Source organism: Oncorhynchus clarkii, chromosome 13, assembly GCF_045791955.1.
Source record: "Oncorhynchus clarkii lewisi isolate Uvic-CL-2024 chromosome 13, UVic_Ocla_1.0, whole genome shotgun sequence".
Classification (NCBI taxonomy): domain Eukaryota; kingdom Metazoa; phylum Chordata; class Actinopteri; order Salmoniformes; family Salmonidae; genus Oncorhynchus; species Oncorhynchus clarkii.
Window position 1 is genome coordinate 33,199,936 of NC_092159.1, and position 263,295 is coordinate 33,463,230.

Genomic DNA, 263,295 nt, shown 5'->3' on the forward strand with positions numbered 1-263,295 from the left:
CTGAAGATGTGATAGTGAGCGATTGAAAAAAAGGGGGGGGGGGTTATGACACACCAGGCATAATGTCAGGCCTTCGTTCTGCGCCAGTGACCCGGTGAAAAGAAAGGGATGGAGTCAAGATGAGGTGGGGGAGGGGCCTGCTCCCTGATGGACAGGAGAAGGGACAGAAGACTGCAGTGCTGGAGGAGAGAAAAGAGGACTGAATCTCTGGACAAAACAAAAGATTGAGAGATAAGAAAGGGTCAGGGAGTAAAGTATTATACAAGGGTGTGTTGAGAGAACTATCAAGTTGTGTGTACAGAGAATTCTTCCCCTTGTTACACACTGAAACCAAGAGATGTTTCAAAGGAGTTGGGATGGAATAATGGTTTCACATTTCCTTGTTTATGAAGGGTTAAAAACAAATACAGGATTGGACCTGGTCTTAAAACAACTGATTCAATGGTCAGAAAATGCAAGACAAATTCTGATAATTACTGTTTAATAATAAATACATTTTTTAGCATAAACAAGAATGTACAGGAAAATTAAGGAAAGCAGGTATCTTACAAAACAAACCCCCAAAATTCATCCACTGCAAGTTCATATTTTTCTCTACATCTTTTACTGTAGGTGAATATTCATTAGCTATTTAAATAAAGGATGAGATCGCCCTCTGGTGGCCAACAGCATACGTTTCGTAGGGAGACCGGTATCCGTCAGGACCCATAGCACTCTGGACAAAAGTAGGGCACTATATAAGGAATGGGGTGCCATTTGGGAGGACCCAAATAGTATAGTGGTGGAATAGAACAGATAGAAAGTTTGCTGAAATAATCCACATTCATCCCGTGAAGAAAGATACCAGAGACTTTTTACAAACAACCACAAGCCACCACAGAGAACAGCTAAATTAGGGAGCCATGGGTAGAGTTAAGACATTACATAAATACAGAAATAGCCAGACTGATCTTTCTCATAGCTCATTCATTGAGTGAACCTGGATGAAACCAAAGGTCACAATAGAGTCTGTGCTATTAAAGGTGTGCCTTGTCCTGCTTGTACAAAGCCAGAATTCAGTTTGCTTAGTTATCTTTTTTTGCCATGAAAAATCTAGTTTGGTTGTACCATGATACTGTATTGCGATAACCCTAAAACAGAGGTACTAGAATTATACGGTGGATGATGTGTTGGTTGATACGGGTCCTGCCAGTAGATCTCTGACTGGTTCAGAGGGGAGATACTGGAATCCCACATCAGCCGCTGACGGGAGCAGATGTACACACTTAATACATGATCACAAATACATTTAATAAACACAACAAAGAGAATAAACTCACTAGGCTGCAGGTAGCCTAGTGGTTAGAGTGTTGGACTAGTAACCAGAAGGTTGCTGGATCAAACCTCTAGACCATCCTATCAGGGATGTGTATGCAAATATCTTACATTTGCTTCATAACACCCACAAGATCAGACTGAACATTACAAAACAGCCAAACGAGGCTCAGGGAATAAAATGATCAAAATAGTTATTTTTCATTAAATAAAACAGTAATGATTTAAAGACCTTTAAGTCAAGAATCAAGAAGTGTTCAGCAGGGAGAAAACGTTTTGAAACAGAAGGGGAAGGTACTCCCTAAATTGAAACAGATTTTAATTCTGTTGCAAAGGTTCTGCCCTACTGAACACGACCCTGAGAACCACTACAGCCATCCATCCATACAGACATGCCCTTACCCAATCTGCTGCTTGTCTCATTCACCAGTAACTGAGCCTGTTCCTGTCTGGACTGCAGCTCCCTGACCATCTTACACTGGGTGTCCATCTATGGAGGTACATATGTTTTTTTTTTATTATGTGCAACTCACATTTTAAGAGGGTGATAAGCGTTTCACAACTTCAACAGTAATAAAAAAAACGGCCTTCGATATGCACTCATCTACAACAAAAGCCAGGGCAGCACCGTGGTTGAGGCAAATATGGCCAAAATGTCAATACTTTTTTGTATTAAAAAAAACAAAAACAATTTCTAGATGTGCATGACTAGCGTGGCAACATTAATTCTAAGTGTTTTAATGGGCCTTTCTCCATTCTGGTTGAACAATATAAAACAAATCAAAGTTCAACAAAAATATTGAATATAGTGACTGGGCACTTCGAAGTGTTTGACATGACAAGGAATCAAAAAGCAAGGTGTTATTGTGACAGGGTATGAACCAAATGTTGGTCAGTGTTTTCCAGTGGATCCTAATTAGAGGTTACGTTTCATGCACTCTTACTTGATGTAGCTAAAATATTAATGTGTTATACATTTGGAATTTTATTTAACTTGGCAAGTCAGTTAAGAACAAATTCTTATTTACAATGACGGCCTACACCAACCAAATCCGGACGACGCTGGAGCAATTGTGCGCCACCTTATGGGACTCCCAATCACGGCTAGTTGTGATACAGCCTGGAATTGAACCAGGGTGTCTGTAGTGACGCCTCAAGCACTGAGATACAGTGCCTTTGACAGCGGCGCCACTCGGGAGCCCAGGCGTTGCCTAATTCCTCTCAGATTTAGAAAATACCATTGTACAAACACACTGGTATCAGCACAGATAGATATTTCACCGGACATATAAATGTGAAGTATCCGCTTGGCGTTTCCACTCACTGGAAGCCCACTGGCCAGCAGGGGGAGAAGATGGATTTTGGCTGACATTCTACAATTTCTCATCAACTGAACATTTGATCTCAATACAGTTCTGTTCCCAAAACTATTAAATCGGTTATGAACAGAGCGGACTACCCTTTGCAAAAGTAAAAAATACATATATTTTTTTTAAAGAAGGAGTGCAAAGGGGAATTGAGTTATTGCACACGCACACTTGTGTAGGCGTTCCCTAACGGAAATATGCAAACGCATGTTAGAACACGCCAATAGGATCGCGCTAGGTCGTGCTTGGCTCTGCCCACTATGACTCAATTGTTCCCATTGGAAACAGGCTTTGGTCCATCTTGGTTTAGTTGTAAAAATCTTTGGTATCAGGCTAGCTTGCCAGCTAAGTAGCTATTTGCAGCTAACAATTTGAGGCACAAATCAAAACAAAAAAAGTCAAACCGTTTGCCGACACTAAGATACAAACTAAACGTGTAATTGTAGAATGTTTGTGGATTTACATAAAGCAAAGTGGAAAGCAGCATAGTTGTCAACATCTTGTTGCATCTGAAGCGTTGACCATGCAGACTGTCACTGCGAGTGAACGGCTAGTATTTTAACTTGACTCGTGGAAGAGCAAAAACAAATCTCCTTGAGTGACAATTGGCTGGCTGTGTGTGGAAGGAGACAAGACTCAAATATCAAACAGAGTAAACTATAAAAACTGACATTACACACAGAGGAGTGAAGTAACATTTAAACAAATCAAACATTAAAAATACTGGTATACAAAGGTAAACTAAAGACCCAAACTCGTCTGCATCAATACCAGTATTTAGTAAAATACAGTATAACGTCTAACCCCATCTCGGGCTATTAATGGACATTTTATGTTAGATTCATTAACACACAAGGGTGTGATAAAGATGGAAAAAAAATACATTGCTCTACCCTGAAGGCAAGTGTGGACACTTCACACAGTAGTCAAATGTTTTTATTGCATTGGAACTATAATGTGTGCACTGCAGCTACCATCTTACTTTGAGCATGGGACATAGAACACTGAGGGGTGAATTCTAACTTCCACTTCAGTCAAATGTGTAATTACTCGTAGTCGATCATTGTAGTCCTTCAACTTTAAGCATCAGCTGTCAGAGCAACTTACTGATCATTACACCTGTACACAGCGCATCTGTAAGTAGACCACCCAACTACCTCATCCCCCATATTACTTTTTGCACCCCAGTATCTCTACTTGCACATTCATCTTCTGCACATCTCACTCCAGTGTTTGATTGCTAAATTGTAATTATTTCACCACTATGGCATATTTATTGCCTTACCTCCCTAATCTTACTACACTTTTCTATTGTGTTATTGACTGTACGTTTGTTTATCCATGTGTAACTGTCGCACTGCTTTGCGTCATCTGGGCCAGGTCGCAGTTGTAAATGAGAACTTGTTCTCATCTGGTCTACCCGTTTAAATAAAGGTGAAATACATTTTAAAAAATGCCATCAATGCATGACTAAGTGGAAATCTGACTTAAATGCAAGTTAAGATTTGCCCAATAGAAATTAAATTTAAAAAACTCCCAAAGGCCTTTTTCCTGGACACAGAGCCAAATACTGGACAACAAAACTATTACGACAGAGATTCTCCATTGAGCTTGCTTTTAGTCTAGGACTAAACTGTGTTCAAGAAACCATCCCCAAGTGGAATAATACAAGTTTGTCCGTATTACCACCAGTTCCAAAGTGGACAGTACAGACCGCTGTCTGCGGAGCACGCTGTGGTAATCAGGTTTGTTCTGGATGAGCTGGCTCTGTGAGGACTGGGCCAGGCAGCTAGGGTCTAACATCACCCCATTCTCCAGGCACTGCTCAAATTGCCTGCAAAGGGAAAGATGAGATGTACCAACACATTTACACTAGGCAAAAACCACGGTCCTAAAATGGGCCGTAACCAACTCTAGTATCGTTATCATGCCATTCTGAACAATGAACAATCATTGGGGGGGGGGGGAAGATCAGCTTTAATATTACAGATAGATAGATGGTAGCTTCCATCAATGAAATTGTCTGCACAAATGCCAATCATCCATTCATATGGATATTCATATGTAGACATACATACAAAATAGAGGTCTACCGATTATGATTTCAGTGCCGATACCGATTATTGGAGGGAAAAAAAAGCAGATTTATAAAAAAAATACAAATCTGCCAATTTTTGTTTATTTGTAATAATGACAATTACAACAATACTGAATGAACTTATTTTAACTTAATATACATCGAATCAATTTAGCCTCAAATTAATAATGAAACAAGTTCAATTTGGTTTAAATAATGCAAAAACAAAGTGTTGGAGAAGAAAGTAAAAGTGCAATATGTGCCATGTAAGAAAGCTAACGTTTCAGTTCCTTGCTCAGAACATGAGAACATACGAAAGCTGGTGGTTCCTTTTAACATGAGCCTTCAATATTCCCGGGTAAGAAGTTTTAGGTTGTAGTTATTATAGGACTATTTCCCTCTATACCATTTGTATTTCATTAACCTTCGACTATTGAATGTTCTTATAGGCACTTTAGTATTGCCAGAGTAACAGTATAGCTTCTGTCCCTCTCCTCGCTCCTACCTGGGCTCGAACCAGCAACCCATCGACAACAGCCACCCTCGAAGCCGCGTTACCCCTGCAGAGCAAGGGAAACAACCACAGGCTCAGAGAAAGTGACATTTGAAACGCTATTAGCGCGCGCTAACTAGCTAGCCATTTCACTGGTTACACCAGCCACATCTCGGGAGTTGATAGGCTTGAAGTCATAAACAGCGCAATGCTTGACGCACAACGAAGAGCTGCTGGCAAAACACACAAAAGTCCTGTTTGAATGAATGTTTACGCGCCTGCTTCTGCCTACCACCGCTCAGTCAGATACTTGTATGCTCAGTCAGATTATATGCAACGCAGGACACGCTAGATAATATCTAGTAATATCAACCATGTGTAGTGAACTAGTGATGAGTGATTTGACAAAATAAGTTCAATGCTAGCTAGCAACTTACATTGGCTTACTGCATTCGCGTAACAGGCATTCTCCTTGTGGATTGCACAAGGACTAGTTAACTGTAAGGTTGCAAGATTGGATCCCCCGAGCAGACAAGGCGAAAATCTGTCGTTAACCCAAAGTTCCTAGGCAGTCATTGAAAATAAGAATGTGTGCTTAACTGACTTGCCTAGTTAAATGGAGTAGAAAAAAAAAATATATATATATATTTAGGCAAAAATCAGTGTCCAAAAATACCGATTGTTATGAAAACTTGAAATCGGCCATTCCGATTAATCGGTCGACCTCTAGTATATACACTTTTTACATTGTAGAATAACAGTGAAGACATCAAAACTATGAAATAACACATGAAATCAAAATATATTTACATTCTTCAAAGTAGGCGCCCTTTGCATTGACAGATTTGCACACTCTTGGCATCCTCTCATCCAGCTTCACCTGGAATGCTGGATCTTGAAGTCTTGAAGGACTTTGCACACATGCTGAGCACTTGCTAGGCTACTTATCCTCCCCTCTGTGGTTCAACTAATCCTAAACCATCTCAATTCTGTTAAGGTCAGGTGATTGTGGAGGCCAGGTCATCTGATGCAGCACTCCATCACTCTACTTCTTGGTCAAATAGCCCTTACACAGCCTGGAGGTGTGTTGGGTCATTGTCCTGTCGAAAAACAAATTATAGTCCCACTAAGCACAAACCAGATGGGATGGAGTACTGCTGCAGAATGCAGAGGTAGCCATGCTGGTTAAGCGTACCTTGAATTCTAAATAAATGTACAAAAAATATTTAAAAATATTTATAAAAAAATAAATAAAAAACTCTGACAGTGTCACCAACAAAGCACCCCTACGCCACCTCCATGCTTCATGGTGGGATCCACACATGCATAGATCATCCGTTCACCTACTCCGCGTCACAAAGACACGGCGGTTGGAACCAAAAATCTCAAATTTGGACTGATGTCCACCTGTCCAATGTTCATTGCGTGTGTTTCTTGGTCCAAGCAAGTTTCTTCTTATTGGTGTCTTTTAGTAGTGGTTTCTATGCAGCAATTCAACCATGAAGGCCTGATTCACGCAGTCTCCTCTGAAGTTAATTGATATGTGTCTGTTGCTTAATTCTGCAAAGCATTTATTTGGGCTGCAATTTCTGAGGCTGGTAACTAATGAACGTATACTCTGCAGCATAGGTAACACTGGGTCTTCCTTTCCTGCAGCAGTCCTCATGAGAGCCAGCTTCATCATAGCGCTTGATAGGGTTTGCGACTGTACTTGAAGAAACTTTCAAAGTTAAAATTTTTTCCGGATTGACTGACCATGTCTAAAACTGTCGTTTCTCTTTGCTTATTTGAGCTGTTCTTGCCATAATATGGACATTGTCTTGTACCAAATAGGGCTACCTTCTGTATACCACCCCTACCTTGTCAAAACTGATAATGTTCAAACGCATTAAGGAAAGAAATGACACATTAACATTTAACAAGGCACACCTGTTAATTGAAACGCATTCCAGGTTGAGAGAATGCAAAGCTGTCAAGGCAAAGGATGGTTATTTTGAAGACTCAAATTGATTTAACACTTTTGGTTACATGTGTTATATAGGGATGCACAATATACATTTTTTTTTAAATAAATAAATAAAAAAAAAATAAAAAAAAATCGGTGAACATAACGGAAATCGGCCGATATTAGCTAAAATGCCAACATCGGTATTGGCCAGATATGTAGTTTAATGCCGATGTGCAAAACCAATGTCAAAGCTGACGTGCATACCTATATAAACGTAGGGACAGTCGGTAATGACTGTACATAAAATGTAAAGGCTACACATCATTCCTAACCTAGCCCACAATGTCTGCTGTGTGGATCGAGCAGTCAACAAGTCGAGCAGTTATTTGAAAGAGTAAGAACATGTCAGCGAGACAACTCAAAGACAAAACTCATTAACACCAAGAAAATGAAATTCATGGCCCATTACAAGAAAACGTTCTGTCGTGGATGATGTTGGCTTTCGCGACTGGTCGAGCACAGGTACACACTAACGTTACCAAGTGTGCCATTTTTTTTTAGATGTCGCCCTACCGGAGTTACAGTAATAGTGTCATTGCTATTAGCTTCACAACATTACATGGAAAGCCGTTTGGGCGTACATTTTTTGAATGGAGCATGCTTATTTAAGATGGTGAGGAAGGCACTTTTAAAGAATAACCATGCATCCTCTGACGGGATGAGGTCAATGTCATTCCAGGATACCCCGGCCAGGTCGATTAGAAACGCCTGCTCGCTGAAGTGTTTTAGGGAGAGTGTGACAGTGATGAGGGGTGGTTGTTTGACCGCAGACCCATTAAGGATGAAGGCAATGAGGCAGTGATCTCTGAGATCCTGGTTGAAAACAGCAGAGGTGTATTTGGAGGGCGAGTTAGGATGATATCTATGAGGGTGCCCATGTTTACAGATTTGGGGTTGTACCTGGTAGGTTCATTGATCATTTGTGTGAGATTGAGGGCATCAAGCTTAGATTGTAGGATGGCATGTCCCAGTTTAGGTCACCTAGCAGCACGAGCTCAGAAGAGATGGGGGCAATCAATTCACATATGGTGTCCAGGGCACAGCTGGGGGCAGAGGGTGGTCTATAGCAAGCGGCAACGGTGAGACTTTTTTCTGAAAAGGTGAATTTTTAGAAGTAGAAGCTCAAATTGTTTTGGTACAGACCTGATAGTAAGACAGAACTCTGCAGGCTCTCGCTGCAGTAGATTGCAACACCGCCCCCATTGGCAGTTTGTCGGAAAATGTTAGTTAGGGATAGAAATTTCAGGGTTGTTGGTGGTTTTCCTTAGTCAGGATTCAGACATGGCTAAGATATCCGGGTTGGCAGAATGTGCTAAAGCAGTGAATAAAGCAAACTTAGGGATTAGGCTTCTAATGTTAACATGCATGAAACCAAGGCTTTTACGGTTACAGAAGTCAACAATTGAGAGCACCTGGGGAGTAGGAGTGGAGCTAGGCACTGCAGGTCCTGGATTAACCTCCACATCACCAGAGGAAGAGGAGAAGTAGGAGAAGGGTACGGCTAAAGGCTATAAGAACCGGCCGTCTAACACGTTCGGAACAGAGAGTAAAGGGAGCAGGTTTCTGGGCACGATAGCATAGATTCAAGGCATAATGTACAGACAAAGGTATCATAAGAAGAGTACATTGGAGGTAAACCTAGGCATTGAGTAACGATGAGAGTCTCCAGAGACGTTTAAACCAGGTGATGTCAACGCATATGTGGGAGGTGGAACAACATGGTTGGTTAAGGCATAGTGAGGCTCTACAGTGAAATAAGACAGTAATCACTAACCAGGACAGTAATGGACAAGGGATATTGATATTAGGGCGAGGCATGCGTACCTAAGTGATCGTATGGGTCCCAGTGAGTGGTTGGGCCGGCAGGGGACACGGCGATTCAGACAGCAGGCCGGGGCTAGCGAGCTATGGGGTGGGGTCTGTTTTTGCCTCCTCGAGCTGTGTCGTCGATAGACCAGTCTTGGAATTAGTAGGTTTCCAAGTACCAGAGGGGTTCAAGTCCAATTGGAGAAATGGGTATAGTGGTCCAAGAAACTGGCCGATGGATCAGCTAACAATCCAATATGCTCTAGATAGCTTGCAGGTCGCAGTTAGCAGAATGGGCCTTCAGGGGACGTCGCACCTGAGGGGCCTGTTGGGGTCCTGCCAGCCATGAAGGATCGGCAGGGTTCCGTGCCCCGAACCGGCAGTAGAAGGGGTCCAGTTATTGTAGCCGAGGAGTGGGCTTCAGGAGTAGCCCAGGAGATGGGTTAAGCATGGGTAGGCTCCAGGATAGTTGGTGCTTGCGCCGGGACGGAAAGGTTAGCCAGGAGTAGTCAACCCAGGTTGCGGTTAGCTAGCTGCGATGAATCGGTTCAGAGTTTGAGGTAGGAATCCGGGGATATGGAGAGAAAAATAGGTCCAGTATGCTCTGGTTTGAAACGCATTGTACGAACTGACGAGAGCTTTCCGAGCTAAAGGTTAGCTGATGACCGCTAGCAGTGGTTAGATGACTAATAGCTGGCTAGCTTCAGTTGAGTTATTCCAGTTCGGAGGTAAATAGAAATACTTTAACAAAAAAACAGATCCACACCACATCGGGTGAGGTGGGTTGCAGGAGAGTATTTAGAAGTTTAGGAAAAATACACACATACATACACACACACACGGGACGAGACAAGACAAAGACATCTGACTGCAACACCATCTTGGATTCCTGCATTGTGATTTCAAATTAACAATTAGTTTGTTGATTTTATATAAAACATTACAATCTCGTTTAGCATGATGCATTCAATTATGGCATAATTATACTGCTTGTATTAATTTGCATCACTGTCAATGACATACTTTTATTTTGAAGGCTAACAGCAAAGTCCACTATTGTGGCAAATCCTTACTGTGGCTAGGTGTTTCCGACCAACATTAGTCTTATAAATTAGGGTTATTTTAGATAGAGGATGTAGTTTTTTTTTTTTTTTTTAAGTATCTATGAGGCTGTGGAGGGATCCAAATTGTGGATTTAAAAGGAAACATGACCTTTGTTTTCAAGCCCTGGATTACTAACCCCTTAAGCTAAATTTTAACAATAATATTAACAGCTAACATTTCAACATAACTTTAAACCATTTTATAAAAAGAGATTCTCCAAAATTGAAATATTCCAGGCATTTATATATGAACTCCAGTTGTACTTTATCAACGCCTTTTCAAAGTCTCCTATGAATACCAGGTCTGGGTATTGATAGCTAACTTTGGCTAATGCCCAAATTGGACTGAAGCACCAGACACATAAGAAAAATCACTTTGACAACCTGAAACTTGGAGCATGGTGAGTGCAGAACGAGAGTGAACAAGTGCATGTAATTTGTGGGTGTGTGAGAATGTGCTCACCTGTCCAATTGTTCAGCTTTACTCCGGTGCTTGTCTAACAGGGCCTCTCAAGACGCACTCTCAGCCTGCAGCCTGAAATCACAGATGGAATATATATATTTTTTTAAAGACAATATTTATTAATTACAGGCACTCACACACAGTGATGAGGAAGTCAGTTACCTGTGTATAGCCTTCCTGGCCTGCTCCATGGTGTTCTGATTTCAGTGTCACCAGTGAGAAAGAGTCAAAAGGGAGCCATAACAGATGACTGAATGAATACAGAAAGGGCTGAACTAGAAATAAAAGGACAATACAGAAGAATGACAGCCCTTTTTCTCTTGGGCTGTGCCGATACTAGTATCGCAATATTTTTTCCAAGCCAAAAACAAGAAGCCTTCCTTTAAAAACCTGCTGTTTGTAAAATATTGCGTGCCATAGCTTGGGGGGGGGGGGACGGGACACGACTCTGGATGACATGACGCTGCTTGTTTTCAACAGAAGTTAAAAATCGGTTTTGTGTTGTTTCCTTGCCACAATACGGGCTAGTATCATGATACTCGGATCGTCCCGGACCCTTTTCTCATGTTAAAGGATCAGGGGAAAAAATAAAAATCAGTGCTGGAAATACATAATAGTAAAATAGACTGCTCAGGAAAAAGGTAAGTATGTTTAAGGACGTTAAGTCAAGGAACAAAATGACGAGTGTGACGAGACAGCATTACCTGGCTGTGCTAGTGGGAGGTTGCTGACACTGCGGCTCATTGCGTAGATCTTTGGCCAGGCAACACCACTCCTTCTGTACAGCCTCCACTGAAACAGGGAAGAAAATATTATTAGACAACACTTAAAGTGAATTCGGAAAGTATTCAGACCTTAACTTCTTCAGTTATAGCCTTTTAAAATTAGTTAAATTGTCCCCCCAAGCTATCTATTCACAGAGCAAAAACAAGTTTGTAGAATTGTTTGCAAAAAAAAAAAAAAAAAAACACATTTACAAAGTATTCAGACCCTTTACTCAGTACTTTGTTGAAGCACATTTGGCAGCGATTAGAGCCTTGTCTTCTTGGGTATGACGCTACAAGCTTGGCACACCTGTATTTGGAGAGTTTCTCCCATTCTTCTCTGCAGATCCTCTCAAGCTCTGGCAGGCTGGATGGTGAGTGTCGCTGCATAGCTATTTACATCTCCAGAGGTGCTATCATTGGGTTCAAGTCTGGGCCACTCAAGAACATTCCGAGACTTGCCCTGGCTGTGTGCTATGGGAAGGTGAACCTTCACTCCGTTCATTATTCCCCTCGATCCTGACTAGGCTCCCTGTCCTTGCGTCTGAAAAACATCACATCACGATGCTGCCATCACCACGCTTCATAGGGATGGTGCCAGGTGTAGTCTTGGTTTCATCGGACCAGAGAATCTGGTCTCATGCTCTGAGAGTCCTTAGGTGCCTTTTGGCAAAATCCAAGCGGGCTGTCATGTACCTTTTACTGATGAGTGGCTTCCATCTGGCCACTACCATAAAGGCCTGATTGGTGGAGTATTGCAGAGATGGTTGTCCTTCTGGAAGGTTCTCCCATCTCCACAGAGGAACTCTGGAGCTCTGTCAGAGTGACCATCGGGTTCTTGGTCACCTCCCTGACTAAGGCCCTTCTCCCACAATTGCGCAGTTTGGCCGGCCGGCCAGCCCTAGGAAGAGTCCTGGTGGTTCCAAACTTCTTCCATTTAAGAATGGAGGCTGTGTTATTGGGGACATTCAATGTTGCATACAATTTTTGGTACCCTTCCCCAGATCTGTGCCTCAACACAATCCTGTCTCAGAGCTCTACGGACAATTCCTTCAACCTCATGGCTTGGTTTTTGATCTGACAGGCACCGTCAACTGTGGGATCTTATATAAACAGGGGTGTGCCTTTCCAAATCATGTCCAATCAATTGAATTTACCACAGGTGGACTCCAATAAAGTTAAACATTTCAAGAATGATCTATGGAAACAGGATGCACCGGAGCTCAATTTTGAGTCTCACGGGAAAGGGTCTGAATACTTATGCAAATTTGCAGAAAAAAAATCTAGGCCTGGTTTCACTTTGTCATTATGGGGTATTGTGTGTAGATGTATTATTTAAACAAATATTTAATACATTTTAGAATAAGTTTGTAACGTAACAAAATGTCGAAAAATGGAAGGGTCTGAATTCGAGGTCGACCGATTAATCAGGGCCGATTTCAAGTTCTCATAAAAATCAGAAATCTGTATTTTTTTTTACACCTTTTTAAATATTTAATTAAACTAGGCAAGTCAGTTAACACATTCTTTTCAATGACGGCCTAGGAACGGTGGGTTAACTTTCACCGTGTCAGCTCGGGCAATGTCAGCTCGGGGGATCCATTCCTGCAACCTTACAGTTAACTAGTCCAACGCAATAGCCACCTGCCTTGTTGCACTCCACAAGGAGACTGCCTGTTACACAAAAGCAGTAAGCCAAGGTAGGTTGCTAGCTAACATTAAAGTTCTAATAAATAAACAAAATCAATAATCACTAGTTAACTACACATGGTTGATGATATTACTAGTTTATCTAGCGTGTCCTGCATTGCATATAATCTGACTGAGCATACAAGCATCTGACTGAGCAGTGTTAGGCAGCAGCAGGCTTGTAAGCATTCATTCAAACAGCACTTTAGTGCGTTTTGCCAGCAGCTTTTCGTTGTGCGTCAAGCATTGCGCTGTTTATGACTTCAAGCCTATCAACTCCCGAGAGTTTAGCCGTACCCTTATCCTACTCTGGTGATGTAGAGGTGAATCCAGGCCCTGCAGTGCCTAGTTCCACTCCTATTCCCCAGGCGCTCTCTTTTGATGACTTCTGTAACCATAATAGCCTTGGTTTCATGCATGTTAACATTAGCCTTCCTACCTAAATTTGTTTTATTTACTGCTTTAGCACACTCTGCCAACCCGGATGTTCTAGCCGTGTCTGAATCCTGGCTTAGGAAGACCACCAAAAATTCTGACATTCTCATCCCAAACTACAACATTTTCAGACAAGATAGAACAGCCAAAGGGGGTGGTGTTGCAATCTACTGCAAATATATCCTGCAGAGCTCTGTCCTGCTATCCAGGTCTGTACCCAAACAATTTGAACTTCTACTTTTAAATATCCAACTCTCTAAAAACAAGTCTCTCACCGTTACCGCCTGCTATAGACAACCCTCTGGCCCCAGCTGTGCTCTGGACACCATATGTGAACTGATTGGATATTGGATATTGATCTCATCCCGTCAGTAGAGGATGCTTGGTTATTATTTTTTTTAAATGCCTTCCTCACCATCTTAAATAAGCATGCCCCATTCAAGACATTTAGTACCAGGAACAGATATAGCCCTCGGTTCTCTCCAGACCTGACTGCCCTTAACCAACACAAACATCCTATGGCGTTCTGCATTAGCGCCGAACAGCCCCCGTGATATGCACATTTTCAGGGAAGCTAGAAACCAATATACACAGGCAGTTAGAAAAGCCAAGGCTAGCATTATCAAGCAGAAATTTGCTTCCTGCAACACCAACTCAAAAAAGTAATGGGACACTGAAGTCCATGGAGAATAAGAACACTTCCTCCCAGCTGCCCACTGCACTGAAGATAGGAAACACTGTCACCATACCACTATAATTGAGAATTTCAATAAGCATTTTTCTACAGCTGGCTATACTTTCCACCTGGCTACCCCTACCCCGATCAACAGCACTGTACCCCCCCACAGCAACTCGCCCAAACCTTACCCATTTCCCCTTCTCCCAAATCCAGTCAGCTGATGTTCAGAAAGAGCTGCAAAATCTGGACCCCTACAAATCAGCCGGCCTAGACAATCTCTTTCGTGTCGTCTGAGATTCCCAAAGATTGGAAAGCAGCTGCGGTCATCCCCCTCTTCAAAGAGGGGGGGGACACTCTTGACCCAAACTTCTACAGACCTATTATCTATCCCACCCTGCCTTTCTAAGGTCTTCGAAAGCCAAGTCAAACAGATTACCGACCATTTCGAATCCCACCATACCTTCTCCGCTACGCAATCTGGTTTCAGAGCTGGTCATGGGTGCACCTCAGCCACGCTCAAGGTCCTAAACGATATCTTAACCTCCATCGATAAGAAACAATACTGTGCCTCTGGCAGTCTATGGGGGTGCCACAGGGTTCAATTATTGGACCAACTCTTCTCTGTTTACAGCAATGATGTCGTTCTTGCTGCCGGTGAGTCTCTGATCCACCTATACGCAGACGACACCATTCTGTAAACTTCTGGCCCTTTGGACACTGTTAACAACCCTCCAGGGGAGCTTCAATGCCATACGACTCTACTTCCGTGGCCTCCAATTGCTCGTAAATACAAGTAAAACTAAATGCATGCTCTTCAACCGATCGCTGCCTGCACCTGCCCAACATCACTACTCTGGACGGCTCTGACTTAGAATATGTGGACAACTACAAATACCTAGGTATCTGGTTGGACTGTAAACTCTCCTTCCAGACTCACATCAAACATGGCCAATCCAAAGTTGCATCTAGAATTGGCTTCCTATTTTGCAACAAAAGCATCATTCACTCATGCTGCCAAACATACCCTTGTAAAACAGACCATCCTACCAATCCTCGACTTCGGCGATGTAATATACAAAATAGCCTCCAATACCCTACTCAATAAATTGGATGCAGTCTATCACAGTGCCATCAGTTTTGTCACCAAAGCCCCATATCCACTACCCACCACTGCGACCCGTACGCTCTCGTTGGCTGGCCCTCGCTTCATACTCGTCGCCAAACCCACTGGCTCCAGGTCATCTACAAGACCCTGCTAGGTAAAGTCCCCCCTTAGCTCGCTGGTCACCATAGCAACACCCACCTGTAGCACGCGCTCCAGCAGGTATATCTCTCTGGTCACCCCTAAAACCAATTCTTTCTTTGGCCGCCTCTCCTTCCAGTTCTCTGCTGCCAATGACTGGAACGAACTACAAAAATCTCTGAAACTGGAAACACTTATCTCCCTCACTAGCTTTAAGCACCAGCTGTCAGAGCAGCTTACAGATTACTGCACCTGTACATAGCCCATCTATAATTTAGCCCAAACAACTACCTCTTTCCCTACTGTATTTATTTAGCTCCTTTGCACCCCATTATTTCTCTACTTTGCAATCAACCATTCCAGTGTTTTACTTGCTATATTGTATTTACTTCGCCACCACGGCCTTTGCCTTTACCTCCCTTATCTCACCTCACATTGTACTCACCTGTTCTACTGTTTGATTTACTCCATGTGTAACTGTTGTTGGTTTCAAACTGCTTTGCTTTATCTTGGCCAGGTTGCAATTGGAAAAGAACTTGTTCTCAACTTGCCTACCTGGTTAAATAAAGGTGAAATAAATCAAATTTAAAAAAGATGAGGCTGGTGTAACCAATGTGAAATGGCTAGCTAGTTAGCGGGGACAAACGTCACTCGCTCTGAGACTTGGAGTGGTTGTTCCCCTTGCTCTGCATGGATAACGCTGCTTCGAAGGTGGCTGTTGTCGTTGTGTTCCTGGTTCGAGCGAGGAGACGGACGGAAGCTATACTGTTACCCTGGCAATACTAGTGCCTCTAAGAACATCCAATAGTCAGGTTAATGAAATACAAATGATAGAGGGAAATAGTCCCATAATAACTACAACCTAAAACTTCTTACCCGGGAATATTGAAGACTCATGTTAAAAGGAACTTTTTTTAAAAGGAGCTTTCATATGTTCTGAGCAAGGAACTGAAACGTTAGCTTTCTTACATGGCACATATTGCACTTTTACTTTCTTCTCCAACACTTTTCAATTTGGTTTAAAAAATGCAAAAACACTTGCTCCATTATTTGAGGCTAAATTTATTTTATTGATGTATTATATTAAGCTAAAATAAGTGTTCATTCAGTATTGTTGTAATTGTCATTATTACAACAAAAAAAAAATGAATTTTTTGGTCCTCCAATAATCGGTATCGGCTTTGAAAAATCATAATCCGTCGACCTCTAGTCTGAATATACTGTATACCTACTGCAAGGCACAACTAAAGCTCTATTCAAAACACAGCACCGAACCAGTAGGGGGCAGAAGTAAACATTGGATGTTTTCTTTGCTGGATGTTACAATCCAAAACCACTACTTATTTGATACTTACAAGGATCCTACCAACCTTGTGTCTGAAGTGACTCTAAACTGCCTTTGGGTGTCGTGCTCAGTGAGTCTTGTAACTTCTTGACTGCCAGCTGGAGACAAAGAGGAGAGAGCTAGGACACAAAGTCAGCTAAATTGTCAGCCAGGATCATTAGACATCATTAGATCAGCCTAGACATTGAAATAACCTCCAGGTTGAAGTTAGCCTGACTTTCAAAACACAGACACTAGCGAATTGCAATCACGTAAACATACCTCCATAGAAGCCTCTCAGTTTCTCTTGCCTCTCCTCCTCTGGTAGGGATTGGCTGATTGACCTGCATATAGCTGGATAGGAGGCATTTAGACAGAAGCTTAGCATTTACAGGTTACAAGAGAGCATTTTGTAAATCACTTAGCCCCAATTGTGCCTCCTTCCCATACTGTCATTCATTGTTTTTAAGGGTCAACCTGGGATAGGTGGCCATAGCTTGGAAAGAGTATGTTTTACAGCTCAAGAAGACATAAACAATACTCTAGTGTCACTCATCCCAGACACCACAACCAATGTTGTCGATATTGAAAAATACGGGTTTTGGGCCTCACTCTGGGAGGTGTTGGGAAGGGAGAGAACGTCGGTCCCTGGTCAACCTCCAGGAATGATTTCACGTGCTGCTGGGGCTCAACGACCGACCCTCTGTTAGAACATCCCCCTCAGGATCCCTTCCATGCCGTTCTTCTCCAGAACACTGCTCCATCTGTGCCTCTGTTGTTTCTGACACCTGTATGTTGGTGGTGGTGGAGGCAGGAGTGTGTCTGCAGGGAGATTTGGGGTGAAGAGCTGCTGGGCTTGGACTCCCAGGGCAAACTCTTTTGAGTCCCTGCTGAGGCTTTTCTTCCTCGTGGACCTTGATCAACTAAGTGGGCTTTTAGGTCATTTGTGTGTTATCGTCAGTGCTATGCTAACTTCATCAGCTAGCTACCATTTTAGTGAATTTATAGTATGTATATTGGCCCTTATGTGCAACCAAAACAGCCTACACCACAAACAATCAGCTGTTGATTGTCTTACCTTCTGGTGTTCAGCAGAGCTGTCGCAGCTGCTGATAACATCAATGAAAAAGAGAGAAAGATTAACATAACCACATGAGCATAGTTTATGTTGAAATGGCTAGTTTGCTGTCTATAGACGTGCCTACCACTAAGACTACTTTAAAATAGGGGGTGTTAGCTAGTAGCTAACGTTACCTGGGCAGTGAGGTCGGAAGTTAACGTTAGCAAGCTCCTACTTTGATGTAAAACACAATACGACCCTCTGAGATAGCGCGCTAATTCCACCCAATTCTTCACAGCAAAGCAGTGAACTTCGGGAAAACTTTCAGTAACGTTATGAACTTAAAATACATTTTAAAAAGATACAAACCTTTCCGACTGCATTCCAGAACGAATATCCGCCATATTTATTTTAAAAATCTACCCGCCACAAACAAAATCGTCCCCTCCCATTTACAGATATGCATTTCGGGAAATGTAGTGTTGAGCGACGTGGCCCACTAGGAGCATCTTTGCACTACTTAGGCTCCAGTTACCATTTCTCTGCATGAATCGTCCCTTAAGCAGAGTTTGGGGGGGTTGGGGACGAGTTGCGCTCTACTCCTCTCAAGATAACAACCAAAGTGTTACCATAATTCAGCTTTTGAAACAAGCCATAGTTTTTAGCACGGTTTGGCACCAAATGGAAACGGAGGTGGCACCGTTATAATACTGAACAAAAAATATAAACGCAACAAGATTTTAATAAGTTACAGTTCATATAAGTCAATTGAAATATATTCATTAGGCCCTAATTTATAGATTTCACATGACTGGGAACACAGATATGCATCTGTTGTTCACCCAAAAAAAATTTAAAGTAAGATGGCACTGACAGACATGGAAGCTCTGCTTCTAGCTCCTAAGCAACTTTGCAGACAAGCATTTCGCTACACCCACAATAACATCTGCTAAATATGTGTATGCGACCAATAAAATGTGATTTGATATCTTTAAAAAATAATGTTGCCTCAGAATGGGCTTCAGGATCTCGTCACGGTATCTCTGTACATTAAAATTGCCATAGATAAAATACAATTGTGTTCATTGACCATAGCATGCCTGTCCATACCATAACCCGACCGCCAACATGGGGCCCTCTGTTTACATCGGTGACATCAGCAATCCACTCGCCCACACGACGCCATACGTGGTCTGCGAGGCCAGTTGGACGTACTGCTAAATTCTATAAAACGACGGAGGCGGCTTATGGTAGAGAAATTAACATTAAATTATTTGGCAACAGTGGTGGATATTCCTGCAGTCACCATGCCAATTGCATACTCCCTCAAAACATGAGACATCTGTGGTGTTGTGTTGTGTGACAAAACTGCACTTTTTAAAGAGGCCTTTTATTGTTCCCAGCACAAGGTGCTGTGTAATGATCATACTGTTTAATGAGCTTCTGGCTATGCCACACCCGTCAGGTGGATGGATCATTTTGTGTGAAATGCTCACTAACAGGGATGATTATCAAATCAAATGTATTTATATAGCCCTTCGTACATCAGCTGATATCTCTGTTGTACAGAAACCCAGCCTAAAACTCCAAACAGCAAGCAATGCAGGTGTAGAAGCACGGTGGCTAGGAAAAACTCCCTAGAAAGGCCAAAACCTAGGAAGAAACCTAGGGAGGAACCAGGCTATGTGGGGTGGCCAGTCCTCTTCTGGCTGTGCCGGGTGGAGATTATAACAGAACATGGCCAAGATGTTCAAATGTTCATAAATGACCAGCATGGTCAAATAATAATAATCACAGGCAGAACAGTTGAAACTGGAGTAGCAGCACGGCCAGGTGGACTGGGGACAGCAAGGAGTCATCATGTCAGGTAGTCCTGAGGCATGGTCCTAGTGCTCAGGTCCTCCGAGAGAGAAAGAAAGAGAGAGAGAGAGAATTAGAGAGATAGAGAGAGCATACCTAAATTCACACAGGACACCGGATAGGACAGGAGAAGTACTCCAGATATAACAAACTGACCCTAACCCCCCGACACATAAACTACTGCAGCATAAATACTGGAGGCTGAGACAGGAGGGGTCAGGAGACACTGTGGCCCCATCCGATGACACCCACGGACAGGGCCAAACAGGAAGGATATAACCCCACCCACTTTGCCAAAGCACAGCCCCCACACCACTAGAGGGATATCTTCAACCACCAAATTACCATCCTGAGACAAGCCGAGTATAGACCACAAAGATCTCCGCCACGGCACAACCCAAGGGGGGGCACCAACCCAGACAGGAAGATCACATCAGTGACTCAACCCACTCAAGTGACGCACCCCTCCTAGGGACGGTATGAAAGAGCCCTAGTAAGCCAGTGACTCAGCCCAGCCCCTGTAATAGGGTTAGAGGCAGAGAATCCCAGTGGAAAAAGGGGAACCGGCCAGGCAGAGACAGCAAGGGCGGTTCGTTGCTCCAGAGCCTTTCCGTTCACCTTCACACTCCTGGGCCAGACTACACTCAATCATATGACCCACTGAAGAGATAAGTCTCCAGTAAAGACTTAAAGGTTGAGACCGAGTTTGCGTCTCTCACATGGGTAGGCAGACCATTCCATAAAAATGGAGCTCTATAGGAGAAAGCCCTGCCTCCAGCTGTTTGCTTAGAAATTCTAGGGACAATTAGGAGGCCTGCATCTTGTGACCGTAGCGTACGTGTAGGTATGTACGGCAGGACCAAATCAGAGAGATAGGTAGGAGCAAGCCCATGTAATGCTTTGTAGGTTAGCAGTAAAACCTTGAAATCAGCCCTTGCCTTGACAGGAAGCCAGTGTAGGGAGGCTAGCACTGGAGTAATATGATCACATTTTTTGGTTCTAGTCAGAATTCTAGCAGCCGTATTTAGCACTAACTGAAGTTTATTTAGTGCTTTATCCTGGTAGCCGGAAAGTAGAGCATTGCAGTAGTCTAACCTAGAAGTGACAAAAGCATGGATGAATTTTTCTGCATCATTTTTGGACAGAAAGTTTCTGATTTTTGCAATGTTACGTAGATGGAAAAAAGCTGTCCTCGAAACAGTCTTGATATGTTCTTCAAAAGAGAGATCAGGGTCCAGAGTAACGCCGAGGTCCTTCACAGTTTTATTTGAGACGACTGTACAACCATTAAGATTAATTGTCAGATTCAACAGAAGATCTCTTTGTTTCTTGGGACCTAGCACAAGCATCTCTGTTTTGTCCGAGTTTAAAAGTAGAAAGTTTGCAGCCATCCACTTCCTTATGTCTGAAACACATGCTTTTGGGGCTTCACCATGTTTCATTGAAATGTACAGCTATGAGTCATCATTATCACATTTTTGCACAACATTTTTGAGAAATAAGCTTTTTTGTGCAACATTTCAGGGATCTTTTATTTCAGCTCATGAAACCAACACTTTATGTTTATATTTTTGGTCTATGGGTGGCCTGTACCACAGTCATCATGACATCATCCCACCTCTGTTGTCAGTGTAGTAATCTCATCACTAAAATCAACTAGATTTTAATCTGTCCCAATAGAATGCCAGTGTAGCAAGCAAGAGTGCACCAGACATTTTTACATTTTAGTCATTTAGCAGACACTCTTATCCAGAGCGACTTACAGTAGTGAGTGCATATATTTTTCATACTTGTCCCCCATGGGAATAGAACCCACAACCCTGGCATTGCAAGTGCCATGCTCTACCAAGCGAGCCATACGGGACTTAAAGTCCTCTCAAACATAAATCAGGCTTTTCTTGTGGCCTCTCAACTTGACTTCCAGTTAAAATGCATGCAGCTCACTCATCAATTAAAAAAATATATGTTCAATCCCTATGTAGGTATAGTAGGCAGTGCACTGCATAGGTAAATGGAACATGACAAAGTAGCACTTGACACAAACAGCACCACTTGTATTTTTTGGTATTTTATATATTATCTTTTTACAAAATGAAGAAAAAACAAAATGTAAAAAAATCAAACACTTCGCAATTCTCTTGGAGAACGCCTTGTTGTGTGTGTGTGTGTGTGCATTTCACATGGGCCGGCACACAATCTCAAACGCCACACAATACTGCTGTCTTCTTGGCCTTCGGTGATAGAGGGAAGGATGGAGAGGGGGAACGGGAAGGCAAGAGGGGGAGTCTAACTAGACCTGGGAATCCAATAGTATTTATTTTCTTTCAAATACTTTAGCTGCACTTGTTTCAGCTTGCCTGGCGCAACGGAACAGTCCCAAAAGTAAAAACCCTGCTTATCTGGAGCTCCTGGCAGGATCAACCAGAATGCTCAAAGTATTTGAAAGAAAGCAAATAGCATTTGAGCCCAAGTTTGTCTCTAGCATAGAAGAAATATAATTTTAAATACATTAGTGAAGAGGGGGAACAGAGGGACAAAGCAGAGAGATGGGATAACATTTAGGGGTGTGGTAGGGGTACAGTACTGCGCGTCTGCCTGACATGCCTAGTCCATCTCCTCAGCTGTCTTGTGCATCACATCAGCCTTTAATCTTTTCCTCCCTCCACAAGTCTCCTCAATCCTTTCCCTTTACAGATTGGTTGCTGAGGGCAGAGGGTTGATCAAGGCAGCTGTTGGCATGGCGATTCTGGAAGGCAGCCTCGGGGTTCCTTTGCCCAGCAGGAACTGCAGAACGCGGTCGACCAGCAGGGCAGCGACAAAGTCAACCACCAGGACGCGGGCAATGACTAGCTTGAACTGCAGGGGAAAAAACACATAGATAATAATAATTTATACATCCTTTTGCGCCGGTTTCCGACACAGATTAAGTCTAGTCCTAGACTAAAAAGCAGTTAAATGGAGAACTTACATTAACTCAGTTACTTCATTATAAAAAGGTTCATACAAGCTTTTAACAAGTTATAAAGCAATCACACAAAATGTGTGTGAAAGTACAGATGTTGGATCCTAATTTGACCCGTTTCATTGCAGAAGGAAAATAATCAAGTGTTTGATTATGTTTGAAGAAATATTTAGAATCACCGCCAGGGGGCAGCTGGAAGCGGCGTTTATGTACAATGCAATAGAGTACCTACAATGTACCTTAGCCTGCAGGTCCACTGTGTGCCAGTTCAAGTAGCCTATGCAGGCTCTATGCAGGCTACAGCGCATCTCGTGTGAATTCTTATGTGGATTATAAAACATTTACATATTTGTAGGGGGTATATGTATTTTTCATTAGGGAAAATCATTTTTTTATCAATTGTTTTAATATATGTTCAAGGCAAGCAATAGGCAAAATCAATTATTGGTGGCCTCAGTGCCCGTGTGGTCCAGCGTCTACAGCCGCTGACCCCGGGACATATATGCCTGTGTCGGCATTGGTTCAAATCCATCCCACTGCCTCTTCAATAAAAGCAAAACAATTACGAAAGGAGTGGGATTGCCCCACTCTTTAAAAAATACCTTTAAGAAATAATAAATCGGACAAATAACAATTAGATTGTGAGCGCACATCCAACATAAAACATAATTATAAATAATACAAGGTATGCTAAATTGATTAATAGAAAATGCACAGACCTAGCAAGTAACAATAGACTGTGAAACAAACAGTAGCCTATTATCGGTTTTCACACCTTTCATTATGTGACAATAGATAGGCTAATGGTTAGCCTACAGAACATGAACAAATATAGCCCCACTGGTCTGAAAAACTCGACTGCTCCCGCAAGGAGAAAGAAAACTGCTGCTTTTCAGAAACATAACTACTATAAATCACGAAGCTCATTTGAATTTCCTAATGAGCAGGACATTTATGTGATCAAATTAAGATCCAATATCTGTATAATATATGCTGACCTCTGTTGGTATATCTACAAGAGCAAACTGCTCGTTGAATTCAGGCGAGGATCCTGAGAGAAGGCCCACGATTGCCAGACCTGAAAGGGCGATACTCCATAGCAGCGGTCTGTTCTCACTCAGAGACTCCATGAAAGGATGACCCTAGAAAAACACATAGTATTAGTGGAATACATGTGTTATTCAATGATGGCTAGGATAAGTACTGCATAAAATGGGGCACATTTTTTATTAGGTATCGCTTAATGAAGCTTTCATAAGCCCTACATAGAAGCCTCAAAAATATTTTATATGCAAAGAAAGGCCTTATAAGGGATCATGAAGGCTACATTAAACCTAAGACACGGAGGAGGAAGAGCAGTACCTTGTAGTTAATGGCAAAGGTAGCCATCTGCATGGCCATAGACATTATGTACACTGTGCTGTTGATGAGATTGGGCTCAAACTCTTTGTACAGGTCCGCAAACCGCTCCGCCCTAAAAGATAAAGGACAACAGACAGAGGATTATGAGAGGGGATACTTGGACAGGTTGGAAACAAGACAATGTCAATAACTGTAAGGTGAACATGTCCAGTTAGTACAGTGTGGGTGCAAATACAGTGTCAACAAGTCTGTAGGTATCTATAGTGTGTGTGTGATAGAGAATGTGTGTTTGCATGTGTGTATGCATGTATGTGTACCTTGGAGGACTTCTGCTCTGCGCTCCTTTGTACAGGTATACCAGACTACAGAAGTGAACAGCAAACTGCAGCAGTACTGTCAGAACAGTGTACAGGTTGAAGATGTTAGGTAAGGGCCGCTCTTTAGACAGAGTCTTCAGGGGCTGGACAGGACAAGAGAAAATAGGATGAAAACTTAAAAGGGCGCTTTCACATCTCCCCTGTATGATCCATTTCCTGGAGCGTTTGGTGCCCTGAGCCGCACTATAAAGCATGTGTGAAACACAAATTAATCCTGGCTAAAACAAATCCGGGACCTGCGTTTGTAGCGGGTCCAAGATGCAGGACCAGAGTATCAGGAGTCGCATGGAAATTTTTGCCCGTTGTAAACAAGCTAGCTCGCTAACGTCATGTAGAATGTGCGTCTTGCTAATCGCACCCTGAAATGGGTATTTTCAGATCTTGTGAAAGCAAAACTTATTTTGTAGAATTCTCACACTCTCCAGGAAAACGGACCAGGGCACCAAATTTAATGTGAAAACCCCCTAAGTTGAATTAAAGGCTTAACTTGAAACTACACCTGTTAGCACTATGGCTACATAATAATACAGTGGGGCAAAAAAGTATTTAGTCAGCCACCAATTGTGCAAGTTCTCCCACTTAAAAAGATGAGGCCTGTAATTTTCATTATAGGTACACTTCAACTATGACAGACAAAATTAGAAGAAAAAAAATCCAGAAAATCACATTGTAGGATTTTTTATGAATTTATTTAGAAATTATGGTGGAAAATAAGTATTTGGTCACCTACAAACAAGCAAGAGTTCTGGCTCTCACAGACCTGTAACTTCTTCTTTAAGAGGCTCCTCTGTCCTCCACTCGTATTAATGGCACCTGTTTGAACTTGTTATCAGTATAAAAGACACCTGTCCACAACCTCAAACAGTCACACTCCAAACCCCACTATGGCCAAGACCAAAGAGTTGTCAAAGGACACCAGAAACAAAATTGTAGACCTGCACCAGGCTGGGAAGACTGAATCTGCAATAGGTAAGCAGCTTGGTTTGAAGAAATCAACTGTGGGAGCAAATATTAGGAAATGGAAGACATACAAGACCACTGATAATCTCCCTCAATCTGGGGCTCCACGCAAGATCTCACCCCGTGGGGTCAAAATGATCACGAGAATGGTGAGCAAAAATCCCAGAACCACACAGGGGGACCTAGTGAATGACCTACAGAGAGCTTGGACCAAAGTAACAAAGCCTACCATCAGTAACACACTACGCCGCCAGGGACTCAAATCCTGCAGTGCCAGACGTGTCCCCCTGCTTAAAGCCAGTACATGTCCAGGCCCAGCTGAAGTTTGTTAGAGAGCATTTGGATGATCCAGAAGAAGATTGGGAGAATGTCATATGGTCAGATGAAACCAAAATATAACTTTTTGGTAAAAACTCAACTCGTCGTGTTTGGAGGACAAAGATTGCTGAGTTGCATCCAAAGAACCCCATACCTACTGTGAAGCATGGGGGTGGAAACATCATGCATTGGGGCTGTTTTTCTGCAAAGGGACCAGGACGACTGATCCGTGTAAAGGAAAGAATGAATGGGGCCATGTATCGTGAGATTTTGAGTGAAAACCTCCTTCCATCAGCAAGGGCATTGAAGATGAAACGTGGCTGGGTCTTTCAGCATGACAATGATCCCAAACACACCGCCCGGGCAACGAAGGAGTGGCTTCGTAAGAAGCATTTCAAGGTCCTGGAGTGGCCTAGCCAGTCTCCAGATCTCAACCCCATAGAAAATCTTTGGAGGGAGTTGAAAGTCCGTGTTGCCCAGCAACAGCCCCAAAACATCATTGCTCTAGAGGAGATCTGCATGGAGGAATGGGACAAAATACCAGCAACAGTGTGTGAAAACCTTGTGAAGACTTACAGAAAATGTTTGACCTCTGTCATTGCCAACAAAGGGTATATAACAAAGTATTGAGATAAACTTTTGTTATTGACCAAATACTTATTTTCCACCATAATTTGCAAATAAATCCATTAAAAATCCTACAATGTGATTTCCTGGATTTTTTTTCTCCTTTTGTCTGTCATAGTTGAAGTGTACCTATGATGAAAATGACAGGCCTCTCTCATCTTTAAGTGGGAGAACTTGCACTATTGGTGGCTGACTAAATACTTTTTTGCCCCACTGTATGGTTTCCTACCAATCACAACTTCAGTACATGCATTACATGGATGTCACAGGTTCTTTCGCAATACTATTTCCTCGATTCCTTATGTCCTTTCCTCCTAAAAAATGTCTGTCGGGAACTGATGAAAGGACTCAAGGAAAATAAACGCTTCCCTCTGACGTTTTGAAGAGGCAGGGAGGAGAGGACAAAAGGAACTGAAGGAGGAAAAACTATCAAGAGAAAGCACTACAGTGTTTTTCCCGCCATGTGACCTTTCACCTTTGACCTGGAGATGAAGAGAAAGCAGCCAGCCAATAGCAGGCCCTGTAAGGTGGCCTGGAAGTCACTGAACTTTACCCCCTCCAGGTAGAGGACAGACTGGCTGTAGGCCAGCACCAGGGCGTTCAGCGCCAGGATCTTAAACATCTGTAGTGTGGTCACCAGCGTACAGCGGCCCTGCTTTATCACGTGGCAGACTAGGCAGGAGGAGATGATAAAGAGGGAGACAGTGTGTGAGGGAGAGAGACAGTGAGTGAGTGAGTGAGTGAGTGAGTGAGTGAGTGAGTGAGTGAGTGAGTGAGTGAGTGAGTGTTAATTTGTGTTTGTATACAGTGTGGATGTAAACAAAAACACACATTTTATAAAAAAAAATAAAAACAAATGTGTATTGATTATGTGTATGTATGTTCCTCACTGCACTGTATGGAGGATAATTTGGAGGTGAAGGGGGCAGCAATGGAGGCATCTCCCAGTTTCACTACTTGTATCTGATCTTCTTCCAGCTCCCTTAAGACTTGGCTAATCCTCTCCTACAACAGAATTAACACCAAATGGTTAACAACACGCACAATCACCTCTCCCTCCCTCCCTACCCCAACACACACACACCACCTTCTGTGCGGCTAGCTGCTCCTCTCTCTGGGCCATGACCCTTTGCCTGGCTGCCCTGGAGGTCAGTTTGACCCCTGAGCTGGTGACCGGAGGTAGGGAGGGTCTGGAGTCGGCTGCTGGGGTCTCCTTCTCTCTGCCCCTCTTCCTCCTCTCAGGCATACGCTCTGGAGCATTGGTCAACAGAGCCACACCTGATGGGGGGAAAGGGTGAGGGAAGGAGAGAGGGTAGGGGGAGGGAGGGAGAGGGAGGGAGGGGAGAGAGAGAGAGAGAGAGAGAGAGAATGGTCACAAAATGACTCACATATAGCGACATTGTTTTTGATAAGAGGATGGTATACATTTTCCTACTGAGACAATAAATGTTGAATTGAAGATATCATGGTCTAAGACAGGTGTGTCCGTTAACGCTGTGCACAATATTCAGCAACTTTGACATATCGAGTGACCTCACCGATATGAGTGTTTGAGTGCTCCGACGTCATTGGTCCCGTCTCCGCACATTAATGTTGTATAGCCCAATCCTTTAAGACTAGTGATTACAAACTCCTGCAACACAATAAGAATACACACAGTTAGCACAAAACTAGCCTCAAAATGTACCGCCAGTTCTTGAGTGTGTTGGTTGTACACCAAGTGTACAAAACCCGAAAAACACTTTCCTAATATTGAGTTGCACCCCCCCATTCTTGATACACACAGGAAACTGCTGAGCATGAAAAACCACAAACCAGTGCGTCTGACTAACATACCCCGTTCAAAGGCACTTAAATATTGTGTCATGCCCGTTCACCCTCTGAATGGCACACATACACAATCCATGTCTCAATTGTCTCAAGGCTGAAAAATCCTTATTTAACCTGTCTCCTCCCCTTCATCTACACTCCCCAATAAGGGATCATAGCTTTCAGCTGGATTCACCTGGAAAAGAGCCTGTGTTCATAATGTTTTGTACACTCAAGAATATATGTAGTCTATCTTTTATAATCTAATAAATTCATTACATCAACAAAAATGGAGTAAAATAAGAACAATTGGAATTGAAGGGTAATCAAATCGAACAAAGCTTTATTGACACAAAAATAGAATTCAGTGGTAGTGTCCAAAATGTAAGCCTATTTAATCCCTATACTGTATAGTGCACTACTTTTGACTAGAGTCCTATGGGCCCTGGTCAAAAGTAGTGCACTAGAAAAATAGTAGGGTGCCATTTCTGACTTAGCTAACGTCTACATGGAGGCAAGAAGACTGACCTTCTGTTTAGGGCTGACCCGTGCGAACACCCGGACATGTGGCAGGAGGGCGTGGAGCACCCGGGGGTCACTGGTCAGTCTGGTTAGCCCCTCCCCCGTCACACACAGATCATACTGATGAACCAACGAGGGGACGGATGGCGGGGGAAGCGGAACACACACACTGCCGTCTATAGACTCCCACTGCCATTCACCTGGAAGGAACAACGGCACAAGTTACCATATTATAGTGCATTCTTAAAAAAGCGACACACTACACCTGGGTTAAAAACATACATATTATGTCAAATAGTCTCAAGTACTTAAGGTGCGCTTGATTTGGTTTGCATATTATTTCATTGCACTGGGGCGAAGTAGATCAAGTGCAGCTCAAGTATAATATATATGCATTTGACCCAGGTCTACAACACATGCACTGTCCACTATAGATCCCTTCATTACAACAATCACATGGTTATATCATCAGTGCAGTAGTCTGTAGATTAGTCTAGTACAGAGCCCTCCAACCATGTTCGGAGAGCTACCATCCTGTCTGTTTTCTGTGCTACCCCAGTTGTAACTAACCTGATTCAGCTTATCAACCAGCTATTAGAATCAGGTGCACTAGATTAGGGTTGGAGTGAAAACCGACAGGACAGTTTTCAGATCAAGCATAAATTGGCTCTTAGTGTGCCATACCCTGGTTGGGTCTGGCCTGCAGTACGAGTGTGTGTTCCTTCTGGATGAAGTGGAGCTCTCTGGCCACATGGCACGCTGTTAGAGGGTTGTCGCCTGTTATCATCACCACCTGAGGGAGAGACAGAGGAGAGGAGGGTTATGTGTATGTGTAGTTTGTGTGTGTGTGTGTGTGTGTGTGTGTGTGTGTGTGTGTGTGTGTGTGTGTGTGTGTGTGTGTGTGTGTGTGTGTGTGTGTGTGTGTGTGTGTGTGCGCGTGACTGAGTGACTGCGTGCATGGATGTGCCTGATATTATTGTAATAATTGTAATCTGTATCAATGTGTGTGAGCGTGCGTGTGTATTTTGAGACAGCCTGCTCACATGATGCGATGCCTCCTGGATCTCTTTAATGACAGTCTTGCTGTCGGTCTTCAGGGGACACGAGACGACTATGAAGCCGGCAAACTGCAGGTCACACTCCAGAGCATCACGAGTCACCTCCCGCACCTGTACAGACAGCCACAAAGCACCCAGTCACACAAACAACCAACCCCTTCTGTAAAAGAGAGACACCCTCAACTAACCGCTTGGCTGAGGTTCACGAAAGCCTTGTAGCTAACGTGGTACTTTATTTATCTCGAAGACCCAGAACTACCCCACCCCCTCTTTCGGCTGAGCAGCTGGGTTGTTGAGAGTATTGAAATAGCGTGCCATGTTAACTATGAGGCTTTCGGGAAACTCATCCCCTCACACAGAGCAGGGCAGGACCGATAGGTGAGTTAAACAGGACAAGTAGGTGAGTTAGACAGGACAAGTAGGTGAGATAGGTGAGTTAGAGGGGACAGGGCAAGACCGGTGAGTTAGACAGGACAGGGCAGTTAATTAGGTACACCCATCTAGTACCGAGTCAGACCCCCCCTTCGCCTCCAGATCAGCCCGAATTCTTCGGGGAATGGAAATGTTGATCAATTAGTATCAAGGGCCCTAACGTGTGCCAGGAAAAAATTCCGCACACCATTACACCATGCCACCAGCCTGTACCGTTGACACTAGGCAGAATGGGGCCATAGATTCATGCTGCTTACACCAAATCCTGACTCTGTCAAAAGAACGGCTGGAAGCCAGAGATTTCTTTGGAGAGACACTGAAAATATCTTATTTTGCAAGAAAACAGTGAAGGAGCTGAAGCAAGAAAGAACTTTGGCTAAGAGTGCTTTTACCAAGCAAGAAAACTTCCTTAGCAGAGGTGCAAAACACATGACTAAGAGCGAACTGCGAGAGGAGTTCAAAAAGCTCACGTCGGAGGCAAGGAAGGTCAGTGAGACAAATTATGAATACAGGGCTGGACTTCTGGCAGACACTGAAGCTGAAACCGATGAGGGTGAAGAAGCTGACCTGAGCAAGCAGCAGCAGACTGAACTTGAGAAGACATTCCAAGAATGCGAAGTACGATTGGATGAGGTCAGGGGGATGATCCAGTCCAACCTATGGCCTAGATACGGGGAGGATGAGGTGAAGTCTGCAATCAAAGAAGCTGAGACCGCCTGTGATGGAGTTGCTCGAATACCTGTTATTGCTGTAAATAGAGATGGCTTCGAGCTACGGTGGGATGGTGCGAAGGCACAAGTCAAAGATGCAATCACAAGCCTAGCAGAGTGGGAGATGTGGATTCCAGTAGCAGAAAAAGAATGGCTGGAAGCCAGAGTAAAGGATCTGAAAGCATTCAGAAACAACCCTGAAGCAAGGAGGGCAGGATTTCTCACAGCGCCAGCTCCACAGCCAACATTGAGAATAAAACCAACCTGTTTACCCAGGTTCAGTGGGTATAAAAAGAATTTCCATCGATGGAGGAGAGACTGGGAGAGTCTACAGAACCAGGGGGAACCAACAGGCTCAGTCGAAGTAAAGAAGATCCAACTCCTTGACAGTATAGATGAGAGAATGTGCAGAGACCTCCGTTTGTCTATTTACAATACTGCTGAGGACATGTTCAGGGTGCTTGAGAACAGGTATGGAAACAAGTCTACAATTGCCTTGGAGATAATTGAGGATCTGGAGAAAAATCCTGCTTTAAGAGTAAATCAGTCAAGGAAAGTTATCGACATGATCCAAACTATAGAGAAGGCACTGGATGATCTCACAGAGCTTGGAGGCACAGGAGCCATCAACAACCCTCTAGTGGTCAAATCCATAGAAAGCAAGTTACCTGACAACATCAAGCGAGATTGGCTTGTCTTCATGGTTAACCCGAGGAATAATGTCACGCCGGACAATCACTTTGAGAACCTTCTTAAATTCCTGAAAACACAGGAGGAAATTCTTGAAAAATTAGAGCAGCTGGGAGTGAGTGAAAAGCCAGAAAAGAAATATGCTTGTGTGGAGAGAAAATATGCGTCCACACGTTCCACAAGGAAAGGCGGCTGTGTTGTCTGTGGAGATGAAAAGCATAGAGAAAAGATCTTATTTTGCAAGCGTTTCAAAGAACTGAAGCCTGTGGAAAAGTTGGATGCTGTAGAAAAGATGGGGGCCTGCAAGAGGTGCTTGGTCTGTCATGGAGAAGATGATGAATGCAAGACACTTACCTGTGCAAGAAAAGAGACTGTAAGAAAGACCATCATTTCTTTCTTTGTCTGAAGGGAGATTTCAAGAGGAGTGACTCAGACAGAAGACAATCCAATGTGAGAAGGTATACACCTACAGAGGAGCAGGAGGAATTTGTATCTAAGCTCTCCCCAGAGATGGCAGAGAAATTCAAGAAAGCATTCACCAACATCACTGCGAAAACAAACTGTGTCGAAAAGAATCAGCTGGGAGTGACTGAGTCAAGTGCAGTAGAAGAATTGCCAGTTATTCTAATGCTGCTCAAGGTAACTAACAATGCAGGACAAAAAAAATTGGAACCCTGATCGACGTGGCATCGGACACAAACTACATCACTCACAGAGCTGCCAGAAGATTAAATCTTCGAAGTGAAAACATCACTTTAGTCGTTCATGGAGTCGGAGGAATGGCCATGAAGATTAGAACCAGAAGATATCTCCTCAGAGTGAGGGTCAAAACGCCCATAGACATGGAAAGAGCTCATGAGCTTATGTGCTATGGTTTGAATGAAATTGCCAACATCCACAGAGTCATCAAACCTGAGCAACTCAAGAAGTTCAAGAAACTCAAGAAAGGCCTCACCTACATCAAAGCAGATGCTCACAGCGATGAACCCCACTGGGACACAAAATACCCCTGGATTCAAGATCCAAGTTCCCTTCCTGACAACAGGAGTGGGGTGGAAGCCACCTTCTTGAGAACAGAAAAGCAACTCAAAAAAGAGCCAGCGTGGAGAATAGCATACACAGCTCAAGTCCATGAAGTGGTGGAGAGAAGAGCAGCGAAGAAACTCACCAAAGAGCTCATTGCCAGCTGGAAGGGGCCAGTATGGTATGTCAGCCACTTGGTGGCGCCAAACCCGCACTCTGTCACAACACCTGTGCGACTGGTATGGAACAGCAGCCAGAAGGTTAGAGGGGTCAGCATGAATGACCTTCTGCTGAAAGGGCCTGATGTCCTCAATCCCATCCGAGCAGTACTACTCAGGTTCAGGAGAGGCGTCCATGCTGCCCTCGGCGACATTAAGAAAATGTACAATTCTGTGTGGTTGGAAGACCTGGAGATGCACCTCCACAGATTTCTAAGGAGAGACACTGAGGAGGAAGAGATTGAAGAGTATGCGATCACCAGAGTCAACATTGGCGATCGACCAGCAGGGTGCATTGCGCAATTGGCTATGAGAGAGACAGCCAAATTGCCCATGTTTGCTCACCTGGAGGAGGAACGTAGGATCCTTGAAGAGGATACCTATGTCGATGACATCCTGACTTCCCATAATGACTTGTAAAAGCTGGACCAGAACACCAAAAGGGTTGAAGAGATCCTGAAGGCTGGCGGCTTCTTCCTCAAGCCCTGGGTCCGGTCAGATCAAAGTGGGAGGCAGGAGATCGTACCAGCAGAACAAGGACCGCAGTCAAGCACAGCACTCATTCTCCCAAACCAAATGAGGGAAGGAGACAATAAAGCCCTTGGAGTTGGATACCTTGTTGAGGAAGATAAACTGTACCTCATGACTTCAATCAATTTCTCAAAGAGGAAAAAGAAAATGAGAGTCGGCCAAAATCTCCTTGATGAAGAGGTGAGAGGGAAAACTCCAAACCCACTGACGAGAAGAGAACTGCTGAGCGAGGTAGCTAGCCTGTATGACCCAATAGGCCTCGTCACACTTGCCAAACAAAAGGGCGCCATTCTTGGCAGAAAGGCGTTTCAGGAAGCTGGAAGCAAAACTCTGACCCGAGATACTTGGGACAAACCTTTGTCTGAAAATTTGAGGGAAGAAACCATCCAATTATTTGAGGAATACACACGTCTTGGCCAAATCACCTGTCACAGAAGCCTCACACCAGTCAACTGGATTGGAAAACCTTGGGGAATAACATTCTCTGATGGAAGTGACAAGAGCTATGGAGCCGTAGTGTACTTAAGATGGGAGACCCAGCAAGGCATCAAAGTCAGACTGGTTGAATCCAAAGCAAAGCTCACACCATTGGACCAAAAGGGAGAACCAGTAAAAGCTGAAATCTGTGGTGCTGTCTATGCAGCACGACTTCGAAAGTATGTTGAAAAGCACAGTCGAATAGAAATTGAACGATGGCTCCATCTACTGGACAGTGTTAAGGGAATTTTTATCAATGATGACTAATTATGTATACATTTCAATCAGGACTGACTAATCAGAATACTATTATGTTACTGTATATGTACTAATCAGAATACTATTATGTTACTGTATATGTATGAATTATCTTTTTAATCTTAGTACTGAATATAATGTGTGCAAATATAATCAAGAATTAGAACAATGACTGTCTGTACCATGGTAGAAATGAATGAACTTATAGCCAAACTGGCTAGAAGGCTTATCTACACCAGCTGTCCTAAGCTTAGTCATATATCAACTTAATAGGGGGAGACGATGTGAGAACCATACAGCCTTTGTACTAGAACGGAGATGGCACGGGTTGGTACTGAAACTAATGACGTCATTTTAAGTTTATAACCTGTGGTAAAATGTGTAAGGAGCAGTACTCACGTGAATAAAGGCTGCTGTTTGACTTTAAGACTGGGCTCTGTCCATTTTTATACTAATAAGGGTCATACATATCCTTATGAATTGACAGAGTGTTTGATTTGAATTGGGTATTAAAACAGAGGAATTTAATTCCTGCAACAACAGTCAAACTGTGTTGGGAGCAATCCAGAGAGACAGCTATGGATATCAAGCTTTATTTGCGAATAGAGTTGGAGAGATCCAGAAATCCACATCCGTAGAAGACTGCCTCTTATTTTTAGCTGATAGAAGTGGTCATCTGGGTGGTCATCTGCAGCAACAGCCCATCCGTGACAAGGATTAACGAGTTGTGCGTCCTGAGATGCCGTTCTACACACTGTTATTTGCCTGTTTGTGGCCCGCCTGATAGTTTGCAAGATAATTGCCATTCTCCTTCAACCACTCTCATGATCGAGCTCGTTTCGACCACAGGACTGCCGCTAATTGGATGTTTTTTGTTTGTCGCACCATTCTCGGTAAACCATATTCACTGTCGTGCATGAAAAGGCCAGGAGGGCGGTCGTGACTGAGATAATGGATCCGGCGCACTTGGCACCGCCGATCAGACCACGCTTAAAGTCGTTTAGGTCACTCGTTTTGTCCATTCCAACGTTCAATCAAACAGTAACTAAACACCTCGAAGCCCGTCTGCCTGCTTTATATAACAATCTATTTTCGTGAACAGGGTGGTGTACCTAATAAACGTTTATTTTATGAAAAAAATATTACTAACAACAACAAAATTTAACAATTTTTGACGAAGGGATCCGTGGAATAAGTATGGAGAGTGCAATACAATACAATGTAATATTATTCATCTACAATTTGTTCTTAAACATGGGCAACATGGGCCTGGGAGGCTAACAGGGATATTGGTATCCTCAGTACTCCACCAATTATCCATTTCTCACTCAATACTTATTTTATTCCCCCAAATGTATTTTTACACAAGTGCACTGTCATTTAATCCTTAAAATTGCTACGTTTTCCTCTCTGCCCCATGGCAAAATATGTAGCGTTGCAGGATATTGGCTTTAAAGCTGCAACAACAACAATTATCTCTGCCACATGACAAAATGTGTAGAATTGCAGGAAATGTACTTGAAAACGAAAGTTTTCTCTCCGATGCTAAGAGGCGGGTCTTTCAGGGCCCAAGATTTGGTTCGTCCAGCCATGTAATACTGAAGTCATAGTAAAACTCATTGTATGCAATTTTTTATCTCACGTGAGTTGTGTTCTGATTATTTTTATTATTTTTATTTCACCTTTATTTAACCAGGTAGGCTAGTTGAGAACAAGTTCTCATTTGCAACTGCGATCTGGCCAAGATAAAGCATAGCAGTGTGAACAGACAACACAGAGTTACACATGGAGTAAACAATTAACAAGTCAATAACACAGTAGAAAAAAAAGAGAGTCTATATACATTGTGTGCAAAAGGCATGAGGAGGTAGGCGAATAATTACAATTTTGCAGATTAACACTGGAGTGATAAATTATCAGATGGTCATGTACAGGTACATATTGGTGTGCAAAAGAGCAGAAAAGTAAATAAATAAAAACAGTATGGGGATGAGGTAGGTAAATTGGGTGGGCTATTTACCGATAGACTATGTACAGCTGCAGCGATCGGTTAGCTGCTCAGATAGCAGATGTTTGAAATTGGTGAGGGAGATAAAAGTCTCCAACTTCAGCGATTTTTGTAATTCGTTCCAGTCACAGGCAGCAGAGAACTGTAACACCAAATGAGGTGTTGGCTTTAGGGATGATCAGTGAGATACACCTGCTGGAGCGCGTGCTACGGATGGGTGTTGCCATCGTGACCAGTGAACTGAGATAAGGCAGAGCTTTACCTAGCATGGACTTGTAGATGACCTAGAGCCAGTGGGTCTGGCAACGAATATGTAGCGAGGGCCAGCCGACTAGAGCATACAGGTTGCAGTGGTGGGTGGTATAAGGTGCTTTAGTAACAAAACGGATGGCACTGTGATAAACTGCATCCAGTTTGCTGAGTAGAGTGTTGGAAGCTATTTTGTAGATGACATCGCCGAAGTCGAGGATCGGTAGGATAGTCAGTTTTACTAGGGTATGTTTGGCGGCGTGAGTGAAGGAGGCTTTGTTGCGGAATAGAAAGCCGACTCTAGATTTGATTTTAGATTGGAGATGTTTGATACGAGTCTGGAAGGAGAGTTTACAGTCTAGCCAGACACCTAGGTACTTATAGATGTCCACATATTCTAGGTCGGAACCATCCAAGGTGGTGATGCTAGTCGGGCGTGCGGGTGCAGGCAGAGAACGGTTGAAAAGCATGCATTTGGTTTTACTAGCGTTTAAGAGCAGTTGGAGGCCACGGAAGGAGTCTTGTATGGCGTTGACGCTCGTTTGGAGGTTAGATAGCACAGTGTCCAAGGACGGGCCGGAAGTATACAGAATGGTGTCGTCTGCGTAGAGGTGGATCAGGGAATCGCCCGCAGCAAGAGCAACATCATTGATATATACAGAGAAAAGAGTCTGCCCGAGAATTGAACCCTGTGGCACCCCCATAGAGACTGCCAGAGGACCGGACAGCATGCCCTCCGATTTGACACACTGAACTCTGTCTGCAAAGTAGTTGGTGAACCAGGCAAGGCAGTCATCAGAAAAACCGAGGCTACTGAGTCTGCCGATAAGAATATGGTGATTGACAGAGTCGAAAGCCTTGGCAAGGTCGATGAAGACGGCTGCACAGTCCTGTCTTTTATCGATGGCGGTTATGATATCGTTTAGTACCTTGAGCGTGGCAGAGGTGCACCCGTGACCGGCTCGGAAACCAGATTGCACAGCGGAGAAGGTACGGTGGGATTCGAGATGGTCAGCGACCTGTTTGTTGACTTGGCTTTCGAAGACCTTAGATAGGATGGATATAGGTCTGTAACAGTTCGGGTCAGGGGTGTCTCCCCCTTTGAAGAGGGGGATGACTGCGGCAGCTTTCCAATCTCAGACGATATGAAAGAGAGGTTGAACAGGCTGGGAATAGGGGTTGCGACAATGGCGGCGGATAGTTTCAGAAATAGAGGGTCCAGATTGTCAAGCCCAGCTGATTTGTACGGGTCCAGGTTTTGCAGCTCTTTCAGAACATCTGCTATCTGGATTTGGGTAAAGGAGGGGGGGGGGAGCTGTTGGCCGAGGTTGGAGTAGCCAGGAGGAAGGCATGGCCAGCCGTTGAGAAATGCTTGTTGAAGTTTTCGATAATCATGGATTTATCGGTGGTGACCGTGTTACCTAGCCTCAGTGCAGTGGGCAGCTGGGAGGAGGTGCTCTTGTTCTCCATGGACTTCACAGTGTCCCAGAACTTTTTGGAGTTAGAGCTACAGGATGCAAATTTCTGCCTGAAGAAGCTGGCCTTTGCTTTCCTGACTGACTGCGTGTAATGGTTCCTGACTTCCCTGAACAGTTGCATATTTCGGGGACTATTCGATGCTATTGCAGTCCGCCACAGGATGTTTTTGTGCTGGTCGAGGGCAGTCAGGTCTGGAGTGAACCAAGGGCTATATCTGTTCTTAGTTCTGCATGTTTTGAACGGAGCATGCTTATCTAAAATGGTGAGGAAGTTACTTTTAAAGAATGACCAGGCATCCTCAACTGACGGGATGAGGTCAATATCCTTCCAGGATACCCGGGCCAGGTCGATTAGAAAGGCCTGCTCACAGAAGTGTTTTAGGGAGCGTTTGACAGTGATGAGGGGTGGTCGTTTGACTGCGGATCCGTAGCGGATACAGGCAATGAGGCAGTGATCGCTTTGATCCTGGTTGAAGACAGCGGAGGTGTATGAGGGTGTCCCTGATGAATTTGCTATCACAAAAGGGGTCCGAAGCCGCAAAAAGTTAGAGAAACCCTGAGTTAGATAGGAAAGGACAGGTAGGTGAATTAAACAGGACAGGTAGAGTTACCTGTTGGTGGCTGAGGTGTCTGATCTCTCCGTATCCCAAGGCCAGAACCCTGGCCCCTTCTCGGGACATCTCCCTGTGCACCTGATCATAGCTGGCTGGGCACTCTGAGAACTATAGAAACAAACAAATAGAATAATGATAATGACACAAAGAAAGTGTAATAAGCAGGTTGTAATTGCAGCAGTGACGTATCTACTCAACACTGAGATGATGTACTTGTATGTGAAGTGTAGTACAGTAGACATGTATTATATTGACCATAAAGATACAGTTGAAGTCAGGAAATGTACATACACTTAGGTTGGAGTCATTAAAACTCATTTTTCAAACACTACACAAATTTCTTGTTAACAAACTATAGTTTTAGCAAGTCGGTTAGGACATCTACTGTGTGCATGACACAAGTAACTTTTCCCAACAATTGTTTACAGACAGATTATTTCACTGCATCACAATTCCAGTGGGTCAGAAGTTTACATACACTAAGATGACTGTTCCTTTACACAGCTTGGAAAATTCCAGAAAATTATGTCATGGCTTTAGAAGCTTCTGATAGGCTACTTGACATAATTTGAGTCAACTGGAGGTGTACCTGTGGATGTACTTCAAGGCCTGCCTTCAAACTCAGTGCCTCTTTGCTTGACATCATGGGAAAATCAAAAGAAATCAGCCAAGACCACAGAAAAAAAATTGTAGACCTCCACAAGTCTGGTTCATCCTTGGGAGCAATTTCCAAATGCCTGTAGGTACCACGTTCATCTGTACAAACAATAGTACGCAAGTATAAACACCATGGGGCCACGCAGCCATCATACCTCTCAGGAAGGAGACGCGTTCTGTCTCCTAGAGATGAACGTACTTTGGTGCGAAAAGTGCAAATCAATCCCAGAACAACAGCAAAGGACCTTGTGAAGATGCTGGAGGAAACAGGTACAAAAGTTTCTATATCCACAGTAAAACGAGTCCTATATCAACATATAGTGCCTTGCGAAAGTATTCGGCCCCCTTGAACTTTGCGACCTTTTGCCACATTTCAGGCTTCAAACATAAAGATATAAAACTGTATTTTTTTGTGAAGAATCAACAACAAGTGGGACACAATCATGAAGTGGAACGACATTTATTGGATATTTCAAACTTTTTTAACAAATCAAAAACTGAAAAATTGGGCGTGCAAGATTATTCAGCCCCTTTTACTTTCAGTGCAGCAAACTCTCTCCAGAAGTTCAGTGAGGATCTCTGAATGATCCAATGTTGACCTAAATGACTAATGATGATAAATACAATCCACCTGTGTGTAATCAAGTCTCCGTATAAATGCACCTGCACTGTGATAGTCTCAGAGGTCCGTTAAAAGCGCAGAGAGCATCATGAAGAACAAGGAACACACCAGGCAGGTCCGAGATACTGTTGTGAAGAAGTTTAAAGCCGGATTTGGATACAAAAAGATTTCCCAAGCTTTAAACATCCCAAGGAGCACTGTGCAAGCGATAATATTGAAATGGAAGGAGTATCAGACCACTGCAAATCTACCAAGACCTGGCCGTCCCTCTAAACTTTCAGCTCATACAAGGAGAAGACTGATCAGAGATGCAGCCAAGAGGCCCATGATCACTCTGGATGAACTGCAGAGATCTACAGCTGAGGTGGGAGACTCTGTCCATAGGACAACAATCAGTCGTATATTGCACAAATCTGGCCTTTATGGAAGAGTGGCAAGAAGAAAGCCATTTCTTAAAGATATCCATAAAAAGTGTTGTTTGAAGTTTGCCACAAGCCACCTGGGAGACACACCAAACATGTGGAAGAAGGTGCTCTGGTCAGATGAAACCAAAATTGAACTTTTTGGCAACAATGCAAAACGTTATGTTTGGCGTAAAAGCAACACAGCTGAACACACCATCCCCACTGTCAAACATGGTGGTGGCAGCATCATGGTTTGGGCCTGCTTTTCTTCAGCAGGGACAGGGAAGATGGTTAAAATTGATGGGAAGATGGATGGAGCCAAATACAAGACCATTCTGGAAGAAAACCTGATGGAGTCTGCAAAAGACCTGAGACTGGGACGGAGATTTGTCTTCCAACAAGACAATGATCCAAAACATAAAGCAAAATCTACAATGGAATGGTTCAAAAATAAACATATCCAGGTGTTAGAATGGCCAAGTCAAAGTCCAGACCTGAATCCAATCGAGAATCTGTGGAAAGAACTGAAAACTGCTGTTCACAAATGCTCTCCATCCAACCTCACTGAGCTCGAGCTGTTTTGCAAGGAGGAATGGGAAAAAATGTCAGTCTTTCGATGTGCAAAACTGATAGAGACATACCCCAAGCGACTTACAGCTGTAAACGCAGCAAAAGGTGGCGCTACAAAGTATTAACTTAAGGGGGCTGAATAATTTTGCACGCCCAATTTTTCAGTTTTTGATTTGTTAAAAAAGTTTGAAATATCCAATAAATGTCGTTCCACTTCATGATTGTGTCCCACTTGTTGTTGATTCTTCACAAAAAAATACAGTTTTATATCTTTATGTTTGAAGCCTGAAATGTGGCAAAAGGTCGCAAAGTTCAAGGGGGCCGAATACTTTCGCAAGGCACTGTAGCCTGAAAGGCCGCTCAGCAAGGAAGAAGCCACTGCTCCAAAACCGCCATAAAAAAGCCAGACTACGGTTTGCAACTGCACATGGGGACAAAGATCGTACTTTCTTGGAGAAATGTCCTCTGGCCTGATGAAACAAAAATGGAACTGTTTGGCCATAATGATCATCGTTATGTTTGGAGGAAAAATAAGGGAGGCATGCAAGACGAAGAACATCATCCCAACCGTGAAACACGTGTTGTGGGGATGCTTTGGTGCAGGAGGGACTGGTGCACTTCACAAAATAGAAAAGAAGTTAAAGCTTGGTCCCAAATGGGTCTTCCAAATCGACAATGACTCCAAGCATACTTCCAAAGTAGAGGTCGACCGATTAATCGGAATGGACAATTAGGGCCGATTTCAAGTTTTCATAACAATCGGAAATTTGTAAAAATATACACACCTTTATTTAACTCGGCAAGTCAGTTAACTTTTTATGGCTGGGGGGCAGTATTGAGTAGCTTGGCTGAATTAAGGTGCCTAAAGTAAACGGCCTGCTCCTCAGTCTCAGTTTCTAATATATGCATTATTATTAGTATTGGATAGAAAACACTCTAAAGTTTCTAAAACTTTGAATGTTGTCTGTGAGTATAACAGAACTCATATAGCAGGCAAAATCCTGAGTTGAAATCAAAACAGGAAGTCAGAAATCTGAGTTTTGTATGTATTCAGAGTCCCCAATGAAATCCCCTTGAGATATGAATGATGTTGCACTGCCTAGGGGTTCCACTAGATGTCAACCATCAATAGAAATGAGCTATTTTCTGATCATGTTTATTCCTCGTGGTAGTCACTTGCGTTCCATTGCAGAATTAGCATTTGGATATGTATACCAAACGCGCTAACAAAAGAAGCTATTTGGACATAAATAACTGACATTTTCGAACAAAACAAACATTTATTGTGGACCTGGGATTCCTGGAGTGCTTTCAGATGTAGATCATCAAAGATAAGGGAATATTTATCATGTCATTTCTTGTTTATGTTGACGCCATCTTTGCGGCTGTGGTGTTTTTACTTCTGAGTGCCGTCTCAGATTGTTGCATGGGTTTCTTTTTCCATAAAGTTTTTTTGAAATCTGATACAGCGGTTGCATTAAGGAGAGGTATACCTATAATTCCATGTGTATAACTTGTATTATCATCTACATTTATGATGAGTATTTATGTTCAATGATGTGGCTATGCAAAATCACTGGATTTCTTTGTAACTAGTGAATCTAACGCGCCAACGTAAACTTAGAATTTCTGATATAAATTTGAACTTTATCAAACAAAACATGCATGTATTGTGTAACAAAGTCCTATGAGTGTCATCTGATGAAGATTATCAAAGGTTAGTAATTAATTTTATCTCAATTTGTGCTTTTTCTCTCTCGCTTTGGCTGGTAAAATTGGCTGTGTATTTTAGTGAGTTGTTGGTGACCTAACATAATAGTTTGTGGTGCTTTCCCCGTAAATCCTATTTGAAATCGGACACTGTGGTGGGATTAACAACAAGACTACCTTGAAAACGATATAAAATACATGTATGTTTGAGGAATTTTAGTTATGAGATTTCTGTTCTTTTGAACATGGCGCCCTGTACTTTCACTGGATGTTGTTATATTGCTCCCGGTAACGGGATCTCAGCCATAAGACGTCCAATGACGTCCTAGGAACGGTGGGTTAACTGCCTTGTTCATGGGCAGAACTACAGATTTTTACCTTGTCAGCTCAGGGACTCAATCTTGCAACCTTACGGTTAACTTGTCCAACGCTCTAACCACCTGATTATATTGCACTCCACGAGGAGCCTGCCTGTTACGCGAATGCAGTAAAAAGCCAAGGTAAGTTGCTAGCTAGCATTAAACTTATCTTATAAAAAACAATCAATCAATCATAATCACTAGTTAACTACACATGGTTGATGATATTACTAGTTTATCCAGAGTGTCCTGCGTTGCATATAATCGATGTGGTGGCATTCGCGAAAAAGGACTGTGTGTGTACCTAACCATAAACATCAATGCTTTTCTTAAAATCAATAAACAAGTATATATTTTTATACTTGCAAATTTAGTTAATATTGCCTGCTAACATGAATATATTTTAACTAGGAAAAATGGTGTCACTTCTCTTGCAACAGAGTCAGGGTATATGCAGTAGTTTGGGCCACCTAGCTCATTGCAAACTGTGTGAAGACTATTTCTTTCTAACAAAGACAGCCAACTTCGCCAAACGGGGGATGATTTAACAAAAGCGCATTTGCAAAAAAAAGCACAATCGTTGCACGACTGTACCTAACCATAAACATCAATGCCTTTCTTGAAATCAAAACAGAGAAGTATATATTTTTAAACCTGCATATTTAGCTAAAAGAAGTCCAGGTTAGCAAGCAATATTAACCAGGTGAAATTGTGTAAATTCTCTTGCGTTCATTGCACGCAGTCAGGGTATATGCAACAGTTTGGGGCGCCTGGCTCGTTGCGAACTAATTTGCCAGAATTTTATGTAATTATAACATTGCACAAGATTGTGCAATGTAACAGGAATATTTAGACTTATGGATGCCACCCGTTGGATAAAATACGGAACGGTTCCGTATTTCACTGAAAGAATAAAAGTCTTGTTTTCGAGATGATAGTTTCCGGATTCCATCATATTAATGACCTGGGGCTCGTAGTTCTGTGTGTTATTATGTTATAATTAAGTCTATGATTTGATAGAGCAGTCTGACTGAGCGGTGGTAGGCACCAGCAGGCTCGTAAACATTCATTCAAACAGCACTTTCGTGCGTTTTGACAGCAGCTCTTCGCTGTGCTTCAAGCATTGCGCTGTTTATGCCTATCAACTCCCGAGATGAGGCTGGTGTAACCGATGTGAAATGGCTAGCTAGTTAGCGGGGTGTGCGCTCATAGCGTTTCAAACGTCACTCGCTCTGAGAGTTGGAGTAGTTGTTCCCCTTGCTCTGCATGGGTAACGCTGCTTCGAGGGTGGCTGTTGTCGATGTGTTCCTGGTTCGAGCCCAGGTAGGGGCGAGGAGAGGAACGGAAGCTATACTGTTACACTGGCAATACTAAAGTGCCTATAAGAACATCCAATAGTTAAAGGTTAATGAAATACAAATCGTATAGAGAGAAATAGTCCTACAATTCCTATAATAACTACAACCTAAAACTTCTTACCTGGGAATATTGAAGACTCATGTTAAAAGGAACCACCAGCTTTCATATGTTCTCATGTTAGGAGCAAGGAATTTAAACGTTAGCTTTCTTACATGGCACATATTGCACTTTTACTTTCTTCTCCAACACTTTGATTTTGCATTATTTAAACCAAATTGAACATGTTTCATTATTTATTTGATTTGATTTTGATTTTATTGATGTATTATATTAAGTTCAAATAAGTGTTCATTCAGTATTGCTGTAATTGTCATTATTACAAAAAATTTAAATTAAAAATAAAAATTGTTCGATTAATCGGTATTGGCTTTTTTGGTCCTCCAATAATTGGTGTTGAAAAATCATAATCGGTCGACCTATATTCCAAAGTTGTGGCAAAATGACTTAAGGACAACAAAGTCAAGGTATTAGAGTGGCCATCACAAAGCCCTGACCTAAATCCTATAGAACATTTGTGGGCAGAACTGAAAAAGCGTGTGTGAGCAAGAAGGCCTAAAAACCTGACTCAGTTACATCAGCTATGTCGGGAGGAATGGGACAAAATTCTCCCAACTTATTGCGGGAAGCTTGTGGAAGGCTACCTGAAACGTTTGACCCAGGTTAAACAATTTAAAGGCAATGCTACCAAATACTAATTGAGTGAATGTAAACTTCTGACCCACTGGGAATGTGATAAAATAAATCATCCTCTCTATTATTATTCTGACATTTCACATTCTTAAAATAAAGTGGTGATCCTAAATGACCTAAAACAGGGAATTTTTACTAGGATTAAATGTCAAGAATTGTGAAAAACTGAGTTTAAATGTATTTGGGTAAGGTGTATGTAAACTTCTGACTTCAACTGTATATTCAATTATACATTTAAAATGTTAGTATTCTATTTAAAACAATGATTTTTACCATGTCCCTGAGTGTCTCTGGAGCTCCTTTGACAGTGGAGACAAAGCAGAGGTCAGTGGAGCCCAGCTTCTCATAGGAGGCGAGGACGGACATCCTCTTCAAAGCACTGGCAAAGTGGAACCGCAGGTGGATCTTCAGGCCTGGGGTCTTTATACCGCGAGCAAACACCTTTTCATCTACACCACACAGAGAAAGAGGGACAGAAGGGTAGAGATGATGCAAACATATGGAGACACACACACACTCTCACTTCTGGTGTACAAAGAGGAGACAGAGCAGAAATCCTGAGGTACGCACGCACGCACGCACGCACGCACGCACGCACGCACACACACACACACACACACACACACACACACACCTTTAGTGAGGGTCCAGTCAGCAGCAGTGAGCATGGCCTTCTCCAGGGGGTCGCCTACCAGCTGTCCGTCGTCAAGGGTAACCAGTGAGTGACAAGTAGCAACCACCCGATGCGTTTCCACTGGCAAATGGGATCCTGAAGGGCTCAGTGCAGAACACATCTAAGCAAGGGAGAAGAAAGAAAGGGGTGAGTCAAATAGCAGAACAGCGAGGTAGACTGGCATCATTAAGTACTACAAACATTACTATGCCACACATACACATACACACATACACATACATCCACATACCACCCCGCCTACCACACACACACTGCTGACTCACAGAGCTTGGCCAGAGCGATGAGGGATGTGTTGACTGCAAGAGACAATTCTATAGGGAGCTCAGGTGGAACCACGGAGGTCAGGATGAGAGTACACTCCAGGAACAACTTATACCGGTTCCTGCTAGGGTCCTTAGTTCCTGCAGGGGAGAGCACACAGAGACAGTTACACAACTAAACTCAGCAAAAAAAAGAAACGTCCTCTCACTGTCTACTGCGTATATTTTCAGCAAACTTAACATGTGTAAATATTTGTATGAACATAAGATTCAACAACTGAGACAAACTGATCAAGTTCCACAGACATGTGACTAACATAAATGGAATTATGTGTTCTTAAACAAAGGGGTGTTCAAAATCAAAAGCAACAGTCAGTATCTGGTGTGGCCACCAGCTGCATTAAGTACGGCAGTGCATCTCCTCCTCATGGACTGTACTAGATTTGCCAGTTCTTGCTGTGAGATGTTACCCCACTCTTCCACCAAGGTCCCTGGACATTTCTGGGGGGAATGGCCTTAGCCCTCACCCTCCGATCCAACAGGTCCCAGATGTGCTCAATGGGATTGATATCCGGGCTCTTCGCTGGCCATGGCAGAACACTGACATTCATGTCTTGCAGGAAATCACGCACAGAACGAGCAGTATGGCTGGTGGCATTGTCATGCTGGAGGGTCATGTCAGGATGAGCCTGCAGTACCACATGAGGGAGGAGGATGTCTTCCCTGTAACGTACAACGTTGAGATTGCCTGCAATAACAACAAGCTCAGTCCGATAATACTGTGACACACCGCCCCCAGACTATGACGGACCCTCCACCTCCAAATCGATCCAGCTCTAGAGTACAGGCCTCGGTGTTATGCTCATTCCGTCGACGATAAACGCGAATGCGACCATCACCCCTGGTAAGACAAAACCATCAGTGAAGAGCACTTTTTGCCAGTCCTGTCTGGTCCAGCGACAGTAGGTTTGTGCCCATAGGCAACGTTGTTGCCGGTGATGTCTGGTGAGGACCTGCCTTTACAACAGGCCTACAACCCCGCAGTCCAGCCTCTCTCAGCCTATTGTAGACAGTCTGAGCACTGATGGAGGGATTGTACGTTCCTTGTGTAACTCGGGCAGTTGTTGTTGCCATCCTGTACCTGTTCAGCAGGTATGATGTTCGGATGTACCGATCCTTTGCAAGTGTTGTTAAACGTGGTCTGCCACGGCGAGGACGATCAGCTGTCCGTCCTATCTCCCTGTAGCGCGGTCTTAGACGTCTCACAGTACTAACATTGCAATTTATTGCCCTGGCCACATCTGCAGTCCTCATGCCTCCTAGCAGCATGACTAAGGCACGTTCACGCAGATGAGCAGGGACCCTGGGTATCTGCCACTGCGAGGACGATCAGCTGTCCGTCTTGTCTCCCTGTAGTGCTGTCTTTTTTCTTTTGGTGCTTTTCAGAGTCCGTAGAAAGGCCTCTTTAGTGTCCTAAGTTTTCATAACTGTGACCTTAATTGCCTACCGTCTGTAAACTGTTAATGTCTTAATGACTGTTCTACAGGTGCATGTTCATTAATTGTTTCTGGTTCAATGAACAAGCATGGGAAACCGTTGTTTAAACCCTTTACAATGAAGATCTGTGAAGTTATTTGGATTTTTACGAATGATCTTTGAAAGACAGGGTCCTGAAAAAGGGACGTTTCTTTTTTTGCTGAGTTTTTCGTAATAGTTACTCACACAGAGAAAGCTATGCAGTATGTTTGCACACATGCCTGTAAGTTGCTTTGGATAAAAGCATCTGCTAAATGGCATATATTGTTATTATTATTAATAATAAGAAAAAATACAGTTATACTGCATGTAATCAGGAAAAAACTGCAGCTCTCTCCTGACCTCAGGGCCTATTTCAACAACTTGTTTTATAACATTTTATAAAGGAGGAATTTGTGTTTAATAGGTCATGTTTTAGTTTTTTTTGTGAATAGGGCCCTTCGGCAAGACTGTCAATGTTCAGCAAAAATGTTAATTTAATAAAATATTATCTCCTTAAATTGTCTCTTGGCTAATAAACTACCGCCAAGATATAAACAACTGTATAATGGAGAAATGCTCTAAGTAGGACCAACTGTACTTTGCATTGCCTCTGCATTGCTTGTTCCATGGGGTTTTAGAATGGGTATCTGTGAAGAACTTTGTGACAACTGTTGAAGTAAAAAGGGCTTTATAAAACACATTTAATTGATTGATTTCATTGCGTTTTTCACTGCATCCCTCACCTTCCACACACACATAGCCAGCAGCAGCAATGGCAAACACCAGGAGGAAGAGGATGAAGATGAATGTTTCCAAGTTGTTGGCTGTCACCCTCTTCACTCCAAACAAGATGGTCCTCAGCAGTTTACCCTGTAGACAGGCGTGGTTAACAACACCAGGGTTGTATTCATTACTGAACACCGTAGCAAAACATTTTGCAACAGAAAATGAAAACAAGTGGTTCTTATTGGACAAGTTCGGTAGTCAAGGGCAGCAGCCCCTCACCTGAGAGGTATAGAATCCGGTTCTCAACACATAAGCCACACAGCCATTGTCCACAGCTGCAGAAAAATGAAAAAGAAGAAAAACAAACTATTATAATTTGCTCTTAGTGAGACAAGATAGATACAAGGGCAGATTCAATCCATCTATTCTGAGGCTGAGGGAGATGACAGTTGAAACATAACTGATCTAAAATATAGATTTGTTTTTATATTGATAAGGGATAACTAAATATAGATTTAAAGTGCTTTATAATTAGAACTGTTAATCTCAAAGTGCAAAAAATTCAGGACATTTCTGCCTTATAAGTGAATAATATACTAAACAGTAGGTAGGAACTGACGTTTGAGTCCTACAGTGGCACGGAGCGGGGGGCTGTGCTGCACCACCTTGGTCCCACCAGAGATTATGTGGAGGCGGGCATCACCCTGGAGGTCCAATACCCTCTCTGGGTCCAGATCCTCCACCGGCTCCTAAACACACAACATGGTGGAACATCAAATTAAAAACGTATTTTAAAGGATAAATAGAGCCTATGATTTAGAAAGCATATGATTTTGCTAAATGATTTGTGGAGCATCTTTGATATTCTATGCTTATGAAGTCTTTATGAATGATATATAGTAACATTCCCATTGTTTTGACAATCTACAGTGATCATCCTTGAGAAGTTTCTACAACTTGATTGGAGTCCACCAAATTCAATTGCTTGGACATGATTTGGAAAGGCACACACCTGTCTATATAAGGTCCCAAAACTGACAGTGCATGTCAGAGCAAAAACCAAGCTATGAGGTCGAAGGAATTGTCCGTAGAGCTCTGATTGTGCCGAGGCACAGATCTAGGAAAGGGTACCAAAACATTTCTGCAGCATTGAAGGTCCCCAAGAACATAGTGGCCTCCATCATTCTTAAATAGAAGAAGTTTGGAACCACCAGGACTCTTCCAAGAGCTGGCCGGCCAGCCAAACTGAGCAATCGGGGGAGAAGGGCCTTAGTCAGGGAGGTGGCCAAGAACCGGATGGTCACTGACAGAGCTCTAAAGTTCCTCTGTGGAGATGGGAGAACCTTCCAGAAGGACAACCATCTCTGTAGCACTCCAACAATCAGGCCTTTATGGTAGAGTGACCAGACAGAAGCCACTCCTCAGTAAAAGGCACTTGACAGCATGTTTGGAGTATGCTAAAAGGCACCTTAAGACTCTCAGACCATGAGAAACAAGATTCTCTGGTCTGATGAAACGAAGATTGAACTCTTTAGCCTGAATGCCAAATGTCACGTCTGGAGGAAACCTGGCACCATCCCTACGGTGAAGCATGGTGGTGGCAGCATCATGCTGTGGGGATGTTTTTCAGCAGCAGGGACTGGGAGACTAGTCAGGATCGAGGTAAAGATGAACAGAGCAAAATACAGAGAGATCCTTGACGAAGAGCGCTCTGGAGCACTCAAGACCTCAGACTGGGGCGAAGGTTCACCATCCAACAGGACAACAACCCTTAGCACACTGCCAAGACAATGCAGGAGTGGCTTCGAGACAAGTCCCTGAATGTCGTTGAGTGGCCCAGCAAGAGCCTGGACTTGAACCCAATCGAACATCTCTGGAGAGACCTGAAAATAGCTGTGCAGCAACGCTATTCAACCTGAGCTTATTCAACCTGAGCTTGAGAGGATCAGCAAAGAAGAATGGGAGAAACTCCCCAAATACAGGTGTGCCAAGCATGTAGCATCATACCCAAGAATACTTGAAGTACTGAGTAATGGGTCTGAATACTTATGCAAATGTGATATTTATTGTATTTTTAATAAATTTGCTAAAATTTCTAAAAGCCTGTTTTTGCATTGTAATTATGGGGTATTGTGTGTAGATTGATGAGGAAAAAAACAATTTACATCAATTTTAGAATAAGGCTGTGTAACGCAACAAAATGTGGAAAAAGTCTGAATACTTTCCGGAGGCACTGTATATTGTCCAGATAGACTGCATTGTTTTACATGGTTGTTATCTAGTATAGGACAGGCTTCCCGTATGTCTGACCTTCATCTGAGGAACTGACTCTCCCGTCAGCATGGCCTCGTCCACGATGCAGCGCCCTCTAAGCAGCAGCACGTCACATGGAACCAAGTTCTCCTGGGGAGAGCGGCCTGGGGGGAAGAGAAAGACAGATATATACTGTGTCAAACCAACGTGAGAATGCTGTTCATTGACTACAGCTCAGCGTTCAGCACCATGGTATCCTCAAAGCTCATCACTAAGCTAAGGTCCCTGGGACTGAACACCTCCCTCTGCAACTGGATCCTGGACTTCCTGACGGGCCGCCGCCAGGTGGTGAGGGTAGGCGACAACACATCAGCCATGCTGACCCTCAACATGGGGGCCCCTCAGGGGTGCATGCTTAGTCCCCTCATGTACTGACTGTTTACACATTAAGTTTTCCAGACGACACGACGGTGGTATGCCTTATCACCGACGACGATGAGACAGCCTATAGAGAGGAGGTCAGAGACCTGGCAGTGTGGTGCCAGGACAACAAGTTCTCCCTCAAAGTCAGTAAGACAAAAGGAGCTGATCGTGGACTACAGGAAACGGAGGACCAAGCACACACCCGTTCACATCGACAGGGCTGTAGTAGAGCGGGTTGAGAGTTCCTCGGTGTCCACATCACTAAGGATACATATACCATGGTCCAAACACACCAACACAGTCATGAAGAGGGCACAACAACGTCTCCTCCCCCTCAGGAGCTGAAAAGATTTGGCATGGGCCAAATCATCGCGCACCAGCGACTCCTGACGCGGGCCGGGCGCAGTGCGCGCTAACCAAGGTTGCCAGGTGCACGGTGTTTCCCCCGACACATTGGTGCGGCTGGCTTCCGGGTTGGATGCGCGCTGTGTTCAGAAGCAGTGCGGCTTGGTTGGGTTGTGTATCGGAGGACGCATGACTTTCAACCTTTGTCTCTCCCGAGCCCGTACTGGAGTTGTAGCGATGAGATAAGATAGTAGCTATTAAACAATTTGAGACCATGAAATTGGGGAGAAAACGGGGTAAAAAAATGTTTTGGAAAATAAAATACAAAATAAATACAAAGTTATACAGCTAAACCATCGAGAGCATCTTGACTGGCTGCATCACTGCTTGGTATTGCAACTGCTTGGCATCAGACAGCAAGGCGCTAGAGGTAGTGCATATGCCCCATTACATAACTGGGGCCGGGCTCCCTGCCATCCAGGACCTCTATACCAAGCGGTGTCAGAGGAAGGCCCAAAACTGTCAAAGAATCAAGCCATAGACTGTTCTCTCTACTACCGCACAGTCTATAACCAACAGGGCCCTGAAAAGCTTCTACTCTCAAACCATAAGACTTCTAAAAAAAGACTGCTAAATAGCTATTCAAAATGGCTACCCGGACTACCTGCATTGACCCTTTTTTGCACTAACTCTTGCACTGACAAAGCACATACACTGGACTCTACCCACACACTCACACATACTTACACCAACACAACATATGCCCAAACACACATTACACACACTTTCAAACTCACCACATACACTACCGGTCAAAAGTTTAAGAACACTTACTTATTCGAGGGTTTTTCTTTATTTTGACTATTTTCTACATTGTAGAACAATAGTGAAGACGTCAAAACTATGAAATAACACATATGGAATCATGTAGTAACCAAAAAAAGTGTTATATAAAATATATTTTGATTTGTTTTTGAGATTCTACAAATAGCCACCCTTTGCATTGATGACAGCTTTGCACACTCTTGGCATTCTCTCAACCAGCTTCACCTGGAATGCTTTTCCAACAGTCTTGGAGTTCCCACATATGCTGAGCACTTGTTGGCTGCTTTTCCTTCACTGCGGTCCGACTCATCCCAAACCATCTCAATTGGGTTGAGGTAAGGGGATTGTGGAGGCCAGGTCATCTCATGCAGCACTCCATCACTCTCCTTTTTGGTAAAATAAACACAGCCTAGAGGTGTGTTGGGTCATTGTCTTGTTGAAAAACAAATGATAGTCCCACTAAATCAGATGGTATGGTGTATCGCTGCAGAATGCGGTGGTAGCCATGCTGGTTAAGGGTGCCTTGAATTCTAAATAAATCAATGACAGTCTCACCAGCAAAGCACCCCCACACCTCCTCCTCCATGCTTTACGGTGGGAAATACACAAGCGGAGATCATCCGTTCACCCACACCGCGTATCACAAAGACACGGGGGTTGAAACCAAAAATCTCCAATTTGGACTCCAGACCAAAGGACAAATTTCCACCAGTCTAATATTCATTGCTCGTGTTTCTTGGCCCAAGCAAGTCTCTTTTTCTTATTGGTGTCCTTCAGTGGTGGTTTCTTTGAAGCAATTCGACCATGAAGGCCTGATTCACAGTCTCCTCTGAAGAATTGATGTTGAGATATGTCTGTTACTTGAACTCTGAAGCATTTACTTGGGCTGCAATTTCTGAGGCTGGTAACTCTAATGAACTTATCCTCTGCAGCAGAGGTAACTATGGGTCTTCCTTCCCTACGGCGGTATAGGGCTATCTTCTGTACAGTGAGGTGAGGGAAAAAAGTATTTGATCCCCTGCTGATTTTGTACGTTTGCACACTGACAAAGAAATAATCAGTCTGTTATTTTATTGGTAGGTTTATTTGAACAGTGAGAGACAGAATATCAACAAAAAAATCCTGAAAAACGCATGTCAAAAATGCTATAAATTGATTTGCATTTTAATGAGGGAAATAAGTATTTGACCCCTCTGCAAAACATGACTTAGTACTTGGTGGCAAAACCCTTGTTGGCAATCACAGAGGTCAGATGTTTCTTGTAGTTGGCCACCAGGTTTGCACACATCTGAGGAGGGATTTTGTCCCACTCCTCTTTGCAGATCTTCTCCAAGTCATTACGGTTTCGAGGCTGACATTTGGCAACTCAAACCTTCAGCTCCCTCCACAGATTTTCTATGGGATTAAGGTCTGGAGACTGGCTAGGCCACTCCAGGACCTTAATGTGCTTGTGCTTTTTCTTGAGCCACTCCTTTGTTGCCTTGGCCGTGTGTTTTGGGTCATTGTCATGCTGGAATACCCATCCGCGACCCATTTTCAATACCCTGGCTGAGGGATGGAGGTTTTCACCCAAGATTTGACGGTACATGGCCCCGTCCATCGTCCCTTTGATACGGTGAAGTTGTCCTGTCCCCTTAGCAGAAAAACACGCACAAAGCATAATGTTTCCACCTCCATGTTTGACAGTGGGGATGGTTTCTTGGGGTCATAGGCAGCATTCCTCCTCCTCCAAACACAGCAAGTTGAGTTGATGCTAAAGAACTCCATTTTGGTCTCATCTGACCACAACACTTTCACCCAGTTGTCCTCGGAATCATTCAGATGTTCATTGGCAAACTTCAGACGGGCATGTATATGTGCTTTCCTGAGCAGGGGGACCTTGCGGGCGCTGCAGGATTTCAGTCCTTCACGGCGTAGTGTGTTACCAATTATTTTCTTGATGACTATGGTCCCAGCTGCCTTGAGATCCTGTGTCGTTCTGGGCTGATTCCTCACCGTTCTCATGATCATTGCAACTCCACGAGGTGAGATTTTGCATGAAGCCCCAGGCCGAGGGAGATTGACAGTTCTTTTGTGTTTCTTCCATTTGCGAATAATCGCACCAACTGTTGTCACCTTCTCACCAAGATGCTTGGCAATGGTCTTGTAGCCCATTCCAGCCTTGTGTAGAGCTACAATCTTGTCCCTGACATCCTTGGAGAGCTCTTTGGTCTTGGCCACGGTGGAGAGTTTGGAATCTGATTGATTGATTGCTTCTGTGGACAGGTGTCTTTTATACAGGTAAGAAACTGAGATTAGGAGCACTCCCTTTAAGAGTGTGCTCCTAATTTCAGCTCGTTACCTGTATGAAAGACACCTGGGAGCCAGAAATCTTTCTGATTGAGAGGGGGTCAAATACATATTTTCCTCATTAAAATGCTAATCAATTTATACAAATTTTGACACACGTTTTTCTGGATATTTTTGTTGTTATTCTGTCTCTCACTGTTGAAATAAACCTACCATTAAAATTATAGACTGATCATTTCTTTGTCAGTGGGCAAACGTACAAAATCAGCAGGGGATCAAATACTTTTTCCCCCTCACTGTATACCACTCCTACCTTGTCACAACACAACTGATTGGCTCAAAAGCATTAAGAAATTCCACAAATTAACAAGGCACACCTGTTAATTGAAATGCATTCCAGGTGACTACCTCATGAAGCTGGTTGAGAGAATACCAAGAGTGTGCAAAGCTGTAATCAAGGCAAAGGGTGGCTATTTGAAGAATCTCAAATATATTTGTTTAACACTTTGTGTTACTACATGATTCCATTTGTGTTATTTCATAGTTTTGATGTCTTCACTGTTATTCTACACTGTAGAAAATAGTAAAAATAAAGAAAAACCCTTGAATGAGTAGGTGTTCTAAAACTTTTGACCGGTAGTGTATGCTGCTGCTACTAGTGTATGCTGCTGCTACTACTACTGTCTATTATCTATCTTGTTGCCTAGTCACTTTACCCCTACCTACAATGCATTCGGAAAGTATTCAGACCCCTTACCCTTTTCCACATTTTGTTACATTAGACTTCTTCTAAAATGTACTAATAAAAATCCTCATCAACACCACTGATGAGTTCTGACTACAAACTTGAAGTATTGTTAATTATCAGGTATCCTATTGAAATATTGAAAATAGTTTCCACACCAGAAGTGAATACCGGTTACCTGTAAGCTTGGAATGTATTGAGTAAAGGAAGTGCAATCACGTGGCAGGCACTTATAAGGATGGAGAGATGTGGTTTAGTGGAAGGGGGCAGAGGTCAGATCAGGTCACATTAAGGGAGAATGAACAGTTTATAGCCCGCATCACATACTTTCCTGCCTAGCAACAACGATGTCATATTTTGAGAAAAGGACGAGTGGTAGTATTAAGTGGTTGGGGTATTAATACTACCACTGATGGAACCATGTTTTTGTCTTATGCCGTTGAATGAACTTGGTTTAAGCTTTACTAATCGTCCGTGAGTTTTACAAGGTTTACTACAGAAATAGCTTATTTACATAACTATTCAGACCCTTTGCTATGAGACTCGAAATTGAGTTCAGGTCTGAATACTTTCCAAATGCACTGTATATGTACAGTACATGGCTACCTCAATTACCTAGTACCCCTGCACATCAACTGGATACTGATACTCCCTGTATATATACATTTTACTTTCTACTCCCTATATATAGATAGCCATGTTATTTTTCTCGTTATTCGCTGTGTATTTCTTCCTCGTCATCATTTATATTTTACAATTTTGTATCTTATCTTTAACTCTGCATTGTTGGGGCCTCCCGAGTGGCGCAGTGGGCTAAGGCAATGCATCGCAGTGCTTGGGGCATCACTACAGACCCGGGTTCGATCACAGCCGGCCGTGCCCGGGAGACCCATGAGGTGGCACACAATTGGCCCAGGTTCGAGTTAGGGGAGAGTTTGGCCGGCCGGGATTTCATTATCCCATCGCGCAATAGAGACTCCTTGGGGTGGGCCGGGCACCTGCAAGCTGACTTCGGTCGCCAGCTGGATGGTGTTTCCTCCGACACATTGGTGCGGCTGGCTTCCAGGTTAAGCGAGCAGTGTGTCAAGAAGCGTGTGGCTTGGCAGGGTCGTGTTTTTGGAGGACGCATGGCTCTCGACCTTCGCCTCTCCCATATCGGTAAGGCAGTTGCAGCAATGGGACAAGACTGTAACTATCAATTGGATATCACAAAATTGGGGAGAAAAAGGGGTAAAAAAAAATATATATAAAAAAAAAAATATATATATATATACACTACTGTTCAAAAGTTTGGGGTCACTTAGAAAATGTCCTTGTTTTTTAAAGAAAATATTTTTTTTGTCCATTAAAATAACACCAAATTGATCAGAAATACAGTGTAGACATTGTTAATGTTGTAAATGACTTTTGTAGCTGGAAACGGCAGATTTTTTATGGAATCTGGAGCATCAGCATTTGTGGGTTCATTTACAGGCTCAAAATGGCCAGAAACAAAGATCTTTCTTCCAAAAATCGTCAGTCTGTTCTTGTTCTGAGAAATGAAGGCTATTCCAGAGGAGATACGGAACTAAATTGTCCTGGTGTGAGCATCCTGGGGGGAAGACAAAGTCATACTCACACTGTGTCAAACTGGCTGGGGCTCGATCTCAATTAGTCTCTCCACGATTCCTCACATCTCATCTACTCGCATCCTTCTCCACAGTATTCGAGGACAAAGTCCAAGGTCCCTCTCCTCCCCTTTTTCTCCAATGCATTTTAATAAGGAGGCGAGGACATAAGATGTGTGAAATTAAGGAAAGATGATTTGAGAAAGAGCCAGGTTCTAGATGGAGGAAATGCACTGGAACGGGAAAGGTTAACAGACTTTAAAAGAAAACACATATATATATATATATATATATATATATATATATATATATACACACACACACACACACACACACACACACACACATATATACGAACCTTTCCTCACACTTTGAACAGCTGTAACTGTTTTAATCATATTAAACACTAAGTATATATTTATTTTTTTCCTGAAGAAGCTCCATTCTGCTTTTTTAAAATAAAAAATAAAAAAGAATATATATATATATATATATGCATGCACACACATAAATATACATATATATATATACACATATATGTATATATACACATATGTATATATATACAGTGCCTTGCGAAAGTATTCGGCCCCCTTGAACTTTGCGACCTTTTGCCACATTTCAGGCTTCAAACATAAAGATATAAAACTGTATTTTTTTGTGAAGAATCAACAACAAGTGGGACACAATTATGAAGTGGAACGACATTTATTGGATATTTCAAACTTTTTTAACAAATCAAAAACTGAAAAATTGGGCGTGCAAAATTATTCAGCCATATGTGTATATGTGTATCCAGAAATATATATAATATAATATATAATATATATATAATATATATTATAATAATAATTATATATAATATAATATATATATATATACACATACATATACATATGTGTATATATACATATGTGTATATATATATATATATATTTATGTGTGTGCATGCATGCATATATCTTTAATTTAAAAAAAGCAGAATGGAGCTTCTTCAGGAAAAAAATAAATATATACTTAGTGTTTAATATGATTAAAACAGTTACAGCTGTTCAAAGTATATATATATATATATATATATATATATATATAAATAATACTTATGTCATGTAATAAAATGCAAATGAATTACTTAAAAATCAAACAACGTGATTTTCTGGATTTTTGTTTTAGATTCCGTCTTTCACAGTTGAAGTGTACCTATGATAAAAAATACAGACCTCTACATGCTTTGTAAGTAGGAAAACCTGCAAAATACATATATATACACACACACACACATATATATATATATATATATACACACACACACACACACACACACACACACACACACACACACAACCTTTAACTAGGCAAGTCAGTTAAGAACAAATTCTTATTTACAATGACGGCCTACCAAAAGGCCTCCTGCGGGGACGGGGGCTGGGATTAAAAATAAAAATAAATTAAATACAGGACAAAAACACACATCACGACAAGAGAGACAACACAACACTATATAAAGAGAGACCTAAGACGACAACATAGCATGGCAGCAGCACATGACAACACAACATAGTAGCAACACAACATGACAACAACATGGCAGCAGCACAAAACATCGTACAAACATCATTGGGCACAGACAACAGCACAAAGGGCGAGAAGGTAGAGACAAAAATACATCACGCAAAGCAGCCGCAACTGTCATTATTAAGAGTGTCCATGATTGAGTCTTTGAATGAAGAGATGAAACTGTCCAGTTTAAGTGTTTGTTGCAGCTCATTCCAGATGCTAGCTGCAGCGAACAGAAACGACAGGCAGGTGTGCATGACAACTGACAGCAGGAGCAACATGATAAAAGCATTGCGATTGAACAACTGGACCCGCCTGCAGTACTTTGGGTACAGGCATCACCTCGCCATTGGTAAGTGTGACATTGGATAATTAAAGTGCATTCAAAAAAGTTATGTTCAGGCCAGCTGTAGGCTAATGTGTTAGTAGTGGTGTCATTCTGCCAATCGAATAGGAAATAACCACAGGCTGTTTTAATTATAACAACAAATTAACTAAATTAATACATTTCAATCAAAATGATTATATAAATGACATATTCAAACAGCTAGTGGTCAAACATTCCTAAACAATAGAATAGAAGTGTGGGTGTGTGTTGTTCATTTGTGTTGTTCATTTGTTTTGCACAAATAGGCCTTGAGGCCTTGTATATTTTTTATTTTAATAAAGAAAATTCAGTTAAGAATTATGTCTTGGCCTTTTTTAATTTGTTTAGAGAAAAACAAGAAATCGAGATATATATCGTGAATCGTCCACACCTCTAAAAAAAAAATAGAGATATTACTTTTAGGCCATATCGCCCATCCCTACCTCAGAGACACCAATACTCCTTAGCCGGCCCACAAGAATGGAATGGTCTACTGTATCAAAAGCTTTGGCCAAGTCAATAGAAAAAGCAGCACAACATTGCTTAGAATCAAGGGCAATGGTGACATCATTGAGGACCTTTAAGGTTGCAGTGACACATCTGTAACCTGAGAGGAAACCAGATTGCATACCCGAGAGAATAATAGACATCAAGAAAGCCAGTCAGTTAATTATTGACAAGATTTTCCAACACTTTTGATATACAGGGCAAAATAGAAATAGGTCTATAACAATTAGGATCAGCTTGATCTCCCCCTTTAAATAAAGGAAGAATCGTGGCTGCCTTTCAAGCAATGGAACCTTACCTATTGAGACGATGTCCCCGGGGACTAGTTCATCACTGGACACAGGCCTCCACTTCCTGTTGCGGTAAACCTGTTGGGAAACATGGGCACAAACGTGTAAATATCAGGGGCCTGTTCAGTAGGGAGAAAATGTTTTGACACAGAGTAAAACAGGGAGGTACTAGCTACACTTGTTCAATAATAAGAACACACAAATACGTTTGATTCCGTTTCAAAACATTTTACACGGTGTGCCCTACTGAACACGACACGGACAGATCAATATGAATCCAGATCAAATCGATAATTTGGTTAATTCAGCATTTCCCAAACTAGGGATCGAAAGACTCCTACATGGGCGGCAGGTAGCCTGGCGGGTAGGAGTGTTGGGCCAGTAACCGAAAGGCTATAACTGAAAGGTTGCTGGATTGAATCCCCGAGCTGACATGGTAAAAATCTGTCGTTCTGCCCCTGATCAAGGCAGTTAACCCACTGTTCCCCGGCCGCCAATGACGTGGATGTCGATTTAGGCAGCCCCGCACACCTCTCTGATTCAGAGGGGTTGGGTTAAATGCAGAAGACACATTTCAGTTGAATGCATTCAATTTTACAACTGACTCGGTATCCCCCTTTCCCCCAATTGTGGCTCTAACTTGTGAACAATATGGGCTATACGCTATTATGACCTGCAAGCTAAGACTCTCAGGAACAAGTATGTGTCTTCTATTTCCCTCTACCACGCAGAAAAGCATGACTCGTTAGAACCGAGTGGACAGAACCAGCCACCAAATCAGACTGGGGGGGGATATTCTGGGGGAAAAGATGATCATAATTGAAAGCAATGATGGTGTTCTTTTCTACAGAGATCATACACAATTATTGGCTGATGATCTTCTGATGCATTTCAATCACTTCAAACCATACTTCTCTCAGATTGAAGTACTGCCAGACTTATTTGCCATAGACCCAAATAAAAAGTAAATATTGGCTGTTGATTACATCATTACATCATACAAAAAAAGTTTCCCGAAATGGGGTCTCAGCCCAAAAAAGCTTAGGAACCCCTGGTTAAATGAGTCTGATGCTAGTATATAATGGAAGTCAGGGCCTTCGTTCTACAACTCTAGAATAACAAGGCTCTGGTGAGAACTTGTTGATCTGCACTTGAGCAAGAAGAACAGGCACCTGTGCATGCATCATATCATCAAATATCAAACGACATGATAATTTCCGATAAAGATACTGTAGTTCACCTGGATCATGTAGGGTTTGTTCCCCATGCGTCGTATCTCAGACATGTTCCTCATTTGCTGTTGTACCAGAGAGGCTTCGAAGGCTACCAGCATGAAGAGAGTGAACACGCTGTAGTACCAGTACTCATCCAGACACCACAGACCAACACAGAACACCTGAGGAGAGGAGAGAGAGAGCGAGCGTCCATCTGTACACCTGTTGAGCGGTACTTTGCTGGCCTGGTTGACGCATCGGCATCCACCATAGTTGCTAGAACTGTACTGGAAAGGATCATGTGAAAATAAAATATCTGAGCTTGTGCAGTACAGTTCAGGTTAGCACAATAGTACTGAAAGGGTATTATTATTGAGTCAATACTATCCCATATGCCCTTAAAGAGATCAATATAGAAAGTGAAAGAGACTTGAGTGATTTTACTACGTGTCATATTACTAGACAAAACAACACGCAAATACGCAAGCACGCTCACACACACCTGGAAGACGTGGAACTCCCTGAAGAGTTCCAGGAAGTCCGGCACCACCATCTCAGCGCGGTTGGTCCCATAGCGCTTCTCGGCGGAATGCAGGTCTGTCTCCTCCTGGTAGCCTCGCCAGGCCTGGAAGAAGCCCATTGGCTGTCTGACGGGGAACGACACGGGGAGGAAACACTTCCTCTCCTTGCTGTCGAAGATGTAGCAGATCTTCTGGAACTCAAAGGAAAGGATTCCCTCACTGTTCTCATCCTGAGGAGAGAGCAGGAGAGAGAGAGAGATATAGAAAGAGAGCAAGCGTGTACATGAGTTAAAACACACACACACAAAAATGTGCCATCCAAAAAGCAGTATAACTGACTAGCATAGAGATGTTAAGAGGACCATTCTGACACCATGCATTGCCCACAAGTTTCAACCAGTGTACCTGGGTCATGTTCAGCACAGCACACCACAGCAAAACGTTTTGCAACAGTTACAAACATTTTCTCCCCATTGAACACAACCATGGGTTAAGTAAACAAGGTGTAGGCCAGGGGAACAAGGCAAACTCACCCTGTCTCTCTGCAGTTGTACCAGCTCAGCAGAACCGTTGTTGGGGGTGGGTATAACCTTATAGCCAGGGTGGCCTTGTGTGGGTCTGGCTCCTGTTTATACACATCGATTCGCAGCATGTGAGCAATTCACATACTCTGACAGACACAGCCTTATAATCAGGTCAAAACTTTCTGGACAAGGGCACAACTCTATTACACATCATTTCAAAATGTCCTTGTGTTGAGCATAAAATAATGCTAACTAGAGTGATCACCAGTTATGTTGGGCAGTGTTAGTTCAATCTCCAACACCTAATTCCAAAACAACTGCAGATGATCCATCCACTTTACCTTGGAGCAGGTGAGCGTGCACGGACCAATAACCGGAGAGCGCTGTGAGGACGTGCGCGATCCCGATGGCGGCGAGAGCAAGTAGACCGGCTTCTGGGTACTCGGAAGTACCGTACATTCCGAGCCACACGTACAACCAGCCAGGGTACAGCACGGCTAAAAAAGGTAGAACCGTGCCGTGGAATATCCGGGGCCTGCGCCGGTACAGCGACACTGAGCTAACATTCTCGTCGTCAGTCTCGGCGCTGTCATGCTGGCTGTTCATTGAGGGGGGCTTTTGCTGGTTCCCCGGCCCCTTATTTCCGTCCTCCCCAACCATATTCCCGTTTCTTAGTCGCGTTCGTTTTTGACCCTCTCTCTCCGGGCACCCTCTATCCTCCACCTAGCTATTAGTGTCGGTGGCAAGGCAGTTTCATACAATCCAGTTGTTTTAGTCCGGTGTCAGGTCCAGTTTCTGAATCGGCTCATTCTCACACAGCTGCTTCCGTGTACGCAACCACATTTTTGCTCTCGTATGGTTACTTCCTGCCGATTTGAACACATTTGTTTGACATCAAATATCCTCAATCGAGTGCATATTAAAATGAGCATTTTAAAAGCAGGGGTTAACAAAATACAGGTTGAAATATCACATGACAATCGGTTGTTTCTCCTTTAAGAAATCGATGTCAAATCTGGAATTGACAACAACCCAGGACCAATGGTATAGAACAATGGCAGTATGCAACGTGTTTCGACCAGTCGAAATAGAGGAGGGTGTATGCGGTAGATATTCTGTGTATGGCTGTGAACACATTTTATAACCTTGTTTTTCTTTTTACTTTCTTTTTAAACAAGCCTTCAAACTACCTCCACCACAAACATGTAAGTGTCTAAACGTTATGCATTTAATTCAGTTTCATAGCTATCTATTTGAGTAAATCTACTTTGTAAACTGTACTCATTTACACCAATAAAATACAATTGTGACTTGACCAGTATCAATGCGTTCGAGACATTAACGTCCAGATAGCTCAAATTCAAACTACAATTATAATGTCAAGATACGTTCGGTGATTACCAAATATGGAGTTTCGATGAGAATCTTAGTTTACTACCATTACGGCCAGTATGTACTTCCCCCAAAAAATGCTCTTCTGCATGGTCACGGCTAGAAGGGATCCATACAGTTTGTCAAATTATCGTCAAATCTGACTTTTCGTAACGGGTTAGGAAAGAGGATCCAATTGAAGATTGCAAGAGAATGTGTATTATTGCTCCTATCTGTCACACGCACTTGTGTTAGCTTTTTTAAATGCTTAAAAACGGTTAATAAAGATGTTCAAAGTTGTCGCAACTAAAGAATAAATGAACAGACCACGTCAGCTACAATAACTTTCTCATTAATGTTCAATTTTTTTTGTTGTTGCTATGACTGTCATGTTGTTTTTTTATCTACCTTTGTTGAATGCACTAAGTCGCTCTGTGTAATGGCATCTGCTGAATGACCAAATTGTAAATGTAAAAAATAAACACTTGCAAGGCATGCTGGGTATTAAGTTAATGAGCTCCGCCCCCAAACAAGTACATATTTGATAGGTGCGGACCTGAACCAATCATAGACGTCTATGCTACGTTTCGCAAGTTTGAACAGGCCAGGCCAGTTGTTTTATTCAATATAGTACAGAATACCATCGTGGATACCATTTTTTTTTAATGTCTGCGTCCAATGTGAAGGAAGTTAGAGGTAGTTTCACGAGCCAATGCTAACTAGCTTTAGCGCAATGACTGGAAGTCTAAAGGAATCGTTAGCATGCTAGCTGTTTTTGATCACATGACTGGGGAAGTAGATAACTATATACAGTGCCTTGCGAAAGTATTCGGCCCCCTTGAACTTTGCGACCTTTTGCCACATTTCAGGCTTCAAACATAAAGATATAAAACTGTATTTTTTTGTGAAGAATCAACAACAAGTGGGACACAATCAAGAAGTGGAACGACATTTATTGGATATTTCAAACTTTTTTAACAAATCAAAAACTGAAAAATTGGGCGTGCAAAATTATTCAGCCCCCTTAAGTTAATACTTTGTAGCGCCACCTTTTGCTGCGATTACAGCTGTAAGTCGCTTGGGGTATGTCTCTCAGTTTTGCACATCGAGAGACTGACATTTTTTCCCATTCCTCCTTGCAAAACAGCTCGAGCTCAGTAAGGTTGGATGGAGAGCATTTGTGAACAGCAGTTTTCAGTTCTTTCCACAGATTCTCGATTGGATTCAGGTCTGGACTTTGACTTGGCCATTCTAACACATGAATATGTTTATTTTTGAACCATTCCATTGTAGATTTTGCTTTATGTTTTGGATCATTGTCTTGTTGGAAGACAAATCTCCGTCCCAGGCTCAGGTCTTTTGCAGACTCCATCAGGTTTTCTTCCAGAATGGTCCTGTATTTGGCTTCATCCATCTTCCCATCAATTTTAACCATCTTCCCTGTCCCTGCTGAAGAAAAGCAGGCCCAAACCATGATGCTGCCACCACCATGTTTGACAGTGGGGATGGTGTGTTCAGCTGTGTTGCTTTTACGCCAAACATAACGTTTTGCATTGTTGCCAAAAAGTTCAATTTTGGTTTCATCTGACCAGAGCACCTTCTTCCACATGTTTGGTGTGTCTCCCAGGTGGCTTGTGGCAAACTTTAAACGACACTTTTTATGGATATCTTTAAGAAATGGCTTTCTTCTTGCCACTCTTCCATAAAGGCCAGATTTGTGCAATATACGACTGATTGTTGTCCTATGGACAGAGTCTCCCACCTCAGCTGTAGATCTCTGCAGTTCATCCAGAGTGATCATGGGCCTCTTGGCTGCATCTCTGATCAGTCTTCTCCTTGTATGAGCTGAAAGTTTAGAGGGACGGCCAGGTCTTGGTAGATTTGCAGTGGTCTGATACTCGTTCCATTTCAATATTATCGCTTGCACAGTGCTCCTTGGGATGTTTAAAGCTTGGGAAATCTTTTTGTATCCAAATCCGGCTTTAAACTTCTTCACAACAGTATCTCGGACCTGCCTGGTGTGTTCCTTGTTCTTCATGATGCTCTCTGCGCTTTTAACGGACCTCTGAGACTATCACAGTGCAGGTGCATTTATACAGAGACTTGATTACACACAGGTGGATTGTATTTATCATCATTAGTCATTTAGGTCAACATTGGATCATTCAGAGATCCTCACTGAACTTCTGGAGAGAGTTTGCTGCACTGAAAGTAAAGGGGCTGAATAATTTTGCACGCCCAATTTTTCAGTTTTTGATATGTTAAAAAAGTTTGAAATATCCAATAAATGTCGTTCCACTTCATGATTGTGTCCCACTTGTTGTTGATTCTTCACAAAAAAATACAGTTTTATATCTTTATGTTTGAAGCCTGAAATGTGGCAAAAGGTCGCAAAGTTCAAGGGGGCCGAATACTTTTGCAAGGCACTGTATAATATATAATATATATAGTTCAATATTTTTTCTGCATGCTTTCTATCTTGGTTTGGTAATTTAAGTTGACACTGAAACCTATTTTCCATCCCGAAAATGACGACTTCTTAGATGGCTTGCTTAAAAATGTTCTATATAGAAAGATTATGTAATTAGCTCCAATGATTGTATTTTCCTCCATATTAAAGGTATAGTTCGAGATTTTGGCAATGAAGCCACTTATCTACTTTTCTAGTCATGTGATAAAAAAACAGCTAGCATGCTAACAATTCCTGTAGACTTCCAGTCATTGCGCTAAAGCTAGTTAGCATTGGCTCATGAAACTACCTCTAACTTCCTTCACATTGGACATAGACATAACAAAATGATATCCACGATGGTATTCTGTTGCAGCTAGCGATACTCATAAAATAATTATTTCACATTAAAAAAAATGCCCCCACCCCCCATTAGTGGGGCAAAAAAGTATTTAGTAAGCCACCAATTGTGCAAGTTCTCTTACTTAAAAAGATGAGAGGCATGTAATTTATCATAGGTACACTTCAACTATGACAGACAAAATGAGAAGAAAGAAAATCCAGAAAATCACATTGTTGGATTTTTTATGAATTTATTTGCAAATTATGGTGGAAAACAAATATTTGGTCACCTACAAACAAGCAAGATTTCTGGCTCTCACAGACCTGTAACTTCTTCTTTTAAGAGGCTCCTCTGTCCTCCACTTGTTACCTGTATTAATGGCACCTGTTTGAACTTGTTATCAGTATAAAAGACACCTGTCCATAACCTCCAAACTCCACTATGGCCAAGGCCAAAGAGCTGTCAAAGGACACCAGAAACAAAATTGTAGACCTGCACCAGGCTGGGAAGACTGAATCTGCAATAGGTAAGCAGCTTGGTTTGAAGAAATCAACTGTGGGAGCAAATATTAGGAAATGGAAGACATACAAGACCACTGATAATCTCCCTCGATCTGGGGCTCCACGCAAGATCTCACCCCGTGGGGTCAAAATGATCACAAGAACGGTGAGCAAAAATCCCAGAACCACACGGGGGGGCCTAGTGAATGACCTGCAGAGAGCTGGGACCAAAGTAACAAAGCCTACCATCAGTAACACACTACGCCGCCAGGGACTCAAATCCTGCAGTGCCAGACGTGTCTCCCTGCTTAAGCCAGTACATGTCCAGGCCCGTCTGAAGTTTGCTAGAGAGCATTTGGATGATCCAGAAGAAGATTGGGAGAATGTCATATGGTCAGATGAAACCAAAATATAACTTTTTGGTAAAAACTCAACTCGTTGTGTTTGGAGGACAAAGAATGCTGAGTTGCATCCAAAGAACACCATACCCATACCTACTGTGAAGCATGGGGGTGGAAACATCATGCTTTGGGGCTGTTTTTCTGCAAAGGGACCAGGTCGACTGATCCGTGTAAAGGAAAGAATGAATGGGGCCATGTATCGTGAGATTTTGAGTGAAAACCTCCTTCCATTAGCAAGGGCATTGAAGATGAAACGTGGCTGGGTCTTTCAGCATGACAATGATCCCAAACACACCGCCCGGGCAACGAAGGAATGGCTTCTTAAGAAGCATTTCAAGGTCCTGGAGTGGCCTAGTCTCCAGATCTCAACCCCATAGAAAATCTTTGGAGGGAGTTGAAAGTCCGTGTTGCCCAGCAACAGCCCCAAAACATCACTGCTCTAGAGGAGATCTGCATGGAGGAATGGGCCAAAATACCAGCAACAGTATGTGAAAACCTTTTGATGACTTACAGAAAACGTTTGACCTCTGTCATTGCCAACAAAGGGTATATAACAAAGTATTGAGAAACTTTTGTTATTGACCAAATACTAATTTTCCACCATAATTTGCAAATAAATTCATAAAAAATCCTACAATGCGATTTTCTGGATTTTTTTTCTTCTCATTTTGTCTGTCATAGTTGAAGTGTACCTATGATGAAAATTACAGGCCTTTCTCATCTTTTTAAGTGGGAGAACTTGCACAATTGGTGGCAGTCTAAATACTTTTTTGCCCCACTTGTGTGTATATATTTAAAAAAAAATATATATATATAATTTTTGTATATTTATTATTTGTTTTTATATATATTGTAACGACCCTGAGTTTATACGCGCGGAAATCGACTCTGCGGCACAGTCGATAGCGCACCGGACCTTGGGCTAGAAGGTCGAGATTTCATTACACTGTTTTCAGAAGGGATCGGACCTTGCATCCATGACAGTGCGTGTGCTTGCCCGGTGAGCGCGTTCCTGTAAGACGTAGAGCCGCAAGCTAATTAATTTGTCCTATTTAGCTATTTTACCTGAGTTGTTATTTTACCTGAAATGCACAAGGACCTCTACTCCGACGATTCTTTTTTTACAATAAACAAAGGCTTAGTGGGCAATTTTGTTTTTCATTCCTTCCACAATTGTCATTGTCACAGAAGAGGACACACAGTCCATGATTGGACATCACTGTAATTGTCTATGCATATCACAGAAACTGTTCTGCATGTCTGTGTCATCCTTCAGGCAGGTTGCCATGGATATCACCACCAAGTATTGCCATAAGGAGATGGAGAGCTATGGGCAGTGTGTGGCCGCTCACCCGTCAACATGGCAACAGCACTGTCAAGACCTAAAGATGAAGGTGGCACAGTGTACCTCTTCACAGTAAGGAATAAGCCGTTGTCCCTGACTATCAGTTGCGCATGTATAACTGTCTTAGCCTAAAATCCATAACCTGACTTTCAACTCCTTGTACTCTGTGTCATTGTTTTGCATGTTAAGGAGTAGAATGATAGCAGCAAACAGACTGGTAGTACCCAGGCTATAACTGACTGGCCGAGATGGTCATATGTAAACCCGATACAGAGCAAAGTGGGCCCCCTCCATGAGTCTGGTTCCTCTCTAGGTTTACTCCTATTTTGACAGTTGGAAACGGGGGAAAAACAGGCAAGTAGGAGAACAGTAAGGTGGACGTGGGGAATGAACCCTGGTCTCCAGTGGGGAACAGTATGTGTGACTAGCCAGGAGCGTTAACGCTAGACCACAGGCTTTGCACAGGTTCTCCTTCAAGGCCCAGGCCCTATCCCTTCCACTGTGCTTGTTCTTCGAGGGTCTAGGTTGGGTTACTGTAAAGAACTGTTGATGTGAAAATAATTCAGATGCAAGTAGTCAAACCAGTGGGTACTGTACAGTGCCGATGTGAAGTGTAGGATTGTGTTTAAGTTTTCTTCAAGATCTTCTTGATCAATGTTTCTGCAGCCCTGTGATCCAGAAGATCCGGACAGACTGTTCAAAAGAGTTCACAGAGTTTGAACGCTGCTTACTAGAGAACCAGAACTCACCTACCTCTTGTTCAGCACACGTGGCACGCTTCCTCGGCTGTGCCGAGACAGTGGACCTTGCCGGAGTGGGTGAGTGTTCACTGATTGTAGATCAGTCTCCGGCTCGTTCACAGCCCTCACTTTTCTTGTGATTATTCTAACTTTTGACTGGTACTCCTTGGCCTTGAGAGAGTGCTTTACATCAGTGTCTTTCATATTCGGTCTTCAAGTACCCCCAAAGGTAAACATTAAAGCACTATCTTACTACATAGTATAACCTGTCCAGTGTCCGTACACCATAATGTATTTGTTAATCTCGGTTATCCCAGAACAAACATCTTGTGTAATTTTGTCATTTGTTTAGGTATTCTGTTTCTGAGAGATTACCTTTTTGAATACTTGGTGTAGTAGTTGAAGAAGTGAATAGATCTCCTCTTTCAGCAGTGAACCCGGTTCCTCAGCCCTCTTAGGACCCAGCAGTGACCATCATCCATCCCTCTCAGAGAAGATATCTCCTTCCTGCAATACTAACGCCGGACTGCTCTATCAATCATGGATAAATCACTGCCCAAGTCATATTGATAACATAACATTCTGACTTTGTACATGAATAAAGTGGACTCTTGTCCATGGCTACTTTAGGATTTGTCAAGAGAACTCGGAATGTTAGACATTTACAAGTTACTGGGACTGATTTCTGCCTGAGACCGTCAAGATTCAAGACAGGTTATTTCTTGAAGTTATTTAATAACTATTCGATGCTACAGCTCTCTGACAATGGGATTCAGAGGTGTCCTCTTTTCTATATGTGAAAATATTCACTGTGCAGCAGGTTGTGTGTAATACATATTTATAACACTGTAGTAACCTCGGGTAGCAGCATAAATGGTTCTCTTTTCCTCTACAATTTATATTGATAATGAATGTGTGTAAAGGAGTTAGCTTTGCAACCTCACATCTGTGCACAACTGCGTGTTATCCAAGTATCCCTGGTTTGTGGTGTAGTGGTCTCTTGTAAATGTTATTTTGGGGGAAGTTTATCATTAAACTCCTATATTTCAGTCCTATTACTCATCCAGTTTGGATACATACTCTGATGTTATGGTGCCCCTTTCTCGCTCCCACGCTCATTTTCTTCAGGTTGGAATAAGTCATGGTAGAATATTCAACCGTGGAATGTATGATATCTCTCCCACACATCTCTCCTTGGCTACTCACTTGTTGAGGGAAAGGAGGGAGCACAGGAAGGAGGGGAAGGTGGCTGGAAAGTTTTAATTTGAAGGAACTAAGGAAAGGTGGATGAAACAAGAGGCTTTCCACTGGCCGGAGGGAACAGAGCCCAGGAAAATGGAGAAGGTGGAGGCTGTGGAGTTATAATCTGTTTGACCATAGAGAGACAGACGAGGGGGAGGATGTTGAGTTATGTGCCCTTTGACTACTAACCGGAACAGGCCACCTTTTCTGCTTCAATTATTAAAGGCTGAGGTAGACGCAATCAAGTGGAGAGTTTCTTCCTTAGAATTGTCCGTCTTCAAAAAGGTCAACACTTTGACACAAACAACATGCAGAGGCTCTTTTCTACAATTACATTATAACTCTCTATCATACCACTGAGTGACAAAACATTAAGAACACCTTCCTATTATTGAGTTGCACCTCTCCCTTTTGCCCTCAATTCGTCGGGGCATGGACTCTAAAAAGGTGTCGAAAGCGTTCCACAGAGATGCTTCCCACAGTTGTCAAGTTGGCTGGATGTCCTTTGGATGGTGGACCATTGTTGGTACACACGGGAAACTTGAGCATGAAAAACCCAGCAGTGTTGTAGTTCTTGACACAAACCAGCACGTCTGGCACCTACTACCATACCCCGTTCGAAGGCATTTAAATATTTTGTCTTGCCCATTCACCCTCTGAATGGCACATCTACACAATCCATGTCTCAAGGCTTAAAAATCATTCTTTAACCCGTCTCCTCTTCATTTTAACAAGTGACATCAATAAGGGATCATAGTTCAACTGGATTCACCTCTTCAGTCTGTGTCATGGAAAGAGCCGGTGTTCATAATGTTTTGTGCACTCAGTGTAGCAGAAGAAGCCTTGCATCATCAGCATATTACACATACTCAGAATAATGTAGGCATATTTAGTCTGACTCTGAATTGACAGGTTATATTGAAGAAAGGCGACATTACACGCAAAAAGCACATACACTGGAATAGGTCACAGAACAAAAACTTGGAACAATTTCTTTCAGACAATCTAAGAATAAGAATTTCTCATACCTTCCAGAGAAATGTATCCCACAATAAATTATATCCACGTAAATACTATACTGTAAAAAATATATATCATCAGTCAATTATGAGAAATCATACAGGAAGCGGACTCCACAAGATGGTCCCAGTGTGGGTATATGCTATAGGAAAATACTATCATTAGTGCTATGTTCATAGTAATAATTATTTACATTTTGAAAGTGTGGCACACAGCTCATGCTACAACATAAATACTTAACCATAAGAGTACAAAATATTGAACAACGTCTATTCTAAGGTGTGTTTTCGATCAAAGATAAATAATTACAGTGATTATACATATAGTAGTACTGTATTATTCATTGTAACAACAATAATATTAACACAATTATTTTACATTGGAATACATACTTGTTTATCGTAGCTAGGGCCAGTAGTTTTCCTGACCACATGACCTGACCAGGAAAGACTCCTGGGCCTAATCATACTTTTTACTTAAGTGTTACACACCAATTAGTATTCAACTTCTACATTTTAGTTAGGGCCTAGAGTTTTTCCAGCCAAGGACAAACTCCTGCACCTTTATTAGTGAATACTTCACAGTATCAAATAAATAATTACATGAAGGCTAGCTCTGGTCCATGTTATCACATACGGCTTGCTGATGCTGAGCATTCCCAAGCAAGCCCCACATAAACCCCTGAACCAGAGCTACATGAAAGCGTTACACTTTCCTTTACACAACCCTGTTTCCTTTATAAGGTTCTCCGAATGACCCTGTCAGCCTACTCTGTAGTGGTGTTTCTCAATCCTGGTCCTGGGGACCCAAAGGGTGCACATTTTTGTTTTTTTCCTTTCGCACCTGACAACGCGCCATCTTGACCACACAGCAGCGCAGAGCTTTCAAGGCCTCCTTCGAGGTGTCCTCCAAACCATGCAGAAAGGTAAGCAGACCAGGCATAACATTGCTTCTTTTTTCTTTCGCTCTCTTTTCAATGTGCACCCCTTTGGGTCCCCAGGACCAAGATTGAGAAGCGCTGCTCTATCGGACCCTGTTAGCCTACTCTATAGGACCCTGATTGTATCTATAGTCTAAATATCTCCTTTCGCTATGTTGACTAATGTGAACTAATCAGGGGTTAGAGTGATGTGCAAATAATTTCCTGTTATAACATTGCTAAAAATTCTAACACACTAACCTGAGCGCAAACTCTAGACCTAAGTTACCTAACCCACATACTTCACTCATTCACATACAAATCGAGCGTGCCACTCTGTATCCTTCAACTCATCTCAACCTATAATGAAAGCTGTTCCTCCAGATCTACCTGTACCTTTATTCCAGTCATTAATTTAGGCTCAACTTCCATTAACTTTCTGATTTGGCTGAATTGACCCCATCCGTGCTATGAACCAGTGGCCATCTCCAATACAACGGTTTTTGGGTTGAATCATGTTCTGGTGGCAGCTCTGCCCCTAGCCTGCTGTAACCTCTCTGGTATGTGTCTTCAGTCTGCTCCTAAACCCAGCTGCCAAGAAGACTCCCTAACCATGTGGACACCATAAGCAGGTCAGATCATGAGCTAAATGAATAAAACATTCCCCATTCATTAGCAACCTAATAAGTAACATAGGTTTCTGACTCACAAACACACAGACCTGACAGACCTGGATTCAAATAGTATTTCTTCTCTTCAAAATACTTTAACTGCTCTTGATTTAAGCTTTCCTGGGCAATCCTCCCCTCCCTTATATGAAACAAATGAGAGAGTATCAGATAAAGTATGATGTCATAGGATTTCACATCTGTCTGCTACAGGTAGGATGTTGGGATCAAGCAAAAGAGAGTGGCCGTGTCCGAATACCCATACTTGCGTCCTAAATAGTAGGACGTTTGAGTATGTGAAAAAAAGTTTTATAGTATGTGAAATCTTGAAGAGCTAGTGTACTTTAAATGCCCGGATGCCATACTCATTTTGGCTTTCCATCTAGTAGAATTCGCTAGGCACTATAATCGTCTTTTCACACCCGCGTGTTCGACAACAACTGATAATCAGATGAGGGGACAAAAGCGATTGCGCATTCGATGATGCCTTCTCAGTATGGATGAGTAGTGTTTTGATATTTGTTGCTTACTGCATACGTTTGTACTAAACACAATGTTCTAAATAGTATGTAATATGATTAGTACACAGTATGCAGTTTAAGTAAGTAACGGGCAAGACAGATTTAGTTCACGCCCTATGTCATAGTTGAGACATTAAATGGCTACCTGGGTCGTGTTTGGTAAGGAAAAACGTGTTCTTAGTGGATAAGTCGAGGTAGTACATCCCTATTTCACTCCTAAGGTTTCCTCCCTACAGAACATGACCAGGTGTTTCCTATTATGCTTTTACTTGGTCATGTACAATAAGCCTGGTCATGGATATGGACCCAGCTCAAGCATGGTTGGTGTGATGACCTTCTGGGTCTAGTAGGATAACTGGCCATTAGCTGCTTCTCTGAGTGTTGATTAGTGGAGTGAGTCAGGGATCAAGGGTGAGGGGTCAGGATGTGAAGTAGGAGTTCTGCATGGAGTAGAGGCGGTCGATGGGGTTTCCCACCCGCCCCGCCAGGAGCCCACTGTCCGCCACTGCCAGGAGACAGTCGCCGAGGTGACTGAGGCTCCCGTCGCTGTCCAGATCGTGGAACACAGTCTCTGAATCTAAAGGGAGAAATAGAGTTAGTGTGTCTGTCTGTTTGGTCCGTCTGTCCATCTCGCTCTCTTTTTATGTTTCTCTCCCTCTCTCTCACCGTAGGAGTGGAGATGTTCAGAGCCCAGCTGAGGGGGTGTGAGGCCATGGCGGAAGGGCTCTCCTCCGTAGATGTTGGGGTCCAGAGCCAGTAGCTGCTGTCGTGGCAACGAAGGGTACGACAACAGACCGTCCAATCCGTGACCACTAGAACCGTCTGGGAAGAGAGAGACAGAACATGAATCAATCCCTGCATCTCTTCCTCTCGTCCTGCCCCTTTACCTCCAGAGACATTGTTTCACCTGCCTTGAGGTGAGTTTCCTGAAACGTAGCTACTTTGGCAAGCTACTCTGTTTAATTGTTACTTTTGTAGCGAAAGACTAATCTTCCTGTGCATGAATGACCAAAAATTGTCAAATTATGCACTTCTATATCTACCGTCCCGCGAGTTAAGTACCAGTTAGCTACAAGGCTTTTGGGAAACCCCTGCTCTGTTCTCCCCTCTCTTACCCTCACTGTCATCGTTGCTCTGTCTCCCCCCCCTGGTCGGCCCTCTCCTGGACCCTCCCAGCTGCTCCTGTTCCTGCTGCTGCTGCTGTTGCTGCTGCCTGCGCGCTATCTTCTTCATCTGCAACGCACAGGACCAACACGCACTGGCACACTGATAATGGACCCAATGGCGCTATTGCTCTGTCGTTCGTTAGAAGGATAGTTCACCAAAATTGCATTGTTATTTGGGTGAACTATCCTTTTAACTGTGCTTTAGCCTTTAAAAGAAATGTTAGCATGCGGTTTCAGAGCAATTGCGCCGTTAGATTCATGATTAGTGTTATATTAGTGTCATGGGCGGGGGGAGTGGCGATTCAGGACAGGTCAAATATCTCACCTTTGCTCTCTGGTTTTGGAACCACACCTGCACTACTCGAACCGTCAACCCGGTCTCAGCTGCCAGTGTCTCTCTCACCTGAAGATAAGATAAATTAAGCCATGACACTAAATGGGACAGTGTGTGTATATGTCTGTGTGTCCGTGTGTCCGTGTGTGAGAGAAGAAAAGAGAGACAGAAAAGTGAAAGAGAGAAGGAACAAAATAAATAAACCGTGTTACGCCTGGTCTGCTTACCTTTCTGCAAGGTTTGGAGGACACCTCGAAGGAGGCCTTGAAAGCTCTGCGCTGCTGTGTGGTCAAGATGGTGCGTGGTCGCTTTGACCGTTTGTGGTCCTTCCCTTCGCAGCCCTTCCCCCCTATAGAACCGCCCCCACCATCCTCATCCTCACTCTTCACTGAGGGGTGTGGAGAGAGACAATAGGATCTTCAATTGACAGACAAACTGGTATCAAATGGTGCCTAGTAGTGAATCTCAATTAAAAAACAAGTCATTAGGTTATCACTGTGTAATTATGTAATCTCCTGCACTTTCTGTACCATAAAGTGCCATCCAGCGATTTTATTGGTTGATTGATTGATTGATTTGTTGGTTGCCCTGTCTTTTCCTGTTACCTGACTCAGTGGGTGTGGGGCTGATGGCAGCCAGCATCTCCCTCTCCTTCTCGTAGTCTCCCCTGCAGAGCAACTGTCCCTCCTTCAGGACAAACTCGTCTCCGCGCTGCAGCCGGCGCTCACATTCACAGCAGCTGAAACAGCCCAGGTGGTACACCTGCCCCAGCACACGCATGATCAGCTCTGAGCGCCCAATCACCTGCAGGCACGCACTGCACTTCCTGACAAACAGCCTATAGGGACAGAGGGGAGAAAGGGTGCGTTCCAGTGTGTAATAGATAAGTTGTCTTTATTGCAGTCTTGAAGATGTTTAATGTCTCTAGAATCACAGTAGGAATATGATCAAGTAATATTCTGAGATGTGCAGAAGACACCGTCTTGACCACACAGCAGCACAGAGATTTTAAGGCTTCATTTGAGGTGTCCTTCCAAACCGTCTCTTTTGTAGTTGGGCTGCAGATGATCAGGTCTCACATCGCTTGCAGGAGTTGTTGTAATTTCTCACTAACATGATATTAGCAGTCCTCTGAGATGTGCCGAGCGACTGAATTAAAGACAACATGGAACGCACCCAAAGGCAGAGACAGATTGCCTGAAAGATTAGACCTCATTTGCACCTGTGAAGATTCTCAATCAAACCTGTGTACGGTATCTAATTAAATGTCACATCAGCATTTCCCATAACTTAAAGCTTGAACATGTAATATAGCTAACATCTACATGGTAATGCTTTAGAATGTCGTTCTTCACTGATGACACTTGGGGGCAGTAGTCAACTGACATGTAGGGAGCCTGCACTGAAGCGTTGATGGATTCTAGTTTTTTTACGAATTCTTTACATCAATCTATTGAACGAGCTGGTACAGCCCATCATTACCTACTATTCACAATTAGTAGGATTTAAAAGAGAACATGTGTACATGTATCGTGCTTGGACAGTTTTAACAGTTCACACACTCATTCACGGGCTTCGTGGTCTACTTTCTTTTTGTTCATTCACCACTACTCTCGTGTGTCCCACCCCTTTCATTTTCTCCCACTCTTCATTCTCTTCTCATCAACATATCAATTCAATTTAAAGGCCCCCAAACTCCTGCTTTTAAATTCCTCTTGAATTCCAGTTGTTTTATCCCTCTATCCCCCCTTCTTCTATCGCTCTCCAGTATTTTCTGACAGGATTCCCAATCCCCCCCCCCCCATTCTCCTTCGCTCCCTCCCTCCACAGTTCAGTGAAACTAATAAAGACAGGATTAATTAGATTGTTGTTTAAACAGTGCGATGCCCAGACAGACGCTGTAAACTCATAACCAGGGATTGGCCATAGCATGGGGTTAATCTCTCTCGCTCTCCTCTCTCTTTTACACACCAAAACACGCACACACACACACACACACACACTCTTTCCTCATTCTTTATCGGTCTCTCTAGCCTAACCCAACCCACAAACTCTCACATATATTTACAGGAAACCAAGGTTACTCATCAATATACGGTGAGTACTTCCATATACATTTCTACAATATCTAAGCATATTTAAAACACACACCTGCACACGCCTAATCATATGATGACATATTGACACAGGAAATCCTGGGTCATTAAACAAGACTGCAAACAATAGGTCTGCTGTGCAGAGACTTAGCTCATAGAAAGAGAGAGACCATAGAGAGAAAAATGTTTCTGTTGAGCAAGGGATGACTGGATGAGATGAGAAAGTGACAGGATGACTAGGGACAGAGAGATAGAGGGAAGGAGAGAAGTGTTAAGGCTCCCTGACTGGGTGAGAGGAAGGTGTCAGTACCCCAAATCTGAAGGGCGGAAAGGGGAAGAGGTGAGGAGAGTGAGCCAGGTCGGCACATTAGAGGTCCTAATCTGTGATCTTGTCCTGTCCGAACCACAGCTGCCACGGATAATCTCTCTCAATCCATCTGTCTGCCAAACTAGCTAACACTCCCGAAAATTACCCCAATCACAGCCCACCACCGTCACACATACTTACTTAACCAAACATACTCACTTGCCAAACACACTTACACACACGCATGCGCATACTCACACACACACACACAGACGCACGCACACACACCGATCGAGGAGTACCACTTCAACACTAATCCAGGCAACACCACCACCACGACTATCAATTCACTTCACACTCCATTATACCGAGCTGTCTCTGTCTACAACACACAAAGTTATTTCAAGTGCCTCCTCTTAATTGCCTCATTGCCTACAGCAATTGTAAGTAAAATATCTCATCCAATAGCCCCGAAAATGGCAAACCAGAATTTTTTATTTTAAAGGGGAAATCTGCTATTTTTTTACTTTAACATTCACAACATATACACATTAATTATTGAAGAAAATAACTTATGCCTCATGAGCTTAGTTCAATTGTTATCCTTACCCAAAATATAAGATTGTTTTACTGCTTTATTTGTAAACAAAGTAATTGTAAACAGACATGGAGGCCTCAGAATATTGGTTAAAACTATACATTTGATCTCATGGATGGTCAGTCCTTGCATCAATAGCTCTGTATACATTTGAGAGTAGTTACATTTCTCCATCCTTCAGCCATTTACAAAATCATTGGCAGGGTGCCGGCTTTGTTATTTGAACTGCAGATTGCCCCTTTAAATCCCAGTTTGTTTTTTAAATCCATTTTATACTGCCAGAATTGACTCAACATAAAGGCGACATGGGACAACGGTCACCAGACCACAATTCCTCTGCAGTGTTTAAGTCCTGATTTTTGGTTATTAATCCCATTTCATAGTGCCACATATTGTAGAATTTAATAAACTTGGAAACGGAAGGCAATAGTCACTGAGGGAGGTCTCTAAGTAGATCAGTCTAATCCCCCTAATAGAAGTGTAATTCACAATAGACCCACCCACCTCTGTCCCGAATGGCACCATATTCCCTTTATAGTGCACTACTTTTGACCAAGGCCCAAAGGGCTCTGGTCAAAAGTAGTGCACTATATAAGGAATACGGTGCCATTTGGGACACATCCCCAATAACCCAGGGAGAGAAATGGCTCATGGCTGCTATCAAGATGAATGGTCCCACTTTAGACAAAACATAATGAAGCCTTCATAAACCCTTTATAAAGCCTATATAGGTGTCTCCGAAATTATCACAAGCATTCGTAAGCAAACGGAGTTAGATTTTACCCTGCTTGGCACTTTGACCTCCCCAATTCACGGCACCAATGAGATTGACTGGGTTCGAAACCCCGTGGGTTACGACTGTTGAGACATTAGCTTGGGGAGCGAATGCAAGTCCTCAGATCTCAGCAAAGACTATGTTATGCATGTGTTAGTTGTATGTTGATGTGTATGTGGAGCTGCTTGCTCCTATGTGCGTAAGCATGCATGTTCGGTATGTGTCCATCCATGTGAATGGATTAGTGAAAATGTCTATTGGGTTTTGTATTGTCAGCTATCAGTGAATGTTTGTTTTAGCATATTGGAAATGTAAGCTTGGGTGATGTTGTGGGTATGGTATCTTTACAGTGAATCTGGATGTTACAATCTTAGTATAGCTTTAGTATAATTTTATTTTGGTGTGTGAGCATGTGTGTGTGATTGTGTGTGTCCACGTGCATGTGTGTGTGCACGTTCAAGTGTGTGTGTGAGCGGATATTGCACTGTGAAGCAGGATGGCTCAGAGCCAGGGTTCAGTAATCACATCATCTCCTTTTATTAAATCTCCCTGCACTGCTTCTGTGTTATTAAAATTTCCCAGCATTCCCCACGATACAGCTCCCCCCGCCGCCACCACACACACACACACGCTCGTGACTCACACACACACACTAAGATGCCCGCATACAAAAACAGACACATACACAAAAAAAATGCTTGGTTGTTTGGTTGACCCAACTGCTGGGTTGCAGGTGTTTGGTCACTTGGTTGGGTTGTTTTCTTTAAAAACTGCTGGGTCACTTGTGCTGGGTTATTGATCCAGCAGGTCAGATCATTAGACTGGAGGCCTAGTTTAGAATGGTTGTTGCTTTCAGATAGTTATTTTTAGCCACCCATGAGAGTAAACGTAATTCCTGTTAATCTGTTCTGTTGTATAGTTATGTTACAGACACGTTTAGATCCATAAAGCTTACATAAGTGTATGAGTTTCCCTAAAAGCGTATATAAATCCCACTGTTGCGATACAATAAGGTGGTATACCTTATTATAATTAAGCAATGAGGCCCGAGGTGGTGTATGGTATATGGCCAATATACCACAGCTAAGGGTTGTTCTTACACACGACGCAACGCGGAATGCCTGGACACAGCTCTTAGCCGTGGAACAAAAGTGTGTGGACACCCCTTCAAATTAGTTTGGCTATTTCAGCCACACGCGTTGCTGACAGGTGTATAAAATCGAGCACACAAGCCAAGCAATCTCCATAGACAAACATTGACAGTAGAATGGCCTTACTGAAGAGCTCAGTGACTTTTAACATGGCACCGTCATAGGATGCCACCTTTCCAACAACTCAGTTCATCGAATTTCTGCCCTACTAGAGCTGCCCCAGTCAACTGTAAGTGCTGTTATTGGTGGGAAGTGTAAACGTATAGGAGCAACAATGGCTCAGCCGTGACGTGGTAAGCCACACAAGCTCACAGAACGGACCGCTGAGTGCTGAAGCACATAGCGTGCAAAAATTGTCTATCCTCATTTGCAACACTCACTACCGAGTTTCAAACTGCCTCCGGAAGCAACGTCAGCACAATAACTGTTTGTCGGGAGCTTTATGAAATGGGTTTCCATGGCTGAGCAGCCTCACACAAGCCTAAGATCACCATGCGCAATATCAAGCGTTGGCTGGAGTGGTGTAAAGTTCGCCGCTATTGGACTCAGGAGCAGTGGAAATGTATTCTCTGGAGTGATGAATCACACTTCACCATCTGGCAGTCAGACAAAAGAATCTGGGAGAGAATGCTCCTGATTCCGAATGCATAGTGTCAAGTGTAAAGTTTGGTGGAGGAGGAATAATGATCTGGGGATGTTTTTCATGGTTCGGGCTAGGCCCCTTAGTTCCAGTGGAGGGAAATCTTAATGCTACAGCATACAATGACATTCTAGACGATTCTGTGCTTCCAACTTTGTGGCAACAGTTTGGGGAAAGCACTTTCCTGTTTCAGCATGACAATGCCCCCGTGCACAAAGCAAGGTCCATACAGAAATGGTTTGTCAAGACTGGTGTGGAAGAACTTGATTGGCCCGCACAGAGCCCTGACCTCAAACCCATCTAATACCTTTGGGATGAATTGGAACGCCGACTGCGAGCCAGGCCTAATCGCCCAACATCAGTGCCCGACCTCACTAATGCTCGTGGCTGAATGGAAGCAAGTCCCTGCAGCAATGTTCCAACATCTAGTGGAAAGCCTTCCCAGAAGAGTCTGTTATAGCAGCAAATGAGGGGACCAACTCCATATTAATGCCCATGATTTTGGAATGAGCTGTTCGACGAGCACACATACTTTTGGTAATGTAGTGTATATTGGCCATATATCACAAACCCCCGAGCAGTGGTGGAAAAAGTACCCAATTGTCATACTTGAGTAAAAGTAGAGATACCTTAATATAAAGTTACCCAAGTAAAAGTCACCCAGTAAAGTATTTGGTTCTAAATATACTAAAGTATCAAAAGTACATGTTATTGCTAAAATATACTTAAGTATAAGTAAAAGTATAAATAATTTCAAATTCCTTATATTAAGCAAAGCAGATGGCACCATTTTCATGTTTTTAAAATGTACAGATAGTCAGGGGTACACTCCAATACTCAGAAATAATTTTAAAACAATGCATTTATATTTAGTGAGTCTGCCAGATCAGAGGCAGTAGGGATAACCACGTGTTCTCTTGATAAGTGCCTGAATTGGACCATTTACCTGTTCTGCTAAGCATTCATCATGTAACAAGTACTTTTGGGTGTCAGGGAAAATGTATGGAGTAAAAAGTACATCATTTTTTAAAGGAATGTAGTGGAGTAAAAGTTGTCAAAAATATAAAAAGCTAAGTAAAGATACACAAAAAAACTACTTAAGTAGTACTTTAAAGTACTTTTACTTAAGTACTTTACACCATTTCCCCCGAGGTACCTTAATGCTATTGTAACCTGGTTACCAACGTACCTAGAGCAGTAAAAATAACTTCTGTCATACCCGTCGTACACAGTCTTTTATAAACTGGTTGGTTTGAGCCATGAATGCTGATTGGCTGACAGCCCTTAGCCGTGGTATATTGATCATATACCACACTGCCTTGGGCTTTATTTCTTAAACATACCACGGCTGTCAGCCAATCAGCACTCAGGGCTCGAACCACCCAGTTTATAATACAGCATGTAATAAATTATCTTCACATTATAAAAGAATGTGTCAAATGCAAAAACAAAATAACAGGTGGCCAATAAAACCTAGCTGAAAATAATTTAAGGATTATATTAAAACAGACCTAGCTGCTAGGTCAACTCAGCATGAGAGTAAAAACTACACAATTGATGGTTAAATTAACCCATGTTTGCATAATCCCAACAACTCAACTTGTTGGGTTATTCACACAACCCACCTGTCTGGGTCAAAATAACCCAGCGTGTGTTCTGTCCCATATTTAGCTAGCGTTGGGTTACCAAATAATCCAAATTGGGTTGTTATTAACACAGCATTCTTTTGAGTGTATGGGTCACAGACACGGTACATCACAGAACAGTGATATACAAACAGAAACAACTTGCAATCACACACACATATGCAGATGGAAGGCATTTCCTTCAAAGCCTATGTGTAGTTATAGACAACGTGCATCAGACAGTCTTATTTGATTTCCAAACATTTTGAGGTATACAGTATGAATGACTCTCTGATTAGTATAAAATACAATATCAAGGTCTATTACTAATGACTAGCAGACCAGTCTCTCCATCCATAGACTCCTAGCTTTTCTCAGTGTAACTATTTACACTGTTCACAATAATACTTTAGATATTCCATACTCTGATCTCGACTGAAAGACTACCCTTTAATGACAGTTCAGATATGGCATAACATGAAAAAATGTAATATACCTGCAAAGAGCAATGACTGAAAACTGTGCAAAAACACTGTGCTTGATGCTTGGGAGAGTGTGAGAGGAATGTGATATGTGTGAGGACATGGATGATTCTCTGTCTGTGTCTGTCTGTGTGTGTGTGTGTGTGTGTGTGTGTGTGTGTGTGTGTGTGTGTGTGTGTGTGTGTTTAGATAAAAGCTAATCCCCAGGCCACCAGAACGCAATATCCTGTCTGGCGGTTTCTCATTTCCTGTCTCTCTCTGGTGGAGCGGGATGCAGGGGGAGGAAGACTGGGGAGGGGAGGAGACTCGTTGCCCCAGAAACAGGAGATACAGCCCCCCGATTTGAGAATGTTGACACCGCTCTCTCTCTGCCTCTCTCTGTCTCTCTCCCTCCCTCTCTCAGGTCCACCCCATCTTTTCATTTTTCTTTTTTTCTCTCGCTCTTCTTCTTTTATTATCTCAGATTTAATAACGTCGAGGCGAGCAGCTTGTTTTTCCATGAAACATTTATTAGCTGTCTGTAATGAAATTGTTGTGGGGGAGGCCAGATGATGGGGGACTCATCGGGCATTATGCAAAAACTGTGGCAATATTACTGGGGGGTGATACAGACACACCTCGGCTCACACCTCACCTTCCTCCTCTTCTGTCTTCTTCTCCTAAATCTCTCTTTTGCTCTCGCTTGCTTTTATCCCATTCTCACTCCCCATCTGCAATTTATCAACTTTCTCCAAATTCTCCTCATTTTCAGTCACATCTCTGTTCTCTTTATGTCCTTTCTCTCTGTATTGTTTTGGCACAATGCATACCTTGATATAAATGTATCACTGTAAGGTTCTGTTTCTCCATCTATTTTCTCTTCCTACCTCTTCTCTCTTTCACACCTCTTTCATCACCTGTTGACCTGAGCTGGGAGGTGACGTAAGAACCCTTACTGTGTGTCTGGTGGAAGAGAAGGAGTGTGTCTGAAATAGCACAATTTTACTTATATAGAGGCACTACTTTTGACCAGAATGGTAACCTATTCCCTATATAGTGCACTATAGTGAAATACTTTAATGCCATTTAGTGTAATTTCAGATGGAGACAAGACATTGTATTAAAAACCACAATACTACTCCTCAGTATGGATATGGAGTACTAAAGTTGTCTGTGTCTGTCTGTCTGTCTGCCTGCCCATACCCCCTGTGGACAACCATGTATGAGCCAAGACCAACAATATATCCCTAACGCACTCCTACAACCCCTCAGACTGAACTATAGTGAGTGCAAACACATGGGATGAATTCCTAACAATTCTACAATTCTATTCTGAAGTATTCTTCAGAGTGGATATCATTGGCTGCAATAGGTTATGCTTCGGTTCAGACTATGTACTCCATTGCACAGTAGGCTTGCTGCAGTTGTGTTGATCAATCCGCTTTGTGGGTTTTGGCATATATGTTTTAGCAGTATATGTTTTAGCAGTATGGGGTAGAATGTCTTGATTTAACCCATTCCCTCCACTGTGCATACTAACTAATTATCCATCTCCTAGCACAGTTATACTGTATATTACAGTATATACAGAATATAACTATATACTGGTACTGTGAGTATATAGTTATTCTCTTAGGCTTGCCATCACTGGAGTGGCTGAGTACATTTGGTAATTAGCGCTGTGTCCAATCAACCCCCTCCCTCCATCCCACCCTCCCTCTCCTCCCATCCTGAGACACAAAGAGGCGCTGAGCGGAGAGACGATTAAGAGAAAACGAGGGATAAACAGAGAGATAAACTGATTGGTGTCATCACTGCTATCAATCTCAACGAGAGGGAAATGAGGTTTGGAATCGAGAAATATTATTACAAACCAGACAGTGATGAACGAGGTAATGGAGAGAGGAGGAGCGAGATAGGGAGGAGGATAAGGGGGATGGGTGGGATAGATACTGTATCTGTGTGGAAGACATGATTTCTCTGTTCTCAATCCCAGCATAGGACAACAGTGATTCCACATATAACCATGTAAGATGAGAAGGTGGGCTCCTGGCCTGGCAGTTTGAGAGCTTGTTTGGTCAGTGAACGTTGGTCTTGACTGTGACTCTTGGTCTCCGCTCCCGTGTGACTGTGGGAGTCTCCCCTCTCCAGACAGGGTCTCCATGTCTCCCACCCCACATAGTGATCTATTAGAGCCAGCATTGAGGGGCCAGAGTGTTGGGTCTAGCAGTTACCTGCGCTACCACCTTGTGTGTAGATGCCTGAGTGAGTGTGGAATCGAATCCCAGTCCCGCCGTACTTTCCACACAAACCTCTAACTTTCATTTCCTGTCTCTCTCCACTGTCTCTACTACTAAAAACATCAATGGTGTTTTTACCAACAATACCACCACCTATTGTGATACAGTGATATCCACTGTAGTGTTCTACATGTTGATATCCAACCCATATGTGTGTGCCTGGTGAGCGGGGGGTGTAGATAGGCCTCAGAGCCCCCCACTTTAGACTGATATCGAACCTGGGCTCCAGGCTCCTCCAGGCTCTAGTCGCCCGCGGGGCGCAGGGCCTTTATTGGTCTGAGACCTAGGTCAGCCCGAAGACTCTGCTCTCTGTTGCTCTGTGGGAAGTGTGTATCAGAGTGTGATTGGGGGATACTGGAGAGTCTGTATGGGCAGCGGTCTGTGTCTCTTTGCCTGTCTTGGAAATTGTGTGTAATAAAAACACACACACAACTCTCGCCTAAGAAAAAGGACTAATATGAAAATATTTGAAAACAATGGCTAGACGGAGATACTGTAGCGGGAGGAGGCAAACAGCAGGGCTCAGCAGAGTGGAACCATGCTCCTCATGTAATGAGTAACCCTAGCTTCAACAACTACCCTTACCCTAGCTTCAACCACTACCCTTACCCTAGCTTCAACCACTACCCTTACCCTAGCTTCAACCACTACCCTTACCCTAGCTTCAACCACTACCCTTACCCTAGCTTCAACCACTACCCTTACCCTAGCTTCAACCACTACGCTTACTCTGGCTTCAAGACCACATCCCGGTTCAACCCTAACCCTAAATCCAACTACAACAATAATCCCCCACCTCCAAATTCACAATTGAAATCCTGATTAGCTCCACAAGCTAATACCTAGGCTTAGCTCAGTGGGCTAACACAGTCTTAGGACTAACACTGGGAGATCTGGGTTCAAGAGAACCAGTCGGCCATTACAAGGTCACTATGAGAGTGCTTTGGGAATGATACAGTAAGTACTCGATTCAATCAGATCCACTTTAGCCCGCGATAACCGACAACTGCATAGCATAATTATTGTTTTATTTAGACGATGTCGGAGGTGGAACTGCGTTGGAATTGTCAAATCAGCAAGCGGCTCCCCGTGTTATACCTATCGCGAACATTGCCATTGGATGCACCCAGTCACATTTGTATAAACTGGTTGAATCTACACCTAAGCACACACACACACACACACACACAACTCCAGACCGCAAAGGGTTACAGCAAAAAAAGATACCTCCCTCCAATATTAAGCTTTCCACTATTTCTAGTAAATTCTTAAACACAGACACTCACTCACTTCAAATTATCATACAGTGTGTGTGTGTGTGTGGTGCTGATGGAATGACTGCAGGGAACACAAGGAAACATTGTTACTGATCTTCTGAAGGTCATAAGTAAAGACGTGTGCCAAGTCTCTCACAGAGAGACATACACAGTACACACACTATATAGAAAGAGAGAGACTCATCATATGTACACTATATACAGTGGGGCAAAAAAGTATTTAGTCAGCCACCAATTGTGCAAATTCTCCAACTTAAAAAGATGAGAGAGGCCTGTAATTTTCATCATATGTACACTTCAACTATGACAGACAAAATGAAAAAAAAAATCTGAAAATCACATTGTAGGATTTTTTATGAATTTATTTGCAAATTATGGTGGAAAATAAGTATTTGGTCAATAACAAAAGTTTCTCAATACTTTGTTATATACCCTTTGTTGGCAATGACAGAGGTCAAACGTTTTCTGTAAGTTTTCACAAGGTTTTCACACACTGTTGCTGGTATTTTGGCCCATTTCTCCATGCAGATCTCCTCTAGAGCAGTGATGTTTTGGGGCTGTTGCTGGGCAACACGGACTTTCAACTCCCTCCAAAGATTTTCTATGGGGTTGAGATCTGGAGACTGGCTAGGCCACTCCAGGACCTTGAAATGCTTCTTACGAAGCCACTCCTTCGTTGCCCGGGCGGTGTGTTTGGGATCATTGTCATGCTGAAAGACCCAGCCACGTTTCATCTTCAATGCCCTTGCTGATGGAAGGAGGTTTTCACTCAAAATCTCACGATACATGGCCCCATTCATTCTTTCCTTTACACGGATCAGTCGACCTGGTCCCTTTGCAGAAAAACAGCCCCAAAGCATGATGTTTCCACCCCCATGCTTCACAGTAGGTATGGGTATGGTGTTCTTTGGATGCAACTCAGCATTCTTTGTCCTCCAAACACGACGAGTTGAGTTTTTACCAAAAAGTTATATTTTGGTTTCATCTGACCATATGACATTCTCCCAATCTTCTTCTGGATCATCCAAATGCTCTCTAGCAAACTTCAGATGGGCCTGGACATGTACTGGCTTAAGCAGGGGGACACGTCTGGCACTGCAGGATTTGAGTCCCTGGAGGCGTAGTGTGTTACTGATGGTAGGCTTTGTTACTTTGGTCGCAGCTCTCTGCAGGTCATTCACTAGGCCCCCCCGTGTGGTTCTGGGATTTTTGCTCACCGTTCTTGTGATCATTTTGACCCCACGGGGTGAGATCTTGCTGCTTACCTATTGCAGATTCAGTCTTCCCAGCCTGGTGCAGGTCTACAATTTTGTTTCTGGTGTCCTTTGACAGCTCTTTGGTCTTGGCCATAGTGGAGTTTGGAGTGTGACTGTTTGAGGTTGTGGACAGGTGTCTTTTATACTGATAACAAGTTCAAACAGGTGCCATTAATACAGGTAACGAGTGGAGGACAGAGGAGCCTCTTAAAGAAGAAGTTACAGGTCTGTGAGAGCCAGAAATCTTGCTTGTTTGAAGGTGACCATATACTTATTTTCCACCATAATTTGCAAATAAATTCATAAAAAATCCTACAATGTGGTTTTCTGGATTTTTTTTTCTCATTTTGTCTGTCATAGTTGAAGTGTACCTATGATGAAAATTACAGGCCTCATCTTTTTAAGTGGGAGAACTTGCACAATTGGTGGCTGACTAAATAGAAGAAGCCACTTCTCCAAAACTGCCATAAAAAAGCCAGACTATGGTTTGCAACTGCAGATGGGGACAAAGATCGTACTTCTTGGAAAAATGTCCTCTGGTCCGATGAAACAAAAATGGAACTGTTTGGCCATAATGACCATTGTTATGTTTAGAGGGAAAATGGGGAGGCTTGCAAGCTGAAGAACACTATCCCAACCGTGAAGCACGGGGGTGGCAGCATCATGTTGTGGGGGTGCTTTGCTGCAGAAGGGACTGGTGCACATCACAAAATAGATGACATCATGAGGCAGGAAAATTATGTGGATGTATTGAAGCAGCATCTCAAGAGATCAGTCAGGAAGTTAAAGATTGGTCGCAAATGGGTCTTCCAAATGGACAATGACCCCAAAGTTGTGGCAAAATGGCTTAAGGACAACAAAGTCAAGGTATTGGAGTGGCCATCACAAAGCCCTGACCTCAACCCTATAGAAAATGTGTGGGCAGAACTGAAAAAGCATTTGCGAGCAAGGAGGCCTACAAACCAGACTCAGTTACACCAGCTCTGTCAGGAGGAATGGGCCAAAATCCTAACTGACCTAAGACAGGGAATTTTTACCAGGATTAAATGTCAGGAATTGTGAAAAACTGAGTTTAAATGTATTTTGGTAAGGTGTATGTAAACTTCTGACTTCAACTGTGCACACTATATAGAGAGAGACTCAACACATACAGTGGGGAGAACACGTATTTGATACACTGCCGATTTTGCAGGTTTTCCTACTTACAAAGCATGTAGAGGTCTGTAATTTTTATCATAGGTACACTTCAACTGTGAGAGACTGAATCTAAAACAAAAATCCAGAAAATCACATTGTATGATTTATATGTAATTAATTAGCATTTTATTGCACAACATAAGTATTTGATCACCTACCAACCAGTAAGAATTCCGGCTCACACAGACCTGTAAGTTTTTCTTTAAGAAGCCTTCCTGTTCTCCACTCATTACCTGTATTAACTGCACCTGTTTGAACTCGTTACCTGTATAAAAGACACCTGTCCACACACTCAATCAAACAGACTCCAACCTCTCCACAATGGCCAAGACTAGAGAGCTGTGTAAGGACATCAGGGATAAAATTTTAGACCTGCACAAGGCTGCGATGAGCTACAGGACAATAGGCAAGCAGCTTGGTGAGAAGTCAACAACTGTTGCCGCAATTATTAGAAAATGGAAGAAGTTCAAGATGACGGTCAATCACCCTCGGTCTGGGGCTCCATGCAAGATCTCACCTCGTGGGGCATCAATGATCATGAGGAAGGTGAGGGATCAGCCCAGAACTACACGGCAGGACCTGGTCAATGACCTGAAGAGAGCTGGGACCACAGTCTCAAAGAAAACCATTAGTAACACACTACGCCGTCATGGATTAAAATACTGCAGCGCACGCAAGGTCCCCCTGCTCAAGCCAGCGCATGTCCAGGCCCGTCTGAAGTTTACCAATGACCATCTGGATGATCCAGAGGAGGAATGGGAGAAGGTCATGTGGTCTGATGAGACAAAAATATAGCTTTTTGGTCTAAACTCCACTCGCTGTGTTTGGAGGAAGAAGAAGGATGAGTACAACCCCAAGAACACCATCCCAACCATGAAGCATGGAGGTGGAAACATTTTTTGGGGATACTTTTCTGCAAAGGGGACAGGACGACTGCACCGTATTGAGGGGAGGATGGATGGGGCCATGTATCACGAGATCTTGGCCAACAACCTCCTTCCCTCAGTAAGAGCATTGAAGATGGGTCGTGGCTGGGTCTTCCAGCATGACAACGACCCGAAACACACAGCCAGGGCAACTAAGGAGTGGCTCCGTAAGAAGCATCTCAAGGTCCTGGAGTGGCCTAGCCAGTCTCCAGACCTGAACCCAATAGAAAATCTTTGGAGGGAGCTGAAAGTCCGTATTGCCCAGCGACAGCCCCGAAACCTGAAGGATCTGGAGAAGGTCTGTATGGAGGAGTGGGCCAAAATCCCTGCTGCAGTGTGTGCAAACCTACAGAACTACAGGAAACGTATGATCTCTGTAATTGCAAACAAAGGTTTCTGTACCAAATATTAAGTTCTGCTTTTCTGATGTATCAAATACTTATGTCATGCAATAAAATTCAAATTAATTAATTAAAAACCATACAATGTGATTTTCTGGATTTCTGTTTCGATTCCGTCTCTCACAGTTGAAATGTACCTGTGATACAAATTACAGACCTTTACATGCTTTGTAAGTAGGAAAACCTGCAAAATCGGCAGTGTATCAAATACTTGGTCTCCCCACTGTACACACACACACACACACACACACACACACACACACACACACACACACACACACACACACACACACACACACACACACTGCTCAAAAAAATAAAGGGAACACTTAAACAACACAATGTAACTCCAAGTCAATCACACTTCTGTGAAATCAAACTGTCCACTTAGGAAGCAACACTGATTGACAATAAATTTCACATGCTGTTGTGCAAATGGAATAGACAACAGGTGGAAATTATAGGCAATTAGCAAGACACACCGAATAAAGGAGTGGTTCTGCAGGTGGGGACCACAGACCACTTCTCAGTTCCTATGCTTCCTGGCTGATGTTTTGGTCACTTTTGAATGCTGGCGGTGCTTTCACTCTAATGGTAGCATGAGACAGAGTCTACAACCCACACAAGTGGCTCAGGTAGTGCAGCTCATCCAGGATGGCACATCAATGCGAGCTGTGGCAAGAAGGTTTGCTGTGTCTGTCAGCGTAGTGTCAAGAGCATGGAGGCGCTACCAGGAGACAGGCCAGTACATCTGGAGACGTGGAGGAGGCCGTTGGAGGGCAACAACCCAGCAGCAGAACCGCTACCTCCGCCTTTGTGCAAGGAGGAGCAGGAGGAGCACTGCCAGAGCCCTGCAAAATGACCTCCAGCAGGTTCACAAATGTGCATGTGTCTGCTCAAACGGTCAGAAACAGACTCCATGAGGGTGGTATGATGGCCCGACGTCCACAGGTGGGGGTTGTGCTTACAGCCCAACACCGTGCAGGACGTTTGGCATTTGCCAGAGAACACCAAGATTGGCAAATTCGCCACTGGCGCCCTGTGCTCTTCACAGATGAAAGCAGGTTCACACTGAGCACATGTGACAGACGTGAGAGAGTCTGGAGACGCCGTGGAGAACGTTCTGCTGCCTGCAACATCCTCCAGCATGACCGGTTTGGCAGTGGGTCAGTCATGGTGTGGGGTGGCATTTCTTTGGGGGGCCGCACAGCCCCCCATGTGCTCGCCAGAGGTAGCCTGACTGCCATTAGGTACCAAGATGAGATCCTCAGACCCCTTGTGAGACCCTATGCTGGTGCGGTTGGCCCTGGGTTCCTCCTAATGCAAGACAATGCTAGACCTCATGTGGCTGGAGTGTGTCAGCAGTTCCTGCAAGAGGAAGGCAGTTCTGCCTGTTCCCCAGACCTGAATCCAATTGAGCACATCTGGGACATCATGTCTCGCTCCATCCACCAACGCCACGTTGCACCACAGACTGTCCAGGAGTTGGCGGATGCTTTAGTCCAGGTCTGGGAGAAGATCCCTCAGGAGACCATCCGCCACCTCATCAGGAGCATGCCCAGGCGTTGTAGGGAGGTCATACAGGCACGTGGAGGCCACACACACTACTGAGCCTCATTTTCACTTGTTTTAAGGACATTACATCAAAGATCAGCCTGTAGTGTGGTTTTCCACTTTAATTTTGAGTGTGACTCCAAATCCAGAACTCCATGGGTTGATAAATTTGATTTCCATTGATAATTTTTGTGTGATTTTGTTGTCAGCACATTCAACTATGTAAAGAAAAAAGTATTTAATAAGAATAATTCATTCATTCAGATCTAGGATGTGTTATTTTAGTGTTCCCTTTATTTTTTTGAGCAGTGTATATACACTGTATAGAGACTCAAATCTATCTCTATATGAGAGACTCAAGATGGGGCACTCATTCTATAGCCTACTTACAACATGGGAGCAAGTCTACTCTGTATAGGTTAAGTCTTTGATCTAGGTTAGACAATACAACATTCTATACTTTCAATAATTATATGTATGTACCAATATCGAATGCGATAAGCAAGATTTTCTTAGACACCTGAACTCATGGGTAACAGCTAAACTGTATATGTCAAAGTATTCACACCCCTTGACATTTTGTTGTGTTACAGTCTGAATTTAAAATGTATTAAATTGAGATTTTGTGTCCTTGGTCTACACACAATACTCCATAATGTCAAAGGGAATTATGTTTTTATCCATTTCTACAAATTAATAAAAAATGTAACGCTGAACTGTCTTTAGTCTAAGTATTCAACCCCTTTGTGCTGAACAAGTCACAAAATAAGTTGCATGGACTCACTCTGTGTGCAATAATAGTGTTTAACATGATTTTTGGATGACTACCTCATCTCTGTACCACACACATAATTATCTGTAAAGTTCATCAGCCAAGCATTGAATTTCAAACACAGATTCAACCACAAAGACCAGTGAGGTTTTCCAATGCCACGCAAAGAAGGGCACCTATTGGTAGGTGATTTTTTTTTAAAGCAGACATTGAATATCAATGTTGTAGTTACTCCACAATACTAACCTAATTGACAGAGTCAAAAGAAGGAAGAATAAAAAATATTCTAAAACATGCATCCTGTTTGCAACAGAACACTAAAGTAATACTACAAAAAATGTGGAAAGAAATGTATCTTATGTCCTGAATACAAAGCGTTATGTTTGGGGAAAATACAACACAACACATCACTGAGTACCACTCTTCACGTTTTCAAGCATGGTGGTGGCTGCATCATGTTATGGGTATGCTCGTCATCGGCAAGGATTAGGGAGTTTTTTAAGATAAAAAGAAACGGAATAGAGCTAAGCAGAGGCTAAGTCTTAGAGGAAAACCTGGTTCACTCTGCTTTCCAACAGACACCACAATATAAATGCACCTTTCAACATGACAATAACCTAAAACACAATGCCAAATATACACTGGAGTTGCTTACAAAGAAGACATTGAATGTTCCAGAGTAGCATAGTTAAATTTTTACTTAAAATTGTCTTGAAAATCTATGGCAACACTTGGCTGTCCAGCAATGATCAACAACCAATTTGATAGAGCTTGAAGAATTTCAAAAATAATAATGTGCAAGTATTGTACAATACAGGTGTGCAAAGAGACTTACCCAGAAAGACTCATAGCTGTAATCACCACCAAAGGTGATTCTAACATGTATTGACTCAGGGGGTTGAATACTTATGTAATCAAGATATATTAGTGTTTTTTTCATGAATGTTTTACAAATATTATAAATTGTTCTTCCGCTTTGACATTACAGAGTATTTTGTGTAGATCGTTGACAATTAAATCCATTTTAATCCCACCTTGTAACACAACAAAATGTGGGAAAAGTAATGGAGTATGATTACTTACTGAAGGCACTGTAGTAGCAGACACTTTTAGAGGGACTGAGACAGTGAACTCATTACCTCAATACCATTTAATATCTGTCGCACTCCAATTCCCCCTACTAACACCTCACCCAAATTACCCCGGAACGAAACACACTAATCTTAGTTGTCTATTATTTACATGCTAAGCATTTACAAATAAGCAGTAACTGAAAACTTCTCTACTACCCTCTCCACTATATATATCCCCCTTCACCTATCCCTCTGTCTGTCTCTCCCTCCCTTCTCTCTCCTTTCCTCCTTTCCTCTCTCATCCAGATGTCTGCTACAGTGGGAGAGTCTGTGCGCCTGGACGTCTGACACTTTTCACAAGAATGATAACGACCTGCTTGCTACGTCCTTCAGCCATCCATCCCTGGGATCTCACACACACCACCAACAAACAAACACACCCACGACCACACACATGCATACACACACGTTGAACACATGCATGCACACACACCCACACATAGACTGACCAACAGACCCCCCAGACTGATCGAAACTCCACACCAAGTCACATTTATCAGAGAGGAAAGTGGAGCTAGCTTACTGCCACACTAATAGCAATCAAGCGTTTCATGTATATACCCACCAAAACATTCAGGTACTAGTGTCTGCAGGTTTTATTTTTTTAATTTCAATTTAGACCTAGACAACCAGGTGAGGGGAGTTATTTACTAATGTGACCTTAATTCATCAATCAAGTTCAAGGGAGGAGCAGAAATTCCCAGACACTGGGCCCTCCATGGAATGAGTTTGACACGTTTTCCATATGTTCTGTCATATATTCCATATATACCAGTTCCTATAAGCCCCTGAGCCATTTCACAAGTTTGCTTTATCCCGAAACCAGCACACCTGATTCAGGGGTGGCACAAGGACTAGGTGACAAAATACATTGATTAAGACAACGCAAACTATAACGTTTGTGTGTCTTTTGGGATTTTAGTAGTATTGACGTTTTCTTACTTTTCGTAGTCATGCTTGCAGTACAGCAGACGGTCTCTGCAGTAGCATGTCCCACTAAGCGCGCTCAGACACACCGCACACTTGACGCAGGTCTCGTGCCACGAGCGCTCGTTGACACGCAGTAGGAAGCGATCCGCAATGGGCGACTCACACCCCGCGCACACCTCGCCCCCTCCGCCCATATGTTCTGAACCTGAGGGGAGAGGGGGACACAGGGCAAAGGGGATACCTAGTCAGTTGCACAACTGAATGCATTCAACCTAAATATGTTTTCCGCATTGAACCCTAACCATCTGAATCAGAGAGATACGGAGGCTGCCTTAATCGAAGTCCACGTCATACGAGGGTATAGTGTGTGTGTGTGTGTGTGTGTGTGTGGTCAAATCTGTAAATGTCAAGCAGAACTTGATTTTTTTTGGTTAATTCGATATTACTTCCCGGCAAGGTCCATACTTATTTTATGACAAAAATAGCAATACAAATGTATCACATATCAAATATATTACACATTTCTCATATATTTCTCACATTTATAAAATAAAGTTCAGAATTTAAAACGTTCTGTCACTATAACCTTTGACATCTCATTGGATATTCATTTCATTATTGGACTATAATGTTAAAATAATTATGTGCCAGTCAGGCCCAAGATGTCAGTCCCATTTCACTCCTCACCGAATGGCGTGGAGGCTGGAGGCTGCTGAAGACATGATTGGGTCTCCTCTGTTTTCATCCCGTCCCTCCTTCCTTCGTCGTGTTCGCTGGACGAGAAGGAGAAGAGAGAAAAAAGGACAGTTACCCTCTAAATACAAGCCTACAGTCAACAAGTGTGTAGAAGGAAAAAATTGAGGGCAGATTGTCGTCGCCGAAAAGGGAGAAAGAGGATATACTGTAAGGGGAAAATAAAACGCATCAAAAGTCAATGAAAGACACGTAGGCTAAGGCCTAACCATGATCGTGGATATTATATTTCGGTGTCCTCTTGAAAACATATTTAATATTCAAATGTATGAATTAATTACATAAACAGTCGACCTGCAATGCGCACATATTGCAACAGGAATAAAATCGTATACAAGTATTGCCTCGGAATGGATAAATGCATAGGAAATAAAAATAAATGTGCTAGGCTTAATAGGTTACTCAATTCGGTCTACTCAACAGAGTTTTAAACACCTGACACACTGAGATGTAACGTTGGAGCCGAAGGTGGTGTGTGGTCCTATTCATGTTTATTTATTTGCATATATGATACCCGAAGTCAGATTGGGGGTCGAACCGGATATCTGGTTTTGCCCTAATATTGACCAAAACAGGTCGGGATTAAACCCCGTGACCTGCTGACGCCACACCGCTACACAAACCCAGAAACGGCCCAAATCCATTCCAGTCCGTTGTTGGAGAGGGAAAATGCAATACCGGATATTTAAAATAAATAAAGATAATTTTGTCGAATACGATTCATAGAAATTTATGAATTCAAAATTCCAACTAAAGCATGGGGATTTATTAATATACTTTGAATAATAATACCAATATGAATAATAATACGCTAATAACTGTTAATAGAATAATAATAATAATAATAATAATAATAATAATAATAATAATATGATAATATAATTACTAACGGTGTTAATGGTGTGGTAGGCTATAGAATTGCTCAAACCCGACACTTAGTAATGGACTTCTCAGACCTATTCCATGAACACAAACTTAATCTACATAAATCGTGACATTTCAATAATGCACTATGTTCAATAGGCCTATTGCAACATAGCGTGAACATGTTTATCTATTATTTGACAGTATTCTAAATCAAAGTGACTTTAAATTTGTTTTTTTTAATGAATATTTATAATTAAGAACGCCTAAATCTAATTCCAGCCGATACCCTACATTTCGAAAGGAACTAATTGTTCTGAATGAACGATTTAATTTAAATACATTATTTGGTTTTTAAATTGATCTAGGCTTTAAATGATACATTCTCAATTATTGGGTTAAAATATAACCATTCTTAATCGAATATGAAGCTTACATGTTTATGAACTGAACTGATGAAGACTTTCAAGATTCCTTTGCTCTCATTGGAGGAATTAGGGTGTCACTGCTTCGAATAAAAATAAAAGTAATTTAAAAAAATAAAACCTGAAAAATCATCAAGAAATGTGAATCATTATTGATTTAGGCTATATGAATACATAGGCTAAAATGTCATTTACACCGTCATTACAAATCGAAATAATTATTATTTCCTTGTATAAAATAGCCTACTAAATCAAATGATTTAGGCCTATTAATGTGCATAGACTACAGAACTGTATCCACTAACTTCAAAAATATGTATTTCAATGTATTATTATTCCAAATGATCACAACAGTGATTACAAGATAGGCTATAACATACTATTAGAAAACCACATAAACCAATAAAATCACTTGAAAAACAAATATGGAATATTCTTGTTTTCGACTAACTGCTATAATGGACACTGTATTATCATAGAATTTGAGCCTTGTTGTTGCCTTGCTTTCCAAAGCGCGCGCGTCTCTATTCGCCTATTTCTAAGAGCACATAACTGATTGCAATTTCATGTCTATTATTCATAGCTGTGTAATGCAGACAAATACTGTTGACCAGAACGGTATATCCTTAAACTACTATCATATAAGCTTTATGTAATACCGATAATATACAGGACAAAACTGAAGGGGCACCTGGTTTAGTCCCCCCCCCCCCTCTAAATAAAAAGCATAGGCCTATATAAATCTTTAGGCCCTGTGTGGTGATAGGGATATCAACGCTTTACACATTGGTTAACATTGAGAAACTTTATAGGTGAAGAACAATATGTTCTGTGAACACCAAAGTCTGGGGAATGTGCTCGGAAGTTGTAGGTTAAGGTTAGGGTCAGGTAAGGGTTATGGTTAGGGTAAGGGTCGGGTTTAAGATTAGGGTTTAGGGTAGGGATGTCCCATGGATCGCAGATAGCACTAACAATGAAAGATCACCTATATGCACCGCATTTGCTGGTAATGCCGTCAACTTTCTTTGAGCTATGTTATTACTGCATCATCATCACACGTTCACAATAAGGCTAATCTACATTTGATTTCATATTTTCCCTTATATTTCCCCCATTATATTCACATAACTAGGCTACCACTGCCTTTTTCAATTTGCGTCACCCTGTAGCCTATATTATCCACAACATGTTGATATAAACGTGTAGGCTACTGTTTATAAACGTGTAGGCTACTACTGGATAAATAGTCTATTTCTTTATGGGCTAATACCACCCCACATTTCTACAACTCATTGGAAAGACATGCATACATTGACTTTTCAGATCAAATAAAATCTAACTTTATTTGACACATGCGCCGAATTCCAAGTGTAGACCTTACCGTGAAATGCTTACTTACAAGCCCTTAACCAACAGTGCAGGTTAGTTGAGTTAATTTTTACATGTAGGTAGGGGTGAAGTGACTATGCATAGATAATACACAGCGAGTAGCAGCAGTGTACAAAACAAATGGGGGGGGGGGGGGGGGGGGGGGGAGTCAATGTAATAGTCCGGTGGCCATTTGATTATTGTTCAGCAGTCTCATGGCTTGGGGTGTAGAAGCTGTTAAAGGAGCCTTTTGGTCCTAGACTTGGCGCTCCGGTACCGCTTGCCGTGCGGTAGCAGAGAAAACAGTCTATGACTATTGGCTTACAACCGAGGTTGTGGCTATTATCAATTGATATACTCTGTATCAAACTCGATGAAGAGCGAGACTCCATCATCATCAATATCATACAGGTAGAAATGAGATAGGCCAGTACTTTTCATACCCATCAACGTTCCACAAGGTCAGGTGAATCAGGTGTGCTAGCTCAGAACTCTCATCCGGAACCCCGAGACACCAGCCCGTTCCAAAACTTTGTATAGTTTACATTTTGGAACGGGCTGGGGTCTCGGGGTTCCTGATGAGAGCTCTGAAAACCCCGGAGATAGGCTATAATAATTTCAAAATATCGATAAGGACTAAAGGTTTACTATTATGGACCTCAAGCCTATAATAAGACAGAACATGTATCTCGACAACCTTATTATTCAACAAAATATTAAAGTCAAATATTACAAACTATTTGGGTATTTAAAAGTATGCTATGTTAAAGTTGATAGGCCTACACATATGAAATGAAGTAGGCTAGTCAAATTGCAGATTAGGTTACAGGCAATATGCAACACATAGCCTACACTTGGATAAAAGTCAAACCTGTGTAGGGATTCCCATCAGCCTCTGAAATAATAACATCGAGAAACCGATGTAGGATCACTCCTATTTCCAAGGAAGAAAAGGGGGTGGCCTGGTTAAATGTGCTGAAAAATGCCAAACACATATTTGCAACATATCTGCGATTTGAGGTTGGCAATGCACCGACAACCTGTCGACGCGTTCTGGATGTTGGCGGCAGACGCACATACCTTGAGGTGAAACACACTCCTTCCGAAACCTCTATCGGTAGCATTAAAATATCATAAGACTATTCGTTCCGTGAATGTGCACGCGTCGTATAGTCCTATTTCAAACTCCAGAAGGCGAATAGCAGCAAAATAGCATGTTATGTTAAGGCAAACTATTCTATTGTGCTCTCTTTTCTCTCCGTCGCTCTAAAGCGGACTCTGCGCCCGGAGTTCGGTGGGCATAAAACGACTGAGAGGAGGAGGAGCAGGAGAAACGGCGACGGTTCTTAAGGTGGGGGGGTGTATTGACGTAGTGATAACGTGCTGTAATGGTAAAATGGATAATATGGAATCACCATCGGGTGATCAATGCTGTTCTTTTTTGGATAATTGCATTGTTTTAACAAAACCATCATGCATTAGCAATGACAATAAAATTACTTTCAATAAAATTCACTGTAGAAAAAATGCGTAGTTCATACATACTCTTTTGAAATAGTGCTGCTGCATTATAGGAACTATTACAGCGAATTACTTTTATGATATTTTGTTATTTCACAACGTATCCTGCGCTTGGCTATACCCATATTCTCAACTGTTGAGATGACTGAAATATTTTGATTGTTAGGGCTATAAAGGTTCAATCAAAAGTGGCACACGTTTTGGTTTTTGCCCCTAGCACTACACAGCTAATTCAAATAATCAGCTAATCTTCAAGCTTTGATAATTTGAATCAGCTGTGTAGTGTTAAGGAAAAAAATTAAACGTGCCCTTGGGGTCGCGAGGACCGAGTTTGGGAAACGCTGGACTAGGCCCTATACGTGGTATGACCAACCTACATGTGTAAAGAGAAAGGGTTTGATGAGACAAAACATACACCTAACTAAACAATTAGAAACAAATGTTTTCCTACTTGCTAGAAACAATAAGTGGTTGATTTAACGTTTGGCCCCTTTTGTAAAATAAAATTTAAAAAAATTAAAAAAAAATATAAATCTAACTTTTCATGCAGTGAATTCTACTGCCACCGTGTGGCATCCTACTCTTCTTACATGATGATAAAGTGAATCACAGCAGGAATTCTATGGAATGCTTTTGTACGAAGTCCATACAGGAATTCATCTGACTGGAATTCATATAAAATGGATCCAAATGTTGGAAAAGTTGTAGTTAGAAGTTAATATGGAATATATTATAAAAGGGAAGCTCAATGTAAAAGTGCATCTTTATATTGGTTTATTAATAGAAATCTTACAGCATTCCAATGAGCTGCCTACAAAACACAGAACAATCCCACATGTATCAACCGTTTGTTTACAGTAGAAGCCTGGCATTCACGTTTTTAAGGGAATAACAAACAGTGCACGAAACACGTGTCAGAGCAGGAGGGGGATCAACTTTTTTCAGAATTCATAAAGAGGATGAGGGTATAGACAGAGATTTATTGACCAGCCCTATGACCGTAAGAGGACAGACTATCTAAGCCTATATATTTGTGTGTGCTATGCTGCATAGAGCATACTTCTTCCCACAACTCTCAAACTCTCAAAATATTTTCCTTAGCAGTCCCGAGTTACAAATATTTCAGAGCAGTCCAGATTAACTTTACAAAACAAATCACATATTTGTCTGGTCCAAGTTTAACTGGAGAGAGAGAGACTGTCAACAACCCCCCCCCCCAAAAAAAAACAACCTTGAGAGAGTAGTCTGTCTGCAGTCTGTAACTATGCCAGGGTTGGACTCCAGAAAGAGAGAGTGCTTCCTCATTATAAGGATGTATCTGTGTCCCAAATGGAACCCTATTCCGAATCCTTACATAGGGCACTGGTCAACAGTAATGTACTATTGGGGATAGAGCGCCATTTGGGGCGGAGGCACATGGACTTCTCTTTAAAGGGGTTTTTACAGTGATTCTCCTGCTATATTTAGGTTCTGGAGTCACTTCTTCACCAAAGCTGGATGTTGGTTGCCAGCCCAATCTTGGCTTGTTAGAGATACAGTGTGTATTCATTAGTGCACACCATAGCAAATCGTTTCACAATGAAAACAAGTTTCGGTATCACTTTATAATAACTCCATGTAATAAAGCATTTATAATGTACCAGTAAATAGTTTATTCATCATTACTCATTCATAAAATGTTTAATATAAACTCAGCAGAAAAAGAAACGCAACCCTTTTTTAGGACCCTGTCTTTCAAAGATAATTCATAAAAATCCAAATAACTTCACAGATCTTCATTGTAAAGGGTTTAAACAACTGTTTCCCATGCTTGTTCAATGAACCATAAACAATTAATGAACATGTACCTGTGGAACGGTTGTTAAGACACTAACAGTTTACAGACGGTAGGCAATTAAGGTCACAGTTATGAAAACTTAGGACACTAAAAAGGCCTTTCTACGGACTCTGAAAAGCACCAAAAGAAAAAAGACAGCACTACAGGGAGACAAGACGGACAGCTGATCGTCCTCGCAGTGGCAGACCACGTGTAACAACACCTGCACAGTACATTCGGTACATCCGAACATCACACCTGCGGGACAGGTACAGGATGACAACAACAACTGCCCAAGTTACACCAGGGACGCACAATCTCTCCATCAGTGCTCAGACTGTCCGCAATAGGCTGAGAGAGGCTGGACTGAGGGCTTGTAGGCCTGTTGTAAGGCAGGTCCTCACCAGACATCACCGGCAACAACGTCGCCTATGGGCACAAACCCATCGTCGCTGGACCAGACAGGACTGGCAATAAGTGCTCTTCACTGACGAGTCGCGGTTTTGTCTCACCAGGGGTGATGGTCGCATTCACATTTATCGTTGAAGGAATGAGCGTTACACCGAAGCCTGTACTCTGGAGTGGGATCGAGTTGGAGGTGGAGGGTCCGTCATGGTCTGGGGCGGTGTGTCACAGCATCATCGGACTGAGCTTGTTGTCATTGCAGGCAATCTCAACGAGACATCGTCCTCCCTCATGTAGTATCCTTCCTGCAGGCTCATCCTGACATGACCCTCCAGCATGACAATGCCACCAGCCATACTGCTCCTTCTGTGAGTGATTTCCTGCAAGACAGGAATGTAATTGTTCTGCCATGGCCAGCGAAGAGCCCGGATCTCAATCCCATTGAGCACGTCTGGGACCTGTTTGATCGGAGGGTGAGAGCTAAGGCCATTCCCCCCAGAAATGTCCGGGAACTTGCAGGTGCCTTGGTAGAAGAGTGGGGTAACATCTCAAAGCAAGAACGGTCAAATCTGGTGCAGTCCATGAGGAGATTCACTGCAGTACTTAATGCAGCTGGTGGCCACACCATATACTGACTGTTGCTTTTGATTTTGACCCCCCCTTTGTTCAGGGACACATTATTCAATTTCTGTTAGTCACATGTCTGTGGAACTTGTTCAGTTTATGTTGAATCTTGTTACGTTCATACAAATATTTACACATGTTAAGTGTGCTGAAAATAAACGCAGTTGACAGTGAGAGGCTGTTTTTTTTTTAGGTCTGTATAAACCATTTTCTAATCATTAGTTAAGTATTTTTGCAAGGCCTGATCTAAAGTGTGGGCTATTTATACTTTATAAATGCTTTGAGTGACCAGTGTAATTTCTCACAAAAAGATGGACATGTCATTCATCGGTAGACATTCTAGAAGTACCTCCTAGGACTGAAGGTTTCAAAAAGTCCCCTAGAACATACCAACGGTTAAACAATAAGCACACAATACAGACAATGTTTAAATATCTTGAACATTTTATTCCAAAACAGTCACACTGTTGTAATAGTGTGATGTGTGACTTCAGACTCACTCTATGCTGAGTAATTTTTTTTTTAAATTGTCTGAAAATGCGAACGTTAGCATTTCTTGGCAGTGATATTTCTACCAAAACCAAAGTGTGGATTGCAGTCACGTCTTAGTGACTGTGCGAGGTAGGGAAACAAATATCTGAATTCATAACTTCGCTGAATTATCCCATTATGTTTAAAGAGTTACTACCTTTAAAGGCCCAGTAAAAGTGCCGCCAAACGAAGCCGTGTGAAAATAGTCTGTGGTTAAAGGACTGAAGCACTGGAAGCATTTTAAAGTTATAGATGTAGCATTTATATCTGCAAATCATACATGGAACATATCTACCTCAATCACATAGGCCTATCGGTAGTAATGGAGGAATAGAGAGAACAACCAAGGTTGACAACATTAGCAAAACATTCACATTACAATAGAGGGCTGCATTCCCGTGGGAGACAGGGTGGCGTGAGCTGCTTCACATGAGCCTAAAAGAACATTGCGGGACTGCAGTTGGGTTCGGGATCAGTTCTTGCAGTAGCGGGTGGGAGTCAGAGAGAAAGCCAGCAGTGGAAAGCTGCGGTTGAGGGTGGGAGCGGGTGCAGGCAGGAGCGGGATGAATAAATCAGTCTGGTGCAGACCTCTACATTACAACTCTTCCTCATGTTCTTGCAACAGTTGTTTTACAACAGTTTTTGTGAATATATTGATATATTTCCTTAAAATCTATGGAGGCGCTATTTCATTATTGGATAAAAAAACGTGCCCGTTTTAAGCGCAATATTTTGTCACGAAAAGATGCTCGACTATGCATATAATTGACAGCTTTGGAAAGAAAACAGTCTAACGTTTCCAAAACTGCAAAGATTATATCTGTGAGTGCCACAGAACTCATGCTACAGGCGAAACCAAGATGAAACTTCAAACAGGAAATGAGCAGAATTTCTGAAGCTCTGTTTTCCAATGTCTCCTTATATGGCTGTGAATGCACCAGGAACGAACCTGCGCTTTCTGTCGTTTCTTCAAGATGTCTGCAGCATTGTGACGTATTTGTAGGCATATCATTGGAAGATTGGCCATAAGAGACTACATTTTCCAGGGGTCCGCCCGGTGTCCTTTGTCTAAATTGGTGCGTAATCTTCAGTTGTGGGCATTTTCTCCTGGGATTCAGGACAGAAAGCACACTTCCACGAACGATATATCATCGAAGAGATATGTGAAAAACACCTTGAGGATTGGTTCTAAACAACGTTTGCCATGTTTCAGTCGATATTATGGAGTTCATTTGGAAAAAAGTTTGGCGTTTTGATGACTGCAATTTCGTTTTTTTTTGGTAGCCAAACGTGACGCACCAAACGGAGCGATTTCTCCTAAACAAATAATCTTTCAGGAAAAACTGAACATTTGCTATCTATCAGAGTCTCCTCATTGAAAACATCTGAAGTTCTTCAAAGGTAAATTATTTTATTTGAATGCTTTTCTGGTTTTTGTGAAAAATGTTGCCTGCTGAATGCTAACGCTAATGCTAACGCTAAATGCTACGCTAGCTAGCTACTGTTACACAAATGATTGTTTTCCTATGGTTGAGAAGCATATTTTGAAAATCTGAGATGACAGTGTTGTTAACAAAAGGCTAAGCTTGAGAGCTAGCATATTTATTTCATTTCATTTGCGATTTTCATGAATAGTTAACGTTGCGTTATGGTAATGAGCTTGAGGCTGTATTCACGATCCCGGATCCGGGATGGCTAAGTGCAACTGGCCCAGCGCAGTCAAACACTAGATTTTCCTGTGTTTCATATATATTTCCACAATATGAGGTTGAAATAATAATGTGAAAATTATGATAATGCCATTCTACTTAATTTTTTTTTGCCTGTTTTGGTGGGACGAAGTTTTGGCCTGCCTGGCAGTAATGAGTTTATAGACCATTAAGAAAGAGTTCTAAACCTCTCTGTCAATAACAGCTACTGTAGTTTTTTAGGTTTCCCCTCCCACCCAGACCACTCCTAGACAGTCCTAGCAAAATTCTTTATTGAGAAATTTCCCTTTGCTAAGAAGCAATTTTTTGTTTCTTTTTGACCATTTTAAGGTTACCCAGAAATGATTTGATATTGAGATAAAAACGTCTGCATTGCACCTTTAAACATCCTGTGTTGTGTCCTTGTTCTTTTACCATTGATACTGTATATTCTAGGCTATTTTCAGACCTTAAGGAGCATCAGGTACAGCTGGACTGTCTACCAATGGCATGTCCATCTTCTTGTGAAAAGTTGCACGGGTCACTCAAAACATTTCTAAAGTACCTATAAAGTGTAAATAGCACACACTTTAGACGAGGCCATGCAAAAAGACGTAACTAATGATTATTAAATGGTTTAAATGACCTATATTAAACCTCTTATGAATGGAGTAATTATGAATAAATTATGAATAATCTATTTACTAATCCATTACAAATTCTTTATTACGTGGAGTTATTATGAAGTGCTACCAGAGTTTCTATTGGATATATTCAGGTAGGTCCCGCCCCGCTTGGTTCAGTTTGGTTTCTGTTGAAGACAGTGTGCACGACTGGAATTTTCACGGAAGTCCTTCTGTTGATTATCATTACAGTACATGTTTTGATGCAAATTATACATACAGTATAGGTCTTAATTATGTAAAGTCAAGATTTGGCCCTGTATATAGACAGTGCGTATGGACAGTGTGCGAGTAGGCCCTTTGATGAGCTTTTCATTAATGTGCATCACTGTGATGAGTTACAGTACCAGTCAAAAGTGTGGACACACCTACTCATTCAAGGGTTTTTCTTCATTTTGTAGAATAATAGTGAAGTCATCAAAACTATGAAATGACACATATGGAATCATGTAGTAACCAAAAAAGTGTTAAACAAATCTAAATATATTTTATATCTGAGAATCTTCAAAGTAGCCACCCTTTGCCTTGATGACAGCTTTGCACACTCTTGGTATTCTCTCAACCAGCTTCATGAGGAATGCTTTTCCAACAGTCGAAGGAGTTCCCACATATGCTGAGCACTTGTTGTCTGCTTTTCCTTCATTCTATGGTCCAACTTAACCAAACCCCCCCAAAAATTGATAGTACCAGTAAGCGCAAACCAGATGGGATGGCGTATCGCTGCAGAATGCTGTGGTAGCCATGCTGCTTATGTGTGTTTTTTTTTTTAAAGTGTGCCTTGAATTCCGCGAACCGGGAGACCCATGGGGCGGCGCACAATTGGGCCAGCGTCGTCCGGCTTAGGGGAGGGTTTGGCCGGCTGTGATGTCCTTGTCCCATCGTGCAGTAGCGACTCCTGTTGCGGGCACGCTGACATGGTCGCCAGGTGCACAGTGTTTCCTCCGACATACAGTGCCTTGCGAAAGTATTCGGCCCTTGAACTTTGCGACCTTTTGCCACCTTTCAGGCTTCAAACATAAAGATATAAAACTGTATTTTTTGTGAAGAATCAACAACAAGTGGGACACAATCATGAAGTGGAACGACATTTATTGGATATTTCAAACTTTTTTAACAAATCAAAAACTGAAAAATTGGGCGTGCAAAATTATTCAGCCCCCTTAAGTTAATACTTTGTAGCGCCACCTTTTGCTGCGATTACAGCAGTAAGTCGCTTGGGGTATGTCTCTATCAGTTTTGCACATCGAGAGACTGAAATGTTTTCCCATTACTCCTTGCAAAACAGCTCGAGCTCAGTGAGGTTGGATGGAGAGCATTTGTGAACAGCAGTTTTCAGTTCTTTCCACAGATTCTCGATTGGATTCAGGTCTGGACTTTGACTTGGCCATTCTAACACCTGGATATGTTTATTTTTGAACCATTCCATTGTAGATTTTGCTTTATGTTTTGGATCATTGTCTTGTTGGAAGACAAATCTCCGTCCCAGTCTCAGGTCTTTTGCAGACTCCATCAGGTTTTCTTCCAGAATGGTCCTGTATTTGGCTCCATCCATCTTCCCATCAATTTTAACCATCTTCCCTGTCCCTGCTGAAGAAAAGCAGGCCCAAACCATGATGCTGCCACCACCATGTTTGACAGTGGGGATGGTGTGTTCAGCTGTGTTGCTTTTACGCCAAACATAATGTTTTGCATTGTTGCCAAAAAGTTCCATTTTGGTTTCATCTGACCAGAGCACCTTCTTCCACATGTTTGGTGTGTCTCCCAGGTGGCTTGTGGCAAACTTTAAACAACACTTTTTATGGATATCTTTAAGAAATGGCTTTCTTCTTGCCACTCTTCCATAAAGGCCAGATTTGTGCAATATACGACTGATTGTTGTCCTATGGACAGAGTCTCCCACCTCAGCTGTAGATCTCTGCAGTTCATCCAGAGTGATCATGGGTCTCTTGGCTGCATCTCTGATCAGTCTTCTCCTTGTATGAGCTGAAAGTTTAGAGGGACGGCCAGGTCTTGGCAGATTTGCAGTGGTCTGATACTCCTTCCATTTCAATATTATCGCTTGCACAGTGCTCCTTGGGATGTTTAAAGCTTGGGAAATATTTTGTATCCAAATCCGGCTTTAAACTTCTTCACAACAGTATCTCGGACCTGCCTGGTGTGTTCCTTGTTCTTCATGATGCTCTCTGCGCTTTTGACGGACCTCTGAGACTATCACAGTGCAGGTGCATTTATACGGAGACTTGATTACACACAGGTGGATTGTATTTATCATCATTAGTCATTTAGGTCAACATTGGATCATTCAGAGATCCTCACTGAACTTCTGGAGAGAGTTTGCTGCACTGAAAGTAAAGGGGCTGAATAATTTTGCACGCCCAATTTTTCAGTTTTTGATTTGTTAAAAAAGTTTGAAATATCCAATAAATTTCGTTCCACTTCATGATTGTGTCCCACTTGTTGTTGATTCTTCACAAAAAAATACAGTTTTATATCTTTATGTTTGAAGCCTGAAATGTGGCAAAAGGTCGCAAAGTTCAAGGGGGCCGAATACTTTCGCAAGGCACTGTATTGGTGCGGCTAGCTTCCGGGTTAAGTGGGCATTGTGTCAAGAAGCAGTGTGGCTTGGTTGAGTTGTGTTTCGGAGGATGCACGGCTCTCTATCGTCGTCTCTCCCGAGTCCGTACGGGAGTTGCAGCGATGAAACAAGACTACCAAAACAAGACTACCAATTGGATACCACAAAATTAGGGAGAAAATGGGGTAAAAGAAAAGTGTGCCTTGATTTTTAAATAAATCACTGACAGTGTCACCAGCAAAGCACCATCACACCTCCTCCTCCATGCTTCATGGTGGGAACCACACATGCAGAGAACATCTGTTCACCTACTCTGCTTCTTACAAAGACACGGCGGTTGGAACAAAAAAATCTAAAATTTGGACTCATCAGACTAAAGGACAGATTTCCACCTGTCTAATGTCCATTACTCGTGTTTCTTGGCCCAAGCGAGTCTCTTCTTATTATTGGTGTCCTTTAGTAGTGGTTTCTTTGCAGCAATTCGACCACGAAGGCCTGATTCACGCAGTCTCTTCTGAACAGTTGATGTTGGGATGTGTCTGTTACTTGAACTCTGTGAAACATTTATTTGGGCTGCAAACAGAGGTGCAGTTAACTCTAATGAACTTATCCTCTGCAGCAGAGGTAACTCTGGGTCTTCCTTTCCTGTGTCGGTCCACATTGTTTATGTGACTGCACTTGAAGGAACATAACAAATTATTGAAAATTTCCGGGTTGACTGACCTTCCTGTCTTAAAGTAATGATGGACTGTTGTTTATTTTTGCTTATTTGAGGTGTTTTTGCCATAATATGGACTTTGTCTTTTACCAAATAGGCCTATCTTCTGCATACCACCACTACCTTGTCACAACACGATTGGCTCAAACGCAATAAGAAGGAAAGAAATTCCACAAATTAACTTTTAACAAGGCACACCTGTTAATTGAAATGCATTCCAGGTGAGTACCTCATGAAGCTGGTTGAGAGAATGCCAAGCGTGTGCAAAGCTGTCATCAAGGCAAAGGGTGACTACTTTGAAAAATATAAAATATATTTTGTTCAACACTTTTTTGGGTTACTACATGATTCCATGTGTGTTATTTCATAGTTTTGATGTCTTCACTATTATTCTACAATGTAGAAAATAGAAAAAAATAAAGAAAAACCCTTGAATGAGTAGGTGTGTCCAAACTTTTGACTGGTACTGTTCTGTATTTATGAGTATTCTGGAGTAATCATGTATGTTCTGTATTTATGAGTATTCTGGAGTAATCATGAGCGGATGTACATTTTCACTGTATTTGTAAAAAAAACATTTGAAGTTACACAGTACAATTCATCCCTTCTAGGGGTTTAACCATAGAAATAGAATCCTGCCAGTCACGAAACGTTGATTTGAATGAGGAATGTCCATTCTCGAATGTGGTTCCAATTCTATGGTTTAAAGTTTCATCCTTCCACAGACACAGTTTTGCTGCAGTCCTGAGGGGCTGCGTCTGAGCTTCAGTCCTGACAGGATCCTCTGGCCCGGGCCACTCAGACCCTCCTCTCCGCCCTGTCTCCGCCTCTCACCCAACCACCCCTGACTGTTATTGGACTGGTTCACGTTCAGCTGAGACAATGTGGCTAACCGACTCCTAAGCCACGCCTCCTGAGCACCGGTGCTCGGTGTCGCTACTGCTGTTGCAGTTGAGGGTTGGTGTTGCAATTGCAATTGAGGGTTCTACTACCACTGTCGCCGCCCGCAGTCTGCCCTGTGGAACCTCATATGGGCGTGTCTTCTCTCTTTCTGTCTGGTTCTCTGGTGCGTGGCCTCCAGCCTGGCTGAGCAGGTGGTAGGCAGTGGTCTCGGGGTGGAGCTCCAATCGAAGGCTTCTCCTTCTCTGGCTACCAGGGTCAGGTGAGGGGCTACGACTGCTGTCTTCGCTCCTCGACTGGTTTCTCCTCCTCTCCTCCTCTTCATCCTCCTCTTCTTCATCCTCCTCTTCCCCGAGCAGCCCAGCCCTGGTGGTACCCGCGGAGCGGCGGAGACCCGGGGTGGGCTGGCGCTGGTATTTGACAGGCGGCCTACTGAAGTGGCTCTGTGGCTGGGTCCCCACAGAGGGAGAGTCCCCTGGTTCTGGACTCCACACCAGATCACCCAGAGCAGCAGCCTCTGCTGATGCCCCCCTCACAGCCACGACTGGGGAAGCAAAGGGGAGGAGAGAGGGGAGGAGAGGCGACAATAAGGCAAACCAGAGAAACACAGATTAACCACTGTATTTCACTTTTAGCTTGGCGAAGTAAATACTCTGTCTCTTTCTATCATAACGTGTGAGTATAGCCTTGCTTTTGAGAGGCTGTTGAATTTTGGCAAAAGAAAGCAGAAAATGCCTACAGTCAAGCCAGCAGAGAGCACTATAACATGACAAAAACAGTGAGCAGCGAGCAGACAAAATATCTGATGGTAGCAGAGAAAGGTTATGTAAAGAAATGACAGATCAGGTAAGAACAGCAAAGTCCTCTAGCCCACTTGTTTACCAACAATGCCCATTAATCCAATCATTCCTCTGATACTAAAGTACATCCTACCTACCTGCTCTCTCATTGGCTTCAGGGCTGAGCTGGTCCACTGCCTCATTGGACGACGACTTGTCAGATATATAACCCTCACTCAAGTCTCTCTTGATTGTGCGAGTCTGTTGAAATGACACAAACTCTAAGTTTTGAGGAATAGATACCAGATATTTAGGGTAGGAAGTGTTGGGAATGGAATGCTGTAGCGAGATACATGCTATAGCTCTAGGTCTAGAAAGTGAACCCCAGTGGATTAAAGAGATATTGGCAGGTAAATTGTGGATGTTGAGTAGCCTATTCATTAAACAGGGATTTTTATTCTTATTGAATAAAATCAAGTTGCCTGGTCACTGGTTCTCCTAGTTCTATTTTTCAGGCAAAACATTTGATAAATTCCTTGTGTCCCTAAACAACTCTAAATTATCATGTAGAGGGCAGGGCACTAACCTTCTCTTCCACCCCCACACCTCCCAGTATTTACCAGTGGTCAGTGTTGTGTATTTAGTGGCCAAGAACACCAATGCTAGGGCTGTGTCTCAATAGCTTTAACTTGCTTCCTCTTCTCATGTTCTTTCCTACCCATGAAACCTACAGTTTCCACAGTATCCAGTCCTTTGGCCTATCAGTGGTAATGAAGGAGAGGAGAAAGGAAACAAAGTAATTGTACAATAGAGGAGGAAGAATTTGACAATAAATTATATTTCACAGAGGAAGCCATTGACCAGTATTGAAATCCAGCCAGGATAGATCTGGTGTCTCACTCTCTCTCTCTCACACTCTCTCTCACACACACACACACACACACACACACACACACACACACACACACACACACACACACACACACACACACACACACACACACACACACACACACACACACACACACACACACACACACACACACACACACACACACACACACACACACACACGTTGCACTGTGTTAAGCTTCACAAAAAAAGCATGGAATCCCTTCCGGATTGGCATCAGCAGAGTCACAGCATGGCGAGCCAGGAGCATTAAAGGGGCAATCTGGGATTGGTACATCTGTTTTGGGACTTTGAATAAATTATATAGCCATGCCTTATTAGTTACATTTCTTCAGCCCCATCCCTCAGCTGTTTACCAAAAAAAGTGACTGGAGTGACCGCTTTCTTGTTGTTTGAATCCCAGATTACCTCTTTGAGACAACGACAGGTAACAGAAGCAAAAGAAAGGAAAGCAGCTCAAGGCAGCAGGCTGAGGCTGAACTCCATGAACCCTGGCTGAGAGGCAGACTTTGGTTCAAATACTATTTGAAATCTGTCAAATACTTTGAGCACTCCTTCCTGGAGTGTCAGATGGGCTGGGTGGGCAGATGGGCTGTGACTATTATATTGGTACTATTGCGGCAGGCAAGGTCAATAAAGCCTGGCGAAAGTATTTGAAATAATTTCTAATAGTATCTTAAACCTGGTCTGACTGTAGGGCATCAGGAGCCGTCCCAATGTTACTTCGACTTAGAGGACCAATCACTGGCTGACAAACCTACAGCTGCCAGACATGTGATCAAGAGGCCTCAGATTCAAAATTAAGTGTTTGATTGAGGTTAACATTGCCCTCCTATTCAAAACCTTGAAAAACATTGGAGAAAATCTGTATTTAAATGGACTTCAGTATAGGGGGTCTATGAAAAGTATTTTAAAAGTATATATTTGTCTATCAGCCCAGGGTTAACCCATCTGTTAACCAGACCTGGGTTCAAATGTTATGTTTGAATTAAAAATACTTAAGCTGCACCTGATTGAGCTTGTCTGACACAATGGTATCCACCCTCAGTGTGTCCCTTACCTCTAGAGAGCGGGGGCGTTCTCTGGACAAGGCTCCTCCAGCGGGGGGGTCCTGAGAGCCAGGGTCAGCCCCTGCTACAGTCTTCTGGGCCCCGCCTGAACACGTCGCCCGGGGAGGGGTGTCAGGGAGGGGGGTGGTGGGGGCAGGAGGTGGAGCGTTGAATATGTGTTGGTGGTGTGTGATGAGGAACTCCACCAGTAGGGACTGGTAGGTGGTCTCCAGTAGGGCCACCATGGACACGTCTACAGACACCAGCGGGCGCAGCAAGGTCGGACCAAACACGATGCCCAGGTTACTGGGAGACATCTTGTTCTCCTCGTAGTTCTCTGATACTCTGTGGAGAGAGCGAGAGAGAGAGAATGTGAGAGGATAGAGTATGGTCCAAAAAATACCATCTGGAGGAGGGCTCAGCACCCCTCTTATGACCATGTGACCGACCGTTCTGCTGCACGCAACAATAATCTGTTTTCCCAGTGAGCTGAAGCAGAGCAATAACTTTGGGGAGCTAACACAAGTCTATGAGCATGGTTCACTGAGCCATCTCCACAACAACCAGGTTTGCTAATTGTGTAGGTGACGCATCATGTGCTGCAGTGTGCAGTAGTATCTGTGTAGGTGACACATGTGCTGCAGTGTGTAGTAGTATCTGTGTAGGTGACATCTGCTGCAGTGTGTAGGTGACGCATCATGTGCTGCAGTGTGCAGTAGTATCTGTGTAGGTGACACATCATGTGCTGCAGTGTGCAGTAGTATCTGTGTAGGTGACGCATCATGTGCTGCAGTGTGCAGTAGTATCTGTGTAGGTGACACATCATGTGCTGCAGTGTGCAGTAGTATCTGTGTAGGTGACACATCATGTGCTGCAGTGTGCAGTAGTATCTGTGTAGGTGACACATCATGTGCTGCAGTGTGCAGTAGTATCTGTGTAGGTGACGCATCATGTGCTGCAGTGTGCAGTAGTATCTGTGTAGGTGACACATCATGTGCTGCAGTGCGTAGTAGTATCTGTGTAGGTGACACATCATGTGCTGCAGTGTGCAGTAGTATCTGTGTAGGTGACACATCATGTGCTGCAGTGTGCAGTAGTATCTGTGTAGGTGGCACATCATGATAAGAGTCTGCGTGTGTAGCATGAATGTACTGTGTGCGTGTGTGTGTGCTTGTGTGTATGTCTGCGTGTATGTGTGCTAAGGTGTGGAGAGTCAGAACATGGTGCTGCACTGTGTAGTAGCGTAGTACCTGTGGAGGTGACGCATCATATGCTGCAGTGTGTAGTAGCGTAGTACCTGTGAAGGTGACGCATCATATGCTGCACTGTGTAGTAGCGTAGTACCTGTGAAGGTGACGCATCATATGCTGCACTGTGTAGTAGCATAGTACCTGTGAAGGTGACGCATCATATGCTGCACTGTGTAGTAGCATAGTACCTGTGGAGGTGACGCATTATATGCTGCACTGTGTAGTAGCGTAGTACCTGTGAAGGTGACGCATCATATGCTGCAGTGTGTAGTAGCGTAGTACCTGTGAAGGTGACGCATCATATGCTGCACTGTGTAGTAGCATAGTACTTGTGAAGGTGACGCATCATATGCTGCACTGTGTAGTAGCATAGTACCTGTGGAGGTGACGCATTATATGCTGCACTGTGTAGTAGCGTAGTACCTGTGAAGGTGACGCATCATATGCTGCAGTGTGTAGTAGCGTAGTACCTGTGGAGGTGACGCATCATATGCTGCACTGTGTAGTAGCGTAGTACCTGTGGAGGTGACGCATCATATGCTGCACTGTGTAGTAGCGTAGTACCTGTGGAGGTGACGCATCATATGCTGCAGTGTGTAGTAGCGTAGTACCTGTGGAGGTGACGCATCATATGCTGCACTGTGTAGTAGCGTAGTACCTGTGGAGGTGACGCATCATATGCTGCAGTGTGTAGTAGCGTAGTACCTGTGAAGGTGACGCATCATATGCTGCAGTGTGTAGTAGCGTAGTACCTGTGGAGGTGACGCATCATATGCTGCAGCGTGTAGTAGCGGTATGGGGGCAGTCTCCCCAGCAGGTCTCTCAGGCTATATGTGAGGTCCTCCACTATCCCAGGAGTCTCTGCTGTCGCCTCCCTCTCACTGAGACGCTGGATCTCCTTGCCCACCCAGATGAAGTCATTGTACAGGTCAAAGGTCAACAGCGGCTCTGGAAGCTGAGGATGAAGATGGTTTTATTTCTAATAAATAATGACAATAGATTGTTATTCACACATAATAATAATAAATGCTTTGATGCATCGACTGACAATTGTACCACATGATGTTCACTAAAAGGGAAATCCTGAGATAATATATGTCCATATTACTTATAGGCTGGCATAATCATGAAGGGGAGCTTTGTGTGAGAGTTTAAATAACAGTGTATGTCCATTCAACACTTAATTGTCTTTATTAACTGTGTCGTTGGCTCTACAGTATATTGTCTGTATTAACTATATCATTGGCTCTACAGTATACTGTCTGTATTAACTATATTGTCTGTATTAACTGTATCATTGGCTCTACAGTATACTGTCTGTATTAACTATATCATTGGCTCTACAGTATACTGTCTGTATTAACTATATTGTCTGTATTAACTGTATCATTGGCTCTACAGTATATTGTCTGTATTAACTGTATCATTGGCTCTACAGTATACTGTCTGTATTAACTATATTTTCTGTATTAACTGTATCATTGGCTCTACAGTATACTGTCTGTATTAACTATACCATTGGCTCTACAGTATACTGTCTGTATTAACTGTATCATTGGCGCTACAGTATACTGTCTGTATTAACTGTATCATTGGCTCTACAGTATACTGTCTGTATTAACTATATCATTGGCTCTACAGTATACTGTCTGTATTAACTATATTGTTGGCTCTACAGTATATTGTCTGTATTAACTGTATTGTTGGCTCTACAGTATACTGTCTGTATTAACTATATCATTGGCTCTACAGTATACTGTCTGTATTAACTATATTGTTGGCTCAACAGTATATTGTCTGTATTAACTATATTGTTGGCTCTACAGTATATTGTCTGTATTAACTGTATCGTTGGCTCTACAGTATATTGTCTGTATTAACTGTACCTTTGGCTCTACAGTATATTGTCTGTATTAACTATATTGTTGGCTCTACAGTATATTGTCTGTATTAACTGTATCGTTGGCTCTACAGTATATTGTCTGTAATATCAGTGTTCTTTGTTGTCTGGGAAACAGTGAAGTACCTCCTTGAAGAAGTGTTTGAGGACTGAGGTGACGTCATGAGGTGAAAGGTCAGAGAGGTCGACCTGGTCCTTTTGGGTCTCGAAGACCTGACACAGCTTCTGGATGCGAGGCTTCGACCCACTGATACGATACACCCCCTGGGTGGGAGGGATGGATGGATGGGGGGAGGGAGGGAAATAGAAAATAAGAAGGATTGAGATAAGGGCACTGTACTGTCGCTTCTGCAAAACAGTTTTACTGTTTGCTTCAGTACTTATTCTATTATATTACATCCAGGTTAATACAGTACCTGTAGAGTGAGGGCCCTGCTCTCTATCTCGGCCGTGCAGCGCTGGACCACGAAGGGCACCTCGTCAGGCCGATCCCGGGGCAACAGGGAGAAACCCACCCCAAATAGAACACCCTTCCTGTTCTCACACTCATGCTGTAACACCTCCAGACACTTCCTGTGAACCGCCATGCCACACTACAGAGACGGCAGGCGGGACAGAGGACATGGATTAGCAAACCACAGGGTGGAGCTCAAATCACACCCTATACAGTGGGGCAAAAAAGTATTTAGTCAGCCACCAATTGTGCAAGTTCTACCCACTTAAAAAGATGAGAGAGGCCTGTAATTTTCATCATAGGTACACTTCAACTATGACAGACAAAATGAGAAGAAAATAAATCCAGAAAATAACATTGTAGGATTTTTAATGAATTTATTTGCAAATTATGGTGGAAAATAAGTATTTGGTCAATAACAAAAGTTTATCTAAATACTTTGTTATATACCCTTTGTTGGCAATGACAGAGGTCAAACGTTTTCTGTAAGTCTTCACAAGGTTTTCATACACTGTTGCTGGTATTTTGGCCCATTCCTCCATGCAGATCTCCTCTAGAGCAGTGATGTTTTGGGGCTGTTGCTGGGCAACACAGACTTTCAACTCCCTCCAAAGATTTTCTATGGGGTTGAGATGTGGAGACTGGCTAGGCCCCTCCAGGACCTTGAAATGCTTCTTACGAAGCCACTCCTTCGTTGCCCGGGCAGTGTGTTTGGGATCATTGTCATGCTGAAAGACCCAGCCACGTTTCATCTTCAATGCCCTTGCTGATGGAAGGTTTTCACTCAAAATCTCACGATACATGGCCCCATTCATTCTTTCCTTTCCCCAGATCTGTCGTCCTGGTCCCTTTGCAGAAAAACAGCCCCAAAGCATGATGATTCCACCCCCATGCTTCACAGTAAGGTATGTTGGATGCAACTCAGCATTCTTTGTCCTCCAAACACGACGAATTGAGTTTTTACCAAAAAGTTATATTTTGGTTTCATCTGACCAGAGGACATTCTCCCAATCTTCTTCTGGATCATCCAAATGCTCTCTAGCAAACTTCAGACGGGCCTGGACATGTACTGGCTTAAGCAGGGGGACACGTCTGGCACTGCAGGATTTGAGTCCCTGGCAGCGTAGTGTGTTACTGATGGTAGGCTTTGTTACTTTGGTCCCAGCTCTCTGCAGGTCATTCACTAGGTCCCCCTATGTGGTTCTGGAATTTTCGCCCACCGTTCTTGTGATAATTTTGACCCCACGGGGTGAGATCTTGCGTGGAGTGTACCTATGATGAAAATTACAGGCCTATCATCTTTTTAAGTGGGAGAACTTGCACAATTGGTGGCTGACTAAATACTTTTTTGCCCCACTGTATACCTGGTTCAACCTGAACCATACTGTGCTGGCGCCACTATGGAGGATAGCGTACAGCTCAGTTCAGCTTGGCATCGGTCAGGCTCTATGGTGTGACTGTGAATCAGGCAATAATGTTATACATTTGTCATTAAAGAGGCTGCCACTTAAATGTCTGTCAGTTGTTCCTCTCTCTTTCTATTCCTCCTCTTTCTCACCTCCTCACACTCGATGCCGTTGACCACGATGTAATTGTCACACTGTTTGCACTTCACCATCTTGCTCTTCATCTTCCTGAGTCGGTGTGTCAGTGCGGCTCGGGACGTAGTCCGTACCTTTCCCGCCGTACCGTTCCCTTCTGGAGTGGAGTCCACACAATCTACGAGGAACCACAGGACAGGACTCAGTCATGGTGGGAAACACTACCCACCAAATTTACCCCTAGTTCCAAACAAACCCTACTCCCTAGCAACTCCTGTAGACCTGAGAGGATTGTGGAAGAATATGGAAACATTTCCACCTAGCCAATCAGTAGACAAGAAGCAATTGCCACAATGATTATCTAATCCTCTCAGATCTACAGGAGTGGCTAGGGTGTAGGGGTTAGGGCAGCGTTTCCCAAACTCGGTCCTGGGGACCCCAAGGTGTGCACGTTCTTTTGATGTCCTAGCACTACATAGCTGATTAAAATAATCAAAGCTTGATGATGAGTTGGTTGGTTATCTGAATCAGCTGTGTAGTTCTAGGGCAAAAAAACAAAATATGCACCCTTGGGGGTGCCGAGGACCGAGTTTGGGAAACACTGGGTTAGGAGTAGATTCAGAATTCAGCAGGAGAATTTACTTATAGAGAGCCATTAGTTGGTGTCTGTTGTGGGAGTTAGGTGATGACGCTGACATTCACCTCCTTCCAGGACGGTGCCTATGTCCCTCTCATCCAGGTCGTCTGATGACATTGTCCCTGTGGAGGGGGCTTTAGGAAGCCTCCTGTTGCCATGGGCTAGACACACAGAGAAGGAGGAGAGACCAGTCAAACAGGACAAGGTGAGTTTCCCGTAAGCTTCGTAGCGAATACATTATTTCTCTCCACTACCAAATATGACATCGATGTTTGATGATTGGTCAATCTTCTGAGCATGATTAAATGAAATCTGCCAAATTAAGCACACAGGCTTACCTGGGCTGGACAGAGACTCCAGACTGCCTCCGATGCTCTCACTGTCACTGTAGCCCTTACGTTTAACCAGACTTTCTTCAGGCAGGGAGGAGTCCTGTAGAGAGCTAGGGTTGCTGGTCTTACGACGGCCACTTGGAGGAGCAACACACAGATTCGGACACACACACATGCACGCACACACACACGCAGGCAAGCAGACACACAATTAACATTTACAAATAAAATCTTGACAGCAACTCTAAATACAAGACAATAGGCACTAATGGGACAAACAGTATCATCCATTAGAGTCGTAGCCTATAAAGAACAGGGCAAATCATCCATCCGTCCGTACCTTTTGTTCTGAGGGACAAACTCCTGGAAGGTGAAGGTTTGTAGGGCCTGTTCTTGGCTTCTCTTCCTAAAGATGTAGAGCAGGTAGGGCTCCCCGGGTTCACACGGCCTGCAGGTCAACTCCAGGTTGTGGTAGCCCAGGGGAACCGGCTCTGTCTGCTGACGCTGGAAGTAGAACATGTTCACTGTGGCCTAGGGGTGGTAGAGGTACATGATAAGAGGGATTATTTGAAAATGATTAATCCCATTGAGCTCAAGACACCTCTGTAGCTCAGTTGGTAGAGCATGGCAACGGCAGCATATTCGGTTAAATCCCAATTACCACCTGTATGTAAAATGTATGCACGCATGACTAAGTTGCTTTGGATAAAATGGTCTGCTATATGAGATATATTAATATATTATTTAGAAAAGGAGACCTGGGCCATATTTTAATATATTTTTGTTGTTGTTGTATGGGCGATTGGCAGTCTTAAAAGACTAATTGAAACGGCTACTGGCTGCTTGCCTTGAGTCTATTTACTCTTATGCCCACTCTTATGCTATCACTATCCCTATTATGCACTCCACTTGTTGCATCCAGCACAGGGAATATCTCGATCTCCAATAGGCTTGGACACCCACCTCCTTGAGCACAGTGTCCCCCTGGCAGATGAGTTTGCGGGTGTGAACTATGATTTTCTCCTTCAAGCTCTCCAGCTTGCCCTGGTGGTCCTGGGCCTCACACACACACTGTCTGTACTGCATCTCTGCCTCCATCACCTGGTTGTAGGGGATGAATGAGAGAGGGAGAGAGAGAAAGAGGGAGATAGGCACAGTGAGTCACATGATGACAAAAAATAACAATTATAATTTTCCCATAAAAAAAATGTAAACCTAAAAAGTGGGATATGTTTCCGTGAACCCCATGTGGCGGTTGGACCCGCTGTACCACACCTTTGACTGTGCGTCGTCACGTGACTTCCTCCTCTTGTCCAGGGTCTTGTGTCCCGCTGTGAGCTCGTCCCCGGCCTTGGCCGTCACAGCCTTGGTCTTCTCCAGGTCCTCACTGCGCTGCAGGTACTGCTGACGAGCCTTTTTCAGAGCCGCCACCGCCTCATTCTGACCGATGAGAGAAGTTGTTAGTTAACGCAATGTTCTGATCAATGGGATAAGCTGTTAAAACACACAGGCACGTGAGTGCACATACACAGTAGCATCTAAAAAAACAGCACTTACCATCTTCCTCTGTTCTCTGGACCACTGCTCCTTGAACTCCCTGCGCCACTTATCAATCTCATTCTTCTTGGATGCCAGGGCCTTCAGAATTAAGATGTAGGATTAACCACATCATACTAAATCACTTAACATATTATTCCACATTTTCTTCTTCTTTCTTCTTTCTGCATACAGGAATGTTTGACACATTGAATAGGCTTGCTCATTGCGCCTGCCTGCCTGCCAGAGTGCCTGCCTGCCAGAGTGCCTGCCTGTCTGTCTGCCTGCCTGTCTGTCAGAGTGCCTGCCTGCCTGCCTGCCGTACCTACCTGCCTGCCTGCCGTACCTGCCTGCCTGCCTGCCGTACCTGCCTGCCTGCCTGCCTGCCGTACCCGCCTGCCTGCCGTACCTGCCTGCCTGCCGTACCTGCCTGCCTGCCGTACCTGCCTGCCGTACCTGCCTGCCTGCCTGCCGTACCTGCCTGCCTGCCGTACCCGCCTGCCTGCCGTACCCGCCTGCCTGCCGTACCCGCCTGCCTGCCGTACCTGCCTGCCGTACCTGCCTGCCTGCCTGCCTGCCGTACCTGCCTGCCGTACCTGCCTGCCTGCCTGCCGTACCCGCCTGCCTGCCGTACCTGCCTGCCTGCCGTACCTGCCTGCCTGCCTGCCGTACCTGGTAGCAGCGTTGCTGCAGCAGTTCTGATGTCTGTTTAGTAGATTGGCTGGTCTTCACATCGTGCTCCAGGGCCATGGTGTAGATGTACTGCAGAGGCATCATGTCCTGTAACAACAGCACAGTAAGAACCAGGTCATAGATATAATTTCAATACGTTATTTATAGATATATTTCAGATATATTAGAGATATTAGATATCAGGAACATTTACTGTCTTGGTAAGCAACTCCAGTGTAAATTTGGCCTTGTGTTTTAAGTTATTGTCCTGCTGAAAGGTAAATTCATCTTCCAGTGTCTGGTGGAAAGCAGACTGAACCAGGTTTTCCTCTAGGATTTTGCCTGTGCTTAGCTCCATTCTGTTTCTTTTTTATCCTGAATAACTCCCCAGTCCTTAACGATTATAAGCATACCCATAATATAATGCAGCTTCCATTTTGCTCGAAAATATGGAGAGTGGTACTCAGTAATGTGTTGTATTGGATTTTCCCCAAACATAACACTTTGTATTCAGTACATAAAGTGAATTGCTTTGCCACATTTTTTGCAGTATTACTTTAGTGCCTAGTTGCATACAGGATGCATGTCTTGTAATATTTGTATTCTGTACAAGCTTCCTTTTTTTCACTCTTTCAATTAGGTTAGAATTGTTGAGTAACTACAATGTTGTTGATCCATCCTCAGTTTTGTCCTATAACAGCCATTACACTCTGTAACTGTTTTAGTGGTGAAATCCCGGAGTGGTTTCCTTCCTCTCCGGCAACTGTATCTTTGTAGTGACTGGGTGTATTGCTACACCATCCAAAGTGTAATTAATGACTTCACCGTGCTCAAAGGGATATTCAATGTCTGTTTTTTTTACCCATCTACCAATAGATGCCTTTCTTTGCGAGGCATTGGAAAACCTCCCTGGTCTTTCTGGTTGAATCTTGGTTGAAATTCACTGCTCAAATGAGGGATCTTACAGATAATTGTGTGGGGTACAGAGATGAGGTAGTCATTCAAAAATCATGTTAAACACTATTATTGCACACAGAGTGAATCCATGCAACTTATTATATGACTTGTTAAGCACATTTTTACTCCTGAACGTTTTTAGGCTTGACTCAAATATTTCAGCTTTTCATTTTAAATGAATTATTTCTAAAAACATAATTCCACTTTGACATTATGGGATATTGTGTGTAGGCCAGAGACATTTAATCAATTCTAAATTCATGCTGTAACACAACAAAATGTGCAAAAAGTCAAGGCACTGCAAAACATTTTCTATTGGTAATTTAGCAGATGCTTTTATGCACAGCGACTTTCAGTGTATTCCACTAAGGTAGCTAATAATAAGCCTGAAGAGTAATCTGATAGGGATTTAATACGTTTCTATGCAATATTGTACACATCATCACATGTACAACCTATACAGCCCCATACACACGAGAGACAACAAAAGCATCCATACCTGCTGAGCCACACAGGACTTAGCCGTTTCTGCTGCCTTTATGATGTTCTTGGCAAACTCTTGCTCTGTAAACAGACCAGAATAAGTCAGTATGATGGATTATGTGATTGATTTTAGTAAAAAAATATTTATTAGCATTACAATATTGTCAGGCAGTCTTATCAAAAGCTTTTATCCAGACAAATATCAGTATGACTTTTGGAGCTGTTGCATGTTCAATTGAGGTCTTTCAATGGTGATATAACAACCAAAATGTAACATATTAGATCCCATATCAGGCAATCAGACCTCATAGAGAGGAGAGGTCAATTCAGATTGTTAGCTTACATAACCAAATATCAAAATCAATGCTCTGCTTTGGCTGCCTAAGTGCTGCCCTACTTCAAGTACACTAATCTGCTGATCCATATTGATGCTGTGGTGTCAGCATTGCAACCATTCAACCAGTGGATGCTGGTGGAAGGAGCTATAGGAGGATTAGCTCGTTGTAATGGCTGGAATGGAATAAATGGAACGGAACATGTGGTTTCTATAGGTTTGGCGTGTGATACCTGCCCATTTATCCCATTCCAGCCCAATGAGCCCTTCCTTCCACCAGCCTCCACTGCATTCAAGTGTCCACAGTGGCTCAGACCTTTCCCTTTATGGTGACCACTACCCCTACATTGTCACTCTGACCTCTACCCATTTCCTATACACAGCTATCCAAACACAGGTCTGCTTGGCAGCACCTTGGTGAGCTGATCCCTTTGCCCTCCTACAGTACAGAACAGTGCAGTAACCGTATATTACAGTATTGTATTTTACAGTACGATATAGCAGAGTACATTACTGTAAAGAAGGCTACAGTACAGAGCAGAACAGTAGGCTGTCCATCCTCCTGCGGTGGCCCGGTAAATCTGCCCTGTAGTCTCTGTGGGGTTCCCATGACAGGAGTGGCTAGCCCACTCCATGTTATCCTCATTGGCTAAAAACCCCACAGATCTACTTTGTTGTTGTTGTTGTGATCATCTCTGAGTAGGTTTACCGCTCCGTAATACCCTAACAGTGTTTCTCAGGGTAGGTTTACCGCTCCGTAATACCCAAACAGTGTTTCTCAAGGTAGGTTATACCGCTCCGTAATACCCGAACAGTGTTTCTCAGGGTAGGTTTACCGCTCCGTAATACCCTAACAGTGTTTCTCAGGGTCTGTTATACCGCTCCGTAATACCCTAACAGTGTTTCTCAGGGTCTGTTATACCGCTCCGTTATACCCTAACAGTGTTTCTCAGGGTAGGTTTACCGCTCCGTAATACCCTAACAGTGTTTCTCAGGGTCTGTTTTACCGCTCCGTAATACCCCAACAGTGTTTCTCAGGGTAGGTTACACCGCTCCGTAATACCCTAACAGTGTTTCTCAGGGTCTGTTATACCGCTCCGTAATACCCTAACAGTGTTTTTCAGGGTAGGTTATATCGCTCCGTAATACCCTAACAGTGTTTCCCGGGGTAAGTTATACCGCTCTGTAATACCCTAACAGTGTTACTCAGGGTAGGTTTACCGCTCCGTAATACCCTAACAGTGTTTCTCAGGGTCTGTTTTACCGCTCCGTAATACCCTAACAGTGTTTCTCAGGGTCTGTTATACCGCTCCGTTATACCCTAACAGTGTTTCTCAGGGTAGGTTATACCGCTCTGCAATAGCCGAACAGTGTTTCTCAGGGTAGGTTTACCACTCCGTAATACCCGAACAGTGTTTTTCAGGGTAGGTTTACCGCTCTGTAATACCCGAACAGTGTTTCTCAGGGTAAGTTATACCGCTCCGTAATACCCTAACAGCGTTTCTCAGGGTAGGTTATACCGCTCCGTAATACCCTAACAGTGTTTCTCAGGGTCTGTTATACCGCTCCGTAACACCCTAACAGTGTTTCTCAGGGTAGGTTACACGGCTCCGTAGTACCCTAACAGTGTTTCTCAGGGTCTGTTATACCGCTCCGTAACAGCCTAACAGTGTTTCTCAGGGTAGGTTACACCGCTCCGTAGTACCCTAACAGTGTTTCTCAGGGTCTGTTATACCGCTCTGTAATACCCTAACAGTGTTTCTCAGGGTAGGTTATACCGCTCTGTAATACCCTAACAGTGTTTCTCAGGGTAGGTTATACCGCTCCGTTATACCCTAAAAGTGTTTCTCAGGGTAGGTTACACCGCTCCGTAATACCCTAACAGTGTTTCTCAGGGTCTGTTATACCGCTCCGTAATACCCTAACAGTGTTTTTCAGGGTAGGTTATATCGCTCCGTAATACCCTAACAGTGTTTCCCGGGGTAAGTTATACCGCTCTGTAATACCCTAACAGTGTTTCTCAGGGTCTGTTATACCGCTCCGTAATACCCTAACAGTGTTTTTCAGGGTAGGTTATATCGCTCCGTAATACCCTAACAGTGTTTCCCGGGGTAAGTTATACCGCTCTGTAATACCCTAACAGTGTTACTCAGGGTAGGTTTACCGCTCCGTAATACCCTAACAGTGTTTCTCAGGGTCTGTTTTACCGCTCCGTAATACCCCAACAGTGTTTCTCAGGGTAGGTTACACCGCTCCGTAATACCCTAACAGTGTTTCTCAGGGTCTGTTATACCGCTCCGTAATACCCTAACAGTGTTTTTCAGGGTAGGTTATATCGCTCCGTAATACCCTAACAGTGTTTCCCGGGGTAAGTTATACCGCTCTGTAATACCCTAACAGTGTTACTCAGGGTAGGTTTACCGCTCCGTAATACCCTAACAGTGTTTCTCAGGGTCTGTTTTACCGCTCCGTAATACCCCAACAGTGTTTCTCAGGGTAGGTTACACCGCTCCGTAATACCCTAACAGTGTTTCTCAGGGTCTGTTATACCGCTCCGTAATACCCTAACAGTGTTTCTCAGGGTCTGTTATACCGCTCTGTAATACCCTAACAGTGTTTCTCAGGGTAGGTTATACCGCTCCGTAATACCCTAACAGTGTTTCTCAGGGTCTGTTATACCGCTCCGTAATACCCTAACAGTGCTCTCAGGGTAGGTTTACCGCTCCGTAATACCCTAACAGTGTTTCTCAGGGTAGGTTACACCGCTCCGTAATACCCTAACAGTGTTTCTCAGGGTAGCTTTACCGCTCCGTAATACCCTAACAGTGTTTCTCGGGGTAGGTTATACCGCTCCGTAATACCCTAACAGTGTTTCTCGGGGTAGGTTATACCGCTCCGTAATACCCTAACAGTGTTTCTCGGGGTAGGTTATACCGCTCCGTAATACCCTAACAGTGTTTCTCAGCCTAAGGGTTCATGGAACCAGTCCGTGATATCTTACTGTCCCTGCAATGGTTAACTGACAATTATTTTCTCTGATATCTTTTCAACCAGTTTTGCTCACCCAAAATGCAAACGGTTCCTATAACAGTCCTTGTAATACCTAAGTTCTACCACCAGAGGGTACTGTGGAGGATACTGTTCATCCTTTCACACAGGGTTCAACCACAAGGTCTATTATCCTATTACTTTAGACTCGGCTGTCTTTTCCAGGAATAGAGTGACTGACTCCTAGTCTTTCTTAGGGGAAGAGCTTTGGTTGCTGTAGTTACTGCAGTTCCATACCAGCAAAACAACTTTTGTTACAGAGGGATAACAGAGCCTTTTGTGTTGTCCTAAAATTATTCTTGTTTATCGTACGTCTTGAGAAGGCTACCTGTCTATGAATGCCAGAAACATGGTATGTACTTCACATTTGGTATGTGAACTATTTCATTTGTTTACACGTAAAGCAAATAGTTAACATACAAGACCATATTTACAAATATATGTGTTTGTGAATATGTTATAGTAGTTGTAGTTGAATGAGTCTGTACCACATTGCAGTGACACACTATGGGCCATGCCCTCATTTGAGATAGGTGCACTTAGCTTTAATTAAATCATGTGTTTATGTCAATGTAAGATTTGCAAATAGGAATGAGGAGACAGACAGACAGACTGACTAGCAGGCAGACAGACACAGAAACACCCACGTCTCCACTCACCCAGGCTGATTCTCTTTTCCATCCAGGCCAGCAGGTCCTTGGCGTAGCGGCACCACATCTTGGCATACTGCAGGGCCAGCTCCACGCCTCCCTCACAGCGACACAGGGCCAGGTCTGCTTCCTGGGCTGAGAGTGAGTACATCAGCATCACTGCATATCTTCTCTACCTCACCCTGATAGCCCACAGTCAGGAGGTTTCTAACCCCAAAACACACACAACTGGGCAGTCTGGACCCCCACGGGGCATCCAAGACCCCTCTCCCCCCTGACTCCCAAGGAAAAAGCTGGGCTCACAGGTATGCTTTGTGTTCCATACTACCAATAATGTGTAATCCGAATAATTTGTCATCCAAGAAACGACCACAAAGGAATAAAAGAGAAGAGACAAAAAAAGTGTCTCTCCTATTTCTCAAATACGTAAGTTCATCAGAAACATAGCTGTTTCCACAGCAGGTTTGTGGTTTAGCCAAACAAACTCTATGGAGAAGAGAGACTGAAAACGACTGGTCATCAGGGCTAGTCCTCAGAGTCCGCAAGGTCCATGTGCTGCCGTTGTCCACAGGGTCTCTGTCTCAGCACAAGTGGTCACTACTACACCAACACCGGTGGAGGTCTGGTAATCTCAAAGCATGCATAGCAAGAGGTCATCACGTGGGAAATCTTAATTTCAGAAGGAAATTCTCCTGTCCAGTCTAGATTAGGCCTGGAAGCAGCTGAACAGACAGTGCTTTAGCAGTCAGAAGTACAGAAAGGAAAAGAGAGAGAAAAGGTTTGCCTGAGTGTTCCAAACAGGCTTTTTAGGTATAACTCCTCTCCCCGCTCTACCTCTCCCCAGCGCCTGTTCTTACCGCTCCCCTCCTCAGTCAGAGAGAGAGAGAAAATGTGACGGTCTGAGAAGAGTACCGTGGCAACATCATAGCAGGTGTGTTGTGGTTGTTATGGAGTCAGGGTGTTGGTGTGACTGACAGCAGTCTGAAGTCAGTCAGCTTCTCTCTCTCTCTCTCTCTCTCTCTCTCTCTCTCTCTCTCTCTCTCTCTCTCTCTCTCTCTCTCTCTCTCTCTCTCTCTCTCTCTCTCTCTCTCTCTCTCTCTCTCTCTCTCTCTCTCTCTCTCTCTCTCTCTCTCTCTCTCTCTCTCTCTCTCTCTCACAGTGACAGCGGATGGCGATGTGCAACAATCCTGCAATGCATGTCATGTGCTCCCTTCCTCCCTCCCTCCCTCTCCTTTCTAATCTCTCTTTCCCCCGGTCTCGGTCCTCTTCTTCCCCTCACTAGTTCTCTTGCAACCTCACTATCAGCACCGCTGTCCTTTCACCTGTCCACAGTCGAGCCGCATGCAAAGAAATCTAGCAATACTGCAGTCTTCTGACAAGTCGAATTCCTGTTTCACTTCTTCTCCAACACAGATGTGTAGTCCTACACTCCAATTCTGAGCCCAAGTCCTCTCTGTGTGTTGTCAGACGTCCCTCTCAGTTCCAAAAGTGAGAGCAGAGAAAATATGCTCCTACAGAGCATAGAACAGGCTTCTCTCTTGAAACAAGTAACTCCATGTCTGAGAAAAAATCCACAAAAACGGTTAAGACTCTGGAGCGAGTGTTGTTCGGCTTGATCTCGCTCTCTCTCTTGCTCCCCGTCTCGTTCTCGTGGGCACACCTTCACACTTCAGCAATAAGTGTCCCAGTGCCACCTGTGTGTGTGTATGTGCGCGCCCGTCCCCCTTCCCTTCGCTCTGCCTGTGCTGGCTTCTGGGACTATGGATTATCCAGAGAGGGCAGGTCCAGATTGTGGAGTGACAGGCTTTAGATCACAAACAGGTTTCACCTCCTGGTGTGTGTGTGTGTGTGTGTGTGTGTGTGTGTGTGTGTGTGTGTGTGTGTGTGTGTCTGACAGACTCTGTCAGGAGGACTAAGAGGGTGGATGGGGTGAGGAACTGGTTAGAGCTCAGTACAAACTGTTTATTGGTGCTCCTTCTTACAGCGTTTTTTCCTGTACTTGATCTTTCCTCCCCATCTCTCTCTTTCTCACCCTCTCCCAATCTCTCCCTCTCCCTTTGTCTCTCTGTCTCAGTTGAGAGAACGTCACAGCTGTAGGTTAGTGGAGTTACAGTATATCAGGAATATTGATATGACTGTCAGAATGTCAACTTGTGTTACACAAGTGCCAAAACTAGTTAGTTACAAAAGCTCAGAACTTGGTCCATGCTGTTATTTGCCCTTGACACCTATTAAGACAGTTAAACAACACAGTTGACACGCGCACATATACAGTGCAAGGATCAATCAATGTCAACCCGACGGGACTGACAACAGGCATTACAGAAAGCAGGCCACGCCATGGTCCACTCAACTCATCAGCCCTACCACCCTACCCCCACCGCTCGCTCCTATCCAAACCCCACCCCTCGCCCCTCCATTTGGCTTATTACAGATAATCTCCAAACTGGTGGGGGGTAGCTGAGAGAATTTGGGATTGGGAAGAGTGGATTGGGTTAGGGTGAGGGCAGAAAACTGCATTAGATGTAACTGAATGAAGAGAGAGGAGGAGGGCACTCAGAGGGAAGGTATAGCTAGCTATATGCTTAGTAACATGATACATAAGAGGTGCTCCGGGGTGAAGTTTCTCCAAGCTGCAGATCTAGGATCAGCTTCCCCTCCCCCAATCCTAGCCTTAATCATTTGTGGGGAAAATGTCAAACTGACCAAAATATAGTATTGGATAGTTTCAAATACATGCAACTTAAAAGTTACCTATTACGATTTCACATATTTTGGACATCAGAGCAACCTTTAGGGAATCTTATTTGAGTCAGAAAAGGATGTTCATATGATAGGGAAGATATAAACTAAGAAACTACATCCCACTGCCAACTGTGTTTATTTTCAGAAAAGTTACCATGTGTAAATATTTGTATGAACAAGATTTAACAACTAAGACAAACTGAACAAGTTCCACAGACATGTGACTAACAGAAATGGAATAATGTGTTCCTGAACAAGGGGGGGGGGGGGGGGGGGGGGGCAAAATCAAAAGTAACAGTCAGTATATGATGTGGTAACCAGCTGCATTAAGTATGGCAGTGCATCTCCTCCTCATGGACTGCCCCAGATTTGCCAATTCTTGCTGTGAGATGTTACCCCACTCTTCCACCAAGACACCTGTAAGTTCCCGGACATTTCTGGGGGGGGAATGGCCTTAGCCCTCATCCTCCGATCCAACAGGTCCCAGGCGTGCTCAATGGGATTGAGATCCGGGCTCTTCGCTGGCCATGGCAGAACACTGACATTCCTGTCTTCCAGGAAATCACACACAGAACGAGCAGTAACATGGTGGCATTGTCATGCTGGAGGGTCATGTCAGGATGAGCCTGCAGTACCACATGAGGGAGGAGGATGTCTTCCCTGTAACGCACAGCGTTGAGATTGCCTGCAATGACAAAAAGCTCAGTCCGATGACTGACCTTCCACGTCCAAATCGATCCCGCTCCAGAGTACAGGCCTTGGCTCATTCCATCAACGATAAATGTGAATCCGACCATCACCCCTGGTGAGACAAAACCGCGACTCGTCAGTGAAGAGCACTTTTTGCCATTCCTGTCTGGTCCAGCGACGGTGGGTTTGTGCCCATAGGCGACGTTGTTACCGGTGATGTCTGGCGAGGACTTGCCTTACAACAGGCCTACAAGCCCTCAGTCCAGCCTCTCTCAGCCTATTGCGGACAGTCAGCACTGATGAAGGGATTGTGCGTTCCTGGTGTAACTCAGGCAGTTGTTGTTGCCATCCTGTACCTGTCCCGCAGGTGTGATGTTCGGATGTACAAATCCTATGCAGGTGTTGTTACACATGGTCTGCCACTGCGAGGACAATCAGCTGTCCGTCCTGTCTCCCTGTAGCGGTCTTAGGCGTCTCACAGTACGGACATTGCAATTTATTTCCCTGGCCACATCTGCAGTCTTCATGCCTCCTTGCAGCATGCCTAAGGCATGTTCACACAGTTGAGCAGGGACCCTGGGCATCTTTCTTTTGGTATTTTTCAGAGTCAGTAGAAAGGCCTCTTTAGTGTCCTAAGTTTTCATAACTGTGACCTTAATTGCCTACCGTCTGTAAGCTGTTAGTGTCTTAACGACCGTTCCAACAGGTGCATGTTCATTAATTGTTCATGGTTCATTGAAAAAGCATGGGAAGAACAGCCCCTAATTGTGGTATTTTGGCTTTATACCACACCCTCTCCTGCCTTATTGCTAAATTATATCAGTCATCAGTCAAAAGAGGGTGTCTTGTCCTGCTCCTGAAATCTGCTCCTGTATTCATCCCAGTCATCAGCAGCAGAGTATTGGGGTAGGTGCATGTCTGACATCAATGTTTGCACAATTACAATGGTAGTTTAATTTCCCCATTATCTCACTAGTCTTCCTTTCTGTCTCCTTTGTAGTTTTTTTTGTCTCTCAGGCTGAACAATGCTGTTTTCAATCCTCACTCTGTGCTCACTCTTCCCTTCGGTCTGTTTCTCTCTTTCCCTTCCCATCCCTTTATGGAAAAACCACATGATTTCACATGTGGAAAATCACATTATGTTTTGCACATGTAAAATAAAATGTCACATGTGAAGTGTCACATCTAAAACCATGTGGTTTTGGAACACTTCACATGTGATGATATTTCACATGATCACATAACCTTTCACATGTGGATTAACATTTTCACATGATGCCCTGCAGACAAAAATGAGTTGTAAGGATGTCGCCGGAACATCACGAAATTAGCTGCAGTGTTTTCAACTTACACACTTTGACATACATGATTACATTGTGTATGTTTATTTATACAGTAATTATTATTCAACATGTCCTCACGTGGGATTTGAACTCAGAACCTCTTGGTTCACAGCATTCCAATCTTCCTGCTACGCCACCATGTCTGTGACATTGACAGATTTCACCTGTATTCTTATACTTTGGACTTCAAAGTAAATCTCAGCTTTGTATAATAGACCCAATAAAAACAAATATATTTATCATAGTGATTCAGGAGTAACATTGAAACAGAATAATACACTTCACCAACATTAGACAACTATACAGAAAACCCTCAAATTGCAGAATTAAGTAAATAAAATCAATGATGGGAGAACAGTCAGATTAACGGATATAACAAAAGCAGTGCAGATGGCAGTCTTTTAAGTGCAGAGACGTATTATAGGTAATTAATTCATGTGTATGGAACTTCTGAGAAAGCGTACTTCAAACCCCAGGTGGTGTCATATTGAAAAGTCAGTACTAAGTGACATTGCTTGTCCTAATACTTATATATTTCTTAATTCCTTTCTTTGACTTTTAGATTTGTGTGTATTGTTGTGAATTGGTAGATACAACTGCACTGTTGGCGCTAGGAACACAAGCATTTAGTTACACCCGCAATAACATCTGCTAAATATGTGTACGTAAATTTGATTTGATGTCAAATGTAATCATATTATCGTAAAAAATTTTGAACTATACTATTTTAGCTGATCAGTGTGTCAGATAACTTAAAACCCCTATACCATTTCATTATTTCCCTTAACTGTTTTCACATGTTGAGCTGACATTTTCACGTGAAAACCAAAAAAGACACATGAAGTCAGTTGTTCACACGTGAAACTACATGTTCACATGTATTCACCACCTGTTCATGTGAGGAAGAAAATGTGTTCTCACCTCACATGTGGAATATGCAGTTTCACATGTGAAAACCTAACTCTCGCGTGGAATGCGTGAAATGAGTGAGTAAAAATCTAATTTGCACTATCACGTGAAAAAACGTTAAAATGTTGTCATGTGTATTTTCATGGCATCCCCATGTTGTCACATTTATTTCACGTTCTCACTTGTGCTTAAATGTTTTTACGTGTTGTCACGTTTCTTTAACATGTTGTCACATGTTGTCATATTAACTTCACATAAGATCACGTGAAATTAATGTTGTTTTTCCATAAGGGATCTCTCCCCCTCTCTTTTTACCATCCCTCTCTACCTCTCATATCCCTCTGTTTTCCCCCCTCACCCACATTTCTCCCTTCCTCTATCTCCTTCTCTCGCATCCCTTCCTTCCCCTCTTCCTCCCTCCCTCTCTCTCCTGTTTGATGGATATGTCTGAGGGGTAAACTAGCGAGCATCTGTCTGCAGCTCTAATCCTCTCTCTCCCCCCACCCTCTCCAGTCGTCTCCCAATCTCGTTAACACAGAGGCAATTAGCACCAACGGCTAATTACACCTCAACAAGAGAGGTTGAATACGTGGAGATTAACCACCGTGACTGGCTGTCACCCCACTAGTCCCGCCCACACCACTCATCACATCCCACCTGGATTGGCTGTCTGTTAGTGTCAGTCACCGGGCAGTGTTTCCAGAAGAGAATGGCTTGGACTCTTGCATCCCTTTCACATAAAGACCAAAACCCCCCTAATTTACCATGCCTGCATTTTAATACCAGCTTTTTTGTATATCTGAAAAGCATAGGGGTAGAAAACATGGAAAAATAAAAGCCACCTAAAGACCTAGCCATGATTCCTGCATTTTCACAGACCCTGTAACCAAAATACAGGTATCGGGTCTGTGTGAATGGTTCTCTGATTATTTACAGGGAAATTCATTAACACTTCCATTGTTTAACACATCCCTAATTTGAAATGCAAACTGCCCCCATGGTTTAACCACACCCCCCAACCCTCCGAATTACCCACTGATATATATAAAATGGGTATACCTGCAAACAAGTGGCAAATAAAGGTCTGTTTGAAATAAACATTGCCTAAACGTTTTTCTATCGTTATTGAGGGAAGTAATTACGTTGATAATTCCTGATATTGATTTATCGCCCAGCCCTGCTCTTAGCCCACTGAGCTATAGCCTAAGTAAGATTTAGCTATGGGAGCTAATGCAAGTATTCATGTCTCTGGCAAAGTTACTCATCACACTGAACCAACAAACCACCTCTGTTACTCACACCAGGGTTGGGGTCAATTCGAGTCAGTCCAATACAACTGATTTGAATTTAACTAAAAAAAATGAAAAACACACATGCATACAACACACCACGTTCTGTATAAGCACACTGTGACATCTGCTGATGTAAAAAAAAGCCTTTTTAAATTCATTTGATTTCATTACAAACATACCTGATAGACCTCCATCTTTGTCATCACCATCTGGGGGGTAGACATCCTCACACTGCAGGGCAGAATACAGACCATTACACAGAGAAATGGATTTGGAGACAAGACGATACACACTGTACTTCATATCAGTAGAATATGAGCAGAACCCAAGTTCAAATGATTCCCCTGTTGGCTAGTACAAACGGTACCAAAGGTATCAACACAATGGAGCACCAGACTAGAAAAAATGTGATTGACTGACAGAGAGAACATAGTAACGATTGATTGATCGTTTGTTTTTAGGCTGGGTATCTGTAAAGCACTTTGTGACAACTGCTGGTGTAAAAAATGGCTTTCCAAAATAATTTTGATTAGTTGCTTGATTGACTGATAGTACTGCTCCCCTACCGTCAGATGATCCAGCTCAGTGTTGTCTGTGGTTTCCGTAGAGACGGTCTCAGCAATGGACTGGGAGTCAGGGTCTGGAAACATTTCCTCTACAGTGCTGATGGATCAGAGGGCCGATACATGTTATAATGGCTTTGTGAAGCCTTCGTAATGCCTAGATGCTTCACTTATTATTTATTTGCAAATTCTTACTATACTTAACAAAAATATAAATGCAACATGCCACAATTTCAACAATTTTACTGAGTTGCATATAAAGAAATCAGTCAATTTAAATACATTCATTTGGCCCTAATCTGAATTGAAGTATGCTCTCTCTAATTCTCCCTCTCTTTCTCTCTTTCTTTCTTTCACTCTATGGAACCCTGACCTGTTCACCGGACGTGCTACCTGTCCCAGACTTGCTGTTTTCAACTCTCTAGAGACGACAGGAGCGGTAGAGATACTCTCAATGATCGGCTATGAAAAGCCAACTGACATTTACTCCTGAGGTGCTGACCTGTTGCACCCTCGACAACTACTGTGATTATTATTATTTGACCATGCTGGTCATTTATGAACACTTTAACATCTTGGCCATGTTCTGTTATAATCTCCACCCGGCACAGCCAGAAGAGAACTGGCCACCCCTCATAGCCTGGTTCCTCTCTAGGTTTCTTCCTTTGGTCTTTCTAGGGAGTTTTTCCTAGCCACCGTGCTTCTACACCTGCATTGCTTGCTGTTTGGGGTTTTAGGCTGGGTTTCTGTACAGTACTTTGAGATATCAGCTGATGTAAGAAGGGCTATATAAATACATTTGATTTGAACAAATCAAAATATATTTGATATTTGATATTCTTCAAAGTAGCCACCCTTTGCATTGATGACAGTTTTGCACACTTGTCATTCTCTCAACCAGCTTCACCTGGAATGCTTTCCCAACAGTCTTGAAGGAGTTTCAACATATGCTGAGCACTTGTTGGCTGCTTTTCCTTCCCTCCGCGGTCCAACTCATCCCAAACCATCTCAATTGGGTTGAGGTTAGGTGATTGTGGAGGCCAGGTCATGTGATGCAGCACTCCATCACTCTCCTTCTTGGTCAAATAGACCTTACACAGCCTGGATGTGTGTTGGGTCATTTTCCTGTTGAAAGACAAATGATAGCCCCACTAAGCACAAACCAGATGGGATGGTGTATCACTGCAGAATGCTGTGGTAGCCATGCTGGTTAAGTGTGCCTTGAATTCTAAACAAATCACTGACAGTGTCACCAGCAAAGAACCCCCACACCTCCATGCTTCACGATGGGAACCACACTTGTGGAGATCATCTGTTCACCTACTCTGTGTCTCAAAAAGAGACAGCTTTTGGAACCAAAACTCAAATCTGGACTCATCAGACCAAAGGACAGTTTTCCACCGGTCTAATGTACATTGCTTGTGTTTCTTGGCCCAAGCAAGTCTCTTCTTATTGGTGTCCTTTAGTCGTGGTTTCTTTGCAGAAATTCGACCATGAAGGCCTGATTCACTCAGTCTCCTCTCAATAGTTGATGCTGAGATGTGTCTGTTACTTGATCTCTGTGAAGCATTTATATAGGCTGCAATTTCTGAGGCTGGTAACTCTAATGAACGTATCCTCTGCAGCAGAGGTAACTCTGGGTCTTCCTTTCCTGTGCCGGTCCTCATGAGAGCCAGTTTCATCATAGCGCTTGATGGTTTTTGCGACTGCACTTGAAGAAACATTCAAAGTTCTTAAAATGTTCCGCATTGACTGACCTTCATGTCTTAAAGTAGTGATGGACTGTCATTTCTCTTTGCTTATTTGAGCTGTTCTTGCCACAATATGGACTTGGTATTTTACCAAATAGGGCTACCTTCTGTATACCACCCCTACCTTGTCACAACACAGCTGACTGGCTCAAACGCATTGAGAAGGAAAGAAATTCCACAAATTAACTTCTAACAAGGCACACCTGTTAACTGAAATGCATTCCAGGTGAGTACCTCATGAAGCTGGTTGAGAGAATTCCAAGAAGTGTGCAAAGCTGTCATCAAGGCAAAGGGTGGCTATTTTGAAGAATCTAAAATATAAAATATATTTTGATTTGTTTAACACTTTTTTGGTTACTACATGATTCAATGTGTTATTTCATAGTTTTGATGTCTTCACTATTATTCTACAATGTAGAAAATAGTCAAACAAATATATATATAAAAAAAAATGAGTAGGTGGGTCCATAATTTTGACTGGTACTGCATGTACACAGATGTAAGCGGAAGAATATACTCGGTTTACAATCCCACGTAGGTGTACACTTCCTCTCTGGCAACTAGTAGCAGACAACCCACCCCCAACAAATAAAAAATATGTAACTAAATATGTAGCTAAATAACTCAAATGTAAAACATGTCAAGGTGTTCTGAATGATGGACTTATTATAATGTGGAGGGTGACAATGGTAATACGTGTACATGATGAGTGAATCTAAAAGTCAAGACTTACGAGTTGACCAAAGAGAGTTCAAAATTATCGAAGTCCCGGAAGATCTCGCTGTAGCGCTTAGTCTCTGATTTGTTGGGGACCTTCACCTCTGGGGTAAAAGATGGATGACAAACATGTGAGCAAGAGAGGCCAAATGATCACTCTTTCCTTTTCATAAAATAAACATTACACACAAAACACACAAGTTGAAATTGCTTTTTTGCAGCTCCCAAAAAAGTTATCTGTAAAAAAAAAAAAGCTTACAAAATATCTTCTATTTTTAGAAATAACAAATAAAGGGGTAAACCAACAGCCAACACCCAGTCATAAAACAATGTGTGAGGAAATAAAGAAGTTTGTGGATTTGAAGGCTGGTGGTGGTGGTGGTGGTTATTGAGGCCTCAGATGTGTGATTGTATGTTTGTGTAAAAGGCATTTGTTGTAACACTGTTGTCTTTCAATTCTCCAGCCTCTGGTGAAAAACATATATCACTGTTGGTCACCCATTATAACACACTGAGTACTGCTGAGATGGCTCAGAATGGTTATAAAAACCTTTGTGTGAATGACAGATAAGAACATTTCCTTTTTATATAACATCTAATATGGGAAGGACTGCAACTAATCTGAGAAAAAGAGAAATGCAACTCCAACAAAAGGGGTTCTATTCATTTCCTAGCCTGGTTAGGCCAGACTGAATGCTGTGCTCAGTACTGAGTGCAGTATTCAGTCTGGTTTAACCAGGCTATGCATTTACAGTATACAGTTTACAGTATAGGCTGGGGAAAATAAATTGATGACACCCAAAACTGAATGATGGTACATTAACCCTGAGTGAACTACAACCTAATGCTGTAGTCTCTCTCAACATACGTTTGTGGGCTAGCATCATGTGCTGAGACTGCATATGAGGCTAAAAACCTATAGGAATCTGTTACAGTTGAAGCTGACTGTGTATCACTTTAAGGGCAGTTAATATGCAAAAATACTCAACTCCCAGTGTTAACAGATGAAAAAAAATCGACATCTCTCCTCCCTCTCTTTCGCTCTCTGTCTCCATTTAGGTCAACCACATCCTGCTTGTGATGTGTGTCATGTTTTGCTCAGAAGACACAAAGTCCTTGTTTTTCACCTTAGCAGAGTTCTGTTCATATGGCAGTCAAAGACAGGTACGAGATAGTAGAACTGTACACAACCAAGCTCTGCCAAAGTTCAGCTCTATAGCGCAAATTAAATGTAAAAGCAATGTTCCTGCGTGTCCACGGAGACTGCATTCACAGTAAACGCTGCATATGTCAGCTCAATCAGAAATTAACTTCAAATGTTAAGCGAGCTATAGTGCTGAACTTTGTGATATGGATTGAATCAAGCCCTTAGTCTAACAAAAAGCAGGGCCCTATAGCCTACTGTGCATGTCAGAGTTCTAGAGGGAGCTCGAAGAGTGGGTTCAAATAGTATTTGTTTTCCTTCCAACCATTTTCTCTTAAATCATGAGGACTGATGTCCCTGACTTAATGGTTTCAAGAGCTTAATTTTTTTTTTTAAGTTTCACGAATGGCACACACCAATATGCAAAATGGAGGATGAGTTCAGGAGGTTCACTGATCCTGCACTGACTGGGAGGATGTAGCATGCAACCACACATGCACGCTCACACACACACACGTTTGTTTTATTATCCTTGTGGGGACCAAACAATTGATCCCCATTCAAAATCCTATTTTCCCTAACCCCTAACCTAACCCCCAAGCCTAAAATAGCCTTTTTCCTTGTGAAGACCGGCGAAACTTGTCCGAAGTATCCTTGTGAGAACTTCTGGTCCCCACAAGGACAGTAAAACCAAAAACACACACATACACACACCTTCCCTGAAACATTTTCTCACCTCCTTTTCTACCTAAATGGATGGTTTCCCAGACCCAGAAGGAGACTATTCTCCATTGAGCATGCTTTAGTCCAGGAGTAGGCTTAATCTGAGCACTGGAAACTGGCCCACATGATAACAATCTTCTGTTTTCTCTTGTTGTTACTCACCTGGGGTTTTGGAGTGCTCCTTCTCTTTAACTTGGGGTTCTTCTTCCCTCTCCATCTCTATTTCAGACTAAATATCACAAGTGCACCTAGCCCCAAACTACCATATAGCACAGCAACCCCATCAATGTTCCTCGCACCACCAGCAACGTTCCATCAACCTTCTATCAATCAATCTATCAATTCCATCAACGTTAGCAATGCCTACTCGTTCACAAGACAAACAGCAGCTACAGAGCAGGAAATGGGCTCGATTTCCTCTAGATGCACTCAATCACACTAACATTTGACTAGAACACTGCTGCTGTCTGGTAAAGTGCAAGGGTTTGACCCTTCTCTTCTTGCTCTCTCAGAGTTATCTTCCTCTAGTGCAGAGAAAGGTTGGCCAATACGGTTTCACCATCATGATAAGAGGAAGTGTGATTCTGTACAATCTAGGTCACACCTACATTGTCACACTGAACATAGAGAGTGTGCAGGAGGAAAAAGAGAGAAAAAGTGATTCTGCGTTTGCAGAAAGTATTAGTGCACTTGCCTCTGTGTTATACTGTTTGTGTTGTGCAGATGTTCAGAGGTCAAACTTTGACCTCTAAAATGATCTCTCTCATGGGTGTTGAAAGATGAATGATATTATGCACATCTCTGCAATTCAAACTCAACGGCAACCTCTTGAAATTTCAATCTCATAGTCCTCACCAGTGAAATGGGAATACTAATTGTACCTTTACTAACTGTAACTATGCCCAATAACAACAAAGGTTTCCTTTTTCTGTTGCAAACGTTTTGCTACAGTGTGACCTTACACAACCCATGATAGTGAGATAAAAATGTCCAGGAGATGGATTCTAGGGTGCTGAGACTGACTGACCTGTGATGGAGCGACGCAGCATGGTGAGGGCGTGGCTGACTGGAGGTCGACCCATGGATGGGTAGCATTCCGCCAGGGGCTGGAGAGACTGCTGTAGGGCCTGGAGCCCCATGGACACATGTAGCTGGTTAGGACCACCCAGCTCTGGGAGGGAAGGTGGGAGGGAAAGAGAGAAAGATAAAATATTTAGATTGAGAGATTACGCACTGTAAAATGTAAAAAAATAAAAATAAAATATTCTGTGTGTGTGTTTGTGTGGTAATTTGTAAACTAAAACACTATATACGTTTCTATAGTCAATTGGCACAGTGGTGACCCGTCATTCAGGGCCTTTGGGGCAGAGCAGCAATTACAGCCTCGAGTCTTCTTGGGTATGACGCTACAAGCCTGGCACACCTGTATTTGGGGAGTTTCTCCCATTCTTCTCTGCAGATCCTCTCAGGTTGGATGGGGTGCGTCGCTGCACAGCTATTTTCAGGTCTCTCCAGAGATGTTCGATCGGGTTCAAGTCTGGGCTCTGGCTGGGCCACTCAGGGACATTCAGAGACTTGTCCTGAAGCCACTCCTGCGTTGTCTCGGCTGTGTGCTTAGGGTTGTTGTCTTGTTGGAAGGTGAACCTTCGCCCCAGGCTGAGGTCCTGAGTGCTCTGAAGCAGGTTGTCATCAAGGATCTCTCTGTACTTTGCTCCATTCATCTCTGCCTCGATTGTAACTAGTCTCCCAGTCCCTGCCACTGAAAAACACCACCAAAACATGATGCTGTCACCACCATGCTTCACCATAAGGATGGTGCCAGGTTTCCTCCAGCTGTGACACTTGGCATTCAGACGAAGAGTTCAATCTTAGTTTCACCAAACCAGAGAATCTTGTTTCTCATGGTCAGAGTCTTTAGGTGCCTTTTGGCAAACTCCAAGTGGGCTGTCATGTGCATTTCACTGAGGAGTGGCTTCCGTCCATTCCATAAAGGCCTGATTAGTGGAGTGCTGCATAGATGGTTGTCCTTCTGGAAGGTTCTCCCATCTCCACAGAGGAACTCTTGAGCTCTTTCAAAGTGACCATCGGGTTTCTGGTCACCTCCCTGACCAAGGTCCTTCTCCCCCCAATTGCTCAGTTTGACCGGGCAGCCAGCTCTAGGAATAATCTTGGTGATTCTAAACTTATTCTATTTAAGAATGATGGAGGCCACTGTGTTCTTGGGGACCTTCAATGCTGCAGAAGTGTTTTCGTTCCCTTCCCAAGATCTGTGCCTTGACAAAATCCTGTCTCGGATCTCTACGGACAATTACCTCAACTTCATGGCTTGGTTTTTGCTCAGACATACACTGTTAACTGTGGGACCTTATATAGACAGGTGTGTGCCTTTCCAAATCATGTTCAATCAATTTAATTTACCACAGGTGGACTCCATTCAAGTTGTAGAAACTTCAAGGAAGATCAATGGAAACAGGATGCACCGGAGCTCAATTTTGCGTCTCATAAAAAAGGGTCTGAATACTTATGTAAGTATTTCTGTTTTTTATTTATTTTTAATACATTTGCAAAAAAATCTAAAAACTGTTTTCGCTTAGTCATTATGGGGTATTGAGTGTAGATTTCTGAGGATTTGTTTTTATTTAATCTATTTTAGAATAAGTCTGTAACGTAACAAAAAAAGTAAAGGTGTCTGAATACTTTCAAATATATATATATATTTGTTGTTGTTCTTGTCTGTTTTGCATGCTATTTTGGCATTAATATGTGTCCCATATCAGTTTGCAAACAATGTAAAAAAATATATAAAATCATTGTGTTAATAAAGCTGCATACAAACATGATCTATTTTTTGCTTTGTTGAGTAAGGCAGCTCCAAAATGCAGGTGTTGCCATTGGTTTAGTGTTGGTTTAGTGATTTACAAGATTTACATGCTAAAATCACCACTGAATTGGCATATCAGACAGTATGCCTGCATGCCCTGCAACTTGCATTGGAATCGGAAGTAGGATGGCGACCCCTTGAGGCATGGTCGGTAGTCACATGAATAACACTATTTAACATGTCAAATAGTATACATATGATATGAGTAATGTAAGATATGTAAACATTATTCAAAGTGGCCTTATTTAAAGTGACTAGTGATCCATTTATTAGTGTCCAGTAATTGGGTCTCCATGTAGGCAGCAGCCTCTCTGAGTTAGTGATGGCTGTTTAGCAGTCTGATGGCCTTGAGATAGAAGCTGTTTTTCAGCCTCTCGGTCCTAGCTTTGATGCACCTGTACTGACCTCGCCTTCTGGATAGCGGGGTGAACAGGCAGTGGCTCGGGTGGTTGATGATCTTTTTTTGCCTTCCTGTGAAATCAGGTGCTGTAGGTGTTCTGGAGGGCAGGTAGTTTGCCCCCGGTGATGCGTTGTGCAAACTGCATCACCCTCTGGAGAGCCTTTCGTTTGAGGGCGGAGCAGTTGCCGTACCAGACTGTGACACAGCCTGACATGATGCTCTTGATTGTGGATCTGTAAATGTTAGTCAGAGATTTGGGTGACAAGCTACATTGATTCAGCCTGCTGAGGTTGAAGAGGTGCTGTTGCGCCTTCTTCACCACACTGTCTGTGTGGGTGAAACATTTCAGTTTGTTGTTGAGGTGTACGCCGAGGAACTTAAAACTTTCCACTTTCTCCACTGCTGTCCCTTCGATGTGGATAAGGGGATGCTCCCTCTGCTGTTTCCTGAAGTCCACGATCATCTCCTTTGTTTTGTTGACGTTGAGTGAAAGGTTGTTTTCCTGACACCACACTCCAAGCGCCCTCACCTCCTCCCTGTAGGCCAGGCCTGGCCAACCCTGTTCCTGGAGAGCTACCATCCTGAAGGTTTTCGCTCCAACTCTAATCTAGCGCACCTGATTTGAATAATTAGCTGGTTGATAAACTGAATCAGGTTAGTTACTACTGGGGTTGGAGCGAAAACCTTCAGGAGGGTAGCTCTCCAGGAACAGGGTTGGGCAGCTCTGCTGTAGGTTGTCTCGTCGTTGTTGCTAATCAAGCCCACTACTGTTGTGTCGTCTGCTAACTTAATGATTGAGTTGGAGGTGTGCATGGGTGAACAGGGAGTACAGGAGGGGGCTGAGCATGCACCCTTGTGGGGCCCCAGTGTTGAGGGTCAGTGAGGTGGAGATGTTGTTTCCTACCTTCACCACTTGAGGTGGCCCATCAAGAAAGGCCAGGACCCAATTGTACAGGGCGGGGTTGAGGCCCAGGGCCTCCAGCTTGATGATGAGCTTGGAGGTTACTACGGTGTTGAATGCTGAGCTGTAGTCAATGAACAGCATTCTTACATTGGTATTCCTTGTGTTAAATATGCTTGTTGATTAATCAGGACCTGAATATGACTGCACACAATTTAATAATTTAACACATTTTTTACGTACTTATTACGCATTGATTACACTATCACTCATATTTCATATGTCACAACGATTCATTGATGCATATTCTAGGATGCTGGTAAAGTTTTGTCCAGAGCCTCTGCTCTCCACTAGCTCTGTCTGGACAGTGCTGGTCATTAAAAAAAAAGCTAGCTAGCTGATGACTGCAAACAATGTTCTTCCCCAAAAACATAGCAAAACTCATCATCTGTTTCAGTAGATATAGTTAGCTAGTGTCATCTAAAATAACCCTAATTTATAAGAAAGTTCTCATTTGATTTATGGTGGTCGAACCCATCTGTATGAAAATAGCCACAATAAGGAATAGCCACAATAGTGTAATTTGCAATTAGCCTTCAAAATAAAAGTCTGTCATTGACAGTGATGCAAATGAATACAAATAGTGGAATTATGCCATAATTGAATAGATCATGCTAAACGAAGTTCTAATGATGTTATATAAATTCAACAAAAGACAATCATTTGTTAATTTGACAAATCTGTTGAAATCGCACTATGTATTAGACTTCAGAATTGCATTGGGGGCAAACTTATTTCACTGTACCTATGGATTGTGGATCAATGACATTGGGTATCAGTCTACTCAGGGATAGGCAGAGAACATTAGTGTTGTAGCTCTTATTGCGGGACTCTGAAACCGGTGAGAATTGAGCCACATTTATTGTACCAGTTACGCATTGTGTATTATACCACTATGTGTATTGAAGGCTCCCGAATGGGATCTCAGTGCAATATTTGTAGAATCTAAAACACTTTTTTGGTTAGTACATGATTCCATATGTATTATTTCATAGTTTTTATGTCTTCACTATTATTCTACAATGTAGAAAATAGTAAAAAACAAAGAAAAACCCTTGAATGAGTAGGTGGGTCCAAACTTTTGACTGATACTGTATATATAATTTATGAGTCCAAAAATGGGATGTCTTAACTACAGATTGCCCCTTTAAGTCAATCACAAGTTTGCAAGTTTGAGCATGTGTCCATTAGGCCTATGGATAATTTTTTTAAATTTTTTTTTAAAAATATCGGCATGAATGAGAAAGCCCCACTTTTATTCCATAGGCTTGGATCTGCACTATGCTGCTGTTGCAAGAGCGCATTTTTCACTGGCTGTCCACCGGTTTCAAAAATATGTTTTTTAACCTTTATTTAACTAGGCAAGTCATTTAAGAAAAAGTATTATTTATAATGACGGCCTACCCCGGCCAAACCCTAACGACGCTGGGCCAATTGTGCGCCGCCCTATGGGACTTCCAATCAGGGTCAGTTAAGATACAGCCTGGAATCGAACCATGCAGTGCCTTAGACAGCCGCATGACTCGGGAGCCTGAAATGATTGGTAGGCAGCTTAAACTTCTTGAATTCAAACATTATTTGGTTCAAATACACATTTAGATATGTGAACAGCCATCCACAACAACAATCCGTAAGGTGCAAAAAGATAAATGAGAGAGCAGCAGTGTGATTCACATCCATGCTCTATGTAGATATCAATAATAAGTGATATCTGTATCGCCGTAGATTACACCACTACTGTCATCCTTACCTCGAAGTGTTTATTCAAGTTGGATAATCTTTGAATGCCGACAGCAGTCGCACCATTGGAAGATATACCGTTGAAGTCGGAAGTTAACATACACTTAGGTTGGAGTCATTAAAACTCGTTGTCAACCACTCCACAAATTTCTTGTTAACAAACTATAGTTTTGGCAAACTACTTTGTGCATGACACAAGTCATTTAAAAAAAAATTGTTTACAGACAGATTATTTCACTGTAGCACAATTCCAGTGGGTCAGAAGTTTAAATACACTAAGTTGACTGTTCCTTTAAACAGCTTGGAAAATTCCAGAATATTTTGTCATGGCTTTAGAAGCTTCTGATAGGCTAATTGACATAATTTGAGTCAAATGGAGGTGTACCTGTGGATATATTTCAAGACCTACCTTCAAACTCAGTGCATATTTGCTCAAGCAAAGCATCATGGGAAAAACAAAAGAAATCAGCCAAGACCTAAAAAAAAAATTGTAGACCTCCACAAGTCTGGTTCATCATTGGGAGCAATTTCCAAATGCCTGAAGGTACCACTTTCAACTGTACAAACAATAGTTGGCAAGTATAAACACCATGGGACCACACAGCCGTCATACCGCTCAGGAAGGAGGTGCATTCTGTCTCCTAGAGATGAACATAATTTGGTGCGAAAAGCACAAATCAATCCCAGAACAGCAGCAAAAAACAGACAATGGTTTGCAACTGCAGATGGGGACAAAGATCGTACTTTTTAGAAAAATGTCCTCTGGTCTGATGAAACAGAACTGTTGTCCATAACGACTATCATTATGTTTGGAGGAAAAAGGGGGAAGCTTGCAAGCCGAAGAACACCATCCCAACAGTGAAGCACGGGGGTGGCAGCATCATGTTGTGGGGGTGCTTTGCTGCTGGTGCTCTTCACAAAATAGATGGCATCATGAGGCGGGAAAATTATGTGGATATATTGAAGCAACATCTCAAGACATCAGTCAGGAAGTTAAAGCTTGGTTGCAAATGGGTCTCCAAATGGACAATGACCCCAAGCATACTTCCAAAGTTGTGGCAAAGTGGCTTAAGGACAACAAAGTCAAGGTATTGGAGTGGCCATCACAAAGCCCTGACCTCAATCCTATAGAACACTTGACTGCAGTTTCTACTGGTCGTTGTTTTCAGGCTGATTGTATTGGTGCTAGCTAGCTACCAAGCTAAAGCTAGCTACCCCAGAAGTTGCGATCAAACCAATGATGCTTTATTACGAACGCGGTATTGTAAACACATTGTTCGTGGTCGGTGTTTGCAGACATTTTTGTACAGCTTTGACAGTGCTACTGATAGTAGTGGTGGCGCTTGGCTTGCACGGGCAAATTCAGAACACACAACATTCTATAATAGAACTGTGTTATTTGACGTGTCAAATGAAAAGCTTATTTAACGTGTCAAATTGTATTTATTTATTTTATTTCACCATTATTTATCCAGGTAGGCTAGTTGAGAACAAGTTCTCATTTACAGCTGCGACCTGGCCAAGATAAAGCAAAGCAGTTCGACACATACAACACAGAGTTACACATGGAATAAACAAACATACAGTCAATAATACAATAGAGAACGTCTATATACAGTGTGTGCAAATGAGGTAGGATAAGGGGGGTGAGGCAATAAATAGGTCATAGCAGCGAAATTATTACAGTATGGCAAATTAAACACTGTGGTGATAGATGTGCAGAAGATGAGTGCAAGTAGCGGTACTGGGGTGCAAAGGAGCAAAATAAATGACAATATGGTGTTGAGGTAGTTGGATGGGCTATTTACAGATTGGCTATGTAAAGGTGCATTGATCTGTAAGCTGCTCTGACAGCTGGTGCTTAAAGCTAGTGAGGGAGATATGAGTCTCCAGCTTCAGTGATGTTTGCAGTTTGTTCCAGTCATTGGCAGCAGAGAACTGGAAGGAAAGGCGGCCGAAGGAGGAATTGGCTTTGGGGGTGACCAGTGAAATATACCTGCTGGAGCGCGTGCTGCGGGTGGGTGCTGCTATGGTGACCAGTGAGCTGAGATAAGGCTTGGCTTTACCTAGCAACGACTTATAGATGACCTGGAGCCAGTGGGTTTGGCGACGGATATGAAGCGAGGGCCAGCCAACGAGAGCATACAGGTCACAGTGGTGGGTAGTATATGGGGCTTTGGTGACAAAACGATGGCACTGTGATAGACTTCATCCAATTTATTGAGTAGGGTATTGGAGGCTATTTTGTAAATGACATCGCCAAAGTCGAGGATCGGTAGGATAGTCAGTTTTACTAGGGTATGTTTGGCAGCATGAGTGAAGGATGCTTTCTTGCGAAATAGGAAGCCGATTCTAGATTTCATTTTGGATTGGAGATGCTTAATGTGAGTCTGGAAGGAGAGTTTACAGTCTAACCAGACACCTAGGTATTTGTAGTTGTCCACATATTCTAAGTCAGAACCATCCAGAGTAGTGATGCTGGACGGGTGGGTAGGTGTGGGCAGCGATCGCTTGACGAGCATGCATTTAGTTTTGCTTGCATTTAAGAGCAGTTGAAGGCCACGGAAGGAGAGTTGTATGGCATTGAAGCTCGTCTGGAGGTTAGTTAACACAGTGTCCAAAGAAGGGTCAGAAGTATACAGAATGGTGTCGTCTGCGTAGAGGTGGATCAGAGAATCACCAGCAGCAAAAGCGTCATCATTGGTGTATACAGAAAAAAGTGTCGGCCTGAGGATTGAACCTTGTGGCACCCCCATAGAGACTGCCAGAGGTCCGGACTACAGGCCCACCGATTTGACACACTGAACTCTGTCAGAGAAATAGTTGGTGAACCAGGCTAGGCAGTCATTTGAGAAACCAAGGCTGTTTAGTCTGCCGATAAGAATATGGTGATTGACAGAATCGAAAGCCTTGGCCAGGTCGATGAATACAGCTGCACAGTATTGTCTCTTATCGATGGCGGTTATGATGTCGTTAAGGACCTTGAGCGTGGCTGAGGTGCAGCTGTGACCAGCTCGGAAACCAGATTGCATAGCGGAGAAGGTACGGTGGGATTCGAAATGGTCGGTGATCTGTTTGTTAAAACTTGGCTTTCGAAGACCTTAGAAAGGCAGGGTAGGATAGATATAGGTCTGTAGCAGTTTGTGTCTAGAGTGTCTCCGTTTTGAAGAGGGAGATGACCGCGGCAGCTTGCCAATCTTTGGGGATCTCATACGATATGAAAAGAGAGATTGAACAAGCTAGTAATAGGGGTTGCAACAATTTCGGCAGATAATTCTAGGAGGAGGGGGGCAGATTTTGCAGCTCTTTCAGAATATCAGCTATCTGGATTTGGGTGAAGGAGAAATGGGGGAGGCTCGGGCAAGTTGCAGTGAAGGGTGCAGGGCTGTTGACCGGGGTCGGGGTAGCCAGGTCGAAAGCATGGCCAGCCATAGAAAAATGCTTATTGAAATTCTCAATTATCGCGGATTTATCGGTGGTGACAGTGTTTCCTAGCCTCAGTGCAGTGGTCAGCTGGGAGGAGGTGCTCTTATTCTCCATGGACTTTACAGTGTCCCAGAACTTTTTGGAGTTAGTGTTACAGGATGCAAATTTATGTTTGAAAAAGCTAGCCTTATCTTTCCTAACTCCCTCTGTATATTGGTTCCTAACTTCCCTGAAAAGTTGCACATTGCGGGGGCTATTCGATGCTAATGCAGTACGCCACAGGATGTTTTTGTGCTGGTCAAGGGCAGTCACGTCTGGAGTGAACCAAGTCCAATATCAGTTCCTGGTTCAAAAATGTTTGAATATAGCATGCTTATTTAATATGGGGAGGGAAGCACTTTTAAAGAACAACCAGGCATCCTCTACTGATGGAATGATGTCAATATCTTTCCAGGATACCTGGGCCAGGTCTATTAGAAAGGCCTGCTCGCTGAAATGTTTTAGGGAGAGTTTGACAGTGATGAGGGGTGGTTGCTTGACCGCAGACCCATTACGGACGCAGGCAATGAGGCAGTGATCGCTGAGATCCTGGTTGAAGACAGCAGAGGTGTATTTGGAGGGCAGGTTGGTTAGGATGATATCTATGAGGGTGCCCGTGTTTACAGATTTGGGGTTGTACCTGGTGGGTTCATTGATCATTTGTGAGAGCATCAAGCTTAGATTGTAGGATGGCTGGGGTGTTAATTAAGCATGTCCCAGTTTACGTCACCTAGCAGCACGAGCTCTGAAGAAAGATGGGGGCAATCAATTCGCATATGGTGTCCAGGGCACAACTGGGGGCAGAAGGTGATCTATAGCAAGCGGCAAGAGACTTGTTTCTGGAGAGGTGGGTTTTTAAAAGTAGAAGCTCAAATAGTGTTATTTGATACATCAAATAGTGTAAAGGTGTTCCATAATATGCAGACTGTGGTTACTACATGCCACACCCACTACATCCTGCGCCCACTACATGCCACACCCACTGCCATTGACCTACTATATATTTGGCCCACATTTCTGCACAGTAGGTGGCGGTGCAATGTTGGATGCCAACTGACAAAAAAAAAAACATTGAAGGAGGCTAAATAAATTTGGCTTGTCACCTAAAACCTCACACTCGCAGGGCTCTCCAGAGGGGGGGGGGGGGGGGGTGCATAATGCATCACCGGAGGCAAACTACCTGCCCTCCAGGACACCTACAGCACCCGATGTCACAGAAATGCCAAAAAGATAATCAAGGACAACAACCACCCGAGCCACTGTTCACTTGCTATCATCCAGAAGGCGAGGTCAGTACAGGTGCATCAAAGCTGGGACAGAGAGACTGAAAAACAGCTTCTTTCTCAAGGCCATTCATTGGCCACTTTAATAAATGGAACACTAGTCACTTTAATAATGTTTACATATCTTGCATTACTCATCGCAAATGTTGTTGCAGGAATTAAATTCCTCTGTTTTAATACCCAATTCAAATTAAACACTGTCAATTCATAAGAATTTGTATGACTCCTACTTGTATAAAATGGGCAGAGCCCAGTCTTAAAGTCAATCAGCAACGTTTATTCACGAGAGTACAGCCCATTACACATTTTACCACAGGTTATAAACTGAAAATGACGTCATTAGTTTTAGTACTAGCCATGTCATCTCCGCTCCAGTACAATGGCTGTATGGTTCTCACATCGTCTCTCCCTATTAAGATAATATATGACCGAGCCAAGGCCAGCTTGTGTAGATAAGCCTTCTAGCCAGTCTGGCTATAAGTTCATTCATTTCTACCATGGTACATTGTTCTAATTCTTGATTATATTTACACACATTATATTCAGTACTAGGATTAAAAAGAAAATTCATACATATACAGTAACATAATAGTATTTTGATTAGTCAGTCTTGATTGAAATGTATACATAATTAGTCATTGATAAAAAATTCCCTTAACAAGTGTATTCTATACTATTCAACTGTATCTTAGTCTATGCCGCTCTGACATTGCTCATCCATATATTTATATATTATTAATTCCATTCCTCTACTTAGATTTGTGTGTATAGGATATATGTTGTGAAATTGTTAGATATTACTTCTTAGATATTGCTGCACTGTCGGAACTAGAAGCACAAGCATTTCGATACACCGGCAATAACATCTGCTAAACACGTGTATGTGACTAATAAATTTGATTTGATGCCCATCAAGAGTGGCCACGGCATATAGTAAGTGACACGTAGTGGGCATAGCATGTAGTGGGCACTGCAAAGGAGGAACGTATGATACCCGACCCAGCAGACTGTCAACCAATCGCGTTCACGTTGTGATGCTGCGTCGTATGGTTGCTAAACTAAGAGCCAATTTATGCTTGATCCAAAAATGTGGTTGAAGGCGCAATGATGGTGTGACGCATTTGCGGAGCCTCCGGAGATATACAGAGGCCAAATTGAGCTCTGTACTGCATCACCGTGCACCACCCACATTTTTTTACCAATGCGGAGGGCTCCATATACAGTTGAAGTCGGAAGTTTACATACACCTTAGCCAAATACATTTAAACTCCGTTTTTCACAATTCCTGACATTTAATCCTAGTAAAAATTCCCTGTTTAAGGTCAGTTAGGATCACCACTTTATTTTAAGAATGTAAAATGTCAGAATAATAGTAGAGAGGATGATGTCCTTTGTTGTCCTTAAGCCATTTTGCCACAACTTTGGAAGTATGCTTGGGGTCATTGTCCATTTGGAAGACCCATTTGCCACCTAGCTTTAACTTTCTGACTGATGTCATGAGATGTTGCTTCAATTTAATTTAATTTTCAATATAACATAATTTTCCTTCCTTATGAAGCAACCTATTTTGTGAAATGCACCAGTCCCTCCTGCAGCAAAGCACCCCCACAACATGATGCTGCCACCCCTGTTCTTCACGGCTTAATTCAGACAGGTTTGAGGCAAAAATGGGGTTGAGCAAACGATGTCACATAAGTCATATTTTTTAATGTTATAGCAGCCAGTGGAGGCTGTGGAGGGGAGGACGGCTCATAATTCACTGGACGAGAGTAAATGGAATGGTATCAAACAGCTTTGATACAATTCAATTCCAGCCATTATTAGGCTATGAGCCATCCTCCCATCAACAGCCTCCACTGATTGCAAAAGTAGCCAGACTACTTTCAGTGGTGTAAAGTACTTAAGTAAAAATACTTTAAAGTACTACTTAAGTCGTTTTTTACGGTATCTGTACTTTACTATTTATAGTTGACAACATCATTTTGTTTGTCCAAGAATGAATTTGGCTATGTGTGGTATGCCTTGGCAAACGCGAAAATCTTCAGATAACATGACAGAACTGCATAGTCATAGGCCTATTCGTCTTGTCTGTAAATCATTAGACCTACAAAATAAAAACATGTGTGAAAGTCGTAAATATGTTCCATTGACTTACCGCAACAGTCCTCAAAAAGCAGCCTTAGTTGTCTCAGACATTCCGCCACTGTGCGGAGTCTTGACACTGTCCATGTAACATCGTAGTATTTAATCCTAAGAACACCACTACCGTTTTGATACGGGATAAATGTGGTGTTCATTCCCGGTAAATGAGAACCATTCTCTCCCTGTTCCGTAGGCGTATGTTTTACCCCACGCCGCTGGCGCAGGTGTATATTCAACTCCAACAAATACATTTCTAGCTGTCTGATTCCATGTAGGCACGCAACACAAAACAATCAGGCATTCAAATAGCCTAGCACAAAATGTGGTAGGCTATACATTTAATGCAATGTAGAACAAATTATTATTATTTTTAAATCTATCCATTTCCCACAGAGGTGTGTAATTGTCCGTTTGAATTGGCAGTGTCCTTTGAGCATCACTATAGCCTGGCCCAGAGTCCACTCAGCCGTTATCGGTTGTCTCATATCCGCCGACTGATTTCCTCAATCCCTTTGAGAACTGTGTCATAGAACAATCTTTTCAGGTCTATCAACTAGGGTTTTCCGTCCCTACATACAGTCTTGTTCCGCTAAGCATCTTGTCCGACCGCATTCCTATGTCGCAACATTATTGGCGTCAACTCAACCCTGGTTTTAATTGTTTTTCTGAGGGATATAAATAACAGCAGGCGGCGTGACCGTGACGCAAGGGAATTTTTTTGAATGTTTGATTCATAAACCACTTGAAAATTACAGCTTTGGGGCACAATGCCTATCAAGGTAAAATTGTCGAGGGCCATCACACTGGGAGCAAAAGAGCAGGTTTAAAGAGCACACACGAAACAGAGTAGGCGTAGCCGGATATGTCTTATTCCCATTTTGCAGGCAGTGATTTAATTTTTTTTAAATTTAGAATTCTCTGACTGTAGGATTCCATTTTTAGTAACTTGTTGGTAAGTTGAAAGCATGGAGATCCCATAGTTATTTTGAATTCTGTTAAAAGGTTTGTTCACTGAGGAGTTATGGCACATGTAAAAATGAACTTTTTGAGGGGGATGGCAATTTGACACCCAACAAACAACCCTATAATCACAGACAGTAACTTTGATAAGGTTTCAGTGGTGCAACATCTAGCCAATTTGGTCATGACATATCAATATCAAATTAGAAATCTCTAATTTGACAATCTGGAGGAAAAGAGACCATAATTATATATTTTTTAACAAAATATTTTATTATTTGGTATGAAGTTACAAAAACACTGTTATGACAGACAATGTAATCTCTTAGACTACTATGAGTTAATCTCAACTGAATCTTAATATCTCCCACCTAACAGCTAGAACCAACACCTTGGGAGGTCCCCAGACCAGGAGTGTCAAACTCTTTTTTTTAATCCTTTCAATTAATACCTAGACAACCAGGTGAGGGGAGTTCCTTACTAATCAGGGACCTTAATTCATCAACCGAGTACAATGGAAGAGCGAAAACCCACAGACACTCGGCCCTCCGTGGAATGAATTTGACATGTGCCCTAGACCAGGGTTTTCCAAACTCGGTCCTGGGGACCCCCCTGGGTGCACGTTTTGTTTTTTGCAGCTGATTCAAATAATCAACTCATCATCAAGCTTTGATTATTTGAATGTGCTGTTTAGTGCTAGGGCAAAAACCCTAGGGGGGCGGGGGCAGAGCCAAGTTTGGGAAACCATGCCCTAGGCAATTCCAGTCCTCGAGGTCCTGATTGGTGTCACAGTTTGCCCCCAGCTAACACACCTGACTCCAATAATCACCTAAACAGTTTAGAATGCAATTTGATTAATCAGCTATGTTTGCTGGGAAGGGGAAAAAGTGTGACACCAATTAGGCCCCCGAGGACTGGAGTTGCCCACCCCTGCTCTAGATGGACACTTCTTCTGACAGGCCAGCAATAAATAACTAAAAGATGAAAAGCATGACGATCCATTCAAGCTTTGTCTCTTATCTGTTAAACACAGGCTTCTATTTAACTGCTACACTACACGGTCCAAAGTGTTTCTGCTTTCCACCTTAATTCCGAGGAGAGCGAGGTGGTGACGCAGGCCGACCGACCAAGTTTGGATGTGGCTGGGAGGAATCACATGGCTCCTCCTCGACCACAAAAGTGTGAGGCATCTACTGCGGTCGCTCCCGCCTGTGACCCTCTGTGTGAAGGCGACAAGCCAGTAGCCTGGAAACAGACCAGAGGTGGCAAGTGGGGGAAAGGAGTACTCCACTGCTATAAACAGCTCTACTGTAACTCAATGGCCATGGACTGACAGGGAAGGCGGATAGGGGTGAATCCTAACGTCCACTTAAATGACATTTTTACTTATAGTGATGCATTGATGTCAATTAGCAGATGAGGAAGATTTGACTTAAGTGGAAGTTAGGATTCTACCCATAGTTATAAACATTGGGAGTTGTTGTTTTTTAATGAGATGTACTCCAAAGCTATAAAGAGCACTACTGTAGCTCAATGGTTAGGGTCTGATAGGGAGGGCGGGTAGCCATGTCATTCCTTTTGGGAGATGTTGCTTTTTAATTACTACTGTTTTGGTATTAATCTCATTTGTCATATGATAGGACTTTGAGCTCCGTGGTGAGGTTTTCGTAAAACTATGGGACTTGTTTGCGAAGCAGCACACACAACTTTCAAGCATAAATCTCTAATTGATGCAATAGATGTTAGTTCTAGCTATAGTTTTACAAATGGAAAAAGGTCCTCTTAATTAAAGCTATCTCCAAAAAGCATGCAGATGCTTGTCTTTTCCAGTCCTTTCAGAAAGACTGCTACAGTTCACTGTTATAGTACATGCACACACGTTAATTGATTAACAATTAATAAATGAATTATTCATTCTAGAGGTGACAAGGTCTCGGGTCAGTTGTGAGATTTGGCATGATGAACTAGGCTATAAGGCACTTGAGGCATGGTAGTGACCAATCAGAAACAAAGTTCCAGTTCACAGGCCAATCACATCACTGAAATATAATAGACAGTCCAACCAGATCACTGTTGACATACAGATCCCACCCTGTATTTGGGTCTTGTAAATGCAGAAAAAAAAGAGTCCAACATATTTCTGAAATGAAAAAGGAAATGGAATCATTTTTTCCAAAATAATGCAACTAATCCCTTTAACTTGTAATCTTTGGTTAAAAAAGGAAACAAAAACAGGCGCCTACGTAAACTATACGTCATGTTGCTGCAATGATGCAAAGAAACGGGGGAAAAAAACCCTAAGAACCATCACTCATGATGGTTCTTAGTCTTCAGCATCTCTCTCCATCGCCAATCCCATCCCCTTCCTCTCCACCCGTTCTCCTCTCATAGTTCATCCCGTGTGGCTGTGCTGTCCAGAGGTGACTGGAGTACGTCAGAGTTCTGGGCCTCGCTGCTGATCTCCGCCTGCTCCTGGGTCTTCCCCGAGCGGGCCCGGTCCCAGTCCGTACGCACCTTCTCGTTGTCCCACACCACGGAGGTCTCTGTGTCGCTGATGTAGCCTGCGTCTCCTGTGTAGTGAGTGGGGAACACTAGCAGGGGCTCGGCCGAGAAGGCCTTCAGGTCCCGCTCCTCAAAGTGCTCCATGTAGTCCGAGCTGGAGAGAGAGGTAAGAGAGAGGAGATAAAGATGTCACGGGATACATTGAAAAGAGGAATGGGTGAATCTCAAGTCTTTTCCTTGATTCCCTTTGTCTTCTCTCCTCCCTGCCTCCTTAAACTGTGAAGGGGAGCTTCGAGAAGAGAATATCTTTCTCCTCTCATGCTCCCTTAGTTTCCTGCAGACACTTTGAAAAGGAGGCGAGAAGAGAGGATTCAAGGAATCCAGGAAAATACTTTTGAGATTTACCCGGAGAGACAGGCGACAGAAAGACAAAGAGAGAAAGGGTGCGACAGAGAGAGGTAAACTTACACAGGGTGTTTATTGAACATGACAGGGAGGAACTCATCCACGGGTAATATCCTCTTCAACGGCTCTGCCCTCAGCAGCTTCTGGGCTCCTTGTAATGACATCATATAGCCCAGCGTCCAATAGGAGTAGTCGGCCTCCACCAGGTTGTGTATATTGGGTACGGACTTCTCAGGGCGGTCCACCTGCATCCTCTTTCTGCCGATATAACTGGGAGGAGGAACAGTTGGGGAAGAGAAAGTTGAAGTTTACACCACATGGGAAGGGTAGACAGTAAGTGCGGAGTCAGCAAGCTAGAACGGGGGTGCTTAACTCTTAAAAAGGACAGCTAACATTACAATTAACACTTAAGAACTAACCAAATACTGTATCATATGTCTGAGAGATCGGCCAGCGACATCCCTGGGACCAATGCCTGTCCACGGACCAGAGGTTGAAAATCACTGACCTAGAATAGAGGATATCCCGTGTGTATAGTGGATGATGTACAGTCTATGGAACACTTACATCAGGTCCCAGTCTAGACCCTGGCTCTCCACTTCACTCATCAGGTTCATCAGGCGTCGCTTGAAGAAGACCTCGAAACGCAGATCGTCCTCGATCACCAGGGAACTCTTTAGACCCCGCTCTGAGATCTGTACACACACAGAGATAAAACAGTGACCCTCACATTCAGAGGACGCAAAAATAAACTTCTGTACACCATCTATACCTGTGTTCCAGGGTTGGGCTCAATTCAGAATTGGCTCCCAGTCAACTCATGAGTTGAAATTTGAATTGAATAGGCCACACCCCACAGGATGTTGAATTTGAGTGAAGTATAATTTAATTCAAAGAAATACCAGTCAGTCATAGAAAATGAGTTTCACTGATTCCGACAGGTCACACTTCCAGATACCAAAGACTGCATCACTAGAATAGCCAATTATATTTCCACCAACCATTTTATTTCTTTGGCTTCTTTTTGAAAGCCTCAGGGTCAACATGATGGTTAAACTAATACTTTGTGAAATATTGTATTTTCCCCAAATTGAACAAAGTTTCAGTGATTCATGAAATATAGGTTATTCACATACAGGTCAATGTTATTTTTCAATGTTATTCGCATACAGGTTTTGATTTCCTTGACCATTCATTTTAAGAGTTTATCCCGCATGTTTGATGTTTTATGTGGAAGATGTACTATAGAATAGAAGAGGCATTTGAATTTCATTGAATTAAATTCTATTTCCTTTCATTCAAATTTGAATTGCAATTTTGTATCCAGTTTACTACTTCAATTCAAATTCAATTCAAATTCAGTTCAAGAATTGATTTGGAGCATTCTCAATAGTATGATGAATTGAGCCCAACCCTAATGTATTCATTTGGAGAGAACACTGTAGCAAAACTTAAAACAAATAATTAAAATCTGTGTTCTTATTGGACAAGTTCAGATACTACCCCCCCTGTTTCACACAGTTTCTAAAAATGTTCTCCCTACTGAACTCTACCCGGGCCTGCAGCTGCAGGGCTCACCTCTTTCCAGATGTTGTAGTGTGAGAGGAAGCAGCCCAGCTCTCCCTTGGTGAGGGGCCTACCGTGGTACGGGTCACTGTAGCCTGGTAGCATGTGGATCCCCAGGGCATTGATCTCACTGATGTTCATCGCTCTGAGGAGGAGAGAGGGAGGGGCAGGAGAAAGGGGGGTGAGGGAGAAAGAGACAAAGAGACACACACAATAGAGATGGAGAGAGAGATAACGCGGTCATTTTGAGCGCTTGAAGACTTAGCGTTATGACATCATAAACAGTGGGGCAACTTCTGCTGTGTGTGACGATGTCCCATCACTGAGTCTACCTTTATCGGTACAAGAAGTATATGACGGGCAGAGAGAAGAGTGCCTTCAAAAAGTTCAACTTACTTGCCGTCTACCGCTTGAATGACCTTGCAGGCAATCTCTTGCTCGTACAGAGTCCTCAGCATGCGATCCCGCCGGTCGGTCCGTTTCATTAAGTTGATCATGAACACCTGCACACACGCAATACATTGGCCTTACTGTACGGAGACATTTAGAGCTGAAGGGTACAAGAGACATTTTGAATTCTAGTGATAAATTCCAAAACGACAGCTACCCTTAGACACGTGGAAACAATTGGATAGGTGTATGAAATGTGGTGACAATTCAACTGAGCCTACCAGAAGACATGGTGAAGCAATTGCCTTATTGCTTAAACCCATTAGATCCTTACACATCTTCAGGAGTGCCTAGGGCAGGGCTGACAAACTCATCTCATAGATGGCCCGAGTGTTTGCTGTTTTTTGTATTTTCATTTCAATTGTGTCCAATTAAGACCTAGACAACGACGTGAGGGTATTTCCTAACTAATCAGTGACCTTAATTGAGCAATCAAGTAGAAGGGAGGAGTGAAAACCTGCAGACACTCAGCCTCCATAGAAAGAGTTTGACATTGTGGGCATAGGGGCTCAGGGTCAATAAGGAACAGCAAACATATTCTGAGCTGGCTCATATCCCACCTCATCAAAGCCCAGCTTATCTTGTATCTTTACAGGGGCCGGGATGTACTCCGAAGGCAGCACATGAGGGTTCCGCACTGACGTGAGAAAGGAGAAAAATGATAGGAATGATAAAGAACTCACATGCCAACCAGTAACATTAGTTAGAGAAAAACGAAAAGCTCCAACTTCCAGCTGTGTTCCGATATCCACACTGGCCTACTACTTAGAATGAAGCAATGTATTGAGCATCCATCCTAAGTGGTAACCCAGTGAGATGTAAAAAATACGTAATGTTAACCAGTTTTGCCCATTCGGATGCTAGTATGGACAATATGACATAAGACTCACCATTGACCTCCAACAAGGAATGCAGGAAGCTGTCTGCTTCGTCTGTCAGGGAGTTGTGGGCTCGCAGTGGCACGGGGAAATACCCATACGTCTCTCTGTTACATAGGAACATCTGCACATCTGAGGAAGACGGAGAGTGTAGAGGGAGAAGAGAAGTTTGTTATTAATGACAAGGTTACTACAAACATTTACACTTTTCTATGCCTATTCACACTGCAAGTCTCACTATAGATTAGGTTCTTTGTGTCACACCTCAAAATATCAACCTTCAAAATTAGACACTTATTTATGCAAAAGTGTATTAAGATATCTTACATAAAGCATACCCTATGTCCATGAATGGAATTAGAAAAAAACAGACTCTGGGAACTAACCACTGTCTGTTAAACCCCCAGGAATTTTGCAAAAAAAACCTGCGCAGGGGTGAAAACTATGTAGTCGTAACCTCAGCCTATTCACAAAGCACCTCGAGACCCGGAGAGCTGATCTAGAATCAGGTCCTCCCTGTCCATATAATCTTATTCATTACCGTTGTGGAAAACTCAGATCTAAAAAAGGCAGCAATCCTGAATAACCACATTAGACATACCTGCCAACAGTAGGCCTACCTGACATGTAAACAAAATAACAGTAGGCCTACCTGCCATGATAACAGAATAACAGTAGGCCTACCTGCCATGATAACAGAATAACCACATTACACATACCTGCCATGTGAACAAAATAACAACAGTAGGCCTACCTGACATGTGATCAAAATAACAACAGTAGGCCTACCTGCCATGATAACAGAATAACAGCAGTAAGCCTAGCTGCCATGTGAACAGAATAACAGCAGTAGGCATACCTGCCATGAGAGCATAGAGGGCAGACACAATGAAGTGTACCAAATCATTATCATGCTGTATGTGAAAGCTACTAAACAGGATAAAAGCGGGAGAACACATTAACAGTACCTGCCATGTGAGCGGAGAAGGCGAAGACAATGATGTCATCGAAGGCCCAGCTGTAGTCTGGGTGAGGGGGGTGGAAGGCCAACTGGCGTGACGCCTCCTTCCTCAAGTCAATCAGGAAGGTGGAGTGCACCATGGGAACTGCGAAGCATCCTTTACGCACCTGCTTTCTCATAGGGATGTAGGCCGGGGTGCGCTTATAGTAACCCTGAAGGAGGTAGAGGATACGATGAGTACTTCTGTTTCAATCAAGGTTATTGTGCTAACGCTTTAGTGCATGATTGCACGCAAAGTATCTGGGAGGACACGACCGCGCGCGCACACACACACACACACACACACACACACACACACACACATAGTAGCGTACCTGGGAGGTCATGCCACACCAGAAGTTGGAGTAGGCTGCACGGGACTCTAACATGGGAGCTACGATGGTCTTGTTCTCCTTGATGAGCTTCCACAGTACATTAGGATTGGTCAATAGGTTATCACAGTCCACCACCTAGACAGGAGAGAGTGGAAGAGTGTGTGTGTGTGTGTGTGTGTGTGTGTGTGTGTGTGTGTGTGTGTGTGTGTGTGTGATGGAAGGGGGAGAGGGAACAGTGAGACACTTTAACCACTTCAAGCTTTAAAAATCACTCTGCAACATCAACCCTCTCTAGTGACACTTTGAACAATGGATTGTCATTGTAGCGGCAGCCTAAGTCCAGCCACCAGAGTCAGTGTTAGAATGAGGCAGCATAGGCCACAGCCTTGGGTTCAAATAGTATTAGTTTTCATTCATAAACTTTAGCTGCTCTATTTTAACCCAGTTCTAATTGCACAACATTACTGAAGACAAAAAGGCACATTTCAAAAACAAAACGACCTCATGTGTGTTTTCACTCTATCATAAAAAGTACACCCCTGCGAGTCCTGGACAATGTGTTCATGCTTAGGGGTGCAAGAATAGAACTCAAAGCTGTCATATTTCAGATTCTGGAAGGTTTGTTCCAGAATGGTAAATCGTAACACCAAGCCAGATGAATTGGTTTACTCTAAACCAGACGTGAGATAGGAAAGCATGACTCTCGCAGTTCTCTTATTGCGTTATTGTAAGGAGAAGTCTGCGTCTCTGTAAAATAGGGCGGGTAGTCATAGAGAAAGACTTGACTGTATCCCAAATTGCACCCTATTCCCTACATAGTGCACGGCTTTTGACCAGGGCCAATCTGAGTCCAAAATGGTACCCTATTCCCTACACACTATGTAGGGAATAGGGTGCTGTTTGGGATGCCCCCTGTTTATCTGTAAAAGAGGGTGAGGTCGTCATGGAGACTGGAGAAAGAAGTACCATGAAGTAGTCTGCCCACATTTCTCTTGCGGAGTCCAGTGCTGCCTGCCGCAACTTCATCACGTGTGCGTAGCGGAGGTTGGTCCACTGCTTCGGGCTGTCTGCATCCTGGTACTCTCTGAGTGACAAACATAAACAAACAGGACATTCAGTACATCATCTCAGGGAACAATTTACAGCAAGTTGCCTCTCCGTAACACTTTACAATAAGGTGCCTCTCCGTAACACTTTACATTAAGGTGCCTCTCCGTAACACTTTACATTAAGGTGCCTCTCCGTAACACTTTACATTAAGGTGCCTCTCCGTAACACTTTACATTAAGGTGCCTCTCCGTAACACTTTACATTAAGGTGCCTCTCCGTAACACTTTACATTAAGGTGCCTCTCCGTAACACTTTACATTAAGGTGCCTCTCCGTAACACTTTACATTAAGGTGCCTCTCCGTAACACTTTACATTAAGGTGCCTCTCCGTAACACTTTACATTAAGGTGCCTCTCCGTAACACTTTACATTAAGGTGCCTCTCCGTAACACTTTAAAAAGATGCCTCTCCGTAACACTTTAAAAAGGTGCCTCTCCGTAACACTTTAAAAAGGTGCCTCACCGTAACACTTTAAAAAGGTGCCTCTCCGTAACACTTTAAAAAGGTGCCTCTCCGTAACACTTTACATTAAGGTGCCTCTCCGTAACACTTTAAAAAGATGCCTCTCCGTAACACTTTAAAAAGGTGCCTCTCCGTAACACTTTAAAAAGGTGCCTCTCCGTAACACTTTAAAAAGGTGCCTCTCCGTAGCACTTGAAAAAGGTGCCTCTCCGTAGCACTTAAAAAAAGGTGCCTCTCTGTAGCACTTTAAAAAGGTGCCTCTCCGTAACATTTTACATTAAGGTGCCTCTCCGTAACACAATACATTAAGGTGCCTCTCCGTAACACTTTACATTAAGGTGCCTCTCCATAACACTTTACATTAAGGTGTCTGTGAAGGAGGATGCGAAGTGTTTATACGTATTTTGTAGACAGTCAATTAGTAGTTTATAAATCACATATTAACCATCTAGAAATGACTTATAAATGTAATGTAAAGTGTTCCCTCTCCTGAATAAATGACACAGACACAGAAACAGATACACACACAGTTTATAAAGTGAACATGAGAGGAACTCACGTGGGCTCCTCCTGTGGCCTCCACTCCACATAGTGGTAGAGTTTTTGGACCTTGACGAGCCAGTCACGCAGGATGGCTGTAGTGTTGTCCACATTGTGGTCCGTCGCTACCCTGCACAACACAGAGACAGAGGCACATTATTATTACAGGCAGGATTCATTTGTTCCTTTTCTGGTCAACAGTGTAAGGGGTCATAAGCACACAGACACACAGACGTTTATAGGAGCAGTGGCATTGGAAGTAGATCTGAGTAAAGTACAGACAGTGACTGTGAAAGATCATATCAGGGCTCAGGTGACAGTACTTCAGTGTTCACTTCATTGTGGCCTATTGTCAGGAGCCGTGGGATACTGACTCCAGCATTGAATGCCATACAAGCATGTCGTACACCCATACCAAAGCAGCTCTAATATCCACCACCCATCCTTGCCGGTTTACTAAAAAACTGAAAATATACTAAATAAGCAAAAATGCTGGAGAAGTGAAACTTCATGGTTATTAGAGAGACTTCTTGTGCCAGACTGACAGTTTGCGTGCCTGATTCCATTCTGCTGAGGTTCCAACTGAAACCACATCTTTCAGTCTATGTGAATAGGAACTGGGAATCCTGTTACAACTAGAGAACGACTGATAAATCCGAGCTGATATATACCCGCCGATATTGGCCTTTTCCAGTTTTTATTTTGTACTTTTCACCCCAATTTTGTGATATCCAATTGACAGTTACAGTCTTGTCCCATCGCTGCAACTTCCGTAAGGACTTCGGAGAGTCGAAGGTCGAGAGCCATGCGTCCTCCGAAACACGACCCTGACAAGCCGCACTGCTTCTTGACACACTGCTCGCTTAACCCGGAAGCCAGCCGCACCAATGTGTCGGAGGAAACACTGTACAGCTGGCGACCGAAGTCAGCGTGCATGCGCCCGGCCGCCACAAGGAGTCGTTAGAGCGCGATTTGACAAGGACATCCCAGCCAGCCAAACCCTCCCCTAAACCGGACGACACTGGGCCAATTGTGTGCCGCCTCATGGGTCTCCCAGTCATGGCCGGCTGCGACACAGCCCGGGATGACTAGAGGTCAACCAATTAATCGGAATGGCCGAATAATTAGGGCCGATTTCAAGTTTTCATAACAAATCGGTAATCGGCATTTTTGGACACCGATTGTGGCCGATTACATTGCACTCCACGAGGAGACTGCGTGGCAGGCTGACTACCTGTTACGCGAGTGCAGCAAGAAGCCAAGGTAAGTTGCTAGCTAGCAATAAACTTAACTTATAAAAAACAATCAATCTTAACATAATCACAAGTCAACTACACATGGTTGATGATATTACTAGTTTATCTAGCTTGTCCTGCGTTGCATGTAATTGATGCGGTGCCTGTTAATTTCTCATCGAATCACAGCCTACTTCGCCAGACGGGTGATGATTTAAGAAACGCATTCGCAAAAAAAGCACTGTCGTTACACCAATGTGTACCTAACCATAAACATCAATGCCTTTCTTTAAAATCTATACACAAGTATATATTTTTAAACCTGCATATTTAGTTAATATTGCCTGCTAACATGAATTTCTTTTAACTAGGGAAATTGTGTCACTTCTCTTGCGTTCCGTGCAAGCAGAGTCAGGGTATATGCAGCAGTTTGGGTCGCCTGGCTCGTTGCGAACAGTGTGAAGACCATTTCTTCCTAACAAAGACCGTAGTTAATTTGCCAGAATTGTGACATAACATTGAAGGTTGTGCAATGTAACAGCAATATTTAGACATAGGAATGCCACCCGTTAGATGAAATACAGAACGGTTCCGTATTTCACTGAAAGATTTGACGATATTAATGACCTAAGGCTCGTATTTCTGTGTGTTATTATGTTATAATTAAGTCTATGATTTGATATTTAATTGAGCGGTGGTAGGCAGCAGCAGGCTCGTAAGCATTCATTCAAACAGCACTTTTCTGCAATTGCCAGGAGCTCTTCGCTGTGCTTCAAGCATTGAGCTGTTTATGACTTCAAGCCTTTCAACTCCCGAGATTAGGCTGCTGTAACCGATGTGAAATGGCTAGCTAGTTAGCGGGTGCGTGCTAATAGCGTTTCAATCGGTGACATCACTCGCTCTGAGACGTTGAAGTAGTTGTAGCTGCGGCTTTGGAGTGATGGGTAACGATGCTTCGAGGGTGGCTGTAGTCGATCTGTCCCTGGTTCGAGCCCAGATAAGGGCGGGGAGAGGGACGGAAGCTATACTGTTACACTGGCAATACTAAAGTGCCTATAAGATCATCCAATAGTCAAAGGTAAATTAAATGCAAATGGTATAGAGAGAAATAGTCCTAGAATTCCTATAATAACTACAACCTAATACTTCTTACCCGGGAATATTGAAGACTCATGTTAAAAGGAACCACCAGCTTTCATATGTTCTCATGTTCTGAGCAAGGAACTTAAACTTTAGCTTTCTTACATGGCACATATTGCACTTTTACTTTCTTCTCCAACACTTTTTTTTTGCATTATTTAAACCAAATTGAACATGATTCATTATTTATTTGAGCTAAATTAATTTTATAGATGTATTATATTAAGTTAAAATAAAAATGTTCATTCATTATTGTTGTAATTGGCATTATTACAAATATATATATATTTTTTAATTGTCCGATTTAATCGGTATCTGCTTTTTTTGGTCCGCCAATAATCGGTATCGGCATTGAAAAATCCTAAATCGGTCGACCTCCAGTAGTGACGTCTCTAACACTGCGATGCAGTGCCTTAGACCGCTGCGCCATTCGGGAGGCAGGCCTTTTCTAGTCTATCGGCTATTGGTCCATCTCCCTCTGCATAGCAAAACTGCAGTTATGCCAGCCGCCACTCACCGTCTGAGTCACATGCACTGCACAATGCAAATTAATGTCTAGCTGGGAAAATCAGTAGTAAGCAAGTTCATTCTCCAAAAGAAAGGTGGAGTATTAAGAAATGGATGAATTGACAATGTCAAAAATCAAATTATTGTTGTTAATTCAGTAATAATAAGGTAATCTACTCACGTTCGCATACGCCGATTCATGGACCGTCTATCCGGGTTGCATCCGGTTTATACGGACCAACATCACGTCACTAGCACTCAGCGTGCACAGAGAGCAGCGCGAGAAGCGATGACATCAACACATCATCCAAAAACATGTCAGACGAATATAAAATGGTAATATCTTGGCCTGTGAGTGATGAAAAACAATTGGCCTCAGCGACAATTATTTGAATAATTCAATGGATGTTTTGTGCACAAAGGCAATGACTAAAATGTCTTATTAGGAATTTTCTAATCTGACTTCTCTATGTGGCCGTGCACGGAAATCGTCTATTTGGGCCGGGGCATCAGTTAAACTGTAATACCGATGCAAAACTGTAGGAGCAGTCAAAACCATGCTTCTAGATCATAACCCTGAAATGAATACAGGTTTAGGAGATATTATACGTTGTGTACTATGAAATAATATCAGTCAGTTAAATGTACCTTTTATGAATTATAAAGCCTTTTATGCTTAATTCTAATAAAATAATTTAAAAACGTGACGTTAGCTAATGAAAATGGTCTCATAGGAGATCTTATACGTTTTCTAAGCCTGTGTTAACCAGAGGCCTATCAATTTTTTTTTTTACAAAAACTCATTCATTTTCTCATACCCTTTGTCCAATGAACTAAGGCGGAGTTAGTGCCTACAAAAATATGTCTTTACTATTGCTCTCTAGCTGGCTAGATAAACATGGTGCTAAGATATCAGATAGGAGCTAATAGAAAATGTGGCTAGCTAGCTACATGCACCATTTTCGGCAACGAGCCATCTGGTTTGCTGATCTGACCAGCCGCAATCGTATCCGTACATTGACATGCATCATCGTTTCATAGGTAGGAAAAACTTTGCTCTCCTTGTAAGATATTATGCACATTTATGGCTTGGTAGCAAATGTCATCGCCATTGAGCTAGTTCTCGTTGTAGCAGTAAACAGCACCAAGTGATACACTACATGACCAAAGGTATGTGGACAGCTGCTCGTCGAACATCTCATTCCAAAATCATGGGCATTAATATGGAGTTGATCCCACCTTTTCTGCTATAGCAGGAAGCTATAAGAGCATTAGTGACGTCAGACACTGATGTTGGGCGATTAGGCCTGGCTCACAGTCGGCGTTCCAATTCATCCCAAAGGTATTAGATGGGGTTGAGGTCAGGGTTCTGTGCAGGCCAGTCAAGTTCTTCCACACCGATCTCGACAAACCATGTCTGTATGGACCTCGATTTGTGCACGGTGGCATTGTCATGCTGAAACTGGAAAGGGCCTTCCCCAAACTGTTGCCACAAAGTTGTAAGCACAGAATCGTCTAGAATGTCATTGTATGCTGTAGCATTACGATTTCCTTTCACTGGAACTAAGGGGCCTAGCCCGAACCATGAAAAACAGCCCCAGACCATTATTCCTCTTCCACCTAACTTTACAGTTGGCACTATGCATTCGGGCAGGTAGCGTTTTTTTGGCACCGGCCAAATCCAGATTCCTCCGTCGGACTGCCAGATGGTGAAGTGTGATTCATCACTCCAGAGAACCCGTTTCCACTGCTCCAGAGTCCAATGGCGGCAAGCTTTACACCAGTCCAGCAGACGCTTGGCACTGCGAATGGTGACCTTAGGCTTGTGTGCTGCTGCTCGGCCATGGAAATCCATTTCATGAAACTCCCGACGAACAATTATTGTGCTGACTGACATTGCTTCCAGAGGCAGTTTGGAACTCGGTAGTGAGTATTACAACTGAGGACTGATTTTTACATGCTTCAGCACTCCTGTTCTGTGAGCTACCACTTCGCGGGCTGAGCCGTTGTTTACACTTCACAATAACAGCACTTACAGTTGAGTGGGGCATCTCTAGCAGGGCAGAAATTTGTCGAACTGACTTGTTGGAAAGGTGGCATCCTATGATGCCACGTTGAAAGTCAGTGAGCTCCTCAGTATGGGCCATTCTAATGCCAATGTTTTCCTATGGAGATTGCAAAGCTGTGTGCTCAATTTTATACACCTGTTAGCAAAGGGTGTGGCTGAAATAGCTGAATACACACATTTTAAGGGGTGTCCCCATTCTAGAGTATGAGCGATGGAGAGAGATATGAGAAGATGTGAAAGGGAGCGGAGTTACAGCCTCGCTCTATCCAATCGTAGCAGTAGGATCAAGTTACAACCCACCTATTTCTTAAGGGGGCAGTATTTTCATTTTTGGAAAAATAACGTTCCCAAAGTAAACGGGATATTTTGTCAGGACAAGATGCTAAAATATGCATATAATTGACAGCTTAGGATAGAAAACACTCTAAAGTTTCCAAAACTGTAAAAATATTGTCTGTGATTATAACAGAACTGATATTGCAGGCGAAATCCGGAAGTGCCTCATGTTTTGAAAGCTCTGTGTTCCAAAGCCTCCCTATTGAGCAGTGAATGGGCTATCAAACAGATTACTTTTTCTACGTATTCCCCAAGGTGTCTACAGCATTGTGACGTAGTTTTACGCCTTTATCTTGAAGAATACCCGTAAGCGGCTACATTGTGTAAGTGGTCACCTGATGGCTATCCGAGTGATTCTCACGTAAAATACAGAGGTAGCCATTTTTCCAATCGGTCCTACTGAAAAACCAATATATATATCGAATAGATATTTGAAAAACAACTTGAGGATTGATTATAAACAATGTTTGCCATGTTTCTGTCGATATTACGGAGCTAATTTGGAATATTTTTCGGCGTTGTCGTGACTGAAATTTCCAGTCGATTTCTCAGCCAAACGTGAAGAACAAATGGAGCTATTTCGCCTACAAAAATAATATTTTTGGAAAAAAGGAACATTGGCTATCTAACTGGGAGTCTCGTGAGTGAAAACATCCGAAGCTCATCAAAGGTAAACGATTTAATTTGATTGCTTTTCTGATTTTCATGACCAAGTTACCTGCTGCTAGCTGGACATAATGCTATGTTAGGCTATCGATAAACTTACACAAATGCTTGTCTTGCTTTGGCTGTAAAGCATATTTTGAAAATCTGAGATGACAGGGTGATTAACAAAAGTCTAAGCTGTGTCTCAATATATTTCACTTGTGTTTTCATGAATAGGAATATTTTCTAGTAATATTTATGTCCGTTGCGTCATGCTAATTAGTGTCAGTCGATGATTACGCTCCCGGATCCGGGATGGGGTGTCACTAGAGGTTAACACATAGCTGAAATAGCAGATTGAGTTGTTTGGAATTTTGTTGTTTAGAGATGCTCCTGACAGCTGAAAAAAAAAGTATTCCCAGTCATGGAAAATGACAAAAGAAAACTAGTTTCATAAGCATCCGTGATCACAAATCATAATGTTACGATGGACCCATTTGCAATGAACAGATGTTATTTTATATTCTCAAACTAAGAGCAGTGCCTATAATGATGTCCTTCTATATAGGTGTGACATGCTGGAGTGATACTTCTATGCAAACGTTGATCAGTAGCAGGGATACAAAATACAATTACAACATACAAGATACAAAATACCATAAAGATCAATGTATCAAAATAAACTACAAAAAGTGCATTTTATAATGTATTCAATTAAAATACATTATTTTTGTTTATTTAAATACAAAAATAAATTTGCAAGTAGCTGGCCCGAACAGCAACAGCATTGTCAGTAACGGTTACAAAAAAGTTTTTCTTGCTATGACTGTCATATGTTGTTGTTCATCTACCTCAGTTGAGCAAGTCAGTCTGGATAAGAGTGTCTGCTAAATTACCAAAATGTATATGTCAACAGAACATGCCAAAATGAACTGCAAAGCACACTAGGTATTATTATTGGCCTTGTTTCAGGGCAGAGCTCATTAAAATAAATCAAATCAAATTTGCAGATGTTATTGCGAGTGTAGCGAAATGCTTGTGCTTATAGTTCCGAAAGTGCAGCAATATCTAACAAGTAATATCTAACAATTTCACAACAAATACCTAATACAGACAAATCTAAGTAAAGGAATTAAGAATATATAAAATATATGGACGGGCAGTGTCTGAGCGGGATAGACTAAGATACAGTAGATAGTATAGAATACAGTATATACATATGAGATGAGTAATGCAAGATATAGACATGATTAAAGTTACATTATTTATAGGGATTAGTGTTGCATTTATTAAAGTGGCCAATGATTTCAACTCTTTTTGCAGGCTGCAGCATCTCTGTGCTAGTGATGACTATTTAACAGTCTGATGGCCTTGAGATTGAAAAATAGCTTCTGTCTCTTGGTCCCAGCTTTGATGCACCTGTACTTACCTTGCCTTGTGGATGATAACTGGGTGAACAGGCAGTGGCTTGGGTGGTTGTTGTCCTTGATGATCTTTTTGGCCTTCCTGTGACATCGGGTGCTGTAGGTGTCCTGGAGGACAGGTAGTATGCCCCCGGGGATGAGTTGTGCAGACCGCACCACCCTCTGGAGAGCCCTGGGGTTGTGATCGGTGCAGTTGCCATACCAGACTGTGACACAGCCAGACAGGATGCTCTCAATTATGCATCTATAAAAGCTTGTGAGGGTTTTAGGTGACAAGCCAAAATTCTTCAGCCTCCTTAGATTGAAGAGGCGCTGTTGTGCCTTCTTCACCACGCTCTCTCTGTGAGTGGACCATTTCAGTTTGTCTGTGATGTGTACGCCGAGGAACTTAACTTTCCACTTCCTCCACTGCTGTCCTGTCGATGTGGATTGGGGGGTGCTCCCGCTGCTGTTTCCTGAAGTTCACGATCATCTCCTTTGTTTTGTTGACGTTGAGTGAGGTTATTTTCCTGACACCACACTACCAGGGCCCTCATCGTTGATGGTAATAAAGCCTACTACTGTTGTGTCATCTGCAAACTTGATGATTGTGTTGGAGGCGTGCATGGCCACGCAGTCATGGGTGAACAGGGAGTACAGGAAGGGGGCTGAGCATGCACCCTTGTGGGGCTCCAGTGTTGAGGATCCGCGAAGTGGAGGTGTTGTTTCCTACCTTCACTACCTGGGGGCGGCCTTTCAGGAAGTCCAGGACCCAATTGCACAGGGTAGGGTTCAGACCCAGGGCCTCGAGCTTGGAGGGTACTATGGTGTTGAATGCTGAGCTATAGTCAATTAACAGCATTCTTACATAGGTATTCCTCTTGTCCAGATGGGATAGGGCAGTGTGCAGTGTGATGCCGATTGCATCGTCTATGGACCTATTGGGGCAGTTAAGCAAATTGGAGTGGGTCTAGGGTGACAGGTAAGGTGGAGGTGATATGATCCTTGACTAGTCTCTCAATGATGACAGAAGTGAGTGCTACCAGGCGATAGTCATTTAGTTCCGTTACCTTTACATTCTTGGGTACAGGGACAATGGTGGCCATCTTGAAGTATGTGGGGACAGCAGACTGGGAAAGGGAGAGATTGAATATGTCCGTAAACACACCAGCCAGCTGGTTTGCACATGCTCTGAGGATGTGGCTAGGGATGCCGTCTGGGCCGGGAGCATTGCGAGTGTTAACACGTCTTAAATGTCTTATGTCGGCCACGGAGAAGGAGAGCCCACAGTCCTTGGTAGCTGGGAGCAAGGCGTCGGTGTCTGCGACGTACAGTGCCTTGCGAAAGTATTCGGCCCCCTTGAACTTTGCGACCTTTTGACCCATTTCAGGCTTCAAACATAAAGATATAAAACTGTATTTTTTGTTTAGAATCAACAACAAGTGGGACACAATCATGAAGTGGAACGACATTTATTGGATATTTAAAACTTTTTTAACAAATCAAAAACTGAAAAATTGGGCGTGCAAAATTATTCAGCCCCTTTACTTTCAGTGCAGCAAACTCTCTCCAGAAGTTCAGTGAGGATCTCTGAATGATCCAATGTTGACCTAAATGACTAATGATGATAAATACAATCCACCTGTCTGTAATCAAGTCTCCGTATAAATGCACCTGCACTGTGATAGTCTCAGAGGTCCGTTAAAAGCGCAGAGAGCATCATGAAGAACAAGGAACACACCAAAATTATTCAGCCCCCTTAAGTTAATACTTTGTAGCGCCACCTTTTGCTGCGATTACAGCTGTAAGTTGCTTGGGGTATGTCTCTATCAGTTTTGCACATAGAGAGACTGACATTTTTTCCCATTCCTCCTTGGAAAACAGCTCGAGCTCAGTGAGGTTGGATGGAGAGCATTTGTGAACAGCAGTTTTCAGTTCTTTCCACAGATTCTCGATTGGATTCAGGTCTGGACTTTGACTTGGCCATTCTAACACCTGGATATGTTTATTTTTGAACCATTCCATTGTAGATTTTGCTTTATGTTTTGGATCATTGTCTTGTTGGAAGACAAATCTCCGTCCCAGTCTCAGGTCTTTTGCAGACTCCATCAGGTTTTCTTCCAGAATGGTTCTGTATTTGGCTCCATCCATCTTCCCATCGATTTTAACCATCTTCCCTGTCCCTGCTGAAGAAAAGCAGGCCCAAACCATGATGCTGCCACCACCATGTTTGACAGTGGGTATGGTGTGGTCAGGGTGATGAGCTGTGTTGCTTTTACGCCAAACATAACGTTTTGCATTGTTGCCAAAAAGTTCAATTTTGGTTTCATCTGACCAGAGCACCTTCTTCCACATGTTTGGTGTGTCTCCCAGGTGGCTTGTGGCAAACTTTAAACAACACTTTTTATGGATATCTTTAAGAAATGGCTTTCTTCTTGCCACTCTTCCATAAAGGCCAGATTTGTGCAATATACGACTGATTGTTGTCCTATGGACAGAGTCTCCCACCTCAGCTGTAGATCTCTGCGGTTCATCCAGAGTGATCATGGGCCTCTTGGCTGCATCTCTGATCAGTCTTCTCCTTGTATGAGCTGAAAGTTTAGAGGGATGGCCAGGTCTTGGTAGATTTGCAGTGGTCTGATACTCCTTCCATTTCAATATTATCGCTTGCACAGTGCTCCTTGGGATGTTTAAAGCTTGGGAAATATTTTTGTATCCAAATCCGGCTTTAAACTTCTTCACAACAGTATCTCGGACCTGCCTGGTGTGTTCCTTGTTCTTCATGATGCTCTCTGCGCTTTTAACAGACCTCTGAGACTATCACAGTGCAGGTGCATTTATACGGAGACTTGATTACACACAGGTGGATTGTATTTATCATCATTAGTCATTTAGGTCAACATTGGATCATTCAGAGATCCTCACTGAACTTCTGGAGAGAGTTTGCTGCACTGAAAGTAAAGGGGCTGAATAATTTTGCACGCCCAATTTTTCAGTTTTTGATTTGTTAAAAAAGTTTAAAATATCCAATAAATGTTGTTCCACTTCATGATTGTGTCCCACTTGTTGTTGATTCTTCACAAAAAAATACAGTTTTATATCTTTATGTTTGAAGCCTGAAATGTGGCAAAAGGTCGCAAAGTTCAAGGGGGCCGAATACTTTCGCAAGGCACTGTACATTTAATTTAGCAGACGCTGTTATCACACCATAGTGTATCAGCCTTCTGATACATACGCAGGGTGAACCACTATAAACATTTTTCATAGAAAACTATTTTGTATTTTGAAAATACATTGGAGTGTAGTTCAGCCCAGTGTAATTCCAATTCCAAAGTACTTAAAATACGTATTTCAAATACATGCAACAGAAATACTGCCCATTTTGGATCAGTTGTAGGCTAATATAAGTCCCAAATGGAAGACAAATAGATTTTGTTACCTGTAGCACCATAGCTACACTCCACTGATAAGCCAAAACAAGCTCAATAACTCAATGCATGCAGACACTCATATTGAATATGCATTCACCTGCATTGTGAGTATGTCTATGCCATCTTAATTTACCAAGTTTATCAAGAGATTTACCATTCAAGTAAAATAATATTATGTAGTTAGATTGGTAAAAATAAAGTCAAATGTATTGTGTGATTTTAAAATGTATGCATTAACGAATATACACTGCTGTCATTTTGTCATCAAAATGTTCAAATGTAATGATATTGAATATCAGCCTAAAATAATCGGCCATCGGACTCCTTGACCCCCAAAAATTGGTATTGGCCGTAAAAAAAATCCATATCTATAAGGGCACAAGGCGAGACCCAGATGCATACACAGGAGGCACATGGTAAGAGTCTTTGAAGTTTATTAAATCCAAAAAGTAGTAGGCAAAAGAATGGTCGTGTAAAGGCAAAAGGTCAAAACCAGTTTCGAGTCTAGGAGGTCCCGAAGGGCAGACAGGCTCGAGGTCAGGGCAGGCAGAATGGTCAGGCAGGCGGGAATAGAGTCCAGAAAACTGGCAAGGGTCAAAACTGGGAGGACTCGCAAAAAGAGAATAGAAAAGGAGTACGGAAAACACGCCGGTTGACTTGAAAACATACAAGACGAACTGGCTCAGAGAGACAGGGATAAATACACCAGAGAAAATAAGTGAAACCTGGAGTAGGCAGCCAAAGCAGGTTCTATCTTCTCAGTGTTAAGTGGATTGCTAATGTCACACTGGTCTGTGAAAACACTGCAGGTCCTTGCTAAGTTTGTTCACTCCTGTCTCCTCACTCTAGCTGTCCAAGATTTACTTACATACTCAACAAACTCCCGATTACACAAACCAAGACCTCTCCAAGTCGTGTACAGTCGAAATCCGCTCCTCCTCTGCTCTCCAGAAACCATATGCATGGGTAGCCAACAAAATGTAATTCTGTCATTGGTTGTGTAGATCCAGATAGGCCTATGCCTTTCATATTGGATCTGAGGCATATATAGTTGAAGTCGGAAATTTACATACACCTTAGCCATATACATTTAAACTCAGTTTTTCACAATTCCTGACATTTAATCCTAGTAAAATTTCCAGTTCTTTGTATATATTTTTTTACCTTTAACTAGGAAAGTCAGTTAGGTCAGTTAGTATCACCACTTTAAGAATGTGAAATGTCAGAATAATATTAGAGAGAATGATTTATTTCAGCTTTAATTTCTTTCATCTCATTCCCAGTGGGTCAGAAGTTTACATACACTCAATTAGTATTTGGTAGCATTGCTTTTAAATTGTTTAACTTGGGTCAAACGTTTCAGGTAGCCTTTCACAAGCTTCCCACAGTAAGTTGGGTGAATTTTGGCCCATTCCTACTGACAGAGCTGGTGTTACAGAGTCAGGTTTGTCAGCCTTCTTCCTTGCACACGCCTTTCAGTTCTGCCCACAAATGTTCTATAGGGTTGAGGTCAGGGCTGTGTGATGGCCACTCCAATACCTTGACTTTGTTGCCCTTAAGCCATTTTGCCACAACTTTGGAAGTATGCTTGGGGTCATTGTCCATTTGGAAGACCCATTTGCGACCAAGCTTTAACTTGACTGATGTCATGAGATGTTGCTTCAATATATCCACATAATTTTCCTGCCTCATGAAACCATCTATTTTGTGAAGTGCACCAGTCCCTTCTGCAGCAAAGCACTCCCACAACATGATGCTGCCACCCCCGTGCTTCACGGTTGGGATAGTGTTCTTCGGCTTGCAAGCCTCACCCTTTCCCCCCCAAATATAACAATGGTCATTATGGTCAAACAGTTCTATTTGTGTTTGATCAGACCAGAGGACATTTCTCCAAAAAGTACAATCTTTGTCCCCATGTGCAGTTGCAAACCATAGTATGGCTATTTTATGGCGATTTTGGAGCAGTGGCTTTTTCCTTGCTGAGTGGCCTTTCAGGTTATGTCGTTATATAGGAATCGTTTTACTGTGGATATAGATACTTTTGTATCCGTTTCCTCCAGCATCTTCACAAGGTCCTTTGCTGTTGTTCTGGGATTGATTTGCACTTTTCGCACCAAAGTACGTTCATCTCTAGGACACAAAATGCGTCTCCTTCCTGAGCGGATGACAGCTGCGTGGTCCTATGGTGTTAATACTTGCGCGCTATTGTTTGTACAGATGAACGTGTTACCTTCAGGCGTTTGGAAATTGCTCCCAAGGATGAACCAGACTTGTGGAGGTCTACAATTGTTTTTCTGAGGTCTTGGCTGTTTTCTTTTGTTTTTTCCCCATGATGTCAAGCAAAGAGGCCTTGAAATATATCCACAGGTATACCTCCAATTGACTCAAATGATGTCAATTAGCCTATCAGAAGCTTCTAAAGCTGTGACATAATTTTCTGGAATTTTCCAAGCTGTTTAAAGGCATAGTCAACTTAGTGTATGTAAACTTCTGTCAATGGCCCCTTAATGTCCAGAGGGGGCGGAGGAACCTCCCGCACCTCAGACTCCTGGAGTTGGCCAGCCACCACCGGCCTGAGGAGAGACACATGGAACGAGGGGTTAATATGGTAAATCGGTGAGAAGCTGTAACCTGTAACTCGTTCAGTCTCCTCAGGACTTTAAATGGCCCCACAAACCGCGGACCCAGCTTACAGCAGGGCAGGCAGAGGAGCAGGTTTCGGGTCGAGAGCCAGGCCCGGTACCCCGGTGCAAACACCAGGGCCTCACTGCAGTGACGGTCTGCGCTGGATTTCTGGCGCAGCACAGCGTGCTGAAGGTGAACATGGGCGGCATCCCATGTCTCCTCCTCGCGACCCAGAACCAGTCGTCCACCGCAGGAGCCTCGGTCTGACTCTGATGCCAAGGAGCCAGAACCGGCTGATACCACAGTACGCACTTGAAGGGGAAGAGGTTAGTGGAGGAGTGGCGGAGCGAGTTCTGGGCCATCTCTACCAGGGGCACGAACACCGCCCACTCCCCCGACTGGTCCTGGCAATAAGACATCAGAAACCTACCCACATCCTGGTTAATGCAACCGCTGTCAGATTTCAAAAAATCTTTACGTAAAAAGCATAATCTGAGTACGGCGCTTAGAGCCCAAATCAGCCAAAAGAAATATCTGCCATGTTGCGCAGTCAACATTAGTCATAAATAGCATTATAAATATTCACTTACCTTTGATGATCTTCACCAGAATGCACTCCCAGGAATCGCAGTTCCACAATAAATGTTTGTTTTGTTTGATAATGTCCATCATTTATGTCCATTTATGTCCAAATAGCTTATTTTGTTAGGGCGTTTGGTAAACAAATCCAAAAGCGCATTCAGGTCCAGTCGGACGAAAAGTTCAAAAAGTTATATACCAGGTCAAAGAAACTTGTCAAACTATGTATAGAATCAATCTTTAGGGTGTTTTTATCATAAATGTTCAATAATGTTCAAACCGGAGAATTCCATTGTCTGTAGAAAAGCAATGGAACGAGAGATATCTCTCATGTGAAATGCGCGTGACTGAGAACGAGGCTGCTGGCAGACCCATTAGTCAAACAGCTCCCATCCGCCCCCCCTTCACAGGCGAAGCCTGAAACAACGTTCTAAAGACGGTTGACATCTAGTGGAAGCCTTAGGAAGTGCAACATAACCCATATGTGAATTCGATTGAGGTTTGTAGTTTTTGAACTCAGCCCCTGATTACCCACTTCCTGTTTGGATTTTTTCTCAGGTTTTTTCTGCCATATGAGTTCTGTTATACTCACAGACATCATTCAAACAGTTTTAGAAACTTCAGAGTGTTTTCTATCCAATAAAAATATTAATATATTAGCATCTGGGACTGAGTAGGAGGCAGTTTACTCTGGGCACGCTATTCATCCAAAAGTGAAAATGCTGCTCCTCTGTGTCATACAGCCGGGACAGTGCGTCTGCCTTCACGTTCTGGGAACCTGGTCTGTAAGAAAGGGTGAACACAAAACGGGTGAAAAACATGTCCCACCTTGCCTGGCGAGGGTTCAGTCTCCCCGCCGCCAGGATGTACTCCAGATTGCGGTGGTCAGTCCAGATGAGAAAAGGCTGTTTATCCCCCTCAAACCAATGTCTCCACACCTTCAAGCCTTGACGACAGCCAACAGCTCCCGGTCCCCCACGTCATAGTTTTGCTCTGCGGCGTACCCGAGCGCTGAGAGCTCACGGCTCCTATCCACCTCCACTATGAACGCCAAAGAGGGATCCGGATGGGCCAGCACGGGAGCCGAGGTAAACAGAGCCCTCAGGTGACCAAATGCCCTGGCTACCTCAGCCGACCACTGCAAACGTACCGGGCCCCCCTTCAGCAGTGAGGTCATGGGAGCCGCTACCTGACCAAAATCCCGGATAAACCTCCGATAGTAATTGGCAAACCCTAGAAACCACTGCTCCTCCTTTACCGTGGTGGGAGTCGGCCAATTACGCACGGCTGAGATGCGGTCACTCGCCATCTCCACCCGAGGTGGAAATGCGGTACCCTAGGAAGGAGACAGACTGTTGGAAGAACAGGCATTTCTCAGCCTTGGCGTACAGGTCATGCTCCAACAGTCGACCAAGCACCCTGCACACCAGGGACACACGCGTGTAGCGGAGTAAATCAGAATGTCATCAATATACACCACTACACCCTGCCCGTGCAGGTCCCTGAAAATCTTGTCTACAAAGGCTTGGAAGACTGATGGAGCATTCATCAACCCGTACGGCATGACGAGGTACTCATAATGCCCTGAGGTCGTACTGAACGTCGTCTTCCACTCGTCTCCCTCCCGGATATGCACCAGGTTGTAAGCACTCCTGAGATCCAGTTTGGTGAAGAAGCGCGCCCCGTGCATTGACTCAATCACCGTGGCGATAAGAGGTAGACACCACGGTACCCCACCGTGATCTGATTTAGGTCTCGGTAGTTAATACACGGGCGCAGACCTCCCTCCTTCTTCTTCACAAAAAATAAACTTGAGGAGGCGGGTGAAGTGGAGGACCGAATGTACCCGACACAGGGATTCGGAGACATATGTTTCCATAGCCGCCGTCTCCGCCTGTGACGACAGGGGAAACACGTGACTCCTGGGAAGTCTACCAGGAGATTTAGCGCACAATCCCCCCGTCTATGGGATGGTAATTGAGTCGCCTTCTTTTTGGAGAAGGCGAGAGCCAAATCGGCATAGTCGGGGGGAATGCGCACGGTGGAGACCTGGTCTGGACTTTCCACAGTAGCACCTACGGAAACCCCTAAACACCTCCCCGAGCACTCTCGCGACCACCCTGTGAGAGCCCTCTGGTGCCGTGAAACAGTGGGGTCATGACAAGCTAACCAGGGTAGGCCTAGCACCACGGGAAACACAGGAGTCAATGAGAAAGAGACTGATTCTCTCCGTGTGACCCCCCCCTGTGTCACCATGCCCAGAGGAGTGGTGGCCTCCCTAACTAACCCTGACCCTAATGGTCGACTGTCTAAAGTGTGAACTGAGAAGGGCATAGCCACAGGAACGATGGGGATCCATAAACTATGTGCAAATGATCTGGCTATAAAATTCCCAGCCCCGCCTGAATCGACGAGCGCCTTATGCTGGGAATGCGAGGAAAACTCAGGAAAAGTAACAAACACAAACATGTGTGCAACAGAGGGCTCTGGTGAGAATCGTGCCTTCTCACCTGGGGTGATGCCAGAATGCCCTGCCTGCTGCCTCGACCACCAGAGGAACCAACCCGGCACCGACCGGCAGTGTGACCTCTGCGGCCACAGATGGTGCACGAGACGGAACTTCCTCCGGTCTCCCTGAGCGCAGCACCTCCCAACTCCTTGGGCATTGGAGCAGTGTTGCTGGGGGATGGAACGGACAGACCCCGCTCTGGACGTCCACGGGTAGCCAGCCGGTTATCCAGCTGAATGGACAGGTCCACCAGCTGGTCGAAGGGGAGGGAGGTGTCCCTGCAGGCCAACTCTAGACGGACGTCCTCGCGCAAACTGCAACGATACTGGTCAATCAGGGCCCTGTCATTCCATCCCGCTCCGGCAGCTAGGGTCCGAAAGTCCAAAGCGAACTCCTGTGCGCTCCTCGTACCTTGACGCAGGTGGAAAAGACGTTCACCTGCCGTTCTACCCTCGGGCGGGTGGTCGAAGACTGCCCGGAAACGACGGGTGAACTCCTCAAAGTGGTCCAGCACCGCATCTCCCTCCACCCACATGGCGTTGGCCCACTCCAGGGCTTTCCCCGAGAGACATGAGACGAGGACGGACACCCTTTCACGGCCCTAAGGAGCCGGGTGGACGGTGACCAGGTATAATTCCAACTGAAGCAGGAAACCCTGGCAGCGAGCAGCCATCCCGGCGAATCCCACTGGAACCGGGTGCAGGGGGAGCGAGTAGTGGAGGCCCCTGTAGTGCTGGTGGAGGTGCCGGAGGAACTCCCCGTCTCTCCCCGTCCATAGCTTGGACGATGCGGTCCATGGCGGCGCCGAGATGGTGGAGCATCACTGTGTGTTCCTGGACACGCTCCTCGACCCCCATACCAGGGGCACCTGCTCCTGCTGACTCCATAGATTTGGTGTGGAATTCTGTAAGGGGTGCGTAACTGGTGGCAGAGAAGTCAGACGCAGGAGAGCAGAACTGGGTAATAACCGGAGCAGTTTATATACAAAACCACCGGCATCCAGAATAACAACATATGGGTACAAAACCCGTCGGGCACCAGAAAACAATGTGCACAATCACTACAACAAACAATTCCGCACAAAGATATGGGGGGAACAGACGGTTAAATACAAAACACGTAACGAGGGAATGAAAACCAGGTGTGTGGGAAAACAAGACAAAACAAATGGAAAATGGATCTGCAATGGCTAGAAGACTGGTGACATCAACCGCTGAACACCGCCCGAACAAGGAGAGGAACCTTAGTCGTGACATACTGATAGCAGCGGTGGCGCTTGGCTTGCACGTGCAAATTCAGAACACACAACATTCTAGAAGTAAAAGCTTATTTAACACATCAAATAGTGCTATTGTCAAATAGTGTTATTTGACGTGTATCTTTTTTGACACGCAAAGACCAAAACGGCGTTCCATAGTATGTCGTGAGTCTAATAGCAGTGACGCTATGAGTGTGTAACTCCGGTAGGGCAACATCTGAAAAATAGCGCATTTGGTAGTGTGTACTGGTGCTCGACCAGTCGCGAAAATCAACATCACCCACGCCCTAGTCAGTCCAGGTACATTGGCCTGTACACAACTCATTCACTAACAATATATATATATCAGTAGTAGCCTAACCATAGTAGAGGTTCCAAGTTATTGTTTTTTTTTATTTACCTCAAAACATCATCAATACACTGTTTAGCAATAGGCTACACAGTATTTTATCTGACCCCGGAGGTTAATACCAAGAAATACTCCAATTGACCTCCATCCCACCACTCACTCATTTAGACTGCTAAAATATAAAGATCCACAGTCCCCTCCCCGCTTTCATCATGGGGGACAATCAAGAGATTTTCTGTGGCTATATTTCCTGTAGTCATCATCTCAGTTTAATAGCTTAACTATCTGATCAGTATCTTGCCTATCCCTTAGGGCGACACATTCATAAATCTGACTAGTGAATAGTCTGCAGACTGGGGGTATATGCTCTACTTGGCAAAGGTGAGAAGAAATACAGTAGAAGACGGATAGACAGGTCTCAGCTAGTTACAAGGAGGGGGCTCTATCCTTTCTGTGTTTCCAATGGGTGAATTATTACCACGTAGGCACTGGACAGTAGTAGCTGCTACTAACTCAACAGAAATGCCAAACATGACCAATTCAATTGAACACTATGCACCATGCAGGGCACTCAACGTAATTAATTCGAGAATATGGTGACGTTGCAGGAAAATGACTACCCCGTTTTCCCCCTAAATACTTTCCCAGGCAGTGCAAGACTCAATGAAAGTCGCGCCCACCTCGACTGGATTCATCTTTCCGGAACCTTTGTGATGATAGCTGTAATTCTGATGTTGCATATGTACAATGTGGTTGGAGCTAGGAAAGTTGCTTTTGACTGTCATCTAAAAATAATAAAATGGACCAGTAACGAGGAATATGACACCCTGCCCTTGTAAATTACAGTAACATTAGCTATCGAACATGCTAGCCACAGCAATACCATCATAAAACAGAGACCATACCTCACATTTAAACTGAGAAACTTACCAAACTGCCACGCGGTCCTTGGGATAATTCAGACGTTCGATAGTTCCAAGGAAATAAGGCAGAGAATGTTCAGAGTTGCGGCAGACAAGGGCAATGAGGACCCGAGGGGCAAGAAGTGGTGATTCGGGGCTCCAGCGTTCTTCGGGGAAGTATCCTTGAGCTGGTCCGGAGAACAGTAACGTCAGGGCGGTGGACAGAAGGAAGATGTACCGGTGCATCGCAAAGCACAGCAAATGGAGAAAAAGCAAGTTATACACTAACAAAGACGCACACTATGCAGAAAGAGCAAATATTTCACTGACTTGAAGCCCTTTCAGGAAAATATGTCACTACCGACAAAAACGCAACACCTCAGTGACAACGCTGCAAATAGTCTCAGGCTCTACTCAACCAGAGGATTAAAGGGAATGTCGTTCAATGTTTAAAGGGGATGGGCCTAAATTACACGGTGGTTGTTACAATGTAACAGCAAGTTTATGACAGGTTGAATAATCCTTTTTACATGTAGAAACTACTGCGAATTGAACAAATTCATTTTTTAACCTTTATTAATCGATTTGTAATGTTAATATTGATAATAATTCTGTACAAATATTCACTTATTTTCATCACTGTAACATTTAGCCAAGAAGGGCATGTGCCATTTCAGTTTATCATCAAAATCATAAATGTTTTGGCTAGACAGAAGTGCATGTCATCCATTTTATCACCCACTAATAGTCCAATGCAAAGTCGGACTTCAAAGTACTGCGGTCAACAGATTAGTAACAAAGTAAACACTTTCTGGCTGAGGCTACCAGCTTGTTGGAATCCCATACAATTCCATGAGATAGTACACACTAAAGAACCCTGAAACTTTAACAGTAAATCTATTTGTATTATTATGACATTACACCGTTTCCTCTGAAATGAATAATCCAGCAACTACTTCAAATGGTTTCCCCATCATTATACATACATTCAGCACTGTTCTACAACTGATGTGTAAACAATCCAATGTTTTTCCTATTCATTCATGAATTCACTTAAATCCCATTTTCCTGGTAGGTAGGGTTTAATCTCATGCCTAAATCATAACACTGTCAAATAGAAACAGGAATGTTCAGTGATATCCTGTACATTTTTCTCTGTGGGTGTTGAGTTTCTGAGCTCCTTTTTGTCCTTCTCTTTGGTCTTTAGAGTTTTGCTGCAGAGCCTGGTCTCTCCATTTGGAGTGTCAAGGAAGCAGTGGCTGGTTCATCTGTGAGCCAGAACAGCTCACCGTGGCTGGGGACCACTCTGGCTGCAGGTAGGGCCGGGCCTTCACCACCCTCCAGCACTTGAAAGGAAAAGCTCACTTGTAGTAGTGTTATCAACAACCACAGAAATGCTCTCAATCCATTACTGTTTTACAGTGAGATCTATTTTTGGGATATATATATTTTTTTTAACAGTAAATTACAAGTAAACATAAATACAAATAACCTGAATCAAGTCTTCATAGTGACATTTCTTGATGCTTAATAGGTTAGGATCAGGGTTAGATATGATTTAGTCAGAGAGGATGCCAGGAGGATAGGATACAGTACCTTTAGCACTGGTGCTTTGCTGCCCCCTGTTGACACAAAGATCACACAATGGGCTAAATTCACCATGGGAAATGTCATGGTCACACGTTGTGGTGGGGGCTTGGGCGAGTCACAGATTGGGGCCACAATTTTCTAGGTTTCCTAAAAGAGGAGTAAACCCAAAATACAAGAACGGTCCATACATAGCCAGTGGAGTGACTAAAACAACACATGCATGGCAGGACAGGTGTATCCATGTGTGTGACGAAACACATTAAATAAACACTCTACTGGTCAGAACCAGATTTGAATTAACTGAAAGGAAGAATCTAAAGATCATTTTTTAAAACCTTACACTGAGATGTCACAAAATACTGGCTATACATTCATTTATAGCCCGAAACCTCTGAATCCATATTTTAACCTACTGCATATTATCTATAAGTGTCTTTAAAATATGTTCTAATTATGATAGACTGAAGGGTGGGTTCCCAGCAGGATTTATAACAACGGGTGTTTGAAGTGGTGTGAGATTTTCTAACATGGTTAAAAGCCCCATATGTCAGTATGACAGTAATTTGCAATCATGCATTCATGGCTTTGCACTACAATACATTATGTTTGTGTCGACATGAACGTCTTCCCTTACATGTGCTAAACATAACTATTTGTATTCAACTAACTGTAGAGTGGTTATGGCTCATTTCCAGTTCAGATAACATGAAACTGGGAGAGGGCGGCTTCTTGGGACATGTATGCTGAGGGTTTTCTGATCTCCCATAACAGAAGACAGTTCTTCCTTCATGAAAGACTATCTGATGAGAATAGTACCTAACAGCTTTAATCACACCCAGACCAAGCAACGCCTTTTTAACATTTTTAATCCCCATTGAGAACAGATGTAATGTCATGATCTGATCTTCACAAGACCATATGGATAAAAAAAGAAGACGTATTAGTAACATTGATGTAAATAGTTATCCGTTTTAGCTCCTTTGATACCAGAATTACAACCTAATGAGTGATACAGGTGGCGTTCCAGGTCGTCTGAGAAGATTTCTTTATCATATAAAATGCTAAACACTTCTCCAGGCATTGTGAGATTTGATAAACAGTGCAACGCGACTGCAAAAAAAGACAACCTGGGAGTCAACATGGCTACAGTGCAATAAAGACGACCTGAAACTGGGCTTTAGACTGTGCTCACCTACAGCGGGGGATGGTCTGGGAAGAGGGAACAGGTGTGTCCATCAGGCCCCATGTCCAGCAGCAACAGATCAAACACAGAGATATCCTCCTTCAGGCCACAAGCAGCACTGGAGATATTGAGATGAACGAGATGCAACACTTTGCTCTCACACAGTCGCACAAAGTATCTGCAGATTATAATATCTCAATGGTTCATGTCATAACTTTTCTTTGTTTCATAACCATACAAGTGATAAATGAACTGTGTGTGTGTATATGTACCTCCTTCAGTTTGCGGGCATAATCCTCAGCACACTCCTGTACAGATAAAGAGGGGTCAATCGCCAGGACCCCACTGTCTGGGATGTTGATTTTGGAGAACAACTGATTCTGTTGACAAAAACAAAACATGATTGAATATAAATAGTTATTTAACCTGATCGATGCAGAAGAACTGTCCTTACTTAAGGTTGAATGAGAACTAGAAAAAGGTAAATGCCCTGCCCCTGAATTAAATATGTGTGCTCGCAGAAAAATACAGACATCAGGCTGTAGATAAGAATATGCACATGCATTAACTGTACAAAATATTAGGAACATCTTCCTAACATTGAGTTTACACCTCCCTTTTCCCTCAGAACAGCTCCAATTTGTCAGGGCATGGACTCTACAAGGTTTAGAAAGCATTCCACAGGGATGCTGGCCCATGTTGACTCAAATGTGTCAAGTTGGCTGAATGTCCTTTGGGTGGTGGACCATTTTTGATACACACAGGAAACTGTTGAGGGTAACAAACCATGCAGTTCTTGACACACATTTGAACTGGTGCGCCTGGCATCTAGTACCATACCCCGTTCAACGGCACTTAAATATTTTGTCTTGCCCATTCACCCTCTGAACGGCACACATACTGCACACAATCCATGTCTCAATTGTCCTTCTTCAACCTGTCTCCTCCCCTTCATCTACTCTGATTGAAGTGGATTTAACTGACATCAATAGGGGATCATAGCCTTCACCTGGTCAGTCTATCATGGAAAGAGCAGATGTTCCTAATATTTTGTACATTCAGTGTATATTAATTGTTATCTTTTCTATATATCAGGTTTACAGTAAACTCTGTGATTTTAATATATGCAGCTGCCGAGGCAAGGACCAGTAAACTATGAGATTCTGTTACCTTGTGCAGTCCATAGGTATTCTCTCCATCGTCAAAGGGAACCAGCCTGTCATCACAGAAAACTACTAGCCAGTGGCTGCAGTCCAGGTCTGGCAGGGCGGGCAGCTCCTTGCTGAGCATGGACACCAAGCTGCCCCCTGAGAGGCCCAGGGAGAACTGGCCATGGTCCAACAGGGCCTTGTCAGCCCGAGATGCTACCAGGTGAGCCAGAGCTGGACCAAGCTCTGCTGCTGAAGAGAACACCACTACTCTTCTGCCTGACATCCTGACTGGAATAGAAGAGGGAAAAGAAAGAAGGTTGAGGTAACGGAAAACATTTTATTTTATAATCAGTGATGCACTTACTATACCAGCAAGGAGGAAGTGTCACTGTCAATCCACATCATTGTTTTACAATACACCATGATATTGCAGAATTTCCCCAATTCCAGAGAAGAAGGCCAGCTACCAATAAATATAGAAAAAAAAGGCAAGACTGGACTGGTCTATAATAATAATGATGATGATGGTGAGTACTCTTCGGGGAACTTCACATCTCACTGTAGTCCGAATGTGACTACGCTTTCCATTGCCTGTACATCAGCCTAAGTTAAAATGTAATTGTATTAAACATTCTGGCTTGTACAGAAACTTTAAAATGTTTTGCAGTGCTTAGTTTCAGGCTGTGTAACCAGAAACTGGTATAACAGTCTGATTTATTAGCAGAATCTCACCGATGCACGTTGTAATAGTGTCCACTATGGTGCATGTAAAATAACTTTGCAGTGCCATTGACAGCTTGCATCTCAATCTGGAGAGTAGGTGAAGCTCACCAGTTCCAGACAGGTATCAAATTCATACTATTAGCCATAATAAAGCGTGTGGAAAAGCAACATTTTACTCAAAGTTAATCTTGTGGAATTACTATATATTTTTTTTGGTCGGCGAACATTTTGCCACTCGCAGCACTTCCTGAATCTATTCATCCACTAGCCAATCAAATATCCAGGACCGCCCTGTTATGTTGCATTCTGGTAATTGTAGTGAATGTGATTACCTCAAATCCTATGTGTGTTATGTGCACTGCATATGGATTTAAGCCTAAAAACTGTCTTTACTACACTAATAATCGTCTTTGATTATCTGGATCGTATACAATATTAGATGGAAATCAACCAACTGATAATTAACAGTTTATGAACTACTTATAATAATTTAACCTCCCTTTACTCGATATAGTTATGGTAGTTGTTAAATTAAAATGTTCTAAAATTATTCTCCCAAATGCTTTTTAGATACAAAGTTGCCACTTATCTTTGCTGCGATTTCCCCTCCGATCCTGTAGATGGAACCATGTGTCTTTGTTGTGTGCATGTTTGTACAAAGAACTCGAGGCACACATTGTTATATTTAACAAACTAAATATTTGACAGCTCGTTGAAAGTAATACATACAGTTATCAGCATATTTTAGTTGTATATATACTTTTGCCAAAATGTCGACAGCTTTTTGTTTTCAAGCACAGCTCGTTTCGGTCATGGACGCGTTATCAAAAACAGCTGTTTCAGAAATAAGCAAACTGGTCGACATCGAATCAAAGGTTTTAAAATTAGAAATAACGCGTGGTCGGAATGAAATAGCAGCACTTACAGAGAAACTGCAGTTGATGGAGAATTTGCTTTGGATCGACCGCGGGCACAGGCAGCACGCAACCGCAGATACACGCACGAAAACACCAACAAGAGTGAGAGACGGTTCAACGAACGATTATTGTGAAATACCTCAGTCTGAGCCCAAAACACCTGCAATCAAAAAAAGGTTTGCAAAGTTGACTCTTATTCAATATTCTATGGGCAGGTAATGTAATTGTGTGTGTATGTGAATATATCTGGGTCAAATACGTGTGCTGTGTTTAGTCCCCAAAGTGCACATGCCTAATTTGCTATAGTTTTTAACCCAGGTCTGGATTATACTGGCCACAAATCACAGATATTAGAATGATTCTGCATGAAACCCTGTGCTGCTTGAATCCTGTGGCTTCTGCTTGCTCTTTGGGTTTAGGCTGGGTAACTGTAAAGTAGTTCTTGATAAATGCTGATGTAAAAATAATTGTATCAAATACTTTATTTATTGATTGAACCCAACCCTTTTTATCTGTCAGAATTTAATATATTTGTTTTCTTGTATGCTTAGTGAGAGTTCCTGGGAAAACATTTGTCCTCCCCAAGAGATGCATGTCATCCATCCGGTTGAAGATAGTGCTCTTGTTTTGGAAACAGTGGTAAGTTATGACCTGTCATTCCTTCTGTCAAGTAGCCTTACTGTAATGTCCTTCTAGTTACCATTTTTTGCTGAGCTATTGTTATTTACCCTAAAGCCTACCACAGTGGTGAGAGACCAGCCTAAGTTGATTGTGATCAAGGAGGAACCTTCAGAGGTGGACATATGGGGTAGTGGGCCAAAGACTGAACTCATAAATGAAAAGGGTGAGTGTTGATGGGTTAAATCACGAGGGCCTGGGTGCCAAATAGTACACTGTCAGGGAGGACAATGACATGTGTTGGCATTGCTGAACAGTTGGGTAACCTAGACGGTTGGGTAATCTAGTGCAATAATTACAATAGGCAAAATGCAGAAGCATTGGCTTGTCTTGTGTAACTGAATAAAGATTGAACTGTTTAATTCTGTTCTAAAATATATACGTATACATGCCTTCCTGTGTCAAACAGGAGCAGCAACATCACTTGATACAGATGTTGGGTGTCTTGATGTGCATCAGCATTGTCCAGACGGCTCAGACAAACACGCTATGCTTACTGAGAGCCAAGTGAACCACAGCACTCCGCCCTCATCCAGAGTGCAATTGGAGGACCTGGACACACATTGGATGCCGCCTGCATGTTCACAGAGCCAGGATGCACAGCAGATCACACCTGCTGCACAGAGAAACTCCATAACTGGAAACAGCTCTGGTGGTATAACAAATGTGCCCTTTCAGAGTTTCAGTGTGGCAAAGTCAAACATGAAGATCCACAGCCTGAGAACGTCAGGAGCTAAAAGATTTGGCTGTATGCAATGTGGCAAGAACTTCAGGTGTTACAGTCAGCTGGAAATACACCAGCGAAGTCACACTGGAGAGAAACCGTACCGATGCACGCTGTGTGGAAAGAGATACGCACAGAAAGGGCATCTTTATACCCACCAACGCACCCATACTGGAGAAAAACCATATCGCTGCCTCGACTGTGGCAAGAGCTTCATTCAAAAATGCACTCTCGATATGCACCAGCGCACCCACACTGGAGAAAAACCTTATGTTTGTGTGAAATGTGGGAAGGGATTTACTAAAAACTGTAACCTTAAGAAACACATGGGTGTACATACAGAGTTCAGCATGCATGTTTACAGTGAGTCCAGTTTTCAAGAGGACAGATGGTAAAATAGACCATCAGTACTAGTACCAACCAACCAGCCTCTGCAGTGGATTTGATGGACTTCAGTCATTAAAAGTTTTCCTCATAGAATAGAAGTTTTTGCTTTTCAGAAAAATAAAGTTGTCCCTTTTTCAATATTTGCTAGGTCTCTATTTTGCTGTCTGTCATATTTTTCCTCATTTCAAATGGGTTTGGAGGTGAAATATAGCCCTGAAAGTAACAGCCAACTGCCAAGGTGTCTAGTTTTTTAAACTGGCTCTAAACATTACTGCATTGAATTATGGGATATTTGACAGTAAACCATGAAATAAAGCTCAACAGAAATGTGTCCGTGAAAAGAAAGTCATCGTGACCTTTACTTAATGGTTTACGGTAAAGTATCCCACAATTCAATGCGGTAATGTTTCGATTAATGAGCGAGAGGTCTATTCAGAGATACTTTTGAGAAGATAGGAAACATTCTTATTAACGCCCATTATCTACGTTGCTCGCGCGTCGTCAATGAGCCGCGCGGTGTATTCTGGGTGATTCTGGGACAAGGAGTATATATATATATATTTTATAATAGTTTTTATATATATATATATATATATATATATAAGATATATATATATATATATATAGTATAATATTTTATTTTTTTAATAATATTTTCTTTCAATGAGTGAATGGGAGTCAATTGGGCGCTAGCGCAAAACCCCAATATTCGTCAACAAGAAGTACAACATTACAAATATTTTCCAAGATGTAAGATATTTAACGTGTTCTCTGTAATATCGTATAGCTTTTGCATCGTGACATTACGTACTGTCGAGGAAAATAGGCATACCCCGACTTTGAGAAGGGATTGCGTGACGATTAGTTTAGCAACTGCGTGACAACTTGAACGCGATTGGTCGAGAGTCTGCTGGTTTTATAGGTTATCCATTATTTTTCTAATGGATTCCTATCTCCTAATGTATCTATTATCTCTGGTCTGTTTGAGCTAGCTAGCCACCAATGTCTATTATTATTCAGTTTTATTAATATAGCCAGCCTATCATACGCGTTGGACTTAGTTTCTTTTTAAAAACAAAACCATGAATACGATGATAAATCGGGGAAGTTTTCAGACCCAGTTAGTTTCCATTATGGAAATGCTAAGCAAAGCTGCTGTGGTTGAAATCGGTAAACTTGTCGACGAGTGCTCGGCGGTTCTCCGTTCTGAAATATCCCAACAACACATGAACGAGAACGAGGCATTAAAGAAGAAATGTTACCTGCTAGAGATTGAATTAAAGACGGTAAAACTGCACGAACGTAAAAGGGTCATTGCCAGCCGTTGTCAGAATGGAGTTCAGGTCTCGGGACAAATATTTACACATCAAGCAACTGAGAACCGAGGTGAGCATTTTTAGACTGTAACGTTAGATAGCTTTAATCCATGATAGGTTGCTAGCTAGCAACTGTAGCCGATTAAAATACATTCCATGATTTACGATTTAGACAAGTGTGGGCGGGCTTTAAAGATACACCTAGTGATTTCAGCACCCAAAGAATAGCCCGCAATAGCTGCACACATTGTTCTGTGTAATTGCGGGCTATTCTTTGGGTAATGTAATCAGTACATTATGTTGGTTTTTGTTAAATTTTTATGTAACATCGGCCGAACAGCCACGTACTCCATCTAAACTCAATTCTCAATTTCGGGTACAGTTCTTGAAACATAAAGCTCTCTACTTTCATATCACATCAAAAACATGAAACAAATTCAAATTGTACAGTTAACGTTACTGCACTGTTTTAACACCGTTGCAGCCGACAGTATTTTTCGGTGACAACATGTTTGTTGCGTCCATCTTCCGTTTACACCAAGGTGTTCGGAGACGTCTTCCAGCTGTTTTCCGTAATCAAGCGATGTAAACATGGACATTTGGCACTGTCAGAACCCTAACAATGTGAAGGTGTGTAGTAATTTAACCTTTTGATTTTTGAAAATTATTTCTCGCCGATATGAAAGATGCTTATGTTTCCAAAATCATACCGCAAGCGATGCATTTTAACGTTCATAATGAGTGTGGGTGTCTTATCAAACTTCCCACGCCAGACGATCTGATTATCAATATGTACTAATTAGTAGTTACATCTACTAATGTACTAGTTAGATCTGAACCAGGGGAGACTTTAAAGTCCAGACGGATTACCAGGACGTGTACTCAAAGCATGTGCTGAGCAGCTGGCAAGTGTCTTCACTGACATTTTCAACCTATCCCTGACCTGTAATACTAACTTGCTTCAAGCAGACCACCATAGTCCCCTTGACCAAGAATTCCAACGTAACCTGCCTAAATTACTATCACTCTGTAACAGTTGCATGTATATAAATGCTTTGAAAGGCAGGCCATTGCTCAAACAGATGACGCAATCTCTATTGCACTCCACACTGCCCTCAGCCATTTGGATAAATGGAATACCTATGTAAGAATGCTGTTCATTGACTAGAGCTCAGCATTCAACATCATAGTCCCCTCCAAGTTCATCACCAAGCTCAGGACCCTGGGACTGATCACCTCCCTCATCAACTGGATCTTGGACTTCCTGACGGGCTGTCCCCCTCCAGGCGGTGAGGCCGAGCTCCCTGCCATCGAGGACCTCTAGGCAGTGTCAGAGGAAGAACCCAAAAATTTGCAGACTCCAGCCCCCCCAAGCGATATGGGCTGTTTTCTGCTACCGCACGGCAAGTAGTTCCAGTGCACAAGTCTGGAACCAACAGGACCCTGAACAGCTTCTACCCCCAAGACATAAGACTACTAAACAAGACTTCTAAATAGCAAATCAAATGGCTACCCGGACTACCTACATTGACCCTTTTTTTGTACTGACTCTATACCCACACATACTTACACTGACACCCCAATATACACACACTACATAAGCCCACACACTTTCACACTCGCCACGTACGCTGCTGCCACTGTCTTATCTATCCCATTGCCTAGTCACTTTACCCCTACCTATATGTACATAGCTACCTTAATTACCTCGTACCCCTGCACATTGTCTCAGTACTGGTATTCGCTGTATATAGCCATGTTATTTTTACAAGTTATTCACTGTGTATTTATTTATTCTGTATGTCACTGTTTTTATTATTATTAAAACATGTATTTTTTATTTAACGACATTGTTGGGCAAGGAACCGTAAGCAAGCATTTCACTGTTAGTCTACACCTGTTGTTTACGAAGCAAGTGACAAATACATTTTGATTTGATATGACAGATGTCCTCTCTATGCCCACAATGCTTCCATTCATCTTCCCATTAGACAAATCTGCAAGCATATATGTACATCCAAAAAAGGTCTAAATAGAAATGTATAAGCAACCAGAATTTTTTTCAATGTATTGTTTTTGACTGGAAGAGCTACCAAAAGGTACCTCTTCTGGTAAAAAACAATATTTAATAATTTTTTTCAGTTGCTTGTCAATTTTTATTTAAACCTTTTTTGGAAGTACATACCAGGCGTAACAGCAGTAAATGACGATAGTTGCCTGCATATTTGGACATTATAACGCTTGCAGAGCTGTTTAATGGGAAGATGAATTGATGCTGGTTCAGCCACGGTCAGTATATTCATGATAGACGTTTCCATTTTCAGAAAAGCAGTCTGCCCCCGCCATAGAGGGTGTCTTTGGTAAGGACTGGTGCATGGACCTATGGAGAAATGGAGGCTCTATCCCTCAGGATAAAGAGACAATTGGATCGGTCATTTTGGCCGATGATGACGTCACTCAGGTCAGATGTATTAATATCCTTGAATAGTGCATCTCTGCTAGCCAGGCTGTCCTACTTTGTTCCATTCCCCTGACCTTAGTCCTACAATGTTTGCAGATCTGTAAGGTGACAGATCAAGCAATATGGTGGAAGCGCCACACACCCCCACTGGTGTTTATACCTATTCAGATCAAAGGGTTAAGGAGCGAATTGGGACTGGGAAGGGTTATACTCTTGGATCACAACAAAGGTTCCAAAGGTTCTTCTGTTACAGTCGGAATAAAAAAAGAACCATGTGTTGTCTAATAACGGTCACTCACCTGTCTTGTGTAGGCAATAGACTTGGTGGACAATGAGCCCGAGTTGGTGTTTATCAAAGAAGAGCTGTTTGAGGATCAGCCAGTGGACCAGCAGAGCAACAGAAAAAGTATGTGTGTCGTGATCATTGAGAAATTCTGACAGCTCATTCATATGTAAAATAAACAACATCCTTTCATGACGGATGGGGGCAAGTTGCAATTGTAAGTCAGTCTCTGGATAAGCATGGTATGCTACTATGACTAGTTTAAGGAAATAGGGCTGTGGCGGTCATTACATTTTGTCAGCCTGTTATTGTCATGCAAACGACTGCTGGTCTCACGGTAATTGACTGTTAATCGCCAGGCTCCACTCATACAAGCCACTGATGCGTGCCTATGGAAAGTCTCCATTTAAAAAAAAATATGAATAAATCAATTGACTACAAATCACAAATTCATTCTTTTAGGCAGAGCTAAAGAAACATTATGAAATGAAGAAAATGTATTTCAGAGGAACAGAATGAGTTGGACTACTTACTGTATGTTATCTGGCTATGCACCACGCCATAGGCTTGTTTATTTAGCAGACAAGATATGCTTATAAGATGCGTGCCAGTATTTTAAATGATTTTAAAGTAAGAATAATATAATTGAACTTACCTGAATAAAATAGAATTTACCTGAATAAAATAGAATGGATGTTGCTCATATGAAGTGGCTATGTTGAGCGTAAAATGTATCATTTGAAACAGGTCATATACGCTAGATTTAGAGTTATTTGGCAACTTTAGTCGTGAACGATTACAAGCCTTAGAAATTAAGACATATGGGCTGCTTGTGCTCTTGCCTCAGGTTGCACATGCTGTTCTCTCATCAAGTGATCATATTTTCACCCATCAGACTTTTCTCAATTTAATCTTGTCTTTACAGCTATGGAAATCAGTTTAGATTTATAAATCCTCATTTATCAAATGGGCAAGAACCGAGGCAAGATAAAAAAATAAAGACATGTCATCCATATGCACTGGAAAAGTGGAGGAAACTTTACCGTCTGTATGTTTTTCACTCATGTTGGGTAGGCTACTCCAGTAATTTCACTGCGCCACAGATGATACCCCCCCGTACTCTTTATGCCAAGGGCTCTCCAACCCTGTTCCTGCAGCTACCCAGTGCTTAATTTGGAAAACCAAGTAAAATCTGTTCAGGAACAAGGATAGTAACATGTTTTCTAATGTTTCAACCTATTGTTGAACTTCTTTCTTCAAATTGATCAATCTCAGTTTTAAAAGCACATACTGTTTTGATTGCGTTTGCATTGTCTGTGGTTGGAGGTGAAGTAGTGCCCTGAGTACCAGGCCGTTAGCGACCTGATGAATTAGCGAGTTGGGTACTACTAAGGAGATTACCATGACTCGACTGTCACATAGAATTTTACTGCCGTCGTGACTCACTTATTGAATTGTTTCACAGCTGTGATGCCGGTGTTGAGATTGTTTTCATTTGTACTGTACAGGGAGTGTAGCAGTGGAGGATGCTCCAGCAGTAGAGAGAACAGTTGCCAGTCAACTTCACCTATACCAGGGGGACTTGAACACATACCCTGCAGGCAGCCATCAGGTACAGCCTGACACAGAGCAGCCCACATCCGTTGAGAGCCTCATGGAAGACCCCACTCTGGCTGGTCTGGTTGACAACACACCAGAGCCTGGCCCTGACACAGCCGATGGAATGTACATGGACTATCCTCCCCGCAACACATACGCACCAAGAAACCGGCCAAGCCTCCAGCAGGGAACTGGAAAAGACCTGAAGCAGCAGTTTGACTGTTTGTTTTGTGGGAAGAGCTTTGGTTATTTAAGCTACTTGAAAGTCCACATCAGACGCCACTCTGGAGAGAAACCGTTTGGCTGCACAGTTTGCGGGAAGCGCTTCGCTCAGAAGACGTACCTGAAGCTGCATCAGCGTACACACTCTGGTGAGAAACCCTACAGTTGCACAGAATGTGGGAAGAGTTTCTCTCAGAAGAGTTCGTTGAACGTCCACCTCCGGAGTCACACTGGGGAGAAGCCTTATAGCTGTGTCGACTGTGGGAAGAGCTACACCTATAAACACGGTTTTAACACACACCAATGTTTCAATTAAGGGATTAGGGAGTAGTCATTTTATATTGTCAATTTGTTTTTAATTTACATTTCAACCTTGTTTTGAAAACTGCCGACCGAAACATCTTTAACCTTATTGTAATCATGGTGGTTTTCAGTAGGTCAAGTTTGTTTTTAAACTGTTGCGCTACTGTGTGCCCTAATGAACATTACCCAGCTGTTACTCTTCACTACATGGCAGAGAACTGTTCCATTCAAGTTTTCCCTCTGCGCCGTCCGTAGGATTGCACACACACTGTGCCTTCTTGTCACACAATTGGCAAGATACTATGCCCCACTGTTAGATGAAGAGATTTGAGTGACATTTTTGAACAGTGGTTGTCCTGATACCAGTTGTTTGTGCTACTGTGAAGAATGCCAGTGTGGTAGACCGATCATGTAAACGTGTGCCAAATAATTCTGTCATGAATTATGAAATTAAAGTAATACATTTACTTATTTGTTCACATGACATATAAAAATGTAAACATGGCAAAGATGAAGTTATACCCTTAATGCTGCTTTAATTATGAAAGTTTACAGCAGATAAATATTCCAGAAAAACAACTGACACAATCATGGAAGCATTATGTACAAAATGCACTGCTGGGAACAGAAATTGAAAACATCCATTTCATGAGATCTTATGTAAATTGTACACAGAGGACAATGCAGATACAGTACCAGCTGCCATCTTGCACCAAACATTGGCAGGTTCAATCCTTGAGCCTAAAATATAGAACAGTGGTAAGTGAACATTACAGTACTTATGAATAGTGCAAAACTCATGCACCACGTTCTTTGCAAAATAAAACTTCATAATTTACCTTTTGTAGGTAAATCATACCAGATTGCCTAAAACATCCTGTTAGTGTTGTAGCTAATTCAGACAAATTAAGTGTAATAAAAAATACACTTAAAGGCTACAACATATTGTAGCGTATTTGGGGGGGGGGGGGTCTCCCAACTGGGACTCCCAGGTCCAGCATCCAGATCCGAACCCCTTGACAAGGTCGTTGGGTTAAGGTCGCGCCAATATTGTGAAGTATGACGTACATTAGACAGTATTTGGTTCTCCAGTTTGAGCAGACACACAATCCTTTAAAGGGGCAATCAGCAGTTCAGATAGAGGCCTCCACCCGTTTCAGTAAAAAGCTGAGTGCTGGGCCTTGAGAAATGTAGGCTAACCACTAAAATTCATAGAGCTATGGATGCAAGGACTGACCATCCATACCAAAATTATAATTTTAACCATGTTTTGAGGCTATTTAGAGTGGCATGTAGCCTAGTGGCTGAGAGCGTTGGGCCAGTAACCAAAAGGTCACTGGATCAAATCGCAGAGCTGATAAGATGAAAAAGCTGTCGATGTGCCCTTGAGCAAGGAACTTAACCCTAATTGCTCCTGTTAGTCGCTCTGGATAAGAGCGTCTGCTAAATGACTAAAATGTAAAGTGTTTATTTACAAGCTTATTTTGGGTTCTGATGGTATACAACAGTTCAACTAAGCTCATGAGGCATAAATAAGTTATGGATTAAAAAATGGATGAAGCAACTGTAGATTGTCCTTTTAAGTCAAGAGTATTGCAATCAACCAAAAATACTTCTTTTTTTTTAATGAACAGCCATGTGTGTTTGGAGCAGTTGCTGATTGACGAAAGACAACTGACACTTAGAACATTTGTGCACTTGCGTCTTCTTTTTCTTATTTTCTTCCTTTTGACCGTGAGCTTTGGCCAAGTGCTGAGTGAGGTATACTTTCTGGGTAAAACCAATTTCACATGTGAGGCATTTGAACGGTTTCTCACCAGTGTGAAGGCGCATGTGACATTTCAGATTGCCCTTCTGTGTGAATCCTCTCCCGCAGACAGTGCACGTGTGGGGTCTCTCCCCAGTGTGCACCAGGTGGTGTATCCTCAGGCTTGACGGACAGCTGAAAGACTTGCCGCAGTAATGACAAAAGTACTTTGAGCTGTTCGAGGCCAGATAATCGGGAGCAACACATTTGTGTTTTTTGAGCTGAGTTTTCCCAGGATAATAGTTCTTACACACACTGCAGTACAGTGACTTGTGAGATTTCATATGCATCGTCAGATGGTTCTTCCGCAAGAAAGTCTTCTTACAAATCACACAACTTAACTCGTTTGTGTCGGATTTACTATGGGAGTGCAAGTTAAACCTGTTAAAGTAACTGAAAGTCTTCCCAGCTTTGCTTTTTGACTTTGCTAAAGACTTCTTTGCATACGTTGGCTTTGTGATGTGTTCATCTTGTCCTTCGTTGGGCAACAGCTCGGTATCGTCTGGTAGAAACTCATTTGTCTCATCGTCCTCAATGGGAAAGACATGTTCGCCATATTCCTCCTCCAATCCGTCGATGGATATGAAACGTAAAGTGTGTCCTGTGGAGACATCCGTAGTAGACATCTCCAGTACCTGTTTATCCCGTCTCTCTGGCCTGTCCTGCCGGAAGGAATCAAAGGATGGATACACGTTGGAGGGCCCTTCTCTTCCATTGTCCACTAAGTCGTCATCTCCTGAAGCAACAGATAAAATAAAAAAATAATACAAATAAGAGTTGTGGTTTCGATTGCCTGTCCACCTATTCATGAAAAGCAATGTCCAACCTCCATGATGGCCAAATAAGAGTTACATTGGCTTATAACTGTGCATGGTATCAAACGCATAGAGTTAAACCTATATGATTTAGCACTACACCAGCCAGGCAAATCAAAAATCTCAGATTAAAACCTCTAACAACTTACCATCTAAAATTATTGTTGGTCTTTCCTGTGGGTCTCTGTTTATGATTTCCACCTCAAAATCCTCCTCTTTAACATCAGCTTGGCCTGAAGGCACCCCTGTTGACTACGAGAATAAGATAAATATTTTTAGAGCCACTTGAAAAATGCAGACACTAAATAATAAAATGCATTGAAGGAAAAAGACTTCTAAATATGACAGAAAGAGTAAGTGTCCATAATGTAGGGTAGCCTCGGATTCACTCATTTCAAAGAGCTGGGCATCTGACAGCATGTCCTCTGGTAAGCCTGAGTCCTCTGTTGGTTTCCACAATCCTGCCTAGTGCTTTCTCATATCAGTGTAGATGAAGGACAGCAGACGAGGCAAGGAAAACTCCTGTCTCCTCACTCACTTTGGCAGTGTGTTGTGGACTGTTCTCTGTGCTGTTGGGATCCCCATGGTTCCATAGATCAAGACACCATTCCTTCCCAAATATTCCTTCGATAGTGGGGGATCCGTTTAGCCCTGGAAGAGAAGGCAGAACTGAATTGACACTTGGGCATATTGTGTCATAAACACATTGTCCCCTATAGGGTAAAGACACTGTATAGACTAAAAGGGAAAGGAATGAAGACTATAATATCCCCATTCTGCATGCACCCTCGTCACGGATGCATTATAAGAGGACCACAACATACCTCTGTCTACTCTGGTGATAGTTTCACCAGTTTGAACACCAACAGAGCGATAGTTTCCAGCCAGCTTGGGAGCTGTGCTTTTCACAATTGTCAGTTCACTTTCCAGATTATGCAATTTCTCAGTGAGAGACTCATTTTCTAAAGATATTCCCGTGTATTCGTCGTCAACCAGTTTACACACATGAGCCATTGCGGTTCTAGACAGTATTTCCATGATGGAGGACAGTTGTGTGTGAAAAGAAGCGCGTTTAGACATGGCTCTGCGTTAATTGTCCAAACACCGTTTGAATTGATATTAAAGTTGTTTAAACTAACCAAATATCTCGCCAATTCCGAACACAAAAAGCGTACCTAACCCAGCTGCTGAACAGTATCTAACCGGGAACAAAAACAAGAGGCAATGGAAATTCAACTTCCGGCCGACGCATATGTATGACGTAAAACAGATTACAATAGCATACATGTGGATAAAAATAGACGTTAACTCGATTTTGGGGGGGGATTAAACATATAACATACGGCTGTGACCCCATCTACTGGTCCAAAATTATTTTACTGTAAAAAAAAACTTTTTTTTTTAAACAACGCTCCACATCAGTAAAAGTACGCAAATCAGAGGGAAAAAATATTTTTTAAATTACAATCTTGAAACGACAATTGTTGATGCATATTTAACCTGGTCCCAGGCTCTCTTCTCTCTGAGAGAGCTGGCTGAAGGAGATGAAAGCATATGGTCAAAAAAGCTAAAATGTACTTATTTGAGCAGCAAGATTTTATTTCTATCAACCTTTCTGAGAATCTGAAATGTTGGTGAATTATCCATCCATCTTATTGGACAAAAATGCATTTAAAATACATCCCGTAATTATTCAACACGTTTGTCAGAGAGCCAATTAATGACAGAATGAAAACATTTCCCAGTGATTTGACAAGAGCAACAATGCATCACAAAATAGCTGCTTAACTAAATCCACAAATTAATCTTAGAACATTGAAAAGTACAAAACAATGAGATCCACAGGAGTCTGAGGAACAAGTGGTGTCTACTTCCACAAAATTGGCAGTTCTAGAAAAATAAATAGACAAAAAACCTGGGACAAGGAGAGCTCAGCCATGGCTAGAAGGGATCAAGCTTTTGTAAAATTAACGTCAGATTTGGTTTTTCATAGCAGGTTAGGAGAATTTACGTAGCAGGTTAGGATAATTAGGCTAAGGTTATGAAAAGGGTTATTCATGTTCATTTTGTGGTATTGAGCTAGCGCCCAATTGACTGCCATTCACTCCTTGAAGGAGAGCTCTCCTTGTCCCAGAATCGCCCAGAATGCACCGTGTGAGTCTACTGGGTGAAGCGTTATACATTCCTACATTCATTGCCCAATGGGACTCCCATTTCATCCTTTCTCTAATATCTCTGGTACAGTCTCAGCTGGTCTCAGTTCGATTCCTTCCCCTCCCTTTGCCCCTAACCATTTCACGCTTGCATGTCTGTAAGGTGGAAGAAATATGGTGGAAGATTTACCCCTACTGCTTATACCGACCCAAAAGATAAAGATACATGCCAACATTGAGGGGTTATGACCAAGGGGAGACATATGGCAACAATATGGGATCAGATGTCTGATGTCACAGACAGGCTAGTGGCTGGAAGCAGGCCTCTTCACTCCCATGACACTGAAGGTGCTGCTGGCTATCTTCTCGTAGAGCAGGAACATGAGGGCAGCGGTCAGGACGGTCTGCAGGAGTTTAGCTTCCAGGCCTTTGAACAGGCCCAGCATGCCATACTTCCTATGGGTGGGGGAAAGCATCAAAAAACATAATATGTAGGCAGTGGTAGAAAAAGTACTCAGTAGTCATACCTTAATAGAAAATGACTCAAGTCACCCAGTAAAATACTACTTGAGTAAAAGTCTAAAAGTATTTGGTTTTAAATATACTTAAGTATCAAAAGTAAATATAATTGCTAAAATGTACTCAAGTGTCTAAAGTAACCGTATAAATAATTTCAACTTCCTTATAATTAAGCAAACCAGACAGCACAACTTTTATTTTTATTGACAGATAGCCAGGGGCAAACTCCCAACAATTTACAAATGAAGCATGTGTTTAGTGAGTTCGCCAGATCAGAGGCAGTAGGGATGACCAGGGATGTTCTCTTGTCAAAATGTAACGAGTACTTTGGGTGTCAGGGAAAATGTATGGAGTAAAAAGTACATTATTGTCTTCAGGAATGTAGTAAAGTAAAAGTTGTCAAAAATATAAATAGTAAAATACAGATACCCCAAAAAACTTTAAAGTATTTTTACTTAAGTACTTTACGCCACTGTATGTAGGAGATGAACGCATTGGCTGCGATCCAGGTAGTCTTAATTGCAATGGTGCTGCATAGATGATCAGCTCTCACAACTCCTGGAGAAGTGTTTGACATCTCAAGAAACACATTAATATGGTATAGCAATCCTCGGAGATGCACAGCACGAAGGCAATAAAGACAATCTGGAACACAACCACTGACTTTAAGTCTGGGTGTGGTACCAGTCATGGTGCTTTTGAAATAAGGTAGGCAGGTGTGTGCGTGTGTGGACCAACCTCACTCTATTGATCAGCAGATACATCACACTTCTCAGGCTGTTCAGCAATGGTGATCTGTCTGTGTGCTGCTTGTGTTGACCAAACTGAGAACGAGATGCAGACAACGAGCAGTGAAATTAGCACCCAGAGCTTATTCCACTGGAATAACACTAAACATTGGGATAACCCAATGTTCAGAGCAGAGCACTAAAACGCAACATCCACACTGGCAGGCAAACATATACACAATCACATTATAGACAGACAACCCTCATGAAAAAGTACTACAGAATTACTACACAAAACCTATTTGTGCATTAGTGGCAATGTAGAGACTTGAAGGGATTGTGTAGTTTACACACTACTCAAGATACACAAGTATGGTTTTGTAGTGGTCAGTAGGAAAACAGTAGTGTTTCTAGTAGTAATCAGGTAGAGATTTTTACTACTTGATGTTGGTAGCTGAGGTGTTTGCTAGCACCGTTGAAATGTAGCCCGTTTTTGTTATGCTAGTTAATAAGTAGGTGTTCGTATGCAAATGTACAGTAAGTTCATATTGGTATACTTACCTCCTTTGACCTGTTGCCAAGGAGGCCCTCGACATAAGACTGGAGGCCATTGTTGGTAAGGTTAATATTGCTTATCAAATATTTATTTGTCTTATGTGACTTCTGTTAGCAGTGGATTGATAATGTCTTATAATTGTTTGTTTCTTGTACTTGTCTTTATACTCTAAATACAGATAAGGCTTTAAAAGGATTAAAAGTGTAAATACAGTGCCTTGCGAAAGTATTCGGCCCCCTTGAACTTTGCGACCTTTTGCCACATTTCAGGCTTCAAACAAAGATATAAAACTGTATTTTTTTGTGAAGAATCAACAAGTGGGACACAATCATGAAGTGGAACGACATTTATTGGATATTTCAAACAAATCAAAAACAGAAAAATTGGGCGTGCAAAATTATTCAGCCCCTTTACTTTCAGTGCAGCAAACTCTCTCCAGAAGTTCAGTGAGGATCTCTGAATGATCCAATGTTGACCTAAATGACTAATGATGATGATAAATACAATCCACCTGTGTGTAATCAAGTCTCCGTATAAATGCACCTGCACTGTGATAGTCTCAGAGGTCCGTTAAAAGCGCAGAGAGCATCATGAAGAACAAGGAACACACCAGGCAGGTCCGAGATACTGTTGTGAAGAAGTTTAAAGCCGGATTTGGATACAAAAAGATTTCCCAAGCTTTAAACATCCCAAGGAGCACTGTGCAAGCGATAATATTGAAATGGAAGGAGTATCAGACCACTGCAAATCTACCAAGACCTGGCCGTCCCTCTAAACCTTCAGCTCATACAAGGAGAAGACTGATCAGAGATGCAGCCAAGAGGCCCATGATCACTCTGGATGAACTGCAGAGATCTACAGCTGAGGTGGGAGACTCTGTCCATAGGACAACAATCAGTCGTATATTGCACAAATCTGGCCTTTATGGAAGAGTGGCAAGAAGAAAGCCATTTCTTAAAGATATCCATAAAAAGTGTTGTTTAAAGTTTGCCACAAGCCACCTGGGAGACACACCAAACATGTGGAAGAAGGTGCTCTGGTCAGATGAAACCAAAATTGAACTTTTTGGCAACAATGCAAAACGTTATGTTTGGCGTAAAAGCAACACAGCTGAACACACCATCCCCACTGTCAAACATGGTGGTGGCAGCATTATGGTTTGGGCCTGCTTTTCTTCAGCAGGGACAGGGAAGATGGTTAAAATTGATGGGAAGATGGATGGAGCCAAATACAGGACCATTCTGGAAGAAAACCTGATGGAGTCTGCAAAAGACCTGAGACTGGGACGGAGATTTGTCTTCCAACAAGACAATGATCCAAAACATAAAGCAAAATCTACAATGGAATGGTTCAAAAATAAACATATCCAGGTGTTAGAATGGCCAAGTCAAAGTCCAGACCTGAATCCAATCGAGAATCTGTGGAAAGAACTGAAAACTGCTGTTCACAAATGCTCTCCATCCAACCTCACTGAGCTCGAGCTGTTTTGCAAGGAGGAATGGGAAAAAAAATTTGTCTCTCGATGTGCAAAACTGATAGAGACATACCCCAAGCGACTTACAGCTGTAATCGCAGCAAAAGGTGGCGCTACAAAGTATTAACTTAAGGGGGCTGAATAATTTTGCACGCCCAATTGTTCAGTTTTTGATTTGTTAAAAAAGTTTGAAATATCCAATAAATGTCGTTCCACGTCATGATTGTGTCCCACTTGTTGTTGATTCTTCACAAAAAAATACAGTTTTATATCTTTATGTTTGAAGCCTGAAATGTGGCAAAAGGTCGCAAAGTTCAAGGGGGCCGAATACTTTCGCAAGGCACTGTATATAATAATTTTTCTATTACATTTGTATAAATGTATTATTTCTTGTTATATGAACTACAGTTAAACTCAAGGAAATAACATGCGCACTAGTGTAGTAGTGACACAGAGTGAAACAAGGAGATGTCAATAGTGATTTTGAATAGGCAAACAGTAGTAAATGTGTCAGTTTTCAATAGTCATTCAAAAGGGTTTAATGTAGGAAATGAAAAGGTATCAAGAGCAAATCATTACTGACAACACTACACACACAATGTGTAGGCATTATGTACTAAAATAGTGAACATGTAGGAATTGTGGTAGAATGTGTAGGTTTTAAGTAGTAGATACCCAAAAGCTCAGTAGTTGCACAGTAACTAGAAAATATGTAGCGTTCACAAGTCTTGAAACGTCCCAATTTATCACTCATTACTACTTACATCACTACTGATTTACTACACATCTCAATTAGTAAAACCCAGTAGGCTTATGTAGTGCTTGGGTAGTAGTGACTCAGTAATACTTTTTCATGAGGAACATTCTCACAATCACACGCACGCACACCCACCCACATACTGTTCTTACCCTCAGGATGGACTGTACAGTCTGTAGTGGATATGTGAATGTGGTGGCCACTGCTTTGGCTACAGCACCAATCAGAAATATCTCCAGAGACAACAGCTAGAGAAATGGACAGACAACAGTATCAGGATCAGTTAGTTCCAGTTTAAATAGGGTTGGGCAGGTATATGATAATACAGAATACCAGGGTATTTTTATATATTGGAGGTATGACTTCCAATACAATGGAAACGTTTGTTAATAAATGTCAATATTTGTACTTTTTAAAATCAATATTTTCAATCAAAGTGTGTACTGATGCTTATTTATTAAACCCTCTTAGGCCTCACTCCCCCCTATCTGAGATACTGCAGCCCTCATCCTCTACATACAACACCTGTTCTGCCAGTCACATTCTGTTAAAAGGACCCCAAAATACACATCCCTGGGTTGCTCCTCTTTTCAGTTCGCTGCAGCTAGCGACTGGAACAAGCTGCAAAAAACACTCAAACTGGACCGTTTTATCTCCATCTCTTCATTCAAAGACTCAATCATGGACACTCACTGACAGTTGTGGCTGCTTCGCGTGATGTATTGTTGTCTCTGCCTTCTTGTCCTTTGTGCTGTTGTCTGTGCAAAATGTTTGTAACATGTTTTGTCCTGCTACCATGTTGTGCTGCTGCCATGTTGTGTTGCTACCATGCTATGTTGTCGTCTTAGGTCTCTCTTTATGTAGTGTTGTGGTGTCCCTCTTGTCGTGATGTGTGTTTTGTCCTAAATTTGTATTTTATTTTGAATCCCTGCCTCTGTCCCCACAGGAGGCCTTTTGCCTTCTGGTAATCCGTCATTGTAAATAAAAATTTGTTCTTAACTTACTTGTCTAGTTAAATAAAGGTTAAATAAAAAAAATGTAATAAAAAGTACCGGTAGAAAAATAAAGCTAATGATTCCACTTTGCTTTTCAGTTATACCATTTTTTGTTAGTGAGGGAGGACTACAGGGCTTTTTCCCATCAATGAGAATTAAATCTAATTGATAATTCTGCCCAGTCTGAAGTACATCCCCCCCTCCCATTACCTCTCTGTGAACCAAGCTTCTCAGCTGCCTCTTCAGGCCCTCATAGATCATGAACTGGACAGCCGGGTTGAGCACCAGCAGGAGAGAGGGGAATGTCCCGTTCCACAGGGCCCCCACCCCTTCGTCCTCAATGATCTGCACAAAGGCATCTGAGAGGAGAAGAGAGGGATACTGTTTAACCTAGAGACAATCTGACATAGTGACAAAGAAACCAGACTAGGAAAACAGTAGTACAATGTGTGTTTTCATGTGTGTGTGAAATAAAAAGAGAGAGAAAGACAGAGGGAATGTGTATGTGCGCGATACTTCAGTGAAAGAAAGAATGACACATCTACAACTTTATCCGTTTCCAACACGCATACTGCTGCTGCCTTTACCCATGATGCCTGAGTAGTTAGTGGGACGGATGTCTGCATTGCGAAACTTTGCTCCTTGAAGCTTGAGTCGTGTGTTGACCACCCACAGCGGAGTGGTCACAAGCACGTTCACTACACCTGCACACACAGAGAGAGAAACAGAGAAACCGAGAGAGAGCTTGGACTCATTCATTGACACTAAGTGTTAATCAAATCAAACTTTGTCACATGCGCCGAATACAACAATTGTAGACCTTACAGTGAAATGCTTACTTACCAACGGTGCAGTTAAAAAAAAAAAGAGTTAAGAATAATATTTACCAAATAAACTAAAGTAAAAAATAAAAAGTAACACAAAATAACAATAACGAGGCTATATACAGGGGGTACCGGTACCGAGTCAATGTGCAGGGGTACAGGTTAGTCTAGCAGCAGTGTCAATGTAAAGAGTCTGGTGGCCATTTGATTAATTGTTCAGCAGTCTTATGGCTTGGGGGTAGAAGCTGTTAAGGATCCTTTTGGCCCTAGACTTGGCGCCCCGGTACTGCTTGCCGTGCGGTAGCAGAGAAAACAGTCTATGACTTGGGTGACTGGAGTCTGACAATTTTTGGGGCTCTGACACACCTAGTATATAGGTCCTGGATGGCAGGAAGCTTGGCCCCAGTGATGTACTGGGCCGTACACTACCCTCTGTAGCGCCTTGCGGTCAGATGACGAGCAGTTGCCATACCAGGTGGTGATGCAACCGGTCAGGATGCTCTCGATGGTGCAGTTGGAGAACTTTTTGATCATCCGGGACCCATGGAAAATCTTTTCAGTCTCCTGAGGGGGAAAAGCTGTTGTCGTGCCCTCTTCACAACTGTCTTGTTGTATTTGGACCATGATAATTTGTTGGTGGACACTCCACTACAGCCCCGTCAATGTTAGTGGGGGCCTGTTCGGCCCACCTTTTCCTGTAGCCCATGATCAGCTCCTTTGTCTTGCTCACATTGCGGGAGAGGTTGTTGTCCTGGCAGTGTCTCTGGCCTCCTCCCTATAGGCTGTCTCATCGTTGTCGGTGACCAGGCCTACCACTGTTGTGTCGTCAGCAAACTTAATGACGGTGTTGGAGTCATGTTTGGCCATGCAGTCATGGGTGAACAGGTACCAGGAGGGCACTAAGTACACACCCCTGAGGGGCCCCAGTGTTGCGGATCAGCGTGGCAGACGTGTTGTTGCCTACCCTTACCACCTGGGGACGGCCCATCAGGAAGTCCAGGATCCAGTTGCAGAGGGAGGTGTTCAGTCCCAGGGTCCTTAGCTTAGTGATAAGCTTTGTGGGCACTATGGTGTTGAACACTGAGCTGTAGTCAATGAACAGCATTCTCACATAGGTGTTTCTTTTGTCCAGGTTGGAAAGGGCAGTGTGGAGTGCGATTGAGACTGCGTCATCTGTGGATCTGTAGGGGCGGTATGCGAATTGGAGTGGGTCTAGGGTATCCGGGAGGATATTGTTGATGTGAGCTATGACCAGCATTTCAAAGCACTTCATGGCTACAGATGTGAGTTCTATGGGGCGATAGTCATTTAGACAGGTTACCTTAGAGTTCTTCGGCACAGGGACTATGGTGGTCTGATTGAAGATACGTAGGTTTTACAGACTGGGTCAGGGAGAGGTTGAAAATGTCAGTGAAGACACTTGCCAGCTGGTCAATGCATGCTCGGAGTACGCACCGGATGGCCTTGGGAATGTTAACCCGTTTAAAGTGCTACGGGGCAGTAATCATTTAGGCATGTTAACTTCACTTCCTTTGGCACAGGGACTATGGTGGTCTGCTTGAAATATGTAGATATTACAGACTCGGTCGAGGAGAGGTTGAAAATGTCAGTGAAGACACTTGCCAGTTGGCCCACGTATGCTTTGAGTAAATGTCCTGGTAGTCCGTCTGGCCCGCGGCTTTGTGAATGTTGACCTGTTTAAAAGGCCTTGCACACATCGGCTACCGAGAGCATTATCACACAGTCGTCCAGAACAGCTGGTGCTCTCATGCATGCTTCAGTGTTGCTTGCCTCAAAACGAGCATAAAAGGGATTTAGCTTGCTTGGTAGGCTCACGTCACTGGGCAGCTCGCGTCTGGCTTTCCCTTTGTAGTCCGTAATAGTTTTCAAGCAATGCCACATCCGACGAGCGTCAGAGCCGGTGTAGTAGGATTCAATCTTAATCCTGTATTGACGCTTTGCTTGTTTGATGGTTAGCCTGAGGGCATAGCGGGATTTCTTATATGCTATGTATATGTATATATATATATGGATTAGTGTCTCGCTCCTTGAAAGCGGCAGCTCTAGCCTTTAGCTCGATGCAGATGTTGCCTGTAATCCATGGCTTCTGGTTGGGATATGTATGTATGGTCACTGTGGAGACGACGTCGTCGATGCACTTATTGATGAAGCCGATGGCTGAGGTGGTAAACTCATCAATGCCATTAGATGAATCCTGGAACATATTCCAGTCTGTGTTAGCAAAACAGTCCTGTAGCGTAGCATCCGCATCATCTGACCACCTCCGTATTGAGCGAGTCACTGGTACTTCCTGCTTTAGTTTTAGCTTGTAAGTGGGAATCAGGAGGATAGAATTTGTCAGATTTGCTAAATGGAGGGCAGGGGAAGAGCTTTGTATGCATCTCTGTGTGTGGAGTAAAGGGGTAACTTGGTAAGTTAGCTAATATCAGCATCTGGGTCTTATGTAGGCCTACCTGCAGCAATGCCCATTAGCAGGTCTCTGCTTGGAGTTGACTTGTGTCCCCGGAGCCAGCTGGCTCTCAGGCTGTGGAAGCAGTAGAAGTAGACGAAGTTGGAACAGCAGAGACTGCAGATCACTGGGAGCCAGCCCCTGTAGGGCGCCAGCCTGCAGAGGACAGGCAGGGGGACAGACACAACCTCGGGTGATTCTGTTCAAATAAATAAAAACTGCTAAAAGAGCAGAGAGAGAAAGCAGAGTGAGGGAAAGACAGAGCTCTTGTTTACTCACAACCCTTCTTCCTTGACAATCTCTGACAGAATGGCAGGAGTGGACCTTGCTTTCCTCTTCTCATCCACTATAGAAAAGGAGGAACAGAGAGAAGAATAGACATGAGACTTGCACAGAGATATCTTATGTCCTCTATTCAGTTTTGCACAAAGGCGTAAAGATATAGAGGTAGCTAGCCTTACCTTGCAGCCGTAGTCTTGCAGTGTCAAGTGGGAAGAAAACGGTCATTGCAGTCACACTCCCCTAAAAACATATAATCCTATACTGTCAAATGTAGGGTCTTCAAATGTGAACATTTGCTGATATCAGGCTAACCTTATTTATAGGGGATGCCGGTTTGGCAGTAATGGCCTGTCAGATAGCAATGTAAAGAAAAAAATACTGCCCCTTCTTTTCATGTATTTCAATAACCTACTGTTAAAAAAAGGCAATGCACATGAACAAAGTTTACTTACCGCTGCTCCTGCCATTGCATGCACCAAGCTTTCGTACGAGAAAACTTCAGCAAATCGAAAGGCTTCAGTGCTCATTTTGATTGCGGTAGATACAAATGTAAACTTGACAGTTTTGCTTGCAGTCCACTATGCACAATAGTTAGGGAATAGATATAGTTTTTTTCCCCCCAGTTCATTCCAGAAAACAACAACGCAGCTGAACTCTTGTGATTGCTTCTCATAGACGTTAACCCAGAATGCGCTTCTCGCTCGTTTTACATCCAGGTCGTTCGTATAGCCAATGGTAGATAGAGTCCCCTTTCCCAATAAGGTGATTGGGCAATAGGTGATTCCGCTTGTTCATTTGATTGGCTTTTCCTTTTGTCATTCAAACAAATGAAACAGCAGGTTTGCGTTCAGTATGGTTTTAAGTTCTGGAACGCTCAATTGAACGGAAACGGTGCTGGACTGAATGATCAGGTGAAGAACGCGGATGGGTTTGTGTCATACTGTACTGTATTTGGTTGGGGAACGCCGTCCGCACTGTCCTTTAAAAACACTCAATACTTCAAGCCACACCCACCAAACGTACCTCAAAGTCTGCTCAAGAACGTTGTGGGTAAACGTGTCGTTCAGTACAAACCGTTCCGCAACGTAGAAAACGTTCAAGGGAACTGAACGCATCTCAGGCCTGTCCAAAGAAACGGTACTGCAGATAGAACAATGTGTTAGTTATTCTAGGCTGACGAGGGGAGGAAGGCTCATGTCTGTAATGGAGCAAATGTAATGGCATCAAACACGTGCAACCACGTGTTTGATACCACTCAATTCATATTCCATTAATTCCGCTACCAGCCACCAATCTCCTGTGGTTTGGAGTTACTTTTCTCTAAAATCTTTGGCTTGGTGCTTCTCCCACAATGTTTTTCGGTCGTCACAGTTACCACACCAGTCATAAACTTCGCCTATTTCTAAAATAAAGATTCTTAAAATGTGATTTTAAACATAACACTTTTTATTTGTTTATAAAAAAATGTATTTAACTAGGGAAGTCAGTTAAGAACAAATGCTTATTTACAATGATGGCCTACCCCAGCCAAACCCTCCCCTGGACCAATTCTATGTTGCCCTATGGGATTCCCGATCATGGCCAGTTGTGATACAGCCCGGGATCGATCCAGGGTCTGTAGTAACGCCTCTAGCATTGTGATGCAATGCCTTATACCACTGCGCCACTCGGGAAGCCTAACACTTAACTTTATGGCTAACCCTAACCTTGAATTAAGACCAAAAAGCACATTTAGGTTTTCATATTTTTTTTTAATGAAAGCCAATTTTGACATTGTGACTGTGCTATCTAGTGGAAACCATGTTTTCATAGTCTTGTTCATTCTCATTCTGTGTTCTGAATTCTAAACTTCTAAAATGTGATCCTTTCCAGAAAAGGGTATATTGTTTTGTGTTTTTAAATATTAAAGTTCACTACAAAATGTGCTTTCTGCAGCGAGAGAAAGAGAGCGGCCAGACCCACCACTACCAATAAGGCCCCTACAAACGCCCTCAGACATCCCATGATGCTCCAGCATCTTTCCCCCTCCTCCTGTTTTTCTTAGCGAAAGGTGAAACCAGTATCTGGTTATCTGATATCCCACACCCTCATTCGTGGATCAGTTTCTTCAGTCTGTCTCATGTGGACCACTGAAGGTGCCTCTTCTAAGGAGATCCCTCTCCATCACTGGGGTACTGGTTGCATCTATAGGTCAGAGAACCACAATGGAAATAAGTCAATATTTTTGTGTCATTCTCAATTATTTGATTTATGCACCTTGGCTTTACAGTATGTGTTTTCTAAATTATTTTTACAAGCTGGGAAAACTACAAACACACATTTAGTAAACATTGCTCTCATTTAAGATATTCTTTGTCAAACAATTCACTTTACTGTTGCTACAGGCGCTGTTCTCTAAGGTTGTTAGCCTGCCATCAGAGTGTCTGCATCTGCCTCGGTCTGAATCGGCCTCATAACATGCTGCCTGACAATCAAACAGTTGAGATGACCGTGTCTGTTTTGGGAGTTACTGGTTGGACCAGATGCCAGACTAGTGAGTATAAGTTTCACCTACTATTTCACCATCCTTATCCATCTGTGTAGGCCTTAAATGGTGGTTTCCACTCGCCACACCGGTTTCTCCAACAGTAAATGCTGCAACCAAATGCTGTTATTGTAAATTACTTTGATTATCATGATCAATCATTAATTAATAAACCATTTAATCAAAATTGTTATTCCATTGTAAATTCTACAACAATCAATCTTACCTCCCTCACTAGCTTTAAGCACCAGCTGTCAGAGCAGCTCACAGATCACTGCACCTGTACATAGCTCATCTGTAAATAGCGCATCCAATCTACCTCAACCCCATACTGTATTTATTTATCTTGCTCCTTTGCACCCATGTCTCAACTTGCACATTCATCATCTGCACATCATACCATTCCAGTGTTTAATTGCTATATTGTAATTACTTTGCCACCATGGCCTATTTATTGCCTTTACCTCTCTTATCCTACCTTATTTGCACATGCTGTATATGATTTTCCTACTTTATTATTGACTATGTTTGTTTATTCCATGTGTAACTCTGTGTTGTTGTATGTGTCGAACTGCTTTGCTTCATCTTGGACAGGCCGCAGTTGCAAATGAGAACTTGTTCTCAACTAGCCTACCTGGTTAAATGAAGGTGAAAATATATATATATATATATATACACACATATATATATTTTAATTAACATTATCCGAGTCTGCATCCGAACCCTTTTGCTTACATTAGGCAAATTCAAATATGGACCTGAAACCAAGTTCCACTGCTAATTTTCATTCTTCCCCTCTAATCAGGGATCGATTTTGACCTGGGACACCAGGTGGGTTTTACTGCTAAGTAGCACAATATATAACGAAAAAGACTGCCACTTCGGTCGCATGCCGAGTCAGCCTCCCAGTCTCTCTCGGCCAGTCATGCAGTATGCCGATTACAGTGTCACGTCAGCTAGTCTCTGCAGAAGGGTTTCCACTAGATTATATAGCCACAAAGTAAACATTAATGAAAACAAAAATAAGCTTTTTGTCCTTAATTTAAGGTTAGGCATAATATTAGTAGTATGGTTAATGTTAGGTTTAAAATCCAATTTTAAGAAGATAAAGTCAAAAATAGGCAGGGTTTATCCATAATTATCGCTATAGAAGTTAGACAACCCTGCAGCAGGGCGATGACTGTCACTTCCCGTCCCTCTCGGCCAGTCTCTGCAGCAGGGCAATGCATATCGATTGCGCAACCAGGGGAGGAAAGACCTTGGACCATTGTTACTCTAACTTCCGCGACGCATATAAGGCCCTGCCCCGCCCCCCTTTCGGAAAAGCTGACCACGACTCCATTTTGTTGATCCCTGCCTACAGACAGAAACTAAAACAAGAGGCTCCCACGCTGAGGTCTGTCCAACGCTGGTCCGACCAAGCTGACTCCACACTCCAAGACTGCTTCCATCACGTGGACTGGGAGATGTTTCGTATTGCGTCAGATAACAACATTGACGAATACGCTGATTCGGTGTGCGAGTTCATTAGAACGTGCGTTGAAGATGTCGTTCCCATAGCAACGATTAAAACATTCCCTAACCAGAAACCGTGGATTGATGGCAGCATTCGTGTGAAACTGAAAGCGCGAACCACTGCTTTTAATCAGGGCAAGGTGTCTGGTAACATGACCGAATACAAACAGTGCAGCTATTCCCTCCGCAAGGCTATCAAACAAGCTAAGCGCCAGTACAGAGACAAAGTAGAATCTCAATTCAACGGCTCAGACACAAGAGGCATGTGGCAGGGTCTACAGTCAATCACGGACTACAGGAAGAAACCCAGCCCAGTCACGGACCAGGATGTCTTGCTCCCAGGCAGACTAAATAACTTTTTTGCCCGCTTTGAGGACAATACAGTGCCACTGACACGGCCTGCAACGAAAACATGCGGTCTCTCCTTCACTGCAGCCGAGGTGAGTAAGACATTTAAACGTGTTAACCCTCGCAAGGCTGCAGGCCCAGATGGCATCCCCAGCCGCGCCCTCAGAGCATGCGCAGACCAGCTGGCCGGTGTGTTTACGGACATATTCAATCAATCCCTATACCAGTCTGCTGTTCCCACATGCTTCAAGAGGGCCACCATTGTTCCTGTTCCCAAGAAAGCTAAGGTAACTGAGCTAAATGACTACCGCCCCGTAGCACTCACATCCGTCATCATGAAGTGCTTTGAGAGACTAGTCAAGGACCATATCACCTCCACCCTACCTGACACCCTAGACCCACTCCAATTTGCTTACCGCCCAAATAGGTCCACAGACGATGCAATCTCAACCACACTGCACACTGCCCTAACCCATCTGGACAAGAGGAATACCTATGTGAGAATGCTGTTCATCGACTACAGCTCGGCATTCAACACCATAGTACCCTCCAAGCTCGTCATCAAGCTCGAGACCCTGGGTCTCGACCCCGCCCTGTGCAACTGGGTACTGGACTTCCTGACGGGCCGCCCCCAGGTGGTGAGGGTAGGCAACAACATCTCCTCCCCGCTGATCCTCAACACTGGGGCCCCACAAGGTTGCGTTCTGAGCCCTCTCCTGTACTCCCTGTTCACCCACGACTGCGTGGCCACGCACGCCTCCAACTCAATCATCAAGTTTGCGGACGACACAACAGTGGTAGGCTTGATTACCAACAACGATGAGACGGCCTACAGGGAGGAGGTGAGGGCCCTCGGAGTGTGGTGTCAGGAAAACAACCTCACACTCAACGTCAACAAAACTAAGGAGATGATTGTGGACTTCAGGAAACAGCAGAGGGAACACCCCCCTATCCACATCGATGGAACAGTAGTGGAGAGGGTAGCAAGTTTTAAGTTCCTCGGCATACACATCACAGACAAACTGAATTGGTCCACTCACACAGACAGCATCGTGAAGAAGGCGCAGCAGCGCCTCTTCAACCTCAGGAGGCTGAAGAAATTCGGCTTGTCACCAAAAGCACTCACAAACTTCTACAGATGCACAATCGAGAGCATCCTGGCGGGCTGTATCACCGCCTGGTATGGCAACTGCACCGCCCTCAACCGTAAGGCTCTCCAGAGGGTAGTGAGGTCTGCACAACGCATCACCGGGGGCAAACTACCTGCCCTCCAGGACACCTACACCACCCGATGTCACAGGAAGGCCATAAAGATCATCAAGGACATCAACCACCCGAGCCACTGCCTGTTCACCCCGCTATCATCCAGAAGGCGAGGTCAGTACAGGTGCATCAAAGCTGGGACCGAGAGACTGAAAAACAGCTTCTATCTCAAGGCCATCAGACTGTTAAACAGCCACCACTAACACTGAGTGGCTGCTGCCAACACACTGACACTGACTCAACTCCAGCCACTTTAATAAATGGGAATTGATGGGAAATGATGTAAATATATCACTAGCCACTTTAAACAATGCTACCTTATATAAATGTTACTTACCCTACATTATTCATCTCATACGCATACGTATATACTGTACTCTATATCATCGACGGTATCCTTATGTAATACATGTATCACTAGCCACTTTATACTATACTATGCCACTTTGTTTACATACTCATCTCATTTGTACATACTGTACCCGATACCATCTACTGTATCTTGCCTATGCTGCTCTGTACCATCACTCATTCATATATCCTTATGTACATATTCTTTATCCCCTTACACTGTGTACAAGACAGTAGTTTTGGAATTGTTAGTTAGATTACTTGTTATTACTGCATTGTCGGAACTAGAAGCACAAGCATTTCGCTACACTCGCATTAACATCTGCTAACCATGTGTATGTGACAAATAAAATTTGATTTGATGATTTGATTTGACTGTGTCCTGTTTGGAGGAGAGCAGCTCCAGAGCTGTGGCCATCCTTCCCAGGGACTCTGCCATGCACACCTCCCTCCTCTCATACCTCCTCCCCTGGGCCTCTGCCCTGCTGCGACAGACCTGCTCCTCCTCAGCATGCCCTTCCTGCCTCCTCAGGAACTCCTGCAGCAGGGAGGTGCCTTCTCCTCGCTTCTGCTGCTGGACCAGAGGGGAGGTAATGGAGGAGCCCTTGGAGGTAGAGCAGGAGAAGCAACCACGCTTCTTTCTGCGGAGGTGCACGCGGCTGAGGTTGGAGGGGAAGTGACAGGAGGCAGGGGGCTGTGCGACCGGAGCAGGGGAGGGGTTTGGCTGTACAGGGTCTGTGTTATTAGCTATTCTGGGGGAGGGTGTGTCCAAAGGGTTGGGTAGAGGGAGGGAGGAGCAGACAGGGGTGGGGGGGGATCTGACAAAGGTGTAGAGAGGGAGGGTGGAGGGAACTGGTGTATGGAGTGGGAGGGAGGAGGGGACAAGGGTGAGTGTCCGAGTGCAGGCAGTGATGAGGTTGCCATGGGGAAGGAGAAGGGGCTTCTGCTCGGTTTTGGTGGTTTCCGTGGCGACGTTCACCTTAGGGATGCTGGTTACTAGGGTAGGGCTGCTAGTGGTCTCGGCACCGATGGTGTCACCAAGCATGGCATCCATCATCTTATGAGAGCGAGAGACACACAAAGAGAGATGGAATGTTGAGATAAGAGGGTCTTGTCAGCACCCTTGGGCAGCTTATAACAATCTTGTTTCTTACCTTCATAGTACACCCACAATGTCACTAGAATTGTTGAGCATTCACCAGTAGACCACTATGACCACAATAACAACATTTAACCAAATGAATAGACGGCTGCCTGAGAACGTCATGAAAATGATGCGTGAACAACGCAGGAGTAGAAGGCTGTGCGTTGCTGTGATCCTGAACAGCCAGACAGCTAGCAACAATGACAAGAAACTGCCATGTGGGGAATCGTAGGTGGCTTGTTTCAGTTAATTGTATCTTGTTCTTGATAGCATTTCTTGTTTGAAGGCGTTTTGACTTATACCACGTCTATGATAATATGTCTCAAATTTGCTAGCTAGCAGCACTGTCTGATGATATTCTCTTCACAATGTATTTGAGAGATAAAAAGTGCTTACTGTGCAAATGCATGCACGTTTTCAATAAACATTTGGAGACTAAATACAGTTTCAATAGAGCCACAAGCATTGGTTCTTGCTAAACACCACAAGTCTATTATTATAAAACAAACAAGTACCTCAAAGTACTCCCAGGAGGTTCTGGCCTGGCCGGTCTCCCTGCCTCTGTATTTGACCCTCTTATTGGTGACGATCAAGTTGTTCCACTTGCGGCGGATCTTCTCAACAGGGAGACAGTGACCCTGCTCCTCAAACTCCTTCTGCACGCTCTGGAAGAGCTGCGAACGCTCCCGGGTTCCGTACAGGCTCCAGCGGCACCCCACTGCTTCGATCAGGTACACGATGGCCTGGGAGGAGAACTCTGGGGAGGAGGTCGGGAGGGTCATGACTGGGGCTGAGGAGGAAAGGAGGGATGTTTAATAAGTACTGTAAGTCCAGAGGATCTGCTAAATTACCAAAATGTAAATCCTCTCATGACAGAGTTAACCATACTAATGTTATCAACCAGCTAGCCAGCATGCACAAGATATTTGGTTCTGGGTGCTGCAGATAAATGGTACATCTACAGTAGGTGCTTAGACCAGGAAATATAGGAAGGGGTAGTTGGATTCATTTTAGGATCCCTCTTTATTTTACTCCCCTCTATCTTTAATTGGGAAAATAGGACTCACCTGGAGCTATCTTTAAGATGGTTTTACCATCTGCAGAAGTGACGTTAGAGGAAAAGAAACAGTCAGCACTCACAGGATCTAGTGTACAGAAAGAAAGACGCAGATGCCACATGCAAAACAGCCAAAGAGCAAATATTTTTGCGATAGCTCATAATGTCAATACAATTCTGATATTTCATTATAGATTGCACTAATGTTTCTGAAGTGTGCAGACTTTTTCCTGTTTCTCCAGGTTTGCATTTTGCGTCCAGAACGTTCACTATTCAGCTCCGGGTGTGCGGTAGATTCCGCCTATTATCTAATAGTAGTTCTAAAGTAAAATATCCTGTGAGACAAGACCGGAAAATATGCCACGTCTGTCTGATTATACAGTACCAACAACTTACACAGTACTATGGGTTTGCTGGTCGTTTTAATTGCCAGCCGCCCATGCTGTGTTGAATACCCTGCATGGTCTTCTATTGGACCGCCTTCTCCCGGAGAAATATCGTGACGAGCTGCAGACTCGGAGCCTCTTTTGCCTGAAAGCAGCGGAGATGATTCGTCTTCTTCGTCAAAGGACTCGGAGTCTTCACTTTTCACAGTGATATTCAAAGACATTACCGCGTCTACCAAGCGCACTTTCTTGGCTATAGTATGGAATCGCTCGACCCCGTCTAAATATGCTACATATGTGGTTGTTTCTCTCAATGCTTATTCGAAGGAAAACGTTTTAGTCTCTCAATTAGATATAAAGAAGACCCAACATCAGCCACTATTGCAGTATTTGCATTCTCGGACCTGTGGCTTTACAACAAGATGAAGAGAAATGGCTGCGTAGTTTTCACCAGGTCTGCGCAACGCCAGGTCTGCGCAACTCTGCTACGCAGCTCTGGGCAGGGATTCGCTGCTGGCAATTATGGTGACGTGTACTAGCGTGCGCAGGCTCTGCACAGTGCAGAGACGCAACGCAGACGATGCCCAGGCTGCCCTGAAGAGGGCGCTGCTGCTCTGTCTGATGATATTCTCTTCACAATAAGCATTCTGGTAGGCTATGCACAGTCAAACAAGTAGACCTACATACAGTACGTTGTGCAATGTTTTAGAAAATCTTTGGTGACATCCTATGTGTTTTGTCTTTAAAAAAAAATAGATAGAATATTTCATATAATAAATATATTCAAATACAATGCTTTTTTTTGACACTGCAATATCATATGAACACTTCTGGGTTTAAGCATCATTTTTTAAAATATATATATTTTTCTTTTACAATTTGTTAACATAATCTCTCTAGTCTGAGTGGACAGCGGTAACTCCGAGGTTCAGCATCACTGGACAGCTGAGGTCTCAGAGAATCCAACTCTGTGGAGAATCCCTGGACATAAATCCAGTAAAGCTTAACCAGAAGTAAGACGTCTAGAGGCCTGGAAGGTAACAACTTACATGATAAGTTTGGAGAGTGACATTCACTGTATGAAATGCAATGTTATCACCATCATTCTATTTTAATGGTTATCACACACCAATTTTGGCTGCTAGAATGAATGAAAGGAATGAATAAAATGACTAGATAGATGACAGTGAATAATGTACATGCATGGAAAATAAGATGGGTACAACTTGGTGTACACGTCTGTATGAATGCTGTATAGAAAGACCAGGGCATGGTGAATATTCCCTGTTGTCTCATAGTGAGATAACAGTACAGACTTGATGAAGGCTCTACTGGCTATTGGATGTCGTTGGATGCTGAATGTACTCTTGAACTCTCTCTCAACTAGATCCTTCAATCCTTTGCCCATTTCACGGAACTCTGCATTATCCTTCAGAAAAAAAAGAGACACCGTTGTATAGAAGACATAATAAACAAGCTAGAAATGCAATGAACACAACTCATTTAGCCTGTGCTGTGTTAGTGTTATTCATGCATTAGCACAAGTAAAGTTGATTAGCATGTCCAACATTTTTTTTTCAAAATTTTAGCCCAGAGGTTTCACATTGGATATTGCAGTAGTGCAGTCTTACCCTGTTAAATGTGGCACAGTTGGTGAAGATAAGCAACACGTCAGACACAAAGTGTTGCACTGTTTGGTAGAGATTCTGCTGCAGCTTCTCCACAACCCTGTCCAGCCATGTAGGGGTCTTAATCACACTGGTGTAGTTTCTCACCGGCAATGAAACATACAGACAGATGTGACACACACACAGATACACACACGGACGGACACACAGACAGACACGGACGTACGATCAGACGGACGGACGGACAGATAGATAGATAGACTGGTTGATGAATTGATTGATTGTTCGGCAGGCAATTGGCCCAATGATAGCATTCATTCATCAGGGCTCCTCACCAGTAGGTAGTCAGAGATTCGGCAGATCAGACCCACCTGGTAAGTCTTTTGACTGGGGTAACGCCACGACTGACTGGCCCTCAGTACAAAGAATGTACACATCCACATAAGATTATCACTGTGATTACACACACACACACACACACACACACACACACACACACACACACACACACACACACACACACACACACACACACACACACACACACACACACACACACACACACACACACACACACACACACTAAGCTGACAGCTAAGTGTACCTACACAGAACAAACAGACCTCTCTTCTATCAATCTCTTTCTCTCACTCTCTCTCTATCAACCCTTCTCACCCCAGCATAGAATCATCCACATTAGGATGGATGGAAGGAGCGAGGACACTTATCACAGCATATCAAGCTACCCTGGCTCATCATCCTGATTGTGCTGCCAAGACAGAGAAGAGAGGAAGGTGAGAAGGAATTGGTTAACAATCAAGCAACAACTGCCTGTTTGTTTGTTAACGAATATTGTACAGATTTGTTTCCCACACCCTCGAGTGTAAAACAAGGAGACACCTTAACACCAACTGTGTTTGCTATGTTTATTAATGCTTTGGCAAAATAAATTCAACATTTTAATATTGGAGTGAGATATGATGAAGAAATGCTAAGTACTCTCTTATATGGTGATGATATTATTTTGATGGCAGAAACTGAACAAGACCTGCAGAAAATGATATTAAATGCAGTCGTGCAAAAGATGGAGACTCCTGATCAATCAGAAAAAAACACAAAGAATGCATTTTAGAAAACCAAGTACTAAGAGAAGAGTTTTTCAGTTTTGTTTTGGTGAAGAAATGATTGAGTTTACTAGCAATTATAAATATTAGGATAATTAATTTGATGAACATATTACCTTTCATTACGGCACATCTGCCCTGGACGACTCAGCAAGTACAGCTCTTGGGGGAGTTATAAAAAACAATAACACTCAAAGATATTGAGTATGCCATGTATTCCCAACTGTATCAGACATGTGTGTTCTGTTCTGGACTATTCAGCAGGGGTGTGGGTTGCTAAGAGGTATCTCACAGCAGTCCGTTATTTTTTAGGTGAACACAAGTTTGCAACTATACTGGCAATAACTGGGAACACGGGCTGGGAACCCTGTGAGGTGAGATGGAAGACGTGCATGGTGAGACATTGGAATACACATTTTTTATATTTTATAATATATACATTTTTAAATATTAAAACATACAATCATACATACAGTGCCTTGCGAAAGTATTCGGCCCCCTTGAACTTTGCGACCTTTTGCCACATTTCAGGCTTCAAACATAAAGATATAAAACTGTATTTTTTTGTGAAGAATCAACAACAAGTGGGACACAATCATGAAGTGGAACGACATTTATTGGATATTTCAAACTTTTTTAACAAATCAAAAACTGAAAAATTGGGCGTGCAAAATTATTCAGCCCCTTTACTTTCAGTGCAGCAAACTCTCTCCAGAAGTTCAGTGAGGATCTCTGAATGATCCAATGTTGACCTAAATGACTAATGATGATAAATACAATCCACCTGTGTGTAATCAAGTCTCCGTATAAATGCACCTGCACTGTGATAGTCTCAGAGGTCCGTTAAAAGCGCAGAGAGCATCATGAAGAACAAGGAACACACCAGGCAGGTCCGAGATACTGTTGTGAAGAAGTTTAAAGCCGGATTTGGATACAAAAAGATTTCCCAAGCTTTAAACATCCCAAGGAGCACTGTGCAAGTGATACACCAAACATGTGGAAGAAGGTGCTCTGGTCAGATGAAACCAAAATTGAACTTTTTGGCAACAATGCAAAACGTTATGTTTGGCGTAAAAGCAACACAGCTCATCACCCTGAACACACCATCCCCACTGTCAAACATGGTGGTGGCAGCATCATGGTTTGGGCCTGCTTTTCTTCAGCAGGGACAGGGAAGATGGTTAAAATTGATGGGAAGATGGATGGAGCCAAATACAGGACCATTCTGGAAGAAAACCTGATGGAGTCTGCAAAAGACCTGAGTCTGGGACGGAGATTTGTCTTCAACAAGACAATGATCCAAAACATAAAGCAAAATCTACAATGGAATGGTTCAAAAATAAACATATCCAGGTGTTAGAATGGCCAAGTCAAAGTCCAGACCTGAATCCAATCGAGAATCTGTGGAAAGAACTGAAAACTGCTGTTCACAAATTCTCTCCATCCAACCTCACTGAGCTCGAGCTGTTTTGCAAGGAGGAATGGGAAAAAATTCAGTCTCTCGATGTGCAAAACTGATAGAGACATACCCCAAGCGACTTACAGCTGTAATCGCAGCAAAAGGTGGCGCTACAAAGTATTAACTTAAGGGGGCTGAATAATTTTGCACGCCCAATTTTTCAGTTTTTGATTTGTTAAAAAAGTTTGAAATATCCAATAAATGTCGTTCCACTTCATGATTGTGTCCCACTTGTTGTTGATTCTTCACAAAAAATACAGTTTTATATCTTTATGTTTGAAGCCTGAAATGTGGCAAAAGGTCGCAAAGTTCAAGGGGGCCGAATACTTTCGCAAGGCACTGTACCTGCAGTGAAGCCGCTCAACATTTACATTACATTCAGTCATCTAGCAGACTCCCATCCAGAGTGACCCACAGGAGCAACCAGAGTCAAGCGCCCCGCCCAAGGACATGTCGACAGATCTTCCACCAAGTCAAATCGGGGGCCCAAACCAGCGACCAATTGGCCACCGGCCCAAGCTCCCAACCGCCAGGCCACCAACCATCCAAGATCCCCCCCCCCCCCCCCCCCCCCCACAGTTCCCAGAGAGCTGCCCCTCTTGGATGGAGACCGTCGCTGTACAGCCATTTTCAGGACTCTCTAGAGATGTTCGATCAGGTTCAAGCCTTGCATTGGCTGGGCCACTCAAGGACATTCAGAGACTTGTCCCGAAGTCACTCCTGCATTGTCTTGGCTGTGTGCTTAGGGTTGTTGTCCTGTTGGAAGGTGAACCTTTGCACCAGTCTGAGGTCCTTAAGCACTCTGGAGCAGGTTTTCATCAAGGATATCTGTACTTTGCTCTGTTCATCTTTCCCTCGATCCTGACTAGTCTCCCAGTCCCTGCCGCTGAAAAACATCCCCACAGCATGATGCTGCCACCACCATGCTTCACCACTATGTCAGAGTGACCATTGGGTTCTTGGTCACCTCCCTGACAAAGGCCCATCTCCCCTGATTGTTCAGTTTGGCCGAACGACCAGCTCTATGAAGAGTCTTGGTGTGTAAGGGTTGTCGTCGGTGGAAGAAGGTGAGGACCAAAGCGCAGCGTGGTAAGTGTTCAACTCAGAACACTAAGCAGAAAATAACAACGTGAATTTACAAAACCGAAACAGTACCGTGTGGCCAAAACACTCACACGGAAACAAACACCCACAAACCAAAAGTGAAACCCAGGCTACCTAAGTATGATTCTCAATCAGAGACAACTAACGACACCTGCCTCTGATTGAGAACCATACTAGGCCGACCACAAAAACCAACATAGAAAAATAAACATAAACTGCCCACCCCAACTCACGCCCTGACCATACTAAAACAAAGAATAAAATAACAGAACTATGGTCAAAACGTGACAGTACCCCCCCCCCCACCCCCCCCCCATAGGTGCGGACTCCGGCTGCAAAACCTGAACCTATACGGGAGGGTCTGGGTGGGTGTCTGTCCACGGTGGCGGCCCCGGCGCGGGACGCGGACCCCACTCCACCATAGTTTTTTTGCGCCTCCGTGGCCTCTTTAGAGCGGCGACCCTCACCGCCGACCTTGGACTGGGGACCCACGCCACGGGTCCCGAATGGACTGGAGATTCCGGTAGCGCCGGACAGGCTGGGAGACTCCGGCCACGCAGGACAAGTGGGAGGCTAGGGCAGCGGGAGGCTAGGGCAGCGCCGGACAGGCGGGAGACTCCGGCAGCTCCGGAGTGAAGGGCGATTCTGGCATCGCCTGGCTGACTGACGGCTCTGGCAGCTCCTGGCTGGCTGACGGCTCCGGCGGCTCCTGGCTGACTGACGGCTCCGGCGGCTCCTGGCTGGCTGACGGCTCCGGCGGCTCCTGGCTGGCTGATGGCTCTGGCGGCTCCTGGCTGGCTGACGGCTCCGGCGGCTCCTGGCTGGCTGACGGCTCCTGGCAGACTGGCGGCTCCTGGCAGACTGGCGGCTCCGGCGGCTCCTGGCAGACTGGCGGCTCCGGAGGCTCAGGACAGACGTGAGACTCCGGCGGCTCAGGACAGACGGGAGACTCTGGCAGCTCAGGACAGACGGGAGACTCTGGCAGCTCAGGACAGACGGGAGACTCTGGCAGCTCAGGACAGACGGGAGACTCTGGCAGTGCTGGGCAGGAGGAAGACTCTGGCAGCACTGGACAGGCGGGAGCACCTGTAGGGAGGAGACGGAGAGACACCCTGGTGCGGGGGGCTGCCACCGGAGGGCTGGTGCGTGGAGGTGGCACTGGATAGACCGGACCGTGAAGGCGCACTGGAGGTCTCGAGCACCGAGCCTGCCCAACCCTACCTGGCTGAATGCTCCCCGTAGCCAGGCCAGTGCGACGAGGTGGAATAGCCCGCACTGGGCTGTGCTGGCGAACCGGGGACACCATGCGTAGGGCTGTTGCCATCCGGCCCGAGGAGACGCACTGGAGACCAGATGCGCTGAGCCGGCTTCATGGCACCTGGCTCGATGCCCACTCTAGCCCGGCCGATACGAGGCGCTGCTATGTACCGCACCGGGCTATGCCTGCGCACCGGGGACACCGTGCGCCTCACTGTGTGCCTGCCCGGTCCCTCTCTCTCCACGGTAAGCACGGGGAGTTGGCGCAGGTCTCCTACCTGACTTCGCCACAGTCCCTGTGTGCCGCCCCCAAGACATTTTTGGGGCTGCCTCTCGGGCTTCCAACCGCGCTGCCGTGCTGCCTCCTCATACCACCGCCTTTCGGCTTTCGCTGCCTCCAGCTCTGCCTTGGGGCGGCGATACTCTCCAGCCTGTGCCCAGGGTCCCTTGCCGTCCAGCATCTCCTCCCATGTCCAGGAGTCCTGAGATCGCTGCTGCTGCCCGTTACCACGCTGCTTGGTCCTTTGGTGGTGGGTGATTCTGTAACGCTCGTCTTCTTCCTCTGAGGAGGAGTAGGAGAGATCGGACCAATGCGCAGCGTGGTAAGTGTTCATAGCTTTTAATGACGTACTAGAACACTGAACAAAACAATAAATAACAAACAAACAATCCCGAAGGTGAAAAACAAAAACACTAAACAGGAAATAAGCACCCACAACTCAAAAGTGAAACCAGGCTACCTAAGTATGGTTCTCAATCAGGGACAACGATTGACAGCTGCCTCTGATTGAGAACCATACCAGGCCAAACACAGAAATTCCAAATCATAGAAAAAAGAACATAGACAACCCACCCAACTCACGCCCCCTGACCATACTTAAAACAAAGACATAACAAAAGAACTAAGGTCAGAAAGTGACAATCGGAGCACGTAACAGCTGCCCTGTAAATACAAACAATGATAGATAAATCAACAAATGAATCTAGGCTTATGATGCATTGAAATAAAAGATAGTAAAACTACTTATAAGAACGTTAAAGACAACAAGGTGAAAATCTGAACAAGGCAGTTAACCCACCGTTCATAGGCCGTCATTGAAAATACGAATGTGTTCTTAACTGATTTGCCTAGTTAAATAAAGGTATAAAAAAATTGGCGCCTAAAAATAACGATTTCCGATTGTTATGAAAACTTGAAATTGGCCCTGATTAATTGGCCATTCCGATTAATCGGTCGACCTCTAATATAATAAGGATTCTTGCTTTAATTGAGCCATCTATGTATTCAATCTTAATTTATTCAACCATCCACTATAACCATCCATCAAATCAAGTTACTTACTCAAACTGTAACTATATAATATCTTATGTTTCACCGAGTTGTTGCTGAACAACGACTTGGATAATATACAGTTGGCTGGTCTTTCCGTGCATCGGCAAGACAGAACAGCTGCCTCCGGTAAGACAAGGGTGGTCTGTGTCTATTTGTCAATAACAGCTGGTGCGCAAAATCTAATTTTAAGGAAGTCTCGAGGTAGAGTATGTCATGATAAGCAGTAGACCACACTATTTACCAAGAGAGTTTGCATCTCTATTTTCGTAGCTGTCTAAATACCACCACAAACCGATGCTGGCACTAAAACCGCAGTCAACGAGCTGCATGAAGCCATAAGCAAACAATAAAATGCTAATCCAGATGCGGCACACCTAGCGGCCGGGGATTAATGCAGGGAAACTTACATCCGTTTTACCAAATTTCTACCAACATGTTACATGTGCAACAAGAGGGAAAAAACTCTAGACCACCTTTACTCCACACACGTACACACACACCACACACGTACAAAGCTCTCCCTCGCCCTCCATTTGGCAAATTTGACCATAAATCTATCGTCCTGATTCCTGCTTACAAGCAAAACCTAAAGCAGGAAGTACCTGTGACTCGCTCAATACGGAAGTGGTCAGATGACACAGATGCTAAGCTACAGGATTGTTTTGCTAGCACAGACTTGGAATATGTTCCGGGAATCATCTGATGGAGTATACCACATCAGTCACCATCATTATCAATAAGTGCATCGACGACATGGTCCCCACAGTGACCATACGTACATATCCCAACCAGAAGCCATGGATTACAGGGAACTCCCAGAGCTAAAGGGTAGAGCTGCCGATTTCAAGGAGCGGGATTCCAACCCGGACGCTTATAAGAAATCCCGCTATTTCCCTCAAACGAACCACCAAACAGGCAAAGCATAAATACAGGACTAAGATTGAATCCTACTACACCGTCTCTGATGCTCGTTGGATATGGCAGGGCTTCTATTATGGACTACAAAGAGAAGCCCAGCAGCGAGCTCCCCAGTGACACAAGTCTACCGGACAAGCTCAAAGACTTCTATGCGCGCTTCGAGGCAAGCAACATTGAAGCATGCATGAGAGCACCAGCTGTTCCGGACGACTGTGTGATCACGCTCGTCGTAGCCGATGTGAGTAAGACAGTTAAACAAGCCAACATTCACAAGGCCACTGGGACAGATGGATTACCAGGACGTGTGCTGACCAACTGCCAAGTGTCTTCACTGACATTTTCAACCTGTCCCTGGCCAGGTCTGTATATACCTACAGGTTTCAAGTGATGATATACACAAATTAAAGTTTCTATTTTCAGAGTTTTGGTTTCACACATGTACATTCTCTTGATTAGAAGATATGTACTGGAAAAACACAATGGAAACCTGATACACAACATGTTTGAAATATCTTTAAATAATGTCTGAGGTACAGGAAAACAAACACTCACTTAATAGGGCTGACTGACCTCTGACCTGACTTTTCACTTCATGTGTGTCCAAAGGGGGAATTACCTGCCCCCTGGGGCCCTTTGGAAAATATGCAAAATTCATTTTCTTCACATGCCTGCCTGTAAAAGGAAAAAATTTATTTAGGTAATGGATGACAGTTACTTCAAATTAATTGAAGTTTTTCCCACTTTAGGTGATAGTATTGCTGTTTTGTTTTGTTTCTTTGTTTTTGTCCTGCTTCAATAACAAATCTCACCAGATTGGGATTTCTCCCTAAGGATTAGCCCTCTGACTGCCTGACCTGTAACGCCACAGTGAGATCGCCAAGATGATAGGGGAGTATAAGCCAACTTTGGGGGGGATGGTTTCAACTGTGTGTTGTTATTCTAAACTGAACTGTTGTTCTGGCCTGTTGAAGCTGGTATTTAGATGCATGGAAGGTAATTCGGCCGATGAACAGTGTGAACCTTATCACCCCCTCTAACTGGCTGAAGATGCAGAGAATAACGTTCAGTATGGTCCTTCACCACTTCTACAGTGAAACCTGAGTCCGAACCAGCAACCTGTACACAGCAGTCGAAGCTATCAACTGCCTGTTCTCTCATGCTTTTTCTCTCAGGAGTGCGACATGAGATGCATGTGGAGTGAGCATGGAGAGAGATCCAGTCCAAACTTCTCTCATGCTCTTCTTTGGACACTGTGTTAACAACCCTCCAGGCAAGCTTCAATGCCATACAACTCTCCTTCCGTGGCCTCCAATTGCTCTTAAATACAAGTAAAACTAAATGCATGCTCTTCAACCGATCGCTGCCTGCACCTGCCCGCCTGTCCAACATCACTACTCTGGACGGCTCTGACTTAGAATACATGGACAACAATACCTAGGTGTCTGGTTAGACTGTAAACTCTCCTTCCAGACCCACATCAAACATCTCCAATCCAAAGTTAAATCTAGAATTGGCTTCCTATTTCGCAACAAAGCATCCTTCACTCATGCTGCCAAACACACCCTTGTAAAACTGACCATCCTACCAATCCTCGACTTCGGCGATGTCATTTACAAAATAGCCTCTAATACCCTACTCAACAAATTGAATGCAGTCTATCACAGTGCAATCCATTTTGTCACCAAAGCCCCATATACTACCCACCATTGCGACCTGTACGCTCTCGTGGGCTGGCCCTCGCTTTCTACTCGTTGCCAAACCCACTGGCTCCATGTCATCTACAAGACCCTGCTAGGTAAAGTCCCCCCTTATCTCAGCTCGCTGGTAACCATAGCATCACCCACCTGTAGCACGCGCTCCAGCAGGTATATCTCTCTGGTCACCCCCAAAACCAATTCTTTCTTTGGCCGCCTCTCCTTACAGTTCTCTGCTGCCAATGACTGGAACGATCTACAAAAATCTCTGAAACTGGAAACACTTATCTCCCTCTAGCTTTAAGCACCAACTGTCAGAGCAGCTCACAGATTACTGCACCTGTACATAGCCCACCTATAATTTATCCCAAACAACTACCTCTTTCCCTACTGTATTTATTTTATAATTTATTTATTTTTCTCCTTTGCACCCCATTATTTGTATTTCTACTTTGCACATTCTTCCACTGCAAATCTACCATTCCAGTGTTTTAGTTGCTATATTGTATTTACTTTGCCACCATGGTCTTTTTTTGCCTTTACCTCCCTTATCTCACCTCATTTGCTCACATCGTATATAGACTTGTTTATACTGTATTATTTATTGACTGTATGTTTGTTTTACTCCATGTGTGTCGTTGTATGTAAAGGACAGATGAGAGACATTATCAAGGGCCATTCACTTTAAACATCTGCCATTAAAAGGACAAACTGAAACACTATCTGAAGAAGAACATGAAATGCCAGGAAAAGAAGAATGAGTGCAGTGAAGGGGGTGGTCAACCGTGCCCATAATTGATTTAAGCTTATCCAAAATTGATTATTTGGGGTATCAGGTTGATTGTGGAGGTCTGCACACTGTAAAATGTATAGTAATTTAGACTAAGAATGCATTGAGATACCAATATGTCCTTACCACAAGGGATGAGAAAAGTGAGGGTCTTTAATTAAAGTGATTGAACCAATGTGAAGCACTAAGAACTGTCATTCTAAATTTGGGTTGGGTAATATATCAATAATTATAATTATGATATGGAAAGTCAAGGCTTCTAGAGGCAGAGCTGTGCCCTAAAAATGTGAGGAGAGACACTAGATTGTAGCTTGGACTAACCTGCCCCAATCTCATTCTTAGCAAGATTAGTGTGAAACTGTTATAACGTGTTCTCACTCTCTTCCCTTTGAAATGTTATTTACATGTTGTAAGGCGATCTGTGCCTCTCTGGCTGAAAAGATTTCAGCAGCTATCATGTTTTCTACTCCTCCCGATGGTGAAACAGTTAGATGCCAACTCAGGAGGAGCTTACATTTCCCCCTGTAGATACGGATGATGAGTATTGATTGAAGGTTGTTTTCTTTTAACAAGTTGAGGGTAAGGTCATCTAAACCCTTAACCTGTTTACATTATGTGGAACACTGAGCTGATGAGCAAGTTAAACAACTGAGTTTTGTATTTTGACTAGGTGGAGGCCCCAGAAACAGTTACTGAAAACATAGGTCAATGCAACACGATTGTAGGGCTGGGCAGTATACCGTATTTTATGATATATTGACATTACATGTATTGATGCAGGGACCGGTTTGGGATTTTACTTTACCTTCTATACCGGTTTTTGAATGTTTGGTTTGTTAAATGTGATACGCCATGTGTAATGTCAATTTTTATAGTTTATTTCGCTACTTGAGTCATCTCTCTCCGCTCTTTCTCTCCGTGCCACTTTCCACACAGACCTAGCCACGCCCCCTGTCACTCAAGTATTTGATGTTCCCCAAGCATGAGCCACTTGCGATCAGTCTGCATGGTCAATACAGCACATGCAACAATGTTGATGACAACAATGTTGTTTTCACCTTTCTTCTTAATATGAATCCACTAGAGTTCTGTAATGACACTATTAGTTTGTGTTTCTTACATCAGCAAACAGCTAGTTTGTCTTTTCTTAGCAAGTTGCCCTAAATCTTGTGAAACACTAACTGTTAGCCGCAAATGCAAATAGCTAGCTAGCTAATAAATTTACTGAGTAAGAGCAAACGTAGCTAGCTAATACAGCCCGATAATACCAGTGATGGTGTAGACCTAAATCAGCATGTTGTTTGTGCAACAGTATCTTCTAAATCAAAGAGGAATATGCAAAGGAAGAATGTGTTAGCTACATGAAGTACCTAAGAGAAAATATGCAATGTAGCCAAAGCTTATAGGGTCCCATAGGAAACACTTATCAACACTTTAGTTCCTACCTTGTCACAATAACTCCTCCCTGGCATTTTAATTTGTTGTCATCTCAAACAACACTGTATTCAAAGTGCCCACTATTATATTCTAACTAAATAATTAGAATAGTCATTCTATTTCCATGATTCCAACAGTTTTGCTCTAATTCGCAAGTCAAATCGCAACTGCAACATTTGGTTAAAATTAAGTCCTAGATTAATTGCCCATATTGTGCAGCCCTACGTGGATTATCTCAATTGAGCAGTGGTGTAAAGTACTTAAGTAAAAATACTTTCAAGTACTACTTAAGTTGTTTTTTTGGTATCTGTACTTTACTATATTTTTGGGACAACTTTTACATCACTACATTCCTAAAGAAAATACTGTACTTTTTTACTTCACCTAAAAGTACTTGTTACATGTGGAATGTTTGGCAGGACAGGAAAATGGTCCAATTCACACACTTCACACACAAGATAACATTCCTGGTCATCTACTGCCTTTGATGTGGAAGACTCACTCAACACAAATGCTTTGTTTGTAAATTATGTTTGAGTGTTGGAGTGTGCCCCTGGCTATTCGTAAAAACATTTTTTTAAATAAAGTGGTGCCATCTGGTTTGCTTAATAAAAGGAATTATTTATACTTTTACTTTTTATATTTATGTACATTTGATCAATTACATTTACTTTTGATACTTAAGTATATTTAAAACTAAATACTTTTAGACTTTTACTCAAATAGTATTTTACTGGGTTACTTTCACTTTTACTTGAGTCATTTTCTATTAACATATCTTTACTTTTACTCAAGTATGACAATTGGGTACTTTTCCCACCACTGCAATTGAGTGCAGGAAATGCAAAAATAATTAAAGTGCTGAAACTTATTTTGGTTGAATTTGAATTGAACAGTATAAAACAATCAGAATGGAAAAATACTAATTAAAATCTCTTAGAATGTATGTGTTGCCACCCTAGGATCACTCACTACTCATAAAGCAAATGTAGAACTTTTATTATTCAAAAACTAAAAATACCGTCAAATACTGTCATACCGTTCCAATTATTTTTTTAAATACCATTATATAATATTTTGGCCATATCGCCAAGCTCTACCCGATTGTGGTAAGAAATAATGAAACAATGATGAACTTTTTTGGGATGGGGGCAGCATTTGGAATTTTGGATGAAAAGCGTGCCCAAAGTAAACTGCCTGCTACTCAGGACCAGAAGCTAGGATATGCATATAATTGATTTGGATAGAAAACACTCTAAAGTTTCCAAAACTGTTAAAATAATGTCTGTGAGTATAACAGAACTGAAATGGCAGGCAAAAACCTGAGGAAAATCCATCCAGGAAGTGCTATTATTTTGAAATGGGTGTTTTTCCATTGAAAGCCTATCCACCATTTAAAGGGATATGACCCAAATTATGTTCCCTATGGCTTCCACTAGCTGTGAACAGTCTTTAGACATTGTTTCAGGCCTTTATTCTGAAAAATTAGGGAGAATGAGCAGTTTCAATGAGAGGCCAGTGGAAAGTCCCCAATCCCGATAGCGCGCCTTTCGTTGTTTTTCTTTTATATTGACAACGCTATTGTCCAATTGAAATATTATCGATTACTTAGGCTAAAAACAACCTGAGGATTGATTATAAACATTGTTTCACATGTTTCTACAAACTTTACAGATACTATTTGGAATTTTCATCTGCCTCTTGAGACCACATTTGAGCCATTGGATTGCTGAACAAAACGCGCCAACAAAATGGAGGTTTATGGATATAAAGAGGGACTTTATTGAACAAAACAAACATTTATTGTGTAACTGAGAGTCTTGTGAGTGTAACCATATGAAGATCATCAAAGGTAAGTGATTAATTGTATTGCTATTTCTGACTTTTGTGACTAATCTACTTGGCTGCTAACTGTTTGTAATGTTTTGTGTGCTGAGCGCTGTCCTCAGATAATAGCATGGTTTGCTTTCGCCGTAAAGCCTTTTTGAAATCTGACACGGTGGCTGGATTAACAACAAGTTAAGCTTTATTTTGATGTATTGCACTTGTGATTTCATGAAAGTTAAATATTTATAGTATTTTTAATTTGAATTTGGTATTAGCGTCAGTTTATTGGCAATTTCTCACATGGAATAGCCTTCATTTCTGAGAACAAGCATAGACTGACAAGTTTCAAAATAAAAGTCTTTGTTTAAAATTATAAACTTGGATTAGCTAACAACGTGCCATTGGAACACAGGAGTGATGGTTGCTGATAACGGGCCTCTTTACGCCTATGTAGATATTCCATTAAAAATCAGCCGTTTCCAGCTACAATAGTCATTTACAACATTAACAATGTCTACACTGCATTTCTGATCAATTTGATGTTATTTTAATGGACAAAAAATGTGCTTTTCTTTCAAAAACAAGGACATTTCTAAATGACCTCAAACTTTTGAACGGTAGTGTACATTTGAACTAAGCTCATGAGACATTTACAAGTGTTATTTTTCAAGAATCAATGGATATATATATAGTACCAGTCAAAAGTTTGGACACACCTATTCATTCAAGGGTTTTCTTTATTTTTACTATTTTCTACATTGTAGAATAATAGTGAAGACATCAAAACTATGAGATAACACATATGGAATCATGTAGTAACCAAAACAAGTGTTAAACAAATCAAAATATATTTTAGATTCCTTCAAAGAAGCCACCATTTGCCTTGATGACAGCTTTTCACACTCTTGGCATTCTCTCAACCAGCTTCATGAGGTAGTCACCTAGAGTGCATTTCAATTAACAGGTGTGCCTTGTTAAAAGTTCCTTTCAGGAATGTATTTCCTTAATGTGTTTGAGCCAAAGAGTTGTGTTATGACAAGGTAGGGGTGGTATACAGAAGACTGACCTATTTGGTAAAAGACCCGGTCCATATTATGTCAAGAACAGCTTGTTGTTGGCAGTGACTCTGCTTCCACTGGACTCCCCTTCTCCTCTGTCTTCCAATCCCAGTGCTGTCCATGCTTTAGGAGAGAGAGAAAAAGCTCCCAGTAAGGCCCTTACAAATGCCCTCTGACGTCCCATGATGCTCCTGCATCTACCCCCTCCTATGTCCTCCTTGTGTTTTCGATCAGTCTCTTTCCGTGTCCATTGCTTCTTTTCATTAACAATACTTTTTTATTGAATGGCCTAAACTGTACAGTCAGTGTGCGAGTTTGAGCAGATCATTTTTGTGAAGTCGGTGACCATCGTTGGTCATCACCGTTCAAAGTGTGTTGCATTATGGGGTAAAAAACAGACTTCGGGTACAAACCAGACTTGCCATGACAGACATGTCGCCTGCATGAACTTTACAAAATGTGATCTAAGGTCATGCATTTTTGACTGCAAGTTTCTGCAGTTGCATTTGACCAACTTCATCCTAAAGCCATCGCCTGCATTGTGGGAGGATCTATTTTCAATCAATCATTAAGTTGTTTTTGTTTGATCATGTCTTTGAGACCAAAGACATGAATGTGATATTTGAGGCTCTCTGTCACTGATTGATTGTACAATGTAGACCTACACACATATGATTTCAGTTTGTGAGTGTGTGATAATATACTGAACAAAAATATAAACGCAACATATAAAGTGTTGGCTCCATGTTTCGTGAGCAGAAATCCCAGAAATGTTCCATATGCACAAAAGGCTTAACTCTCAAATTTTGTTCACAAATTTGCTTACATCCCTGTTAGTGAGCATTTGTCCTTTGCCAAGATAATCCATCCACCTGACAGGTGTGGCATATCAAGAAGCTGATTAAACAGCATGATTATTACACAGGTGGACTTTGGGCTCCAGAGTGGCACAGCATATCAGTGCAAGAGGCGTCATTATAGTACAGTACAGTACAGTACACAATTCCTGGAATTTGAAAATGTCCCAGTTCTTCCACGGCCTGCATACTCACCAGACATGTCAACCATTGAGCATATTTGGGATGCTCTGGATCGACAGCGTGTTCCAGTTCGCTCCAATATCCAGCAACTTTGCACAGCCATTGGGACAACAATCAACAGCCGGATCAACTGTCACGCTGCATGAGGCAAATGGTGGTTACACCAGATACTGACTGGTTTTCAAAAAACACACCCCTATATTTTCTTAAGATATCTGTGACCAAAAGATGCATATCTGTATTCCCAGTCATGTGAAATCCATAGATTAGGGCATTATTTATTTCAATTGACTGATTTCATTATATGAACTGTAACTCAGTAAAATAGTTTATATTTTTGTTTAGTATATAAATATATATATTTTTTATAAACAATGGCACTGCCATGGTGATCTGAGCCTTGCTGTTGGAAAACCACATTAGTGCCCAACTTTCGGGACAAGTGCCACCACTACTGGGCCGCTGCCCAGCCACGACACACCTGCTCCCCCGGTCTCCTCAGGAAATCCTGGAGCACGGATGTGCTCTCCTCTGCTGCTGGGCTAGGAAGTTGGTAATGGAGGAGCCCTGGGAGGTGAGGCAGGAGAAGCGATGGTGGGCGTCACGGGAGGCAGTGCGACCGGAGCAGGGTTAAACTGTAGAGGGTCTGTGTTATTGGCTATCCTGGAGGATAGTGTCCAAGGGGGTGGAGGGAGGGGAGCGGACAGGGTGGGGGGAGGGATCTGACAAAGGTGTAGAGCGGGAGGGGGGAGGGAATGGGCGTGGGGTATTTGTATTTATTATTGATCCCCTACTCTTCCTGGGGTCCAGCAAAATTAAGGCAGTTTATGCAATTTTTAAAACATTACAATACATTCACAGATTTCACAACACACTGTGTGCCCTCAGGCCCCTACTCCACCACTTCTACATATCTACAGTACTAAATCCATGTGTATGTTTGTGTGTGTGTGTGTGTGTGTGTGTGTGTGTGTGTGTGTGTGTGTGTGTGTGTGTGTGTGTATGCATGCATGTGTCTGTGCAAATGTCTGTGTTGCTTCACAGTCCCCTGTTCCATAACGTGTTTTAAAAAAATATTTTTTATTTATTTTTTAAATCTAATTTAGTGGGAGGTAGGAGGGAACTGGGGTGAGCTTCAGAATGCAGGTGGTGATGGGGTTGTCATGGGGAAGGAGGGGTTTCTGCATGCTGGTTACTAGGGTAGGTTGCTGGTGGTTTCAGTGCCATGGTTTCACCAAGCATGCCATCCATCATCTTATGAGACAGACAGATGGAGAGAGCAAGAGAATGTTGAGATAAATGGGTCTTGTAATGAGGTGTTTTGACTATGACAATGTGGTTCAAATTCACTAGCTAGCTAACCAACTAGCTAACAACTGTCACAATGTATTTGAGAGACAAGGGCTTATTGTGCAGACTAAAATATAGTTTTAATAATCCTATGATCCTTGCCCGGAAGATGCATTTTATTTTGTGATAGCTCATAATTTCAATACAATTATTATCTTTCATTATAGATCATAATAGTATTTTATGAGGTTTCTGTGTTATGCACTATAGCCCATTACCATATATATGATTGAATATTATCTGCTGTTGGCTTGTGTGGATGCATGTATGTGTTATGCAACATAGCTGACTTGAAACATTGTTAAAAGTGTCAGGGCCAGGGGACTTTCTCATGATGGAAAAATACAGAAGACAGGGCACATTCAGAGCGTGGGGTTGCAGAACAAGCCATCTTTTGATAGATAACAGGAGCCAGGTGCGAGATAACGGTATGGAGCATGAGAGCCTGGATGTTCTTCACAGCAACACTTACATCTATCAACAGAAGCGCCAAGAGGCGGGGACCCGCCTGAGCGCCTGCAATAGGCTGAGCAAGTTTAAACCACGCCCAGTCTCTACTGTGATAGGCCAGACGGGTTGGAACTGTCTATCACAGTATAAAGAATACTGTTTTACATACGTAAAAGATATCTTGTCAGTTCTCTGTTTTGCCCTGCGAGGTGGGACAGAGAGCCCTTATATACAAAAATTGTATTTACCACTTATTGCTTAGCTAATAAAAAATACATAGTATACAATCGGTGACTCATTGTCATATTTATCCTGATACCAGATTCGAATTGACGCAACTCTAACCATTTCTAAAGTGGGCAAATACTTTTGAATGTTTCTCCAGTTTTGCCTTTTGCCTCCAACACCTTCACTAGCAACTCAGCTCCGGGTTTGCGGTAGATTCTGCCTATTATCTAATAGTTATCTAGTAGTTCTAAAGTTAAAGTTCCTGTGAGACAAGACTGAAAAATATCCACCCATTTTTGACTGGTAGAACGGTAGAAAGGACTAGATGGAAAATAATGTACATGCATGGAAAATAAGATCTGTACAACTTGGTGTACAAGTCTGTATGAAGGCTGTATAGAAAGACCAGGGCATGGTGAATATTCCCTGTTGTCTCATAGAGAGATAACAGTACAGACTTGATGAAGGCTCTACTGGCTGTTGGATGCAGCTGGATGCTGAAGTTGGATGCTGAATGTACTCTTGAACTCTCTCTCAAATAGATCCTTCAATCTTTCGCCCATTTCACGGAACTCTGCATTATCCTTCAGAAAAAAAAGACACATTTGGATAGAAAACATAACAAACTAGAAATACAATAAATACAAATCATTTAGCCTAATGCAGCTTTGTTATGGATTAAGCAAAGGCACATTGTTAAAGTGTTATTCATGCATTAGCACAAGTAAAGTTGACTAGCATAATTCCAAGACTTTCTTTCAAAATGTTAGCCCTGAGTCTTCACATTGGATACTGCAGTAATGCTGTCTTACCCTGTTAAATGTGGCACAGTTGGTGAAGATAAACATCACGTCAGACACAAAGTGTTGCACTGTTTTGTAGAGATTCTGCTGCAGCTTCTCCACAACCCTGCCCAGCCACATCGGAGTCTTTATCACACTGGTGTAGTTTCTTACCTGGCAATGAAACACAGACGGAGATATGTGAACTTTGATAAGCACACACACACACACACACACAGAGAGAGAACCAAGCAAACTTACATTGATGCAAGGATCTGTCACAAAGATGTTGTCCTCGTCCGCTTTGTACAGACACAGCAGGAGGTACTGACATTCCTGTCAGAGTAAACATGACTGGTCAGAGATGGTTTACATTTCATTCTGAATAATTATTTCATGTCAAGTATATAGTGATGCCTATAATGGACAGACAGACAGATAGGTTGAGTAATTGATTGATTGAAGGAAGTTGGAGGCAATTGGCCCAATTGTAGCAGTCATTAATACAGGCTCCTCACCAGTAGGTGGTCAGAGATTCGGCAAGTCAAGGCTTCCTGGTAGGTCATTTGTTTGGGGTAGCGCCACAACTGACTGGCCCCCAGAACACAGAATGTACACATCCACGTACGATTATCCCTGTGATAACACACATTTCAATAGTGCACAAATTAGCTGACAGCTAAGTTTACCTACACAGAACAGACCTCTCTTGTATCAAATGTATTTCTCCTACTCTCTCATCAACTCTCAACTACTCTTCTCACCCCAGCATAGCGTCATCCACATTAGGAAGATGACATCTCTGATGGAAGGAGCGAGGACACTTATCACAGCATATCAAGCTGCCCTGGCTTCTACAGATGAAGCAGTCGTCATCATTATCTTGATCGTGCTGCCAAGACAGAAGAGATTGGTTAACAATCAAGCACCAACTTCATGTTTGTGTGTTAACGAATTTCGTACAGATTGGTTTTCCACACCCTTGTGTGTAAAACAAGGAGACTCCTTATCACCGATTCTGTTTGCTATGTTTATTAATGATTTGGCCAAATAAATGAAATAGTTAAATACTGGAGTAAGATGTGTTGAAATGCGGATTATATTATTTTGATGGCAGAAACTGAACAAGACTTGCGGAAAATGTTATTATGTGCAGTCAATTGGTGCAAAAGATGGAGAATCCTGATTTTAATTTGTTAGATTTTTTTAATGCATTTTAGAAATCCAAGTACTAAGATAAGTTTTTCAGTTGTGGCGGTGAAGACATTCTTGAGTTTACTAGAAATTATAAATATTTGGGTCTTTATTTTGATGAACATACTGTATGACCACCTTTCAATACGGCACATCTGCCCTGGCTGACTCAGCATGTAGAGCTTTAAGAAAAACAAAAACACTCAAAGATATTGGTTATGCCACATATTCCAAACTTTATCAGACATGTGTGTCCTGTTCTGGACTATTCAGCAAGAGTGTGAGTTGCTAAGAGGTATCTCAAAGCAGAACATATTTTTTAGGTGTCCACAAGTTTGCGCCTATACTGGCAATAATTGGGGACATTGGCTGGAAACCCTATGAGGTGAGATGGAAGGCGTTTATGGTGAGACTTTGGAATAGACTGTTGGATATGCCAATTGCCAGAAAAGTTTTTCAATGGGATCTTTTCACAGGAGGAGCCTGGGCAGCCGAAATGTCAGACCTTTTCCAGCAGTCTGACTGAAAACATTTGAACAAAAATCTATTGTACTTTGTACCACGATATTTACACTTTCCTTAAATATGTGGCTGAGCGATGAGGAGAAACTTAAATGTTTTTTTGTCCATTGTGTATTTCTGTTTGCTGATTTTTTTTATAAAGACTGGAATAAAATAAAAAAAAAAAAAATAAATATATATATATATATATATCTCACGCCCTGGCCATAGAGAGGCTTTTATTCTCTATTTTGGTTAGGCCAGGGTGTGACTAGGGTGGGCATTCTAGTTTCTTTATTTCTATGTTTTGGCCGGGTATGGTTCTCAATCAGGGACAGCTGTCTATCGTTGTCTCTGATTGGGAATCATACTTAGGCAGCCTTTTTTCCCACCTGTGTGTTTTGTGGGTAGTTGTTTTCTGTATAGTTTATGCACCTTACAGAACTGTTTCTTTTTTTCACTTTGTTATTTTGTTCAAGTGTTTTGGTTAATAAAGAATCATGAACACTTACCATGCTGAGTCTTTGGTCAGCTCCTCATTACGATGAGAGCCGTGACAATATAGCAAAGTGCACGTGTGTGTCTGTAGGCCTGTCTCACACTTGAATCTTCTCTTTGTGCGAGACCAGGTTTAAATACCTTCTGTTGAATTTCTCTTTAGTTTTTATAATTTTTACTGATCGAGGGTTATTATTATTGCTTGCATAACCTTATCTACTATTATGTACTGATTTATTTTTTAATTATTTATGCGGTGCGCACTTCGCAGAACACCAGAAGAATTATCACTGAATTATCACTGAATCATTGAAATGTTTGTTATGTGTCAAATAAATCCTGTAAGGGATGGGTTGCCAACTGATGATTTCACACGAAAATGTCATTCATTCATTCCTTATACAGTAATGTTAAGAAACATCTTGGAATTTCATTTTTACAACTGAAGCATTTGTTTAACCAATGTGATTGGCTGATTGGTAAGTGGGTGCCACCATATTCCTGAGGGTGGAGGGGGAAACTTACCCGGTCTTTGACCGTGGAGCTGCACAGCTTGCACTTACACAGGAGAGAGTGGATGTGCAAGAGCTTACTCTGAAAATTAGAAACAAACAAAGACAGTAGTAGTACTAAAAATGTTTTTGAAGAAGGGAAACCTTTTCCTCACAGGTCCTTAAAGACCTGCCAGACTATCTTAAGCCATTCCTAGTACAGTAGGTTGGTAAGTGCCAAACACACTTCTCTCTCTCATCTCTTTTCCTCACTCTCTCTGTTCTCTTTCCCTCTGTACCTCGATGAGGACGCTGAGTGGTTTCCCGTCACACTGGATGTCTTTCTTCCAGGAGGGATCTTCCAGAGCTGACCCCTCCGTCACAAACTTTATCGGGGTCATCCAGCACTGCTCCGTACGGATGCTCTTTCCACACGACCCTGGGGCAACAGAAAAGATAAGGGCAAAAGGAAAAACTCAAATTAAACCCTATTATAATCCTTGTATAAATCCAATATGGGTCACTACAACTGACTAGAGTGACATAGGGCTATGGAAAAAGAACCTGTAGTGTATTACCGACAATAGCGAAAATTGGTAATTTACATTTATTTTTACAGGGACATTTTCATTGAAAGTGCCAGTTTTAGACAGTCAGCAAATGTTCAACTGTAGTCGTTGGGCAGTACAGACAGACAATGAACACATACAGAGCAGAGAGCAACATATGACAACTAACACTTAGAACGCAGACAGACAGAGCAATGACACAAAAAGCAACCAAACAAAAGACAGAAAATGAACAAACAATATCTACACACCTCACAAACTACAGACAGGTTGTGTGTTGCACAGTTCCGTGTGTCTGAAAGCAGTGAGATCCAGACATGGGAAGCTCTCACAGTGAAAGCCGTTTGACTGAATGTGCTTTTCCTGAAGGGAACTACACACTCACCTCTCATGGCCTTGTGGATCAGCTGAAATGGGTTTTCTGCTTGATAAAAGCACTAAGTGGGGGCGGTATTTGAGGTGTAGCCAGAGAAAGAGGGTTGCCAACATGTAAAAGTGTCTCCAGTACCTCCAATAGGTTTGGAGACATGGCAATAGCTATAGGATTTTCTTATGTTTATTAAACCTTGAGAGAATAAAATATGTACCTGATGCAAACCGATCCTTATGTAGCATTCCATTGATGGCTCCACAGGTGACTTTGAAGACACACTTTTTCACAACACCATGGCTGACTCCTGTACTGCTCTCTCCTCCAGCAGTATTTGCCTGCTCTCCTCTCTCTCCTTCCTCTCTTTCCTGCTCAGCTTCTTTTTCTTCCTCCTCACCATCATCCTCCTCCTCCTCAGATCCTGAAGTAAAGATAAACAAAGACGTTTAGGGTCAAAAACCTTATAGCAACTGTGACGACCCTCCCACTCTGTCTGCCGTATTCTCTCTTTGTTCTTGTTTCCTTATTAGGATGCCGGTGGGCGGAGTTGGGAGGGTCGTCAGCTACATGGGAAACACCTGGGCCCGGGTGTGTCCCAGGATAAATAGACTTCTTCCACATTCATTGGGGAGACTCTCTCCATGCAGACACAGACAGATTTGGTTTGTTTGCATTGGCACCGTTCAACACCCCTAATTATCACATGTACACACGCGACCACTCACTTACACTACTGACTAAACACAAACCATTGTTAATTGTATTTACTTTACTTCAGTTAATAAATATATTTTGTTATTCTTTATCTCCACGTTGTCTCCCTTGTCTCCACGTTGTCTCCGGTTTGTGACACAACAAAAACACATGGTTAGAGAGAAGTCATCCCCTTTACCAGATAGTCATGTTTAAAGGATTCAGAAAGATTCCATTGAGTTGTGATTGGTGTACATACCTGTGATTGAGCCCGCTGATTGGTTGGAGGGAAACAGTGCTCTCTTGGCCTAGAAAGGAGAAAATAGACAGACCAGTTGTACATATATCAGTCACATAATAGACTCTTCTTTATCTAATATGGTAAGGTGACTTACATTCATAAACAACATGTATTCAGATGCTATGACGACGCAGCACTTTCTTTGCATTTTCAATGGTCCCACATCTTTCCATGCCCAGTATGGTATAAGCCTCTACTTACAAAAACCGAATTGCCATGATGTGTTACCGTTCTATTAATTCGTGAGGACCTGGATTATATTTGGTTTATAAAGGCAAGGATCTATTTTTTTTATTCAGTTATTATAAAGTCATTTTTTTACATAGAATGATGTGGGTGAACTGTTATATAGATATACAGTATGATGTGGATGTAGTAAGCATTTGAGGGCATTTGCACAACTAAATAGTCTAATTAAATTTGTTGATCCAGATGATGTGGTATATTGAAAGATTGGTCTCATACCTGTGCACTCTTTCTTCTTTTAAAGTCTGGTGAAGTTAAATGGCCTTCCTGAGGTGGGTAGGATGGTGATGGGGGGGAGTAGAGAAAGGGAGACAGACATTGCTTTTTAGTGTTGAATGACATATCAGTGAAATATCTGTACAGTTAGTTTCTTTACAGAAAAACAAAAAGGATATAATGTATAGCTATAGTTTGTTGCTCCGTCTGGCCCAATTTTCTGGTATATGTAATGATAAACCGATATGCTGTGGTAAGATTAGGGGAGACCGGGGGTGGTTGTCTCACGGGTTGGTTGTCACCGTGCTAATTACTACCAATCTAAATGGCGCTGTGTAATGTTTAAGTTAAAATGTGTGAATTCTTCGACAGAACTCATTCACCTGGCCAATTCATGTCAGCACGACAAAACATTGAGGTGAGGGGAATTTATGTTTCGTATAGGTACAAGGGGGAAAAAAGTGTGATATTTCTTCGTAAATGTTTTAATTATGGGAATATCCATGAACAGGTAGGTACGTTTGTTGAAAACATGAAAGGGAGAGCTATATTTCAAACCTATTTCTGAGTCTCTAGGTCAAGCTACGTGAACTAGCATCTTAAATGATTTAGTCGTTATCCCAGTTTATCGATTTACTTATGGCCCTGCCTACACCGAACGATTTTACAAATAAAATCTATGAACAAAAAAATATTCCACTTTATTTGGAATGGTAAGCAAGGCAAAATTAAACATGCCTATTTATATAATGAATATGAATTCGGGGGCTGAAATGATTAAATATTAAAGCATTGAACCTCTCTGTCACATGGATGACGCTGGAGAGACAAAGCAGGTAAGGGGAGTCAAACATTTAAGAAATAACGGACGAGGAATGAGACAGGAACAGCGTCAGCATAAAAGAAAACAAAGACAAAAAACAATCAATGCAGAAGCCGGGAACAGAGCTGGGGAACTGACAAATATAGGAGAGGTAATAACAAGTGATGAGTGAGTCCAGGTGAGTCCAATATCGCTGATGCGCGTGACGAGGGAAGGCAGGTGTGCGTAATGGATGATAGGAGCGCGTGATGTTGGGCAGCCTGGCGCCCTCAAGCGCTAAGGGGGGAGAGCAGGAGCAGACGTTACAGTACCCCCCCCCACCCGGGAGAACCGGCCGAGACATGGACGCTGGGCAAGCCGGGTGGGGTGTGGAAGCCCAACGAACCGGCAGGAGCGTGAGAGCCTGGTGAGCCGGCTGAGGCATGGAAGCCCGACGATCCGGCTGAGGCCAGCCTTTAGCCTAGCGTATTTACTTCACACAAAGTTGGCATGAATTCAAAGCACACGCATAATTGACACTGCCGGTCTGCACATGCGACCCGAATGCAGTTAATAAACCCTACAGGAAATCCCTACAGTATAGCCTATAAAAGAAAGTGTGCCTCTTGAGCTGTCATTGTGACTCTTCAGAGAGTCACAAATTTGATAGGTCTATGCACAATTCACTACATATGCGTCTCTATTCACAGACATGAAGTCTGTTAGCCTTTTCCCTCATGCCTCTGAATTGTTATCTTCTCCTGTCCTAAAGCCTAGGCTATTTTCCTATCCAGTCCCTATCCCACTGAAACCCCAAATCCTGACTCGTGTCACGCATTAAAAATTCTTAACTTAATTTGGTGACACATAGGTTGCATTCTGAAAGCACGTCTCTCGCCTACGCATGTCAAAATACCGTTATAACATGTCCCCTCTTCTCTGCGCTGTCTCATACTTACTGCCCATATGAGAACTTCGGTACAGAATGTGTGATCAACAAATGATATGAGAGTAGATATGGATATTAAGATACCTTGATATTTAAACTATTTGCACTCTTCAAAATAGTTATCCATGAGCTGATCTGGTCATCAACGGATCATCAACAAGACTTAGCCAAAATATTCTGACATTCGTTTATTATTAGGTAATCTAGCAAGCTTAGCAACGATGGTCATTTGAATTCTCATTTGACTGCCATTTGTATGATTTGACGACGCTATGGTCGGGATGTGCTCTGTGCGTCCTGAGTGCGCTCTGTGTCGTGAATTAATTGAGGAACATGATAACGCTCAGAATTTATGAACGGCCTGCTTTGCAATTCACAACAATGTCATTGGCGATCAAAGACCATTCTATGAAGGCGTCACTACAGATCCGGGTTTGAATCCTGGGCTGTGTTGCAGCCAGCCGCAACCGGGAGACCCATGAGACGACACACAATTAGCCCAGCGTCGTCTGGGATAGGGGAAGGTTTGGCCAGCTGGGATGTCCTTGTCCCATCGCGCTCTAGCGACTGTGGTGGCCGGGCGCATGCACGCTTACTTCAGGTCACCAGCTGTACGGTGTTTCCTCCGACACATTGGTGCGACTGGCTTCCGGGTTAAGCGAGCAGTGTGTCAAGAAGCAGTATGGCTTGGCGGGTCGTGTTTCGGAGGACGCGTGGCTCTCGACCTTTGCCTCTCCCGAGACCGTACGGGAGTTGCAGCGATGGGACAAGACTGTAACTACCAATTGGATGTCACGAAATTGGGGAGAAAAAAATTGATAAAATCAATTAAAAGTTGTTTGTATGTGTGTGTCAAGGAGTCAGTGTAAGTATGTGTGAATGTGTGGGTCCAGGTCCAGGTTGTGTGCATAGAATTAGTGCAAGAGTGGTATTGCAAAAAAAAGGGTCAATGCAGGTAGTCTGAGGGCACATGCCAAATTTTTTCAGCCTCCTCAGGGGGAAGAGGCATTGTCGTGCACTCTTCATGACTGTGTTGGTGTGTTTGGACCATGATAGATCCTTAGTGGTGTGGACACCGAGGAACTTGAAGCTCAGGACCGGCTCCACTACAGCCCTGTCGATGTGAATGGGGGTGTGCTTGGCCTTCCATTTATAGTAGTCCACGATGAGTGTCCTTTGTCTTGCTGACGTTGAAGGAGAGATTGTTGTTCTAGCACTACACTGCAAGGTCTCTGATCTCCTCCCTATAGGTTATCTCAACGACGTTGGTGATCAGGCCTACTACCGTTGTGCTGTCGGCAAACTTAATGACGGTGTTGGAGTCGTGCATGGTCACGCAGTCGTGGGTGAACAGGGAGTACAGGAGGGGATTAGCACACTCCCGTGAGGTGCCCTGGTCTTTAGGGTCAGCGTTGCAGATGTGTTGTTGCCTACCCTTACCACCTGGGCGCGTCCATCAGGAAGTCCAAGATCCAGTTGCAGAGGGAGGTGTTCTGTCCCAGGGTACCTAGCTTAGTGATGAGCTTCGAGGGTACTATGGTGTCGAACTCTGAGCTGTAGTCAATGAACAGCATTCTCAAGTAGGTGTTCCTTTTGTCCAAGTGGGAAAGGGCAGTGTGGAGTGCGATTGAGACTGCGTCATCTGTGGATCTGTTGAGGCGGTATGCGAATTGGAGTGGGTCCAGTGTGTCTGGGATGATGGTGTTGATGTGATCCATGACCAGCCTTTCAAAGCATTTCATGGCTACAGATGTGTTATACTGGGCGATAGTCATTTAGACAGGTTACCTTGGCGTTCTTGGGCACAGGGACTATGATGGTCTGATTGAAGATACGTAGGTATTACAGACTGGGTCAGGGAGAGGTTGAAAATGTCAGTGAACACACTTGCCAGCTGGTCAGTGCAAGCTCTGAGTACGCACCCTGTGGCCTTGGGAATGTTAACCTGTTTAAAGGTCTTACAGTGACTCCATGTTGGAATTAGATATGAAGATAAAAAGGGTCAGTCCATATTTCAACCCAAGACCTCTGTGTTTCTCCTAATATTGAAAATAGTTTTGTAAGATATACTGGTGCTGAAAAATACACACAAGAGTAAAAAGTGTGACAACCAACCCCAGTCTCCCCTATATGATATTGTATATGATACAGACTATATGATACAGACCTATATATATCCCAGAGTGTAGTGTATGGCAACATTGTCCAAATGACATAGGCCTGATTAGAGTATGAAAAGTGACCACGCTGTTCAACTTTCCTGTGTTATCACGTCTGGTTGAATTGTGTTTTTAAAATGGTCAAATAAATTAGATCAAAATATATGCTGTACCTGGATCAGTTTTTCCAGAGTGGTGTCTCTACAGCGGATACTGTACTTCCAGTTCTTGCGGCTCTTCTTCCCCCCAAACTCCTCAAAGCCACTTGGGGTGAACCAGCGACCCTGGGCCACAATGCACTTCTCCCCTGAGCCAAACCAATAAGGAAGTCAGACATCAACCAGCAACCCTGAACCACAATGCACCTCTCCCCTGAGACAATCCAATGAGGAAGTCAGACATCATACACACCACCACAAATTAAAACCATGCAAAGTCAAATAGACTGTGGTACACATGTGCCTGACAGTGATTGAAACCTGGGTCTCCTGCACATCACAATACTGTGTTAACCCACTAAAGGCTATGCACTAGATCTGGGCCCGTATTCACAAAGGGTCTCAGAGTGGAACATTTATTGTAAGTGCTGATGGGTAAAAAATAAAAGCTATCCTTAATCATAAAAGTCACACCTAATCAACAGATTTTTAGGACACCTGTCCTAACAAGTTAAGAGTTACCAGCAGGTGTCTTGATAATAGAAAAATGCAGCGAATCAGTGGTTCCTGCGCCACATGCAATTACTTTGGAGTTGTTAAAATAATGTTTTGATATTTCTGCTGTATATGATCAATCCATAAATGATCTAGACCTACTGTACATATAACAGTATCTCTTGAGCATTTGACAATGATTTCACATGAGGCCAATTCCACAAGTATATGCCTAAATACTTATAAACACTAGGCTAATAAATAAACAAGTTTTTCTTTTGATTATTTATTTATTCACATCATGTCAATTTTAAGTTATCCAACATCACTTTGTTAAAAAAATCTGTTTAAATTGGGCATGCCTATAAATTGGGCAATTGATGGCATCTACGGCTTATGTTAAATTTGATTGTGTTCGATGAAAATGATAGACCTTTCAAACATTGTTTACAACGTTGTATGCAACATTATCTGCAAGTGACTTGATGCCTTGTGTGCCAAAGCGATTCAGAGTTGTTAAATGGGAGTGACGAGTGTGTTGATATAACGGTAATATTGTCAAAATCACACTTTAAACAACCATCAGAATTGGTTCAAAAAAAATATGCATGCCAACATATTAGAGTAGGCAACAGTGGATGCTGTTGAGGGGAGGACGGCTCATAATAATGGCTGAACGGTGCGAATGGAATGGCATCAAACAGATGGAAACCATGTGTTTGATGTTTTTAATACCATTCCAATCATTCCACTCCAGCCATTACCATGAGCCCGTTCTCCCCAATTAAGATGCCACCAACCTCCTGTGGTAGGCAATGTGATATCCAACTTTTTACCATTGCAACATTTGATGTAGGCTACAGTCACATTCACCATGGTTTTTATTTTTATTTTTACCTTTATTTAACTAGGCAAGTCAGTTAAGAACAAATTCTTATGTTCAATGACGGCCTAGGAACAGTGGGTTAACTTCCTGTTCAGGGGCAGAACAACTGATTTGTACCTTGTCAGCTCGGGGATTTGAACTTGCAACCTTTTGGTTACTAGTCCAACGCTCTAACTGTGTTACCTATAGAGTTAACAGGCAAGGACTGACCATCCATGCTATTAACAATATAGCTTTAACCATGTTTTGAGGGTATTCTTCAAGAATCAATGGGCACAAATCATAAATGTGTAAGTCCAAAAATGTATGTAGCAACCGCAGATTGCCACTTTTAAGGTCTCAGGCAAGGTTATTCAGCCAAACCACATCCATCATTACACACAAACACATCATATAAAGTCCTTGTTATGACCTACCTTTGGCCAGCTTGTCCCTGTTGAGCATGCCTTCTTTGTCCCCACAGGTGACTGGGAGCTGGCTCTTGTAGATTGGCCAGGTCCAGATGTCAGCTTTCTCCCCCTTCCTGAAAGGTGAGCCTGCATGGGAACACATTGGGGACAGTCATTAAGATTTGACTTGAAATAAAAAATGTATATATTTCACCCCGCCAAAACAATAAACCTACTTCCTACCCTATGAATTCAAGAGTCAATATTTACTCAAGAAAATGTCTGTTTGAAGTTAGAGGTACTTTAGACTTTCCTACTCAAGGCCTCCTCTTTTCCCCAAGGGAACATAAGCCGGGGACTCACAGTATTTGAGCCTCTGGACTTTCCTCTTCTGACTGGGGGTGGACTGGGTGGATGTGCTGGGCTGCTCCTCCTCCGCACTCGCACTTCTCTTTTTCTGTTTCCTCTTTTTCCTTCCTGTCTTCTCCTCCTCCTCCTCTCCTCCTTCCGCTGAAGCCTTTTTCTTCTTCTTATCCTCCTCCTCTTCATTCTCCACCTTCTCTGGCAGTTTCTCATAGAATGTGAATGACCCTACAAGGGATTGGTGGCAACATTGAGCAAACCATGCAACCTAATTCATGTAAACCAAATAAATAATTATTAGAAATACAAATTAGACAGGGCTTTGAACCTCAACTTCAAAGTACCCACCATTGAGACTACATTTATATTATACTAGGAGTTAGAATTATATATAGATATTAGCCTATCCATACAAATGCAATAATAAGGCAATAATAAGAGAGTAATAAGAGTGAAGGCTCCAGAACTGACCGTCCAGCAGGCGGTTTCGTAGCAGGCGTAACGTGGGGTACTGCTGCAGGAGGTGATCCCTGAACACACAGTTCCAGAACACCTTAATGCTGTCGGGCCTCTCTGCCTCCACCCAGTCCAACACCCGGTACACACCCTTCTCCCTCAGCTCCTTACTCCTAATCAAAATCAGCTTCTGCAGGAGGGGTCAAATGGGGGTTAACACATTTTGGCTGGAGTAGAGTGATAGACTTGATTCTCTAGAAGCAACTACCATCCCAATCAGTTCATGTGACAGACAGGAATTCATGGACATATTACTAATCAATGATCATCAACTCCAATGTCCACTTTTACAATAACATTCACAATAACGTGTTATTTATATTTTTTGTACCCAGCTAGTAATAGGAGAGTGAATGGTCTTAGTGTACATAGTACACTCTTAGAATTAGTGTTGAACCGATGAACCCTGGAGAACCTCAAGGAACCTCTAGCGGTCAAACCGGGAAATGATTACAATTGTTTTCAAATCAAATCAAACCAAATTGTATTAGTCACATGCGCCGAATACAACGGGTATAGACCTTGTTCTCCAAATAGAATTTTAGAGTTTTTAAATTGTATAGAAATGCAGTAAATGAGCTTCAACCTTTTTTTTATGTCTAAAACTCAGATCCTGGCTACGGCCCTTCACATCAGCTCCAGTACTCCTACAAACCGGGTCTATACACTAGTCCCAATACTAATATAAACTGGATCTACACCTACATATCTCAGCACAAATACCCATATGAACCAGGTTCGATACTCTGATAAACGAGGTACACTTGTGACTATTCAGCAATACTTACGTAAGGCCTACCATTGTGTAAATTACACTAAACAAACCTATTGGCAATACATATTTGATAAGTTATTACATTAATTCAGTGTATGGGTCTATACATGGCCAATATTTTACAGTCAAAATCACTGCTTTAAACAAATGTAAAGGCTAATGGATAATGGTAAAATCATCTGTAAAATAATCTTAATCAAGTATATCCATAACTACAGGGAGCATCATGGATGCAACACTGGATGCAACATATTTTGAGGCGCACCTTGTAAGAGGCTATATTTATTGCATCCGTGATTGACAATGCTGTACCAATTTAACTCGTATGTGGTTATAGTGTCCCATCAATGTATGTATAGGGGACAGATTGGAGTGGCAGCTAGTCTTAAACCTTAAATGGTTGAGCAAAAGGCATTTGCCATGTCCTTTTGGTCTGCTTTGCCCTGAAGTTGCTGACAATTTGGACTGCAAGTGATATAAAACACTAGTGATGGGAAACCGATGCTTTCTGAAGGCTTTGGCGCTTTCACCAAAATGTGCCGAAAAACGGATCTTCATTATCAGTTCACAATGCACATTAGTGACATCTGCTGGTTAACAATAAACAGCAGCGTATGATTATCAGAGAGACGTTGTTTTAATCCACTGCTATCATCTGAACTCTGTGGCGCGGCGGTAAATTGTGGCTTCAGTAGCCTATCAGTTGGAATACCAGCTTCGCATCTTTACTGTTTTTCAAAAACGGAATCTATGGCATTATTTAAGATGCTTAAGACAGAAACGTATACTATACTAAATAAATACAAATATTTGAATAGTGCAGAAAGTGTTTCACATAAAACCATTTTCAAAATAGGATTCCATCTGTGAATGATAGGATTCCTCACAACCCTGAATGTTCTCTACTCTAACAGGTAAGCTGACAGGCAGCTGAAACTTTTTGTACAAAATCCTAACTATATTTGAAAGTACGTGTCTAGTACAGGTCGATGTTTGAAAGCAGCTTGGAATCAAAGACGGCACCAGAACCACAGAGAAATCAGTGGGATTTCATTTTTTGTAACACGCGGTCTGAAAAAGCATGTGACGAGATGAAGCTTCGGACGTCATTGATGACGCACCCGTGAAAAAGTGATACACACATCAGCACACAACTTCGAAGTAGCTGCTTAGCGATTTCGGCACATGCCTCGGAGCTCAGGTATCAAACGTAACACTATAAAACACCAAATATTAATGCATATGCTTTAGGGGAGAGTGGGGTAAGTTGAGCATTTTTTTACATTCAGCACCACTCCGTCAAGGGAAATATAGTGTTCTTTCTAACAAAGATATCTACATATATTTCAGGATGTTGTGTATCCCCGGGACATAATCAGAATTCAGGAAATCATTACAATTTTGAAAACATAGCTAGTCACAAAAAAGTGGTCTCTTGGCACAATTTACGAGGTGAGGTGAGCTGCGGAACAGGGTAAGTTAAGCCTCCTAAAAATATCTACTGAATGAAATATTGCCACTACCTTTTTAAAACCATGTCAATCTTTATTTCCCAAACACAATTCGCAATCACTTTTTGTCTTTTAATAATTTGAATCACCTTTTAACACAGGTTTAACACCTAACAAACACTTTTTTTAAAACACTTTTAGCATAGGCTAGGCCCTATTGTTGCCTCATATGCCAGCAATAATGCCTTGCATTACACCTGGGAAGAAAACACTTCAATTTGCTCAACTTGCCATTGGCTCAACTTACCCGATGGGAAACATTTTGACTATTGCCCACACAGCTACAAGGATGCACTTTTATGCTAGGTTTAGGATCTCATATTGAAGCTTATAGAGACTCCAACTGATGTACAGAACAATCTTATAATGATCTACTTTGGTTCAGATAAAAGCATCATGATACCTCTAACACAATAAATGTATTTGACTTGGTGAAAATCTGTTTTTTGGAAATAACTTGCTTACCACTTTCTTCCTTCACAGACACCATCAGATGATGACCTCTTCCTAAGTATTTGGTAAAATCTTTCACCAATCCCTTGTAATTACAGTAAAATACTATGAAATTCAAACCCTCACCTCAATAAATGTAATTCATTCATCCAATCATTAATTCCTTTCGATGATGGTAGCATTTACAGTATAGGCCTAATACAGTAAATTTTACAGTATTGTACTGTGTCATTACACAGTACTTGCTATGATACTGTATTTATATTACAGTAGGTGTACTTTAATATTAAATACAACATTTTACTTGCCACGAGCTGTATATAATTTACTGTCAAATTCATGATGACCCCTTCAAAGTAAATTAAGGCACATAATTATTATTATTTTTAAATTGGCTAACTAGGCAAGTCAGTTAAGAACACATTCTTATTTACAATGACTGCCTACACAGGCCAAACCCGGACGAGGCTGAGCCAATTGTGCCGCCCTATGGGACTCCCAAACACGGCCGGTTGTGATATAGCCTGGAATCGAACCAGGGTGTCTGTAGTGATGCCTTTAGACCTCTGAACCACTAGGGAGTTAATGTAAACTAGACCCTTTAAACATGAAACTAAATATGAAAACATTTCAACAATGTAGTTGTTTTTTTAAACTGTTGAATACAGACTTCTGGTGTAAAAGTAGGTCTAAACCTTGGAGATTTATCCTTGTCTTGTGACCATTTTGAGAAATCTAAATGAAACTTCTCTGAATCATACTTCATACTTCCTTAATAATGCATAATATATGACTTATTTGTTAAGTACAGTTTTAATTTATTTCAAGCCTGTAAAGTAGGACCTACAAAAGTTTGTTTCGGTATTGTGACCGATGGGATTAAATTGAGCCTTTGATTGGGCAGTTATGTCTATAGAAATTTGGCGGTCTCTACTGCTCTCACCTTGTACATGTTCTCCGGAATGAGGTGGTGGTCACGAAGCTGGTTAAGAAATGTGTGTGGTTGCACCATGCACGACATCTCTGTCCTACTACAGCGTAAAAACTGCAGTAACTGCTTATCTGTCAGAAAAGCCAACGGGTCCATTGGCGCCGATCGCAACTGTAGTTCAACTCTTCAATTCAGTTTTCTTTGTTGAAAAAAATCCAATATTTACCAGGTCACTGAATATATTAACAGTTTAATAATTAATGAACAGGTTAAAATTGGGTTGCACGTATAGATTCATAAATGAAAGTATGATTGTAGGCTATTTACGTTTCAATTTCAGGCCCAGGGTGAAATGATTCATTCAGACGATAGACGCGCAAAAGCAATCGAGACGAAAATAGGCTACATTCCAGTTTGGACGATGGACGTAATCAAAAAAGTTTTCAGTTGTAGGCCTACAGCATGTTGCTATTGTTATTTTCGAAGATAAAATAGATCTCCCGCCTGCACTGAAACCCACTTCAAGTGGCGTTTGGAAAGTGAAAACGCTCATGTGACCGGCCGATCCCGGCCGCCATAGGCGAGACCACAAAATTGCCGCCCCTTATCAGAATAGTCCCAGTAAGCAAAATTACGTTAAAAAGACGTCTACAATACGTATTTTCAAGATGTCGAAGTTAGGTTCATTGTAGGTTCTCAATGAAAGGTGAAAATACGCATTTATCAAAATGTATTTGTCACGTGCGCCGAATACAGACCATACTGCATAACTGCTTACTTACAAGCCCTTAACCAACAGTGCAGTTTTTAAGTAAAAAATAGGTATTCAGGTAAACAATAGATAAGTAAAGAAAGAAAAAAAACAGTCAAAAATAACAGTAGCGAGGCTATATACAGGTGGTACCGGTACAGAATCAATGTGAGGGTGCACTGGTTAGTCGGGCTATTTGAGGTAATATGTACATGTAGGATTAGTTAAAGTGACTATGCATAGATGATCAACAGAGAGTAGCAGCAGCATAAAAGAGGGGTTGGCAGGGGGACGACGACACAATGCATATTCCTGGTAGCCATGGCCATAGCCATTTCATTAGTGGTTCATTTTCGGGTTCTGAATGAAAGTTGAAAATACATCATTTTTTATACGTCTACGTTTGAGCCAAATCAAGGCTGGTCCAGATGGCACCAAAAAAGACAACTGGACAAGACCAAAAAAAGTAATCCAAAAGGCATCAGTGTCGGTCAGTGCTTACTGAGGTATAGTGTCACCTGAAATTGAATTTTAGGAATGCTCATCTATGTGGTAGGCTCATCATTTGTAAAACACACACAAAAAAGACTGCAGGTCCGGACAAAAACAACAAAAAAAGACGTCAAGAAGACGTTGGCCCGTGCTCACTGGGGTGTAGCCTACCATGTCCACAAGCAATGGAATTTTATGAATGCCCATTGATATGGTAGACCCACAGTTTGTAAAGCAGGCCTTTGCATTGGCTTTATTAGTCGAAAGCGATATTTAAACTCTGAATATCAGCTACCCAACTAATCCTGAGCCTATTTGCAATGTGTTGACACTTCGGGAAATGCAGAAGTATTTCCTTTTTCAATAAAAAACAATACATGGATACAAACTTGAAACCACTGAGCATGACAATTTAGCCCATGGGATGAAACTAATGGACAGCAGTTGTGAGTTGCCTGACGGTCCATTCCATATGGTCAATTTTACTTTTACCTGTCCTGTTTTTAGGACATGTTGTTTGTTAACATGTCAGCGCATTTTTTATTTGATTGGGCGCCATTTTGGTTAGGCTATTTGATCGAAGAAACCTAATGTAAAAAGTTTCCATCTCATTGCAGTTTCATACACTACAGAAAAGGACACATACTCATTCTACCATATATCTGCTACACAATTTATGTTAAATTCGTTTTTTGCGTCTCCATCAGCACCCTGGAGATGCAGGCTGGGAATGGATAAGATAAATATTTTGCATCCCTGCCTTTGACAAAGTGAACATTGCTTGTCACAGGGCGGCATCAGCGCTCACCTGAAAAGCCCATATGCCACTGGTCGAGAGAAATTGTCATTGTTTTTGGGCAGAATTATGTAAAGGTTTTATGTGTTGTTGGAGGTACAACTTGGTCAGTTTAGCTTTAAAAAAAATGCCGCCCTTGTCAATCTGCCGCCATAGACCTAATGAGCGGGTCGGCAGGTTTCAGACGTCCCTCCCACAAACAGAGCAATACAATCGCACACTCAATTCGTGCAAATATGTTTTTAAAAGTATTTCAGCAGATTTGGTGCATTTTTATTTGTTTTTTGTGTGGCTTAATTCGTGTGAAAATAATTTTTTGCCCGACTTCATTCCGAGGAAAATACATTTTTGGGGGGCAAACTTCAGAACAATCTTATGAAAGTTATTAGAGCAATGGTGTTCTACACTGCCTTTTTTGTGTGTCCCACATTATTTATATAAAAACGTGTTATTAACAACCCAATATTGTTAATCAACCAGGTTGTCACAGAAATAATTATAATATAATAGTAGCCTTACAATGTTTTTTATTTTATTACACCCAGTACCGTTTTCTATGCCTGTTTTCGCTTAATACTTTGTGATACTGGTGCGCTTGTAGACAGAAAGGTAATTGTTTTTGTGGTATCGATGAAGGTATTTTATTAGGGAATGGGGATCCATTTTTATGATGGGAAATTATTATACACACACCCGCACACAAACACTTACACACATATAAACACACTTTGTTAGTACTCATGTTATAGCCAACTCTTGACTTTTGTATGAATTGTTTTTTTATGAAATATTTGTATCTAGTGGTCATGTATTCATTATCTTTAACTGGTTAAATGTTTGTAGTTTGCATGTTTCAGTAATGATTAACATGCTTATATTTTGCATTTTTATACATGTATTTCCACTGAAGAAAGCAATAATTAATCAACACACTACTGTAAATAAATGGACACTAGCTGTTATAATTTGGAAATTGCTCTCCGGAAACAAATTGTGAGAAATGCTCAGTCTGAAGCCATTCGGCTGTGGGTTTCACAGCCCTATAATAATTACACAAGTTATATCCCCTTAAAAAGTGTTTATTTACAACATATGGGGGTATAAGATGTTGGAAATATTGGCATAGGAGAGTCTGAAATTAAGTAAATACCCTAACCCTAAGCTATGTTCAATGTCAGCAGCAAATTCCAGTGAGAAATGTTCAGTCTGAAGCCATTGGGCTATGGGTTTCACAGCCCTATAATAATGATGCAAGTTATTTCAGCTTTAAAATGGGTATAACATGTTGGGCAAAGGGTATAAGAGAGTCTGACATATAACCCCTAACTTGAGTTCAGTCATCACCAAAGAGATCCAAGAGGGGCCTAGCTTTGTCCTTCATGACTGGGAAAGGCCTCAATTCTGATCTCATTAGATCAAATCAGAAGAGGATGGATTAACAGTGATTCATATTACTGGTTTGCATCCTAAAAAAGGATAGTTGTGTTTTTCTGCATAACACACTAACATTATTTGTCTACCCATATGATGTGGATCATTGTCAGGTTATTTGATATTTATACCATGGGTGGGTCTAATCCTGAATGCTGATTGGTTAAAACCGTATTCCAGCCGGTGTCTATTCCACAAGTTAACACCGGCTAAATCTATGATGTTGAAATTACCATTTACTCTGTTCCATCTGACTGCACAATCCACGCTTCTCATTAGCCCAGCCAAGCAACTTATACACTTGATCTCCACTATAAAAGCATCTAGACTTTCTCACATTTCCTTTAGACTAACATTTCGTTTTCAAAAGCTGAGATTTGTGTAAACATATCTGTCAGTCTCTCCGACATTTGCAACATTGTTTCAATATTCAAATTCAATCTCCAGCTGTCCCATAGTAATTAACGTGTTGGGAGTCGAGACGAGACAGACAGGCAGCGTTTCTCAGCCAGTGAAAATCATGAATCAGCTGGCATAATTTTTATGGATATATACAAAGAAATTAAACGTCAATTGAAAAAAGGTTAAAAAAAACGAAATGAAGTGCAGCTAGTTTGCAGTCTTTCCAGCTTCAGTTTGAAGTGATTGTGTTGTTGGCTAGCTCCTCTGAACAAGTGTCCTATGCCATTTTCTATGCTATGCGAAATCACGCCTCATTAGCTCATTGTTATGGATGCATCCAAATAAATGTCACTAGAAAACAGCTTAAACAAATGCAAATGCAGCTACTTTGCTGTTATTCTAGCTGCATGTGATTGTAAGTTAGCTGTAGTTGGCTAGCTAGCAAGCAAGGGATAAGAAAGTTGCCAGCCAGTACGGCAATGAACCATTTAGAACGAACGACTGGGTCGCGTCCATAGATACAGAACAAAAAGACTGAAGGACTGGGTCGGGTCTCTGGCAACCAAACCGATAGAACGGATGACCAGCCGGCTTGGGTAGCAACCCTAGATTTGTGTTGGGACTATATCTTGTGGAAGGATGAAATAGTATGAATAAATTTATCAAAATAACGTTTTTAATGAAAATATGTCAATCATTATTTGAATATGTTGGTAACCCTGTCACATCCTGATCTGTTTCACCTGTCTTTGTGCTTGTCTCCACCTCCCTCCAGGTGTCGCCCATCTTCCCCATTATCCCCAGGGTATTTATACCTGTGTTTTCTTTTTGTCTGTTGCCAGTTCGTTTTATTTTGTCAAGCCTACCAGCGGTTTTCCCGTGCTCCTGTCTTTCTCTAGTTCCTGTTTTCCCAGTTTTGACCATTCTGACTGCCATGACTCTGAGCTTGCCTGCCGTTCTGTACCTTGTCACTCCAACCTGGATTACTGACCTCTGCCTGCCCTGAGCCCGCCTGCCATTCAGTACTTTTCGGACTCTGCTCTGGATTACTGACTTCTGCCTGCCCTTGACCTGACGTTTGCCTCCCCCCATGTTTTTGTAATAAACCTTTGAAACTGTCTGCATCTGGGTCTTCTCCTGAGCCTTGACAAACCCGTTGTATAAAAGTGATAATGCCCTCGAAAGCCGGTGTTTGGAGGATATATATGCATGGTTTGCCGGCCCTCGACTGGCATTATTACTTCAATCACCTCTCCATTATCACTTAAATACGCTTCAGTAACAAAAGAACACCATGGTTGTAATAACACTTTAAACAGGTCATTTGTACATGTGTAGAATGTGTTTGTTTTGGGTCTACACTGGTAAGTTAACTTAGAAAATGTCTAGTCACAGAGGAATTTCTTCTGAATAACTGGTCAGGGCATACATAGCACTTTCCATTCAGATTCAGGCAAGTTTGATGTAAGGCTTGATCACACCTGCAGTGATTACTACTATCCGTCACACCCATTGTTGCTTATCAATTGTTCACTATATATGTCAATGTAATTACACCCAACACAATGTTGAAAAATTGAATGCTTCCCACCACTAGATCACATAACTAACTATATGTGAGCTGGATGTGATCTCAATGCTGCCACCAATGTAGTGGAAGAAAGTGAAAGCTGCAACAGGGACTCTAACCAGGGCTCATACATGGCAAAGTGAGCTCTAACGGCCGTTGCCATGAAACCTAGTAGGCCTCTGAGCAGAGGCAGTAGGCCTACAATGCTGGAATAAGGCTTGTTACAATAGCTTAATAAGTATATAACATGATTGACACAACGGTAATAATCATCATGAAACATCCTTGGAAGTGCCATAAGTGTAAGCCAACATAATTAATTATTCGACATTAACCCGTTTAACTGAATTGGTATGGCTTAATTGATCATAGTCCAAAGTCATTATAGTTGTAAATACCATGCAGTTACACTAGGAGAATTTAAACCAAACAGATTTGTTTTGCAAGTCTCCTGTTTCCCCACATTTACTGATTAATTTTCCATCATGAAAATGTATCCCATACCCCAATCAAATGCCTTCATCGATACAACAATACCATGATACTGACAAACACAGCTATTTATTCCAATATTATGGCAACCCCCATAAAATCCGACATAGCACCAGTATCCCAAAGTATTAAGCGAAAACATGCATAGAAACAGCATTGGCATTAATAAAAAAAATAACAAAATGTAAGGTAACTAATATAAGTATTTAGAAGACAAACTGGTTGATTAACAATATTGGGTTGTTAACACGTTTGTTTACTGATATAAATAAATGTGGGACACAAAAGGGCAGTGAAGAACACCATTGCTCCAATAACTTAAAAAGATTGAAAAGCATGTTGGGGAATAATCAGAATAGTTGGGTAACATAGATAAGATGTTTTATTTTCATTATATGCTTGTGAGTTACTTCTCATCAGAATGTATCTTGTAGTACTATAGTGGTGGCCATTTGCAGTTATCTGTTCTCTGTCATGGGGTCATGTCACGTTCCTTTATTTCCTTTGTTTTGTATTTATTTAGTATGGTCAGGGCGTGAGTTGGGGTGGGCAGTCTATGTTTGTTTTTCTATGATTTGGGGATTTGTATGTTTCGGCCTAGTATGGTTCTCAATCAGAGGCATGCGTCATTAGTTGTCTCTGATTGAGAATCATACTTAGGTAGCCTGGGTTTGACTGTTTGCTGGTGGGTGATTGTCTATGTTGATTGCTTGTGTCATCACAGTTCTCATTTAGCTTCACGGTCATTATTTGTTTATTGTTTTGTATAGTGTGTTTCAGTGTTCAGTGTTTTCTTTATTAAATTTCATCATGAACACATACCACGCCGCATTTTGGTCCTCTGATCCTTCTCGCTTCTCCTCTTCAGATGAAGAGGAGGACGCCCGTGACAGAATCACCCACCAACCAAGGACCAAGCGGCGTGATAAAAGACAGCGACGACAGCAGCAGCAGCAACAACAGCGGCCAGCATCACAGGACTCCTGGACATGGGAGGAGATATTGAACGGAGAGGGACCCTGGGCACAGGCTGGGGGGGGCACACGAGGTGTGGGGCTAAGACAGGTAGCAGACCTGAGCTGAACTCCTCATGCTTATTATAAGCAGCGCGTTAATGGTCAGGCACCGTGTTATGCGGTTAAGCGCACGGTGTCGCCAATACGTGCCCATAGCCCGGTGCGCTATAGGGCAGCCCCCCGAAAGTGTCATGCGAGTGTGGGCATCGAGCCAAGGCGTATGGTGCCTGCTCAGCGTGTCTGGTCGCTGGTACGCAGTTTTGGTCCAGGGTATCCTGCGCCGGCTCTGCGTACTGTGTCTCCGGGGCGCTGGGAGGGTGCAGTGCGTCCTATGCCTGCGCTCCGCTCGTGCCGGGCAAATGTGGGAGTGGAGCCTAAGGGAGAGGTGCGCGTAGTAGGCACTAGGTCTCCCGTGCTTAACCACAGGTTCAACCTGTGCCTGCACTCTGGAGGGTCCGGGCTAGAGCAGTGATCCAGCCTGGGGGAGTGGTGCCAAGGCTGCGCACCAGAGCTCCAGTGCTCCCCCACAGCCCGGTCCTTCAGGTGCCTCCTCCTAACACCAAGCCTCCTGGAGGTCTCCCCAGCCTGGTGGGTCCGGTGGCAGCCCCACGCACCAGGCTGTCTCTCTGTCTCCTCCCTACAGGTGTTCCCGCCTGTCCGGCACTGCCAGAGCTTCCGCCCCTCAGTCCAGAGGCGCCAGAGCTCCTCCATCCAGCGCTGCCAGAGCTTTCCTCCTCTCCAGCGCTGCCGGAGTCTTCAGTCTGCCCAGCGCCGCCTGGGCTACCCGTCTGCCCAGCGCCATCACAGCCGCCAGTCTGCAAGGAGCCACCAGTGCCGCCAGTCTGCAAGGAGCCGCCAGTGCCGCCAGTCTGCAAGGAGCCGCCAGTGCCGCCAGTCTGCAAGGAGCCGCCAGTGCCGCCAGTCTGCAAGGAGTCGCCAGTGCCGCCAGTCTGCAAGGAGCCGCCAGTGCCGCCAGTCTGCAAGGAGCCGCCAGTGCCGCCAGTCTGCAAGGAGCCGCCAGTGCCGCCAGTCTGCAAGGAGCCGCCAGTGCCGCCAGTCTGCAAGGAGCCGCCAGTGCCGCCAGTCAGCCAGGAGCCACCAGTGCCGGCAGTCAGCCAGGATCCGCAAGAGCCGCCAGTCAGCCAGGATCCGCCAGAGCCGCCATTCAGCCAGGATCCGCCAGAGCCGCCATTCAGCCAGGATCCGCCAGAGCCGCCATTCAGCCAGGATCCGCCAGAGCCGCCATTCAGCCAGGATCCGCCAGAGCCGCCATTCAGCCAGGATCCGCCAGAGCCGCCATTCAGCCAGGATCCGCCAGAGCCGCCATTCAGCCAGGATCCCCCAGAGCCGCCATTCAGCCAGGATCCGCCAGAGCCACCATTCAGCCAGGATCCGCCAGAGCCGCTGTTACAGGAATTAAATAACTCTGTTTTAACACCCAATTAAAATTAAACACTCTGTCAATTGATAAGGATTTGTAAGACCCTTATTTTATAGTAATGGACAGAGCCCAGTCTTAAAATCAAACAGCAGATTTTGTTCACGAGAGTACTGAACATGATACAGTTTACCACAGGTTATAAACTGAAAATGATGTCATTAGTTTTCGAACTGTCCCGTCTCTTCTCCCACCCTGGTACAAAGGCAGTATCTCAAGCCTTCCCACATCGTCTCCCTACCAATTTAATATAATTTATGACTGAGCAAAGGTCTTCCTGTGTTGATAAGCATTCTAGCCAGTCTGAAGATATAGTTCATTCATTTCTACCAAGGAACAGACAGTCATTGTTCTAATTCTTGATTATATTTACACACATTATATTCAGTACTAGGATTAAGAAAGAAAATTCATGCATATACAGTAACACAATAGTATTCTGATATTCTCTCATAAATTGGGAAATACAGGAAATTTCCACTACAAGCACAAAATCTGCTAAAATACTTTAGTACAAATTTGCACAAATTGAGTGTGAGATTATGTTGAAAAAGTAAAACACTCTTTCTAAGGCAAGATACCTAAGTTACTTTTTCGTGGCAGGTTATGAGAATATATGTCACCGCCAAGTTTAGGTCACCGCCAAGTTTAGGTCACCGCCAAGTCACAGAAAAACACAACCATTTTTCCAGCCAAAGACAGGAGTCACAAAAAGCAGAAATAGAGATAAAATGAATCACTAATCTTTGATGATCTTCATCAGATGACACTCATAGGACTTCATGTTACACATTACATGTATGTTTTGTTATGCAAAAAAATCTCAGTATACATTGACGCGTTATGTTCAGTAGTTACAAAAACATCTGGTGATTTTGCAGAGAGCCACATCAATTTCCAGAAATACTCATAATAAACGTTGATCAAAGATACAAGTTTTATACATGGAATTTTAGATAAACTTCTCCTTAATGCAACCGCTGTGTCAGCTTTACGGAAAAAGCAAATCATGCAATAATCTGAGTACGGCGCTCAGAGCCCAAACCAGCCAAAAAGATATTGTGCAGTCAACACAAGTCAAAAATAACATGATAAATATTCACTTACCTTTGATGATCTTCATCAGAATGCACTCCCAGGAATCCCAGTTCCACAATAAATGTCCATCATTTATGTCCAAATAGCTACTTTTGATAGCGAGTTTTGTAAACAAATCCAAAGTCAAGAAGCGCGTTCACTAGGAGCAGACGAAATGTCAAAAAGTTCCGTTACAGTCCGTAGAAACATGTCAAACGATGTATAGAATCAATCTTTAGGATGTTTTTAACACAAATCTTCAATAATGTTCCAACTGGAGAATTCCTTTGTCTTCAGAAATGCAATGGAACGGGAGCTACCTCTCACGTGAACGAGCAACCCGAGCCCATGGTACTCTGCCAGACCACTGACTCATACAGCCCTTATGAGCCCCTCCTTTACAGTATAAGCCTCAAACAAGTTTCTAAAAACTGTTGACATCTAGTGGAAGCCCTAGGAAGTGCAACATAACCAATATCCCACTGTATCTTCAATAGGGGCTGAGTTGAAAATCGACCAACCTCAGATTTCCCACTTCCTGGTTGGATTTTTTTCTCAACTTTTTGCCTGCCATATGAGTTCTGTTATACTCACAGACATCATTCAAACAGTTTTAGAAACTTCAGAGTATGCTAATAATATGCATATATTAGCAACTGGGACTGAGTAGCAGGCCGTTTACTCTGGGCACCAAGCTACTCAATACTGCCCCCTGACATAAGAAGTTAAGAAAATCATTTCTGGTCGTAGCAGTATTGAAGTGGCGTGAAAATAGTGTGTCCCAAGCCAGGGCAGTAAGGAGCACACACTGGGGCAGGGCGGGGTGCTGATGCTACTATTTTATAATATTGCACTAGCCTCGGCTCCAGGCTTAAAGGTCCTGAACAGTCATTCTGAAAAGTACTTTTTATCTCATGGCTAACTACCAGGAAGTTTGAAAAGACAGGCTTCTTCTTTTTCTTTGGGATTGGGTTGGCGGATCGGTGCATACACCACCCCCTACTGTACTAAAGTGTGAGGCCAGTCATGGCCTACCGACATTAAATTCTCTTCATTATTCCTGTTCCTAAAAAAATATAAGTAAATTGCACCACCAACTAACCCTACACCTATATACCACTATTTCATAAAAATATAAATCACCACGCCATTAACTCTTCTGCAATAAAATCTCATACACCCAGGTAGGGATGTTATGGTGACCGTATTACCGCCACACCGGTGGTCACAAGTCATGAAGGCAGTGAAATTCCACATTACCATTTAGTCACAGTAACTAGTCTTCTCCAAGCTCTGATGCTGCTGATGTGTAGCCTACCAACCTTGCTAACTGCCTGGTACTCAGCACTCTATTGTCCCTCTCATCACTCTGACATCAATGCAAATGTAATCAAAAATGTAATCAAACACTTCATGAGAGCCCATGAGCTCATGTTGCGCAGCATTTCAATAGGCTATGCAATTGCATGAGAAAACATAGTGATGGCCTCTATTAAAAAGAGGAGGATCCCATCAGATTTCTTAGGCTAGGCATACTATATATATTTCTCAACTTTCCTAACATTAAGCACATTTCCTATAGCCCACATGTCTATTATGGAAATCCTCTTAGGGATCGGATCCCGCTAGCGGGATCAAATTCGACAACATCCGCTTAAATTGGAGCGCGCCAAATTCAAATGACAAAATCGTAATATTAAACATTCATGAACATACAAGTGTCTTACATCATTTAAAAGCTTCACTTCTTGTTAATCCAAACACTTTGTCAGATTTCAAAGAGGTTTTATGGTGCAAGCATACCATGCGATTATCTGAGGACAGCGCCCCACATAAAAATACTTTTTCAACCAGCATAGGCTTCACAAAAATCACAAATAGCGATAAAATAAATCACTTACCTTTGAAGATCTTCCTCTTTTTGAAATCCCTAGGGTCCCAGCTACACAATGAATGTTCGTTTTGTTCGATAAAGTCCTTTATATCCAAAATGTCTGTTTAGTTGGCGCCATTGATTTCAGTAATCCACTCCTTCAACATGCATACAAAGGAATTAAAAAAGCTACCAGTAAACTTCATCCAATCAAGTCAAACAATGTTTCTAATCAATCCTTCTTACGGAAAGAACGGTGTTCCATAGAAAAGGAAAATAACTAAGAGCGCACCCTCATTCCTTGTCGTATGAAGACAAATTATGAAGAGAAATTAGTGATAAAACGTATCATCGTCCATTGGACAAACATTACACAACAACTTGGAAATCGCAAACTCAACAATGAGTGCATTGGAAGGAATCAGTGGTTAGCAATCACTAGCCTGCTATTCAGTGGAGTGGGTGTGTGGTCCAAGTCTGGGTTTAAGGGTCTCTTTGCCAAGCTTAAAATTATAAACATTCAACATTGTCGTGTCTTTACTATCATTAAACTGAAGACTTCGTTTTTATCAAAGATTCTCTGTAATTAGTTACTTGATTAAACTGAATAATCATGTAACTGTAATTAACTAGGAAGTTGGGCACCAAGGAAAGTATTCAGATTACAAAGTTATAATTTCCCAATATATCTTTTCAGATATTTTCATATCTGATCAATAGTCTTCTGATTAATGGTTTATTTATTTTAGTCTCATTCCAAATGTCGTAAATTGTTGGTTATCTGCACGAATCCAGTCTTCACTATGAGTCTTCCATACATCAATTGTCTTAAATCATTTATTCATTACTAACTAAGTAATTCACAGAAATGCATAAACAAACAGTAAATATGGTTACATGAAATGATAGAATGTGCCCTAGTGGGCTGAATCGGCATGGCGGCTTGTTAGACAAAGGGGCAATGGGGGGTCGACTAAGATGTCCCTACAGAGTTAATTACAATAATTAAAATGCTAATACCTTACACATGAACGCTCACTCATTCAGGAACAATGGCAATCAATATATATACTTACGCTCAGTGTGTCGTCTTGATTGCTGGTGAAAAGTCTTTCTTTTGTAGAATTGTCCGTCTCTCTCCCTCTCTCTCTCTGTCTTGGTTAGAGGGGATAGTTCAAAGTGACATTCGTTATAGAATGGATGTTTCGGCAGTTGTCGTTCTTCGCGTTCAATGATACCGAATTCCTAGCTGCAGACTAGTAATCAATATCAAAGACTTGTTCTTATTCTGTCGGTATCGATAGTCTAAGAGTTTAACCACGTGGTATGGTTAAAAGATTCAGCAATGGTCTACAACCCTTGTCCTCCTCTAATGGAGAAAAACATGGTCTGGTGATAATTTCTCAAAGTTGGGTTTTATTCGGAATGGCAGAAAAGGCTGTCTCAGGATGTCTGACCCTCACTGGGCTCAGTGGCGGTCCTCTGATTTAGTTCAAATCAAAAGGGAATTGTATTTTTCTTCATTCAACAGTCCAAAATCATATTACACAATTATACAAACAGTATCATACTCACTCATTCATCTTATACAACAATTAGATGTAAACCTCATATCTGAGGCTATTATAGAAACAGCGTTATGGCAATGTGGCCACACCGTCTCTTTTGAGCTTCCCAAGTTGTGCCAAACGGACCAGTTCGTAGCTGGATTCTTCACCGATCTTTCACACTTTCTCTGGAACATGAAATTTGTTCGTACCTCAAGTTCTGTGAGGTGGAAAGATTTCCTTTGTCTCCATGAAAAACTACTCTCTATAACTGTGTGTCCATGAGGTCTTCTCAGGAATTTACGACCTCTGACCACAGCAGTCTGGTTGTAGAAGCAGAGAGCGGGGGATGGTGCTCGCTGTACTCAAAGAGGGCAACACCATGACAACATGATGGGCCAGAAAAGGTTCAATACAGTAGCCATGCTGTCAATCTAGCATGACTTCTGCTGTGTTCAAGGTAACTGGGATCTCAGAAAAAAATGAGCTCCGACTGGGAAAATATGTTTTGAAAGGTCATCCAACTCGGAATTCCAAGTCGGGAACTTGGGCCTCTTTCTAGAGCTCCGACCTGAAGATCATTGATATCATGATTGAATCTTGTTTTTTTCTGAGTTCCCAGTTGTCTTGAAAGCACCACAACTCCAGAAAAGGCCAGAGTTTGACTACAAAGTTTGATGCTAAACTTTGATGCTAAACTTTGGCACCCCCTTCATGTTCAAGTGAGCA

The 263,295-nt window shown here is 42.9% G+C and overlaps 10 protein-coding genes and 2 pseudogenes across 25 annotated transcripts; 3 read left to right on the forward strand and 9 right to left on the reverse strand.

Annotated features, from left to right (window-relative positions):
- Nucleotides 1-21,764: 21,764 nt before the first annotated feature.
- LOC139364558 (endoplasmic reticulum transmembrane helix translocase-like) lies at nt 21,765-62,299 on the reverse strand (annotated as a pseudogene).
- LOC139364557 (coiled-coil-helix-coiled-coil-helix domain-containing protein 5) lies at nt 61,937-70,096 on the forward strand. 7 transcript variants are annotated; one of them, XM_071101390.1, is made up of 5 exons: nt 61,937-61,970; nt 62,643-62,669; nt 67,805-67,945; nt 68,540-68,691; nt 69,043-70,096. In XM_071101390.1, coding segments are annotated over exons 2-5 (324 nt in total). In that variant the 5' UTR covers nt 61,937-61,970; nt 62,643-62,667; the 3' UTR covers nt 69,072-70,096. The 7 variants fall into 7 exon arrangements, with proteins under 7 accessions (XP_070957491.1, XP_070957488.1, XP_070957489.1 ...); XM_071101385.1 differs by lacking the exon at nt 61,937-61,970 and adding an exon at nt 62,329-62,508; XM_071101386.1 differs by lacking the exon at nt 61,937-61,970 and adding an exon at nt 62,329-62,508 and having other exon boundaries at nt 69,046-70,096.
- A 1,639-nt stretch (nt 70,097-71,735) lies between these two features.
- Nucleotides 71,736-98,416, reverse strand: LOC139364552 (LIM homeobox transcription factor 1-alpha-like). Of its 2 annotated transcripts, none has more exons than XM_071101373.1 (9): nt 98,373-98,416; nt 94,570-94,655; nt 93,895-94,081; nt 75,089-75,321; nt 74,711-74,871; nt 74,475-74,552; nt 74,099-74,216; nt 73,650-73,805; nt 71,736-73,560 (listed from the first exon to the last, which is right to left on the reverse strand). In XM_071101373.1, exons 1-9 carry the CDS (start codon nt 98,414-98,416, stop codon nt 73,403-73,405), a joined length of 1,221 nt encoding a protein of 406 aa, XP_070957474.1. In that variant the 3' UTR covers nt 71,736-73,402. The 2 variants fall into 2 exon arrangements, with proteins under 2 accessions (XP_070957474.1, XP_070957473.1); XM_071101372.1 differs by having other exon boundaries at nt 93,895-94,087.
- Nucleotides 98,417-108,349: 9,933 nt separating this feature from the next.
- Nucleotides 108,350-137,634, reverse strand: LOC139364547 (GEM-interacting protein-like; annotated as a pseudogene).
- A 13,614-nt stretch (nt 137,635-151,248) lies between these two features.
- On the reverse strand, nt 151,249-179,671 carry LOC139364548 (procollagen galactosyltransferase 1-like). The gene is made up of 12 exons (XM_071101369.1): nt 179,260-179,671; nt 160,264-160,374; nt 159,099-159,216; nt 158,133-158,267; nt 157,766-157,970; nt 156,810-156,929; nt 156,480-156,556; nt 155,866-155,972; nt 155,482-155,614; nt 154,471-154,598; nt 153,967-154,173; nt 151,249-153,652 (listed from the first exon to the last, which is right to left on the reverse strand). The coding sequence occupies exons 1-12, from the start codon at nt 179,475-179,477 to the stop codon at nt 153,382-153,384; spliced, it is 1,830 nt and encodes a 609-aa protein (XP_070957470.1). The 5' UTR covers nt 179,478-179,671; the 3' UTR covers nt 151,249-153,381.
- Nucleotides 179,672-179,792: 121 nt separating this feature from the next.
- LOC139364556 (6-phosphogluconolactonase-like) lies at nt 179,793-188,073 on the reverse strand. 6 transcript variants are annotated; one of them, XR_011626481.1, is made up of 5 exons: nt 183,175-184,151; nt 182,277-182,384; nt 182,018-182,122; nt 180,828-180,968; nt 180,455-180,577 (listed from the first exon to the last, which is right to left on the reverse strand). XR_011626481.1 is itself a non-coding variant. In XM_071101382.1 (4 exons), exons 2-4 carry the CDS (start codon nt 183,436-183,438, stop codon nt 180,476-180,478), a joined length of 474 nt encoding a protein of 157 aa, XP_070957483.1. In that variant the 5' UTR covers nt 183,439-183,443; nt 187,847-188,073; the 3' UTR covers nt 179,793-180,475. The 6 variants fall into 6 exon arrangements, 2 of the variants coding, with proteins under 2 accessions (XP_070957483.1, XP_070957484.1); XR_011626480.1 differs by having other exon boundaries at nt 182,014-182,122; XR_011626482.1 differs by having other exon boundaries at nt 180,470-180,577; nt 180,828-180,853.
- Nucleotides 184,987-186,722, forward strand: LOC139364555 (zinc finger protein 25-like). Its single transcript, XM_071101381.1, has 4 exons — nt 184,987-185,010; nt 185,347-185,434; nt 185,531-185,639; nt 185,883-186,722. Exons 1-4 carry the CDS (start codon nt 185,003-185,005, stop codon nt 186,590-186,592), a joined length of 915 nt encoding a protein of 304 aa, XP_070957482.1. The 5' UTR covers nt 184,987-185,002; the 3' UTR covers nt 186,593-186,722.
- LOC139364554 (zinc finger protein 24-like) lies at nt 187,510-193,277 on the forward strand. 2 transcript variants are annotated; one of them, XM_071101379.1, is made up of 4 exons: nt 187,510-187,970; nt 190,225-190,361; nt 190,674-190,767; nt 192,153-193,277. In XM_071101379.1, the coding sequence occupies exons 1-4, from the start codon at nt 187,667-187,669 to the stop codon at nt 192,779-192,781; spliced, it is 1,164 nt and encodes a 387-aa protein (XP_070957480.1). In that variant the 5' UTR covers nt 187,510-187,666; the 3' UTR covers nt 192,782-193,277. The 2 variants fall into 2 exon arrangements, with proteins under 2 accessions (XP_070957480.1, XP_070957481.1); XM_071101380.1 differs by lacking the exon at nt 187,510-187,970 and adding an exon at nt 188,023-189,303.
- LOC139364550 (zinc finger protein 649-like) lies at nt 192,800-196,644 on the reverse strand. Of its 3 annotated transcripts, XM_071101371.1 has the most exons (5): nt 196,215-196,615; nt 195,929-196,041; nt 195,540-195,642; nt 194,586-195,311; nt 193,116-193,509 (listed from the first exon to the last, which is right to left on the reverse strand). In XM_071101371.1, the coding sequence occupies exons 1-5, from the start codon at nt 196,468-196,470 to the stop codon at nt 193,415-193,417; spliced, it is 1,293 nt and encodes a 430-aa protein (XP_070957472.1). In that variant the 5' UTR covers nt 196,471-196,615; the 3' UTR covers nt 193,116-193,414. The 3 variants fall into 3 exon arrangements, 2 of the variants coding, with proteins under 2 accessions (XP_070957471.1, XP_070957472.1); XM_071101370.1 differs by having other exon boundaries at nt 192,800-195,311; nt 196,215-196,644; XR_011626478.1 differs by having other exon boundaries at nt 193,116-195,311; nt 195,780-196,041.
- Nucleotides 196,645-196,965: 321 nt separating this feature from the next.
- LOC139364559 (solute carrier family 25 member 17) lies at nt 196,966-207,105 on the reverse strand. Its single transcript, XM_071101393.1, has 9 exons — nt 206,601-207,105; nt 206,328-206,388; nt 206,146-206,212; nt 205,871-206,022; nt 203,160-203,276; nt 202,783-202,931; nt 201,730-201,825; nt 198,801-198,886; nt 196,966-197,999 (listed from the first exon to the last, which is right to left on the reverse strand). Exons 1-9 carry the CDS (start codon nt 206,673-206,675, stop codon nt 197,849-197,851), a joined length of 954 nt encoding a protein of 317 aa, XP_070957494.1. The 5' UTR covers nt 206,676-207,105; the 3' UTR covers nt 196,966-197,848.
- Nucleotides 207,106-212,474: 5,369 nt separating this feature from the next.
- Nucleotides 212,475-215,261, reverse strand: LOC139423546 (uncharacterized). The gene is made up of 4 exons (XM_071175143.1): nt 214,747-215,261; nt 214,361-214,438; nt 213,809-214,083; nt 212,475-213,206 (listed from the first exon to the last, which is right to left on the reverse strand). Exons 1-4 carry the CDS (start codon nt 214,958-214,960, stop codon nt 212,475-212,477), a joined length of 1,299 nt encoding a protein of 432 aa, XP_071031244.1. The 5' UTR covers nt 214,961-215,261.
- Nucleotides 215,262-233,726: 18,465 nt separating this feature from the next.
- Nucleotides 233,727-250,163, reverse strand: LOC139423883 (chromodomain-helicase-DNA-binding protein Mi-2 homolog). Its single transcript, XM_071175523.1, has 15 exons — nt 249,694-250,163; nt 245,967-246,141; nt 245,496-245,723; nt 245,160-245,279; nt 243,378-243,511; nt 239,298-239,345; nt 238,791-238,839; nt 238,056-238,259; nt 237,199-237,338; nt 236,934-237,002; nt 234,980-235,107; nt 234,734-234,851; nt 234,477-234,551; nt 234,246-234,389; nt 233,727-234,017 (listed from the first exon to the last, which is right to left on the reverse strand). Exons 1-15 carry the CDS (start codon nt 249,835-249,837, stop codon nt 233,904-233,906), a joined length of 1,890 nt encoding a protein of 629 aa, XP_071031624.1. The 5' UTR covers nt 249,838-250,163; the 3' UTR covers nt 233,727-233,903.
- Nucleotides 250,164-263,295: the final 13,132 nt, after the last annotated feature.

What these genes read in the sequence shown, in the direction of transcription:
- LOC139364557 (XM_071101385.1), top strand. Translation starts at nt 62,438, where the DNA reads ATGACAATCGGTTGTTTCTCCTTTAAGAAATCGATGTCAAATCTGGAA. An exon ending in ACAACAACCCAGGACCAATG is followed by an intron (nt 62,509 to 62,642) that starts GTATAGAACAAT and finishes TTTTTAAACAAG; the next exon opens with CCTTCAAACTACCTCCACCA. An exon ending in GCACAGTGTACCTCTTCACA is followed by an intron (nt 67,946 to 68,539) that starts GTAAGGAATAAG and finishes ATGTTTCTGCAG; the next exon opens with CCCTGTGATCCAGAAGATCC.
- LOC139364552 (XM_071101372.1), bottom strand. Translation starts at nt 98,416, where the DNA reads ATGCTACCGATAGAGGTTTCGGAAGGAGTGTGTTTCACCTCAAG. An exon ending in TCCAGCCTCCACGCCATTCG is followed by an intron (nt 94,088 to 94,569) that starts GTGAGGAGTGAA and finishes CTCTCCCCTCAG; the next exon opens with GTTCAGAACATATGGGCGGA. An exon ending in TGCAAGCATGACTACGAAAA is followed by an intron (nt 75,322 to 93,894) that starts GTAAGAAAACGT and finishes CTGTCCCTATAG; the next exon opens with GCTGTTTGTCAGGAAGTGCA.
- LOC139364548 (XM_071101369.1), bottom strand. Translation starts at nt 179,477, where the DNA reads ATGCACCGGTACATCTTCCTTCTGTCCACCGCCCTGACGTTACTGTTC. An exon ending in AAGGACCGCGTGGCAGTTTG is followed by an intron (nt 160,375 to 179,259) that starts GTAAGTTTCTCA and finishes TGTGTTGTGCAG; the next exon opens with GGTAGCGACGGACCACAATG. An exon ending in GGTCTAGACTGGGACCTGAT is followed by an intron (nt 154,174 to 154,470) that starts GTAAGTGTTCCA and finishes TCCTCCTCCCAG; the next exon opens with TTATATCGGCAGAAAGAGGA.
- LOC139364556 (XM_071101382.1), bottom strand. Translation starts at nt 183,438, where the DNA reads ATGTCAGGCAGAAGAGTAGTGGTGTTCTCTTCAGCAGCAGAGCTTGGT. An exon ending in ATACCTATGGACTGCACAAG is followed by an intron (nt 182,385 to 183,174) that starts GTAACAGAATCT and finishes TTTTGTCAACAG; the next exon opens with AATCAGTTGTTCTCCAAAAT. An exon ending in ATGCCCGCAAACTGAAGGAG is followed by an intron (nt 180,578 to 182,276) that starts GTACATATACAC and finishes TTTCCTTTCAAG; the next exon opens with TGCTGGAGGGTGGTGAAGGC.
- LOC139364555 (XM_071101381.1), top strand. An exon ending in CTCTTGTTTTGGAAACAGTG is followed by an intron (nt 185,435 to 185,530) that starts GTAAGTTATGAC and finishes TTTACCCTAAAG; the next exon opens with CCTACCACAGTGGTGAGAGA. An exon ending in TGAACTCATAAATGAAAAGG is followed by an intron (nt 185,640 to 185,882) that starts GTGAGTGTTGAT and finishes TGTGTCAAACAG; the next exon opens with GAGCAGCAACATCACTTGAT.
- LOC139364554 (XM_071101379.1), top strand. Translation starts at nt 187,667, where the DNA reads ATGAATACGATGATAAATCGGGGAAGTTTTCAGACCCAGTTAGTTTCC. An exon ending in CCGATGATGACGTCACTCAG is followed by an intron (nt 190,362 to 190,673) that starts GTCAGATGTATT and finishes TGTCTTGTGTAG; the next exon opens with GCAATAGACTTGGTGGACAA. An exon ending in CCAGCAGAGCAACAGAAAAA is followed by an intron (nt 190,768 to 192,152) that starts GTATGTGTGTCG and finishes TGTACTGTACAG; the next exon opens with GGAGTGTAGCAGTGGAGGAT.
- LOC139364550 (XM_071101370.1), bottom strand. Translation starts at nt 196,470, where the DNA reads ATGTCTAAACGCGCTTCTTTTCACACACAACTGTCCTCCATCATGGAA. An exon ending in GTCCACAACACACTGCCAAA is followed by an intron (nt 195,643 to 195,928) that starts GTGAGTGAGGAG and finishes TTATTCTCGTAG; the next exon opens with TCAACAGGGGTGCCTTCAGG. An exon ending in ACCAACAATAATTTTAGATG is followed by an intron (nt 195,312 to 195,539) that starts GTAAGTTGTTAG and finishes CTGTTGCTTCAG; the next exon opens with GAGATGACGACTTAGTGGAC.
- LOC139364559 (XM_071101393.1), bottom strand. Translation starts at nt 206,675, where the DNA reads ATGAGCACTGAAGCCTTTCGATTTGCTGAAGTTTTCTCGTACGAAAGC. An exon ending in ATTGTCAAGGAAGAAGGGTT is followed by an intron (nt 206,023 to 206,145) that starts GTGAGTAAACAA and finishes TGTCCTCTGCAG; the next exon opens with GCTGGCGCCCTACAGGGGCT. An exon ending in CTGCTGATCAATAGAGTGAG is followed by an intron (nt 198,000 to 198,800) that starts GTTGGTCCACAC and finishes CCCCACCCATAG; the next exon opens with GAAGTATGGCATGCTGGGCC.
- LOC139423546 (XM_071175143.1), bottom strand. Translation starts at nt 214,960, where the DNA reads ATGTCTTTGAATATCACTGTGAAAAGTGAAGACTCCGAGTCCTTTGAC. An exon ending in CATCTTAAAGATAGCTCCAG is followed by an intron (nt 214,084 to 214,360) that starts GTGAGTCCTATT and finishes TTTCCTCCTCAG; the next exon opens with CCCCAGTCATGACCCTCCCG. An exon ending in CCTCCTGGGAGTACTTTGAG is followed by an intron (nt 213,207 to 213,808) that starts GTACTTGTTTGT and finishes CGCTCTCATAAG; the next exon opens with ATGATGGATGCCATGCTTGG.
- LOC139423883 (XM_071175523.1), bottom strand. Translation starts at nt 249,837, where the DNA reads ATGGACCCGTTGGCTTTTCTGACAGATAAGCAGTTACTGCAGTTTTTA. An exon ending in CTCTGGAAAAACTGATCCAG is followed by an intron (nt 239,346 to 243,377) that starts GTACAGCATATA and finishes TACCCACCTCAG; the next exon opens with GAAGGCCATTTAACTTCACC. An exon ending in ATCAGCGGGCTCAATCACAG is followed by an intron (nt 238,260 to 238,790) that starts GTATGTACACCA and finishes TCTTTACTTCAG; the next exon opens with GATCTGAGGAGGAGGAGGAT.